Here is a 224,931-nt window from a genome sequence, read left to right as displayed (position 1 = left end):
TGGATTTCCTAAACTCCATCTTCTGAGAATGGTACAGAGAGTCATTTCACAGTGAGAGGTTGTGTCTGAGCAGAAAAAATGGTTTAGGATAAAATAATTAAATAGTTTTTTTTTATTGTGTTTTACTTTGTTTGTGGTGCTTAACTGCTTAAATGCTAACAGGACTGATGCCACACATTTGTTTTGTAAAGTTTTTGATTGGTAAAGGATCACTTAACTCTTTACCAGTTAAGTAACTGGTAAGCAACCCTGTTCTGGCCCAGAAGAAGGTTCTAGTGTTGTAGAAGACCTCCAGTCTTGTTCTGGTAGCATAGAAAACTCACCCATCATTCCTCAATGACTATAGACCTGTTGCCCTAAAATCGCACATTGTGAATGTCCTAGAGAGACTCACATTGGCCCAAAAAAGGCGTCTTCATAAAATGAAGAATATCATTGAAAGCTCTGAGCATCCTCTTCATGAGACTGTCGTACAGTGTCTTCAGTAAGAGGCTTCTTCAGATCTGTTGTAAGACAGACTGCTACAGGAGATCCTTCCTGCCCGGAGCCATCAGCATCTGCAACGGCTCTTTGAAGAAATCTGAATTATATGAGTTACAACATTTAATTTTCCCTTTGATTAATCCCAAAGTATTTCTGAACTCCTGCAAATCGAGCTCATTCCATTTTATCTGAGTTTTCCCTTCATCTCCTCTCACTAATCTACATAGAATATGTCTTCATAGTCCTACGTGCCAATTTGGGTCTCCATAATCTTAGCTGCTAATACTAAAGCTAAAACTCCACTAATGCTGAGACGGTAGCCACTATAAATTCTGCTGTGTTTGCAACACAGCTCATACTGTTCACGTTGTAGCATGCCACCAACACACATATTTACATTAATATTTATGTTAATGGTACTTAAAGGTGCTTGTGGGACTAGAGGGGTTGCTAAATCACAGAAGCTGCTATTTTCTTTTGTTGTTAAGATGAGGCGCTAATTCTGGATGTGACATCATCACGCCTGAAAGTTGTTCACCATCTGGGGGTTCATAAATGTTTTTCTCACCATCTTACTAATACATCACACCAGTCAGTCACTGTAATGGCTAAGTATCACAACATGAAGAATCAATTGTCCAAAATGTTATTGATTTCTAATTCAGCAATTTAGTTTTGAAATATTGTGTTAATAAAATTATGTTTTATTTACCCTTCTGCTTTGCATTGTGAAATGGTTGTTTGAACACCTAGCAACTGTTGTTCTTTGTTAGCTTTCAAAGCTAATTGGTGTCATTCCAGATTCCTTCAAACCAACCTTGTGTTATAATTTGTATGTGTTGAGTTTTGAGCTTGTCCATGTCCTCAACTGTTTTGCTCATGCCATATCCATCCCATGTTCTTGCCAGCATCTGCAACCTGCTGCCTACTGTGAGCTTTCATTTATTTATTTTTTGTTGTTTACTAAAATTTTTTTTTATTCCCTGAGCTGCTCCTGCTTACCTGTCTGCTTTTTGGGTCCTACTCCAAGAGCCATTCTCTGACACCTTGTTTCTTAAACATACGTATTCACACTAAACTGTGATATCACTGCATTGTTTTATTGGTTATTGGCTTCAGTTTATGGCATCTATACCGGATGCCTCCTTGACGCCTTCCTCGGGAGGTGTTCCAGGCACGTCCCACCGGGAGGAGGTCCAGGGGACGGCCCAGGACACGCTGGAGGGACTATGTCTCTCGGCTGGCCTGGGAACGCCTTGGGCTCCCCCCGGAGGAGCTGGAAGAGGTGTCTGGGGAGAGGGACATCTGGGTGTCTCTGCTGAGTCTGCTGCCCCCGCGACCCGGTCCCGGATAAAGCGGAAGACGAAGACGATGGCTTCAGTTTAACCTTTTGTTCCTTTTAACAATTTTTTTCTTGTAACTTATTGGTTTTCCTCATTCTGTTAATTTTTACTTAGTAGTTTAGTTAAATCTTACCGGTCTCATTAAATGTTACTATACCATTTAAAGATTTTGGTGACTGAAGTATTTAACTTGAAATTGACATATTTGGTTAAAAAACTAATAAATTTTGGAGGCATATACTGTATGTATAGTGCTTGCTGTTTGAGAACACCAGTGCGTGAATTAACCTATTGTTGCACAACAGGTTTTAGGATTGAAGATGTAATGGATTGTTAAACCTTTACTAGATTAAGTCACAATGTAGATAATTGGGGGTACACCTATTGATGTATTTAAGGCAATACCTTCAAAACTTCTTTGTGTGACATCGGGGAAAAAATCAAAATATATCATCCAAGCTATCAGGTAGAGATTATGGACATCTACTAGTCTGGTTTATCCTTGGGTACAATTTCCAGATGCCTGAAGGTGCAATGTTCATTTTTTTAAGTAATTGTTTGAAAGTATGAACAGCATGTGCATGTCCAACCATCATACTGTTTGGGGAAGAGACAGGTTCTGCCTCCCATAGACAAATCTGTTTTGATCTGAAATGTGTACATCAACCCTAAAACAAAAGCAAAAAAAGCTGTTAAGAGAGTGTCATTATCCACAGCAACACCTGAAGACATCAGCGAGGAAGTTAAAACTTCCAAATGGACAAAGACCCTAAACATACTGCCAAATCACAAAGTGACTTCAGGACAGTAAAGTCAGTGTGTTACCTCTGAACTCAGAACTGGGAAGTCGCAGTGATGTTTTCTCAGAGGTGATAGCGTTCCAGTTTCCTGTTTGTCTGAAAAAACATGAAAACTCATATTCTTCATTGCTTGTAAATGGCCACTATGGCCACTGTTACAACAATAACAATGACAATAACACTGTTCTACATGGTACTTTGTGCACATAAACAGGATTCAAACATCTTGTCTTATAAACACTGAAAAGTAGTATGTGTATGATGGACTAAATGATACATAAATAATGTAACATTTATGTACCAGAAGCTCCCTCAGCTCAAAGTTCCGACCTCCTCCTGTCAGTGGATCACCAGTTTCCAGAGGGATCGGCAGCAGCAGGTGAGGCTGTGGAGCTTCTTCTCCCACAGAAAAATCATCAGCACCGGTGCCCCCCAGGGGTGTGTTCTCTCCCACCTCCTCTTCTCCCTCTAAACAAATGACTGCACCTCAGCGGACCTGTCTTTGAAACTCCTGAAGTTTGCAGATGACACCACTGTAATTGGATTGATCCAGGACAGTGATGAGTCTGCATATAGACAGGAGGTGGGTTGGCTGGTACACTGGTGTGGTCAGAACCACCTTCAACTTAACCCACTCAAGACTGTGGAGATGATGGTGGACTTTCAGAGAACACCACCCCCACATACCCCCCTCACCATCCTCAACAACACTGTGCTGTAGACCATTTCCAGTTCCTAGGAACCACCATTTCTTGAGACCTGAGATGATCCTTACACATAGACAATGTTCGGAATAATGCCCAGCAGAGACTGTACTTCCCGAGACAGCTCAAGAAGTACAATCTTCCATAGGAGCTGCTGATCATCTTCTACACTGCCATTATTCAGTCTGTTCTGTCTTCGTCTATCTCAGTGTGGTTAGGCTCATCCACAATACAGGACAGGGGCAGACTGCAACAAACAGGTCTGCAGAGAGGATCCTCAGGACTGACCTTCCCTCCATCCAGGACTTATACAGGTCCTTCTCAAAATATTAGCATATTGTGATAAAGTTCATTATTTTCCATAATGTCATGATGAAAATTTAACATTCATATATTTTAGATTCATTGCACACTAATTGAAATATTTCAGGTCTTTTATTGTCTTAATACGGATGATTTTGGCATACAGCTCATGAAAACCCAAAATTCCTATCTCACAAAATTAGCATATCATTAAAAGGGTCTCTAAACGAGCTATGAACCTAATCATCTGAATCAATGAGTTAACTCTAAACACCTGCAAAAGATTCCTGAGGCCTTTAAAACTCCCAGCCTGGTTCATCACTCAAAACCCCAATCATGGGTAAGACTGCCGACCTGACTGCTGTCCAGAAGGCCACTATTGACACCCTCAAGCAAGAGGGTAAGACACAGAAAGAAATTTCTGAACGAATAGACTTCCTGTGGGAAGGAAAAAGTGTGGCAGAAAACGCTGCACAACGAGAAGAGGTGACCGGACCCTGAGGAAGATTGTGGAGAAGGGCCGATTCCAGACCTTGGGGGACCTGCGGAAGCAGTGGACTGAGTCTGGAGTAGAAACATCCAGAGCCACCGTGCACAGGCGTGTGCAGGAAATGGGCTACAGGTGCTGCATTCCCCAGGTCAAGCCACTTTTGAACCAGAAACAGCGGCAGAAGGGCCTGTCCTGGGCTACAGAGAAGCAGCACTGGACTGTTGCTCAGTGGTCCAAAGTACTTTTTTCGGATGAAAGCAAATTCTGCATGTCATTCGGAAATCAAGCTGCCAGAGTCTGGAGGAAGACTGGGGAGAAGGAAATGCCAAAATGCCAGAAGTCCAGTGTCAAGTACCCACAGTCAGTGATGGTCTGGGTTGCCGTGTCAGCTGCTGGTGTTGGTCCACTGTGTTTTATCAAGGGCAGGGTCAATGCAGCTAGCTATCAGGAGATTTTGGAGCACTTCATGCTTCCATTTGCTGAAAAGCTTTATGGAGATGAAGATTTCATTTTTCAGCACGACCTGGCACCTGCTCACAGTGCCAAAACCACTGGTAAATGGTTTACTGACCATGGTATCACTGTGCTCAATTGGCATGCCAACTCTCCTGACCTGAACCCCATAGAGAATCTGTGGGATATTGTGAAGAGAACGTTGAGAGACTCAAGACCCAACACTCTGGATGAGCTAAAGGCCGCTATCGAAGCATCCTGGGACTCCATAAGACCTCAGCAGTGCCACAGACTGATTGCCTCCATGCCACGCCGCATTGAAGCAGCCATTTCTGCGAAAGGATTCCCGACCAAGTATTGAGTGCATAACTGTACATGATTATTTGAAGGTTGACGTTTTTGTATTAAAAACACTTTTCTTTTATTGGTCGGATGAAATATGCTAATTTTGTGAGATAGGAATTTTGGATTTTCATGAGCTGTATGCCAAAATCATCCGTATTAAGACAATAAAGGACCTGAAATATTTCAGTTAGTGTGCAATGAATCTAAAATATATGAATGTTACATTTTCATCATGACATTATGGAAAATAATGAACTTTATCACAATATGCTAATATTTTGAGAAGGACCTGTACAGATCTAGGGTCAATAAAATGGCAGCTAAAATCTCTGCAGACTCCACACACGCTGCACATAAACTGCTTAGGTTTTTACCTTCAGGTCGGCACTACAGAGCGCTGTCTGCTAAAGCCAGCCTCCAGAGGGACAGATTCTTCCCCAAGGCTGTTTCTCTGATGAACACTGGACAGTAAGAGTTTCAGAGCAACATCATGCAAACTTATCAGGCTCCTCTCCTGTGGAACCAGCTCCCGGTTTTGGTCCGTGAGGCAGACACCCTGTCTACTTTTAAGGCTAGGCTTAAAACTTTTCTTTTTGATAAAGCTTATAGTTAGAGTGGCTTAGGTTATCAGGGAGGGTGCCTTCCTCCCTCCCTGTTGGATGGAGTAAGGGGGAGTCAGATTTAGCCTAAATCGGCTCAGTTATGGTTGAGGTGCAAACACACCCTCCATTTCTGCTACCTGTATGACCCCTTCTCTTTTCCAATGGTTATAATCAGTCTGACAGAGGGAGGTATCCCAATCCTTGTGGTTTTTAATATAACAATGACCATCAGTGGGACCCTTTGTGGGGTGCCTTGAGATGACATTGTTGTAAATAAGCGCCATTTAAGTAAATAATCTGAACTGAAACTATATGTGTAGTTATGAAGCTACAGGCTTAGGCTGCTGGAGGACATAATGACCACTTTCACCCTCTTCGCTACATTCTCACACTACTCTCCAATTTTGAATTATTTGCTGTTATTTCAGCTTTTAACTTTGTTCACTCTTTTCTCTTCCTAGAAGCTACACCTGGCCTGGCTCTGTGTCTACCTGTGACACCTTTCTGGAGAGGGGAATTGTCCGAGCTTCTGCTGGCAACAACTTAATGCTCACCCTCTACCGATGATCCACATGGCCCTGTCTTTTAGTGTTTAACCCTTTCTCTCTCCTAGAGATGGCGATTGACTGAGCTTAGCTGTAACTAACTGTATGTGCTCTCTTTCAGACTCTAACCTTGAAAACTGGCTCAGAGTTTATCTGTTCTTTCTTTCTAGGTGAAACGACTAAAGGAGCTACATCCATTAACATTTGCCTTTCCTTCCCATAGAAAGTACTCCTGAATCAGTGCTTCTGTGTTCTTTTTGTGTCTCTGCTCTGTTCTCTCTAACCCCCAGTCGGTCGTGGCAGATGGCCGCTCACACTGAGCCTGGTTCTGCTGGAGGTTTCTTCCTGTTAAAAGGGAGTTTTTCCTCTCCACTGTCGCTACATGCATGCTCAGTATGAGGGATTGCTGCAAAGTCAACGCCAGGGCCTGTCCACTGTCTCTACATGCTCATCCAGGAGGAGGGAATGCTACAACTCACTAACTGGATGCAATCTGCTGGGTTTCCTTAGACAGAAAAACTTTTTATCCAATTTGAATAAATAACTAACTCTGACTGCACTGTTCAATGGTTAGGATTAATTGGAATGTATGTACCTGACTATTGTGAAGTGCCTTGAGACAACATGTGTTGTGAATTGGCACTATATAAATAAAACTGAATTAAATTGAATTGAATTGAAACTTGGACTGACCTCACATTATATTCCATTGTAAAGTCGGTTGTGTATATATGTACATTTAAAAAATATATTCTTTATTATTGAGAGCAAAGTGTACTCGAGTCAAATTCCTTGTTTGTCTGTAAAACCTTGGCAATAAAACTGATTCTGATAATAATAAAGAACTGCTAAAAACAGTCAAAGTGAGAAAGTTTTACCACTGGTGATGCGAGTAGCAGCCTTCTTAAATGTGAAGGTCGGGTATGGTCACGTTGCCCCAAATTTCCGACTCGTAATTCAGACAGTCAGGGGCGTTTCAGTTGAAACTTCCTATTCGGAGGTTGGAAATACCGACTTTCGAGTACAAAAGGAGTGCAGCATTAGTTGCCATGACAAAGCCCTAATTATAAAATCCAGGAAAAGCTGGGTATGAGCAAGCAGCCTGCAAACCTGACCAGTTCTGTCAGAAGGGATGAGCCAAATTGACCTTAAACAATACAAGTTTAATTTCATTTCATTTAATAGTGAAAGTTTTTATACAGTTTATTTAAATACCTGGATTCAAATGAATTAATTCTAAAGTGGTCATTTGCAAATATGTCTGTGGATTTGCAATAGTTGCATGCTTGCCTGTCCAGTCAAAACAAACAACCATGCACCTACATAAATTCAATGCCTTACACCACACATAATATTTACTGATAAAGATATGTGAAAATCCCTAAAACAAATTAATTTTTTATTGCACACTATACAGTGAATTAAACCTTTAATTTGAGTATGTCTATTCAGTGGGGGGAAAAATCCATGCAGCTGTATTATTTGTTTTTTTATAAAATCCTTAGTGCCACATTTACTCGACCCATTACAATTCCTAAATACATAAATGCAAATAAAGCATTTTATAAAACCTTTTAATCAATGACTTCCTGTTTCCCTGGGGTATATTATATAATGTTTCAGAGCCCAGTTCCTCCAAGGCTCTTGCCAAAATGGGAAAGACAAGGGAGCATACTGTTCAAGTAAAGTAGATATGTGATGACCTTCATACATCAGCAAATAGATACAAGAAAATACCTACCGTAAATTCCGGACTACAGAGCGCACCTGATTAAAAGCCGCATGCTCTAATTTTAGAAAGAAAACAAATTTTGCACTTGTACAGGCCGCACCGGATGTTAAGCCGCGGGTGTCCCACGATGCAATATGATTTACACAGAAAGATATTACACGTGAGAAATTAACTTTTAACTTAATCCCTATAGTAATAAAAACAAATGCATATTGCAAATGCTTTTTTTCGAACAGTGGCTAACACGGCTACCTTTAAATATACGTACGTTATCAGTAACACACAAATTTTGTTGCTAATGCTTTTTTATTGAACAGTGCATGAACTACATTCCAATATCTCCTAACTGATATACACTGCAGCCTACCAGGTCAAAAGTAAATGATCGCCTTATTCATCTTCTTCCTGCGCACTGAAACCATCAAAGTCTTGTTCTTCAGTGTCCGAATTGAACAGCCTTAGGATCTCTTCACTCACTTCAGCCTCTTCGTTGACGCTCTAACTTGAGCGTCCCCTTAGTCACGCAGCAGTCCAGCCTTTCGAAACCCGTCGGTGATTTTCCATGTTGATGAGGGTGAATATAAATGTCTGATTTACAATACCGGTAATTGAATTGGGAAAGTGCTTTTGATTTATCGCACAAGTTCATTGGACCTCTTTGAACTACTCATCAATTTGATTGAACCACTGTTAACAGGCAAAATGTTTTTGGCGGCATGAAAAAAAAAAACATGCATTAGCCGCACCATTGTATAGGCTGCAGTGTTCAAAGTGTGTGAAAAAAGTAGTGGCTTATAGTCCGAAACTTACGGTACTTACCCAAATTCCTTCATTTCTACAGTGAAAGCAAGGATGGCAAACAACCCCAGTTTTGTTTTGACACAGTGAAACAAATCTCAAGGCACACTGTTAGAGAACTGCAGCAAATGTTTCAAATTTGTTTGCATTTTTTGAAGGGTTTTCTTGTACATCTCTACTGGTAGTGTCAGTAATTGTGCAGTGGGAAATTTTGTGATGTTGGCATATTAAATTTAGAATCCAAACTCCTCATCTGGTTGCAATGATGTTTATTCCTCAAAAGACAGAGAGGTTAAGAAGAGAAGGTGGACGCTTTCTTTAAGCTTCGTTGGTTAATACAGGTTGACAGACAGTCTACTGTGAGAGGGGAATGTTGCATGCTTGGCAGGTTGACAGATTCTGGGCTGACAGTCTATGAAATATTTAACTCAAGAAGCTAATGTTGGTAATGTCAGGAACCAAGGTTGTATGGATACAAATGCAAAGCAAAGAACATGAGATAAGGACATTTAGAATAAAATCTAAAAAGGTCATTTTAAGGCATACGTCATCTTTGTCAACACTGATGTATTTTTTCATCATTTGAGAAAAAACTTTAGTTTCTATAATTTTCTCCTTTTTGCCAACAAGAGTTCAATCTTTGGCTGTTTTTCTTCTGAAAGAAGGTTGAAAACAGAATTATTTGACAATTTTCAACTTGATGTCCCTTCTCTTTGTCATATGAGTAAATGTGGTTTTCTTAACTGATTGTTGACTACATATTTTCTAATGTCTGCTTACATCTAAAATGCACCTACAATTTTCTTCCTCAACCTCAAATGGGTGTTTAGAGAAATGATCTCATTATTATCAAGAAAGAATAATGAAGAATTTTGAATATTCAAATTCTGTAGCCAGTTATAATCCCCTCCTGTAAATCTCTAAAATGCATCTACATTTAATCCTTCAGGAACAAGCATCACAAGGACCTGAAAACGAAAGTGTGATTACTTGGTCTCCTTAGAAACCAACTGTTGTACCGTCTGATGGGTGGTGGTAGTCTCCACTAATTCCTTTACTGCTTCAATTATTTACCCAGAAATGCATCACAGCATCAGAAAACAGGTTTGACTTCATACCCACGGCTTTGTAATGGGTGTCCACAAAGGTCGAAATGGATTAAAATGTAAAGTGAATTCAAACCAGCTGTTTGACCTACTGAAGACCTTTAAAGAGATTTTGAAAATTCCGGGGTTCATCATACAACAGTGTTTCCTAAATCCTTATTCCACTTCTAAGCCTGCTACATGCTGAAACTAAAGTATAACTGTTATGCACGGGTGCAGTTTGGCCTGTGGTGCAGCTTTCTTGGTGAGAATGGACTCAAGTATGTTGCTTAAAAAGCTGGATATGTAAGACAATCTCTACAAATAGACAACACTGACTGTGAAAACACTTTGCAATCACCAATTGACTAAATGACGCTGAAAGTTGCCATTGCTCTTACAGCCCCGCAACTTATACAAATGTAAAACTTTGCTATGTAGACCCCAAAAGAGCAAACAACTCTTACAGAATGAAGAGCCTTTTTACTTTTGTTCTATCTAAAGGAATTTCTTCTTAAACAGCAAAACTTGTTTGAGCCTTGGCAAAAAAGATACTCGTTTGGCTGTATAATGTATGGAACCTGCCTTAAGGTTTACAAGAAAACAAAATTAGGTGTAATTCCTTATTTAGGTTTTAGAAAAAAGTGCACCTTTTTTTGTACAATGTAGCCCAGAGTCTCCAGTATTAAGGAGTGGCTAGCTAATAACTGCCTTCAGTTAAATTCTACAAAGACGGAAACCCTGATCATTGCCATTGAACAGAATGGTCCTCGGATCGAACAACACCTCAGTTCTCTGGGCTCCTCCTCCCAGCCCAGCCTCAGATATCTTGGTGTCCTATTTGACTGGTCAATGCCTTTGGACAGACATTCAAGACTTCTTTTAAAAAGTTGCTTTTATCATCTACACAATATTTCTAAATTGAGTGCACTGTTATTCAAGTCTAAGCTGGAGTCTGGAGATGAATATCCATCCTTTTATTACTTCTCATTTAGATTATTGTAATTCTATTTTAACTCCAGTTGGTCCACAATGCTGCAGTAAGGCTTTTAACAGGAACTAACAGAAGGGCACACATCACAACAGTTTTATCCTCTCTACATTGGCTACCTGTCAATTTTAGAATTGATTTTAAAATTTTAGTCTTGAGTTTTAGAGCTTTTAATAAACAGGTCCCCCAAAACATCAATGAAATGCTTATCCCTTATTCTTCAAGTTGCACCTTTCAGTCCTCTGCCCAGAACTTACTGAAGGTCACTAAGACCGGTTCAAAACTCCAGGTGCAGGCAGAAGCCCTCAGGCTGTGGAATGCCTTGCCCCTGTTTCTCCAAGTGGCCGACTCTGCCGACCCCTTTAAAAAGCAGCTTAAGACACTTTTATTTAGACAAGCTTTAGTTAAATGTTCTACTTATTGTTTTATTAGCTGTTCCTACTGTCTCTGTTTTATATTAAGCCTATATTTGTATTAATTTAATTTGCATCCTGGAAGCACTTTGTGATTTTATCTGTGAAAGGTGTGGTATAAAAAGAAATTTTATAATTTACTTACTTATATGAGTTTGCTGAATTTTTAGGTAAGATGGCCTGTGGAATGTGTATGTAGATAATCAGAAAGAAGAACTATTAAAACTAGACCTTTCTTTTGCCTTTATATAAATACAAATTGCATCATATCTTTATCTGTATTTCAGTAATCGAGAGCCACTGTCAAGGGTTAAAAGAGCCATACAATGACTTGCAAAAGTTTTTATACCTCTTGAACTTATGTTACATTTTGTCATGTTACAAACATAAACTGGAATGTGTTTTGTGGGATTTTATGTAATAGACCAACACAAAAGAGTGCATAATGTTATTGTTGAAGGAAAATGATGCATTGTTTAAAATTTGTTTTGAAAATAAAATTTAAAAAGTGTGACGTGTAACTGTTTTCAGTCCCCTGAGTCAATACTTCGTAGAACCACCTTATGCCACAATAACATTAGTAAGTCTTTTGGGGTATGTCTCTACCAGCTTTGTACCTCTGGAGACTAAAACCTTTACTCATTCTCCTTTGCAGTAAAGCTCAAGCTGAGATTGGATAGAAATCATCTGTGAACATCAATTTCCAAATCTTACCACAAATTGTCAGTTGAATTTACGTGCAGTTGTGCCTTTTTCTTTCTATATTTGGATCAGTGCTCTATGATTGATAATGTTTCATAATCCTAACCCTGCCTGAAATCCTTCAGAGCTTTCTCCCTGATCTGTCTGCTGTGTTTCTTGGTCTTCATGATGTTTGTTCACTATTGTTCTCTAGCAAACCTCTGAGGCCTTTATAGAACAGCTGGATTTATAAAAATCAAATTACCCACAGATGCACCTCAGAATGCACAATTAATTTTATTTAGGTGTAGCAGAGTGAAGGAAGCTGCATACATGTGGATGGTAAACTTCTCAAGATTTTTTTTTTGTGAAACCATGTTTTTTTTTCTCACTTCAACACTATATGCAACATTGTGTTGGCCTATCACACAGATTTCTAATAGTACATAAATGTTTTAGTTATTACATGTGGAAAAGTTAAGGGGGCCTGGAGCCGCAGGTCAAAAACCTAACATCTTTCTTAATAAAACATCATGTTAAAAATACTAGATGTTAAAAGCAAGTATTTGTCAAATGTGGTTAAAAAAACTGACAGTAGGCTGTTGTCATTTTTATTATTTCAAAGCAGGAAGAAATGTTTGGCTGTTGACAACCAGACAGCCTGGAGTTAAAGCCTTTACTTTGCTGCCATCTTCTGGAAATAGTAAAAACGTCATGAGCATCACACAGCTTTGTCTTTTAGCAACAGTTGCTCCAGCCAGTATCTGGCTCTTTGGACAAAGGTGCTCATAAAATGATAAAGTGCAATTTGATTCAAATTACCAGACTACTATTCCCCAATGAGCCACAGCTGAACTATTTAACAAACGTTCCCAACAGCACATGCTTAAAACAGTAAGTATAATCCCGGTGACATTTCTACACATCTAAATTTCTTTCTAATAATACAACAGACATAGTCTCACCATTTAAAAAAACGAGAATTTTATTACAACACAGACATTTTATATATGTCATCACTTTGAAAGTATGCAACTTATACTGTAAACATGAGCAAGTACTGCCATTGTCAAAACACACCCATTAACATCTCTGTTAACATTCATTAACCCCCCCCCCATACACACAGATCACAAAATACAGCATAATGCTGACCATGCCATCCAGAAAAATCCCCACATGTTGCATAATACAGTACTGTACAAACTCATGTAGCATATTTACTGACTGTACAAAATATAAGCTCTGAACATCTGAACCATAGTGAGCACACTGAACAGGGTGGGTGTGCTGCAGTAAAAGGATGCCCATGAAAAATGGCTGAGACACTGAACACACTCCATTACCTGATTTTGGATCTGAAATACGAACACACACAAAATGTACCTCACTCATTTGTGCTAAGGCAACAATGACATTTTTTGCTAAATAAAGGCAAAAATGCATTTAGCTTAGTAGCCGAGCTGCCGTAGTAACACAAGTTAGAACTTTCACATGAGCAATACACAGAACAACAAAAACAAAGGAAACCGAACAACAGCAGTGTAGTGTGTGTGAACAGGATCTAATATTAGCTTACACAATACAGTGTTGCCTGATAAGGCCAACATCTATTCCTGTCACTACAGCTTAAACGGATGATGTTTGGTGAGGTCCAAAGTTTGGCAAAAACCTCAAATTCATTTCTAAACCCAGATGACAACTAACGAAATGAAGGCGCTTGGTATGCTACAAAAATAACATGGTCACTTAAATGACAATTATAAAGTGAGATGCACTGAAAAATATGTAATGCTGTTTTCTGACCACTCTTTAAAATACAAATGAAAACATAGTTGAATAAAAACTGTGGCCATAACTAGTCATAATTACACATAAAATACAAAAGATCTGCAAAAAAAAAAAAACACATCCGACCTCTTCTTATGCTGTGAAGAATATACCAAAGAGGTTGTCTCATTCAGTTATTCAGCAAAATGATAATATTCCATGAAACCAAACAGCTGATCCGAGGTGCTAACCACCGCCAACGAAACATTTAGCCTCTTTGTTGAATAAAATTAATCTAAAATAGTTAATTTCTATTTATAAAAACTAAAAAATGGAAGCATGCGTGTGTCCCAATTTTGTTCAAACTCAAGTCACTTTAAATGAATGCATTTTCTTTAAAATATACAGCTTTATTGTACATACTTAGAAGTATGAAAATAAGAATTGAGAGATTTTACATTTAAGGAATGGGCAGGTGAGAAAAGCAAAAAGGTGAAAATCAGAACAGCAACACATTTACAAGACCTCCATCTTACATATTTACATACAAATAAAGACTTTGTATAAAAGTATACATCTAGCAACTGGTGTGCAGATTTTCTGAGACGAGATTCAGCACACGCACAGGGCAGAGGTGTTGTGCTGCGGCAGAATGCCCCCGTCCTCAGAAGAGCCCGATTCTGCGTCGTTAGACTCAAGCGATTGTTCCCTGTCTGTTTTGCCATGAAGTTTCTTCTGGGAGCAACCTTTGATAGGAAGCCCGCCAAGCCAGGTATTAGGACCTTTAAGTTCAGGCAGTCTGGGAGATGATCGGCAGGGCTTCTTTGAAGGAGGAGCAGAACCATCGCAGTCCAGCTGGGTGCAGGACGGGTCTTGCTTTTCGAAAACATCCACCGAATCGTTTGCGGGTCGCAGCGTGGAGTTCGTGTCAGGTAAAAGCTGTGTGGTGGCGCAGAAAGCTGCCTCATATAGCCCAAGGGCCTGTTCCAGTGTTTGGGAACTTTGTGTAAATGGCGAGGAGGCTTCCGGTGGACCAGTTGGCTGGAAATAAGCAGAGCAGACCTTTCAGTATTCATTCCCCTTAAACCTTTTCTTGTTTTGTCACCACCAAACCTCAATGTCTTTTATTGGGATTTTATGTGATAGTCCACCACAAATTAGTATGAAGTAAAGAAAAAAAAAAAAAATAATAATAATAATATATATATATATATATATATATATATATATATATATATATATATATATATATATATATATATATATATACAGGTCCTTCTCAAAATATTAGCATATTGTGATAAAGTTCATTATTTTCCATAATGTCATGATGAAAATTTAACATTCATATATTTTAGATTCATTGCACACTAACTGAAATATTTCAGGTCTTTTATTGTCTTAATACAGATGATTTTGGCATACAGCTCATGAAAACCCAAAATTCCTATCTCACAAAATTAGCATATCATTAAAAGGGTCTCTAAACGAGCTATGAACCTAATCATCTGAATCAACGAGTTAACTCTAAACACCTGCAAAAGATTCCTGAGGCCTTTAAAACTCCCAGCCTGGTTCATCACTCAAAACCCCAATCATGGGTAAGACTGCCGACCTGACTGCTGTCCAGAAGGCCACTATTGACACCCTCAAGCAAGAGGGTAAGACACAGAAAGAAATTTCTGAACAAATAGGCTGTTCCCAGAGTGCTGTATCAAGGCACCTCAGTGGGAAGTCTGTGGGAAGGAAAAAGTGCGGCAGAAAACGCTGCTCAACGAGAAGAGGTGACCGGAACCTGAGGAAGATTGTGGAGAAGGGCCGATTCCAGACCTTGGGGGACCTGCGGAAGCAGTGGACTGAGTCTGGAGTAGAAACATCCAGAGCCACCGTGCACAGGCGCGTGCAGGAAATGGGCTACAGGTGCCGCATTCCCCAGTCCTGGGCTACAGAGAAGCAGCACTGGACTGTTGCTCAGTGGTCCAAAGTACTTTTTTCGGATGAAAGCAAATTCTGCATGTCATTCGGAAATCAAGGTGCCTGAGTCTGGAGGAAGACTGGGGAGAAGGAAATGCCAAAATGCCAGAAGTCCAGTGTCAAGTACCCACAGTCAGTGATGGTCTGGGGTGCCGTGTCAGCTGCTGGTGTTGGTCCACTGTGTTTTATCAAGGGCAGGGTCAATGCAGCTAGCTATCAGGAGATTTTGGAGCACTTCATGCTTCCATCTGCTGAAAAGCTTTATGGAGATGAAGATTTCATTTTTCAGCACGACCTGGCACCTGCTCACAGTGCCAAAACCACTGGTAAATGGTTTACTGACCATGGTATCACTGTGCTCAATTGGCCTGCCAACTCTCCTGACCTGAACCCCATAGAGAATCTGTGGGATATTGTGAAGAGAACGTTGAGAGACTCAAGACCCAACACTCTGGATGAGCTAAAGGCCGCTATCGAAGCATCCTGGGCCTCCATAAGACCTCAGCAGTGCCACAGGTTGATTGCCTCCATGCCACGCCGCATTGAAGCCGTCATTTCTGCAAAAGGATTCCCGACCAAGTATTGAGTGCATAACTGTACATGATTATTTGAAGGTTGACGTTTTTTGTATTAAAAACACTTTTCTTTTATTGGTCGGATGAAATATGCTAATTTTGTGAGATAGGAATTTTGGGTTTTCATGAGCTGTATGCCAAAATCATCCGTATTAAGACAATAAAAGACCTGAAATATTTCAGTTAGTGTGCAATGAATCTAAAATATATGAATGTTAAATTTTCATCATTACATTATGGAAAATAATGAACTTTATCACAATATGCAAATATTTTTTATATATATATATATATATATATATATATATATATATATATATATATATATATATATATATATATACACACACACACACAAGCCAGGTAAGGAGAGCATTCATTAGATATGTAGATTATCAATAGAAGGTCAAGTGTAACTCTGGATGAGTTGCAGAAATCCACAACTAGGGTGGGAGAATCTGTCAACAGGGCAACTATTAGTTGTGCAATCCACAAACCTGGCCTTGGTGGAAAACTGGCCGTTACAGTTTGCCACAAGTCATGTAGGGCACAAAGCAAACATGTGGTTAGATGGGATAGAAATTTAGTTTTGGGCCAACACCATCCCAGTGGTGAAACATGCTATGACATGATAATGATTTGGGGATGCTCTTTTTCAGCAGGGACAGGAAAACTGATCATAGTTGATAGGAAGATGGATGGAGTTAAATACAGGATGGTCCTCAAAGAAAATTGTTTAATGGCTTAAGACTTGAGAATGGGGTAGATTCCCCTTCCAGCAGGATAAATACTATAAACAAACAGCTAGAGCTACAATGGAATGGCTTAAAATAAAGCATACCAACGTGTTAAAAAATGTCCAGTGAATGTCCAGACTTAAATCCAGTTGAGAATTTGTGACAAGACTTCACGTTCACCATTAGTTCAAGTCACTGAGCTACTTAGCAAAGAATAATGAGAAAAAATGTTTATCTCTAGATCGGCAAAGCTGGTAGAGACATACCCAAAAAGACTTAACTTTGACTGGCTCTGGAAAATTGAATACCAAGCCAAGGCACACTGTTCAGAATATACGCTGCTTTGTGTTGGAGCATCACGTAAAATCCCAATACAATACACAAAATGATCTAAAATACTTCCACAAAGTGCTGTACATCTAACCTAAAAGGATTCTCACATTTAATTTGATTTCAGCCTAATACTAAAATGAGACACATTGATGAGAGTGGTTATAACAGTACAACCAAAATGGAACGATTTGAGCTACTGGAATGAAAAATATTTAAATATGGCTATGAATCTACTACTGAATGTACTTCATGGCCCAGTGATAATAGGGACTTCAAAACAGTGAAAAATCAATTCAGCCATATAGTATGAGAAATACCTGAATGACTGATAACCAAGTATTGAGCAATCAGTGCAAATAGGCAAATAACAGTCCAAAGATCTGAAAAAGTTAATAATAAAGCAACTTTTACTTTGAGTCTGTATGAACTGGACAATATTTTATGGATTACTGGTACAATCTAGGCACAAATGTAGATGTCAGCTCTACAGTTCTGTAAATCTGTAAATGTGTTTTATATCAATGTTCAAAGCCAGATCTACAAATCAAGACATTTTGGTAATTTATTTCCCTTGCTTTGAAATTTGTTGCCAGACAAAAAAAAACATCTTAGATCTGATAATAGTACTGACTATTTAACACATTTGCATTACTGAGCAGTCACCTCACTACCAATCCAGGCATGTCCATCCCTCATGTTCTTCTCCAAATATCTCATCCTCTTCATAAAACATGCCATCCTCATGCTCCGCCTGTTGGCCTCGAAAACAAAGAATGATTTGGTCAACCAAAGACCCTTTGAATGGCTGCTGTTATCTTTTATCAGCAGCTTGTGGCATCTATAACTCAGCATAGTTTAACTGGAGGATGTCATAAACTGGCAGTATAATGGGCGGAAATGTATAAAGGAAAACAGAAAATAGTCAAGAACAAACACATGAAGATGTACAGAAATCTTTTCCCACAATCACAGCAGCAGCTCAGAATCAGGAAAATATTTTTTTCTTTATGGCAAATCTTGTTTGTGCTAACTAGACATTATAAAACCAGAATGCAACATATCAGTGGCTCTGACCTTTTGGATTTTGCATGTGTTATACGGAGTTCCAGGGTATGGAATTTGGTCGATTCCCGTCGCCATGTCAACAACAATCTCATCCCGATGCATGGGGATGGACAAGCCCCCACGCTCCTGCAGGGCCAGGACGATGACCGTAGTGTTGTCTGCACGGAGCATGCGCTCTTTCCAAAACAGCAGAGCTGTGCATCCCAGCCTCCTGGCGCAAGACATTCCCTTTGGTCCCTTCAAAAAAGACAACCAAAGTTACTGGAAAGTTTTAGTTGTTGTTGATATGGCAACAATTCAGCTAAAACTAATCTGGAAAATACTGGGCACCTTAGATCATAATCTATTTTATTCAAAAATATAATGCATCACATACTGCCATTTTGTCATGGCTGTAACACATATTCACAGCATTCTTGGGTGGCATCATATTCCACAGCCCATCGCTGCCAAGAATGATATAGCGATGCCGTTTGGGATCGAGGGTCATCACAGTGGTATCAGGTTCTGGAGAAACCACAAACTCTCCACTGTAGAAGTTGTAGCTCCACAGATCGCCTGTCCAAAGACAATACAATATGATCAGTATTGTTGAATTGAGTTTTACTTGAATTTTGTTGATGGGAAAGAACAAACAATGCGTTCTTTACCGAGGGATCGAGCTACAGCGAGGAATGGGATCTGGTCTATGACAGTACTCCTCCTCACGGGGCCATTATGCGTCAGCCTCGGCCTCTTCCACACAACACGGTTAACCCCAGACTTCTTCATTACACTACGATTAAAACATCAACAATAGGCTTTTGTGGAATAACAAAATAATTTCTATTAGTAGAACCTTGAAAATATGCCAGGTAATCAGACAGTGATTTAAAGCTTCGACCTTAAATGAACACTTCCTCATGCCACTCACCTGCCACCTAGCCGCTCAATCCTTTCTTTTTCTTTTGGAAGTTCGGGTTTGTGGTCTTGCGTTATTTCAAGCGCCTGGAGCATGATATCAGAGTTGTCTTCTTTCACCCCAACCACTACTGCCGAGTCTCCGACATGAGCAATGTACATGTGTACACCCCGGATCACAATGACACTGGCCGTGGTGCCCGACGTACTGGGCAGACCGGTTATAGTTTTTGGCCACTCTGCTGTGAGGAAAACGATAAAAAAGAAAACAGGGACTGATTATTGCTGTCAAAGATTAGCCACTGTAAAGGTTTTTAAGAAGAACATCTTAGATATAAAAAAAAAAAAAAGATCTGGGTTCCCATATTCACAGAGATTCTCAGAGTCCTCTCAGAGAGCTCCTAACATAGGCTAAAAATTCAAAGCAAGGAGACAACAGAAATTCCTAGGACATTCGTGTTTTTGCTTTGCTTGTTTACTAGTCATGCTGGTCGTTTTCACACTGCATCTATTTCATATTAATATTCAAATTCAGCAACCGGAGAAAAAAAGGTGGAGAAAATCAAATTGAATAGGTGGAGGAGAAGAAAATGGTGTTGAAAGGTAGATTTGGTCCTGGGATCACAGTGTGAACAAACAGGCATTTCCGATCAGATCAGTGCATCGTTTCGTCTGCTTTCCAGCACCGGCCTGGAATGTGAGCAGCTCTGGTACCTGATGCGATCAGAAGCTAGAGAGGAGATCGCAGCACACCAGAGAACTTCTCCACAGACGGGGAGCGTTGTAGATAACCATTTAGGGCTATGGCTGCTGGAATCATCATGTACAAAACAGCAAATACTTATTCACCTTATTTACATCCTCCTATGTATATACAGGTCCTTCTCAAAATATTAGCATATTGTGATAAAGTTAATTATTTTCCATAATGTCATGATGAAAATTTAACATTCATATATTTTAGATTCATTGCACACTAACTGAAATATTTCAGGTCTTTTATTGTCTTAATATGGATGATTTTGGCATACAGCTCATGAAAACCCAAATTTCTATCTCACAAAATTAGCATATCATTAAAAGGGTCTCTAAACGAGCTATGAACCTAATCTTCTGAATCAACGAGTTAACTCTAAACACCTGCAAAAGATTCCTGAGGCCTTTAAAACTCCCAGCCTGGTTCATCACTCAAAACCCCAATCATGGGTAAGACTGCCGACCTGACTGCTGTCCAGAAGGCCACTATTGACACCCTCAAGCAAGAAGGTAAGACACAGAAAGACGTTTCTGAACAAATAGGCTGTTCCCAGAGTGTATCAAGGCACCTCAGTGGGAAGTCTGTGGGAAGGAAAAAGTGCGGCAGAAAACGCTGCACAACGAGAAGAGGTGACCGGACCCTGAGGAAGATTGTGGAGAAGGGCCGATTCCAGACCTTGGGGGACCTGCGGAAGCAGTGGACTGAGTCTGGAGTAGAAACATCCAGAGCCACCATGCACAGGCGTGTGCAGGAAATGGGCTACAGGTGCCGCATTCCCCAGGTCAAGCCACTTTTGAACCAGAAACAGCGGCAGAAGCGCCTGACCTGGGCTACAGAGAAGCAGCACTGGACTGTTGCTCAGTGGTCCAAAGTACTTTTTTCGGATGAAAGCAAATTCTGCATGTCATTCGGAAATCAAGGTGCCAGAGTCTGGAGGAAGACTGGGGAGAAGGAAATGCCAAAATGCCAGAAGTCCAGTGTCAAGTACCCACAGTCAGTGATGGTCTGGGGTGCCGTGTCAGCTGCTGGTGTTGGTCCACTGTGTTTTATCAAGGGCAGGGTCAATGCAGCTAGCTATCAGGAGATTTTGGAGCACTTCATGCTTCCATCTGCTGAAAAGCTTTATGGAGATGAAGATTTCATTTTTCAGCACGACCTGGCACCTGCTCACAGTGCCAAAACCACTGGTAAATGGTTTACTGACCATGGTATCACTATGCTCAATTGGCCTGCCAACTCTCCTGACCTGAACCCCATAGAGAATCTGTGGGATATTGTGAAGAGAACGTTGAGAGACTCAAGACCCAACACTCTGGATGAGCTAAAGGCCGCTATCGAAGCATCCTGGGCCTCCATAAGACCTCAGCAGTGCCACAGGCTGATTGCCTCCATGCCACGCCGCACTGAAGCAGTCATTTCTGCGAAAGGATTTCCGACCAAGTATTGATTGCATAACTGTACATGATTATTTGAAGGTTGACGTTTTTTGTATTAAAAACACTTTTCTTTTATTGGTCGGATGAAATATGCTAATTTTGTGAGATAGGAATTTTGGGTTTTCATGAGCTGTATGCCAAAATCATCCGTATTAAGACAATAAAAGACCTGAAATATTTCAGTTAGTGTGCAATGAATCTAAAATATATGAATGTTAAATTTTCATCATGACATTATGGAAAATAATGAACTTTATCACAATATGCTAATATTTTGAGAAGGACCTGTAGTGTTTAGTTTATTGTACTTTATCTTGTCTAGAGTTTGTATTTATGTGTATATATTTTTTGAGTTTTTCCCAATTTTTTCAAAATATATATTTTTAAAGCATTTTTCAGTCTGTTCGTATTTGAATAAATCTGTACTATATTGTTTGTAATTTTGATCACTTTTTATTCATGATTATTTATTATTGTTTATATCATTTATTTATCCTTCCTAATATTACCTTACAAGAGGGGAAGCTTTAATCTGTTCTGTCGCTGAAACTATTTAATTTCGCCCGAGGGAGATAAGGTTAATCATATCTCTATAATATAATAAGTGTATGATTGTTATAGAACGTTATGTTCTCATTTACTCGATTATTAAGGAGGTGGATCCTGACGCGATCAAGCCAGTAATGTCTTATTAGTACACTGTTGTTCATTGTACGGAGAATATCTCTCCTTTCTATCCGTCTTCCCACCATCTTCTCTGCTTAAGACATTCTTAGGCTCACTAAAAGCCCTCCTCACTACTCTTAACATTTGTTCACGTTAGAAGCTCTCTTAAGGCCTAAGATGCTTCGTGAATAACTTTTATCTTACCGAGGGAAAATTCAAAGACTTTTCTTAAAATGACAGCACTAGGAGCTACTTTTAGTCTTAGGATTCTTTGTAAATATGGGCCCTGGTAGCTACTAAAAAGAGGGAATAATGAAGGTAAGTAGAAGTAAGATTAAAGTTCTGCTGGACACTGATCATAGCTATGATGTATGCTACTTTATAAACTCATACAATGCCTTGAAAAACTATTCATGCAACTTGAACTTATTTTAAATTTTGGATGTATAGTTAGGGATGTTGACCTGCTGGAAGCTGAACCTCGGCCACAGTCTCAAGTTTTTTGCAGCCTCTAACAGATTTTTCTTCCTAAAACAAAGCATCCCCACAACATGATTCCGCCACCACCATGCTTCACCGTGGGAATGGTGTGTTCATGGTGATGTGCAGTGTTAGTTTTCTGTCACAGATAGCGTTTAGCATGTATGCTAAATTAGCCGGTTTCTGTCTCATCTGATCAGAGCACCTTCCTCCACACGTTTTCTGTCTCTTCTACAGGATCTGTGGGAAACCGCAAGATGGAGTTCGTATGGCACTACGTCAACAATGCCTGTCTTCTTGCCATTCTTCCTTTAATGGCAGATTTGTGGAGTGCACCACTGAAACGAGTGGTATTAACAGTACAGTAGTGGTTATAACTCCCACCTGAGCTATAGATCTCTGCAGCTCCTCCAAGTTACCATGGGACTTTTGTTTAAGGCTCCCCTAGCCAATCAGTTTAGGTATAGTGACATGCTTTTTCTTAGGGGTTTCTCAGGGGTGTTTATTCAGGGGTGTCAGAGTAAAAGGCGCTGAATACAAAAGTAAGCACCACTTTTCTGAGTTTTTGGTATCATTGATTTTCCATTTAAGGTCTACTTCAAACAAATACACTGCTTTGTGTTGGTCCAACACATTAAAACCCCACTGAAAAGTGTGACCAATAATGTTTCGTCTATAATTTCATTCTGAACTGAGTCGGATGACAGTCCATGCTGCTAATCCATCTTCAGAAGGAGCCGAGTGTGACGCTGCAGCATGTGACATCATTATGACGCTCACCTGTGAGGTGTGGTAAATATTGACAGAAATATAGTGGAAATGTTTATTTTTCGAACACTTACGCAGCTCCTTCCACATTGCGTGGTGGCAGGCGACGAAGCCTTTCCGTAGAGCGGCGCACACTTCGCTGTGATCCTTTGACCAGAAGCCCCGCTGCCGCTTCAGCAGATCCCACAGATGCTCGCTGGCGAAATGCGCCGCTTCGCGGCCCCCGTGGCCATCAAACACGGCGAAAAACGCCACAGACCTCCGTGTGTCAACAACATGCTCTGCTGCGTCTTTCTCGCTCGATGCCGGGGTACCGATGCTGCAAATGTCCTCGTCTGATAAGCTCTCTACCCACGCTGTGGCGGCTGGACCTAATCTGCCAACGCCATGTGGCTCGGTTACAGTCTGTGGGGCAGCTCCGTTCTCCGTTTTCCCCTGCCCGCCATGTCTCTGCGACTTGGGATAACATTCGTCTCTTGACGCCGTCGGCTCGTACTCGATTCTGATTTCGATAACATCCTCCATGTATTTTCTCCCTCCTTGATCTGAAAATGCACTCATACGAAACAGTAACGAGTCGTCCATGATTGTGAACGCCTAACGGTAACAGTTTAAGCAACAAAAAGGTGCATGTAGTGACTAAGTAAAGCTTCCGATGTAAAATTTGAACAAATTTTGCCGCGATTGTCTAGCCGAAGGCTTCCTTCCTTTTTGTTTATCCTTTCCGAAGCGTCACACGGTACGTAATGACGTCACGTCTTCTGTATTTCTACCAATTAACCGCACACTGTAAAGAAGTCATGCCAGCTTCAATGCTTTTCCTGAATACCCTTTAGCACTACTTATAAAATGGCCGTTTTCCTTTTTACATACCAGTAATCCCAGCTGCGTTTATTTTAAATTTATAGTACAATTTTTTTTCTAATGGAAAAGATAAACTTGATGGTTTAACTGCACAAATTTGGCGCACCTTTCGTTAATTTTCTTGTATCAAGATTGATTAAACAGTTAGAACCCATGCTATCTTATTTTATCTTTATTTGCCTTGGAAGTTGGAATTTAGATTTGAGAGTGACACTGTTGAGTGGTTCCCACTTTTTTGGGCTTACACTGCAGGTTTCCCCCACTTGAAAAGGCAGCTTGCTTCAATAGGATTCAAACTGGATTTCACTCAATGACCCAGAAACAATTTTTCTTTTCCTCCTTTCCTTTATTTTTAAAGTTCACAGGTGGTCACAATAGGTGAAAAACCTTAAACACAAAGAAAACACAAAAAGGGATAAGCAAAAACCCAATAAACCACATTTAACTATGATCAAAATAATTAGCCCTTTAAATGATGATGAATTATTCTTGAAACTAAGTATAACATCCCAAATTACACCCAAAAATCAAACAAATATTTAAAGCATTAAATATCAGTTTCTACATATATTCAAGTACAGTCTGCAGCTCACCGGCTTCTTCCTTTCCTTGAAACAAGCTTTCTCAGTCCCGCAGTGTCCATTTTCCAGCAGCTCATGTGTTAGAGAGTACCTCCAAACAATTTATTTAATCATCTCCACCTGGAGAAAACAGGCTGCTGCCACCAGGGTGGGAGACACACCCAGACGTGCACTCAGCCAGAAAGGGGCGGGGCCCGAAGCTCAGCTCAACAGACACTACACGAGTCCAGCCTCTGTTAGCTAAAACACCAACAATAATTTGTGGTGGTGCAAACTACTGCACAGTGTTTTCAAGATGTGTGCAGCCAAAGCGGAGGTACTTGCAGTGATTAGTAAAATGGGCCAACTACAGATAAAATAAGCTCTTAATCCTCCAAAATGCAGTCTGTGCAGATGAACTCCAGGTAGGCGTCTCCTCTCCTCTCCGGAGTTTTGGTTACTTATAAACATGGAAATATTTTCCCCAATCAGAGTAATGTGAACTGTGGCAGTAGTAAAACATTTTTAACTGTTGTTTGTTTTGCGTAGAATGGCAGAGGAGACAAGAGTTGCTTTTTTAGGCCCGAGCAGGAAAACTGCAAGGGCCTATTGTAATCGCTCGAATTCTTATTCTTTTTTCCGCTGCCTCTTTGCGGGGCAATATGGGGACTTTGCCATGCCCCAAAACTCACCAAACGTCACCCAAAATTGTCCCCCGCGTGAAATTCTTGATCCTTAATGTCGTCGTCAGTGGGCGTGGCCAAACCACTTAGCCACGCCCCCAAACGTGAGATAAGTCGTACAGATCTGAAATTCGGCACAATGCTAGAACTCCTAAAACCAAGAAAAAAAGTATTTTGGGGGTATGTCCTAAAATGCACAGGAAGTCGACCATTTTGGATTAAAGGCCGATTTTTGCCCGTTTTTCACTTTTACTCACCTCGAACTTTAACGAACTCCTCCTAGGGATTTTGAGCTATTGGGTTCATATTTGGTCTACATGCAGTTAACGGATGGGGGATTAAAAGTTATCAAAATCGTAAGTTTTTGGCCATGTTTAGGGGGCGTGGCCGGGGCACGAACTTCGCGTTCGCGCCGAAAATGAAAAATTGCAATAACATTTCCAAAAAAATTCCAAATCACACCAAAGTTGGCAGCAAGGAGGACATTCGGGTTCCCGACAATCCTATGGGGTCATATGCTGACATCATCAAAGCCACGCCCCCTCAGAACAGGAAGTCACTTTTTTCACTTGGAAAGTTGCCTCTCTGACCCTCTTGACCCAATCAACTTGAAAGTGTGTCAGAAGACAGATAACTAGTGGTTCTAACTTCGTTTGAGGCACAGTGTCTTTTCATAAAAGGGCGTGGCCGTGGCGGCGCCGCAAATTCAGACGTCACGCCATGGCCATACGTTTGCCTCTAATTTCCACATAGATCATCTGATCTGCATCACATTCAATGTCATTGATCCTTGTCCAGTCCCCCACAAAGATCTGATGACATATTCGGTGGGCGTGGCCTAATTCGTCCACAGCGCCCCCTAGAATATTTTAAAAAATCAGCCCCAAGACATGCTTTGACCGAGGATTGTGAAATTCGGTACACATATGTCACTTCTTAGGACCTACAAAAAAGTCTCTTGGAGCATTGGTCCAAACCCCACAGGAAGTCGGCCATTTTGGATTGAAGTTGCCATTTTGACCCTGTTTTGGCCGTTTTTAACCCGCATATCTGAGCAAACTCCTCCTACAGCTTTTCACTTAGAGACTTGAAAATCACTCAGTATACTCTTAAGGGATTGGGGATCAAAAGTTATCAAAAGCTTTTTGATACATGAAAGCGTGTGGGCGTGGCCACGCCTCAAAATATGACTTATCGCCATAAAACACTAAATTTATATAGCTCCTACAAGGAAAGTCACAGACAAATGAAACCTTCTGGGATTGATCTGCCTCTAGGCCTCAACAATATTCACTGATCAGATGCTGACATCATCGAAACCCCGCCCCCTGAGAACAGGAAGTAGCAAGTTTTACTTTACAGAGTCAATGTTTGATGTTCTTCACCTAATCAATGTGAAAATGTCCCAAGTAACAGATAAGATGATGCTCTTAGACAGTCGACAGTACTTACTGCTTTAGCTGGAGGGTGTGAATATGATGGCGTGGCGAATTCTGATGTCACGCCACGGCCATACGTTTGGCTCTAAATTACACATGCATGGTCCGATTCACTCCAAACTGAATATGCTTGATCTTTGTCATCCCCCAAACAGCTCTATTGGATTACATTTAAATTTGGATCAATAGCGCCCCCTAGGACACTTCAAGGGCTATATCTCCCTCACACATCATCGGATCCACTTGAAATGTAGTATACATGATCATGAGTTAATGATTTACATTTTGACACAGTCAATTGATGATGTCGTTTTAGCCCCACCCACAAACAAACAAGTGAGTGCAGCTTCCATCTGGAAGGTCAGATTTACTCGAAATTTTGAATGCTTTTTGCCAGACTGAAACTCTGCATGACCGAAGATTATATGACATGTTGCTCAAAGTGCCACCTACTGGCGACGTGTTGAAGTGACGCGGTGTCATTGTATGTAGGAGGCGATGCCAGGCTCCTGCGGTCGCTCAACAGCCCGAGTTGCGCTGAGGGGTGCGAGGGCCTTCAAAGCTGCTTGCAGGTTTCTACTTTTGTTTTGTTTTCCATACCGTTTGGAAGTATGGAAAGAACAAACGCCCTGTACACCAATGCAGTGCTCTACACTGCATGTGTTATTGGTTTAATGAGAGCATCAGGTGTGCAAATTAATAGTTTGTTTCTGCAACTTTACCAACATCTGAGCTTCAGCCATCTTAATACTGAATTCATGTTGACTGAGGTGACCTCTGACTTTCCAAGTCTTAATTTGAACTGGGAATTCCAGGTTCTGGGCACACATCGAATGCATTACTATTAACTCCTATTCCAACTCTAGAGCCTTTAGCAGTTTTATCTATCTAGTTTCTTATATCTGTGGGAAAATGCCTCTTATCAAAGCAAAGTATAGGATCCACATTTCTACTCCAAGACTTATTTATTAGTTATATTTTTTTTCAGGATTTTTTGTTTTATTTTGCAATATTAATAGAAATCAGCGTTTGTTGTGACCTAGAGTTCTACTTCGAGTGTTGAAATTTCATTATACACACGTCTTAGCTGTTTGTTTTTCTGATGGTTTTGTGCCTTTTTTTTTTAGATATCTATAGTTTTTTAGTAAAATTCAGAACAGTTAAATTTGCTGACTCAACATGGCTCCTTGGTAAAGTACTGCTGGCAAACAAAAAACAAAAATTTCTTTTGATTTCTTTCTTTCATCTAAATATCACATAATTTATATTGCGACAACAAAAACTTAGATTTTTTCAGTTATTAAGGGATTCACCCCCCCATAAAAATCAAAATGATAAAACACGACTGACTTATTTTCATCTGCTTTGTGAGAAATAGTAACTGATTGATTGAATTGAGTGTATTTGTCACCATCCTATAACCTTTCCATAGCATCAGTGTCAGGATTAGCATGGTCACCGTTAAAATGTTAAAAACCAGCAGACGTTTTATTGTTTAAGTTCAAATAACTAATGGAAACTAATTAAAAACAAGAAATGAGCAGAGAAACTTACCTGTGATGGATATTGCATGTGTAATATCTTATATTTGCCTGACAATAACTAATCTGTTGACACTGCATGCAAGATCTGCATTAGCAATGTGAAAAGACACAGCCATTAAAACAGGTCAATATGAATGTGTGGGTGCAGGTTATTTGTGATATATGTTACTGTCTTCATAAATACATATTTTGGTAAATATACAAGCATTTTGACTAAACTTTCAACATTTATTCTCTCGAATATATTTTGACACTGTGAGATCAATCCTTTACTGGTATCTTTGCAGATAATAATTGTGTGTTAATCTGATAAAGTTTAGAAATTCTGATTTCATTTTTATAACAAACAATGATTCTTTTGATATATTTCCTGTTGTCAAACTTCTTCATATTTTTGTTTCGTTAACTTAATACTTAATAATGTTTTTTTTTTTTTTTTTAAATAGAACAGCACATATAACCAGAGTGTTGAATGTAATCTAACGGGCTCCTCATTTGGCAGTGCAACAGGGATACCAGTTGGAGGCAGTGTTAATCCAGTCAGAAAAACCCTGATTTATGGGCTTTCGTCTCTGTTTCACATAAACATGAACATTAATACAACTACACAGAAACTTTTGAAAGAACATATTTCATGAACATCAGTGGTTTTCTAAAGAAACTGCTTTATTGTCATAATTTTACATATTTCTAAGACTTCTAGGATCTTCTAATCGTAAAAGGCCACAGTATTTTTCGTCAAAGTGCTATAGTTATTATGACAAGATGACTTGGCCTGCTGATGTAATTGTAAACTATTATGTATCACAGATTTGCAAGTGTATGCGTAAACTTTTATCTATTTTTCAGACTGTAACTGAATTCAGTAATATTTTGTGAGGCTGCCTGACAACACTCTTTTTGTGGGGCAACATTTTGGGTATATTCAGTAGAACGGCAATGTGGTGACAGAGGGATGGACAAGATATTTATACAGGGGTTGGACAATGAAACTGAAACACCTGGTTTTAGAGCACAATAATTTATTAGTATGGTGTAGGGCCTCCTTTTGTGGCCAATACAGCGTCAATTCGTCTTGGGAATGACATATACAAGTCCTGCACAGTGGTCAGAGGGATTTTAAGCCATTCTTCTTGCAGGATAGTGGCCAGGTCACTACGTGATACTGGTGGAGGAAAACGTTTCCTGAATCGCTCCTCCAGAACAACCCAAAGTGGCTCAATAATATTTAGATCTGGTGACTGTGCAGGCCATGGGAAATGTTCAACTTCACTTTCATGTTCATCAAACCAATCTTTCACCAGTCTTGCTGTGTGTATTGGTGCATTGTCATCCTGATATACGGCAGCGCCATCAGGATACAATGTTTGAACCATTGGATGCACATGGTCCTCAAGAATGGTTCGGTAGTCCTTGGCAGTGACGCGCCCATCTAGCACAAGTATTGGGCCAAAGGAATGCCATGAAATGGCAGCCCAAACCATTACTGATCCACTCCCATGCTTCACTCCGGGCATGCAACAGTCTGGGTGGTACGCTTCTTTGGGGCTTCTCCACACAGTAACTCTCCCGGATGTGGGGAAAACAGTAAAGATGGACTCATCAGAGAACAATACATGTTGCACCATTGAAACCGATGTTTGGCATTGGCATGAGTGACCAAAGGTTTGGCTATAGCAGCCCGGCCGTGTATATTGACCCTGTGGAGCTCCCGAACGGACAGTTCTGGTGGAAACAGGAGAGTTGAGGTGCACATTTAATTCTGCCGTGTTTTGGGCAGCCGTGGTTTTATGTTTTTTCCGTGGTTTTATGTTTTTTGGAGACAATCCGGGTTAGCACCCGAACATCCCTTTCAGACAGCTTCCTCTTGCATCCACAGTTAATCCTGTTGGATGTGGTTCGTCCTTCTTGGTGGTATGCTGACAGTACCCTGGATACCGTGGCTCTTGATACATCACAAAGACTTGCTGTCTTGGTCACAGATGCGCCAGCAAGACGTGCACCAACAATCTGTCCTCTTTTGAACTCTGGTATGTCACCCATAATGTTGTGTGCATTTCAGTATTTTGAGCAAAACTATGCTCTTACCCTACTAATTGAACCTTCACACTCTGCTCTTACTGGTGCAATGTGCAATCAATGAAGACTGGCTACCAGGCTGGTCCAATTTAGCCATGAAACCTCCCACACTAAAATGACAGGTATGTATATATATATATGTATATATATATATATATATATATATATATATATATATATATATATATATATATATATATATATATATATATATATATATATATATATATATACACACACACAGTACAGACCAAACGTTTGGACACACCTTCTCATTCAAAGAGTTGTCTTTATTTTCATGACTATGAATATTGTAGCTTCACACTGAAGGCATCAAAACTATGAATTAACACATGTGGAATTATATACTGAACAAAAAAGTGTGAAACAAGTGAAAATATGTTTTATATTCTAGGTTCTTCAAAGTATCCACCTTTTGCTTTGATTACTGCTCCGCACACTCTTGGCATTCTGTTGTTGAGCTTCAAGAGGTAGTCACCTGAAATGGTTTTTCACTTCACAGGTGTGCCCTGTCAGGTTTAATAAGTGGGATTTCAAGCCTTATAAATGGGGTTGGGACCATCAGTTGTGTTGTGCATGAGGTGGATACAGTACACAACTGATAGTCCTACTGAATAGACTGTTAGAATTTGTATTATGGCAAGAGAAATGCAGCTAAGTAAAGAAAAACGAGGCGCCATCATTACTTTAAGAAATGAAGGTCTGTCAGTCCGAACAATTGGGAAAACTTTAAAAGTGTCCCCAAGTGCAGTCGCAAAAAACATCAAGCGCTACAAAGAAACTGGCTCACATGAGGACCGCCCCAGGAAAGGAAGACCAAGAGTCACCTCTGCTGCGGACGATAAGTTTATCCGAGTCACCAGTGTCAGAAATTGCAGGTTAACAGCAGCTCAGATTAGAGAACAGGTCAATGCCACACAAAGTTCTAGGAGCAGATACATCTCTACAACAACTGTTAAGAGGAGACTGTGTGAATCAGGCCACTGCTGAGGACAGGCAACAAGCAGAAGAGACTTGTTAGGGCTAAAGAATATAAGGAATTGACATTAGACCAGTGGAAATCTGTGCTTTAGTCTGATGAGTCCAAGTTTGAGATCTTTGGATCGTTTTTCTTTACTTAGCTGCATTTCTCTTGCCATAATACAAATTCTAACAGTCTATTCAGTAGGACTATCAGTTGTGTACTGTATCCACCTCATGCACAACACAACTGATGGTCCCAACCCCATTTATAAGGCTTGAAATCCCACTTATTAAACTTGACAAGGCACACCTGTGAAGTGAAAACCATTTCAGGTGACTACCTCTTGAAGCTCATCAACAGAATGCCAAGAGTGTGTGGAGCAGTAATCAAAGCAAAAGGTGGCTACTTTGAAGAACCTAGAATATAAGACATATTTTCACTTGTTTCACACTTTTTTGTTCAGTATATAATTCCACATGTATTAATTCATAGTTTTGATGCCTTCAGTGTGAAGCTACAATATTCATAGTCATGAAAATAAAGACAACTCTTTGAATTAGAAGGTGTATCCAAACGTTTGGTCTGTATTGTATATATAAATGATTAGGCAGGGTGGAGAAAAGAGAAGCAAACCAGATGAGCTAATCAGAAGAAATGAGTAGCAGTTGAGGCAGAGAAAAAGGCAGAGCAGTTGAAGGTGGTAGACTAATTAACTTGGAAGGAGGTGAACAGAAATGAAAAGAAACTACATATCAAGGGGGAAAAGATAAACAGTGATCTTAAAGAAATAATTGTAAAAGAACACAGACCATGACAATAAACTAAAACTATTAACTAAATAAGGCAAAACATGGGAACATAACAAAAAAATTATCACAAAAGAAAAGCAATACCCAAACACCCTAGGATCGTAACATTTTCGGACCGCAGAACCAAATTCTGCGAACCAAATTAGAACTAAATTCAATTAGGACAAGCATGAAAACCAAAGTAAATAGAGTGATCAAACCCTTGGCTGAATTACTGTAAAGTGTGTCTAACTGACACAATTGTGAAACCTTTAGGCAACTGTCACATTATTTTCAGTCTTGCCATGTAGGGACATTAGGTAGCATTTGTGGAACATGTCTTGCCTGTGAAGGCAAGGCAAGGCACGTTTATTCATATAGCACATTTCAGTACCAAGAAAATTCAAAGTGCAATTCAAAGAGAATAATAGGAAAAGTACATTACAGTGGCATAAAGGTAATTAAATAATTAACAAACACAAATAATTAAGATAATAAAAATTTATAATTAAAATGATAACATGATAATTAAAAAGATAAACAATTAAAAAACGAATGATAAAATGATTGATAAGAAAATGAAAGAAAAGTTGGACTGACAACTAATAATGTTTAGAGGGCACAGTCAAAGGCCACTCTAAACAAATAAGTTTTTAATCTTGATTTAAAGCAACTTAGGGTTTCAGCGCTTTTACAGTGTTCTGGGAGTGTTTTCTAGATTAGTGGAGCATAAGAACTAAAAGCTGCTTCTCCATGTTTGGTTCTGGGTATGCAGAGTAGATTTGAGCCAGAAGACCTGAGAAAATTATAATTCTTTATGAGTTCCCCTGAATATTTAATTCTTTATGAGCAAAATAACTCAGAAGGTGCAATCAGTTTTACTGTCAGTTTCAAACATGCTGCATTACACCACAGTGTTGCAAAAGATCAAGTAATGCAAGTGGTCATTTCTACATTTGATTATCTGCTGGATAAGTGCTATAGCATGCATGATGCTTATGCTGTGTTCCATTTGTACTCAGAAGTTGGAATTTCCGACCTCCGAGTAGGAAATTACAATTGAATGCCCCCAAAGTCACAATTACAAGTTGGAAAGTCGGGGCAATGTGACTATACCAGATTTTCGCATTCAAGATGGCTGCTACTCACATCGATAATAGTAAAACTTTCTTACATTAACTGTTTTAGCAGTTCTTTATTATTTCTGTAACATTTAGTCAGTTGTAGTGGCAGACACCGGCAGTAAGGCACGCTGTCAAGCTGAAGAAGGAGTCCTATCAGCTGTGGTTGGCTTGTGGGACTCCTGAGGCGGCTGACGGGTACTGTGAGGCCAAGCGTGCCGGAGCCTGGGCTGTGGCAGAGGCAAAAACTCGGGCCTGAGAGGAGTTCGATGAGACCATGGAGAATGACTACCGGTTGGCCTCGAAGCGATTCTGGCAAACCATCCGGCACCTCAGGAGGGGGAAGCAGTGCTTCGCCAACACTGTTTACAGTGGGGGTGGGAGGCTGCTGACCTCGACTGGGGACATTATTGGACGGTGGAAGGAGTACTTCGAGGATCACTTCAGTCTTGCCATCACGCATTCCCTGGTGGAAGCAGAGGCTGGGGACTCGGGGTTAGACTCTTTCATCACCCAGGCTGAAGTCACCGAGGTGGTAAAAAAGCTCCGTGGAGGCAGGGCTTCAGGGGTGGATGAGATCTGCCCTGAGTACCTCAAGTCTCTGGATGTTGTGGGGCTGTCATGGTTGACATGCCTCTTCAACATTGCGTGGCGGTCGGGGAGAGTGCCTCTGGACTGGCAGACGGGGGTGGTCCACCTTCATAAGAAGGGGGACCGGAGGGTGTGTTCCAACTACAGGGGGATCACACTCCTCCCTGGTAAGGCCTACGCCAAGGTATTGGAGAGAAGAGTCCGGCCAATAGTCGAACCCCGGCTTCAGGAGGAGCAGTGTAGTTTTCGTCCCAGCCGTGGAACACTGGACCAGCTCTATACCCTCTACAGGGTACTCGAGGGTTCATACGAGTTTGCCCAACCGGTCCACATGTGTTTTGTGGACCTGGAGAAGGCATTCGACTGTGTCCCTCGTGATGCCCTGTGGGGGGTGCTCCAGGAGTATGGAATCAGGGGCCCTTTATTAGGGGCCATCCGGTCTCTGTACAAGCGGAGTGGGAGTTTGGTCCGCATTGCCGGCACTGTTGGACCCGTTCCCGGTGCATGTTGGACTCCGGCAGGGCTGCCCTCTGTCACCGTTCCTGTTCATAACTTTTATGGACAGGAATTCCAGGCGTAGCCAAGGGCCGGAGGGGGTCTGGTTTGGGGACCAGTGGATTTCGTCTCTTCTTTTTGCAGATGACATGGTCCTGCTGGCCCCCTCTAGTCAAGACCTACAGCATGCGCCGGGGCGGTTCGCAGCCGAGTGTGAAGCGGCTGGGATAAAGAAAAGCTCCTCCAAGTCCGAGGCCATGGTTCTGGACCAGAAAAGGGTGGCTTGTCCTCTTCAGGTTGGAGGGGAGTTCCTACCTCAAGTGGAGGAGTTCAAGTATTTCGGGGTCTTGTTCACGAGTGAGGGAAGAATGGAGTTGGAGATCGCAGTAATGGGGGCGCTGTGCCAGTGTGTTGTGGTGAAGAGAGAGCTGAGCCGAAAAGCGGAGCTCTTGATTTACCGGTCGGCCTACGTTCCTACCCTCACCTATGGCCATGAACTTTGGGTCATAACCGAAAGAACGAGATCCCGGAAACAAGCGGCTGAAATGAGCTTCCTCCATAGGGTGAATGGGCACTCCCTTAGAGATAGGGTGAGGAGCTTGCTTATCCAGAAGGGGCTCGGAGCAGAGCCACTGCTCCTCCACATCGAGAGGAGCCAGTTGAGGTGGCTCGGGCATCTATACCGGATGCCTCCTGGACGCCTTCCTCGGGAGGTGTTCCAGATACGTCCCACCGGGGGGAGGCCCAGGGGACGGCCAGGACACGCTGGAGGGACTTGGTCTCTTGGCTGGCCTGGGAACACCTTGGGCTCCCCTCGGAGGAGCTGGAGGAGGTGTCTGGGGAGAGGGACATCTGGGTGTCTCTGCTGAGTATACTGCCCCCGCGACCCGGTTCTGGATAAAGCGGAAGACGACAAGTACGAGTGGTCAGTTGTACATGTACTACTTTACAGAATTTATAAGACAAAATGTTTTAACACTGTTTATATGCACAAAATACTGTGTAAAACAGTGTTTATTGTCATTGTTATTGTTGTAAGACTGCTGTTACAGTTGCTAGCGTAACGAACAAAAACAAACAGGAAACTGAAACGCTACAACTCGGAGATGATGTTAACTCCGACTTTCCAATTCCGACTTTCGAGGTTAATGGAACGCAGCATTACTTTTTTTTGACGTGCAAATATTCTATGCAAGTCAGGCTTTGCTGTGACCAAATTGTGTATGCTGGTGTGTGAAATGCCTATGGTAGCACATCTTCCTATGCCATTAAAATGTAAGGGGGATAGGGAGATTCTTAGTTTGAGCATAAATATAGCTTTAATCTCTCCTCTTCTTGTTATTATAAAGTCAGTATCATGCGTTGTCTTGTCTTGTTAATAGAACGTATGGTTGGACCCTGTTAATAACTGAGATGGTAATTCCAGAGATTGTGGTGCAGACACAGTCCATTTTATATTGTTAAGACAAGCTTGTTTAAGGTAAATTGCTTATTGGGGATGTTGTAATGCAGTTCTTGTGATTTCACTGCAACAAAGCTTTTTGTTTTCCACTCTGATACACTACAGGTTCTTATTAAAGTTCCAAATAAGGGGTATGGTTTGTCATGACCTCCACTAACCTAAGAAAAATCCTTTTTAGTATTCATTCATTTATCATTGCAACCTACGAAAATCCTAAACCCATACATTATGCATTATAAGCATTCCTCTTTTAACTCCTACTCGGCTCTGAGCTTAGCTGGAGGATTTCTCTTCTTCTTTGAGGGAAAATCTTTACATCTCTTTTTTGTCAGTGTGTGAGTGTGTGCGATGGTGTGAGTACACACGTGTGTGTGTGTATAGGTGCGTTAGTTGCAAGAGCACATATACATTTAAGAAGAGAAAGGACTTACCCACATTATGCTTTCTCTTAATGTCTCCATTGCTGCTTTATCCCTTAATACCCTAAGCTCTACCCTTGACTTTAACCCTTTTCACTGTTTTTTTTCTTTCTTTCTTTCTTTCTTTCTTTCTTTCTTTCTTTCTTTCTTTCTTTCTTTCTTTCTTTCTTTCTTTCTTTCTTTCTTTCTTTCTTTCTTTCTTTCTTTCTTTCTTTCTTTCTTTCTTTCTTTCTCTTGTCTTCTTGATTTTGTTGATGTCCATTAATAATTCCACTGTCAGAGAGGTCCTGTCTGCAGGCAGACAGACCACTATTGCAGATGAGGAGGCAAAATGATTTCCATGTAAATGGTGTCAGAATGTCATTTTGAAGTGGAGCTGTTGAGGGAAATAAATTCCTAAAGACGAGAGAGATTATCAAGGGGCAAAGACACCTGGATTGCATTCTCACGGATTCCCCCGTGCAGCTCTTCTCCATAATGGTGCATCCATGAAATAGCTTTGTTTGGGTTCAGGACTGTGTCAATGCTTAAAGTGTCAGTCGGACCAAAGCAAGAGAAAGGGTAAAGTATTAACATGTAAATGAATGCTATTATAAGCACAGATGAACACATTTATTTGAATCACTTTAGTTGAGCAATCATCCTTAAGCACCTGGTTTTCTCGTCAATGTACTGTATATTAGTCAAGATTCTGTAATTACCTGTTTGAAGCAGGATATCAGAGAGCTTAAATAATATTTGGGTTGGATTTTAGAGCTGGGATTAGTCAATACAACAAGTTACTGACATATATGAATAAAAGACAGAAAAACATGTTTACATTCTATTTTGATGGTAAGGGCAATTTATTAATGGGTTCTAATCAACTTATAATTTCCTCAATGTTTTTTCTAAAGAATGTTCTTTCTTTAAATAAGCTGCCATTCAAAATTGTTTATATAAGCATAATTGTGAAATGAGATGAAAATTATCCATGGCTTTCTCTTTTTTTTTACTAAACAAAATCTGTGGTGTATTCAACCCCCTTTAATTAATATTTTGTAGAATCACATTTTGCTGTAATAATAGTTGTCTTTCAGTCTTTTAGGGCATGTCTAATTGGATTTAGGTCTGGACTTTTGACTGAGCCATTCAATATAAATAATCGCAGAACACCAAGTTCTTTAAGAGTAAAGAAAACTTAACCATTACGAAAGTTAATAAATGGATTTTCTTGATTTCTATATTTTTGGAAAATAAACCAAAAAAAAATGTTCATGCACCACTAGTTTAATTCTGTCTGTGCAGAGATTAAAAAACAAAAAACAAAACCCTGAACTGCTAAACCCAGCTTTTAAAGTTAGATTTAAACAAAATTGCTTAGTTCTTAATTAAATTTTGACCAAAGATATTAAAAGCCACTATGGAGAACCTTAAGAGACACATGTGGCTCCGGAGCTGCAGGTTGCAAACCTCCAAACCAAACTTTTCATTTAAAGCCCTCAGCATGTGTTTAAGGTGAGTCCTGTTCGAGGGTAAGCCTCTAACCCAGTCTCAAGTATTCTTCATCCTTTCTTCCATTTTCAATTCCTTTCGGACCAGCTTCTCTGTCCATTCTGAAGAAAAGCACTCCCAAAGCTTGATGCTGCTACCACCATGTTATTCAGTTCGAATGATGCATTCAGGATGATACACAGCCACTCAAGTGTTTTGGATGTAGGAGAAGTCATGTTTGATTTCCTGTAACTTCACAGTGCTGCTATCACACAAAAATCCTCAAATATCTATGAAACATAAAAATATATCATTAAATCTTATAATTACATTTAATAATAACAAAGAGGCTGATACATGCTCATCACTCAAGACAAAGAGCATAATAACAACCATCTACCAGCTTTCACGATTTAAACATCCTCCTCCACTGCTTTTCTGATGATTGGCTGTGACACACACCGTCTGTCTTTTGTATTTCTCACCTCAAGGTTCAGCCTACAAGTGATTTGGTCATTCTAATCAGTGAAGCAACATTCATGCCAGAAGAGAGCACGTTTTCTCTCCAGATGATTATCTCTGCGATGTCCCACTCTCACGTCTGCTCCTGTCAGCATGATCAATGACCGTGACATTGACTTGAGGTTAATTCAAAACCCAAGTGCTGACTTAGATGAAGAATCTCAATATAAACACCGAAGATAAGAATGCAGCTAAAAAGAAACATTTTTTGTATCGTGCAGTGTGATGCTCCTTTTCAATTTCTTGGCCAGTTAGTTTGTTTGAATACCCAAATGGCAAACCGATAAACCTCTTTCAAATCAACTCTGTCTTGCCTTAAGTTGTTTGATTTATTGTCACTTAAGAATGAATGTTTTAGGCCAAGCATGACTAAACAATGATTTTTCTTTCGCTTTTTGCCCGAATTGAACGTTCCATGAGAAAGGTTTTGGCTAATTAACTTTGTCCTACCCTGATTTGTGAAATCTATTGCACCTGTCATGCTACACTTGGCTGAATTGAAGGAATACCTGCTGAGCAACATTGCGGATCAATTCGCTGTTTGTTACACGCACCATTACACAGAAGATGATGCACACATGAATCACCGTTTCAATCAAGAATACCCAAATCAATTACTTGGGAAGCTAATAATTTATTGTGAGAGCAAATAATTAAAAATATACAGAGGAGTACCACTGTACATATAGTACCTGAATACAAAACTTAAATGGACCTAAAACCATTTCAAGTTATTAATCAAGTTAAATCACTAGGGAGACATTACTGCAGCTAAACACAGTCCGTGCAGGATACATTTCTGATTGGGAACCACAGCAGAAATATGTTTCAGTATATTGCAAGAATATACTGTGTTTTTTTGTTTTTGTTTTTTTTTGCAGGTAGCTTGGCTTTCTTTCCAAAAAGTATTAATAATCCATCTAAGCTGTACAGTGAATTTCAAAATGTGTCCAGTCAGTGGTGATAACAAGAAGCAGAGATTTTATCTTCGTTTACAGTAGCACCAACTTTAAATACTTGAAATGCATCTTTTAATTTAAGTACATTTGTTTAGCAAAGAATAAAAATCCATCTTAAGATGAAGTTGTTTTTTACTAAATCACCATTGGCACAATTATTGTAAACCTGATGTCAGTACTCCAATCCCCCTTTGTCAATAGGACAGCACAAGGTTGACGTATACAGAGTAAAGGATCTTTGACCGTTCCTCTGAAATAGTTATGCAAGAAGGTTGTTTTTGTTGCTTTTGTATCTGGTGAGCCATTGCTTTATTGAATTTTGTCATTTGTTTTGCTTGATTATCTTTATGAAAGACCGAATGAGGACACATTTTTAGTTTTCTAGGTGTGGCCATCATTTCCAAAATTTCTTGATGCCATGTACTCTAATAAGGTTTTCAGGCCCTTTTGAAGAGAAACATGCCCACAATATCACAGATCCTCCACCATACTTAATAGTGGGTATAGGTCAAATAAAGCCACCAATATTATGACTAAAATTATAGTTTAGAAAATACATCAATCAGCAAAACGTGATGCAGATAATAATATGATGAGAATGGCTCAAAACGACCAACATTCTATTGAAAGCTCTAAAATGCACCTGGACAGCCTGCACGAACCTTGCAACAGTGAGCACAGATATATGAGGAAACTCCTCATAAATATCTTACTGTTTAGGTGAATGCTACAAGTTGTAAGCCACACCCCTTTGCTTCCACCATTCCAGCTCGATGCACTGAAAGCACACACTCTTACCATGTCTTCAACAGATTGACGTGAATATTTGAAAAGGTAAAGTGATCTGAACTGGTTCGTGGTTGTGTGTTTATTACAGAACTCTAATCTGGATGGGGGTATAGCCTCATCTGATCAAAGTACATGGTTCCATTTCAAGTCCAAGTAGAGTTTAGCTAATTCCACATGTTCATATTTACATGCTAGGACAGAACATGTTTTTAGGTGTTCCAAGTAATTCAGAGCAACTTTCAAAATTTTAAGTTTTACTTCAAAACAGTTGCTTCAGTTGCATTTATCTTAAAGGGATTTGTACCAAAAATCAAGCCCCTAGAGATTTCGTAAAAACAAATATTTAATCAACATTTGTTTTCCCCGCCTGCTGAATAAATGCATTTTTATTTTATTTTAAAGATTTTTACATATCTTCAACTGTAGATAAATGCAAATTGGCTGATATACCATTGTAGACAAATTGAAACCTGACAGTATTCATAATATGTTTGTTTAACTTTTATGTTGACAAACTGATTTAATATCAAATGTCATTGAATGTACTGTATTATTTGACTATTCTGTGTAAAAAAAAAAAAAAAAGTCTAATTTGTGGAAGTAAATCTGTCAGAGTGCAGCCTTAGGACCCTGAGGATATTGGACCTCTCTTGCTGCAGAGTAAGGTTGGTGATTTGTATGCTTCCCATCTGATAGCGCCTCCTGGATCACAGATGGATTATTCAGGCTCATCCTCTACCATATAGCCTCTTTCTTTCTTTTGGCCCCTCACCACCCCACCTCCCCCTACTGTCCTTTTTATTATAGGTCTACAACCTACACATTTTTTCCTTTTCCCTTTCTGCTGCCAGTGTTGGGTACTTGGATGCTTCGGAAATACACAAAAAGGCAGATGTTTGGCTTTTCACTGAGAAAATGGAACAGTAATGCAGGAGATATAACCTGGGAGGGTAAGTTGCAAAGTTTTAATAATTCACGTGGTCTTCCAAAAATGTGAGTTATAGTTTCATTGATAGTGTGTAGTTATGGTAAAAAAAAAGGTGGCACAGGGATTTAAAGCATCTTACTGCCTACTGAGTATAATAGAGCAATAGTGAAATATTGTGCACGTGCTTTGGAGCTGAAAGTTGTTTTATGCACAGCACAAATTGTTGAGCATGTAATTTATTTAATTTTATTTTATAATTTTTTATTTTCTTAATTATGAATTTATTTAATTTTCATTTGCTTTAATTAAATAAAATTTGTATCTCCTTCATAAAAACACAGAACAATAAAAGATGCACCTTAGCTTTAACTCTCTGCTATTATAAATTATTCTATGAAAATTTTGAACAGATTGAAATATATACAAATTTAAAACTTTCATCTCAGTTATGAATTTCAAAAACAGTTTTAAAAAAATATCTGGGACATATTTCCCAAAAACTATGATAATTAATTTGTAACCCAGGATTGAATTCATTTCATTATTAACAACCAAAAAGCAAAACGTTTAGCAAGATATGTGACATAATAAAAGTAAGCTGTTAGAATATGAAAAGAACAGACTTGTCCATGTGGAATTACGTTATAATAATTTATTTGTTGAATTCCTTGATGTGTTTATCCACAGATTCTTTTTAGCATCTGTATTTTAGCTTCTTTTTACAACACGTACAATTTAATGTTGTATTGCTTTAAATTATTTTCAAATAAGCCACTTGTGTGATCCACTTGGTACTGATACGTTGGGGTCATCTCTGGTCCGGGGGCCACAGATCACTACCCTTTGAAGACAATCCCTGTGATCATCTGCCTGGTCAGCTCCTCACTCCTCATCACAATGAACTCCGACAGACCCGCTGACATTTCCTTTTACACTTTTAATATCCTTTGTCTTGGTCTGATAGCTCCCTCAATGCATTAAGAGCCTTTGTTTGTCTCCTCATCCATTTCCCCAAAAGACACAGCTATATGTCAGCGATAACTGTCAGGCGTTGATAAGAACTCCTCTGATCTCCTCAGCTTCTCTTGGTCTAATGTAAAAGTGTGTGAAGTATGACTTTGCCTGGCTGACAGTAATACATGGAGGTGTGTTGTATGTTTTGAAGACATCAAATATGCACGGCTGTCTGTCTTGATGGCATAGATTTGTTCCTTCCCATGCTTCCCACTGTGTTCTTGATTCAGATTCCAGAATTGTCAGTGAATCAAGCTTCCTGGTTGTGCCCCCTGCTTTCACATTGCACTTGGTGTTTGTTCTGGAAACCAGCTCATGAATAATTGTAGATATGTACAGCAATGTAGACTCAGGTAAGATATGAATAAAAAATGCTCTTACCATATGACATTTGCAGACCCATGTAGTAAAAAAAAATCATTCTTGAGGAATTTCTGAAAGACAAGTGAAATTGGGATTTGGATTAGTCATTAATAAAGTGTCTCACAGTGGAAAGAAATGTCTACAATTCCCCTTTTAACGGTTCCCAAACTATGGTACTGGTACCAATGGTGGTACTTGCCAGAGCTGGGACCTGGCCGTTGTTTTGTGAGTTTCAATTAAGTCACAATTATAATGTCCAGAGTAAAGACATGTAAATTCCAAGTCAAGTTCAAAGCCAGAGTGTGCAAGTCCTGAGTCGAGTCCCAAGTACTTACTATAACTTTAAATGTCAAGTCAAATTCCAAATGTCAAGTTAAATGTAAAGTAAGTTGTTTAGAGCTGGGCTTATTTACATGAACAAGCGGCAGGTGTAACTTAACTTCAAAAAATTGTACACCTTTGAAACAATGTCTTGCAAATAAAATAAATTTACTTTTAGTGTAATCTTTTTAGTAAATCTTTTCTGTTTTTTTGTTTTGTTTTAAGCTGCACAGTTGCAAAGATTTGGTACGTTTTTTAAATTTTGATAACACAGAGGTTTGGACTATTGGACAGAACAAGTTATGGTGTCCTTTTTGGATTGAGGAACTGCTATGGGATCTTTCACTATGTTTAGAGGGTTTTTTTTCTAAACAAAGAACTACAGCAGGAAAAACTGTTGGTTACATATAATTGAAACCAGATGTTTTATACACTGTATAAAAATTATGCATATCCTTTTTATTTTAGACCCAAATTATGCTAAAATCCTTCTGTTTTAGGTCATTTAGGATTAAAACAATACTTGGATTGTATTTTTCAGACGCTTGAAGGTGCCATATTCATCTGTTCAAAACCTTCCATGAAAATATAAACACTTTGGGAATGTCCAGCCTTCATACTTTTCAGGAAAGAGATTTTCTGTATCCCAGAGATAAACCTATTTAGGCAAAAATATGCATATCAACACCAGAACCAAAGTAAAATGCCTTATGAGGATACTGACAGAAGCTAGTAAGAGAGAATCATTATCCACAGTAAAACGAATCCTGTACCCACATATGCTGAAAGGCCACTCAGAGAGAATGAAGACATGACTCCAAAGACATTCTAAAAAGCCTGATTATAGTTTGCAAATGTGCACATGGACAAAGATCTCATTTGTAGAGGCATTCCCTGTGGTCTGATAAACCTAAAACTGACATTTCTGGCATCACTGGATTGGGAGGAAAAGGGGCAAACCTGACAACACTTTTCCTGTGAAGTGCCAGGGTAGAGTATCATGTTGTGAGGGCATGTTGCTATAGGAGGGAATGGTGCACTTCAGAAAATAGACAACATCATGGGGAAAGAAGATTATGTGGAAATATTGAAGAGATATTTCAAGACATCAACCAGGATGTTAACAATAGGGCAAAAATGGTTCTTCCCAATAGACAATGAAGCTAATCATCTCACTTACTTAGTTAAAAGGTGGCTTAAGGACAAAAAATTCAGTGGTTTGTAGGTCACAAGGTCTTGATCTCATACGGATGGAAAATTTGTGGGCAAAGTTGAAATAAATGTGTGTAAGCAATGCAGCCTACAAACCTGACTCAGTTAAAGTCAAGAGAAATGGCCCAAAATTCTATCAAACCATATCGAGGATCTTTTGGAAGGACCCAAAAAGTTTGACCCAGTTATACAGTTTAACAAGTCAACTTCTAAGTTTAAAGGAAGTTTTGAAACATCTTGAAAACATTCTCTCTCTCATTATTCTGGCATTTAACAATGAAAACAACAATTTTGGTCATCCTAACTAACCTAACACAGAAAACGTTTATTCTTATTTAATGTCATACATTAAAGAAAAAAGTTTGTCATTTTACACAGACGATGTAAAAATCTGGTTTCAACTGTATGTAAAATTACTATCCACCCTCCATGAATTAAGAAGCAAGCTAGAAAATGTACTCTGCTAAAAAGCACATATTACCTAAACATTAGTTGCTAACACTGATTTACTATTCTTTGTTCAATGCTTTTGCCAGCTGCAGTTAATTTAATTAGTGTAAACTCTCTGGAAAGGAAATACCATTAGCATTTGTTGATCCAAGAAATGTACAAAGAAATGCACCTGTTTTTAAATGCCATATTTTTTTGGGCTAAGATATCAAGATTTCAAGTAAAAAAAGCTTTAAGTCCCAAATCATTCGTATTAAAGTCTGAGTGGACTTCCAAGTGTTTAGCTATTTCATTAAATCTAGTCTAAAGACATTAAATTTGTGACTTGAATCAAACTTGAGTCCGAGTCGCGTGACTTGAGTCCACATCTCTGATATTTGGGTACTAATTAGCAGTGCTCAGAAAAAGTCTTGGTATCATACAAAGCTAAATAACAGCCAGAAAGATGAATTTTTCATTCACATTGATGTTTGCTTTAAAAAGAAACTACAACAGAAGAGAGGTGCAGAGGAGAATGTTCTCCTTTGGATGGCAGTAAACCAAGAACAAGCCCTGTAGGCTTTTTATTTTCCTCTGAAGTCAAAACATAGATCTGGGAATTACATTTAATGCAATGTTTAAGTTGCAAATAAGAAAACCAGTGTTTTATGCTTTTTGCTGTGCTAAATGACAAGCTACTGTTAGCTAATAGGTATATTTCTTTGCAGTTCATGTACTCAAACACAAAGGGAACAGGTTTGCTAACAAAAGCTTTGCAGTACTGTGTGTGAAAAAGATATATAATGAGACATAAACCTTCCAAAGTGCAACTAAGTAATTTATTACAGCAGCTATTCCTGTGTTATAAACATACAGCAGCCATGTTGAATTTTAACTTTAGATATAGTTAGATACCTCAAACTTTTAAACTTGGAAGTCCAACTTTAGGGGGATTTTTATTATATTATTTAACTTGGAACTATATTTTGACTTTTGAGAAAAAAACGAATGCATAATTAAACTACAAGTCTTCAACTGAACAAACACTGCCTATAGATAATAACAGTTTTCCCCCTTTTTTTGGTCTTCTTGAAGGGACACTATAAAATAAAAAATCCCAAGATGTGTTACTATTTTAAAACGGATTTCAGTATGGTGGTCATTGAAAGTACTGTCATGTTCAATAAAGTAGTAATTTCACTAAGTAAAACACATTATATAGATTATTAAACACAGACTGATGATTTTGAACCTTTGTTCATTTATTTGAACCTTCATGATTTTCCACTTACAGCTAATAAAAACACATTTAAAATTAGAATTTTACATCTGACCAATAAAATCAAACTTTTTATTAGAGAAATGTCGACTTAAACAAAAATATGTTTAATACCTGCTCAAAGGTTGTTATTATCAAACTGTACTTTTAATCTGACAAACAAGCCTCATGAGAACACATATTCTAATTTACTGAATATAACTACTTATAGAAGTTTTTGAACGGCCCTATTTGATGATTATTTGGGCAAGACTGTTTTTTATTGAAATTGTGGATTTTGGACATTTTACATTTTTTCCAGCCAAGTGCTGAGACAAGTTAATGTTAATTTTGAACTTTGTAGTGTTTTTATTTTTGACTACATTTGAAAATAGTTATTTTTTGATTATTTTCATTTGAAAAAAGTTGGAGGTGTTGATAGGGAATACTGGTGGACACCAACCTTCTTTGGACCAACTAAAGGCTTGAAATGGGACTATGCCATGTCTCCAGTGTTATTTACAATTACTTGCCTTGATATTGAGTTCACTTTTGATTCTGATGAAGAAACAACTGGTATTGAACCATTAACATGCTCAAGTTTGTGCAAAAAAAAGCTGACAGTGATCAGCGCGATCCGTCACTTTTTGCATCTTCTGTAACTGACTGTATGTTACAGGTCCTTCTCAAAATATTAGCATATTGTGATAAAGTTAATTATTTTCCATAATGTCATGATGAAAATTTAACATTCATATATTTTAGATTCATTGCACACTAACTGAAATATTTCAGGTCTTTTATTGTCTTAATACGGATGATTTTGGCATACAGCTCATGAAAACCCAAAATTCATGAGCACGACCTGGCACCTGCTCACAGTGCCAAAACCACTGGTAAATGGTTTACTGACCATGGTATCACTGTGCTCAATTGGCCTGCCAACTCTCCTGACCTGAACCCCATAGAGAATCTGTGGGATATTGTGAAGAGAACGTTGAGAGACTCAAGACCCAACACTCTGGATGAGCTAAAGGCCGCTATCGAAGCATCCTGGGCCTCCATAAGACCTCAGCAGTGCCACAGGCTGATTGCCTCCATGCCACGCCGCATTGAAGCAGTCATTTCTGCAAAAGGATTCCCGACCAAGTATTGAGTGCATAACTGTACATGATTATTTGAAGGTTGACGTTTTTTGTATTAAAAACACTTTTCTTTTATTGGTCGGATGACATATGCTAATTTTGTGAGAAAGGAATTTTGGGTTTTCACGAGCTGTGTGCCAAAATCATCCGTATTAAGACAATAAAAGACCTGAAATATTTCAGTTAGTGTGCAATGAATCTAAAATATATGAATGTTAAATTTTCATCATGACATTATGGAAAATAATGAACTTTATCACAATATGCTAATATTTTGAGAAGGACCTGTAAAATGCTACAGGTGCATTAAAAGTAGTCTTAACCCCAGTACACTATTGCATATTCGCCTTCCATTTTAATGATCTACCAAAATAAATCAGTGTAACCGTTTAATGCTCTAGCATGTGTCAGATTCTGTGGATCTGACCCTGCAGCATATTTAAACTGCAGCATATTTATAACTGTAGAAACCTTAGATATAATGCACAGATGCATCATTGCTACACAATTTATTTAAATACTCTGCAAATAATGTAGCTATGACCCAGTGTTAGCATAGCCTGTATTACAGTACGCTTGGCAAACTCTCTATCTGCACTGATGAAGATTTATGCAACTTGGTATTCTTAAATGTTTTAAGTGGATTCAACAGCAGGGTAGGTGGGTGTATTTTCTGACTTATTCAGCTAGCAATTATATGCCACTTGGAGGCAATCGTAGACTGTGTATAGAGTATTGAACTTTCAGCACAAATTGGCCAGACCAGGAGACCCACTTAAAATGCATTTTTAGATACACCAACAAATATGCCAAGATATTGAGAAGTGCTCTAGTGTCAGCACTACACAGCTTGACACATTTATTGTGATGTATTTCCTGGGCACTTTTGACATACTGCAATAGTTTGTCTCCAAGAGCATGAGGAATTAAATTTAGGAAGGTGTAAAGATGGTAGTCTGTTAAGTGGGGGAAGGTCGGCGAAAGCTGATCCTGTTTACGGTCCAGTGCTCTCTACAGTATGTGATCAGTCTGCTGTCTGCAGTGTCTTACTGACATTGTGTTAAATGATAAGCTGTGATCATTCCCCCACACACAGAAAAAGCATCTCCATTTCATTTTAACCACAGCCATTTTCTGTTTGCTCACATCCTGGGGAAATGGGCTCAAAGGATACTTTACTGTCACATTTCCACTAAGTGTCATTTCTACGGAGTAGGTGTGGTGTGTTAGTGTGCTGTCTTTCTCTTTTCCCCTCCTCTCTACAGAGTGTGGCGGGCAGGTGCTGCCACACAGCTGATCTCCATTAGAGCGCAATCAGCAGAGCTTTAAGAGGAGTTAGAACCTGGAGGGAGACGTCAGTCTGTTGTCGCTATCTGCGTGGTACTGACCTAACTGTTCTGCTCAGCTTAGTTTTTGAAAACGTTTTTGATCTCCTCTGTTTTTTGCCTTGTTCTGCAGACCTTGTTAAAGGAAGCTGTTCGTGATTCTGGAGTTCCAGCCTACTCGTGTTTGCTCAGTTGAGCTTCAAGACTCACCACACACAGCCCCGCTGCCCGTGTGGTGCTGAAGAGTCCGCACACCTCCCTGTCTACCCTCCAACCTCACTCCCTCGACTGCGGAGAGGATTCCTCCTTGGAAGGGAATTACCAAAGCTGCTGCACACGCACATCTACCCACTGCCGGTCCCGGCTCCGTGGTAAGACACGCCCCCTCCCGGAAGTTCCAGTCACTGCTCCAGTAAGTTCCAACAAAAGACTCTCATATAACTTACCCTGTCTGGACATCAGTAACCTTATCCTCTCTCCAGTGAAGATCCAGAGTCCCCGCTGATCCTGCCTGGCTCAAAACCTGCAGTTGTGATCCACAACAATAAACCCTTTGAAAAGTTTCACTGTTGTCCTCGTGTTTGTGTCCCCATTAAAAGTCTCAGAAAAGCCGTTATGACAGAACGGGTTGACCAAACTGACTCTGGGGCACAGCTACGGGGCGCTGTCACTCACCAGGGCATCCTGCTGGGTCAGCAAGACACCATGCTCCAGTCTATAGCCCAGCAACAGACTCAGACCCAGCAGGTGGTAACCGCCCTAACTCATCAGATCAGGGATTTAATTTCAAGATACTATTCATTATTACTTTTTCCAGGATTTCATAAATTTATTTAAATTAACCTTCTCACCCATTCAGACCAATGAGGTGGCCGCAAAGAGACTGTGGGCGCTCAAGCAGGGATCCAGACCCGTGGCCGTTATTGCTGTGGAATATAAAACTTTAGCGGCAGAATCCGGCTGGAATTCACTAGCTTTAAAGAGCGCTTTCTTAAATTCTTTAGATGAGGAACTTAAAGATGAGCTAGCCTACAGTGATGAGACTAATTCTCTAGAAGAACTCATTAATTTAGCCATACGTATAGATAATCGGATCCGTGAATGAGCCAGGGTGAGAAGTAATTGCACCGAGACATTTCTTAGGCAGGCTAGTGATCAAACTTTTCTGTTGTTTCTTCGGCCAGATATTTCTAGGTCTGGGAAGCCTCCTCCTGCAGAGCCCATGCAGGTCGGCAGAACCCAGTTGTCCCCTGAAGAAAAACCGAGAAGACTTAGGGCAGGTCAGTGCTTGTATTGTGGAACGTCCAGTCATTTTCACCTCAATTGTCCATTGTGCCCAAAAGAGCAGGCTGCCAGTGATGCAAGGGGCGAATATTATGATCTTCAGAGAGTATTCATCAAAGATCTAGCTCTGACCCTTCCGTCTCACCGCCCTTACGACTGCGCAATAGATCTCCTTCCCGGAGCACCATTACCATCAGGAAGGCTTTTTCGTTTATCTAGTTCAGAGCAGGAAGCCATGGAAAAGTACATCAATGACTCACTTAAGGCTGGGATAATCCGTCCTTCATCCTCCCCTGTGGGGGCAGGGTTTTTCTTCATCTCTAAGAAGAACGGAACCCTGAGCCCCTGTATTGATTATCGGGCTCTGAATGACATAACTATTAAAAACAAGTACTCTCTTCCTCTGCTCACTTCCGCTTTTGAATCAGTCCAGGGAGCAACCATTTTCTCAAAATTGGATCTGCACATTGCCCTGCAATGGACTGGCGATCTGTCCAGGGTGTACACTGCCTCTCGCCCATAGACTGCTGGAGATAGCCACCAGCTCCCCCGTGACCCACTATGGAATAAGCTGTAGAAAATGACTGACCGACTGACTGGATCTGCACATTGCCTATCATCTGGTCAGAATAAGGGAGGGTGACGAGTGGAAGACCGCCTTCAAGACCCCTATCAGACACTTCGAGTACCTGGTCATGCCTTTCGTTTAAACCAATGCTCCTGCTGTGTTTCAGGCCCTCATCAACGGCGTCCTCAGAGATTTTATTTACATGTTTGTCTTTGTCTACCTAGATGACATCCTATTGTTTTCTAAGGAACCACAGGAACATTCCAGACATGTTCGATTAGTCCTCCAAAGACTCCTGAAGAACCATCTGTTTGCCAAGACGGAGAAGTGTGAATTTCACGTTCCATCAGTGACATTCTTGGGCTTCATCTTCGAGGGTGGACAGGTGAAAGCAGACCCAGGGAAGATCTCAGCAGTGGTGGACTGGCCTACTCCTACGAATAGAAAACAACTACAACTTTTCCTGGGGTTTGGAAACTTTTATCGTTGTTTCATTCACCATTATAGTAACCTGGCTTCTCCACTCACTGCTCTCACCTCCCTCAAGCAACTATTTATTTTGTCCCCTGAAGCAGACGAGGCTTTCAAAGAACTCAAGTTACGATTCTCTACCGCTCCTGTTCTCAAACACCCCGACACATAGGAACAGTTCACCATGGAGGTGGACCCATCCGACACAGGGGTTGGAGCTGTGTTATCGCAGCATTCTCCAACAGACGGTAAGCTCCATCCCAGTGCATTTTTCTCAAAACGTTTTTCTGCTGCAGAGAGGAACTATGACGTTGGGGACCGAGAGTAACTCACCATCAAAATGGCCCTTGAAGAGTGGAAATATTGGTTGGAAGGGACGACCCAACCCATCGTGATCTGGACTGACCATAAGAACTTGGAATGCATCAAAGGAGCTAAACATCTAAATCCTCTCCAATCCCACTGGTCTTTATTTTTCTCATGTTTCCATTTCACCATTACTTACCGTCCTGGGTCTAAGAATATAAAACCGGAAGCTTTGTCTAGACAGTTCTCTAACACCAAAGAAGAGTCTGAGCCAGGTCCTATTGTTTCTCCATCTTGTGTTGTAGGGCCCTGTCATGGGATTTAGAAACTCAGATCCGCCAGGCACAGCAACATGAGCCAAACCCAGGGGGTGGCCCTTCTGGTCATCTGTTTGTTCCTTCTGTCACCTTGTCTCGAGTTATCCAGTGGGATCACTCGTCCCGATTTTCGGGCCATTCCAGTTCTAGTCATACCATTGCCCTCATTAGATGGTACTTCTGGTGGCCCACCCTGAACTGGAATGTCATGAGTTTTGTTTCAGCCCTCACAACCTGTGCCAGAAATAAGTCCTCTAGTAGGCCCCGGGTTACTCCAGCCTCTGACCATTCCTAGTCGTCCCTGGTCCCATATAGCCTTAGACTTCTTCACCAGTCTACCTCCCTCAAACCATAAGACCGTTATCTTAACCATTATTGACTGCTTTTCTAGAGCATGTCACCTCCTGGCTCTGACTAGACTCCCCCGGCTGCTGTGACTGCTAGATTGCTTATAAATCATGTTTTCCGCCTTCATGGGATTCCGTCGGAGATTGTTTCCAACAGAGGACCCCAATTTGTAGCCCAAGTGTGGGTGGCAGGCCTTCTGTTCAGCCCTAGGGGCTAAGCCATGTCTGTCCTCAGGCTTTCACCCCCAAACCAATGGGCAGTGTGAAAGACTGAACCAAGAACTAGAGAACGTTCTTAGGTGCCTGTATGAAAATAATCCCACCTCCTGGAGCAAACACCTAGCCTGGGTAGAATTCGGTCACAACATTCATGTCTCAGCCACCACTGGGCTATCTCCTTTTGAAGCCTCTCTGGGTTATCAGCCAACTCTCCTTCCTGTAACCTTCCCGACCACATCCTTCTGTCTGTAAGAACTCATGTCAGTTGTTGCAGAAGATTCTGGACTCAGACTAAATCCGCTCTTCAGCGGTCCTCATTGTGTAACAAACATTACGCTGACAAGAGACGGATCCCGGCTCCCACTTATACCACTGGTCAGGAGGTCTGGTTGTCATCACAGCATTTTCCCCTTAGGGCCTATTCCAGAAAGTTGGCACCCCGGTTCTTGGGACCTTTCAAAAGAGATGCTGTGATCAGTCCCTCCACCGTCCGTCTTAGGCTCCCCTCCCGCTATCGGGTCCACCCCACTTTTCATTTGTCACAGATTAAGCCTGGTACTTCCAGTGTTTTGTTCCAGTCACTGCCCCAGTAAGTTCCACCAAAAGACTCTCAGATAACTTACCCTGTCTGGACATCAGTAACCTTATCCTCTCACCCTCCAGTGAAGATCCAGAGTCCCTGCTGATCCTGCCTGGCTCAAAACCTGCAGTTGTGATCCACAAGTTTCTCTGTTGTCCTCGTGGTTGTGTCCCCATTAACAGTCTCAGAAAAGCCGTTATGACACTAAGGGCAACTCTTTCATTTTATTTTTTTTTACTTTTTTATTTTTAAATGGTCGATACTTGTGCAATTTTCTCACAAGTTAGGTGCAAGTTATTTCTATTATACAAATGAGATTGCAAAAAATTACAAACAATTACTTTATTTCTTGGAATCACTTTAAAACACATAATGTTTGCTGTGTCGATTTTTAACTATAACTGTGGCTTTCTTGTTTTATCATTCAAGAGTTGACTAGATTTCCTGGCCTAAAAATTATTTTCATAAAGATTTTTCCGCTGCCATTATTAGCATCCCATGCTTTCCCTAGTGAACATTTTCTTCCACTCGCATAATTAAAAAAACATATTCATCGTGATTATTTTCTCCTCTGTAATCGTTTTGTGCCACTAATGTTAGATAGATCTATAGATCTAAACAATGCAGTGGTAGCATAACCCCCAACACACACACACACACACACACACACACACACACACACACACACACACACACACACACACACACACACACTTGTTTTGCTATATGTAGTGAGGACCATCTGTTGACTCCCATTGACTTCCATTGATTTTCAGTCATTTTCAACCCTTTCTATGCCCTAACCCGGACAATAACCCTAAACCTAACCATTACCAGTTCATGCCTAACCCTAACCTTAACCTAAACTCAATTTACATCTTAGTCCTAAACCTAACCGTTAGCAAGATAGGTCGTGAGGACCAGCAAAATGTCCTCACTTTGGTACAAACGGTCCTCAATTTGATGGTGAAATCGGGAAAATGGTTCTCACTGTGATGCCAAGACAGGAACACACACACACACACACATCCGTGTTTTACTATCTTTATGAGGACTTTTCGGTTACTTCCATTGACTTCAATTCATTTTCCTTGATTTTTAGTGCCTAACCCTAACCCTAACACTAACCTTCACCCTAACCAGTTAATACCTAACCCTAACAATAACTCAATTCATACCCTAGTCCTAAACCTAACCCCTGTCCCAAGAACGGAATTTGAAAAAGTGAGGACCAGGAAAATGTCCTCACTTTGTCAAAATGTCCTCACTTTGCGATAAAAATACGAAAAATGGTTCTCACTCAGCAACAAATACAAGAACACACACACACACACACACACATATTTAATATTCAGTGTTTTGCAAAATGCAATCTTCCTACCTCAATGTGTGTGTAATGTTTTTATAAGAGCACATCTCAACAGAACGAAAGTTATTCATGTTGCATAATATATTTGTTCTGAATAATTTTCAGCTCATAGCTTTTGAAACATCAGCATGTTTACTAGATTTGCAGAACAATGTTCTCACAACAGGGTAGGTTAGACAATTTCATACAAATGTACCAAGCTTATGTGGACCTGAGGGATTCAACAAATGAAAAACACAAAGGAAAAGCACGTTAGGTAGAATAGAAGATTCCTTGAATATTCCTGTGAAATAGGTTCTTAAGTTGAAATGCTTACGTATGCTTGCAAAGGTCATTCTGCTGATGTTTGGAAGGTTTGCACTGTAACCTTAACGAGAGGAGGAATAGTATATTGATGGGGTGAACAAACAAAATGGTCTTAAATGGTGGTAAAATGGTGGAATTAAGCTTATGAGACGAGACATTGCATTATACTGGATTCGCAGGATAAAATCCCAGTTTTTGGGGTTTCACAAACAGTTTTACAAATCACAAACTCTGTTTTAAATTATTTTTAATCAGTGTTTAAAATTGCAATCCAGGTTTGTCTTTTGGATCAAAGTAAAGTGGTCCGAACACCCCAAAAGCATAAAAACCTTTATGCTTATACTGAGAGAATTAAGGTTTCGCAAATGTGAAATTGTTTTAATCTCCTTTCTGTGTAGATCAGTTTAGTTCAGAGTATTTTAGATTTAGAAATTCAGAGGATCAAATACAATCCAAACTCATTAAAAAACTGAAAAACAGTCCTTTAGTATATGAGGTGTGAAGTAAACATACAGTAAACATTAAAAGTCACCGGCTATCAGTTGACCAATCACGGCATTCTAACAGGGCTGTTTTTTTATGTACCAAAAATTTTGACACACAAACTATTTAAAAGTTATGGAGGGATCTTTAACACTTTTGTAACTAAGTGTTGTCAACCAGCCCAACAAGCAATGTTTTATAGTCCTTGCTAATTACATCATAGAGCATCTAAAGAACTACTTCTTTTCTTACTTCAAAATAAAGGTCTCAAATGTAGACACGTGGTATCACGCCTAAAATACTCATCTTCATATCTGGGGGTTCATAATAATAGCTTACGCTTGTTTCATCACCCAAGGTCTCATGGTGACAGCAACTAGATAACTCAATGCCAGACTTCTCTACCACAAGAACTATTGTGGTGCTCTAATATCACAACATCTCTATTTATGAACACAAGGAAAATTACAAGTTAAATTTTGTTTTTCAATGAAAAATATTCAGCTCTGAAAACTTACTGCACACACAAACTTACTTACTCACACATTGCAGTCTACTTTATATAGAAAATCTTTTAAAAACTGTCTTGTTTACTAGTGTTTGACTGCCCCTCTGCGGACCCGTCTGTAAAACTCCTGAAGTTTGCATATGACACCACTGTTATTGGACTGATCCAGGACAGGGATGGGTCTGAATACAGACCCATCACTGTCCACCATCATCTCTACAGACGAAGGTGGACTTTCGAAGAACACCCCCCACTTACCCCTTTCACTATCCTCAACAACACTGTGTCTGGAGTGGACCACTTCCAAGGAACCACCATTTCTCAAAATCTGAGATGGTCCTCTTACATAGACAATGTTCGGAAGAAGGCCCATCAGAGACTGTACTTCCAGAGGCAACTTTCACAGGGGCTGCTGGTCATCTTCTACACTGCCATAATACAGGCTGTCCTGTCTTCGTCTATCTCAGTGTGGTTTGGCTCATCCACAAAACAGGACAGGTCCAGACTGCAACAAATAATCAGGTCTGCAGAGAGGATCATCAGGGCTAACCTTCCCTTTATTCAGGACTCATACAGGTCTAGGGTCAGGAAAGGGGCAGCTAAAATCTCATCAGACCCCACACACGCTGCACACAAACTGCTTAGACTCTACCTTCAGGTCGGCGCTACAAAGCGCTGTCTGCTAAAAGCATCCGCCACACAGACAGGCTGTTTCTCTGATGAACACTTGTCAGAGTTTCAAAACAACACCATGTATACTTGAACTGATCTCATATTATATTCTTTTGTAAACTCACTTGTGTATATTTGCACATTTAAATGGTATTTTTTATTTCCATTGTTATTCAAAACAAAAGAAAACAAAAAAATTCACTGAGAGCAAATTGTACTGGAGTCAAATTCCTTGTTTGTGTCACAAACTTGGCAAAAAAGCTGATTCTAATTCTGATCTTGAAGAAAAAAGTTGATTACACTAAATTATTGAAAACGCTTTTTTATAGCTTTTAAATAGTAGCTGCTTTTCCATCTATGGAGCTTTTCTGTTTTTTTAATTAGTCTGTGATAAGTTTAGAGGATACAGAACAGAGCTGGACCTCGATAAAAATTCAGTTTTTACTGTGCAAACTTTACATAGACTAAGGTTTTGAAACAATCTGTGTCTTCAGCAGAGTCAAAAAAAAGAAAAAAAGGCTCTGTGTCCTCCAAGTTGTGTGTCCTTCAGCTGTAAAGCATTTGATTCAACTATTGTTTTCTGGAAGATGCACAGATCCTCATTTGTTTTATTTCTTTTACAACACACTCACCAGAGATGTTTGGTAAGTTGTTACTGCAAGATTGTTTTCAGGGAACCCACAACATAATAAAATGCATTGTAACATAAAATTCATTAGGTCACGACAAACTCATTTGTATACATTTCTATTTGGCCTACACATGAAAAACCTAGCAAACTAAGCTGGTGGTGGCAGCATCAAGCTGTAGTGATGCTTTTCTTCAGGAGAGAGGGAAACTGTACAGTGTTGATGGGAAAATGGATGGAGCTAATTACAGGGCAATAATGGAAAAAAAAAACTGTTAGAGGCTTTCCTGTAAGCAGGAAATAAGCTTTCTCTTCAATTCATTACTGCATATGTTTCTTGTCAAAAGTATTGCATCTTGTCATATGTTTTGCATATTTTTGGAGCTGTTTTTTCCCGAGGTAACAAAGCTGTCAAGTTACACAAATCTCATAAAAACCGATTCCTTTCTACGGGTCTCACTGTCCCCTAATAGATAAATATATCAACTCATAATATGAAATCTAGTAAGTTGCAGATCCTTCTCAGCTACCAGGCATTATAGTCAAGTCAAGTCAAGTTTATTTATATAGTGCTTTTCAGCAACAATGCACTCAAAGCGCTGTACATGACGAAAAACATTACAATGATACAGAAAATCAAACACAGAAAGACAAATCAAATGACATTAATAATCCTTGGGAATTTATTGGTAAGAGCTGGTTCTAATCCAATCTTTCTAATAGAGGTAATTAGCTCATTAAGTCCTCTGTGGTAAGGAATTCATCTTGTGCTAGAAGACAAATGATAATATTAATCCTTGAGGTCGATGGTATGAGGCAGTTGTGGTCCCATCATTCAAATAGTAACAGTACTGGGCACTCACTTAAGTCTAAGAAGAGAAGCTGGGTCACTTGTATAAAACAGTTTAGGTCCAAACCTTTTAAATACTAGTAATGTTTGGCTGTCACTGGTATGAAATAGTTGTAATACAATCCTTCTAAGAAATCTAAAAATCTATGGCCATTGGTGTAAAAACAACTTTAGTCCAAATTTTCAAATACTAATAATATTTGGCTTTTGCTGGTAATCCTTCTGAGAAATCTTAGCAGAATACAGTCTGAAATAGTACAAAAAACCTCAGCAAGGGTTAGCAACACACACATAAGTAAAGATTTAGCAAGGATACGGTGGAATCTTGAAGGTGCGAATATATATTATAGGCAAATCCGCTGAGGGGGCCTCACAAAATTGGGAACAAAATTTACTTTAAATATAATTACATTAAAACAAAATATTACTATTAACTTGTAAAATGGAAAAGCTAACATAGATTCAAATGTAAAACAATGCCCAATTAATACTGCTACAAAAAATCTTGGGGAGGTGACTCTGAGTATGTGGTGGCCAGCATAGTTTATCACTCTAGTGGATGCAGTCATAAAAAGAAATATTACAGGTCTGTAAAAAGCCTTTCTTGTACATACTTTAGCATACAAATGTATACAGGTATTTTATTTAGTTTTCGTATATATTTTTGCATGGTGTAAATGACGCTGTGTGCAAACTGTGTGGTTTATCACATTTCAAGTTTAATGTTGATTTTTGTATTTATACTTTATTACTATTGATATTATTTATGTTAAGCATGTAAATTGGGTGACATATTATCTTATAAATTAAAGACAGTGGTAAAAGCAATGCAAATTGGTTTCTTTTGTAAGCGTATGTAAATTGCCGATGGAGGGGGCTGCCGTGTAAAATCTCCCCTAGGGCGCCTCTTTGGGTTGGGTCGGCTCTGGTAAACTGTCATAAACAAACACTGTAATTGTAACGAACATTTGTTCCTTGCTTACCTTGTTCACAACCTTGTTTTAGTGGATTATTTTGGTGGTAACATCTTCCTCATAGTCAATGAACAGCCATTGCGTTTACATAGAAGAGCTAAAAAGCCAGAAAACACTGAACATTTACTTCTTCTAACTCATACAGAGAAAACACCATAGTTTCATCACTTTGCTTGCAGTATGTTTGCTTTTTGCTCATGCTTTGCTCAAGTTGGCTCCTCTGAACAATTAAAGTGTTGCATGGAGTCGGCAGCCACAGGGAGCCAAGATGTCCTGTGCTGCTGGATATCCTACAGACAGCTTGGACGAGTTGCAGAGCTGTTTGTGCCACAGATGGCTGATCACTAGAAACTGACTTCCCTTTTTTCCTCGCCTGCCACCGTCATTGTGTCTCATCACTATAACCACTTGAGAGTAAGGATGTGTTTCATGTTGTGTTGGTGTGTGCAAGATGTGTTGTCCCTTTGTTTTGGAAGGCGGGGGTGAATGGAGGATGCAGCAGGTAAGTGTGAGCATGCCCGGCCTAACTTAAGTTGTCTGTGAGCACATGGGATTTTGGTGGAATACTTGAAAATAAAGCATTGATAGTAAAAGCTTGCTAAGCTGTTATATGACAAGGAAAGCAGCACATTGTAACTGATTAATCATACTGAAACCAGCAAACCCGGTAAATGGCTTCTGAGTGTGTTTCAGAGGAAGGTCCATCTGTCATATTTCTCAAATCTACAGTGGAATTTCACACAAAAAACAAGCCTGTGCATATTTGCCAGTGGGATACATTGACATACTCTGCTCCTATTTCCCTCTCGTCTGTCTTTTCCTAGAACTCACCACAGGGAGATAAACTGCGCGGAAATCCCTGTGAAACTGTTGAACTATAATAAAAATTCTTGAAATGATTAGTAGTAATAATAGTTATGCTTTAATGGACTTCTTTGGAATGACACATGAGGTGTCGAGCACAACAGAAACACAAATTACTACTGTCTCTTTTCTGCAGATTTATGAGGGCTTTCCTGAAGGCAAACTGGCTCTTTTGAGACTATGCTGGCTGCTCAGCTATTCTTTCTCGTCAGCCTGCTCTTTGTCATCCAGCTGGAGCAGAGCCGAGGAAAGGACATCTCATTAGGTGAGAATCTCCTGAGAGTAAATGAATGGGAGAAAGAAGAGTGAAAATAATACTAATTTTATTGGATTTGTCATGCTTATCTGAACCAAAGAACTTCAACTGCTATTAGTTGTATTTAGGCTGTCCTTTTGTGGTTAAAGAAGGCATAAAAATGCCCACATTTAAACCTGTGGTAAAGGAAAAGCTGATGGGTGCTGCAAGCAGGAAAGCTGAAACTGATTACTCATTTGTGTTTTGTTTTCTCATTTATTTTACATGAAATTGTTATTCTTGAAAATTCTGAACATTATGCAAGTAACATCAACTTTTTTAAGTCTTTTCAGAAATAACTTCATATGAGTTTGTCTTCTTTAAGTATATTACATAACTGCATTTATATTGGTCTGATTTGTTTATAAATTATTTTGGAGGGCATTTAATATTTCATCAAATTAGTATAACATTACATTCTAATAAACACTGTGAAATTACATCAATTTGCTTGTTTCTGGGGTTAGAGAATACTTACAATTTCTGACCATAATTTAAAAATCCTGCTATTTCTACTGAATAAGTTAAATGTTGTAAAACAATAGCGCACTCTAGTGGTACAGTTTAAAACGAAATCCATCTTTAGGAAAACAATTTTGTGATTACTGCAGCTGACCATCTAATTGAATTATATATATTTTTTTTACTTCTAAGCAGTGAGTTTTCCTCACTTTCACCTTCTAAAAACAATTTGATGACAGTTTGATCTGACCTCACAGAGTACACAGAAGCATATGTACTTCTGTAGTAAAAAGTTGCATAGTTTTTACATTAGCATGTAACGTATACCCTGCACAATTCAACTAATACTGAAACAAATCTGTTTCTGAGGAAAAAATAAATGTTGACGCCACAGATTTTCTGCCCAATTTAGTTCTAGACTCCGGCCAGGCCAGTTCAACAATTGTCTTTTCCTTTGGTGAAACCGTTCTTTTGTTGATTTGGATGTATGCTTGGACAAATTGTGATGCTGAAAAATGCAATCCCTCTTCATCTTCTGGAGGGCAACTAAAAGTTTTGGTCAAATTTGCCTTTTGAAATTGTGACCCAAAGTTAAACTTTGGTTTTATCAGAGCATAACACATATTACAACAAGGTTTTGGAATATTTAAGCAAGGCCTGGATGTTTTCCTTGGAAGAAAAGGCTCCAGTTTCACAATTACACTGCTTAGTCTAGGCATATAGAGATCATAAGAGATTGCGGTCACATGTAGAACACAACCACTACTTGAAAGACATTCCTCTAGATCCTTTAGTGCCTTTCCAGACATGTTTCTGTTTTATTTTCTTTATTAAATTTGGAGAAAAAATTCCAATTTTATAGAGAAAGTATTGTCATATATTTAATTTAATTTCATGTGTTTATTAGTGACATACTGCATACCAGTGCAACCAGTTTCCTGCAGTTTTTGTAGTTTTGTGGACCCTCCCCCCTTCTAAAAGCTTCATTTGAATTTTTAATTGTACAGCACAAATGTCACATCAAATGTAAAAAAAAAGATTCTCACTGTCTCATTTTTTGCATCATAAAAACCAGGCACTTTAACACGGCTTTGTACACTTTTGAGAGCCATTGTGACTCTTTATGTTGAAATAAATTCTAAGAAAAATATGCAAGAAGGTGACGCAAAGCATTTAAACTACTTTACCTATGTTGGTTATGTTACAATGCATGCAGCTAATCTGCAAGAATATTAACACATATCGCTCTGTTTTCTTCTTCCCTTATTACTGCTGTTACCGAACAAACAGATGCAGAAAAACGTAGAGGAAGCAATGAGGTCATCACTTCTTCTCCTGTATTGGAAACAGAACTGGATCAAGACAGCAGCATTGGATACAAAGGTTTGGACCAACATGCTGCTGTTTATGTATAGTACAAAATCAAACCTAAAATGTTTTGCATATTGTCAGTAGATAGATTCTATTGAAAGTTATGTTTTTAGAATTCCATATTTAAAGGCCACCTTGGTGTTTTTCCTCACGGACATCACAGCATCACAAACTGCATACGTCTGTAATACGTGATACAAGTGCAAGATTTGATCAAATTACATTAATCTACAGATTCTGTTGGAGGGGAGGAGAGTTGACATTATAGTACAGTCATCGTTAAATTTAATATACCAGCTTTAGAGGATATGAGCTTTGTGAGCAGATGATGGAGATAAGATGGTCATAAAAGGATATGAATGCAATTACTGTAAGGGTGGTAGTGCAATTTTAATGATACTGAGAAAAAGGTTTTTTTTTTACCACTTTCATGCACCGTTTGCATGGCATTACATCTTCACACCCATGTATTTTTGACTCACGGACTAATAAGATATTTGCTTAAGCATATTAATTTAAATATTTTAATCATAATATTAAGAATTATACAGTTTCCAGTGGGGCTTATGTTGTGTAGTATTGGGTTTTTTCATATGTCGCTTTTTACTTTGTTCGAGCTTTTGACTATATGAGAGGAGTCTGAAATATGCCTTGAAAAATTAGGCAGCCTGTGCAAACTCTTTATTTGCCTTTTGAAGGATAGCGTAGAACCCAGTAAGAAGTCTTTGTTCTGAAACAGACTCTTTTTCTGAAACAGACTCTAATGTCACATAATGCCAATTCAGCTTCTCTAAAATAGAAGTGGTGTGTCTGAAGCTTCACAATTCAATTGGTTTTCCACTTTTTTGGACATTTAATGGTAAGGGCTTTGACATGGGATGTACTGAGGTGGAACAAATGTGTTCCTGCCAGTCTAGCCCTAGTAAATTTTCATCTCTGCTGACCTCTGTATGGAGGAAACACAAGATAAATATGTTTTATGTCTTTCCTGGACACTTCACTTGCTATTGTAGAGCCAAATGCTTCTAATAAAAAAAAATCCAGTTTCAACAAAAAGTTACGGTGTCTTGTAAAATGTTCATACCACCACACTTCTTTATATGTTGCACCCACAACCTTTAGTGTAATGTATTACGATTTTTAGTTGTAGACCAGCACAAAGTGGTGCAATTTGTAAAGTAAAAGCACAAATATATAAAGTTTTCAAAGTTTATTACAAAAACAAATCTGAAAGGTGTGGTGAGCCCCCGGTAAATCAATATTTTGTAGAGCCACCCTTCTTGCAATACAGCTGCAAGTAATTTGGGGTATGGATAAATCAGGTTTGTATGTTACTGACATGCAGATTTTGACCAATTCTTCTTTGCAAAATACATTAGTTCCATCTCAGTCAGTCTGGAATGAGAACAAGTTTTGCGACAGATTAACTGGATTCTGGTCTGGACATTAACTAGGCCATTCCATCACATGAATATCCTTTGATCTAAGCCATTCCACTGTACCTGTCTGTAAGTTTAGGGTTGCCATACCGTTGGAAAATGAACCTCTGCCTAAGTCTAAAGCCTTTTGCTGAACCTAACAGGCTTTCTTCCAAGATAGCCCTTAGCTTCGTTCCTCTTCTCTGTAACTCTCACCAGTTTCTTTGTCCCTAATGAAGAACAGAATTCCTACAGTATGATGCTGCCTCCACCATGTTTCTCACTGGTGATGGTTTGTTTAAGGTGGTGTTCATTGTTAGCTTTGTGCCATAAATAGGGTTTTACGTAAAGGTCACAAAGTTAATTTTTGATCTCATCTGACCAGAGCACCTTGTTTCACATGTTCGATGTCTCCTGTACGTGACTTGTGGCAAACTGCAAACAAGACTTCTTCGGGCTTTTTCCAGCAATGTCTTTCTTCCTGCCACTCTGCATTTGTGGATGACCATCTCTTCGTAGGTTTGCAGTTTTGTCATGCTCTGTCTCTTGTTGGATGATGGACTGCACTGCACTTCAAGCCTTTGCCGTAATTTTATCCCTGATCTGCCCACGGTCTTCATGATCCTTCTTGCTTATTGAGCTGCAATAGATTTCATTTAGGGATTTTAGGGTACAGGTGAATGAATATAAAATGTCACCCTTAACAAATTTTATTTGTAAAAAAAATGTTGAAAATGCTTGCTTTCATCTCACACCTATGCATTACATTAAACATATTGTGCTTGAGTATGGGAACAAGATGACAGAGAGATTATGCACTCTGAAAACATGCCAACTCTCTATGACTGATACGACCATCAAGGTTGGCACCATTCTGCTGGTTTATTAAGAAACTGAGAAGAAAAAGCAGAAGGTATGGAAATTATATCAGCATCTGAGAACTGTGAGGCATTCTTGCATTTTTATCCAAAATGCGCTGTTAACCCCTGATAATGTAGAAGGGGAGGAGCTGAGAAGCCAGCAATGACACACATAAAACAGGTCCAAACCAAAGAGCTGTCTGATGCAGAAGCTCATGTGGAAAATCAGCATGGAACACAGAATGGAATACACAAGCAAAAGGAGCCACTAATGGTGGAAATGTGTCCACAGATCAAACAATCTTCTCATCCAGCATCCTGATGTCAGGTACAGAGAGATGAATCTAGTAATGTCCTTTATAAAACCTGCCTGTATATTTCATGACCAGAACAGTAAACAGTGACTAATAGAGGACCAACTGAGGCCAAGTTTGTTGCTGTGAAGAGATTCCAAATAATATTTTTTTTTCCATAAACATTTTTTGGGGAGTTGGCTTTGTTCTTCTAGGACAAATTTCTCTCCTGGCTCAAAATCAACTGGATAGCTCGTCTGGAATGAAATAAATAAATAAATAAATGAATAAACGATAGCTCCCAGGGCTTGGCACACACTCCTTAACATCCCTGCCATTTTATTTACTCTGTTGCCATGAAGATGTGAATGCCTTGGTGCCCATACTTTTTCTAACCATCTGTTCCTGAAAATCCTGAATTGTTGGGTTTGGATTTAAGGATATGCATTTAAATTCACAAATTCATCTTACTAGTTCATGTTTCACCTGCTTTCATGTTGAGTGAATAAAATGCCTAAAGTACGAGCTCCACATATGGAATCGTGTCCTTTTGTTTGTTTATATCCTGTTGCGATGGAAAGCAGCTTATTCATTTAAATGGCCTCAAATGAGAATAATTATGTTGTTTGGGGGATGGAGAGGAGGAAGAAAGGAAACAGGAGTTTATTGTCTTCAGCAGCACAATAACTCAATGTCACTCATGCAACCCACTGGGCTGTCAGAGAATCATAGTGAGGATAACATTTGGTTGGAAAAAAAAAAGCACGAACAAACAGAGATCGCATTGGGAAAATAGGCGTGAAAAAGCCATAGTGATGTGAAGAAAAGAATCAAAATGGGGACAAACTGAGAAATATGACACAACATTTCACATATTTGTGTGCCATTATGTTTGGTGAAATGTGGAAACTGAATGGGAAAAAAAATGGAAAAAAGCAGAAAAGCAAAGGAGAGTGTAAGTCACTTTGGAATGGAAAAAAAACAACATGTTTTATAAAAGCAGACACAGGCTCATGGAGAGACTATAATGTCCCATTTTTCTCTGGCTGTTTCGGAGCTGTGATGTCTTTGCTTTGAACAGAGCTGCCAGTGGCGCACAGTGTACAATGAAAAGGTTTGAGACTGAACCTAAATGAAGGTTGAGTAAGTACACCTAAAAATCCAGATTCATCACAGCTTCCTCTGTGACATGTACAGTATCTTGAAAAACAACTGTAAACCTAAACTTATAATCTGCCACAGTACTAGCACAAATTATTTTATTGGGAATTTATGTGATAGACCAACACGAAGTAATACATAATTATGAGGTGGAACAAAAATTACACAAAATATTTTGCATTGTAAAATCTGAACAGTGTGGCACTGATTTGTCTCCAACCCCCTTTACTCTGATAAACCTAAATAACATCTATCACAACAAATGTCTTCCTCAGTCACCTTATTATTAAATAGATTCCAGCTGTCTCTGATGTAATCTCAGTTTAACTACAGCTGTATTGTTAAGACATCAGAAGTTTATTAGACAACATTAGTAGCCACAGTAGTTGTGGAGAAGTTTAAAACAGGTTTATGTTATAAAATAATGCTTCCAGGCTTTGAACATCTAACAGAGCTTTGTTCAATCCATCATCAGACAATGGAAAGAAAAAGGCACAACAACAAACATTCCAAGACATGGCTGTCCACTGAAACTGACCAAGCAGGGAGAGCATTAATCAGGGTAGCATCCAAGAGCTTTACATGGTAACTCTGGAGGAGCTGTAGAAATCCACAGCTTAGTTGGTAGAATATTAGTCATTTAGCAGTCAAACATCTGACCTTTATGGAAGACTGGCAGAAAAACCCCATAAGTTGTCTTGTTTTTCAGTTTATTTACGGAACATGTGGAAGAATGCACCCTAGTCAGAGCTGAATACAAATATAAAACCACAGTTACAGATTTTTATTTAAACAAATGAAAATGTTTTCCTTCCTTCTCACTTTGAAAATATGCAGTGCTTTGTGTTAACATAAGGTTCCAATAAAATACTCTGAAGTTTGGTTTTAAGGTGACAAAATGTGAAAAAAGTTCAAGTTGGGATGATCGAACTTGTCTTGGCTACCAGCTATCATCTTTTCTCTATTGTGTACTGATTTATTTTCCGGTGTTTTTTATTATATACCTGTAGTTACAAAGTTCAAAAGTGCAAAATAAGAAAAATAACTATAACATTACTTTATAATATTTTATATTGTATAGTAGTCACTTGCAGATTCTATTATTCTGGATATCTAAATATAACTCCCAAAACACATGTTTAAACACAAAATTTAAGTTAAATCGCGAATTTCAATTTGAAAATCGGAACAAAGAAACGGCTAACAGCAGCCGAGTTCCTTTTCAAATAAACCACAAAAAACTACAATGCAATCCTGACAAGTTGCCAGTAGAGGGAGCGCTGACCACCCCAGACAACAAAGAAATATCTGAGATTCAACTCGTGAGAGATGTCAAAGTTTAACTTTAGAACCTTTACCAGTTTATTTCAGTACAATTATTTTAATTCATGGGAATACTTCAGTGTGACATTTGGAGTTGGATGGTAAATTTCCATTGCAGTCTAATTTCATTATGATTTGTGGATGGGTCAAAAGGTGATGGCGCCATGTGCGGATTTTCCAGCCTCATTAAAAACATTTTTGGTGTCGTACCTGAGCTCGTCACTTTTGTTGCTGATAAAGACGCAATGCACGTAGCTTTTGATAGCGGTAGAACGATATAAATCATTCATCAAGGTCACATTTCAACCGCAAGCGCACTTTAAAATATTTAATTATCTTTAGATGGTAAATCTGCATTTCACACGAGGCTCTTTTTGATAGTGATGGACACTGAAAACAAATGATTTAATTGGCTTCTAATTCATATTCTACACAGCAGAAAAGGCTGCTGCTGCTCAGTAAAACAGAGGGAAATCAGACGCCATTTGCGCCCTTTAATCACCTCATATTCATAAACCTCAGTGTCAGATATTTATTTAAACTTACTACAGCAGCCTCGGTTTAATACGAGGCGAGCTTTAAGCAAAGCCCAGTGGAGTATTTCCCTGTCACTGTAGCCTCATGTGGTTGAATGGTGCCTGACCCACAGGAATCTCCTCCGCTCAACAGAAAAGCCTCTGAGTGGGAAGGAAAACCAGAACAGCTCCGAAAGGAGAGACGCGCGGCGCCTCATCCAACCAGCGCCAGACCCGAGAATCACTAACAGAGGGAATTTAAACCGTTAAAGTGTCTGAGACCGATCCATCCACCGGTCTGTTCTGAATTGGAGATATCACATCCGATCCCTGATGAACACGGGGAGAAGTTATTTGCGTGTGGAAGAGAAGAGTTCGCCTTCGCACGGGAGCAGAGCAAATTGAGGTGCTGTGAGGATCACCAGCGAGGATGTTCGCGAATCATCTGAACTTTGATTCAGTCTTCGAGGAGCAGTTTCGAACTGTTTTGCTTTTGTGATTCTGGCGGAGATTGAGAGCTCTCCCTCCGTGGACTTTGCTGAAGAAGTTGCTTCAGACTGATTTTGAATGACACAGACTTTCAGCACACTCTGGATAAAGGACCAGATACCAGCTGCTACTAGAGATGCCTGCTTGTTTTACAGGAATTTACTTTCTACTGACTCAACTACTCATTTGTTCAGGTATGAGTTGATTGTACTTGCTCTGTACTTTATTATTCATCTTTTGGGAATAGGAAGTTTCCAGGTGTTATAAGGCTGAGCAACCTTTCTTGTAGTTGGCAGCAGTGACCCTGACCCATGCTGATCGCTCCCTAGTTACTGAGATTGACCCGTCACTTTATGGCCATGCCTCTACTGTTAGTCCTCAAAAATACTTGGAAAAAGTGTCTATGTTGGAAAAATAAATTACAGTGGACATTATTAGAAAAAAAGAGATACAATTGAAAAGCCTATATATTACTGAGTTTGATGCCCAGATATTAAAGTATTATTTCAAAATAAAAGTAATGGTTTGTCCAACCTCTGTGTACCTTTTACAGTATGTTACAATTGCTATTTTCTTTTAAATATCAGCGTACCTCACATTACCAGTGCTGTTCTTTATCTCTCTCAGGCACAAGGACGGTAATGTCATTGATACTGGCAATAGATACAATCCGAAAGGAAGAGAAAACATAACATGTTTGGGTCTGACATAGGGGAATATATTTTTGTGTTTTTCTTTTTTTACTAGTGTAGAGCAGCATTATTAGTCTGATTCTTTCCTAACTAGAATTAATTTCAAAATAAATAACAGTGTTTAACTTAGTGTTTCAGTTCAAAATCTTTTGAGTTACTCTCATGTTAAATCATTTATTCATTTATTGTTACTATACAGAGGCCTCAAGAAACCTTTCTGATGTGATCTATCATTAACTATTTACTGTATATTAGGACAAGAGGTGGCTTCACCCCATGTGTTTAAGAGAGAGCAGTGGGTGCAGTTAAAAGGGGTTTCAATAATATTTCAAAACAAAGACCAGCTCTATACCCTCTACAGTTTGCTTGAAGGTTCATGGAGGTTTGCACAACCGGTCCACATGTCTTTTGTGGGCCAGGAGAAGGCATTTGACCGTGTTTCTTGTGATGTCCTGTGGTGGGGTGCTCCAGTAGTACAGAATCTGGGGTCCTTTACTAGGGGCCATCCGTTCTCTGTACACGGTCTGGAGTCTGCTTCACATTGCCAGCATTTTGTCAGACCTGTTCCAGGTGCATGTTGGACTGAGGCTGGGCTGCCCTTTTGCACTGGTTCTGTTCATAATTTTTATTGACAGGATTTCAGGCTAAGGGCCGGAGGGCTGTGGTTTGGGGACCAGTGGGTTTCGTCTTTGCTTTTTGCAGATGATATAGTTCTGCTGGTTTTTTATCGATAGGACCTCTCCAGGCTGCAGGGGAGTTCTTGCATCCAGTGGAGAAGTTTAAGCTGTTCCAGATGCCCCCTGGGTGCCTCCCTCAGGGGATGTTTTAGGCATGTCTGCTGGTAGGAGGTCCAGGGGACAGACCAGGACAAACTGGAGAGACTATGTCCCTCCCCTGGCCTGGGAACACCTCAGGCTATTCCCAGAGGAGTTGGGTGAGGTATATGAGGAGAGGGAGGTCTGGGCATCTCTGCTCAGACTGCTCCCCCACGACCCATTTACAGATAAGCAGAAGACAACGAGTATGATTACAATTATGAGTGCAAGTACGACATCTTACTGATACCAAAACTCGTCTTCTTCACTCACTAACAACTTCCACACCAAAGAATGTTGCATCAGTTCTTATATGTATGGTGCATTAACTGACTGAAAAACGATCAGATTTAAGATTTCCGAGCAGCTGATCACTGATCAGGGATAGTCAGGTGTAAAATCGTCCGGTCATCAGCTGATTTCTTTGCGTAACTCTTTTAGACACAATAAAGCATTTTACCAAATGCTCTACTCAGGGGTAGTAGTAAACCATAAATGTATTTATTCTCATTCGTCATTTTAAATGCAAAATCTCTAAATGACAAGTATAAATACCAGATCAGACTGAAAGCTGATGAGAAGTTTTTAAACCTGGTTTCTGATCTCATTAGAATTTGACTATCTTCATGCTCTCACAATGTTTCACCCTTTGCCACTAATTGTATTTTTTTCTGAATTTGGCTGGAGTGAAGTGGAAGCAGTGTTGAAGGTTTAACAGATTTGCTTAAGGTCATTACAATTTGCCACACAAACCATATATATTTTTTGCACTATTAAGAGTGTTTAAGGACTGTGGGTATTTTAATCTTTCTGTAGTGTTCATCCAGAGAAGAACAAATGCTGCAGAACCTTGGGTATGTTTTGCATGCCGACAAAAGTTCACTGTCCAAATATGAAGATTGCGTCTGACTTATTAATGCAGTCAGATGTAATCTTCATATTTGCAACAAACAAACAAAGTATGTATAGATGTACAGGGGTTGGACAATGAAACTGAAACACCTGTCATTTTAGTGTGGGAGGTTTCATGGCTAACTTGGACCAGCCTGGTAGCCAGTCTTCATTGATTGCACATTGCACCAGTAAGAGCAGAGTGTGAAGGTTCAATTAGCAGGGTAAGAGCACAGTTTTGCTCAAAATACGGAAATGCACACAACATTATAGGTGACATACCAGAGTTCAAAAGAGGACAAATTGTTGGTGCACGTCTTGCTGGCGCATCTGTGACCAAGACAGCAAGTCTTTGTGATGTATCAAGAGCCACGGTATCCAGGGTAATGTCAGCATACCACCAAGAAGGACGAACCACATCCAACAGGATTAACTGTGGACGCAAGAGGAAGCTGTCTGAAAGGGATGTTCGGGTGCTAACCCGGATTGTATCCAAAAAACATAAAACCCCAGCTGCCCAAATCACGGCAGAATTAAATGTGCACCTCAACTCTCCTGTTTCCACCAGAACTGTCCGTCGGGAGCTCCACAGGGTCAATATACACGTCCGGCTGCTATAGCCAAACCTTTGGTCACTCATGCCAATGCCAAACGTCGCTTTCAATGGTGCAACATGTATTGTTCTCTGATGAGTCCACCTTTACTGTTTTCCCCACATCTGGGAGAGTTATGGTGTGGAGAAGTCCCAAAGAAGCGTACCACCCAGACTGTTGCATGCCCAGAGTGAAGCATGGGGGTGGATCAGTGATGGTTTGGGCTGCCATATCATGGCATTCCCTTGGTCCAATACTTGTGCTAGATGGGTGCGTCACTGCCAAGGACTACCGAACCATTCTTGAGGACCATGTGCATCCAATGGTTCAAACATTGTATCCTGAAGGCGGTGCCGTGTATCAGGATGACAATGCACCAATACACACAGCAAGACTGGTGAAGGATTGGTTTGATGAACATGAAAGTGAAGTTGAACATCTCCCATGGCCTGCACAGTCACCAGATCTAAATATTATTGAGCCACTTTGGGGTGTTTTGGAGGAGCGAGTCAAGAAACGTTTTCCTCCACCAGTATCACATAGTGACCTGGCCACTATCCTGCAAGAAGAATGGCTTAAAATCCCTCTGACCACTGTGCAGGACTTGTATGTCATTCCCAAGACAAATTGACGCTGTATTGGCCACAAAAGGAGGCCCTACACCATACTAATAAATTATTGTGGTCTAAAGCCAGGTGTTTCAGTTTCATTGTCCAACCCCTGTAAGTCCCTGGGCTACAGCCAGTTTTGCTGTCTGACCCATGCAAGTTTCTTTTACACATGTAAATTAGGACAGACAGACAATAAGTTTAAGGTTTTTAGGGGTTGTCCACATGTAAACGGTCTCTGTATTTCTGTGGAAACCTCTAAAAATATAGTGTTTTGCAAAACATCTGTTCATAAAAAAAGGAATAAATATTTTGGGGGCCTTGGAAACCCTTGCTTAATGAACCAGAAACATTTGGATTTCAAGATGAAATTTTAACAACTTGTAAAAAGTTAAAGCTTGCAAAATAAGAGACTTCTACGCTTATTGAGAATAATTTTTCAGCCAGATGAATGATGCCTTGGTCCAGATTTTTGATAAATATACAGACCTAGTAGGAGAAGGTAAGGAAAAGTTCTCTGCACCTATATACTTTGATTGGCCATTAAAATACATTAAATATGACATAACTATGAGACTGATGTGTTGGTCAATGTTGAAAACTTAATAACAAAATGCAGAATCCAAATTTTTGTCCTTGTGCTACAAACACACAAATACATTGCACTGTACAGCAAACCCTCAGAGTTGAAACTGAATAATTCATCTAGATTATACTTAATTGTCAGACAGATCTAAAAGATAGACATGTACTCGTTTCAAGATCACTTTTCTCTTTTATCTTGCAAAATTCTATCTATGGCACCTGAGAATGATTTAGTTTTGTTCATGCTGAAAAACAATCTAAGCTATCATTCTTTGTGTAAAATATGTATGATTTAACTGTACTGTCTATGATAACTACGAACAAGAGCTAAAAAATGGCAGATGGCAGAAACAGATGAGTTTCGTGTAGGATAATAAGTCCATTTTTAAACAGCATCCTGTGCGTTCATCGCACCAAAAAATAGTAGATTGTTGTACTAATTGTACTAGCCAAGCTAATTCATAATCTAATTACATTAGTATTAATTACCCAAAGTCCTCTGAGGCTAATTTCGCCTTCTCATTCACATGTTATCGGTGGAGAAAGAGTTACCAAATGACCTCAGAGACCAGCAAAGCACAAACTAATTCCATCAGCATTGTGTACGTGGTAGCCCCATGAGGATACTGTTTAACTGACACGTGGTCATGTCTGCTGGCGTCAGACCGACACAGGTCGAGGTTCATGTTTTCTCATTCAAGTTGTTCCGGCAACGGACACTCACTCCTGCAAGACTGCTGTGACTGTTGTGACTGAAAAATGTGCAGTGGCATTGCTGCACAACGTGAAATCCCCAGTTACAATGGCTTTATTAGGAGAAGCTGAGCTGTTGTGTCAAACTCTATGTTTAACACCCTGTGGTCTGGGTGATAGTGACAGCAATGAGTTGGAGATCACTCCTAATGAGGAAGACTGCTGACAGGACATATTTGTGCACCACTTTCTTTTATGTTCGCATGAACTTGTCAAAATTCTTTTCATTCTCCCACAGAAAGCATGCAGTTAATAAGCTTCTGGACATCTGCTTGTTGGGAAAGCATCTTAACAAGTGTGGATTTGTTAACATTTTGGATATTTTGCACTATTGCACTCGTTAGGTTCCAGCCGTGGAATGCATTCAGGGGTTGATTTTTTTAGTTTGCAACTGCCTTAAGGTTTTAAGGATTTCAGTCTAGAGAGATGGTTGTTTTTGGTCAAAGGTTGTTTTTGTGTCTGGTGTACCATTCTTATGCGGATTTATCAATTAGTGTTTTATCATTATTTTAATAAAACACCCAGTGAGAACCCACTTTTTGTTTTCTACCAGAGTCCAACAGATTTTTAGTTAAAATCTCATGATATTCCAAGAGAGATGTCACTCTTTTTTTTTTTTTTTGTCTTGATAGTCTATCCACAGCTCCCTGTGTAACTGTATCAGATTTTCCTTCGGAGAGAATCACGTGTTTTGTCCACACCAGAGTTACATGAGTAATCCAACCTCCACAAATGAAGCACTATCACAGAAAACGAGCTTTGGTCTGTGGACCAAACAGCTTTGGAGTGATTGCACTATTGATCCCATCAAAATATCAGCCCAATTCCCAGCAGAGTTTAGGGAACTTTACATGCTTATATTTGTGATGGTAGTTCAGAAGATACTTTTTCCCAAACAATTTGCTGGCATGTAGATACCATCTAGTGCTTATTATGAAGATGTGGTTAGCAGAAGATGCCACTCTTTTCTGCAGTTGTCTAACAGTGAGCTATGGAGAATTTTTGTCTCACTTACCATCCTGCTAATTGTGCATGCAAGATAAATGGGTCCTCATCCAGCCTAGTGGCCAGTGGAAATGGGAGCCTCTATCAGATCATATTTGTACCACAGGAAAACAGGAATGGATTATTAAGTAGACAATCCTTGAAATTCTAATCCACTCTAATCCACTTGGAACTGATGCCCTTTTTTCCTATATGTACTTCCTTTTTTCCTTCCTTCTCTGCATCTTTCCTTTAGTTCAATCTCCCTTCACCCAATCATGTCCTTCCTTCTTTCGTACCTTTCTTATTTGTTCTCTTACTTCTTTAGCTCACTGTGGTAATTTTCCTTCCTTCTCTTGTCCAATTCCTCCTCGTGTAATTTATTTTTTCCTTTTTTCTGGCTTTTGCAGGTTCAATTTCTTTAGCCTGAATAGATTTCAAGCATAAATTCACAATTAACTTCTATATTTTATATTTTTAAAAAGGCATACATGACTTAGAAAATTAAGTTTGGAACAGTCAAGACATTGTAAAAGAAAAATGTACAGAAACCATGTCTATTTTTTTTGATTGGGACTTTTCAGGGCCCCTCAAAGTCCCCCAAACCACTGCTGCTGGATAAATGTACTCAGATTAGAGGTCAAATTTTTCTAAAGTTTAATGTAATACTATCCTACTGCAATAAAAGATACACTTAAATTAAGGCTTTTAAAATACTTTTACCAGGGATGCGAAAACATTAGTTTGCGTATGCATGCCTACAGTCTGATTCTGAAAAGTTGTGTCCCTTCAGGCAAAAATGATTATTCCACTGTCATTCAAAGGATTAGTAAAATCACTTTTGGTAAAAAATAAGGTAATACTAACTGAGCATAGCTTAATTCATTTGTTTGCTTAAAATAATGTTGGCCACCAGGAACAGTTGAAGCAGAATTACCAGGACTGTATCTCATCCTCTCAAGCCCCTACAGATGTTGCTGGAATTGCTTGGTTCTGCCTGAATGTGCATGAATGCATACATAATGGTGTTAGCGTAAGCTCGTTTTTTAATGAGTGTTTTCGGATTGTTCGCTGAAAGCTGGGATTCATGATTGCTTCCCTTGTTTACTCACTGGTTTCCTCTGGAGCTGTGAGTGTGGTTGCTAACCTAGGGAGAATTAAGTTACTGGGAGCTCTGACAAGTGCCTGTGGGCCCAGAGTTCACAGGTCATCACATCTTCCCAGAGACACACATATGCACAAACACGCACACACATACAGAGCCAAAGTGGCATTTACATGCCCCAGTCTTCATTTTGAGAGGGATCGATTGGCATCTGCTTGCTTGACAGAGGTAGCAGTTTATTTGCCTGAAGGAGACTCCCTAAATCTCCTCTAAAACTCTCCTTGCCATAAAATCTTTCCACTCACAATAGCATAGTTCAAATGTTTAAATATCAGTTAAATATTTTGAACTCTTTCACAGACTGTCATGTTACAATCACAAACGTTCGTGTATTTTACTGGGATTTTATTTGATGGACCAAGACATAATTGTGAACTAGGAAGAAAATAATAGCTACCAGGTTAATATGCCCCTTCAGCAATTCATCCTTGCATATCTATGTTCCATAAATAGTGGGCTAAACGATCTAAATGGGAAGATTTAGGCAGGTAGAGCAGAACCGCTTGATATAAAAACCACAAATCCTTTATGAGATGGGGATGGAATGAGGGTTTTAGGGTTGAAATGACCAACACATGTAAATTATTTATGATATATAAATTGTGTACAAACAAAAAAAAAAAAAATTTAGCTTGCATTTAAATTCAGTCCCCCTGGGTCAAACCTTGCAGAATAACCATTAGCTCCAATTACAGCTATAAGCTTTTTATTTTTAATTTGGGATATTCTAGCCCTGCCATCTTGAAATTCTACTTTACACAAGAGCTCAAGCTCCTTGAGACAGCCTATTAACATCAATTATTAACATCAGATTCTCAGATGGATTTAGGTTTGGACTTTGACTGGGCCATTCTGACACATTAGTATGCCTTGTTCTAAACGTTTGTGTTGTATGTTTAGAGTTGTTTTCGTTCTGGTAGGTAGGTCTCCCTCCCCAAGTCTTTAGCAGATAATCGCAGGTTATCTTTCAGGATTGTTCTGTGTTGCTTTCCTCACCCAGGAAGTCCAGATTTGTGGAGTTCATAGGTAACATTCGTCACAACACATTCTCCCTCCTGAGCTCTGCTGTTCCTCCAGAGTTATCACGGGCCTCTTAACTGATTTCTGATTATTGCTCTCTTTACCTGGCCAGTCAGTTTAGGTGGACATCCATATCTTGGTGGGCTTACAGTTGTGACATGCACTTTCCATTTCAGATGATAGACTCTAAATACCAGTTGGGTGACTTCTTAGTCACCTAATTCTGGGCAGTTGGATGCACTATTACCTATTGTATCTCAGTGAAGCACACTGAATACACATGCAAGCGACACGTTTTGCATTTTAATGTGTATAAACTTTTCAAAACTATATTCCTTCCATCAATAAAATACATAAGTTTTTGGTTTTATCATGATGAGCACTTGAGGGTTGAAAAATCTGCGTCTCTTCTTTCACATCAACACCCATACACATACGGAGAAAGTCCTGAATAGTGAAGCAATGGCTGCACTCATGCACAAAATAACATCTAAGCTTAGAAATCCTTGTGGGTTTGTGGTTTTCTCTCACTTGTTTGTACTTCTTTTGCCTTTGTTTCCTGTTCTGAGGTCAGTGTCCAGCTACGTTTGTTTGCTAAGGCACTTGGGGTAATTGCTTAGTTAAATAAATCTGCACTCCACAGCCTTGAGGTTTTATAAGCTATAGTGTCTTTCTGCACTTGAAATATGTGCTAAATACGTAGATGCATCTTGTGCAATCCATTTAGCAGCCCAAGCCTGCTTTTTTATTAGTTTTCTTTAATCTTGAAATAAAACATGGCAGTGTTTCAACTTGTCATTCTGTACTGGCAATGGCTTAAATACTGCATTAGTTAAAATGTGCTACTTCTCATAAATGTAGAATTCAAAGTAATCAGTTGGATGAATATTTGGAAAAGGCAGCTGTAAAGGTCACAGTAATGCAACCTCAGAAATGCTTCCTGTGAGTCATCTCCTCTCCAGCCAGGCGGCTAATAATCAATTGAAATCAATATCCCCCTAGATAGATCTTCAGCAATCTTTCAGTGTTCATCCACAGGCGCTTCGGGAAAATAGATGTGTTCTCATACATATCAATTAGGCTCGCTCTGACTGTTAAACCTAAGATTAGTTAGAATAACAACAAAGAATGCCTGAGTGCAGCGAGAGAACACATCAGCGGTGCACATTATCCCTTTGCCATTTCCTCGATCCTTCTCATCTTTCTCCTTCAGTTGTCTCCTTGTCATTACTGACAGGGTTCAAAGCGCTTTATGTGAAGACTGCTGCATAAAGAGCTGTTTCCCATCAGAGCATCTCTCACAGAAGAGCCAAAAACATGCATAATTTACTTTAATTAGCACATCTATTATTAGATAGTTTTTAAAACTCTATGCAATGGAATAGAATTAAAAAATGAATCTGTGGGAAAGCAAGACTTGCAGGGCAGTAATGAAATTGGCCTTGGAAATGCTTTCAGTATGTTTGGCATATTTTGACACTCTCTCAGCTAAAACTTGAAATGCTCTTAATACTTTGGCACTATTGTTATTATGAATATAACTGCCTGTTGAACAACTTAGCAATCAACTTGCCAAGCAATCTTTGAAGAACAAGGCGAGTCTACTTTTTTGCCAGGCCAGGCTATATATGTCCTGACATTGGCCTAATAATGGATGAGTATATAGAACCAGAGTCGTTCATTCATGCTTTTCCATATTATCCATTGGTTTTATGCCATTAATTTTGAAAAAGAAGATTTGAGGCTTTAAATTCCCATCTCTTGGTTTGTAACATTCCTGTAAGCCTAGAGTGCAAGCCTAAAGGTGCAAGCAGGTTGATCAAAGGCAAATGTGAGAACCATGTCCTCAGGACAGGCATGTGATTACGAAGATGACCATATAATATTACCTTCATTAGGCAAAGTTTGACATTGGAATGTAGACTCTCAAGGCACTTTGAGCCCTTTGACAGTAAGCCTCATTAGGTAGTAGAAAAGCACATATAAGATGATATGCTTTGTGCACAACTCAGCTCACCACAATGTCTGCTACAAGGTCTGTATAGATGTTAGAAAAAAAATTAAAATTAATTTTTTAGTTTCTGCTATAATTTGTAGTTATTTTTAAATAATTTTCACTGAAATTTTAAAGGTCAATTTCTGCTTAACCTTTATCATTTTATCGATGCTGTCAAATGTTTTACAGCACTGACACACAGTAGGTTTTCATGCTGGATTCTGTGACTGTAAACTGGACAGGTCCTGCTGCAGCAAAGCATCACCAAACCATGACACTTCCAGCTCTATGCTTCACTGTTGATATGAGAATCTTTTAATGTAATGCTGTATTTCAAATGCAAACCTTTGTAAGGTATGTTTCTTTAATTTAATAAATATATTAATAAACAGCATTGTTTTAATGTTTTCAACAAGTAGAAATGCATTTACAGGTAAAATAAAAAGTGTACACACTCCTGTTAAAATGCTCAGTTTTATGAAAACATATAAGCCTAATGTAACCAGTAACCTTTACATCTCAAGTAAAAAAAACAATCTGAAATTGTCTAAAGTAAAAATGAAAAAAAAAAATCTGGTAGCAAAAGTGAAGTGTTATTCTGTTAATTTTTTCGCTTTTGTTGAAAAAAAACAAAAAAGGGTTTCTATCAATACAAATGTCAATATGTTGAATTTAGTTGCTGTCCTTTCACCTTCACAAGCTTAACATGAATGCAGTACGAAGAACATGCATGTTACAAACACCAGAAACCTTTATGTCACAAGTCACAACATGGGGAAATTTCTACAGAGACTCTTAAAGACGTGGAGGACGTTGTGTCTCAGTTCATCCAGATGTTTACTTACAAGCCAAGTCATATCATTCATAATGAAAAACAGCAGCAACAGCAGGTGTAACTAAGTGGCTGCGCGGTCATCATTTAATCTGATAATTCAAATCGATCGCCATCCCAACATCTTAGAAAAATGTCCTTGAATAGGACACTACTCCCTCACCCCACTACCTTCAACACAATGCCTTGCAAAAGTTTTTATCCATTTACCATTTTCACATAATCTCATGTTACAAGTACAACGTTAATGTATTATATTGGTATTTTATGTGATAAACCAACACAAACTAGTAGTGCTGGGCAGTAATACAAATAAATTGTATCATGGATTCAAATCAAAGTATCAAATGGAGTTTAAACAAAAATTCAACGAAAATTCAACATGGAAGACTCACCACCCCACCATGTCCAATCACTCTTCACTGGCTGCTCCAATCAACGGCAGGTCGGCACTTCTCCTCGGCCAATCATCTCCAAGGGCATCACTTTTAAAGACGTTCTGCATGGAAGACACCGCTCTTCTGCTGAGCTTTGATCAGCATGTCCGATAACGAATCTGACGATCCTCCTGGTTCTTTGCAAGACCTCATATCGGGTCCTTGCCCTCCTGCCACTGCTTCTGCTAGAAGAAGTTCCCATCTAGCTTCGCAGCTCGTTACTCCGTCTCCTTTCTCCAAGCTCAGGGCGACCGGAATAAATCCCGGGTCCGACCAAGACGTTTCTCAGCTCGCTGATTTTCTATCCCACAACTCCCCTCCACTTCCACCTCCTCCGCCTCCTTCCTCGGGAAAACGCCGCAGCAAGACTCCCAACCCCCCTGCCAAGAAACGCCGAGGCTGTTCCTCATCCACTCTAGCTTTGGCTATGTCTCTTCCCGGCCCGTCTTCAGCTGCACTTGCCTCTCTCTCTGAACCTCCTGCTGCCTCATCCTCTTCAACTACAGCTGTCCTCACTTCATTTATCTCATCGTTGGACTTACTTCAACGTTCCATCACATCTCTTACTCAACACCTCATGGATTTCTCCGCAGAACATGCCACGTCAGCTGTCCATCCGCCCTCTGCCCCACCTGACGCTCAGTCTGCCTCTCAGCCTGCTGCTCGGCCCCTCCCCTCAGCTTTCACACTGGCTAATGCCTGGCCGGGCTCATTGTTTGGTGAGACGTATTTATTCCTTTTATTCCCCTTTTCTGTATTCTTCTGTATTCTTTCAAAATTTTTCTCCCAACCCTTCTTACATTCAGGCAGACCTGACGTCTTGTTTCACGCCAACATATCACCTAGAGTTCAAAAATCCTCCAAGGTCAACCGATTAATTTAGTCTCTTTCATTCTACCTTCTCCTGAACTAGACCATCGCATCGCGACCTCAGAAGACGTCACAGCTGTCTTTAAATCCTCTGACCCCCACCTCTCCAAAGATCTCTCCTTTGGAGAATTTGTGGCAGCATTCGGCATTTTTAGGGACGTTATTTGTTCTGTATTCCCAGATAGGAGAATCGAGCTGGACACATATCTGGCCCTCATCACAGATCTGCACCTCAAATACGGAAATTCTCTCTTCTATCAATATCATAAAACCTTTTCCGCTAAATCCGCTTCCATCCTGGGTCAGTCAGGAACTTGCCTAGACTGGTCCGTGCTCGACACGGACATCTTAATCATGCTCGCACAAGCTTCCTCATGCTTCTCCTGCGGCACAATCGGCCATCAAAGCTCTCTTTGCCCTACACTCCTGTTCTCCTCCGGCTCAGCTACTCATCCTCTTCCTTTCCCTTCCTCATCCATTCAAGGCAATGATTGCAAAGGGAGAAAAATCCAGGTTTTCAATAATTCTCCTATTTGCAATAACTTAAATGAAGGTGTTTGTTCGTTCCAATCATGCTCTTTTCTTCACATTTGCAGCTTCTGCAAAGACGCCTACCCGAAGTCCGTTTGCCCCCGCCGTTCATCCCTCAGCAGGACTCATCGCGGTTCCAGGCGGTTCTTGGCAAACGTTTTCAAAATTTTGCCTCGCTCATAATACTCCTCTTTACCCCGTCAGCATTCCTACCGTCTTAGCATTTATTACTTATTGCTTTGATGTCCGATATTTCAAACTCCCTTACATCAAGAGTTTATTAGCCGGCATAAATTTGTAAAAGGCCATTTCTTTGAACCCACTCCAAGCCTTTTCTCAAATCATTCCATCAAACTTTTACTCAAAGGTCTAAAAAATCATAGCATTTCTCAGCCAGATTCCAGGAGACCTGTCACTCTTTCCATTTTAAAAGATCTCTGTGTGCTCCATTCAGGCCCCTTTCTATCCTACCTAAAATTTCTTCTCTCCAGCGACTGACTTTTAGCTTTTTATGGCTTCCTCAGAATAGGGGAATTTACTACCCCATCAAGCTCATTCGATCCTGCTAGAGACCTAACAATTTCGGATGTTAAGTTCTATCCCGATCATTTTAAAATTGATCTTAAACATTCCAAAGGAAAAGGTCCTTGCTTCATCTTCATTGCTCGTTTAAACGGTCCATTCTGCCCTTTTCATGACATGTTTAAATTCGCCATCAACTGCCACAAACTCTTTCCAACCTGCTTGCCCCTCTTCCTTACTCCTGAAGGAGTTCCCATGACTGCTTCTTGGTTCCTCAACCATCTGAGACTAATTTTAGTTCAATGCAATCTTCCCCCAAGTCAGTTCTCAGGTCACTCATTTCGTATCAGAGCGGCCACTACAGCCGCCTCACGAGGAGTTTCGACAGCTTTGCTCCAACAACTTGGCCGCTGGTCCTCCTCAGCATTCTCTTCGTCCGTCCGTCCTGACCTCCAATCTGTCTTATCCGCGCTACAATATATCAGTTCTTAGGTAAGAACTCTCACATTTACTGGTGGTGGTCGGCCTTATCCAATCCTTTGCTGTATCTAGATCAATCAATAACCTTTCTTCATTATTCCTGGTTCTCACGTCTAACCACTTAAACCTGAATGTTTTATTCTCTCATTCCAATTCAATTACCACGTTTTCTAGACAGTTTCCATTTCTTAGCTTTCTTTCTTTCAGACGCACCTGGATCTTTGCCACTGGCAGGCATATCCAACCAAACCCATCTCCATCTAGGCTATTGGCAAGCGTATCGAACTATGCCTTGGCAGGCCTCTCAATCCAGCCTCGTCAGGCTCATCGCTATCTACGCCACTGGCAGGCGTTTCATTCAGCCTTGTCAGGCTTACTCACGCCATTGGCAAGCATTTTCAAACATGCTTAGGGAGGCATTTCATTCAGCCTTGTCAGGCTCACTCACGCCATTGGCAGTCGTTTCATTCAGCCATGTGAGGCTCACTCACGCCATTGGCAGGCATTTACAAACATGCCTAGACAAGCATTTCATTCAGCCTTGTCAAGCTCACTCACGCCATTGGCAGGCGTTTCTGAATATGCCTTGGCAGGCATCTTAATCCTACGCCTTGTCAGGCACTCATCTAGCCGCCTTGACGCCCGGTCAGGAGCAGTCCCATCTTCATCTGACGTGTCAACGGCCATCCACGCCTCTTCAGGCATAACTCAGGTAAGCCCATTTGGGCCTAATCCATAAAAAAATTTTTTGGTCTGAGTTCTTCAGTTCAGCCTCAGCCTGGCCTCGGCCCTTTTGGGGGAAGACATACCTAATCATAATCCTAAGATGTTTATTCAAACCCACTTCATCCTCAGCGTTTACGTCTTCCTCCGGGGTCCGAGCGCCAAAGAAATAATCTTTCATTAATAAACTCTAACTGTCATCTTGTTGTTTCTCCATTATGTGAGTCTTTCCAGGTTGAAATGGAGTTTAAACGAAATTTCAACATGGAAGACTCACCACCCCGCCACGTCCAATCACTCCTCACTGGCTGCTCCAATCAACAGCAGGCCCGCACTTCTCCTCGGCCAATCATCTCCCAGGGCATCACTTTTAAAGACCTTCTGCATGGAAGACGCTGCTCTTCTGCTGAGCTTTGACCCCCCTCCACCCCTTCTCCACCATGGGCTCCCAACCCCTTCCAATATACCAAGGCCTACGCCACCACCGGGATCGGATCCCAGGGGGGGAAGACGTACCTAATCATAGTCCTAAGATATTTATTCAAACCAACTTCATCCTCAGCGTTTACGTCTTCCTGCGGGGTCCGAGTGCCAAAGAAATAATCTTTCATTAATAAACACTTTAACCGTCATCTTGTTGTTTCTCCATTATGTAAGTCTTTCCAGGTTGAATTACTTTGTCCCAAAAAAGTTTACAATATTATCAATGAGTCAGTATGACATTGCAGAAGGAGAGTTGCAGAATGTAAACTATTTTTACTGTGCAAACTTCAACATATTTCAAATAGAAATAAAAAGAGATATGCAAACTTGACCATTGCATCCTTTTCAAAACAACATATTTTAAGATGGTTCAATTAACACTATACATTTACCTAAAATTCAAGTAAGTACACAAGTAAGACACGAACTCAGTATCATTTTACAGTATGTTATCATTGAAGCCAGGGTATTAAAGTTTTTAAACATCACAAATAAAACATATAAAAAATATACCTTCTAAATATCGATGTGCATTAACATTCGCCACCCTAAGACATAACTCGTATCCAGCGTTTAAATAATCGCTCTGAACCCGTCTCTCTCGACTTTCTGTAGTGGGACCATGACTTGCATAGGTGAATTGTTACTGCGCTCATAATGTCGCTCCATCGCTTGTTTTTCATGTGCTTTGCAGTGCTTCATTAAAACGCCTGTTCAAGTTATGTCTGACCCTTTGCCTCAACTGTTTCACTGGTGCTACTGGTTGACGGTGTTGAATTCGGCGACCACAATGGCATATTCTTGGTGTTCTAACACATGTTTTCTGCTGAGGTGATAAAGTAAGTTGCTAGTGTTAGAACACCAGCAGCAGCAGTGGCTTGACAAACTTTGCAATATACAACCTTTTAGTCTGCGTCAGATTTATTTTAAATCCAAAAAAACGTCCAAACAAGGGACACAGCTCCTCTCTTGGGCACAAGTTCTACTGTTACATCTACAGTGTCACTTTCTTTATCCGCTATCTTTTTTCTGTTCTTTAATCTAACTTACAATAGCGACAGAGACTCTCCCAGGTTCTAGTTAACAGATTGTTATGCTACCTGGCTAGCTAGCAAGCTCTACCTTGTATGCTGTTTGGTGGTGCCGTTCCATGCAACGCTCTGCAGACCTTCTAGCAGCGAGCAATATTATATAATTGCTGCCTGTTGGAAGCTTTACAGCCATTTTCTCAGCTACTCCACGGTATGGCGGAATTTGAATAATTCATATCGGAGGGGAAATTACAACCGGTATACCGGATGAAGCGCCCAGCACTACAAAGTAGTAAAAAATTGTGAAGTGAAATTGTACATGTTTTTCAAATTTAATTAGAAAATAAAATCTAAAAAGTTTATAATACATTTGTATTCAGCTTCTACGCTCCCCCTCCCCAAGTCTTTACAAGTCCTTAAACCTTACAAGTTACTGGCCAATTGTATTTACTTTACTGCTTGGATGGTGCAAATGGAAAATTGATGTATGTAGAGAGGTTCAGTTACTGGCAAGATTCTTTCAAGCTAAAATATGACATAAATTGCTTATCCATGTTCAAGTCCCGATTAAGGCAGTCCGATCCACCGGTTCCCTCTGTAATTTCCCAAATATGTCCTGCCAGAGTATTGTGAACTTGCTCAACCTGTAAATGTCTTGGAGGTTATAGTGGCTACATTCTGCTTGTATGTTCCATGTAGAGTCAGGAAACAAGTTTTGAAAGCATGTTTGCACAGATTTATCTGAGATTATATGTATTAATGTGAGAAATGGGCAATTCTGGCATCGTTTACTCAGTGGTCTGAAGAGACAAAAGTGGAACTTTATGGACATGCTTGTTTCCATACATCTGTCATAAACCTGACACTGCATTTCAAACAAAGAACATCGGATTGACAGTAAAACATGGAGGTGGTAGTGTGATGGTTGGGGGCTGCTTTGCAATTGCAGAACCTGCAATTTACTGTAATGTATGAAAACACGAATTCCGCTCTTTACCAGAAAATCCTAAATGAGAATGTCTGACTGCGATGGACAGGCGACCTGTCCAGGGTGTACCCCACCTCCTGCCCATAGACTGCTGGAGATAGGCACCAGTTTCCCCGTGACCGACCATGAAAGAAGCAGTATAGAAAATGACTGACTGACTGAGAACGTCTGACCTTCAGTTTGTCACTTTAAAATCATGTATACTTGGTTGATACAATGATTAGGAGACACTAACAAGATCACCTGCTAATGGCTCAGAAACAAAAAAAATTATAATTTTGCAGTGGCCTACATAAAGTCCAGATTTAAATCCTTTTCAGATGCTGTTCATGACCTTAAACAGTCAGTTTATGCTCCAAAACCCTCAAATGTGATTTAATTAAAACAATTCTGCAAAGAAGAGCGTGTCAGAATTCCTCCACAGTAAAAATCTCATTGCCAATTATTGCTAGCACTTGATTGCAGTTGTTGCTGCCCAGGGTGGGTGAACCATTTATGAGGCTTTAATTATTTAAAATGCATACTTTTACAATTATGTTTTCACATATCCAGGTAAGTATATCACATCCAGGTAAGTTTGAATACCCCCATCCCCCTTAATAAATAAAATAAAAAATAGAAAACTGGAATTTGTTTTTACTCAGGGTATCTTTGTCTAATATTAAAGTGTGTGTACTGATCAAAAACATTTAACTTTGACAGAAAAAGCAAAAAAAGAAAACATCTGGAAGGAGGCAAATACTTTAAAATGCACTATATAGCCAAAAAAACTACAATTTTTCTAAAATTCTATTATTATTAAGTGCGGTCTAAAAAAATGTATTAACAAAAATATGACAAAATATCAAAATAAAATTGTAAGCCACATCATTCTAAATTTATTTTTATGTAAGATAACCTTTAAATTAAAATAGCTAAACATTTTTTTTTTACATCTATCTGATTTTGCTGTTAAATTTCACATTTGCTCCACAGTCATTCATACTGTTCTTATTTCTACCCTCTGGGAGCCTAAGAAGGGGCAAGGATGCACTTTCTTATACTGTTTTTTTTTTATTTAAAAGCCTTCTGGAAAAAGGAATTTGTTAACATGAATCACAGGGTTTAAGGTCCCAGTAGAATGAGCTACAGGCTCTTTGGATGGCTTATTGTTGATATTTGGCTACAGTTGAGACTTTAACATCTGATCCTGAACCATGAAAAAAATTTGTATAGTTGAACATATTTAAATAAAAGCTTGTGCACAGCTTGGGTTATGTGTTTGGAAAACAAATTCTGAGTTGCTGGTTATGTGCAGGTCTGCTTGTTCGCAATGCTGGGTTAATTTACATGTGTCCCGGCAAACTGCTTCAGTTATTATTGAAATAAGCTAGTTGCTCTTGTGTTTTTAGATCTGAGCAGCTTCAGGTCATGACCTACAGCAGCGGACAATATCACAAGTGCTATTTATGATTTGCAAGCTGATGCTAATTCGTGAAGTATGATACATCTGCCTCTAATGCCTATCAACAGGCTTCCCTGTTTTTATAAAAAAAAATTTATCTCTCGGTTTGGTGCTCAGGGTAAAGTCTCTTTCTCCTCTATTCAGGCCTTTTTATCAAAACATAGCATACATTTTGGTGCAGAGATGATTGTAAGATCGTAAATTTTAAGTTTAAATGTAATTTTAAAACAGTGCATTGGCAATGTGGATGGACGGTTTAAAAAACAAATACTTCTCCCAGATTTATGTTGGCAGCATCACAATAGAGGCTAAATGACACATTAATAGTGGAGATGCAACAATCAACATCTTTGCAGCTTCAAATTGCCAGTAATGAGTTTAGCTAATTCAAGTTTCTCTTTAAAACCATAATATCAGAAGATATAGGAACAGAATTTGAAATATTTCTTTCTACCCTTTCTTGAGTGGTCATTAATATTAATATTACAAGCAGAGATGAAATCGCGCCACGTGTGAAAGGCAGTTGCTGTAAAGCAGTTTTTTATTTTAAAGCAAATATTATGGAGTAACCATTTGAAACTGCTTTTACCATTTTAAACTAGCAACTATCATGGTTAGCGGAGCTAGCTTTATAAAAGCAGCAATCTCCTTGTGTATTCCTTAGAGAATGTAGACCCTTTCTTTAACTCAGAGATTTTCAAAACGGTTCTAACATTTACAAATCCAACATGTACATGACAGTCACAGGCTAAAAGCTCAAAAGGATTAAAAAAAACAACTCAGTTAAGGCTTCCTGTTATCTTCTGAAACAAATCCCTTCTCTATTGCTCTCTGGCAACCTGAATGAACCACAGACATTTTGTAGGCTGTTTTGACATTTTGTAGAAAATGCATTTTTTTAATACATTCCTAAATTTCATTTTTTCCTCTGACTCTATGACTCAAAACAACTAATACTGTTAGTGGCAACTTCCTGTTTTGGCAATGTTAGCCATGCTAACCACATTCATCACATATTCAGTGTAAGGGTTTTTTCACACTTGAGATGTTTAGACCATTTAAAACAAACTCTGGTTCGTTTCCCCTCTTGGTGCTTTTCTTGGTGCAGTTGCACTGAGGAGCGGGCACACAACCACGTTTTGTTATGATCCTAAGGTGTTGAGTCTTTGGCTTTTTGATGCACCTGTGTTTTCTGTTCTTTATGTTCTCCTGGGTCTTGTCTTCTTCAGTTCATTTCCCTGTGGTCATTATTGTTAGTTTTCCTTATTAGTTCATTCTTTTGTGTTTAGCTTTCTAGTTTATTTGAGTGTTCTTTATAAATCTAGAGTTATTTACTGTGACAGTTCTTTTAGATACCCACCTGGGTTTTTTTGTGTTTCTGTTCAGCGCTGTTCTGGTGAATTAGTTTCCCTACCTCAGCTTCTCTGCCCTCACCCTGCCTCAGCTGCACCTCATTTCCTCACATTAGCTCTTCTGGTTCATTGGTCATATTCCTCCCATGACTTATATTAGGTCACTGGTTCTCATTGTTAACTGCTGGATTCTTCTGTTTGACCTTCATTGCCATGCCTGTTGCTTCCCCGTTGTTTACATGTGTTTCCGTCCATACTCCATGTCCTGTTCCTCTCGTGCGCTTCTTTAAGTTTTGCCTTATTTATTATTACTAAATCCTCCTTTTAAACATGCTGCTCCCAAGTTCGTGTCCGTACTTTGGTCCTGCAAACAAACCACAAGACCTAACATGTTCACACCACAAACTAACCACTCTATAGTTCATTTGGAACTGTAAGGAGACAAACCTTGTTCAAACGGTCTCTGTACAGTTCCAAATGAACTATAGAGTGCTTTGGTTGTGGTGTCAATGAGATCCGACACAGCAGGTGTATGCTGCAAGCTTAAGCCAAATGCCTTACCGTAGCCAGGTATGCTTTGCATTGTGGGATGCGTAGAGTAAACAAAGTAATAAACAAAGGCCGTGTGTCTTTTTCTTGAATCACAAAGCCCTTTGATGAAGATGCTTAACACACAATTCTCATATCTTTTTAAATTTTGTTGCTCCCGGAAAGAAAGATTGTAACTCTGAAAATATACGTTTTTTAAGGAAGTGAAAAATTTTTTTTTCTTCTAAAGGTAAACTCACAATGTTCCGTCAAAGTCTCATGTTCTTTTTGATACCTCTTCAGTAGATATTTATCAATAAAACCATAGAAAGATGCAAAGGATGATCGATACTGTTAATTGTCACCAGAAAACAATCAACCCCAACTAAAAAAGGAGATGCAAGGTTTCCTTCTGTCAATGACAGTTCTTTAAAGTAAAATTGGAATCATCTAAAGCTGGGAGTTCAAATCTTTACAAAAATTGAAGGTTAGAAATTGGCTAACAAATTTTGTTTGCATCTCCAGTTATGACCAAAACAAATAAAGACCATTAAGACTTGCACAAATAACATCTAATTCAATTCAATTCAGTTTTATTTATATAGTGCCAATTTACAACACATGTTGTCTCAAGGCACTTCACAATAGTCAGGTACATACATTCCAATTAATCCTAACCATTGAACAGTGCAGTCAGATTCAGTTATTTATTGAAATTGGATAAAACATTTTTCTGTCTAAGGAAACCCAGCAGATTGCATCGATTCAGAGATTTGTAGCATTCACTCCTCCTGGATGAGCATGTAGCGACAGTGGACAGTCACTGGCGTTGACTTTGCAGCAATCCCTCATACTGAGCATGCATGTAGCGACAGTGGAGAGGAAAAACTCCCTTTTAACAGGAAGAAACCTCCAGCAGAACCAGGCTCAGTGTGAGCGGCCATCTGCCACGACCGACTGGGGGTTTGAGAGAAAGAACAGAGCAGAGACACTAAGAGAACAAAGAAGCACTGATCCAGGAGTACTTTCTATGGGAAGGAAGAGTAAATGTTAGTGGATGTAGCTCCTTTAGTTGTTTCACCTAGAAAGAAAGAACAGATAAACTCTGAGCCAGTTTTCAAGGTTAGAGTCTGAAAAAGAGCACATATAATTAGTTACAGTAAAGCTCAGTCAATTGCCATGTCTAAGAGAGAGAAAGGGTTAAACACAGAAACGCAGAAATGGGGGGTGTGCTTGCACCTCAACCATAACTAATGTTAAGCTGTGATGTAATAATTAGGTATTTATTCAGTTACTTTGGCAGTAAATCAGATTTTTTAAATATATTTAAACTTAGAGTGAAATTAATTAAACATGATCATAGTAGTAATATTGACATTTATCATTGACAGTTTGCTAAGCATTGTTTCTACTTAGATCTTTGTAGTTTAATTAGAATATGTGACATGAAACTGTGACTGACTTTTGTATGACTATGTATATCCAGCAAAAATCAAAACATGCAAAAGTAACTTTTTAATGTATTTCTTTTAACAGCCTCTTGGCAAATTTAGTTTGTTCTTTTTGTGTAAAGTTACACCACCGAGCTCTGCCTGAGTGATAATCAATGTCCTGTACAACCACTTTACTTTTCATTGAACATTTAATGGAGTGAAAATAAACCCCTTGGATTGTCTGCAGGCCTTTCCTGGGCCCTTGTGCTCTCAGGTTCTTCTCCTCAGGTATCACAAATACAGGAGGTAAGTTCCAGACTATCATCCACCTCAGGTCATTCCATCACTGCGTCGAAGTAATATAATGCAGTGTACGGAAACTGGGGATTATTCTTCACAAAGACATTTACTCTTAAAATACAAGGGGTTAGCAATATAAGGCTAGGTCATAGTTGTAATATGTTATGAGCACTTTGCTAGCAATGCAGTTCAATACCATTTAGTAAATTATTGAACTAAAAACACACTTAAGAGCTTCAACAAAACATTATTCATAAATTCATACAAACTAGAGTGATATTACCTAAAGTGTCCAATATGTTTGGTCGTTTATTTACGTTGCAGACAGCCTGATGGATTTGCTCTCTAGTTAAAGTGTCCCGCTGACCTACTTGGCTCAGATCTTTATCATGCACCAGCAATGTTCCAGTTAGAGAGTGCCCCAGGGACTTAATTGCTTGTTACCTTTCCAGTGAGCATTTAACAGATGGCAGACAATAAAAATTTTGTAAAGGTATTTTACTGTGGCACTGTAAAAAAATCTCTTAAAACAAGTTTTCTATTTATTTAAACTAATAAGTTGATTATTCAGTCAGACGTTAAACTATGAATTCTGCTCAGACATAATAAGCAACTTCTAGCCAACAAATCTGTCATTCTATAATATTACTGGGATACTATTCTGGGATATTACTTATGAATATAATTGGCCAATAATCAATAGTCACTTCTGTGTCTAATGAAATCAGTCGCTGAGTCTGTGGCTAAGCTTGTAAGCGTATTTCTCCAGTTTACATTTCCCCCAAGCCTCATATCTTGCCCTGAACATCTGGGTGCTGCAGTTGGGAGGTGTTATCGTGCACATGACCTTGGCTCGCCTCCCCAAAGACTGCCTCATTTTGCTGCATTGTTGCTGGAAGGGCAGCAGCAGAAAGAAAAAAACGACTGCTTTACAGTATAGGCTAGTGTAACCAGAGCTATTCATAATCTGTGATTGAAAACACATGTTTAAACACATTTTAAGGACAAACGTATAAGAGAGTGTGCTTTTAGACACCTCGTTCTGGCCCAGAAACCCTCACCTTCCTTCCCTCACATTCTTGACGGAATAACAGTGTTCTAATTTTCCACCTAATTGCAGTTTATACAACCTGAGAAAGAATGTGTGGTATTTATTGGTTCATTGTATTTCACTTTACAAATTAGTACGTGTGTATATTTAGAGTATGTGTCGACAGGAAATGAGAAAGAGAAATGGAAGATATTTGGTTAAGTTGGCTTATTTGTTTTGTAATGCTTTGAGATATTTGGGAAGATGGATGTTACCTTCAAATGTAATATACAGAATCGGGTTTTGCACTAGAAATAATTTGGAACCTTTAAAAAGTCATGTGTAAAAGTTTAAAAGGGGTTGTGTCCTCAAATAGGCATTTCTTGGGGGGAGTATTCTGATTTGATCACCATTCGATAAAGAAACTGTCGTGCTGAAGTTGCGAACCTAATGTAATCTATTAAATGTATTTCTTTGGTGTGTATATGTGTGTGAGCTCTAAAAAGCAATATAGCAACACTCAATATAATACACACAATCAAATTTTGTGAAGAACTTTCTGCTTCACTTTTACTCAGCTTATGAAGATGTATTTGTTGGAGTTTGAAGGCAGTTTGGGAGAGGAGGCTAAATCTCTGAGGTTAAATTGAAATCTCTGAGATTTGATCTTGCTAATTACTATTTGCAAATAAATCCAGGATGTGTAGTAATAAATCAGCTTTAATAGTAATGTTGGGCTGTTCTAGTATTTATGGGGGAACAAAGTAAGGGTGTGGTTCAAGAACTTTCTTTCACAATATTTCTTGTTGAAGTGAAGACTGACTCATGAAGTGTGTCTCATGAAAGGCTCTTCAACTGCTCTGTCGGTTTAAGCTATTTTAAGAGCTCCTAAAATTGAAGTTACTGCTTTAGGTTTTACAGTCTTTTAATTTTGAAAGTCTTCTTTTGAAGTAAAAAAGAAAGTAGTCAACTAGGTAAAAGTGCTCAGTTACAAAAGCAATAAATAAACCCCCAGGACCTATTAAATGTGAGTATTGCATCATATTGTGAAGTCAGTAACAAAAGACAAATGGTAACAGAGTGACAGACAAGATACAGACAGTTGTCAACCCTTTGAGAATACGACTAACCATTAGCTATTAACTACACTGAAGTTGGCATCTGCTCTGAAGCTTTCTATTTGCTCTAAACTTAAGAGCAGTTTGCATTTTGTTGACAGAATTTGGTCATCTCAAGTTGATCTCAACAAAACTGAATAATTCTACGTTAAAAGAAATATGTAATACTACGGAGCCCAGCAGGTGTCAACGGATGAAAAAAGAACAAAGCTGGTGGAAATTCATGCTCACGCTTTACTAAAATGAGCGCTCAGTTCAGAAATCTGTGCGCATGGATTACTAAATTGTGCTCTCGGTTTCCGCAATCCGTCTGCATGGTTAGATAAACTGTGTTCTCCATTTTGCAGTCCCTGCGCACAGATTACTCAGCGACATCTGTCCAGATATCTCCGTGTAACAAAAATAAAGTCATATTACATGCTGTGAAGTGTGCTGATTAAAACATGGCATTGCTTCAAGTTTATGAATGACAACAGATTCACTGAACTTACCTCGCAGGTGTGGGCCATGTGTTCGAACTCTGGACAGATGTCACTGAGTAATCTGTGTGCAGGGACTGCAAAATGGAGAACACAGTTTATTAAACCATGCAGATGGATTGCAGAAACCGAGAGAACTGTTTAGTAAATTTAGATTTAATACATAATGACATTTTAAGGCTTTCTGATTTTTTTTTCAAAATTTTCTTAGAAGACACAACTTACAAATGCTGTTTTATAACTAGTATTATATCATGGCAAAAGCGATTTAAACAATAAATATGTGGAGAGGCACTCGAACGAAAACAGTTCTTAACGTAACAGTAAGGTTACAGAATTAAGATGCCACATCTGGGTTGTTTTTGTTAAAGATTTCCCTACCATTTTTTTTCCATTGGCTCTGAGAGGACACAATAGGCTGCAAACCTTAGCAGAATACTTGAACCAAAGGTCTCCTTGTAGCGCAATGAAACCGGTGTTATCTCTGCAAAAGATAATATTCATTCAAGTTGGTATTTTTATTGTCTCCCCTACCACCGCCCAAGTTTCTCCTTAATGTAAAAAGATGTTTCTTGTGTAACTTAGAGAGGTTCACTTGTAAGGACACCTTTAAGTCTTTTTGTCTGACTAAAGACAATCATAATGATCCCAGAACATACCTGCACACTGGTGAAGGGAGCAAAATAACTGTAGTTTTAAAACAGTATACTGCAAACCACTTTCCTAAACATTAGGTGTCCCAAGATGCCAGATGCGAGGAACCGTGGTAAACCCCAACAATCAAATAATTTAACCTCAAGTAATACTTTTTACTAATGTGGCATCTTTTTCACAAAATTTATAAACTGTGCGCTCTGTTTGGGGTTTATTGTTTGTGGTCATCATGATAGAGGGAAATATACAGGGGTTGGACAATGAAATTGAAACACCTGTCATTTTAGTTGTGGAGGTTTCAAATTGGACCAGCCTGGTAGCCAGTCTTCATTGATTGCACATGGCACCAGTAAGAGCAGAGTGTGAAAGTTCAATTAGCAGGGTAAGAGCACAGTTTTGCTCAAAATATTGAAATGCACACAACATTATGGGTGACATACCAGAGTTCAAAAGAGGACAAATTGTTGGTGCACGTCTTGCTGGCGCATCTGTGACCAAGACAGCAAGTCTTTGTGATGTATCAAGAGCCACGGTATCCAGGGTAATGTCAGCATACTACCAAGAAGGACGAACCACATCCAATGGAATTAATTGTGGACGCAAGAGGAAGCTGTCTGAAAGGGATGTTCGGGTGCTAACCCGGATTGCATCCAAAAAACATAAAACCACGGCTGCCCAAATCACGGCAGAATTAAATGTGCACCTCAACTCTCCTGTTTCCACCAGAACTGTCCGTCGGGAGCTCCACAGGGTCAATATACATGGCTGGGCTGCTATAGCCAAACCTTTGGTCACTCGTGCCAATGCCAAACGTTGGTTTCAATGGTGCAAGGAGCGCAAATCTTGGGCCGTGTACAATGTGAAACATGTATTGTTCTCTGATGAGTCCACCTTTACTGTTTTCCCCACCTCCGGGAAAGTTACGGTGTGGAGAAGCCCCAAAGAAGCATACCACCCGGACTGTTGCATGCCCAGAGTGAAGCATGGGGGTGGATCAGTGATGGTTTGGGCTGCCATATCATGGCATTCCCTTGGCCCAATACTTGTGCTAGATGGACGCGTCACTTCCAAGGACTACCGAACCATTCTTGAGGAGCATGTGCTCCTCAAACATTGTATCCTGAAGGCGGTGCCGTGTATCAGGATGACAATGCACCAATACACACAGCAAGACTGGTGAATGATTGGTTTGATGAACATGAAAGTGAAGTTGAACATCTCCCATGGCCTGCACAGTCACCAGATCTAAATATTATTGAGTCACTTTGGGGTGTTTTGGAGGAGCGAGTCAGGAAACGTTTTCCTCCACCAATATCACGTAGTGACCTGGCCACTATCCTGCAAGAAGAATGGCTTAAAATCCCTCTGACCACTGTGCAGGACTTGTATATGTCATTCCCAAGACGAATTGACGCTGTATTGGCCGCAAAAGGAGGCCCTACACCATACTAATAAATTATTGTGGTCTAAAACCAGGTGTTTCAGTTTCATTGTCCAACCCCTGTATACAAGTTATTATTTGGACACAATATTCTTCTAAATTCCTCCTTAAGCTTCTTTTGAAAACAGTATATTGCATTTTGTTCAAAAACAGATTACCAAAAAACATAAAAACAAACAAACAAAAAAAGTGGTGTGAACATTTCTTAGTCCCAGTGACTATTTTTCTTGCAGCACACGTTTGTTCAGCTCCAATGTTTCTACACGTCATTAGTGTTTCTGAAATGCTCTTTCAGTTCAAATCTATCGTGTCATTTTCTCCTCTTGTTATCCTCCATGGATAGTAATCTGTTCTGGTGTGGTGCAAAGACCAAAACCATGACCACTGAAGCTTCTGGAAATCTCTGCTTGCTATTAAAAGTTTGGACTTTGATCAATGATGTAGCCCTTGGGTCTCAAAGGAAGAAGGCTAAATTACCTTTGCAGCTTGAAAAGAGTGTTTGCCTACACAAGACATTCTATTTATTGCTCTTTCCTAAGCCTCCCAGAAAATCTGCATGACCGTATTAGCTGATTCAGGCGCCTGCTCCACAAAAATGGCACTTCCACTAAGGTATTGGAAATCCCGAAGCATAACAGGTTGAAGTTTTACCACCACTGTGGCTCTTGTAGTCTTAGTCTCAGTGTCACAGTGCAGTCAGATTGTGTCAGTCAGCTTTCAGCGGCATCAAAGGGAGACAATATGTCTGGAGCATTCTAGCTTTATAAATGTCACCAAATGCTTTTCAATGACTCTTGTTTTGGATAAACCACAAAGAGACAATTATGCACATTCTTTAAGAATTGCATCTTTGAATCTGAGTAGATTGATGAAGCTCAGGTCTTTGTTGGAGCTTTCAGATCTGTACGAGTGTGTGTGTCTTCCACAAAAGAAGTTAAATAGATTGTAAAATGTTATTTTGTTTTTGAATATGTCTTTGATTAAAATCCAAACTATATTATTAGCAGTCGTTAATGCATTCTAAATATTGTTATATTTTAAATGACACCTGGGTGGGCCCATACTTGACCACCAGGATTGAGGAAAATTGCATTTACAGTGTGTCAGTGGGGTCACGTTTTGTTACTTTAAAGCTGTCTTCTTCCATTTCCTATAATGTATGCCGTAACCTCATACCTTTTTTTCTGCCTTCTACTTTTACAATTTGAATACCTATACTCAAAGAAATGAGTATAATTTATTCTTACTCATCTTACCTTATTCTGGCTTACTGTATGTGTTGATAGCTGCAACTTAGATGTGACTTTGTATGGTAGAGATGAATGTAAAATTCTAAGGTCTACATGAATACTTGGCATTTGTTGATATAAAATTAGAATTGCACTGAGAAATCAGATGGTGACTAAATTTGGCAGTTGACTTGTTTGACCCTGACTAGTGACCAGCAGTTGGAAACTAAAAAGTTAAATTTATGATCAGTGGATGCACCATAAACACTACCAGGACAAGAGCAGTTCTCTGGGTGGATGGTGTTACCGAGTAAAGTAGGTTCGAAATTTACTAGTTTCAGTCAGTCAGTCATTTTCTACCGCTTATTCCATAGTGGGTCGGGGGGAAGCTGGTGCCTATCTCCAGCAGTGTATGGGCGACAGGCATGGTACACCCTGGACAGGTCGCCAGTCCATCGCAGGGCAACACACAAACAACCAAGCACACACTCATTCATACACCTAAGGGCAATTTAGAGTGACCAATTAACCTAACAGGCATGTTTTTGGACTGTGGGAGGAAGCCGGAGTACCTGGTGAAAACCCACGCATGCACGGGGAGAACATGCAAACTCCATGCAGAAAGACTCAGGACCTTCTTGCTGCAAGGCAACAGTGCTACCAACTGTGCCACATGCTCTTTTTAAATCACCCTACAATATTGTTCTTAAAAGTAATCCGAATTTAGTAAACAGAGTTTGGGAAAGTCAAAGTTTTCTACATGAAACATTCTGTTATTGCAGCTGTATATACTATCATTCAGAATACAACAACTATAAACTGGAGGCACTATTTGTGTTGGTGCTTTGAGTATTTATTCTTAGTTTATTATGAGAAATGTAAATCGGCAATGTCCGATTTGCCACATTGAAAAAAGGTTTTACGCTTACTTTATTTGGTCCTGTACGGAGACAAAAGATTTTTTTAAGCTCCTTTTTTCAATGTCTTTGTCAAACCTACCCAGACATTTCCACAAAACAACAGAACTGCATCAAACTTAAAAAAAAGACACATTGTGTAATTTCAAATGTGCAACAAATTGCCTTTGGTTTGGAAGCATGTACCTCATTGTGCACCTGTGTGCATATTTTTGCATACCGATTTCATGCTGGCTGCTGGCCCTTTGCAGATAAACCCTGGTCTTTTGGGGGTCCACTTGTGGCAGACTGATATTGCCTCTCAGTAATGCCAAGGAGCTTAGGGACTTGCGTAGACCCCCAGGCATCAGTCCAACACAATTAAGAACAAGAAAAGCAGCATGTGTGCTGTAAACAGGAACCAAAGGCCATGGTCTCCATCTTATTTGTATTGTTCTGAAACCCCTTTACTAGTCTAGACAGGGTGGAAAATTGCTCTGATATTAAATATTTACACTTCTTCCCCACAGCTCTTTGGGCAATATTGACTGTCATTTCTTTACATTGGTGTAGAGAAATTACTTTTAATCTCCTTTAGGTATTTTAAAGTTACCGACCACCTCTGTCATATGATTCCTCGTTTTCTCCTTCATCGCTGTGGTGGTAACAAACACAGTGAAGAGCACGGTAAGCCGCATTGTATCTTTATATTATATTATATATTACATAATATATATTATTAATATATTATTATATATTATATAATATTTATTTTAGGCTGTTGTGCATCTTTACTTTTGGTAACAAAATTGTGGAGGGAGATAACGCTCAAATTAGGGTGTTTCCCAAAATTATGTCTTGCGCCTTACATCTACTGGGCTTATTTTATAACTGAAAAACCAGTGATTTTCTTGGTCATTTGTTAAATTAACATTGTTGTTCTGGACGTATTTGCATCCCTGGTTCGCTCAGAATCTCTGCTAAACATTAATTTTGTTCTGGCATTTGTTTGATCAATTGTTGTTGGATGAAAACATTTTTAAGTCTGTAAAAAAAACCAAAAAAAACCAAACCTGTCCAGACAAATTAAAATTATCCCAGATATGAACATTTTCTACGAACTTTGAACGTTCACTTGAAAAATGTACAGATTTCCTTTGCCTTTCAGAACAATTCATACTTTGTCACTAGGATTACAGGTTTCATTACTACAGACTAGGTGTTGCTAAAGAATAAAGATCCCACTATATTCAAAGGTTTCAGAATAGATATATATATTTCGCATGTTTTTATTAAAGAAGCTTTTGATACACTGATTTTTAATGAGAATGTGCCTTTTGAGTTACCTCAACCACTTAGTACTGCATCATAAGACTAAAAGAGCCCAAAGAAAAACTAATTACAGGACATAGTTTGAGATTGATGCAGCTGGGGAGGTGGAATCTTATTTCAGTAGCCACACCACAACCTGTTCCAGATAAATATTTTGGTTGCAAAACATGCTAATATAAGCATTTATAATACTGAGTTTATGCATGTATGTATGTTCTTATGTTTTAATTTTCGGTGTGAAAGTAGACGACTGCACATATTATCGCATTTTCTTTTATAAGCTTCTGGAAACCACAGGAAATGCTCATGTGAAAACACACACAAGAACGAACACACTACAACCCCTTCTCTCAGTTTGTAAGGTATTATCAGTGTGGCTAAACACCTGCCTGTGTGTGGGTTGCAAAGGGAATGTAGGATCTCATCACTAGAGCATGGGAAGGATTATCTGCTTTCCAAGGCCATTGGCACATTACAGGAAGGCCTGCTGAAAGCTGGGAAAGCTGCTGTTTTTAGCCCCTTGAAAGAACCAACTGTGTCCCAACAGTGTTACATCAGATAAACAGCAAAAGCATGACATGGAAATACAATGCAGGGAAACAAAGTTGGGCGAGATATGCAAAATAAACTCAAACATATCTACAGTAATGTTTTCCCTAGTACCTTATAGTATTTTGTCTATAATAATACATTTCTGCATTTAAAATCTTTAACATTTACTGGAGATGCTTTTCCTGAGAGTTTCTAATTTCCAATTGGCTTAAACGGTCTGAACCGCTGATTCCAATTTTCCCCAATTTAGTTTTTCTTTTTTTTTCTACATTACAGAAAAAACCCTGTCTTTTCAGTTTTGAATCAGATTTTGTCTACACTCCAGAAAGTCTGAAAATGGACAGCCTTCTAAGTGTTGCTGCATTTAATGAAGTGGAGAAAGTCGGATTTTCTTTTAGTATTTCACCTACCGAATGCCAATCAGGGCTGATCATTGAAAATTTGGCCAATTCAACCCGTTACTTGATTGGTGCATGTCTAATACATACAATCAAATAATGATGAAGACAAGAACAATGACAAATGATGAAGGTTTCATAAGTTTACTAAGCTGAAATTCCTTGTCACAATACCTTTAATATGTCTGATGCTGGGAGTACCAAATTAGCCTGTCTTAGAGGGAATTTTATATAAGTATAAGCTCATTGATGGAGAATACCTGTACCCTTCTCTCCACCAGCTATGCATTTGTGGTGTGTGCAGGATGTGGTTATGAATTTCCTTGTTAATAAATGTGTGGAGACATTTGGAAAATATGTGCTGTGTCATCTGAGGGATTGGAGACTGTTGCTGAGTCATGTTAATATTGCAGTCTCTCTTAGTTGTTCTAAGTCTAGTCTAGAAAACAAGCAATCATTTATCCATCTTTACACCTCTAGAAACTCTGTGTTGGAATTATCTGTTGATGTGTCCTTATTTTTAATCCATTAACAACATCAAACTTTAGTCTTAGGAATCTCTAAAATGTGTTGCAGGCCTGAAATTCAAAACAAAAAAACTGCACACTGACTTATTGCATTGGTTTTTAATACAAACAAAAAATCGGCAAATCACATGGCAGCAACTCAATGCATTTAGACATCTTGACATGCTGAAGACGACTTTCTGAAGTTCAAACCGGGCATTAGAATGGGGGAGAAAGGGGATTTAAGTTTTTGATGCCAGACAGGCATCATTACTTTGTAATCATCTGCTGAGATTTTCACACACAACCACCTCTCATGTTTATCTGATAAAAAAAAGAATACCCAGTAAGCAGCACTTGTGTGGATGGAAATTCCCTGTTGATGTCAGAGGTCAAAGAAGGATGGGCAGACTGGTTAGAGATGAAAAACATAGCTCAAATAACCTTTATTTACAACCAAGGTGTTGCCATGTACCATCTCTGAGTCCACAACACTTCAATCCTTGAAGCAGAAGGAGTACTGCAACAGAGGACAACACCGAGCTCTAATTCTGTTGGCGAAGAACAAGAAATTGAGGCTACAGTTCACCAAAATCAGACAGTGACAGACGGGTGATAAGTTGCCTGGTCTGATCAGTCCTAATTTCAATCATGACATTCAGATAGGGTAAGAATTTAACATAAACAAAATGAAAGCATGGATCCATTATTACAAACATGGCTACTCGTATTAATATTCATTAGTACCAAAATAACATTGTTTAATAACCCCACCCTAGGTGAGTATTGCTGTTGATGTCCATCCGTTTATGACACCAGTGTACCATCTTCTTATAGCTTCTTCCAGCAGGATAATAAACCAGGTCACAAAGCTCAAAACATCTCAAACTGAGTTCTTGAACATAAAAGTGAGTTTATTATACTAAGGTGCCTTCCTCTCTCACCTGATCTTAATCCAACAGAGCGCGTTTGGGATGTTGTGAAATGGGAGATGGATCTGCAGATAACAAATCTGTAAGAACTGACTGATTCTGTCATGTCAATATGGACCAAAATCTCGGAAGAATGTTTTCAACACCTTGTTGAACCGGTGCTACTAAATATTAAGGCAGTTCTGAAGGCAAAAGGCAGTCCAACCTGGTATTAACAAGGTATACCTAGGTGTCCAGAGAGTGTGCTCACAAATAAATATAAGTTCAGATCCTGTCATTTGTTTTCAGCACAGTGAGGCACTTTTACCTTTGTTAGGATTACAGTTGAGACCATTGTTTTTAAATTCTCAACTTTCAGTAATATTATAGAAAAAAAAAGAAGGAGTGATGGCTTGTGTGCGTAACAGGATTGGAAGTGGCAACGTGTGAGAGGCTAACAGTGTTGGGGCAGGCTGAAAAGAGAAGAATGCAATGTTAGATGTGGAGAGGCATCAGAGTTGTGTACCATAAAGGGGGTTTGTTTGTCCACAGCCTCAGTAGATATTCGCCGTGCACAGCTTTGTGGAAGGAGCAGACTGATTGACATCTCAGCAGTGAATCGGGGATTAGAGGTGATTTTGTGGTTGTTAGTGTTTGTGTGCTTTGAAGTATTGATTCATATTTCCATGTCTTATTTAGAGGCTGTGGTAAGGTTGGCTTCAAGTGATGAAGCGGTATCATGATAGAATGATAAAGTGCACCAAACAACATTTAGAGGTTTCACATTTACACAGACATCCACAACTGACAAGTTGCTGTTAGCCTTTTACTGTATGTGCTGATTCAGTGTAGGAAAATTGTGAAACATCTAAAAACATAATTATGTAAAAACAGTAATGTATAATGCTTTTGTTTTATTTAAATTCAGCCTTGGAGCTTTTCAAAAGCTATACAATGTTCATTATCATTATCATTTTTTAAAGCCATCTGTGTCACATGTCATTGAAACATATTACTTCCTGAAAGATTTCACTCATCATTGCTTTTGTTTTTTAACTTTTTAATGTAATTTAAATTCAAAGATTTTACGTTTTATGATTACATGTCTTCATGAGGTAATTCTATTATCAAAGGGGTTAATTGCTAATTAACATTTCTTGAATTTATGCTCTATATCACCTAATACCCTTTTTGATTAGAATTTAACAGGGGGAATTATTTCATATATTTTATTATGTCTATTTGTTGTGACGTGTTCTGTGCTCTGCTTTAACATACAGAATCAGTAAACCGCCAGTTTTGGACTGTTATCCCCTTTTAGGGTCTCGTCTCCGCCAGGAAGACTTCCCTCCCCGGATTGTAGAACACCCCTCTGATTTAATCGTGTCTAAAGGGGAGCCAGCCACACTCAACTGTAAGGCGGAGGGCCGTCCATCCCCGACAGTGGAGTGGTACAAAGATGGTGAGCGCGTTGAGACGGACCGAGACAACCCACGCTCCCATCGTATGCTGCTGCCCAGTGGATCCCTTTTCTTTCTACGCATCGTCCATGGACGACGGAGCAAGCCAGACGATGGCAGCTACGTCTGCGTGGCCCGAAACTATCTGGGCCAGGCGATCAGTCATAATGCATCCCTGGAAGTAGCTAGTAAGTGCTGCTGTGTTTTTGTTTTGTGTGTTGCCAGTGACCATTTTGTTAGAACACAGGAAACCCAAAATACTCCAGTAGAATATACTTACATGAAAAAGCATCAAACATACAATCCAATTGCCCTCAGACATTTCCTGATTAGTAAATATGTAAATTAACTTTAGTGTAAACATAATATTCTGTAAAGGTTTCAGAGGTTTGTTGAAGCACATTAATAAATAAAAAAAAGAAAACAGCATTATGAAGACCAAGATGGCAGAAAGGTCAGACTTAAGATGATGAAGGTTTTATGGTATAAAATAACATCCCAAAGCCTTTGAACATCAATAATGGGAAGAAGCCTGTTACTGTTGAAAGAAAGTCTGATGTTGCCACAAAGCAAACATGAGGAAAAAAAGGTACTCTGGTCTGATAACACCTAGATTCACCCTTTGGCCTAGATGCAAAACATTAACTGTGACAGAAAACTAACACTACACATCACCCTGAACATGCACTCTTCATGGTAAAAGAAGTGGCAGCATCATGCTGTGAAAATGTTTTTCTTCTGCAGCGATAAGGAAGCTGGTCAAAATTGACAGGGAGATTGAAGAAACTGAAAGGCAGAAACAAATATGTCAGAGGCTGCAAAAGACTTTACCTGTGCAAAAGCTTACTATCCAGGCCCTAAGTATGCAGCCGGTGCTAAAATGGTTAAAATCAAGCCATGTTCATGTCAAAATGGTGAAAAAAACATTACTCCCTTACCTTTTTTGCAGGTTAGTTTTATTCATTGTCAGATGTTCAGCAGCTCTGCATCTGCTTCATCCCCAAATTTAAACTACATATGTAAATGTGTTCTAAAAGGTGAAAGTCTTGTTGTATTATAGCTGTGTCTCAAGCAGGAATCCAATAGGTTGCTTACAGCTGCAATAAGGGTATTTGTCAAATATAGTGATGGAAGGACGGCTTTAGAGAGAGTAAAGAGCAAAAGGTCAGTATATGCAATCTTTGGTAAACTTTCCTCGGGAAGGAGCACAGCTGGCAAATAATTCCCATTGGAGCAAAGGTTTTCCAAATCCAAAAACACTGGGATCAGTCTGGATAATAACATGCATAAGAAGGCACTGATTGAGGGAGGTGTTAGTGACAAAGGTTAACAACCAGAGCCATGCCCTCACACCCAGCATACTTCTCCATCATTTACTGTCAAGCCCCTGCTTTGCTTAGCTGTTTCAGCTTGCAATGCTTCCACTCAGCTTCAATCTCCAGGGTTTGCATCAAGGTTTTAGAATAATGATACCCCTCCAGTGTAATTTTACCTTTTGCATCATAATGAAGGAGATGGTCAAACTGTATCACAGTAATGCTAGATCAGCACTCCTACCTAAGAAGCCTAAGGCCCCTGGCGGGGGGAGTTTATTACTTGTAGTTCACAAAATTTACTGCCAGGTTTTAGAGTTGAGGAGGAACACAGAGGAGACTTGTGGAAGCTGCTTGGATGAATTATATTTCCTTACTTCATCCTTCAAAAGTCACACAGATTCATGGGTCACCCCAGGGCTAGGTGGTAAAACAGACCTGCCTTTGGCAAAAGCTGCTGAGACGAGGAGGTCTAATGGCTGGAAAAATGTAAAAGAAGGACTTACCTTACATGAGGGCTGATGTTTATTACCTTTGTTTTTTTTTTTCTTTTGGGGTAAGTTTTATGCAATGTTATAATCAGTTCAAGTCCTTTGGAAATGTCAGTAACTAGTGTGATGCAAACAGGATACCTTTTGTATGTAGAACCATCAAGTTACCGTCAGATTTCTGTTGTTCTATGCTATAATGTCATAAAAGACAAACAAGCTGGTGGAATGCCATCACTTTTAGTCAAGTTTTTGCAGTAAAGCCTAGCAGCAGTAATGCTGCATATATGCCACACCACATATATGATTTTGTATTGGTTTTAACATTTGGAATTGACTAGGATCAATTGGAATGTATGTACCTGTCTTGGAATTGGTCTGTATGATTTGATTGAATTGACTTTGTAAAGTGTCTTGAGATGACGGGTGTAGTGAGTTGGCTCTATGTAAATACACTGAACTGAATTGAATTATTTTGAAGTAAGAAAAAGGTTCCTGCCATGACCCATTGTATCCTCAGATCACAAACTGCTCGATGGACAACTTGTTTACAAATGCATTGGAGAAGCCCCCACCATGTTTAAATAGTTTATGAGGCACTTTACACTTAGGGACTCTGTGTTGGTCTGTTACACGAAATTCCAGTAAAATTACCTAGAATTTGTGGATGCAACCTATTAAAATATGCAAATATTTAAGGGGAATGAATACATTTGCAGGGCACTGTAATGCAAACCTTATTGTGATGTCAAATTGTCACATTAAGCTTATGTTATTAAGATTATTAAAACAATGTTAATTGATCTGATATTGTTTTATTATCAACAGAAGTTGGCATTCTAAAATAAATACATACATTGCCTGTTTACTCAATGTAGAGAAATTCAGACATGATAACCTCAGTTTAATGAATGAATTCACTATATTTAGACCCTGTTCCCAAAACTAAACATTGACAGGTCACAATAAATTTACATGACTGGCTGTCACAAATGACTTGTCACTTTAAATAACTTGATGGGTTCATTGAGTCAGCTACCCAGGCATGGGAGAAACAGCAGAACATTGACAAGAATCCCTCAGAGAATCAATCTTTTGATCACTTAGAAATGGAGTAAATCTGAAAAATTAGAATGGAAAAATGGGTGTTTAAAAAAAAAGTCTCAGCTCAAACATTAATTTTCTGTGTGACTTTTATGACTCTTCCCTCCGCTGCTCTGATTTAACAGAAGTAAGGGAGAGATGATGAAAGTGAGGGGGTGGCTGACAAAAGACAGCGTTGAAAGCTTTGACAGAGACAGACGGGGTTCGAATACAGAGAGGAAAGAAGTATCTGTCCTTCAAGGCACACTAGGAAGACTTGTTGGGAGAAAATTGAGGTGACGCTGTTGAGACACTGACAGATGTAGTACGTGCTGCTGCCTGAAGCGTGACCACAGGGTGGAAATACTGTGTAAGTATACACAACGTGCATGCACACAGGCACGTGCGCACACACTTCCTTGCATGCACATGCATACACTGTAGTGAAGCCCATTCTGAAAGTGAAAGAGATGAAATGAGAAAAAGGCAAAAAGAGAGATATAACTTGGTTCCTATCCAATAAATGTCAAAGAAGACACTCAGCATATTTGTTCTGCCTGCAGGGACCCTGCAGGACCAAGGGAAATGAACATATGTCCTATTGACCTCAGCCACTTGATTCAATCATGGAGCGCTTTATTGAGGTGAAGGCAAAGTCACAGCCTGTGTACTCTAAAGGTTATTGGATACTAGAACAGTTTTTAGGTTCAGTGAGAGGAAGGAGTAAATGTTTGTCTTAAACTAATTGGACATTGCCATTTGCTGTAGGAAAGTGAGGTTCATGGTAGGGCCTGGAGGTTAAGCCACAATACTGCACTGATGAAGTAACGAGCCACCGTCATATGGTCATACTGCTTCTGACATAATTAAGCAAAACGAGAGAGGAAAAAGTCCTCGTTTATCTGCTTAAACATTAAGGTAGTTTGTAGAAATGTGGTGTACAATGTTGGTGATTCGAATGTGAGCTGGAAAACAACTGTACACAAATACTTGAACTAAACAATAAAAAGTAAGCTGATCCTGTGTCAATTTTATTTAGTTGCATACATTTCTATTTTGACATTAAAATGTCACATTCCTTTTACCAAAAGGTGAAAGTTAGAATGTTGTAGAATGAAATACAAATGTGTGTTGTTGCATGCAGCTTCATTTTATAATCCAACTGTGCATTGAAAACGTGAAAACACTATGTCTGGATATGTTTAAGTAAAAAGACAACAAGATAGGTCTCAAAACACATCCTTGACAGACACCATATTTAACGATAGAAAAAGTGGTTTGATTGATGAAGACAATTTTGCATAGTTTGCAGTAATAGCTAGTTTCAGTGCTGCAATCATGGCAAACCAAACTGTAACTATTTGGGATGGTTTTGAAATAAGGAAGAAACCAGTCCAATTTTCCTCCAAACATGAGGTTACACAGACATTCTTCTGACATAATCTGAAGCACAATCAGTAGACAATAAGCAAACCTCAAATTCAAAGCCAAATAGATTCAGAGACCTTGATTATACTGTACTCTGGATAACTCAGGAAAGAGAGCATGGAAAATGATTAAAGGTGTTCCAGGAAGAGTAGTGAATCCAATAGGTTGATTGCAGTGCTGATTGTAGCACTCTATGATCTACATTATCATTAGAATAAAAAACGTCTTACATCCAATGTAATGGGATTGACAAAGTTAAGTTTAAGTTTGAAACTATGTTAAGTACCAGAAATGTAAAACAGCATTCATTACATGTATTCATTACCAAGTCATTGTAGTAAAGTTTTGGCTACTTTACGAAAAGGTGCTTTTCATTTCTATGCCCTGATGTACATCCACCAACATTGCAGTATTTCCAATGTATATTACATTTTGTTAGCTTCTCGATCATTGTTATTTACTATATGCACACATTTTAAACAAATAATAAATTAGTGTGGCTAAAATTATCAAACCTTTTATGTTTAAAAATAGGTAAGGAAGGAAAAAAAAGATTTTTAGTAAAGAATTATGACCCTACTGAAAAGTATGTGCATGCACTATACAATGTATACATTTGGTACATTTAACTAATTTTGCATGAATTACTGCATCAATGCAGTATAGCATGAAGGGAATCAGCCTTTGGTTTACAGAAGGTTGCTTTAATAGTGGCCTTCAGCTCATCTGCATTGTTGATTTTTAAAAGTGGGGTTGCAAAGATATATTTCTGCTCCCCAGTTAAAATGAAAAGATTCTCATTCATTTTTTTTCGGTGCATTTTTTTTGCTCACCATCAATCAGATAAAATACAATAGAAGTTTTTTTTTCAGCATTGCAGGTGTAGGATAAGCTCAGACCTGTGATCAATCTACACCTTAGCTGCCTGTCATCGAAATGCAAATTGATTCAGGTGTCCTCACTACTCTGAAACATCCTCTCAGGGACTGCACTAAACCCTTGAAACGGGCTCATTTGTTACCATCTAACTAACACAGCAAATAAATAAATAAATAAATAAAACTTAACAAGATTGTTGAACAAAATTAGCTTTTTTGCAGCTTTATCAGTCACCCAAGAAAATGTATGTCTGTACTTTTGTAAGTGTGGGCAGGTGCCAAGTCTTGTTGAAAAATCAAATCAGCATCTCCATTAAGCTGATCAGCAGAAGGAAGTATGAAGTTCTCTCAAAAACAATGGACCAACACCAGCAGAAGACATCCCCAAATCATCACTGACTGTGGAAATGTCACACTTAACCTCAAGCAACTTGGGTTTTGTCGCTTTCCGCTCTTCCACCAAACTCTGGGATATAGATTTTAAAATGCAAACTTTACTTTCATCTAAAAAGATGATTTGGACCACTGAGAGTCCATTTCTTTGACTCCTTAGCACAGGTACATATGATGTTATTTGTGGTTTAGTAGTGACTTAAAACAAGGATTAAATCAGCCTTTTCACCTTTTTCTACAAATAAATTCCACTAAATTTGGATACAGCACCCTGTGAGCAGCCAACTGTTTCTTAGTCCAGTCTCAAAACTCACAAAAATTCCTTTCAGAAATATTGAAGAAAATTGTTTTTGCCCGATTGAGAGATTTTGTTTGCACTAATGGCATTGCAGAGATTTTCTGGTTTTAAACATTTACACTGCACAGAAAAAGCACTGGTAAGTGTTTTTAATGCCATCCGTTTAGCAAACAACTCTGGAAACTCTGGGACTTTTGTGGTTTTAGATCTTACAGATGTGTTTGCTACTGTGGACCACAGTATTCTCATCCCTCGTTTGGAGCACTTGGTTGGTATTAAAGGTGCAGCACTAGATTGAATTTGTTCCTATTTGACTGAGATAAGGCTCTGCGTTAGTATTGAAAATTTTCTGTATGCCTCTGCCACTGTCCTGGCTTTTCTTCATTGTGTTATGGTTTGCGAGATATAGGACCCCAGAATGCAGACGAGCAGGCAGCGTGATGGTAAGTGCAAAGGTTTAATAACAGAAACTCACTCACAGCAGGAGGCAGGAACAAAACAAACGGGCAGGCAAGATAGGCATGGCATGATCAAAAAAAAAAAAACAAGACTTGGTTTGAGAACAAGACATGATCAGAGAAAAGTTTCCGCGACGACTAACTGAACAGGTGTGTATATATGGAGTGAAAACCAGGTGGAGCAAGGAGACAGATTAACTTTGAACAGGTGAACCGAATAAACTTAATTGACAGACAGAACAAAATGTGGCTGCGGCAAAAACAGAGACTCTAATATACAAACAAAACCAAACTTGACAAAACATGAACAAGACTAAAACATGACCAGAAAAATAATAAACAAAAGCATGATTCAAAATCTAAGAAGAATAATAATAATAATAAACAAAAGATCCTTAACTGTGAAAAACATAAGAAAAAACCCGAAACCAAAAACTAAACATCCCCAAATCAGAACGCATTGGCTCCCTGTGCATTACAGAATTAATAAAAAAAATTATTAGCTTGTAATTGCTTGAATGGTCTTGCTGTTCTGTACATGAAGGATCTACTCCAGCCTTATCTTCCTTCGTGGGCACTTGGATCAGCCGACCAGCTGCTTTTAGTAGTCCAAAAACATTGCAAAAATTTAAAGGACACAGAGACTTTTCTGTCATGGCTGCCAAACTTTGGAAGGCGCTGCCTTTAAACCCCAGACAGGCATCTTCGCTTCCTATTTTTAAGTCTTTTTTTAAAAACAGATCTTTTCTCAAAAGCATTTGAATAGTTATAAGTTGACTCTTCTGTTGTATCTTTTGTATTTTATGTGTTTTAAATGTCTTTTGGATGTCTTGTTTTATATTTATTTATTTATTTTAGTATGTACAGCACTTGCTGTTTTTAAATGTGCTTTATAAATAAATTGGATTTGGATTTGCATTAGCCTCCTCATGGAGGGTGTTAATGAGTCTCTGCTGGACAGGTGTCAAGATAGCAGAGTTCCCCATGATTGTGTAAACCAGGGGTCTGCAACCTGCAGTTCTAGAACCACATGTGGCTCATAAGGCCACCCACAGTGGCTTTTCATAACTTTGGCCAAAAAAAACATGAGAATATTTGGAAACTATTTTTTGTTTAGTTCTTTTGTTTTGTCATTAGGCTGCAAACTAAATGTTCTTCTACCATTTTCCATAAATATGGAACATTTCATTGGATCTCGTAAAAGATTGATATTTTTCTTTGTTTTAAAATGTAAATTTACATATAAATTAGTAGTTCTTAAATTTAAATATAAAACAAACTATTTATACAGAGGTGTTCTATACACGTTTTGAGCTTGCTTTTTACAAAGACTCATAGAAGTGTTTAGATTAATTTATTCATTAACAATATGGGAACAAATACCTGTTTGGATTGGAAAGGCTGCCGGCCCCTGGTGTAGACCCTAACATTATTATATTAGGATTTTACTAAATAACAAAAAAAGAATCTCAGTTTAAAGATATTTTTTCCCATTTCATACTGTTTCCTCAACCATTGCACAAATGGCATTATAGTTAAGTTTTTCAAAGCATACCGACATTTAAATGTGGGTTTTAATTAAAAATCCAGCATTAATGAAAACTGGGAATCAGGGGAATCCTCTGTAAATACATGACTGGATAAACATGAACAGGTTCATTGCAACACCATTCTATCTGAAGCAGATCGTGTGACATGCATGGCTCCATCAACCTGAGAGATTGACAGCTTGAGGTGAGACCCCTGTAAGAATCCTTGCCCAAGACTCCCCTTACTGTAATCATATGCTGAAAATGTGAGGGTATGGGGGAGGTACAAAGCAATGTAGACTGACGTAGATTCTCAGTGGTCAGGTACCTTTTCTGCCTGCCCCTATCCATTAACTAATGGCTCTTCTCTTGGAATGCCTGTCACCGCTGCTGACAACATCCTACCAGCAGTCGCTCAGGATAAACACACTAAAACAGACAAAGAGATAGTAGAGTCGCATTCCTTTAAAAAAAAAAAAAAAACAGTTGTCATTTCTCTTCATATAGACAAGGAGAGATATTGTTTGATAGACAAGGACTGAAACACTGGAAATGCTTATATCCACTGTCAGAAAAACATAAATGTCTAGTCGAAGTTATTTCCAGTTGTCTGTGACAGTGTGTGAAGCCTCCTGTTTCTTATCCTATTTTTTGCTTCCTTGTTTTCTCCGACTTGGCCTATGGTTAGATCAGTCTGTGAATAAGTATCATACGATGGGGACAGCTGGTTTGTGTTTACAGTCTGGATACTGGGGTGAGTGCACTGCAAGTATTGTCTAAACAATGTTTGTCACTATATTCCCCTTGGCTCAGCGTTTCCACTAGCTAGATTTGTGGCAGAGTGTCAGGACAGAGGGCAAGAGTTTTTTTGGCTTGTAGCGGCACTGTGAGAAAAGGAAGGGAGAAATACTCAAGAGCTTCTGATATAGACCATATGGCTCTGGGTTGTACGACAGTTAAACTAGAATATATAATTTTTCTCTTTGTGCACGTCTTTGTCTGAAGTATATTTGATCACAATTGTTCTGTATACATATGCAACCTGTATTTCAGACTGAAACAACAGCTGGTGGTTTATTTGGGAAGGCTTACCTTCCCGAATCATCTGCATGTTCATTTGCAGAACTGTACCATTCAGTACAGCCACTTAGATATCTCACATATCTAGCAAACAAAAAACAAAAAAAAAACTGCAATTTGAGCTTTGTTGGAGTAAGTTTGTTGTAAAATCAGCTAAATCTGCTTTTATGTGTAACAATAGGCAATCATATATTGAATTAAAGGTGCAGATATGGTTGTATTCGTATGAGAAGGATTACAAAATATTGTAGATAGGACAGCATTTGAGAGATCTTTTGGCTTAACCTCAAACATTTTTAAGCTGTCTTTATGGAAAAATTGGTTAAACTACTAAAAAGCATGTGGAAAGAGGCATAGCAGCATACCAGCAAATATTTAACCATTTTAATAAGCTACATAAATTCTAAAACAATACATTGTACTGTTCCTTAATTTTTTAATCCATTTTAAAACACTTTAAAATGCTCCAAACCTGCCTGTAGCTGTGTCCTATTAGTCAACTTTGTCATTTTCAAATTAGGACCTGATCCAGCTGTCATTGATCTGTTGTTCTATAATTTGTCAGCCATAACCCCTGCCAACCAGGCAGCTGGGCATGTGGTTGGAAAACCACATGTGCAATTAACTTAATGATTTGCACAATATTATTTTAGGCCAAGCCCATTATTTTATTGATCCAACGGATCACATTTTCTCTTAGCAATCTATTAATGTTTTACCCTTTATTATGTCTTTATTAGTGAAAGACTGTATTAGCTGCTGCAGCTCCACGTCAGTTGACTGTCAGGTTACCTGATGTGTGACTGTGCTCAGACTGTGCTCACAGACATCCATAACTGTTGGAAAGAGAGCTACACTTGCTTGTTGTAACATTTTACAATGTTAAAAGAAAATGCTACATTTTAAAGGAAAGAGACCACATTTTTCTGCAACTTTTAAACAGCCTGAGTCTCACTGAAGTATGTTACAAGCCGAATTTGCCCAAATTTTGGCAAACTGCTCAAACGAAAAAATATTTAGCAGTTTTTTGAAGACTGTAGTTGTACGTGTTGCATCATATGTATCTTTAAAAAGGCCAACTCTAGATAACACAAAGTTACAACATAGAAGTAGGTTTTGGTTGAGCCCACGTTTTAACCGCATAGTAGGATTGTCTTCCACAAACTCTGGTTGGGACAAAATGTCTATAACTGTCCAACTGGACAGGAGAAACTACAGTATCCCAAAATGTTGCTGATAAATAAGTGTAATATTGTTTAAATTTTGTGTGTTATTTTACTTCACTGTAAAGTTGCTTTACTGGCAATTAATGCCCTCCTTTTCCAGCCTGTCAGTTTAGGTGGTTGGCTATGTTTTTATAGGTCTGGATATCTGCCATACTGTTTCCATTTACTAATTCAACAGTTCCCCATCATATGTTCCAAGCTTCAGCATAGTTTTAAAGCATAAGCTTGCATCAAACTGCATTCCTGACATGTTTGGTTTGTTTCTTCATTGTTGTCTATGTTCGCTAATAAAGCTCTAAAACATTAAAAGAAACAGATAATAATATTAAATAACACAGTTTAGAAATTAGGTATGTTAGCGTAGTGGTAGAGCGCTCCACCCAAATAAAGACGCTTCAGTCCACGATGCAGCTATCTTGGGTTTGAGTCCTGACCCCTTTCTCTCCACCCTATTTCTGTCTGCCGACTTTTGAAAAAAACAAAACAAAAATAAAGGCCACTACTGTCGCAAAAAAAAAAAAAAGAAATTAGGTGCTACTATTACTACTACTGGTTGCAGAAGATTTTATTGAAGAGCATAAGAAGATAGAGGATTGACTATAAATAAATGCTTTTCATGGATTATTTTGTAGAACTATTAACAAAATACATTGAACTATGTACTTCAGAATTAGGCACTACTTTGTGTTAGTTGTATATATAAATTCAAAATGAAATACTTAGAGGTTTGTGATAGCATCCTGACAAAATATGAAACTGTTTCAGACAGCTAATTACTTATGCTAGTCACTGAACACTGCTTGACATAATCACAGCAATCCATCAGGATTTTTCTGGTTTAGCTGACTAATTATGTTGAATACAATCAGTTAAATCAGACTCCAGCCTTATGTGTAAGGCATAGTATGTTGGTTTTAAATAATGCCCCCCCAAAAACACGAAAGACCTTATAAACTAGGAGGGAATTTAACCTTATGACCAAAACTATGAATACATTCTTAGCATGTAATAGAGAGAGATTACATGCCATAAGATAAAAACAACAGCAGTGAAGACTTAAATCAACAAAACATTTCTTTAAGAACGAATTTTGTGTGATGGATGTCCCTGGAGATACAATTTCAATGACGTTACACATGTGGTATTTGGTATCTTTCTCAAATTTTCCTGGGTGTCTCTCCCTTACTTCCTGTCCTCCCATCCTTGTCATTCCAGGTATCATTTTGTTGTAATGTATTCAGCTTTGATTGTTTCCTCTTTTAAAAGAAACAACTGAAAATGATCCCCTCCTGTTTCCCGCTCAGTCTTGAACTTGGGTGCTGGTCGTCTTTCCCCATAGCCTCAGATTAGTAATGCAGCTAGATTTTTATCTATTTCCCAATGAAACTCCATGCCTGTTAGGTTGGTTTACCATGATGTCATGCTCCTTTCCTCCAACTCTTCTGGTGATTTGTATCACTGCAACAGAAACATCCCGCAGGGAGAGGTAATCAACACTGATGTGCTTATAGCTGCAAAACTGTTTCTAACAACTGAAATTAATTAACAGGGAAAACCCATCATCAAGTCACAACATGCAACGAGCCATTCACTGAGAAAAACAAGATGTGTCTAGTGCACTACCCGATTGTGAATTTAGAGCCGAGTCTTATAGGAGTTAAAGGCTTATAGCAGTTGACTAATCCCGCTGTCACTGAGAAAGGAGGGATGGTTTAGCCTTTTCTGAGATATTAGAGCTATCCATCCTCTGTCCGTCACTACATATTGTCACAGTCAAGAACAGCCTCCAGCTTCATCCACACTTTTAGCTGATGCTTACTTCCTTGGGTGTCAAAGGTTGCATCAATTTTTGCAACTTTGCTTCAAAATTCATTTATCATTATTTGTTTTTGTCTTGGCTGAACTGAGCTGTATCACATCATCCGAGAAGAAGTAAAAAAAAAAAAAACAAATCTCAGTCAAAGTCTGACAGTGCCTTCAAGGCATGAAAATGAAAAATGAACACTCTTCCAGATGGTGCACTATGTAATTGTGGTTTTGATGATTGTTTGTGATTAAAATGCCAACTGTTTTGACTATCATTAAACTAATCAGAATTCTTATGCAATCTACTGGATCCGGATGCTTCGTTTGGTTTCCCTCTTATGCATACATAATATATTAGATATACAGGACACTCCAGGGCTTTGAAATCCAGTTGACTGTTTTTTCAGATGTGTCTGAGGCAGTGCACATTAAACTATCAGTTTCTTTTATCCTGTTTCACTTTATCCTAAAATAGAACTGGGATATCAGATGTACTGTACAGTATACTATACAGTATTCTTTCATATTAGTCACAGCAGACACAGAGTGGTTGTAATTTCATGTACAATACAATATTATATATCAAAATCAGTATTATGTTGGTATTGTTGATATCTAATAAAAAAAAGTTACAGAAATTAGACAAACACAATAATAAAGGTGTTCTCAAGGACCGGAACAACTGCTGTTGCAGCAGCACAGACAAAGAATGGAAATCTGATATTATTTATACTGCTTACCCACCAAAACCAAATATACTGGTATATTTTCTAATGGTCTGCAGATGTAGTCATTAATAACATCCAGCAAAATAAGGGGCTAAGAGGGGGGTGGTGTCTCAGTGGAAAGCAGAATAATGAGATGAACAATTCCAACACACTACAAGTGTTCTCTGAGCCTGCCTGGTAGTCTGCTCTACAACATCCTCTGTTTTCTGCTATTTTTGCCTCCCTCGTCTCCCTTATGGAGCATCTCGCTCTCTCTTCCCATGGGAATACTTTTATATGTGCAGACAGGCTTTATGAAGGAACTGCTGTTGTTGAATTTCCTTGACAGCTTTAATGACCAATAATATGTTCCTCATTACTAAGTTGTTGTACACACTGTTGTTTATGCAAATTTCATGTACATATCCGAGGCAATGAATTCTGACCTACATTGCAAAATAATTTTTTGTCACTTGAATGTATTTCCTGCCAGAGAATATTCAGCTGTTACAGTTTTTTGCATTCACAACAGTAATAATGATAAATATTTAGTGTGATATAAAAACAGCACACTCCTTGTACAGTTAGGCTAATGGGAAAATGTAAAACATTGTACTGTTATGAAAAAAAGATTTACAGCAGTGTTACTTAGATTTAGATTTATTTATATTTCATAAAGGGGACAATGTATATTAATCAACATGAATTACATCATGTAACGTGTAGACCCCTAGCAGTTTGATGGAAGAGATTAAAAAATTATAACATGCATTACAACATACATGACCTATGATTTATGACAGATTTCAATGTGTAGCTAAAAATAGTGTATTTACAGTAAACATTTGTTATAAAAGTAAAAATAAGTTACATTCATAAAAAAGAAAAGGACAACTGAGCGAAATAACTTTTCAGTCAGGAAACAAAACTTTTCAGCTACGGTGATAAAAACATTGCAACCGAATCTGCAATTTGGTCAAGTCCAATAGAAATTGAGTGAGGCAGATCTTCCTTATGGTGCTGAGTGTTTCTTAATCTCTCAGTCCATTACTCTCTGACTCTCCCTCTTATAGCTCAAATGATAGACGCTTCCTGCAACTTAGTCAGACACTGATCACCAACCAAAAGAAAATCCTAAGTGCATAAGTAGAGGACAACTGGAAGTCTTCTGTTGTTTCTTGAAGATGTTTCACCTCTCATCTAAAAGACTTCTTCTTCTATGAACATGGGTTGCAGGTAAACGGCTTGTAAACTTTAGAAGAATCACAATAATAGAGCCAAAAAGGTCGCTATTTGGGCAATTAAGACCAGATGAGTAACTAGCCCTACCCTCAATTCAGTTTAATATATAGATTATTGTCACTTTAAGATCCAGACATGTCCCTAAGGAGGTTGTATGAGTTGTTTTGGTCACATGTCTCAAAGTTTGAGGGGTGTTAGAAAGATTAAATCTGAAGCCACTTCGTTTGTTTAGTGTTGGTTTTTCACGCTTAAGATCAATGGCTTTTCTCACTCCTCTCACAACCATCTGTCTTCTCTGTCCAAAGTGTATATATTTCTGTCTGCAAACAAGTGTCCCTGATCCTTGACATGTAAATAAACTGCTTGTGTCTTGGAATGGGGCTCTGTCACTTAATAAATTCACAAAATAATTTAATTGTAAAAACCTTTGAAAGGCACAGAATATCATTGAATTTAAAAAACAAAATTCATAAAAAAAGGTAAAAACAGAGACTAATTCAAATTTCACACTAATTCACACTACGGTTAATGTGTGGTTATTAGCAATAATTAATAATTCATTAGCAATTGAGTTTGATGCTGGTTTCATTTGTAATAGCTCCAAACACACCTACTTAGAATATACAGGGGTTGGACAATGAAACTGAAACACCTGTCATTTTAGTGTGGGAGGTTTCATGGCTAAATTGGACCAGCCTGGTAGCCAGTCTTCATTGATTGCACATTGCACCAGTAAGAGCAGAGTGTGAAGGTTCAATTAGCAGGGTAAGAGCACAGTTTTGCGCAAAATATTGAAATGCACACAACATTATGGGTGTCATACCAGAGTTCAAAAGAGGACAAATTGTTGGTGCACGTCTTGCTGGCGCATCTGTGACCAAGACAGCAAGTCTTTGTGATGTATCAAGAGCCACGGTATCCAGGGTAATGTCAGCATACTACCAAGAAGGACGAACCACATCCAACAGGATTAACTGTGGATGCAAGAGGAAGCTGTCTGAAAGGGATGTTCGGGTGCTAACCCGGATTGTATCCAAAAAACATAAAACCACGGCTGCCCAAATCACGGCAGAATTAAATGTGCACCTCAACTCTCCTGTTTCCACCAGAACTGTCCGTCGGGAGCTCCACAGGGTCAATATACACGGCCGGGCTGCTATAGCCAAACCTTTGGTCACTCATGCCAATGTCAAACGTCGGTTTCAATGGTGCAAGGAGCGCAAATCTTGGGCTGTGGACAATGTGAAACATGTATTGTTCTCTGATGTGTCCACCTTTACTGTTTTGCCCACATCCGGGAGAGTTACGGTGTGGAGAAGCCCCAAAGAAGCGTACCACCCAGACTGTTGCATGCCCAGAGTGAAGCATGGGGGTGGATCAGTGATGGGTTGGGCTGCCATATCATGGCATTCCTTTGGCCAAATACTTGTGCAAGATGGGTGCGTCACTGCCAAGGACTACCGAACCATTCTTGAGGACCATGTGCATCCAATGGTTCAAACATTGTATCCTGAAGGCGGTGCCGTGTATCAGGATGACAATGCACCAATACACACAACAAGACTGGTGAAAGATTGGTTTGATGAACATGAAAGTGAAGTTGAACATCACCCATGGCCTGCACAGTCACCAGATCTAAATATTATTGAGACACTTTGGGGTGTTTTGGAGGAGTGAGGCAGGAAACATTTTCCTCCACCAGTATCACGTAGTGACCTGGCCACTATCCTGCAAGAAGAATGGCTTAAAATCCCTCTGACCACTGTACAGGACTTGTATATGTCATTCCCAAGATGAATTGACGCTGTATTGGCCGCAAAAGGAGGCCCTACACCATACTAATAAATTATTGTGGTCTAAAATCAGGTGTTTTAGTTTCATTGTCCAACCCCTGTATACAGGTCCTTCTCAAAATATTAGCATATTGTGATAAAGTTCATTATTTTCCACAATGTCATGATGAAAATTTAACATTCATATATTTTAGATTCATTGCACACTAACTGAAATATTTCAGGTCTTTTATTGTCTTAATACGGATGATTGTGGCATACAGCTCATGAAAACCCAAAATTCCCATCTCACAAATTTAGCATATTTCATCCGACCAATAAAAGAAAAGTGTTTTTAATACAAAAAACGTCAACCTTCAAATAATCATGTACAGTTATGCACTCAATACTTGGTCGGGAATCCTTTTGCAGAAATGACTGCTTCAATGCGGCGTGGCATGGAGGCAATCAGCCTGTGGCACTGCTGAGGTCTTATGGAGGCCCAGGATGCTTCGATAGCGGCCTTTAGCTCATCCAGAGTGTTGGGTCTTGAGTCTCTCAACGTTCTCTTCACAATATCCCACAGATTCTCTATGGGGTTCAGGTCAGGAGAGTTGGCAGGCCAATTGAGCACAGTGATACCATGGTCAGTAAACCATTTACCAGTGGTTTGGCACTGTGAGCAGGTGCCAGGTCGTGCTGAAAAATGAAATCTTCATCTCCATAAAGCTTTTCAGCAGATGGAAGCATGAAGTGCTCCAAAATCTCCTGATAGCTAGCTGCATTGACCCTGCCCTTGATAAAACACAGTGGACCAACACCAGCAGCTGACACGGCACCCCAGACCATCACTGACTGTGGGTACTTGACACTGGACTTCTGGCATTTTGGCATTTCCTTCTCCCCAGTCTTCCTCCAGACTCTGGCACCTTGATTTCCGAATGACATGCAGAATTTGCTTTCATCCGAAAAAAGTACTTTGGACCACTGAGCAACAGTCCAGTGCTGCTTCTCTGTAGCCCAGGTCAGGCGCTTCTGCCGCTGTTTCTGGTTCAAAAGTGGCTTGACCTGGGGAATGCGGCACCTGTAACCCATTACCTGCACACGCCTGTGCACGGTGGCTCTGGATGTTTCTACTCCAGACTCAGTCCACTGCTTCCGCAGGTCCCCAAAGGTCTGGAATCGGCCCTTCTCCACAATCTTCCTCAGGGTCCAGTCACCTCTTCTCGTTGTGCAGCGTTTTCTGCCACACTTTTTCCTTCCCACAGACTTCCCACTGAGGTGCCTTGATACAGCACTCCGGGAACAGCCTATTCGTTCAGAAATTTCTTTCTGTGTCTTACCCTCTTGCTTGAGGGTGTCAATAGTGGCCTTCTGGACAGCAGTCAGGTCAGCAGTCTTACCCATGATTGGGGTTTTGAGTGATGAACCAGGCTGGGAATTTTAAAGGCCTCAGGAATCTTTTGCAGGTGTTTAGAGTTAACTCGTTGATTCAGATGATTAGGTTCATAGCTCGTTTAGAGACCCTTTTAATGATATGCTAATTTTGTGAGATAGGAATTTTGGGTTTTCATGAGCTGTATGCCAAAATCATCCGTATTAAGACAATAAAAGACCTGAAATATTTCAGTTAGTGTGCAATGAATCTAAAATATATGAATGTTAAATTTTCATCATGACATTATGGAAAATAATGAACTTTATCACAATATGCTAATATTTTGAGAAGGACCTGTATATATATACACTGTGTATATAATTTACTAATGTATTAATATCTAGCAATATAAATCAAATCTAAAAATAAAAAATTTCAGTTTGTTATATATTAGAGTGGACCACATATAGTAGAGTCATTGGTAGACAGCATTACGCTAATTTTTATTTGATATAAAATTACTTACAAACAATCTTTAAAGCTACCAAAAAAAAAAAAAAAAAAAAAAAAATCATTGAAACCATTTAACCATAGAAATTGTATTACTGTTAAAGCAAATAAAGTATATTGTAGAGTTTTAACATAACCACTGGGCAGCTGTGGCTACAATCAAATCTACCACTGTCAATGCGTGAATGTCTGTATGAATGGGTGGATGACTGATTGTAGTGCAAAGTGCTGTGGAGTCCTCAGACTTGATAAAGTGCTTTACGAATGCAGGCCATTTACCATTTACCATTACCATTGTTATGCTACAGACATTAGCAGTGACAGGTCTTGCATGGATTGTGCCCTGGGCCAACCCCATCTTCTGTCCCCACATACAACCCAACTAACAGCAACTCCTACAACAAGATCCATTCTGCAAAATAAGATTTTTACTCTTCAACTTATCAGAACCATTTAAGGCCTAAAAATATTGATCTGGTAGTATTATGTAAAGAGATAGACAAAAGATAAACCACCCACTATCAATGTAAAATAATTCTGTTTGTGTTTATACATTGTGCTAAGGTGGTTCTTAAGGCCCAGATATCATTGAAAAAGCTTTGTTTGGTTTTCATAAATAGGATAAATGCTTCATAAATCTGAAATTGTTGTTTTTCATAAACCATTGTTTAGTGTAGATTGATCAAATTTGGCTCTAACCAGTTATGCACTGATCTGAACTATTTGAGATTTTGAACTCAAATTGGTCAAATGCAGTCAGACTTCTTAAAAAAATCTAAAAAGCCCTTGAATCTAGCATCAATCATGATATACAAATTAGCCACACAAAAACATGTTAAATGCAACTTGTTTGTTTGTTTTTTCACCGTGGTATGCCACCCTTGACTGAAAGCCATATTGCCTCATCAACAACCATATACACTAAATTGCCAAAAGTGCCAAAAGTCTAGAGCAGTGGAGGTGTGTTCTCTAAAGTGACATATCACGTTTCTACATCTGGCAATCTGATGGAAGAGTCAGTGTTCAATGCTTTCTTGGAGGAGAATACTTGACTGACTGTACTGTGCCAAGTGCAAAGTTTGGTGAAGGGGAGATTATGCTGTGGGGTTGTTTTTCAGGAGCTGGGCTGGGCTCCTTAGTTCCAGGGAAAGGAACTCTGAATGCTTGAGCATAACGGAAAATTTGGACAATTCCATGCTCCCACCTTTGTGAGAACAGTTAAGAGATGCCCCTTTCCTCCTTCAACATGACTATACACCAGTCCTTCTCATCTAACATCAGTCTATGACCTCACAAATGTTATTCTGGAAGAATGGTCAAAGATTCCCAAGAACATGCTCTGGAATCTTTTGGACAGCCTTCCCAGAAGAGTAGAAGTTGTAGCTGCAAAGGGTGGACCAACGTGTCAAGGACATTTGCTTACCTCTCGACTATGGACCTTTTCTTCTGAAAGGAAGACCGATCATTAGTTAAAATTAGCACAGACGAAAAATATGTATAAGCAATCAAATTGTATTAGATCAGAAACAGTATATTAATCAATAAAAAGGTATGCATACAATGACCTTTTTCACTTCACTGAATGCAGTCAGCTTATCAGGAACCAAAAAGGATGAATAGTACATGTGCACACAGCCTTTATACACTAATGATAACATATCAAGGATGGAGACACAACTGGTTTAGAAACAGTTCTCTCTCTAGTTCCTGGAATCATCTGGGCGTAGTATTCTTCTGAGGCATGTGTTTTACACACAACTGTTGAACCCTGTGCCCACCCGAGAGGTTGCAAGCACTTCCTTTGAGGGCCTACACCTGGCTGCTCCTTGTGACTTTACAGACTTCCAGTTTTCTGGTTTACTCTTCAGTGGAAATAACTTTTACCAATACCACAACAGATTATTGACAAACTTTACATGAACTCAGTCTAGACGCTTCATTTACTGTTTTTGGTACTGCTAGACATTTTCCTGCACACAACCTCACAAGTGATAAATGATAACAGACTGCTTATAAGATAAATATTTCTAACAAACATCATTGAACCCAATGGAGTAAGAATGGAATGTCACATAAGTTCATATGCAAGTCAAGGCAGAAGAGCAAATACTTTTGGCAATTTAGTCTAAGTCCAACAAAGCTAGTATATACCAGCGTTTACACTCTATCCCAGTATTTTTTGAATAAAGGTGTTTTAGCTTGATAAACCACAAGAGTATTTAAATAATTTCATTATGGAAACTAAGCTTTCCTGTAATTCACTCCTTTCTGTTAAACCATCTGCTTTGTGTTTCACTATATGCAAACTTCTCTTTACTGGTGCATGTTTCAAATTATTTTTCAGTAATATTGCTCAAATATAGGCAGCATGAAATGAGGCATCAGGAACTGAATTAGATGATAAACCTGAGGCACAGAGGAAAACATAAAAAAAGGAAGAGATAATTAAAATGATCTTAAGAGTTATACAGCCTTTGCACTGGGATTTCTTGTGTACACACTTATAAACCTTTTCCTGTACACAAACAGATTTAAACTGCATAATATACCTGCTGGTATGCCAGTTTGGCAGCGTAAATCTCTGTCTCCGCCACATTCATATATTTAATAAAAGTCATGCAGCACACGTCAAGATTCGGCTCATTTACATAACAATCTACTGGCAATTTATAACAATCAGGCCTGAAAAATATCGTATTATGCTCCTGAAATTAACTATATGGGTTTTACGTTCTGCATTTTGCTTTTTAGGAACAATGCCCTGCTTTTATCCAGTTTTAGATTTGATGTCAAATGGAAATTTGTGTAAAACAAGTGAAATGTTTTCTTTCTATCTGTGAAATCTTACAAATTAAAAAGCTTCTACAGGTCTTCATATTCTTATAATAACCTGATTTCCAAGTACATCATAAAATTTATTTTATAAATATTTATTTAAAGAAAATATCTGCTTCTATCTGTATTTGCAAATAAACATGTAATGCACCTAAATAGAAATGACTAGTGAATGAAATAAGAAGAGGCAGCCATATTTGTCATTAAATATTAAGGAGCTCTATTTTCTTTCTGAGATGAAGCACAAAGTATGAAGCATCAATATTTATGCAAAAGTGAAGCCAATGAAAAACTGCTTTTTAAGCTTCACACTTCATGGCTCTTCCATTTCCTCCAGCAGTATTATGTTTGGCTGAAGATGATTGAGAGGTATGACTTACCTTAATGCACTGACAACCTCAACTGATTTGCTTTTAATCATAATTCCACAAATACAATATGACTAGTGGTCACTGAATTATCTTCCCAAGTCTTGGTAGTGAATAGAGGTTGGATGGCTAGTATTTCCATTTCATGTTTTAAATATTGGCATGGAATACAGCAATATGAAAGGATTTTAATCTTCGATTGGACTGTGTATTGATGCACTTTGTGTCTAAATGGGTCTCAAGGTGCAACTAAATCAGATTTTCTTGTTGGTTTATTGACTGTAACCGAACTCCTCATCTCTGTTTATTCTTTTAATTCATCAAGGAGTCCAATGAGAAACCCAGATTTTTCCAGGCTCTGTTCCTATATCTTTTCAGCCTGGCCTTCATACAAAATTGGCTAATTATAGGCTCCCTTCAAACACTGACTGACAGTTGGATAAAAAAGACACTGCCTTGAAAAAGAATTCAAAGTTTTTTCAACATTTATCACATTTTGACACATTATTGCTCATATTGGGACTTTATGTGACAGACTTTCACAAAACATTGCTTAATTGAAAAATGTAAGGAAAAGGATATATGGTTTTCAAATTTGTTTATATATAAAAATATTCTTCTTTGTTGTGTATTTAGTCCCATTCGTCTTCCTATCAACTCTGACCAACTTCCTTGTCCCTGCTGGAGAAAAGCATCCACAACATCATTTGTCATTGTGGGAATGTCATCTTCATCTATCATTTTCCATGTAGGTTTACTAAGAGAAAATTTGGCATGTGTTTGCTGTGTCCTGTGCCTGGCTTGTAGCAATTTGTGAACTGGAATTCTTGTTCTTTCAATTTGTTGACTACATGAGATGTCCTGGTGACAAATGTCCCACTTGAGTCGTGGGTCTCTGTAGCTCCTCCAGAGTTACCACGGGTTTCTTGGCTGCTTCTTCTGATTAACGCTGTCCTTGCCTGACATCAGTTGGACATGTTTAACCTTTCTTTAAACATCCTGATAACTTTGTCCCTGACCTGTCTGCTGTGCTTGTTGGTTTTCATGATGATGTTTGTTAACTAATGTTCTCTAACAAACTTCTTAGGCCTTTAAAGAACAACTGTGTTTACTGAACTGAGAATAAATTATACACAGGCAATAAGCAAGGGACTTCTGAAATTAAGTGGTTGCATTTTATTTAACAGTATCAGAGTAAAGCGTACTACACTCTAAAAAGAGTATTTGGGCTGTAGTTCATGTTCAGGACTTATTTATTTTAATTTCACTTAATTCTTTTAGTTTAGTGATGCCAACTTATTGTTATGGGTTCAGTTAACTAAAAAGTCAAAGATTTTCATCTGTAAGTAACTTTTTACTTTCAGTCCAAGTAAACTAGTTAAGTTTATTGCAGCTTTAGTAGCCTACATATGACGTCATGATGTAAATGTCACCCGAGGCCAAGACAGACCCCACAGGACCGACAAACCGTTGCATTTGGTGCCGGTATTTAGACATTATAATCAGGTGCAGGTGAAACTTAGATAATGATGCGACTAACTTATTTGGATGACTGCCTTCATGTTACGATAGGAAATGGCTCGACTGCATCGAAAGCCGGTAGCGGCCCATGTATTGCAGTGGCCACCAGACTTGACTTTATTTACTTTGACTTTTTTAAGAACATGCTACAATGTGGACACAGCAGTGGTTTTATAAGGGTCAGCATTCCTGGACATTATGGAGGTGACAGTGATGTGTGGGTGATCTTTATAGTGTGTAGTGTAAAGCTGATTTAATCTGATACAACTCCACTGCTGGTGCTGCTTATATATAAAATGACATAAAAAACGCATAATATGCAGTTAATGCTGGTGGCACAGAGGGTTAAGCGTGTAACCCATGTATGAAGGCCTTAGTCCTTGACAAAAGCTGTTGTGGGATCAGATCCTGGCCTGTCAATGTTTGCTGCTTTCCCTACCTTGCTCTCTCCCCCATATTTCCTGTCAACCTACTTTAAGAAACTCAGAGCAAAAAGGTAATTAAAAGTGACCAATTAACATGCATATTTTTGGACATCCTGTTCATACTAAGGACTTAACTTGCATACTCCATACAATAAGACCCATGCCGAATTTGAACCCTGGACCATCTTTCTACCAGCCAAAAGTGCTAACAACTTTTTCATCCGCTTTTGAGATTTTTATTTTGGAAAAGTTTGGAAACCATGTACCCTATCTTCCACTTTACATGTATGTTCTAATTTGTGTTGATCTCACAGAAAATTCCTGCAGAATGCATAAAACATTCTGATTGCAACATGGCAAAATGTTAAAAGGTTCAAGAGATAATAATGCTTTTGCAAGTTGACATTTAAAGTAGTGGCACAACCCCCCCATAATATAAAGATATATACAGTTTATATTACATACTCTGGTTTTATCAAACCTATAAATATTGACCTTAACTTTAAACCCATAGTGAGAATCCCATGAACAGCATGGGGGGTTCCTGCAAACACTATTTACCCTTTTATTCTTACTGCCAGCTGCCATTTTGGCACAGCTTTTTTTTTCGCATAGGCCTTTACCCAATACTGTATGAGTACATCATATGCCATGAAAAATGTCTCGCTAAAGGTCTCCTATCAAATTGTCAAGAGGAAATAATGTGAACAGATCCAGACACACACATGCTGCTTATTTTGGCCCTGTTTGTACTTTGAGCGTAAAATGTTTAATTGACAGCCCACTCACTAACTGCTCCTATTCACTGACAGATGAGGAAGTTTTTCCACTAATAGCCACTGGACATCTGTGTGTCTTGTCAGTTTTATTTTTCCTTGAGTTTTCTTTTTTTTTAACTGTGTGCCGAAACAAGGGGTGTGATGTAGGAATGCTGTCAGTGTGATGTCTTGTATTCTGGCTGTCACCCATTCTCCCTCACTCACACAGACTTCCTTGTAAAAATAGATATCGCCATGTGCTGTTTTTGTTGCTGTGGTTTTCTTTTAGCATTTGGTGTATCTAAAAACCAAAAGGAAAAAAAACAAAAAACACATGCAGTCTTTTCAAAAAAGTATTTTCGGATCACCTTTGATTTACAGTGAAATAATTTGAATAACCTGTTATTATATGGCTAAAACTGCATGTATAAAATACTTAGAAAACATCAGTGTAGATATTTTTAGTTCTCTATGATTTCATATTTGTTTTTTTAGAGTTAGTTCTTTCTGGGTTTGCTTAAGACAAATCAACCCTCCTCCAGCCTCTGTATCTGCTGTTCTGCTGCTGCTCTGTTGGCATTGATTAGCTCCAACCAGAGGTATCCAGTGTGTGTGTTGGGATGTGTGTGTTGTTAAAACACACACGCTGTTTGTCTGTAGCTCTCCTGCATGATGAGAAGGCAGATATCTCAGGAGGTTCTGTAATAGGGCAGATTCTGTTGCTGACCTCACAGTGCCATGGGGGACGGAGGTGGTGTTGGAAAAAAAAGGAGTGCAGGAGAAGAAATAGGGGAAAGGGCAAAGGATGATTAACTATTGGTAACTTGCAGATTTGTATGAAGTTGTGTCTTTTTGATTTGCCCTTTGACTCCACAGGTCAGAAACCGTCGAAGTCTGACCTATCTTTTTTTTTTTTTTTTTTTTTACCTTGTCCTGTCCGGCATAGTGCTCATAATTGTTGTCTGAGTGCCAATAAAAAGCCCAACAGATTTAGTTTCACAAGTGGAGCATTACAGCTAATGCTTTAAAGCTCTGCTTGATATTTGTAAAATAAACTTTATTAGAAACTGCTTTGGGATTATTTCAAATGTTACAGACATGGACATAGAAACGAAAAGGAAAAAAAAAAGAAGCACGAAAGAGAGAGAGGTGGGGCAAAATAGAAAAAGGGAGATAAGGAGGAAAGAATAAAGGAGAAGAAAAAGAACAATGAAGAGAATACAAGATAACACCATGCTTGCTTCTACACCTGCAGAAAAATTCATAATTAAAGCTGCAAGCAGCATTGAAGGCCCTCGCACCTCAGCACAACCCGGCCTCTGCAGCGACCGCGAGAGCCTGGCATCGCCGGCTGCATGCCACCGACGATGACACTGCTTCACTTCAACATGTCGCCACTAGGTGGCACTGTGAGCAACAAGTCATATGATCTTCAGTAATGCAAAGTTTTGGACCAATGCTCCAAGAGACTTTGTTGTAGGTCCTGAGAAGTTTCATATGTGTACCAAATTTCAGATCCCTCAGTCAAAGCATGGCTTGGGGCTGTTTATTTTTTATTTTCTAGAGGGCGCTGTGGACGAATTAGGTAACGCCCATCAAATATGTCATCAGATCTCTGTTGGGGACTGGACTAGGATCAATCACATTGAATTTGGTGCAGATCAGATGATGTATGTGGAAATGAAAGCCAAACGTATGGCCATGGCACTTCGCCATGGCACCACGGCCTTGCCCTTTAATGAAAAGTCACTGTGCTTGAAACGAAGTTAGACCCACTAGTTATCAGTCACCTGACACAGTTTGAAGCAGATTGAGTGTAGACAGGCAGATAGCAACCTTTCCAAGTAAAAAAAGTGACTTCCTGTTCCCAGGGGGCGTGGCTTTGATAATGTCAGCATATGACCCCATAGGATCATCGGGAATCCAAAGGTCCTCCTTCATGCCAACTTAGGTGTGATTTGGCGTTTCTTTGGGAAAGTTATTGCTTTTTTTCACTTTGGGCACGAATGCCGTTTTCTTGCCCCGGCCACGCCCTCTAAGCATGGCCGAAAATTCACTATTTTGATAACTTTTAATCCCCCATGCCTTAACTGCTTATTGACTATGAAGCTGATAGCTCAAAATCCCTAGGAGGAGTTTGTTAAAGTTCGAGGTGGGTAAAAGTGAAAAACGGCCAAAAACCGGCCTTTGATCCAAAATGGCCGACTTCCTGTGCGTTTTAGCCCAGCACATACCCCCAAGAGACTTTTTTTCTTGGTTTGAGGAGCTCTACCTGTGTGCCAAATTTCAGATCTCTACGACTTACGGATCGGCCTATCTCACGTTTGGGGGCGTGCCTAATTGGTTTGGCCACACCCCCTCGACAATGACATTAAGGAACAAGAATTTCACGTGGGGGACAATTTTGGGTGAAATCTTGCGAGTTTTGGTGCATGGCAAAGTCCAGTGGAAGGAAGAAAGAAAGAAAGAAAGAAAGAAAGAAAGAAAGAAAGAAAGAAAGAAAGAAAGAAAGAAAGAAAGAAAGAAAGAAAGAAAGAAAGAAAGAAAGAAAGAAAGAAAGAAAGAAAGAAAGAAAGAAAGAAAGAAAGAAAGAAAGAAAGAAATCCTACGATTATAATAGGCCCTTGCAGGCTTCCTGCTCGGGCCTAATAACAGCTTTTTTACCAAAAATGCACGGTACTTATGAAAGCAAAATGTATTTAGTGGTAAATGCGGCTCAATATAGAACATTTGTGTATCTGTTAACACCTGAATCTAAACACCTGTGGGTCTGAGTGTGAGCGCGCTTATGTATACAAGGTTTCTCCATAAAAATATGCAATAGCGAGTGTGAGGAGCCACAGACCTGCCCCCTGCACCTGGGACAGATACTTAGGAGGTACGAGCCATAGACATCCAAAGCCCCCCCAGAGCACAAGAACCCCAGGAGAACCAGGGGAACCACCCAGCAGTCACATTGCAGAAGCCCCAGGGAGCTGCAGTGACGAGCCCACAGGCCCTGCCGGCAAGCAGCTACCGGGAATTAGACGGCACACACCAAAGCACCCAGCCATGGACACCGAGAACCAGAAGTACACCAGAGTGCAGAGACACCAACCACCGACAGGTAGTGTGACGGGGAGGAAATAGCCCCGCATTTGATGGGGGGCCTAAATTGATCCAGGAGAGGGAGGGAGTCCAAGACCTAACCTGACACAAAAACAGGCACACATGGTCACAATCATACAATTCCCACCCTCATGTGTACACATAAAAAGACTCACACCCACGCACCTAACGTAAAACAAACAGCAATGGAGGTTGTACACTCACTCACACTCCCCATACATACGCTATACTCTCAGGTCCGGGGGGCCGATACCCAATAGGGGCCACCACCGCCCGGACCCAGGAGGTGGTCCCCTTCCCTCCGTGGGTGGAGACAGGCAGACCGCCCCACCACCCAAACCTGGGCTGGGACCTGAACCTGAGCGATTCCGGCCCGCACACCGACAACCCGTCCTGACCCTAGTCTCCAACGACATCCATCCTCATCCGGAGAGGGCGGCATGTACAAAATTGTTGTAGCTTGAACCACCAGGGGTAGAGAGATTCAGAGTCTTAACTTGTGTAGGCAGATCATTCAATTGTCTTCTTTGTTGTGATCTTGGTGCCAGCCAAATGGAGCTCAGGTGCCGGTATTTGAGATGGAGGAAGGAACAGGGTACGCTGATACCTGGGTCCTGGAGTTGGAGGAAACGGGATGCCGCCAGCTTGGTCCATGTCCCAAAGGTACAGACGGTAGTGAGAGAAATTGACAAGAAGTTAGATCGTTAAGTCAGTGGTTGAGAATCCAGATGCTCAGAGAAACTCTGGAATGAAGTCAGAACTCAGCAAGGTAAACAAAGCCTCAGGTAAAAACCTGCGTGGGAACAAAATACAAAGTTACTTGAAGTGCATGAACGAAGCAAAAAATCTCTAAAGGCTGAGCTTGTTACCACTTAGGCAAACTCTCTGGCATCGAAGTGCTGGCAGCCTCCCGCTTAAGTACTTCTCCAAGCAATCAGCAGATAGGAGGAGACACCTGTCATCCAGCGCACCTGAGAGCTCCAGCACCAACTGTGAAACACTGAATGGTTATGTAGACAAGTACACCAAACACACAAACACACACACACACACACACACACACACACACACACACACACACACACACACACACTCAGACTCCTCAGAAACCTGCAATGAGATGGTACCTACCCACCAGTTTAGGATGGCCCCTAAGCCCACCGATGCACCGAAGGCCCCTCGGCTGACCTATCTGAGTTGGGTGTCCTTATAGGATATTGAGCAGTGCTCTTCTTGGGTTGGATTGTATTATTGGGAACACTGAAAATTTAAAGCTTGGCTCAAAAAAATATATTCCATATTATTTACTTGTAGTGGTATTTATTTAATGGACCATTTTTTATTAAAAATGTGTTTTGTTTTTTCATACACTCTTCTCCGGAGATGTTACAAGGCCCATGTAAAATAAAATCTTAAATATACTGTTGCAGTAGTCATCTCACAAGTAGCCTGTGACATCAGCCTAGCAAAGCTGCCATTTATAAAGATGCTCATTTTGGTCCTGCCTCCCAAGTAACAGGTGTTGCCACTGAAAAATATATTGTTCTATATGGGGAAGGGCTCTTTTTGAATTGGAAGTGCATTATTAAAACAAAAACATAGTCTTTTTACAATCTATCTGCTTTGATTATAAATGATTTTTGAAAATTCTTTTTTTAAGATTCTTTAGGATTTTTTTTTTCATCCTCCAGAAACCAGAAGTGTTTCTACAGCATGTAAAGCCTAGAAATGCACCGTTCAGAATTCTGTGGCCAAAGCTTGGATCTTCCAATACCAGTTTTAGCTGATTATGATTATTTTCCTATTAGAACTACAATTAAAAAATATTTGGTATGAATTAAACACATATAGTATTTTTATAGCCATAATGACAACTCAAAGCACTTTTACACTAGGAGTCACATCTGCACTCACAACACATACACATTCATACAATCAGAAACAGATCATTAGGTCACTATCTGCCTTCCCCTATTTTTCTACTAATCCACAAAGATAAGAACAGAATCTCCCTGCTTTGAAGATTTTTATTGGTGGAGACGTCACACATTGTTTGAGACCAGTTGTTCTAAAAAGGGGTTTTGCTATTATTTTCAAACATAGACAAAAAGATTACAGAGTTCAGTGTTTTAAATGGGTTATAGCATCTTTTTTAGCAACTTATGTTAGCGATTAGCACTTTAGTGCAGATAGCATAGCTGACATTACAAAATAACTTCAGTATCTGAGTGATTTTCTAGGGAATGCATATCCTTAGTTACCAAAGGAGGCCAAAATGTCCAAATTCGGGAATGTTGCACAATAGACAGATGTTATAAGTTCAAATGATAAAACAGATAAACTTTGCTATGCTTCATTCAGCCTTCATGTTGTCTGCTAAAAGTCATGCTGTCCCACAGAGTGCATGAATTCCAGACATGTCAAAATATTGAAAAAACACAACTTTTTTAAACAGCTTTGACTTTGTTTTAAATACCTCACTGATACTGAAAATAGCTTACTTTGTGTCTTTTTCCCTCAGTAGAAGATTTAGGGTGATGAGCCATGTTCCTAGTGCGACAGTATAGCACTTACTGTATTGCATTCAATGGTCAGAAAAAGATTTGATTTTTAACTCTGGGTCGATCAAACTGGTGACCAGCCAGTTTCTCTGTGCCTTTCTAGCAAAAATCAATGTGCTTGCAATTGAACCTCTAGTTTTGTTGGTAGCTGATTATTATTAGTATTTAGAGGGTTACTGATAGACCCAATACATTGAAGTTAGCTATAATGTCCTAATTTTGGTTGCCATAGATAAACCCCATAAGCTTTTGAAACAGGAATTTGTCTATCACTTACATGCTGTGGTGAGAAACATTTTTCAGTGATTGTGACTTGAGAGAAAAAAATTCAGTTCACTGTAACAAGATTATGGCAGAAAACTTACAACTCTGAATTTATAGTGAGCAGACAACTCTGGTATCCAGGACATCTCTTTATAGCCGCAGACTGGTTCTCAAATAAGTTTTATAGTCTCCATGTAAGATGTCGTGGTTGATAAGGTGTGTTTTCAGAACCTATTTTAACTCTGTGCGCTTTCTCTCTGCTCTGATAGTACCCCTACCCCACTGCAGACAAATAGTAGCTGTTTGTGGACACAAACTGGGAATACACATACACACTGTAGCTTTAATGGGAGAGAAAAGTAGAAGAAGCTTCACACGCTCATGAACACACAGTGGGCATTGAGCTATACCATGTTCAAGGTATAAACAGTCTGCCATGTTCAATAGGCCTCCCTCTTTGCTCCTGTTTAGTTTCTGAACAAACACCAGGAGTTTAACAGCCTGTGCATGTTAGCCTGTAGGTTGTTAAACTTGGGTTACCTTCAGCACAGAAACCTATTGGGTCTAATCAAGGGCTTCAGTCCCAGTAAAACTCACGGTTATTTACCTTGTAAAGTACTAAAAGGTATGTTTCCCTCCCACTGTTCATTCAAACCCCCAAGCAGTTGCATATGTATATCCAGCAGAGTGGAAGACAACTGCAAGTCTTGTAACAAACCAGTTAATCTGGACACATGCTGCTGTGAAATCCACCAAATTGAGATTTGGAAAAACGATGTCAGCCAGCTACATCAAAAACTTAAGTATATGTGAAAATTGTTGGTTTGTTGTGTTTGTGTGTGGTACTGAAGTACAGGTCCTTCTCAAAATATTAGCATATTGTGATAAAGTTAATTATTTTCCATAATGTAATGATGAAAATTTAACATTCATATATTTTAGATTCATTGCACACTAACTGAAATATTTCAGGTCTTTTATTGTCTTAATACGGATGATTGTGGCATACAGCTCATGAAAACCCAAAATTCCTATCTCACAAAATTAGCATATCATTAAAAGGGTCTCTAAACGAGCTATGAACCTAATCATCTGAATCAACGAGTTAACTCTAAACACCTGCAAAAGATTCCTGAGGCCTTTAAAACTCCCAGCCTGGTTCATCACTCAAAACCCCAATCATGGGTAAGACTGCCGACCTGACTGCTGTCCAGAAGGCCACAATTGACACCCTCAAGCAAGAGGGTAAGACACAGAAAGAAATTTCTGAACAAATAGGCTGTTCCCAGAGTGCTGTATCAAGGCACCTCAGTGGGAAGTCTGTGGGAAGGAAAAGGTGTGGCAGAAAACGCTGCACAACGAGAAGAGGTGACCGGACCCTGAGGAAGATTGTGAAGAAAGGCCGATTCCAGACCTTGGGGGACCTGCGGAAGCAGTGGACTGAGTCTGGAGTAGAAACATCCAGAGCCACCGTGCACAGGCGTGTGCAGGAAATGGGCTACAGGTGCCGCATTTCCCAGGTCAAGCCACTTTTGAACCAGAAACAGCGGCAGAAGCGCCTGACCTGGGCTACAGAGAAGCAGCACTGGACTGTTGCTCAGTGGTCCAAAGTACTTTTTTCGGATGCAAGCAAATTCTGCATGTCATTCGGAGTCTGGAGGAAGACTGGGGAGAAGGAAATGCCAGAAGTCCAGTGTCAAGTACCCACAGTCAGTGATGGTCTGGGGTGCCGTGTCAGCTGCTGGTGTTGGTCCACTGTGTTTTACAAGGGCAGGGTCAATGCAGCTAGCTATCAGGAGATTTTGGAGCACTTCATGCTTCCATCTGCTGAAAAGCTTTATGGAGATGAAGATTTCATTTTTCAGCTCGACCTGGCACCTGCTCACAGTGCCAAAACCACTGGTAAATGGTTTACTGACCATGGTATCACTGTGCTCAATTGGCCTGCCAACTCTCCTGACCTGAACCCCATAGAGAATCTGTTGGATATTGTGAAGAGAACGTTGAGAGACTCAAGACCCAACACTCTGGATGAGCTAAAGGCCGCTATCGAAGCATCCTGGGCCTCCATAAGACCTCAGCAGTGCCACAGGCTGATTGCCTCCATGCCACGCCGCATTGAAGCAGTCATTTCTGCAAAAGGATTCCCGACCAAGTATTGAGTGCATAACTGTACATGATTATTTAAAGGTTGACGTTTTTTGTATTAAAAACACTTTTCTTTTATTGGTCGGATGAAATATGCTAATTTTGTGAGATAGGAATTTTGGGTTTTCATGAGCTGTATGCCACAATCATCCGTATTAAGACAATAAAAGACCTGAAATATTTCAGTTAGTGTGCAATGAATCTAAAATATATGAATGTTAAATTTTCATCATGACATTATGGAAAATAATGAACTTTATCACAATATGCTAATATTTTGAGAAGGACCTGTATAGAAGAAATGAACTCAACTCTACCTAGATTTTTTTCTTTATCATCTTTTCTTTTCAGCCTCGAAACTATCCCAAAATGCCTAAAATGTTTTCCTATAGGGAAGGCTATCCCTGGATCTCACTAACTCACTTTCTCCCTCTGTGAATTCAGACAGTACTGATCCTGCTAATACTCAAACTGCTGCAGGGATTACAGTGAGCTAATTAAAAGCTATCTATCCATATTTGCAGCAGATTACGCTATTATACATACAAAGCTTAGCGGTGCAAAACGCCTCAGCCACCCTCACTACTTAGCACACATCACTGTGTATTATTCCTTATTTATACAGCTGAAACTTAATAACACTTTACAGTTTAAAATAGTCATGCTAAAGGTACAGCAAAGACGCTATTGCAGCTTCTGTGTCTGCAATTGCAATGGACCATTAAAGACTACATTATCCATTGAGTTATAGAAATTGAGAAATGGCATTTCCATTCGGGAAGAAGATCAATCAGTGAAAGTAATGTTAACAAGGATGGATGATTGGATTTAAGATTTTAAGTCTAGAAACAACAAAATGAGATATTTGAAGATAGAAAAAGTTCTATTGTTGCACTACTGCTGTGCAGCAAGTTTTCCACTTAATCCCTTTAATTCCATTACCTGAGAAAAGTATTTGTTATTGTGAGGGGATTATTAAAATATGATAATGGGGGACAGACAAAACAAGATTTCACTTATATTTAGGGACAAATAGGAATACATTTTTTTTCACAAATCAGTATTTCACAAATCACAAGCTGTGTGTCAGAATGGCACTAATCAGTTGAGAATATTCCAGTTCCTTTTTGACTAGTCCAAAAATGTTGCTTTGTGTAAGACAGACTTCACCTTGGCCAGAAATATTGTGGCATTTTAATATCTCGAGGTCTTTTGGCATTAGATGCGCTTACACCCCAACTAAAAGTCTAATTGGTTCTAGTGTTGGTGTGAGATTATCATAACTGCATATAAAGTTATTAATAAAATAAAACAAAACAGACAATGCTATGTTAAAAGTGATTAAAAAAACGGTACCCTTTATCTGCTTGATATTTAAAGATGATTTAGAATTATGGTAGATTATTTTTTAGAGTTTTATATTTCTAGCTCATATTTTAATCCATTGTGGTTCTGATCCACATTTAGGCCTGTTGAGTCCTAAAGTACCCTGATCCAATCAAATTCATTCACCCATCCATTATCTACATCTGACATGATTTCCCTCACAAGTTTATAAGCTGATATTAGCTCGTTAATTAGTGGGGCTATGGACTCGGGTAGAGACAAAGGGTCAAAGTGACTAAGACGAGTAAGGAGGACCCAAAGCAGTCTATTAATTTATATCATATATTTAAATTTATTGTAAGTATTTAACAGTTTTTGATGTCATTCTTTCACAACAGAAAAAACCTTACATACGAGATGGCTCCTGTGAAGGTGAATTTAAGCCACTTTAACAAGTGTTTGCATATCCCTCCATTTATCTGCAGCTCAGTGCAGCCAGGTTGACAGTATGCTGTTTATCAACCTGGCTGTTTTTTTTTTTAAATTCTATTTAGCAGTGTGCTCTCTCCCCACCCCCCTGCCCATCAGAGCAGCTGTCTCCACACACATGTTGAAGCAAGCCAACCTTAACGTTTTCTTTGCAATGGTGCTAAAACCAATTAAACGTACGGCAAACGGAATGCCATGACTATAAAGCTTGCTCGGTTTCCAGCCATCTTTGTCCTCCCCCTCACTCCGGTGTGTATTCATGTGTGCATCTGTGTTTGGATGCCACCAAGGGCAATGTTGAGAGCTGATCAGGTGGGAATGTGACATACTTGCTGCTGTCGCTCGTGCCTGTCTGTCTGCTAATCCATATGGGTGCAGCACTAATTAAATCCAGCAGCTCAGCCATTCACACCACTGACTGCTTGGCACCGAGCAAAGAAATCTGTTGGTGTTCTGTTCATATGACAAAACCAGCAGGGAGATAGTTTTTTTCTTGAGGTTTATATTAGCTTCAGTGAGAAATAAAGTGGAGGTCACTGGTGCCTACAAAGCCTGACCTGTTGCAAATAAATATTAATTCTAGGTTATTGAAGCAGCCTTGTTGGCTGCTAATAATGTGGTTGAAACGCAGCCTTTATCAGTAGGGGTTACTAGTAGAGGGGTCATGTGAAGCCTCCTCTCTGTACCAACCCTGCAGGAGACATTGGGACAGGGTGGCAGCCTGCTTGTCCCTCTGTAGAAACTGGTGCCCCACTCAGCAATTTTCAAGCCCTATCACATCTAAACAGTATAAATGTGTGCCTTCCCTCCCCCACTGATCCCATCACTCCCCAAAGCTTTTTCTAGCCCCACTCCATCGGCACACTAGAAACCTATTACCATGTAACAAGGGAGGTGGTTTTTGTCCACAGATTTATCCCTCGAGTGCTCCCTTTCCTTTTTTTTCTCTTTTCCAAATTTGTCTAGCAGGAAATGCAGTTTTGGTCACTTGTCCACGAATGAAGGACTTTGCATGGACCATATCCTCCTGATATGTATTCTGCTTGTAATTTCACAGCAAACGTGTTTACACTCTTTCCCTGTCATGTGTTGGTATGCTTGATTAGTCTTTGCTTCCTGGGAGGGCTAATGTGTTGGGTTTATTGCTGTTGTGTTAACAGGATAAAGATTTATAGGGGAGCAGGTCAGCATGTGTTCTGTAGTCCATGCAACACATAGATAAATAAATGGAAATTGGTTTCATTTGTCACTGTCCAGACTTAGCTTCGACACTGTGTACCTGTAGAGTGGGAAATCCAGCAGAGATGTGGCAGTTTGTCCCTGTCGGTCCCTTATCAGGTCGTCTATCACACATGTCCCTGTGAGCCCCCAGCATGCACGGCTGCAAATACCACTAGCTAGTTTTCAACCCAAAGGAGAGAGTGAGGCAAAGAGTACTAGCAACGTTCCAGTCCCTGCTGTTTGTTTTCACACCTTTTGAGAAAACCAATCCCTGGCTAAGGTTGCTGTTTTAATGAAAAGCTACATGAGACTTTGATTTCACATTACAGGAGACAAGATACCAGAGAATAAAATAAATATTTCTCATAGGGTTAGAATTATTTTTTCTTTTTTATCAGGGCAAACAACTTTTTTTCATGTAACGGAAAGGTTAATAAAATTTAAAAAGAGCAGATTTTACCTTATCATAAAAAAGTTAAAGATCATAAAAAGTTAAAGATCATAAATAGTCTTGTAGGCTATTTATGATCTTTAACTTTAACTCCCTGTGGGTCACTCTGGGGTGGCCCATGGGGAGAGGCGGCAGGCTGATGTGGGTTTGCTTGTTGTCCCCCAGCTCAGCCGTCTCATGTTGGGGTTTACCCCAGTGGATGAGAGGGTCCCTGCACCTTCGGGTAGGGGATAGGTCTCTGACTGTCGTCTCGGCCTACGGGCCGAGGAGTAGTGCGGAGTACCCGGCTTTCTGGGTGTCCATGTCGGAGTGCTGGATAGTGCCCTTCCCGGGGACTCCATTATTCTGCTGGGGGACTTCAACGCCCACGTGGGAAACGACAGTGACACCTGGAGAGGCATGATCGGGAGAAATGGCCTCCCCAATCTGAATCCGAGTGGTGTTTTGTTATTGGACTTCTGTGCTAGTCACGGATTGTCCATAATGAACACCATGTTCAAACATAAGGGTGTCCATCAGTGCATTTGGCACGAGGACACCCTAGGCAGGAGGTCGATGATCGACAGGCCCAAGGGCATAGTGAGGGTCTGCTGGGAACGCCTGGCGCGGCCCTCGGCCAGGGATGTATTCAACTCCCACCTCTGGGAGAGCTTTGATCAGATTCCGGGGGATGTTGGAGACATAGAGTCCGAGTGGACCATGTTCTCCTGCATCTATTGTCGATCCTGCTGCCCATAGCTGCGGCCATAAGGTCTACGGTGCCTGTCGCAGCGGCAATCCCAGAACCCGGTGGTGGACACCGGCAGTAAGGGATGCTGTCAAGATGAAGAAGGAGTACTATCGGCTGTGGTTGGCTTGTGGGACTCCTGAGGCGGCTGACGGGTACTGTGGGACCAAGCGTGCTGCGGCCCGGGCTGTGGCAGAGGCAAAGACTCGGGCCTGGGAGGAATTCGGTGAGGCCATGGAGAAGGACTACTGGTTGGCCTCGAAGCAATTCTGGCAAACCGTCCGGTGCCTCAGGAGGGGGAAGCAGTGCTTCGCCCACACTGTTTATAGTGGGGGTGGGAGGCTGCTGACCTCGACTGAGGACATTATCGGGCGGTGGAAGGAGTACTTCGAGGATCTCCTCAATCCTGCCATCATGCATTCCCTGGTGGAAACAGAGGCTGGGGACTCGGGGTTGGACTCTTTCATCACCCAGGCTGAAGTCACCGAGGTGGTTAAAAAGCTCCACGGTGGCAAGGCTTTGGGGGTTATTACCTCAAATCTCTGGATGTTGTGGGGCTGTCATGGTTGACACCCCTCTTCAACATTGCGTGGTGGTCAGGGACTGCCTCTGGACTGGCAGACTGGGGTGGTGGTCCCCCTTCATAAGAAGAGTGTGTGTTCCAACTACAGGGGGATCACACTCCTCTGCCTCCCTGGTAAGGCCTACGCCAGGGTATTGGAGAGGAGAGTCCGGCCGATAGTCGAACCTCGGCTTCAGGAGGAGCAGTGTGGTTTTCGTCCTGGAACAGTGGACCAGCTCTATACCCTCTACAGGGTACTCAAGGGTTCATGGGAGTGTTCACATGTGTTTTGTGGACCTGGAGAAAGCATTTGACTGTGTTCCTCGTGATGCCCTTAGGGGGGTGCTCCAGGAGTATGGAATCGGGGGCCCTTTATTAGGGGCCATCCGGTCCTTGTACGAGCAGAGCAGGAGTTTGGTCCGCATTGCCGCCACTAAGTCGGACCTGTTCCCAGTGCATGTTGGACTCCGACAGGGCTGCCCTTTGTCACCGGTCCTGTTCATAACTTTTATGGACAGGATTTCTAGACCCAGCCAAGGGCCGGAGGGGGTCTGGTTTGGGGACCAATGGATTTCGTCTCTTCTTTTTGCAGATGACATGGTCCTGCTGGCCCCCTCTAGCCAAGACCTACAGCATGCGCTGTGGCAGTTCGCAGCCAAGTTTGAATCGCCTGGGATGAAGATCAGCTCCTCCAAGTCAGAGGCCATGGTACTCGACCGGAAAATGGTGGCTTGTCCTCTTCAGGTTGGAGGGGAGTTCCTGCCTCAAGTGGAGGAGTTTAAGTATCTCGGGGTCTTGTTCACGAGTGAGGGAAGAATGGAGCGGGAGATCGACAGACGGATCGGTGCGGCTGCCACAGTAATGGGGGCGCTGTGCCAGTCTGTTGTGGTGAAGAGAGAGCTGAGCCGAAAAGCAAAGCTCTCAATTTACCGGTCGGTCTACGTTCCTACCCTCACCTATGGCCACGAACTTCATGACCGAAAGAACGAGATCCCGGATACAAGCGGCTGAAATTAGCTTCCTCCGTAGGGTGGCCGGGCACTCCCTTAGAGATAGGGTGAGGAGCTCGGCCATCCGGGAGCAGCTCGGAGTAGAGCCGCTGCTCCTCCACATCGAGAGGAGCCAGTTGAGGTGGCTCGGGCATCTATACCGGATGCCTCCTGGACGCCTTCCTCGGGAGGTGTTCCAGGCATGTCCCACCGGGAGGAGGCCGAGGGGATGCCCCAGGACACGCTGGAGGGACTATGTCTCTCGGATGGCCTGGGAACGCCTTGGGCTCCCCCTGGAGGAGATGGAGGAGGTGTCTGGGGAGAGGGAGGTCTGGGTGTCTCTGCTGAGTCTGCTGCCCCTGCGACCCGGTTCCGGATAAGCGGAAGATGACGAGTACAAGACAAGTAAGAGTATGAGTACGAGTACGACGAAATAAGAAATATTTAGATGGTAAAAATACGCCACATAACAATGGTAATGTAAGTGGGCTAGGTTAATTAGTTTCTTCACAGTAAAGAATGAGAACATTGTCGTAAGTAGTAAGCACAAATTGGTGCTAGGTGTTAAACATTCACATTTTGACCTAGGAATTGGATAGAAAGCAAATTTTGATAATAAATATGGCGTTACAGTTTGCCATGCCACAAAATCTCAAGGTATTAAAATGCTAAGGTTGGCATCTTCTTTCTATCAGCACTAATCTAAAGGGCTAATTCACAGTTTTTCCAATGGACTGCATTTAATTTCCTTTAGACAGGTCAAACCTGAACTGGATTATTCCTCAATGAACAGAGATTCTTTAATAGATTTATTAAAAACATTGATTGAATAATACAACATTTTAATGCCTTTTTGGCATAACAACAAACTTAGTATACAACTGAAACTAGTACTGGATTATTTTAAACTTATTACAGGTTCTTTAAAACACGGCTTTGAAGAGTGAACATGTTTGGACCATGCAATAAAGGTAATGGTTGATTAACTTTAACCCAAATAATATTTATTTGGGTTAAAGTTAACCATATCCTGGATTACAAATAATTCGGAATATGGATTGTTTGTTTGATCTCTCTCTTTGGTAGATTTCCCATGAGCCAAAGTCTTTTTAGCACATTTTCTAAGATGAAAACCCAGTCCCGATATTCTCTGTCAAAATTATTACTCAAACCTGTTGTGTAAAATCAGATCAGTCTATATTGGACCCAGAACTAGGTCAGCAAAATAACTCAAAATGGGTTATGTGTTTACAGTGTATATTTGTTTGTATATTGCATTTATAATACATCAATAATACATTCATTTGTGAAAATGTGCTGCTTTAAATCACCTAAAACAATTTGATTTAATTAATTATTTACACTAGATGGCAATCTTTTTTTAGACCTTGAAGATGTCTTTTCATCATGTTTAATTACACCTGAATATTTAAAGCTACCCTCAATGACATCTTGCAAATGAATGACTTTGAATAACACTTCCTCACTATTTGATTTTTAAATATAAGTTAGATTGCTGCTTGTCTCTATAAAACCTTCGCTGCTTGTGATATTTAAGTATCTACAAGACAGAATTGTTCATTAAGCAGACTCTTCATGTGATTTCCTCAAGGATAAAAGTTATTACCCTAAAATTAGGATTAGAAAAACTTTATTCAGTTAGTAAATGCTGAGTCTAACAGAAGCAGCAGGAGTTAGGTTGGAACAGAGAGGACCTTGGTAATTACCATGTTTAATAATAGCTTTCATGGACAAGGGAAAGTAAAACTTCAGCAATTTCTTTAACAGTGAGATAGAAAAAAATCCTATAGCTATTAGTGAAAGAGTTGATCAAATAAAAGAATTAGCTAAACTATTGTCTCACAGGTGATAATGCTTTTACAGTGCTTAGCCAGTAGATTTTTCTTTTTATAGTTTTTTTGAGGTATTTTCTTTTCAAACATGGAAGAGGGAGATGTTGAGGCAGGGACAGACATGAAGCCGCAGTGCAGTTGTGTGGTTTACTCTGGTATTTTGCTGACATGGGATCCATTAGGTGGGTTTGAGGAAAGGGGGGCAAGGGTGGGAGGCAAAGGAGTTCGGGTGTTGGAGGTGGGGATAAAAAAAAGACGGCAGTGCTGGTTAAAAAAAAAAAAGACAGAGAAGCTCAGGCCTCAAAAAACCAGGGAGGGAACAGAAGTCTTGGTGAAAGACTTTAGAGCAGGTTTTGAAGCATATGAGCGAGGAAAGAAGATAGGGAGGAGCAAAGCCTGGAGAGATGGTGCACTGCTTGCAGGAAACAAAGAAGATGAGAGCCTGCAGAGATTGAAGTTGGAAGACAGGAAAACACAAGGGGCTATAAGAAGTGATGAGGGTGTATGGCATATGTATGGGGAAACAGAGATGAGAGGAGAGTTGGTGGGGGGTGATTCAGCTTACTTTGCAGGGATGAACTATCAGTGATGAATGGAATCTTCCACAAAACAGCAAGACTTTAGGGTTTTCAACTTGTTGTTCCTGCAAGTTCTGGAGCACCTATTGAAATTCCTAAATGAGACACTATTGACTTTTCAAATAGTGATGTACTGATTCGAGTATTATGGCGGATTTTTGTAAAGCCTAATTTAAGCTTACTTTTTTCTTTAATAACTATAATCTGAAATATTTCAACATATTTCAGAGTTCACATTTTAAACAGTTTTTAGTGCCTTATAAAAGTGATTAGTGTGGTTTGCATTACTAACTGTAAACATCAACCTCTGTGGGTATTCCCAAGACCCTTTTAAGTCTGAAATTTTCAAATCTAACGTGTTCCAGGACAGAATGTTCACTGACCAGAAAAAGAAAGAAAGTTTGATTGGCCAGTCATTATTCGTGGTCAATAGGTGTGGTTTGCATTACTAACCTTAAACTCTAGAGAATAGAGATCCTTACCTCAACTGATTTCCAAAAGGTTTCCTATGTATGGAAAGCCAGAATGTTCTGTGACAAACAGGCTTAAATCTCAAAAAGATAAAACTGAGCAACTTCGCTGTAATACACCGAGCCTTTTATGCTCTGTTGAGTCTCGCTGTCTTTAAGTTGCAGCCTGAGCGGGTCTCAACATATTGTTAAAGGATCTTTCCTTTATAATGCTTCTAACCTATTTGTGCCCACTTTGACTTCATTTGGAAACTCGTTGATCTTATCACAACTTTTTCGTCATCCTCCTTCAATAGCAAGTTCCACATAGAAGGTTGTTATTATCATGACCAGGTTCGCTTATGTACGGTGACTGAAAAAACAAAACAAATAATAAAAAAAAGAACAAGTTGCTTTCTCTTTAAATAGCAACTGAAATAAATAGATTTCTTAACAATTTTAAAAAAATTTATAAAATTTCCTTTTCAATAGCTTCTTACATCTTTGTGCTAATAGTAACGACTCACACAGAGGACTCAAACATTTGGCCACAATACAGGAGTGTACAGTATAATAAAATTGGTTTATTGAAGCAGAATCAATAAACCAGCTCAGGCAATGGAATATCACCAGAAACTGTGGAAAGAGGGAAGAGGTTGGTGATTGGGACGGCTTGGTGACACAGAACTTGAATTGTTCAATTCCACCAACCTGCAGTGCTTTAAAGCAGACTGAGCAGGGGTTTCGATGACATCAGAGGACGTGGGCATTTGGGAGCACAGAGGCACAATCGAGTCACATGAGGCGTGACAGATCAAACAAATTATTGTCTTCAGTCTGTGAACCCTGATGCTGGAAGCCACACAGACACAAATAATCCCTCCAAACAGATCTGTTATGGAGTATCCAAAAGGGAGGTCAATAATCAGGCAATGGTCATTCATTGAGAGACCTCACTCGTGCTGAAAATAGCTAGTGATGAATCCCTCTTTAACAACATCCACACCAAAGAGTGTATACTAGTAGTTTAGGTTTGGTGCGTTCATTGGCTGGGAAAACAAATCAGATTTTTGAGTCTCCAACCAGCCAGTCCCCAGTTAGGGCCCATCAATCTGAAAATCTCCAATTACGTTCATGAGCCAATTACTTGGTGCATCTGTACTAGCACACTAATTTGCTCCAATCAGATGACTCAAATATATTTAAAGCATGGTGTAGGTGGAATTATTTCAAGTGCGCTTATTTATGAAACAATTCAAGGTAATGACAAGGCAAGGTGTCTACACACACACTTAGTAAGCATTCCTGCAGTGCCAAAATTATACCTTTCCACCCCAGTCATCATCTCTGGTCTACTCAGCACACCAAAAAACAGGAGACAAACAGTGACACAGACTGGAAACAGCTGGAGGCAAGCATCATGCAGCCAGTCATATTTACATGGAATCAAAACACTAACATATGAATGTTTATAGCAAAGGCTGCAGGAGTATTTATGACAGGCATTCACAGCAAGACCAGCAGGAGGGAGAGGGAGGATGAAAGGCCCTGGAATTTGCTGGATTTTCCAAGGTGCTTAATGTAATTATAGATGCTTCTCATGGACGTACTCTTACTTTTATGCGGACATTAACACATGCAAATATTCACTTTTCTCCTGAATGTGCTTAGCCAAACCATCAAACGGAATGAGCTATCATAAGAGAAGCAATATCCGTTTTTTTTTTTTTCACATAAACATGTTTTACACTTTTCTTTAGCATAACATTTTAGGCCCCCGTGTTCGTCTCCCCGCCCCCATGGCAGTGCACAGACTACAATCGCCTGAAAAACAAATTACCCACCACATTGCTCTTTTAGCTTTGCTTTCTATACAATAATCAATTTAAAGACGAGAGAATGAGCTGGCAAGAAAAACGTGAAATTATTCATCGGGGTCTCTCTGTAGCAGAGCTGTGGAGGTGCAAGGGGGGATGGTATGGACTACCTTGTCCTTCGTGAGAGATAATTAGGGAGAAGACCAACAAGCAGGAATAAAGGGGGTAAATGCAGCCCAGCAGCGAGAAAGATAAAAAGATCATAGGATGGAGAGCAGTGGGTGAAAAGTTAGTAGGATCGTAGCTACTTTGAGCACGGTTGTTATGTTTGGAAACCATGAGGAGAGGGTGTTTAGTTTGTCGTCCCGGCAACAGACAGATACACAGGAGAAAATGGAGGGGAGACAGCTGGGGCTGGTGACAAGTAAAGAAGATGTAGGAGAGGGAAGAAGAACTCTAAGATAACTTCAGTTAGGCTCCTCAGGGGAAACGTATAGTGCAGTCAGAGTAGAAATGAGCCACACTTTGTCTTGTGACAAGTTTTTATTCAGAGACCTCTTGCTTCATACCAATTAAATAGGCTGGAATCTGTTTCACCTCACTCCTCAAGGTCTTCCCTCCTGCCCTGCTCAATCTATTCTCACCCTCTTCCTTCTTCTGCAGTCTTGCAATGTTTCTTTCTCATTTTTGTGTGTTTTACTGACTCACTGCGGCCAAGTCCATTTACTGTTTTTTCTGCCCTTCTGACATTTCCATTTAATTAAACAAATTGACTTATGCACTTCCCTTTAATGTGTTTATCTTGTGTTAATTACTTGTATCATCTAGAAACTTGCATTTACTCTGCTCTTATCAGCACTCTTCCCTGTGTTGCTGTAGTGGACCAATTTCCCTAGAGGGATCATTAAAGTTTCATCTTTCACCCCTCATTTGTTCCTCTACCCATTCACTCCTCTCTGGTACAGCTCGGTCCAAACTAAACAAGGTCGTCGTTACACCACATTTATGTTCCTGTTCCATCATTAAATCATGGGAGTTTAGCCGCACGATGACTTGAAGGGGGAGGGAGTGCCAAAGACTACTGTTTATAAGCTAGTTCTCAATGTAAAACGCAGCATAATTTTGCTGCCGTGTCTAAATTTAAAATTTTATATTAGGATTTTTTTTTTCTTCCTAAACCTCACTTGGGTTGATAAGAGTGGGATTTAAAGGCATGTAATGTGCCTTGCACACAGTTTCTATATTTATACTTCCACTGCATAAAATGGCAAGTCTTTTGTGGTATGCATCTGCCAGGTTTGCACTTCTAGAAATTGAAGTTGTGACAATTCTTCCTTGCAAAATAGCTTGAAATCTGTCAGACTGGATGGAGAACAAAGAACAATGAACAGCATTTGTTATATTTTGCCATAGATTTTCATTTGGATTTACATCTAGAATTTGACCAGGCCAGTCTTAAGTTTATAGGCTTATGCTTTGATCTAAATGACTCCATTGTAGTTCTGGTTGTATGATAGGGGCTGTCAACCCCAGTTTCAAATAATTTACAAGCTTTAACTGATTTTCTCCAAAGTTGGCTTTTCTGGCATTCTTCTGCCTTCTTCCAACCAGAGCACCTTCTTTCATCGGTTATTTGTATCCCCACTGGGCTTTTGTTCAGCAATGGCTTTCTTCTTGCCATCTTTCCAAAAAGGCGGGATTTATGTTGTCCAGGACCAAATAGTTGTCCTATTAACAGATTGTCCTACTGGAGCTGTAGATCTGTGAGCTTAGGTGAATGGCCATGTCTTGGTAGTTTTGCAGTTGTGCCATACACTTTAAATGTTTGGATGATGGATTGAACAGCTTGTTTTAGAACCTGCCTCCACTTTAAATTTCTCCACAACCATATATTTGACTTGTCGGATATGTTCCTCCATCTTCATGATGCTGTTTATTCACTAAGGTCCTCTAACAAACCTTCACAGACCAGCTGTATTTATATTGTGATTAATTTACCCACGGTTGGACTATTTGTTAATTAACTAAGAGGTTGCACTGGATTTTATTTGGTGTTCTCAGAGTAAACAAACCTAACCTGTCTTAACTGTCAGATTTGTTTTGTAAGAAAACGTTTAAAAGCAGGATTTTATTTCCTCTTATGTCACAATCATACACTTTGTGTTGGCCTATCACACAAACATCTCGATTAAATACACTCAAATTTGTGGTAAAATAAGGAAAACCTCAAGGGCTGTAAATACTTTTCCAAAGCGATGCATGTTTGGAAGAACTTAAATGGTTTATATAAAGTCTATCTGGGGGAAGTTGTACCACAAGCCATAACTGATGTTGTGAGTGATTTTAATGTGTTGAGGTAAACACTATTACATATAAAACACCTGACTAAAAGCTCTTAAACGCCCTAGAACCACCAATCATTATAGTCTTTCTACTTTGGTGTTACATGTCCTCAATTCTCTACAATTCTTTTGCAGCATTTGTTGTTAGGATCTGCCTAAATGTCACATCATTTCTGCTATCTGCACCTGCACTGTCAGCATTTTTCCTAGTTACAAAAAAGTAATTTCCCCTTGCTTGAATAAAAACATTGTTGTGTTGTATATCTAGCAGTAAAATCTGTATCTATAAACCAACATATTATGCCTTAGAATATCTTCAGTGGCAACTGCTCATGACATTTTGGTATCTTTGCCCAGTTTATGAATTTCTTTTCTTCCGCCCTATAGGCGGATGTTACATATTTGCACAGTTGCTCCCTCTCTCTTTCTTTCTCCTGGGCCTTGAGTTGTCTTTCAGATTGATGACGGGGAAAAGACTGTGGCACCTCAGGGTGCATTAACATGCAGAACACAGCCGTAACTATAAGTGTATGTGCATGTTGTGTGTTTTTGTTAAGCCATGGTTCTGTGTGTTTTGGCACCAGCCTCACCTTTAAGCAAACACTGCCTGCTAAGTCGTCTGATGGCAACGCTGCTTTCACTCCAGCTCTTAGTTTCTTTGTGTCTGAATCTCCTACTCCAACCCATGCTTCTACACCATGTATGTCTTTGTCTGGCTCACTTTTCTCTTTGTTACAGTATTGCCCTCCCCATCAGCTACTCCTCCTAATCCTCCTCCTCCTATACTCCTCTTTTGTGACCTGGGCGGATTCCTATCTCGGAGCATCTCTCCTGGGTTTTGACTTTATTTCTTTACCCACATTTCTCTTTGTTTCTTTTTTGTTTTTTTTTTACAAACAAGAGCCAGGTAGGAATTAGTGTGGATGCTCATTCGCACAAATAGTAGCCCACTAAGAGCTAGATTTATGCACTGTCTGCAGTGTGTAATTGCATGTACCCTGAAGTTTGCCCCTCTTTCCTTGCTGTGTACAGTTCATGAAAGGTGCTTATTTAAAACTCAGACTAGCCTGAGGAAATCTTCCAAAAAACCATTGCCGAGGTCAGTCTGCTCAAACAAAGGTTTCTCTGGGCCAATACTGGATTATATTTGTCTCAAGGTCTGACTGCTGTCTGTTTTCCACTGCTTTTGTTTTGTCAGACAAAGCCTTTTTTGCAATCTCTCTCCTTCAGGGGTTAGTCATTAGACCTATTTAGGGAGAAACATCTACAAATGTACTTTTTTTGTCTGCAAAAAATAGAATTAATTGACATATACAGGCATATGTTCACACCTCTCTCTGCTTACCATATTTATCTACTTGTTACATTTCCCAATTACTCTGTCAAACACTGCCAACGTTTTGTTGCGCTTATTGAAATGGTAATGAAAAACGTCTCAAACTGAAAGCCTTTCATGCGCCGTATTCTAAGTGGATTTATTCATGATGATTTACTCTTCTCATGCAGGATTACACTAATGAGAGGGTTAAAGGGTGGCGTGTGTGGGTTTTTTTCACTTTCATGAGGGGGACTTTTGGCCCACATGTGAAAGGACCACATTTTCACTACCCACAGTTGTCTTTATTATCCAGACAAAAAGGACTTGATTTGGTTTTCTACCAGTCCCATTCTCGCTGAAATCCTCTTCCTGCTATCTGAACAATTCAGGTGCTTGCTGGTATTGACAATCAGCAGTTAAAATTGTGGTATTTTGTTTGATTTACATCACAAACCAGTTTAGATCATCTTTGTCTCAGTGTGAATACACACTTTGTGTAATTGCTTTACAGCTGGTACAAGCTGCTGAAGTAATAAAGCAATGCTTATGTGCCATGGGAGCTGGATTGTAGGCAATCCAGAAGGTCAGGTCCCAAAGGGATGGTTTTGTTAGTATAGATCTTACTATATAGGTCATAGTGCTTTGAGTTCAACACTGCAGTGTTTTTGCCTATGCTCCCCTCTGCTGTGCTTCCTGTGCCTATAGCTCATTATTATTGTTTTATTGTCACTCCTGCATAAATACATAGATACATATTTTGGAACAAAAAATAACTGTCTGCATGATAAGACAACTGTGAAGTGGAAGAAAAATTATACATTATTTATTAATTTTCTGAGTGCGGCTTTCATATAGAAACAGCATTCGCTGCAATTATAGTTCTTGTTGTCCTCCTAGAAGGTGAACTCTTGCCCCACTCCCAAGTATTTGCAGCCTCGAACATATTTTTCTTTCAGGTTTGTCTTGCATTTAGCTTCATCTGTGGGGATGTATTGTTTTTCCGTGTTGGTTTTTGACTACACGTAGCATTTTGCATGTGCGCAAGAGTTCAGTTTGGGTCTCATCTGACCAGATCACCCTCTTTCACATGTTTCCTGTGTCTCCTACGTGGCTTGAGGTAAACATGACTTCTCATGGTTCTCTTTTAACAATGGCCTTCTTCTGATCGCAATTCAATAAAGCCTGATAACTGTTCTGTTGTCGGACCATTTGTTTGCTGAATATTGGATCACTTGCACGTTGCTGGACACCACTATGCCCTTTTCAATGTCATCGGCCATTTTGAACCGCAGGATAGCCTGTTCCTACAAGTCCCGTTGGGAACCACGTCTGATATGACGAGGCGTTGCAAGTCTGACGTCACAAGACACCATATAGGAAGGCGCCCATTTTGAGGGCTCGCCTTCAGCTGGAGACCGTGACGTGGTGACCACGCAACTGAAGCATCATCTGGAGAAGAGTCCCGAGTGGATTTCATTTATTCTCCTTCGTTGGCCAACGAAAAATTCATAAGTGAGGTTTCTGGAATGAGAAGGTCAGAAATTTCACTTTGCCGATCGAAGACGTGAGCTTAACACGTAACTAAAAAAAAACACGGAGTTTCAAGGAGACGAATCGCCACCTTGTTTTTGTTCTAGTCGACTGTAACGGTCAGATCATATTTTTCTTTTTCGCCAAGGAGGCCAGAGGACGAAGATTGACCGCTTTTCCTGAAGTTAACTGTGGACGCACATTAACTTCCAACTTCCACCCCACTCTCTCTCAACTCCGCCCAGAAGGAAGGCTTCAACAAAGTAAAACACATCCTTTTATTATTATTTTTTATTTCTTTATTAGGAATAGGGTAGAGGAGATTTTTAGTGCGATTAGAGTCGCCATTTAGAGTCTAATGTGTTCTGAGTGTATGTGCATGCCATTGTTGGTACTTTCGGAGACCGCTATGTCTCGCAAGTGTGTCTTTACCGTGCAAACACCTGTGCGCAGGTGCGCTGTGAAACTGAACTGTTATAATAACCTCATGGTGAAATTCACCATTTTCTTTGTCTTCAATTTTACTGCCTACTAGCTTGCTGCCAAAAGTTTTATAATGCTTTGTGTGTTCACCCCGCGCAGAGTTGGGGGATGTTTTATGACTGAGTTGCAGTTTGAGCTCTCCTCCCACCCTCTACTCACCACCACATCCCTTTTGTCGTATTATCATTTTTGCCATAACTGCTGGTTTGATCCCATACGCACCCACTGCTGTTTGCTTTATTTTGTTTCGTTAGATATTTTACCCCTTTTGTGTACAACTTTGCATGTTTGAGTAGGTGAAGATTAGGTTTAATTATCAAAGGCGTTGAGCCACAATTACAACACCAGAAGACATCTCTGGTCCCGATTCATAAATGGGAATTTTGGTTAAGAAATTAATTTGGTCAAATTATGATTTTTAATTATAATTATAGATAAAGATTAATTAATCAATAATCATAATTCTAACACTGTCAACAGATTATCTCCCCTGAGCTGTGGATCTTCATGTCTAAGTTTGCAGTTGTGCCATACTGCTTCCCCTTTTAGTTGATTAAATGAGGAGAGCTCTTTGAGATGGTCAAATCTTGGAGTATTGTTTTATAACCTCGACCTGCTTGAAACATTTACACAGCTTTATCCCTGACCTGTTTTTCTGTGTTCTTGGTCTGTAGAACTCTATTTACTTAATAATGTTGCCTAACAAACCTCTTAGACCTTCACAGAACAGCTTGGTTGTCTGAGCTACCACACCCTGTTGTCCGGTACTTGGTCCCCAGAAGCAATCACACACTTTATCTAACACTGACTCTTAAAGGAACGACTCTCAACCAGTTTCTAACTTTTAGCTCTTTTAATCTAAATTAAGGCAGAGGAATGATTACAGAGATCAGCGCTGAGGATCCCGTCTCGGACCGTCGCCGTCTGTTAGAGGATGACAAAGAGCCTCGATAGAAAGTCACATGTAGTTTTTATATCTGGCACTCCAATGCAATGGATGTGCCCTCCCTCAGTGATTATCAGTAGACTATGTGTCACCATTGTCGTGTCTATCTGTTAGGTTGTGTAGTAGCGGGTGTCCATACTTAATCTAAGTGTGCTGTGGCTTTCTAATCAAACCAGTTATACCGGCTGCTCCACTATCAAACCCAGTGCCCCAGCCTCAGGTCATTCATGACAAACCTTGGGCCATTTATCCTTGTAATGTGTGTCGATGAGCATTCTTATCCTATTCTAACAAAAGGGAAACATTAGAACTTATACTTTATATTGCTATAGTATAAATGGGAAAAACAGCTATGAGTAATAATAATAAAGGTTATTCCTAACAGGGTTTTTACTGAGCCTAAATTACCCTCAGTTGATCTCTATTTTCTAATTAGGTGACTTCAGAAGGCCATTAGTTGCACTCAGTTTTGTTTTGGGGAATCAGACATGTCCCCACACTTTTAATATTTTTTTTATTTGTAAAACAATAACAAAATATTAGGATATTGTGATAAAGTTCATTATTTTCCATAATGTCATGATGAAAATTTAACATTAATATATTTTAGATTCATTGCACACTAACTGAAATATTTCAGGTCTTTTGTTGTCTTAATACGGATGATTTTGGCATACAGCTCATGAAAACCCAAAATTCCTATCTCACAAAATTAGCATATTTAATCCGATCAATAAAAGAAAAGTGTTTTTGATACAAAAAACGTCAACCTTCAAATAATCATGTACAGTTATGCACTCAATACTTGGTCGGGAATCCTTTTGCAGAAATGACTGCTTCAATGCGGCGTGGCATGGAGGCAATCAGCCTGTGGCACTGCTGAGGTCTTATGGAGGCCCAGGATGCTTCAATAGCGGCCTTTAGCTCATCCAGAGTGTTGGGTCTTGAGTCTCTCAACGTTCTCTTCACAATATCCCACAGATTCTCTATGGGGTTCAGGTCAGGAGAGTTGGCAGGCCAATTGAGCACAGTGATACCATGGTCAGTAAACCATTTACCAGTGGTTTTGGCACTGTGAGCAGGTGCCAGGTCGTGCTGAAAAATGAAATCTTCATCTCCATAAAGCTTTTCAGCAGATGGAAGCATGAAGTGCTCCAAAATCTCCTGATAGCTAGCTGCATTGATCCTGCCCTTGATAAAACACAGTGGACCAACACCAGCAGCTGACACGGCACCCCAGACCATCACTGACTGTGGGTACTTGACACTGGACTTTTGGCATTTTGGCATTTCCTTCTCCCCAGTCTTCCTCCAGACTCTGGCACCTTGATTTCCGAATGACATGCCGAATTTGCTTTCATCCAAAAAAAGTACTTTGGACCACTGAGCAACAGTCCAGTGCAGCTTCTCTGTAGCCCAGGTCAGGCACTTCTGCCGCTGTTTCTGGTTCAAAAGTGGCTTGACCTGGGGAATGCGGCACCTGTAGCCCATTTTCTGCACACGCCTGTGTACGGTGGCTCTGGATGTTTCTACTCCAGACTCAGTCCACTGCTTCCGCAGGTCCCCCAAGGTCTGGAATCGGCCCTTCTCCACAATCTTCCTCAGGGTCCGGTCACCTCTTCTCGTTGTGCAGCGTTTTCTGCCACACTTTTTCCTTCCCACAGACTTCCCACTGAGGTGCCTTGATACAGCTCTCTGGGAACAGCCTATTCGTTCAGAAATTTCTTTCTGTGTCTTACCCTCTTGCTTGAGGGTGTCAATAGTGACCTTCTGGACAGCAGTCAGGTCGGCAGTCTTACCCATGATTGGGGTTTTGAGTGATGAACCAGGCTGGGAGTTTTAAAGGCCTCAGGAATCTTTTGCAAGTGTTTAGAGTTAACTCGTTGATTCAGATGATTAGGTTCATAGCTCGTTTAGAGACCCTTTTAATGATATGCTAATTTTGTGAGATAGGAATTTTGGGTTTTCATGAGCTGTATGCCTGAAATATTCCAGTTAGTGTGCAGTGAGTCTAAAATATATGAATGTTACATTTTCATCATGACATTATGGAAAATAATGAACTTTATCACAATATGCTAATATTTTGAGAAGGACCTGTATGTATTTTCTCTTCACTAATACACAATTATGTACTTATTTGTGTCTGTCTATCACATATATGAGAATATAAACAAAAGTTGTATATGTATATTGCTATAACTACTCTTGCAAGATACTGTAGGTTTATAATAAAGGAGGCATGTCACAAGCAGAGTCATAATGGGAATGTATCGCGTTCTGAATGAAAGCATCCTGTATAGGAATGAACAGGTGGAAACAACAGAAACTGCTTCTGTGGGTTCGTGATTAATGGGGATCTTTAGGAAGCACTCTGTCTTTGTAAATAAGAAACTATGTGGAAAATCAAAAAGAAGCTAACTTGATTGCATTTGGCTGCTTTTATTTCTAGAACTCGTTACAGAGAGCTCTCTCTTCACAATCATTTCATGCCCCGAGGAAGGAGACTTCCATGAATGCATTTGCACTTATTAAAGAGACCTGGCTGCCAGTTCTTGTCTGATTTGCTCTCTCTTTATTTATTTTGCCAAATAAAAGACTGATTTAATTAAAACATTAAACCTTTGCTAATTTTATATCTGTAATATACTTAAAGATGATTTGTTTGTTGGATATTTTATATTCAGCAACTGCTTAAAAAAATAATGCAACTCTGTGAAGATGCAAGGAAACTTGTTGGCACCTCTAGTAAAAGATGTGTACCTTCAGTTCTTTTTTTTTTTTGCATAATCTTACATACAAAAAAAAGTAAAAGATCAAATGTATCTGATCATCTTAAAAGAAATCATCATCTTTCTCAATAATGAATTTTCCCGTTGTATAAATTTATTTGAATAAAATACAGACTTTTCTTTATAGTGAGATTATGATACTCAAATAAAAAAATCTTTATTTTTTTACTTTTAGCTCTTCTTTACCTGGGAAGCCAACAAATTGCTCCTTGCCTGTACAGGTCATGTTACTGCAACCTTTTCTTGAATTAATTTACTTTAATTTAGTATGATTTATTATAGGGCACAACATTTAAAATAGACTATTTTTTTTTTTTCAAAGCTCTTGAGATTAATTTTGACCTCAACTATTAATTTTAATGGAGTTATGACTATTGCAGGAATGAACAACTCAATTTAATCATTGCAAAAAGCCAGGCAGAACATGCATTCACTTGTGTAAGAAAACCACGGATATGATAAAGGGCAATCTGACACAGAGAGGTTGCACCTGCAGCCTAGGAGTCCACAACATAAACTTATTATGTGGCAACTTGCAATAACACAATAAATTCAAGTTTCAGCATGTGGCCATATTTTGACAATTCAAAGCTTTGTGAAAGTATTCATTCCCTTACACATTTTGTCATGTTACAATCACAAAATTCAATGTATTTCATTGGGATTTTATTTGGATGAACAATACAGAGTAGTGCATATTGTGAAGTGTAATATAAAGGATATATTGTTTCCTATTTTTTTTCTTTACAAACAGAAATCTAACAATTGTGGCATACATTTCTGTTTCTTTTTAGTAAATTCTTTTAGCATATGTCAATTTTGCAAATCCAGAGAGTTAATCTTTTCATCCATTGTTCCTTGCTATTTAGCTCTGTAGCTATCGGTCTGTTTGAATGAAGAGTATCTGTAAACACATTTTCATGTCTTGCCATATATTATCAGTTAGATTTTGTCTGGAATTATACTGAGTCATTTTAACACACAAATAGACTTTGACCTAAACCAATCCATCACTCCTCTGGCTGTATGCTTAGTGTTGTTGAGGTGTTGAAAGGTGAACTCTGGTCCCAGATTCAAGATTTTTCCAGCCTTTGACAGGTTTTCTTCTATGATTGCCATCTTCCCATCTACTCTGACCAGGTTCCATGTACTTTGTAAGAATTATGATTATTGATTAATTAATATTTATAAAGAATTATAATTTAAAATCATAATTTGAAAAAGATTGATTTCTTAACCAAAAATCATTACTTACAAATCAAAATCAGAGATGTCTTCTGGTGTTGTAATTATGGCTCAAAGCCCTTGATAATTACAATTAGTAAAATCTCAGTAATAATTGATAACTATTACTAGATGTCACTGTTTAATCAACCGCTTCACTGAAAGTGGGGGAACTTTGACCTTATTTTGAAAGACAAATCACTCTTGCTCAAAATAAACACAATCGCTTTCTCTTTCTCTACGTGAATATTTATTAAATCAACAGCCCTGATACACCTCGCTATTCTGATTCAATAATCTTCACCTAATCAAGCGTGCAAAAATTCTACACAAAAGGGGTAAAATAACTAACTAAACAAGATTTAAAAAAAACATTGAGTGTGTATGAAAGTCAAACCAGCAGTTATGGCAAAACAAGAGAAAATATGGTACTGAGCAAAGCTTTGGGAGCGGCCTCCACCAGGCTGCAGTCATAAAACCCCCAAAGTTGGAGTTCAGTGAAACACAAAGGGTCATAAAACGTTTAGGCGGCAACCAGTGGAAAAACTTGAAGAGTGAAGACAATAGAGTGGTGAGTATTCCACCATGAGGTTCTAGCAGTCCAACTGTAAGTTCGCCTGAGTCTGCGCTCAGGTGTTCAAACACAGTGAGACACGCACAGCTTCAAAGCGCGGCAGCTTTCACAGTCCAACAGCAATCAAAGTTTCAATTAGACATTGCATGCACATACAACTTCGAACACATTGGACTATAAGTGCCGATTTTAAATTGCTCTAAAATCCTACTCTATCCTGCCCAAGCTGTTTTTCTAATAGAAATAAAAACAAAACGGGATTACTTGGTGTCATCTTTTCTGGAGCAGAGGGAGAGAGGGGGGAAGTTTGTTACGCGTCAGTAACAAGCTCAAAGATGGCCGGCCTTCCTCCTTTGGCAAAAGCGAAAAAATATGATGGACCGTCAGCAGTCGACTGGAACAAAAACAAAGAGGAAAATTTCATCTCCTTGGAAAACCTCAAAAACGGTTTTGCTTGGGTTACATGTTAAATCCACGTCTTCGATCGGTAAAGTAAAACTTTGCAAGTCTTCCTATCCTTGCAAGCTTAATTCGTTGAGTTTCTCATGAGTTTTGGCCAGTGGGGAGAATGAATGAAAACCCACATGTGAGTTTATTCTCCAGAAGGGTGCGTGCCTCCGTTGCATGGTAACAGGTCTCGATTTCCAGCGGAAAAAAGCAATGGTGGGACAACTCATATTCCTTATATAGCCCACTGTGACATCAGAGCTGTGACGCCCCTTCCTATCAGCTGCAATTCCTGCTGGGAGTTGTGGTAGCAGACCATACTGGGGTATTTAGTAGCAAACAAATGGTCCAACAACTTGCTGAAGATAAATGTCCTCAGCTGATGCTGCAACCACCTTTTTCCACATTTGCTATTTTCCTCTTACATGGCTTGTGGCAACTTGCTAAGGAGTCTTCATTTGGCTTTCTTTTAGCAATGTCTTTTTACACTCTACTCTTCCATAAAAGCCAGATTTTTTGAGTGCATGATGTGAACTTAATTTGGTCATTACTATTAGCTATATATCTTTTTAATCCAAGCACAATAAGATCTGGTCTGTTCAATATTTACCTTAGACTCGCCTCATTATCCACGTGTATTGACCCCTGAGTCTGCACAGTTTCCAGGCAACAAGAATGATCTTTAGTATTTGTCTAATAACAATTCCATATACAATGTGGGGGTGTTTGGGCTAATTATATCATTTGGTCAAAGTGGCATCTCCAAGTACTGAGTAATCTTTGTTATTGCATCTTGTTCCAGATTGCAACATCATATCTTGTGTGTGGGAATAAATTCCATAAAGAAATCTTATTTTACAAAAAAAGTTCTGTTTTACAATAATGAGGCTATTTTTCCCTATGTTATGCTGCAGCACTGAGGGCCAAGTAAATCCAGTAATTGAAGAAGAAAATAAAGAAAATCCATCCACTGTGTAATTGACAATTTTCCTTATGTCACAAGAGTTGTTTAGCCCGTTTCACCCGACTCTTCTTCTACCTCACTAATTCTCCTAATCTACCTCATGGCCACCTGTCTTTTCATATATATGCTCTCCTCCTATTTCCCAGCAATGCTTTCCTTCTGATAGAGGGATATAATGAGACCAGAGTATGGAGATTGAACTTCAGGTTACACAATCCTTTTAGCTGGACTTTGTATCTGCCTCTCACAAGTGAGACATTCTGCACGTACATCAACTGGATTAGGGTGTCACGACTCTCAGAAACTGCTGAAGCTGTGCATCCATCCATGGATTTACACCCATGGCATTATGGTTCACATTAATCCTCTTGTCAAATCGGAGTCCATTTAGATATGCGTACGTCCACTCCATGTGTCCATTAAGTTTTCTTAAGTGCTCAAAGATAACATTCTTTTCAGCTAAATATGTTGACAAGCAAAAAGGAACAAAGGTTAAATCTGAAGAAATTCTCCTTCCCCTGATTCATAAATTTCCAGTGGACCGGCCAGTTCATGTTTTGGTGATTGAATTTTCTTATCAGGAAGTGCTTATTAGATTTTTATTTTTAACTACAAAATGTTCCATTGAAATACAAACAAATTTTCATTTTTGTGGGTGAGCAGATATTTTAATTTGGTTTGACTTTTTATATTTAAAATAATAAAAACATGAGAAGACCTAAACCTAAAGAAAAACAATTAATTTGTACATTTCTTCATTTTATGGACCCTTAATACCCCATGTTCTGTTTGCAAATTATCAGTGGCAGAGAGAAAAAACATTTATGGAGAGAGGGGACTGATATAATCAAAGTCATTTACACAAATATCAACCAAGATTCACTTGGAAATTGTGTTATATCAGTCACACTTTTTACTTAATCCACTATGACTAAGGCTACATTACCACTTCAAGCAAATGAAGTCAAAATCGAGCTTTTTTGCCCATATGCGACCCATATCAGACTTTTTCATGGCAGTCTGAGTGGTCCAATTACGATCTTTTCACCTCAAAAGCGTCCACAGTCAGAATAATCTTGTCGCATTTCATCCGACTTTCACGTCAATGTCCTGGCTCCAACTATGCATCCACACAGACTTCTCCACAAAAGTAGAATTCACTACTCCACAAAAGATAATACTGATAACATGTACTGTGCATTGTACGTTTATGGATTTGGAATTTTTAGAATACGAAAATACATTTTAGCTTTCCAAATAAGCACTTTACAAAAACCTTTATTAAATAAATTCCATTACATTTGGGATACACAAGCCATGTGATTAAATCCTTTATTTGATTAAACAATGTATTTAATTGCACAAATACATACACTCGTACTCGTCGTCTTCCTCTTATCCGGGACCGGGTCGCGGGGGCAGCAGACTCAGCAGAGACGCCCAGACGTCCCTCTTCCCAGACACCTCCTCCTGCTCCTCCAGGTGGAGCCCAAGGCGTTCCCAGTCCAGCCGAGAGACATAGTCCCTCCAGCATGTCCTGGGCCGTCCCCTGGGCCTCCTCCCGGTGGGACGTGCCTCGAACACCTCCCGAGGAAGGTGTCCAGGAGGCATCCGGTATAGATGCCGGAGCCACCTCAACTGGCTCCTCTCGATGTGGAGGAGCAGCGGCTCTACTCCGAGCCCCTCCCGGATGGCCGAGCTCCTCACCATATCTCTAAGGGAGTGCCCAGCCACCCTACGGAGGAAGATAGTTTCAGCCGCTTGTATCCGGGATCTCGTTCTTTTGGTCATGACCCAAAGTTCATGGCCATAGGTGAGGGTAGGAACGTAGACCGACCGGTAAATTGAGAGCTTTGTTTTTTGGCTCAGCTCTCTCTTCACCAAAATGGACCGGCACAGTGCCCCCATTACTGCGGCAGCCGCACCGATCCATCTGTCGATCTCCCGCTCCATTTTTCCCCCACTCGTGGACAAGACCCCGAGATACTTAAACTCCTCCACTTGAGGCAGGAACTCCCCTCCAACCTGAAGAGGACAAGCCACCCTTTTCCGGTCAAGTACCATGGCCTCGGACTTGGAGGAGCTGATCTTCATCCCAGCCGCTTCAAACTCGGCTGAGAACCGCCACAGCGCATGCTGTAGGTCTTGGCTAGAGGGGGCCAGCAGGACCATGTCATCTGCAAAAAGAAGAGGCGAAATCCACTGGTCCCCAAACCAGACCCCCTCCGGCCCTTGGCTGCGTCTAGAAATCCTGTCCATAAAAGTTATGAACAGGACCGGTGACAAAGGGCAGCCCTGCCGGAGTCCAACATGCACCGGGAACAGGTCCGACTTAGTGCCGGCAATGCGGACCAAACTCCTGCTCCACTCGTACAGGGACCGGATGGCCCCTAATAAAGGGTCCCTGATTCCATACTCCTGGAGCACCCCCCTAAGGGCATCACGAGGGACACAGTCAAATGCTTTCTCCAGGTCCACAAAACACATGTGAACCGGTTGGGCAAACTTCCATGAACCCTCGAGCACACTGTAGAGGGTATAGAGCTGGACCAGTGTTCCACGGCCGGGACAAAAAACCCACTGCTCCTCCTGAAGCCGAGGTTCGACTATCGGCCGGACTCTCCTCTCCAATACCCTGGCGTAGGCCTTACCAGGGAGGCTGAGGAGTGTGATCCCCCTGTAGTTGGAACACACCCTCCGGTCACCCTTCTTATGTAGGGGGACCACCATCTCAGTCTGCCAGTCCAGAGGCACTGTTCCCGACCACCACGCAATGTTGAAGAGGGGTGTCAACCATGACAGCCCCACAACATCCAGAGATTGGAGGTACTCACCCCCGAAGCCTTGCCACCGCGGAGCTTTTTAACCACCTCGGTAACTTCAGCCTGGGTGATGAAAGAGTCCAACCCCAAGTCCCCAGCCTCTGTTTCCACCACGGAATGCGTGATGGCAGGATTGAGGAGATCCTCGAAGTACTCCTTCAACTGCCCGAAAATGTCCTCAGTTGAGGTCAGCAGCCTCCCACCCCCACTGTAATCAGTGTGGGCGAAGCACTGCTTCCCCCGGTTTGCCAGAATCGCTTCGAGGCCAACCGGTAGTCCTTCTCCATGGCCTCACCGAACTCCTCCCAGGCCCGAGTTTTTGCCTCTCCCACAGCCTGGGCCGCAGCACGCTTGGCCTCACGGTACCCGTCAGCCGCCTCAGCAGTCCCACAAGCCAACCACAGCCGATAGAACTCCTTCTTCAGCTTGACAGCATCCCTTACTGCTGGTGTCCACCACCGGGTTCTGGGATTGCCGCCGTGATAGGCACCGCAGACCTTACGGATGCAGCTACGGGCAGCAGCATCGACAATAGATGCGGAGAACATGGTTCCCATGGTTAATACATCCCTGGCCGAGGGCTCCGCCAGGCATTCCCTCACTATGCGCTTGAGCCTGCCAAGTCTGTCCGGCTTTCTCCTCCTCCAGCGGATCCAACTCACCACCAGGTGTGATCAGTGGACAGCTCAGCCCCTCTCTTCACCCGAGTGTCCAAAACATGCGGCCGAAGGTCTGATGATACGACGACAAACTCGATCATCAACCTCCTGCCTAGGGTGTCCTCGTGCCAAATGCACTGATGGACACCCTTATGTTTGAACATGGTGTTCATTATGGACAATCCGTGACTAGCACAGAAGTCCAATAACAGAACACCACTCGGATTCAGATTGGGGAGGCCATTCCTCCCGATCACGCCTCTCGAGGTGTCACTGTCATTTCCCACGTGGGCGTTGAAGTCCCCCAGCAGAATAATGGAGTCCCCGGGAGGGGCACTATCCAGCACCCCCGACAGGGACACCAAGAAGGCCGGGTACTCATTAGTACCGCTCGGCCCGTACGCCGAGACGACAGTCAGAGACCTATCCCCAACCCGAAGGTGCAGGGATACGACCCTCTCATCCACTGGGGTAAACCCCAACACGAGACGGCTGAGCTGGGGGGTAACAACCAAACCCACACTAGCCCGCCGCCTCTCCCCGTGGGCCACTCCAGAGTAGAAGAGAGTCCAACCCCTTTCAAGGAGATGGGTTCCAGAGCCCACGCTGTGCGTGGAGGCGAACCCAACTATTTCTAGTCGATACCTCCCGCACAAGCTCAGGCTACTTCCCCCCTAGCGAGGTGACCTTCCACGTCCCTAGAGCCAGCCTAAGCATCCGGGGATCGGGCCGCTGAGGTCTCCACCTTTGTCTGCCACCCAATCCTCTTTGCACCGGTCCCTCATGGTTCCCCGTGCAGGTGGTGGGCCCACTGGTGGATGGCCTCGCGTCTCTCGTTCGGGCTTGGCCCGGCCACGCGAGGAATAACCCGGCCACTAGGCGCTTACCGGCGAGTCCAGACCCCAGGCCTGGCTCCTGGGTGGGACCCCGGCTCTGCCATACCGGGCGACGTCACGTGCCTTGATATTTTCGTCCTCATGAGGGATTCTTGAACCGCTCTTTGTCTGACCCATCACCTAGAGCCTGTTTGCCATGGGAGACCCTACCAGGGGCATTTAGGCCCCAGACAACATAGCCTCTAGGATCATTTGAGCACTCAAACCCCTCCACCACGTTAAGGTGGCGGTTCAAGGAGGGGAAAATACATACAAAAAAAAGTGAAATTTGAAAGAAATTAAAACTGAATCTGGAATTAAATAAAACAACCATAGGGTCCCATAATAAGCCTGACAAACATCATACAAAAAACACTCCAACTCTCTCCCCCTACTATTCACAAATCATTGTCTCATGAAATTCTAGTAAATTAAGTAAAGTTGTAAGAATCAATAAATTTGTTTGTTTAATTAAGGTTAATCAGTTTTTATCCTGATTTAACATAGCGTGGAGGAAACACCTTAAATACCATATGACCCAGGTTGGCTGGAGGTAACCTTAAATGACTCAGACACTGTCAGTCCCTTTTCACAGTCTCAGATCTCCATGTTGTCTGGTCCATTGCACTCCTCCTCATGCACCTGACCTGAGTTATTCTCTGCCTTTATCTCCTTCCAATTCCTACTCAACCCAATGATCTCTGACCTTGCAAAATCAGACTTTCGATGCAATTAAAATTGCAACATTTTTTCTAAAAACGGACCCTGGTCTATACTCATACAAATGTACTTTATGCATTTATTTTATGTGTCATTGCCCATCCACAGTTTGTTTTGTAGAACAATTTCATGGGACAACAGCTTTTAGGTATACAGAAATGACAGCACCACCTACAGTAGATGGTTGCAGAATTAGGAATGCTATCTAGGAATATGAATGTTGTACAACAATAGGTTTGCTTTTGAATAACTATTAATAAGTGCCAAACGCAATTTTTAACAACTTCAGACAAAAAATTAATAGCCAAACAGCTCTCACACTCTGTCAGTTATTGTTTTTGATGAGGTGTGGTTTTATAGAACAAAAGATGACAGAGCATATTCACTCATTGGTATTATCAAACAGCAAGCCCTGCACACATATACAGAATCACAAACAATGTTTCTCCAAAAACACACACATTTGTTAACATACAGTTAAAACCTTCTAGTTTTAACATTCCAGTTAACATACTTCAGTCAACAAACTCTTTAACTACGTTACCAACATTTAAAAAAACGTAAACTAATGGACTACAAAAAAAAGGCAGCAAAAGAATAAAATAGAAACCAATAAAATGATGCAGTAATACTACAGTTTGGTGTAAATGTTTAAGAACAAAGGCTTGTTTGGAGGAATTTTGAATAAGGCCAAATTTGCTATAAAACTAATAACATGTATGTGTTAAATAACCAGTTCTCAATGTTAATCAGAAAGGAAAATAAAGCAATATTTTAATTATTAATTACTTATTATTTTAATGAAATAAATATGAATTGTCGAATTAGAAGTCAATAACCTTTTGGACAATTGATTCTTAATGAGTAACTAGCTATCACAGTGACTGATTGTGATTGAATGGACTGATGGACTCCTAAGATGGCAATGAGAAACTTTTATGGACTCACAAGATGGTGAACGGCAGAAAGCATGGTGATGTCACAACCTGATTAAAAGTTCAATTATTGATAAAAGAAAATAGCTGTCCTCTTTTAGCAACACATGGAGCTTTAAATATCATTAACACAACTACTAATGGGTGTATGAGAACTGGCGGCACGTTACAGCCGATCATTATACGAGCTGTGTAATACACAGCAAAACTAAAGGTGGCTACCACTCGTTAGCAGAGCTATAAGGTTTTAGTTTAGCATTAGGGGTAACAATATTTAGCACATCTTTAAGGACAATGCAGACATATTTTTTGTAGGTTTGTCAGCAGAGATTACTGGACCATTAGTGTTTAATAACTCATTAACTTTAAAGACATAGTTTGGACACCTCTTTTTGGATAATCTTTTGCTCAGATTCTTGTCTGCAGAAGCTTAGACAGAAAGGTTTAGGCGATTTTTCTTATTTTTGGCTGGGTTACAGTCACCGGGTACACATCCAGGGTTTCTTTGAAGAAGCCATTTAGTGGGCCAGTGAGGTCAGGATATTCATGGATGTGTCTCCCCAATGCTGCCAGTTGATGGCCCAGGTAAAAGATGAAGCTATGCTGACTTGCAGAGAGTTTTGTAGAGCTATGTCCAGCTGTGACCCCTTCTGAAGGAGAACGACTTAATACTGTACATTTTGGGATTCAGAGTTTTTACCAGTCTTTTGTTCTCTGTGTGTGTAGTTCAGTGGCTGTTCCATCCCATGGCTAGCCCAACATGAAAAGCAAAAACAAAATGCCCAATCTTTAATTTCTCTTTGCTGGTAATTTGCAGGTGATTTAATGAAAATTAAACCCATTTCAAATTTTTACTTTATTTTTGACCACTAGAAAGACAAACAGCAGGCATTTCAATTTTTTTTATTATTTTAAAGCATAGGTCAAATAACCCCTTGTTATTTTGTGTTTCATTATTGGTTTCTAATGAGTATATGGAATAACCAAAACGTTCATGGAATGTCAACAACTGCACACCTTACACAAGAGTATCAAGTTATGCAGCCGTAGCCTTAATTAAGTGTGTTTTTGAATCTGAGAGGAGAAAAGTAAGAGTTAAAACACCCAACAAATATTATAACTAGAAGCTTTATGCCAGGAAGAGAGCCTCTGTGTTGATTTAATTGGCCCACCAAGCATAAGATAGATTTATGGCTCTGCATGCAGAAAAGTCTGTTTGCCCAGGGACTTCTTTGAGTAATGATTTATTTGAGGAAAATGAAATTCAAATAGGGTAGCATGGGGAGGACGGGTGAGGGATTTTTGTTTCCTTTATAAGCAGAGTGCACTGTCTGTTGGATGCGGATTTTTCATAAATCTCATGTGGCATGGTTATGAGTTGGAGCTTATGTGTAAGATTTAATTTTTGAGGTGGAGGATCTGCATTTGCTTGGTTGTAGTTCATATCTTATTGTTGGCTTTGGTAGTTTTCTTGCGAAGGGGGCACAGTGCCCTCTGGACCTCCTGGGTGAGCGATTTTGTTTTTGTTTGTCTCTTTGTTCCACATATATGACCACCTATTATATATGAGCTGCTCAGATTGTGCGTTGTTCTTCTCTGAAGCAGCTGTTTCTCCTGCAGCTTTGTGTCTCTGCAGACTTGAGTTCTAGTGCTAGGAGCAGGAAGAGAAGAGGAGGAAGGGGAGGTGGAGACGAGAGAGGGGCTGTGGTGGATAGATGTGCCATGGGTTTGGGGATAGGGAGAGGTCAGGAGACGGATTGTGGGAAAAGTAAAGGATTTCCTATCTGCTGGTATTGACAGATAGTGTTTTCTTTCATATTTTAGTAAATTAAAACAACCTTACAGTTGGGAAACAAAAATCCTCATGACAGGGAAGTAAGTATTATGTTTAGTTTACAAAAAAAGTAACAGTTTTTAACTAAATCAACATTGCCAGAATTAGCACCCAGATGATTCCTATAATATAACAGTAATTGAAGCATGTGTTGTGATTATGATTATGAATATATTATTTAATATTTAATATGAATACTTTAATATTTTATTAAATAATATTTCGGTCTGTTAAGGGTTGTCCTGTGAAAACCAGCCAATAAGGCGGTGGTATTAGGACAAAATTTAAAGGGATGAGCCAAGCTCTGACATTATTAAACAGCAAAATACCAGAATTTATGAACAAAAATAAGTCAACTCAAAGTCAAACATATTTCAATCAACAAACTCTTTACTATGCTAAAAATAATCCAACTAAACTACCAAGCAAAATGAAAGAATAAGGAAGACTAATGGCCTATGTACAATATAAACAAGTTGATCAAAGATGGTTGAAAACCATGACCGAAAGAGTGATGCAACATTACCATGCAATGTTATTTATGTTTGAGAACCAAGGATTATCTTGAAGAATCTGGAAATGAGGTTAAGTTAGTCTTGGTACTAACTTAAGCAATAATTGGTATACCTTTAAACAACCATTCACAATGCAAGATCAGATAAAATATTATTTTAATAAAATAATATTTTAAAGCATGATTTTCTGAATAAAACCAACCTTCTGGATGACCAATTCTCAACGGTGTTTAATTAGCTGCCTTTATTTATTAAAATAATATTTAAAGGAATATTAAGAAAATAATATTTAAAGAAATATTATTAAGGAAATAGTAAAATAATATTTAAGGAAATATTATTTTGAATAAGAACTAAATCTTTCGGGAGAAATGGAGCTTGATGGTGTTTACTTAGTGATCCAGTTTAGTAAATAATTAGGGAAATATTATTTCCTAGCTTGAAAACTAACAACCTTTTTGGGTAAATGATCTTTAGTAGGTAAGCACGTGTTCTTATCTGTTAGCGGTTGGAGCTAACAAAAGAAGCTTATGGCTTATCAGAATCAAACACATATCTTTAAAATATCACTAATAAAAAGGTTAAAATGCATAAGCGCGGACATGGCCGATCTTCTGTGTTTAAAATCACCCTTTAAAAAAAGTTTGTCTTAACTAAAAAAACACAAACACAGAACGCAAACTGAGCACATATGCTGAGCAGATAATCTGCTAGGCCTAAAATGGCTGAGTTTCTAACACAAACAAAACCAAACGTCATAAAACGAAAAATGTTTGATTATTTAATTCTTTACTTCTCTCTGGCTAAAACACAGCCTCTTATGTGAAACGTAGTGAGAAAAAGTTGTCCGGGGCATTGAAGTTGAGGAAAGCATTTACAGTGAACAAAGGGTTAACTTGCAGCTAACCTCTGTAGCTGTGGGGTGGGGCGGCTTGTTCTGCCGGGCCGGACAAACTGTACGTTACTGCTGTAGCCACGGTGATGCGGTACCGTTGTACTTCCTTCAGACCAGGAAAACTGCTCCACTCGGCGTTGTAGAGACAGGGTCTCTGCTGGGAACTCTCTGGAACACAGTTTGTTGTGTAGACCTCAGAAAGAAAAGTCAAGCAACGCTTGTACCTTAATTACCCCCGTTCATGAATTAATACCGGATACACAAACAGCAATTCATTCCTCCTTAACTTAGTGCATATAAGCGCATGATCTCATGACACTCTTGGATCCAGTTTGAAGTTATGTCTATTTTCCAGCAAAGAGACATTAGCGCGCTGTGTCCCTCCGTCCAGTTCCGCTGGGGACCTGCGTGAAAGAGGTCAGTTTGTTGCAAAAGCGGGGTTTTTATTCGGACAGTGACGTCACGGGAAGTCCGCTGTTACCCCATTTCTGGCTGTGCAGGGAGTAGGTTAATGCGATTTATTTTTAAAGTTCCAGAAAAGTTCTTACAGGGCTTTAATTTTGTACCCATCGCTGTGGTCCCAACACATGTTTATTTAATTTAGCGTGAACAAAGTGTCCAGGAACTTTAAATCATTAAGCCATGTCTTCTTTAAACACAACATATTTCTACCAGGCACTCTTAAAAATGAGAAGAACAAGACAACATGCAATTCAAATACGACAGATGTGCTTTGATCTTCAGGAGATGGGTACAATTTAATAGCTACTCACTTAAACTTGTCTATTGGTAGAGTCCGAGGCAATAGTTATAAACTTTTAAAATACCGGAACTGCTATAGATGAGTCTGTCACCTCGTAAATTGAGGACAGGAAAGTCAATAAAACAAAACTTTAATGACTGCTCGAGAACTGCAGCAAGGAGTGCACACCTGGAGGTCTCTATGACAACCAATTATTTAAAGACCTTTGAACATATCTGTACTTGTCATATATAGTCACATATATGTTAATCTGTTTTCATTGTTAATTTAAATGGAAAAATTTGTGCATATTGTGTCAGTTAGCTCTGGAGTATTTGCAATTGTTCCAAATTCGCCCTAGAGTTTCTCCACCCACACTTTCTGCAAATATACAGAACTGTAAGATTAAGTGTGTTAAACACAGAGCTTCCCTTGACAACTGACTGTGTGTTTTTGGACTTGCGGGAACTATAAAAAAATGAAGAAGCACATCAACAGCTTAGTGAAACAGAACGGTGATGCGTTTTCCAGTAAAACTTGTGGACATGATCATTCATCCAAGTTTAGGTTCCTCTCTCAGACAGAACTACATAACTGTCAGAAACAGCCCATAGCGCTCTTGTAAAGCCATTAGCTATAAAAATGCTTTCACAAGCTTCAGCCTCACAACTCCTTGCTAAACTAAGTAACACTGCTCAAGATTGGATTTTGGGTATTATGAAAACTAAATTTTACTTTAAAGCATTTGTAATCAATTTAACACACTATCCTTTTGTTGTTTGTCGATATGTATTTTTCATGTTTAATTGGGAATTGTACCTACTGACTTAGACTTTGTATTTGCTTGTTCTCTAACTTGGAAAAGTATTCAAAAGTGTGGTGTGCAACTGAATTCAGCCCCCTGAGTCAATATCCTGTAGTCGATCAGTCATTGCAATTATGGCTGCAAGTCTTTTGGGGTATGTCTACACTCACTTTGCATATGAAGAGACTAAACTTTTTACCAGTTCTTCTTTGCAAAACAGCTCAAGGTCAGTCAAATTGGATGAAGAGCGTTTGCATTTATAAACAGTAGCTTTGAAGTCTTGCCACGGACTCTCAGTGGATTTTGGTCTGGATGTTCACTGCCGGCACTAAGTCGTACATGCCCCCAGTGCATGTTGGACTCTGGCAGGGCAGCCCTTTGTCACCAATCTTGTTCATAACTTTTATGGTCAGGATTTCTAGGCAAAGCCAAGGGCCGGAGGGGGTCTGGTTTGGGGACCAGTGTATTTCATCTCTTCTTTTTGCAGATGACGTGGTCCTGCTGCCCCCCCTCTAGCCAAGACCTACAGCATGCACTGGGGCGGTTCGCGGCAGAGTGTGAAGCGGCTGGAAAGAGGATCAGCTCCTCCAAGTTCTCGACTGGAAAAGGGTGGCTTGCCCTCTTCAGGTTGGAGGGGAGTTCCTGCCTCAAGTGGAGGAGTTCAAGTGCCTCAAGGTCTTGTTCACAAGTGAGGGGAGAATGGAGCGGGAGATCGACAGATGGACCGGTGCAGCTGCCGCAGTAATAAGGGTGCTGTGTCCGTTGTGGTGAAGAGAGAGCTGAGTCGAAAAGCAAAGCTCTCAATTTACCAGTAGGTCTACGTTCCAACCCTCACCTATGGGCATGAACTTTGGTTCATGACCGAACGAGATCCCGGATACAAGCGGCTGCAATGAGTTTCCACTGATCCTCCTCCACATTGTAGAGTCAGTTGAAGTGGCTCAGGCGTCTGTGTGGGATGCCACCTGGATGCCTCCCTCCGGAGGTTTTACAGGCACGTCCCACCTTGGGGAGGCCCAGAACACGGCCCAGGACACGTTGAAGGGACTATGTCTCTCGGCTGGCCTAGGAATGCCTTGGGCTCCCCTCGGAAGAGCTGGAGGAGGAGAGGGAAGTCTGGACGCCTCTACTGAGTCTGCTGCCCCCGCAACCCGGTTCCGGATGAAGGGGAAGATGACGCATATGAGTAGGAGTAGAACTTCTGGCCATCTTCTAATCAACTCTGACCAGCTTCCTTGTCTCTGGTGAAGAAAAAAATCCTGACTGCATGATGCTGCCACCACTGCGTTTCTCTGTGGGCATGGTGTGTTCAAGGTAGTGTGCAGTGTTTGTTAGTTTAGTTAGTCTTCTGCCACACATAGTAGCCTGTGTAACCATGCATGTATCCTAAAAAGTTAAATTTTTGTCTCATCTGACCAGGACATCTTCTTCCAAATGTTTGCTTCGTCTCCTACAGGGTTTGTGGTAAACTGAATGTAGAAGTTCTTATGGTTTTCATTTAATATTTGATTTCTTCTTAGTACAGCCGATTGCTGAAACAGACTTTCACTTGGGGCTACATGCATCAATTTTGGGACACAAGTGCTCCAGGATGTGCTCTCTCAGAAATTCATGTTTAAAAAACAAAATGGCTGGATGGCTGGTATTCAAAGTGGTTTTAAATAGTGTTTGATCTATATTTTGATTGAATAATCCTATTTTAATGATGTACACATCAAATTACATGTTTCTGAGTTCGAAAAATACAATTCTGCATTTAGAAAATCAAAATTATTGAATGTTATGATGACACAATACAATTGGAATTGAACGAAAAAAACACTCTCTCGTGATGTTTCCGATTTGATGTCTAGGTCCGTGACCACTCAATGTAGAGATGTGGCAGGACAGTAAACTGTGCATATTGCTTTTCAACTGTGTTAGAAGATGTAGTATGGTTCATCTAGGATTGACCAGTGCGTTAGAAATATGATTACCCTTTGCTGATATATACGGTAATGTTAAATTCAATTCTGTGCTTTACAAACAATGAGAAAAATCTGACTGACTGGTGTGTTGTTTCATTCAGGCAAAGGTTGGCTATTGATGTACAGCCTAGATTGGTCCTTCTTCTAGTCTTCATATCAGCAGGCACACAACCGTGCGCACTTCAGGATGAAGTGATAGCATTTGCATTGTCCTCAGCATTTAGTCTTGCAGTAGCATTTTGTCTGCTGCCAACAAGTTTGAGCAATGGGTGGAAGGGTTGTCAAGAGAACTTGATGGTAGGACATTTAGTTTGCATTTTGAATACTGTTGTCTGGCCCTATCTGCAGGCACCTTCGAAGGCAGACCGTTTCATATAATCCGATTGTCAGTGGAAGGGCATTATGAGACCTTTGCATCCAATCAAACAATTCTAGTCTTGCCTCAGCAACCTTTCCTGTAGTGCTGTGCTGTACGTGTCATACATGGTGATGACAAACTTCTCAAGGATGTTGAGGAGGTCTGAATCTTCTATTATTGACTGAGCTTTTTGAAGATAGGGGTCACTTCAAGACAAATTTTCCATGCTTGCCATGCAGTTTGCTTGCCTTTACCATGAAAAGGCAAAAACCACAACATCACAACTAGTGAAGGCATGATCTTTCATGCCTTCACTAGTTGTCATGTTGTGCTACTGGATATCTCTGGACCAGGATTCACCACTAGATCATGAATTGGCACAGTCTAATGGTCCGATTATAGCCAAATTCTACCCAAATAATTTCTAAGCCTGCATCCTGAAGAGTTGCAAAAACACTGTCTGCAACAACAAGAATATCTGTGTTGCATGCCTCAATGTTTCACCTCAGTGTATACCACCTCCATCATGCAATCTGGTTGGGTCTAACATGATGGGCAACAGGTTGATTGCTTGAAATTGTGGTATGTTTTTGGCAATAATGGAATAGCCATCAGAACTCCACTTATAACGGGTAGAGGGAGATTTCAACTCCTTTGCGTATCAGTCTGACTGAGGCAACACCTACTTCCAGTCAGTTTTAGTAGTGCAACTTAATGGATTATTGGCAGATATCTTGTGTTGTACAGTTAAAGGCCAATGGGCTATTCTTTTACCACCCAAATGTACAAAACATCAAAGCACATTGAAATATTGGATGCAACTGGGTTCAAGCATCTGGTGCCCTACACCTAGCCTGTTGGCGCATCCTGTCTATTCAGGTGTAGCTGGATAGACAGGATGCGCCAGTTCTTCTGAAAGAATACATTCACTCTGATGTTTGGATCATTAACAAATTACTAACACATTACTTTTAGTTAGTAATGTACCAAGTTCTCCTTCGAAATCCTTTTTTTTTTTTTGTATTTGACACGGCAGCCATCTTGAAAATTTTGCCATCTGGGATTTTCCGCTGGACAACATACTTTTCATGGTATGTAGTACTTTACAGAGCTCATGCACATAATTTCTGCCAAACTTGGTAAGAATATTTCACTTGGCGATCCAAGCCAAGTGAAATATTCTTATGGAATATCAACTTAAAGCTGCAGTAGGAAGTTCTGAGAAAACTGTGGACTTAGCCTAAAGTTTGAACAAGCGTTGACAATGAAAACTGACACTGACCTGGCTCTGATTGGCTGTTTCTGCTCGGGAGCGGTATTTCTGTAAATGGCAGTAGGACAATTGGCGGTCAGATGAGTTTGATTTTTTTCATTGATAATCTGTCTCATATTAATATGTCTGGACATGGTCACACATTTAACAACTATGTAAAAAATACATTTTTACAAAAGTTACCTACTGCAGCTTTAATCTGCCTCACTATCTTGGCAGTTTTGCAGGAAGGCCAAATTTGTGGAGTGTGCACCTAATAGTAGCCTGTCATGAAATTCCTTCACCTTAGCTGTGGAAGAATCCCCCCACCCCTGACTTCACACATCTACCTCAGTTGCAGACTAAAAGGCGAACTAACATCAACTTTGAACCTCTCTTGTGCTTTTGTTCTATTTACAATATTGAAGCATAATGAAGGTCTATTAAGCCTGGCTCGATAGATGATGTGTTTTTTGGAAAGTTTCTCTTTATTCCTGTCATCCATGACCCTGGTCTTTATAGGAGAAACATATTCTAATTCATGTTTGTTATTTGAAGAAATGGTTTGCTTTTCTAATGCCAGTAGAGTGAAAATGTGATTATACATGTGTTTGTACGTGCCAGCTTTTAGACCTGACAATAAAATTAGCTTTTACTATAAAGAACTGGGCTTTATGACCGAGGACCTCCACTTTAGGTTTATCTGTCCAAACAACACTGGTCTTCTTGTACAAGACAATACAACTTTTAAATCTAATTCATGCTACCATGCTCTTTTTATAAATAATAAAAAAAAATCTTCTTAAAGCCTTCAGAAACAAAAAGAAACAATGCTTCATTTGTCTTTACATAATTGTATAGAATACAACATAAATCTGCATTTGCATGGTGCTAAATTTGTTGCAAAAAATTATAATTAATTTTTCAGTTCATAAGCAGTAAAAGCCTATACCTTTCTGATTATGATAAAAACAAATATATTGTTGTCTTTTTTTACATTCAAATCTGTAAAAAAAAAAAAAACATAAAGGGGGTAAAATAAATCAAAGTGTTTATCTAGAAGGGCCAGGGTGTGCTACTGTTCCAAAGAGGAAAAAATATTTTATTAGGTATGCAGAGAGTTGTCCTTAATTGTATTTTGCTGCTATACTGTGGGATGGCGGTGGTGCAGTTGGTAGCACTGTTGCCTTGCAGCAAGAAGATCCTGGGTTCAATTCCCAACCGGGGGTCTTTCTGCATGGAGTTTGCATGTTCTCCCTGTACATGCGTGGGTTCTCACTGGGTACTCCGGCTTCCTCCCACAGTCCAAAGACATGCCTGTTAGGTTAATTGGTCTCTCTAAATTGCCCTTAGGTGTATGAATGAGTGTGTGCATGGTTGTTTGTGTGTTGCCCTGCGATATACTTGCGACCTGTCCAGGGTGTACCCTGCCTCTCGCCCATAGACTGCTGGCACCAGCTCCCCCGCGACCCACTATGGAATAAGCGGTAGAAAATGACTGACTGACTGACTGTGGGATGGACAACAAAACATTCACAACTGGGTTCTTACTTCTGGCGAATGTCACAAACCTTCAACATCCACATTACATTATAGTAATGCTACTGTTGACTTAGCTACAAAGAAGGATGATAACTGTACCACAAACAATTGTATTAAGACGGAACAGTTGAAAAGAGTTTTCTGTAGGGAGTAGACAGAGTGGACACATGTTCCCTCGATTACAGTGATAGTATGATAGGAAGCTGTTAATGCTCCACCAGACCCCTGTCTGTGGGGTATGATTATATTCCTTTTTGGACCCGTTGGACTCTACTGAAATAATTACTGGGAGCTTGGCTGCAGTGGACCTTTTTAAAGCTGAGTCTCAAGCTCCAGAGGACTAACAGCAAGTCAGACACTGTCAGAATGAGACCAGTGAAGCCAGGGGCGGAATCTTTGAAGTGGGCCGTAAGATTCTCATCTGTGGATGGTAGAAGAAATGAAAGGAGAAAAAAAGACTGCAAGAGGTGCAAAGCTTGAGCTAAACAGGCAAGCTGGGTTGGCTTCATGTATGTGCTACTTATCAAGTAAACAAGCAGGATTTGGTAATAGACCTGAAAATGAGAAAAGGCAAGATGTGCAAAGCTGCACAAGGTGCAGATAAATAAGATAAAAAAATCTGAAAACAGAATAAGGGTGGATGAGTTCTCCCTTTTTAAAAGTATCTAGCATGAAATTACAAGGAAAACGTTAAAAAATAATTCATACAACAGCACAATAACAACACATACACAGATTAAGTAAGAAAGTGGGTTTAATTTGTGGAGAATGACCTCCAAACTTAAGGACAGTACTGAAACTAAGTATATGAATAGCCTTAGCATAGTTTAGGTTTTGAAAATTTGAGAATTTCTTATTAAGCAGATTCTTTTTCCCTCCTGAGAATATAAACAGGTTTATTGATAGAGTACATCCAGTTTTTTAAGTGCTTAGAAAACATACTATGACGTGCAACCACTAGACCACACTCACAAGAACATTCTTCACTAATCACCCCAGCGTCTCAATGCCTTTAATCCTACATCTTCTTTCTTCTCTTCTTACATTAAGTGCCGTGCTATCATCAAAAATAGATCTTTAACAAACGGCATTTAGGAACTAATCCAAGCTTTCACATTCTACGGAAACATTTGGGCCTCACACAATAGTAAAAGCAGATGCTTGATTGCTTTTGGAATTGCATGATGGTATCAGTCAATCAATCAACACGGACACATGCACTGTACACAAAATTGTGATGGTCTCGGTTTCTTCCTGTCTGAGGTAACTTCAGCCTTGTTTCCGTGTCCCAAGAGAAAGGTCTTTTATCATGTGACATGGCAGTGTTGGCAGTGGTGAGGTGGGGCGGTTGAGGGTGGGGGATTGTCCGACAGCTGTTTCCCATCGGCTTTCTGTCAAAAGCAGACAGCTAGTCGTAGCAATGTTCAGTGTATTGGAGGGAAGACGCAGGAGAGAGAAGCTTTAATTCTCTAATTCCAATTAAAAGGTTATCCCAAGTTGTTCTCCCATTGCTTGTCATGCATTTCTGGCCTTATTGCCCTGTGGTATATTTAAATTTGTATCCAGAGGTGAGTGGGTTGCTACCATCTGGGAGTGATTATGTATTTTCCCCATTGTTTCCTGTCTTTTCACCCTAGCTCAACTCGACTTGGTTCTCCTGTTCTGCTTGCCCTGTCTTGGCTCCTCTTAGCTTGTCCAGGATACAAGCCCCCCTCCATGCCTTGTAATTTAAAACTGGGAATGTTTAACAGCAGTCACTCATGCACAGGCGTCTACATCCGAGCATGTTGTTCACCTCATCAGGGGAAGAAATCTTCTCTGTCAAAACTTAAAGAAAAGGTGTTTCCATCCTGGCAAACTCCAGGTCTCTGTGTACCTCCCTTCCTGCTGTAAATTCTAAAAATTATGGTCCCCACAATAACTTATGAAGCTCTGACCTGGTCTTCCTTGAGATGTGCGGAGCTTGAAGCTGCACAGTGAAGACCTTGATGTGCTTGCTGTTTATGGTGGAGATGAGAGCTGCCTGTAACCACTGAAAATAACACGCTTTTGGAATAGATGCTAGCTCACTTCATCTTCGGTTCAGTTCTGGCTGCTTTCTCAGCACACAGGCTACTCATTGAGGAAAGATGATAAATTGCTGTAGCTTTTCACCTCCTCCAGAGGGAAACGTCCACATCCTACTATTACTACTGAGCTATATTGCAGTGCATCCTCTTATCCTTTTTCAAGGCAGTAAATATCTCACAAGGGTTCAAACTCTCTGAATAAGGGCTTAGGATGCACCAATAGATTGTCCAGAGAATCAAATTGGCCATTTATTTGTGCTTTTTTTAACATGCTTTGAAGCAGAAATGGGAACAATTTTGCAATGCCTTCATTTTTTGTAGGATTCAAAAGTACTATAAAGGAACCTTTGAATAAAAACTAAAATCAGAAACAAAAAATTGCAATCAGCAGGAGAAGCATATGTGTAAAAATGTATTACGAATAGACCAGAACAGGTCTGATTGGTGATGTCCTAAAAGGATGAAATGCAAGGTATAGATGAATGGAAAGGTTTTAATATATTTTTTTTTAATAGGTAATTTGTGAACATGTGTTGCAGCAATGCGTTCGGTCAGTTATCAAACTGCATTTAAATGAAATTCTAAATGCTTTTTTTTTTTTTCAGAAAAGTACGGAGTATGAATCTATTCAAGTAGGTAAAATAGTCAGGACATTGTGGCTAGATGTTTTTTTTTTTTTTTTTTACCTTTTACATTTCTCATGCTACAACAAAGGAAAGGGCACTCAGCTGAAATAATGTTTCAGTAAAAAAATAAAAAAATAAATTTCCATGTGGCCTGACAAAAACGGCCCAAAACAATGAAATTATATCTTTAATACCTACACTATAATTATTTAATTATTTATACTATTATTATGAACCTCATCTCTGTTTTAAAATTTAATTTATCTGTGTATCTTTCAGTTTTGCGGGATGACTTCAGACAGAACCCTGTTGACGTCATGGTAGCTGTTGGCGAGCCTGCGGTGCTGGAGTGCCAACCCCCTCGTGGACACCCCGAACCCACGATTTCCTGGAGGAGAGATGGCACCAACTTGGATGACAGAGATGAACGAATCACAGTAATAAATATGACTTTGCACATAAACAAATGGCATCATTCTTTAAATATGGCTGCTTTTTGTGGTTTATGTTGCCTTTTGAAATGACTTTATGTAACAATTTTCCTATTATATAGTGTAGCCATGAACTTTAGAAACAGACGTAGCCCTTTTAAATGATTTCACATTTCATGTTGGATGATCACTTAGGGTGATCTTTAAAAGATTTGCGTGTAAACCACCAAACGCAAAACAGTTTTTGTCTGCAAAGCTGATCTAGAACCCTGGTGATAATCGGAGTGTGTGTGTAAAATCAACGGAAGAGCAGGCACAAACGTTTTAGCGTGTTTACCTTCATGAATATGTAAAACATATGATAATGACCCAAACATGCAAAATTATGGGAAGGGGATATGCAAGTGTAATCCTTTACGACACACAATGCAATTTATCAAACCAGAAATGGATTGCGGTGCTGTTCTTGCATCTAGATTTAGTACGTTTGAAATGCAGGCACTAACTGGCACGCATAAATGTCTGCTGTCACTGTGGCGAGAAGGAGACAAAGATAAAATGACAGATGACGAGGAGAGAGATTCATCTGTACATGTGTCAACAGATTTGCCTTGTCAAAAATCAAAATAATAAAAATAGATGAGAATATAGGATTCTATGTAGGATTATCTAAGGTCCGATTTGGAGCCTATTACAAACAGAAGCTATTACACATCTTCTAAGATAAAACTCCTTGCAACACTTTTTCCTTGCGTCTGGATCATTCCAACACACCATTGCTGTTAGTGGATCTGCTGCTGAAGCACAAACCTGATCATGGCGAAGCACGCACCTAACTGATCATCCGCCAGAGAAGCGTGCACACTCTGTAACTTGTAATTGCACATCATGTAAAGGGCCTACTATGGTTTAATGGTGATAACATAATTAATAGGAAAGAAATAAAGTCATTATAAGGGTTTATACAGTAAAAAATTATCTTGTGTCACCAAACAACAATTTAAACATTCATTCATTCATATTCCATACCGCTTATTCCATAGTGGGTCACGAGGGAGTTGGTGTCTATGTCCAGCAGTCTACGGGCGAGAGTCAGGGTACGCCCTGGACAGGTCGCCAGTTCATTGCAGGGCAACACAGAGACATACAGGAAAAACAACCATGCACACCTAAGGGCATTTTAGAGACTCCGATTTATTTAACAGTCATGTTTTTTGACTGTGGGAGGAAACCAGAGTGAGAATCCACACATGCACAGGGAAAACATGCAAACTCCATGCAGAAAGACCCACCAGCTGGGAGTCAAACCCAGGACCTTCTTACTGCAAGGCAACAGTGCTGCCAACTGCGCCACCATGCAGCCCTTTAGACAATCAAACACATTGTATATTGCTTAAATATTGGCAAAACAAACAAAACATATTCAGTACAAAAATTGGAAAATAATTTATTTTTATGTAAACAAATGTTCGATTTATATTCTTTGCAGGATAGTTATGTGATTTCATGTTTTAAAATTAGCAAAACTATAACATACAGATAGCCAGCTCCTACAATAAACTTTATTTATCTTGCTAATCTTACATTCTGGCTTAAATATCGTGGCTGTTTATGATAAACTTAAAATTTTTATAAGATATATAAAAAAAAAAGAAGAAAGATCACGGTGAGTCTCCAAAAATAATCAAAAGTTCAAGGGAGGAAAACCTCTAATAAATTAATTAACAGACATATTTGTCTTTTTTATTGTTAATATTGACTTAACAATTTCTAAGCCACAAGCCAGCAACACGGTTTACAAGTTGTGCGTCCTCCTGTGGTGTTGTCAGCACTGACCAGTTGCCCCACGTGTGCAGTAATTGGCGGAGGGCGAGCGCTACTTTGGACACAGCTCTGTCCTCCTGTACAATGGCCTGTGATCCATCATTCTAATTTAAGGCTAAGCAGCCTTTGCCTCACTGGGTCCACCTGGACCACAAACATAAAGCATCTGTTTGCAGAACAACTTGAAACTCATTCTTCGGCATGCACAATTATGCATTCAGAGGTGCCCTGCGCAAATGAACAGAGAGTAGAAATAATCTCGCCAGGGCAGAGGCTGGGATGACAAACCAGCTGCTGTAAATAGTGACAAGAAAGGTTAACAAACTGTAACAATCCAGAAAAGCAGGAGCTGAATGGAACAGAAGGAAAAAATCAGATCACTGGACTGGATCACTCATAATGATGCAACCCCTGCATGTTTTAAGCTCCACAGCATTTGTTCGCTTTTCCTCTTGTTTCACTGGGGGGCAGCCAGCCAGTAGTACATGCGGTCTGCACCTCTTTTGCACCTGTTATCCATTGCACGTGCAATATTTAAAAATCGCACGCACATGACATTTTTTTTTTTATGCAAGCAGTTTAGCACTCTCTTATTTGGGATCTTTGATGATCAGGGCCTTACAGTTCTAGCTTACAAACACTTTTCATTGGCATAAATCCTTTTTTCAAGAATTCAAATTACTCCTTTCTAGGAATGCTTATCCAACATACTAGTTTAGTGGTTTTCAGAAAGTTTGCGCAAGTTGGAAAATATTATTGATTACTGTAATCAACAAAGCATTGGTATACATACGGGCATATATACTACATAAATGTCTCTTAGCAGTTTGCTACCAAACCACACCGTTTTTGCAGCCTTCAAAAAGGCATAATTCTTTCCAGATATTTGACCACTCTTCTTTGAGAGGTTGTGACTTAAATTTGGTGCTTTCCTGGATAGGATATGGCTTTTAAGCACAAATGTCAGGGCTTTGGGGAGTAAACAATAAGCTTACACTAAGCGTTAGTCTGCATTATCCATTCCAAAACTAGTTTTGATGTTTTCTCTGGATCATCGTCCTGTCAGAGCACCAAATCAAAATCAGTCAATCAAAACATTTATGAAGCATTGTAAATGCATGATAATAAAAGCATTAAGCAATAACAATACAACAAAAACATTAAAATAAACAATAAATGACAAAAGACAGTGCAGGCACTGACTCTCTGGGGTTAAATGCCAGTGTGAAAAAGGTGAGTTTTTAAGAGATTTCAAATTCATTAAGAGTTCTGGCAGACCTCAAAGAAAGAGGAAGACCGTTCCAGAGTTTAGGAGCTGCAGCTGAAATGACTCTGTCTTCCCTAGTCACAAATTAAGGACTAGGAGCCACAAGAGCATTTGATCTTTGGATATCGGAGCTCTACAAGGATAATAACTATGTAGGAGCTCAGACAGATAAGGAGGACCATTATAACATTTAAAAACCAAGATAAAAATTTTAAAAACTATTTTAAATGAAACAGGCAGCCAGTAAAAGGAACACAATATTGGGGTAATGTGCTGAAATCATCTTGTCCCCGTTAATATGCGGCAACCTAAGTTTGGATCAGCTGGAGATGGTGGAGGAGAGACTGGTCTATCCCACTCTAAAGGGAGTTGCAGTAGTCCAGTCTAGAAAAGATAAAAGCAGGAATGACCCTTTCAAGGGCATCGTGAGGAAGATAAGGCTTGACTTTGCTAATCAGCCCCAGATGATAAATACTAGACTGGACTACTGCATTGACCTGTCTGTTAAATTTAAAGTTATTATCAAAAATAAACCCACGATTCTTAAAGGTGACCTATTATACTTCCTTTTAAACATTTGGGATAGGTCTATGGGCTATACAAATTGAATTTTTTCCCGAACCCAGTAACCTCTATTTTCTTTTTATTCAAACAGAGGAAGTTCAGCTTTGTACATGTTTTAACATCTAGTAAACATTTCTGCAAAGTCTGCATACAATGGGGTCCACCAGATTTTAAAGGTAAATAAATCTGATATCATCTGCATAACAATGAAATTACACATTATATTTTTTTAAAATGGTGGTAACATCATGCTGAGGGCCTTAATACTGAGACATTAACAATTCGGGGGATGTAAAGACTACCTCAAAATCTTTACCTCAAATTAACGGCTAAACAGTTGGAACTTTAAAACAGCTAGTTGTATCAACAGGACAACGATTCCAAATACACATGAAAACTGTTAACAGAAAACAAACAGATTTAAATGAGCTCTAGAATTTTTGCCAAGATATTTGATTAAATGTCCAACCAGAATGATTCCAGGACCTTGCTGATAGCTAAACAAAACCCACCCATTGAGAGTTTGCACACAGCTCTGTGGTGCTGGCAGACAAAGGAAACAATCTGTCCTCACGACTTTGTGTAGTGCATTGCAATTAAAACAACACTATGCAGCTCATCAACAATAAAATATTGTGCTGACATTTTTTTTATACTTGACATTGTAATGTCGGCTAATCATTGCCACCCTAATTAGTTGGGATATATGTATATATCTATGGTTATATTTGTAATTGTGACCCACCCTGTGTGAGTTAGACAACATCTTGCATCCAAATCATTTTAAAACCTATTGTTCTTGAGTAAAGGCTTCAAATAAAATGCATTAAATGTCTTTGCCTAATATGACAATCATGACAATAATGTAAACTTCCAACAAGAACTGTATTTGTTTAAATCAACATAAAACAAAATCATGAAATAAGCTTAATATATATATATTTTTGTCAATTATATATGTAGTCTCACAGTCACTGGAAATACTTTTTATTCAGCTTTTGTTCAAAACTTTGCCATGAGGTAGACATTTCTATTCTTTTTCATTGAAATTAAATTCCTTTTTATTACCCTACAGCCAAAAAGAAGAGGAATACGATCACATAAAATGCAACTATGATACAGTAGGCGTTTAAATAAAATAAAAACTGTATTCGGTGTAGCCCTAAATACCTGGAAAATAACCATACAAAATAATAGCAAAATACAAAAAAAAACATCAACATGCAACTTGGTCTATATTATGGCAAGCATCAATCTGTTGTTTATTCATTTTACTGAAGAACAGAACAAGGTATAAGCAAATAAGATTGATTTATGTATTTGTCTATCTCTGGCCATGCACACTCTTGCCTTAGATTTGTTTATAAGAATGTGCATGCTCCTGGGGACAAGCAGGAATGGACTCAAAGCTCCTGTTTGTTCAAAGTGACAGGTAGAGGCTCTCTGGGGGACTGTGATGGACAGAGCAGCTACCTCTGATTTAAGAAGAGGACCAGATCAGAGCTGGTGGGGGAAGGCTTCACAGAGGGAAATACAAAGGCTGCCTTTTGCTTTGTACTCTCCACGTGCCTGACTCTGTCCTCCCTAATAATCTTTTTCTGTTTGGAAATTGGTCTTTGCAAGTAGTGCTCACTCAAAGACATTTTGGACTGCATGGAAACCAAGGGAGTGCACCACAAAAATTCATGGTTGCTTTCAATGTTATCCGGGGCTTTCACTTAATAATGTGAGTCTGAAGATAAAATTAGGATACACAATAGAATTAAGAATTTTAAACACATATGGTGTTAGCTAATGTTTTTTGGGAATACTATGTTTTATTGATTTGTGCAAAAATAGATTCAAGCACAGTGGCTTTCCAAAGTCCATTCAAGATTATAACAAAGTAATCACATTAAAATATATTGTTTCAGTTTCAGAAACATAATTTACGTCTCTGTGACAAAAAGGGAATTCTTTGCAATGGAAAACTAGAAGCCATTAATAATGCAATAATGCAGCTGCAATTGCAGCAAACATTGCAGGGCAGAGGTGAAAATAGAAAGCAACATTAGTAAGATCAACATGATGAAATAGTAATAATTTGTAGTAATAATTTTCCGGAAAAATACTCAGTTGGCAATCCTAGAAAGCTCGGTCTTGGGTTTTCACTATCATGGACTTGGAAGGAAAATGCTACATGGTTTTTAACATTTGTTTTCTCAAAATAAAGTCTGACAAGTGTGACATGGCATGTGTATTCAGCCGCCAAGAATCAGTGCTTTGCAGAACTATTCTTTGTTGCAATTACAGCTGCAAAGCTTTTGGGATATGTCTGTAACTAATTGCCACAATTGTTCTAACTCAGTCTGATTAGATGAACAAGTAGACAGTTTTAAAATTTTGTGAATAGAGAGAAACACGCACCCTTGATTGTTACACCATTTTATTGAAAAAATGTTTTTAGTGGCCCATCTCTAAACCTGAAACTTGTTATCTCTGTGGAGTGTAGATTAAATGGGTGTCTCTTGGGTGTATCTTTTGTTATTTAAAACTTTGACCTACTGAAGATCCAGGAAGAATTGAAAACATGGTCAGCAAATTACTGTTAAGATCAGAAAGCATTTGCAGCCCTACACCTTCATCTGTCCCAGCTGAATAAATACAGGGGTTGGACAATGAAACGGAAACACCTGGTTTTAGACCACAATAATTTATTAGTATGGTGTAGGGCCTCCTTTTGCGGCCAATACAGCATCAATTCGTCTTGGGAATGACATATACAAGTCCTGCACAGTGGTCAGAGGGATTTTAAGCCATTCTCCTTGCAGGATAGTGGCCAGGTCACTATGTGATACTGCTGGAGGAAAACGTTTCCTGATTTGCTCCTCCAAAACACCCAAAAGTGGCTCAATGATATTTAGATCTGGTGACTGTGCAGGCCATGGGAGATGTTCAACTTCACTTTCATGTTCATCAAACCAATCTTTCACCAGTCTTGCTGTGTGTATTGGTGCACCGCCTTCAGGATACAATGTTTGAACCATTGGATGCACAAGGTCCTCAAGAATGGTTCGGTAGTCCTTGGCAGTGACGCACCCATCTAGTATTGGGCCTACGGAATGCCATGATATGGCAGCCCAAACCATCACTGATCCACCCCCATGCTTCACTCTGGGCATGCAATAGTCTAGGTGGTATGCTTCTTTGGGGCTTCTCCACACTGTAACTCTCTCGGATGTGGGGAAAACAGTAAAGGTGGACTCATCAGAGAACAATACATGTCTCACATTGTCCACATCCCAAGATTTGCGTTCCTTGACCCATTGAAACCGACGTTTGGCATTGGCATGAGTGACCAAAGGTTTGGCTATAGCAGCCCGATGGACAGTTCTGGTGGAAACAGGAGAGTTGAGGTGCACATTTAATTCTGCCGTGATTTGGGCAGCCATGGTTTTATGTTTTTTGGATACAATCCGGGTTGGCACCCGAACATCCCTTTCAGACAGCTTCCTCTTGCATCCACAGTTAATCTTGTTGGATGTGGTTCGTCCTTCTTGGTGGTATGCTGACATTACCCTGGATACCGTGGCTCTTGATACATCACAAAGACTTGCTGTCTTGGTCACAGATGCGCCAGCAAGACGTGCACCAACAATTTGTCCTCTTTTGAACTCTGGTATGTCACCCATAATGTTGTGTGCATTAGAGGGTGACACGGGAATGGATTTTCTCTCCTGTCCCATCCCGCTCCCACAGAAAAATGTCTTGTCCCATCCCAATCCCAGGCCAGCATAATGAAAAAAATCCTGTCCCGTCCCACTCCTGGTAAATTGACTCCCACTCCCATCCCGCTCCCATTCAGAATGACTCCCACTCCTGTGCCACTCCCGTTTTTGTTTTTTTCATTTAGTCTTTTGGCAATTTCTTTCTTTGAAGGACCAGTTAGGTCCCTGTTTTTAGCTGTAGTAAAGGCCAGTTAAAGTAAAAAGAATAATAATGAAGAAATAATAAAATACCAAACAAGGAAACAGACCATGCCTATCTTAGCTGAATAAACAAAATGTACATAGTTGTATTTTACTTATTTATTAAGTGATTGTTTCCTTTGAACAATGACATCACTTTTATGTTTCAAGTTGCTGGAACGAAAGAAAAATGCACCTAGTAAGAGAACTGTACTTGTTGAACAAAAGGGCAAAAAGGTATTACCTTCACAATTAAGAAACTGTACCTCAATGGTTCACAGCCCTGGTCCTCAGGGACCCCTTCCCTGCAAGTTTAAGATGTGTGTCTGCTCCAGAACACCTTATTTAAATTCTGACTTGACCTCCTATACAGGCATCAAGAATGGAGGGTCAAACTGGACAAAATTAGTACAATAAAATCATCATTAAATAAATAAATGTTGTGAACGTCCCATAAGCGAAGTAAATGTAACATGAAAGAAATGTAACATTAAATGTGCCATTAAATTAAAGGTACCATTTATTTATTTAATACATCATTAGAAACAATAAATGTACCATTATGTCATGAAATGGAATATTATGCAATTAAATGTGCCACTGAATAATTAAGTATAATTTTAAAGACGACATGACATAATTAGTGGTACACTTAATATTTAATGATGTATTAAATAAATTGTACATTTAATGGTACATTCAATTTTTTTCTATTTCACAACATATTTATTTAATATCTTCCCTTGATGAAGCCTTTCTATACGGAGTCTGCGAGGGGACATGGGGGAATTTTTCTCTTTTTACGTTCTCACACAATAGTCTTTGCGTTATTTCACAATACTTTGTGGGATAGTTTCCAAACCAGATAACTGCAAAAATGAAACAAACACTACACCCGTTTTGAGATTTATTGAGTTTTATTTTGAAATCAGCCTTAAATAAAATTATCTTCAAATCAGACTAAAAGACAGTTTCCACAAGCTGTCAAACAAACTACTGAACAATAAAACTGCACGAAACCACATCTGTGACACTTTGTTTGCTTAGTACTGCTGCATGATGTGTACTTTTTTTTGTATGCCATTAGTGTTTTTGTTTTTATCGTGATTTGAACGGTTCTTCTTATCCTAAGCATTTAATCGCATTGTTTACTGTGTGTTAACCTGCATATGACAAATAAACCATACCAATCACATATCAGTGTTTGTTTTATGAGCAGTTTGTCATCTGTGCTGCTGTTCCAAAATGCTGAACGCAAAAGTATTGCGTGGGGATGCAAAATAAATACATTTCCCCATGTCCCCTCACGGGCTTCCGTACCTTACTTCTTAAATCTTTAGCGCACATGCAGCAATTTTGTTGGTCAGATGAGACTTGACACATGTTGGTTTGATGAATGAAGAGATGCAGGACTGATTTAATCCAGAATCTGTTTTACAAGTGTCCCTTAATCACTGGTGAACTTGATTACGACTAAACCCGTTTTACAAGCAGCAGACTGCGTGTTAACGCCGCTACATTCAACTCTCTTGAAGTTTGGTGATAACTACACAATGGCGGCATCAATTCAAGTTTTTTTTTCTTAAAGTTTATAACAAAGTCTCTATTTTACATTTCCAAAGACAATTGATCCTAGTTTATTTTCCCTCCTATTGGTTAGCTCCCGCTCCCGTCTGCTCCCGTTAATTTTTTATCCTGTACCGTCCCAATCACGTGATCTTTACTGATGCTGTCTCCCGTCCCGCGGGATTCCCGTGGGAATCCCGTGACCCGTGGGACTCCCGAAGAAATGTCAGCCTCTAGTGTGCATTTCAATATTTTGAGCAAAATTGTGCTCTTACCCGGCTAATTGAACCTTCACACTCTGCTCTTACTGGTGCAATGTGCAATCAATGAAGACTGGCTACCAGGCTGGTCCAATTTAGCATTGAAACCTCCCACACTAAAATGACAGGTGTTTCAGTTTCATTGTCCAACCCCTGTATATTCCCTCAGCATGATGCTATAACCAGCATGGTTCAACCATCTGCATTTTTTAAAAAATAATTGAAAACTATTATCTTCTATTTTAGTTATATGCTTCTGTGTGTTGTTGTGCAACAATAGGTTTGGTTTGGCTATGAATAACTATTAATAAGTGATAAAAGCAATAACAATGTTAGTAATTTAGATCAAAATTCAGGGGAACCACCTGAATATCAGGAATTAATAGCCAAACCGCTCTCAGTCTCTGTCAGTTATTGTTTTATGAATACCTGCCTGGTGAGCTGTTGTTTTATAGAACAATAGCTGGAGTGAATTCATGCACTGGTCCTCTCAAACTGCAAGCCTTGCACACATATACAGAAAAAACACAAACAACTTCTCTCCAAAATAAGAATTTATTAACAAAATAATTCATCGTAAAGTTAAAATACTTTAGTTTAACTCTTTATCTTGGCATTCAACGAAACTACCCTGCCACATGATTTTTGTGCACTCTGAAGTAAAGTTACCTACTGACACAAAAAAGTCCCTGTCCCTCAAGCAGGATTTAAACCAGTTGAGTGCTGTACCAGAAACGCCGACCCAGTTTTCCAGGCGCTCCAATAAAATGGAGTGATCAACAGTGTCGAATGCTGCACTAAGGTCCAATAATACCAGCACTGTGGTTCTTCCACAGTCTGCATTTATACGGATGTCATTGAACACCTTGACAAGAGCAGTCTCTGTACTGTGGTAAGCACGGAAGCCTGATTAGAAGACGTCAAAGCGGTTGGTCGTTGTTAGGAAATTGTTTAACTGTTGAGGTTTGATATAGGCCTGTAGTTCTGTAGTAGCAGCTTGTCCAAATTGCTCTTTTTCAATAGAGGTTTGATAATTGCTGTTTTCAGGGCCTGGGGGAAAACACCTGACAAAAGGGATGTGTTTATTATTTGAGTTAAATCAGACATTATGACAGACAAAGTTTCTTAATTGAAGCAGATGGTAAAAGATCGAGACTGCAGGAAGAAGAGCCTAGTTGCTTTATGATTTCTTCTAAGATTTTGTAGTTTATTTGGTGAAATTGGGAAATTTTGTCAAAATCAGTTCTAGTTGGAGACAACATTGGCAGTGAAGTTGTTGTGGATGTGATGACTGCCTCTCTGATCTTTTGGGTTTTTTCAGTAAAAAATTTAGCAAACACTCAAATAACACACCCTATATCTGAATGAATGAAATATTCCCATTGGATACTTTGTTCTGTACAAAGTTGAATGTGCTGACAACAAAATCACACAAAAATTGTTCGTTCGTTCGTTCGTTCGTTCGTTCGTTCGTTCGTCGTCTTCCGCTTATCCAGGACCGGGTCGCGGGGGCAGCAGACTCAGCAGAGACGCCCAGACGTCCCTCTCTCCAGACACCTCCTCCTGCTCCTCCAGGTGGAGCCCAAGGCGTTCCCAGTCCAGCCGAGAGACATAGTCCCTCCAGCGTGTCCTGGGCCGTCCCCTGGGCCTCCTCCCGGTGGGACGTGCCTGGAACACCTCCCGAGGAAGGCGTCCAGGAGCCATCCGGTATAGATGCCCGAGCCACCTCAACTGGCTCCTCTCAATGTGGAGGAGCAGCGGCTCTACTCCGAGCTCCTCCCGGATGGCCGAGCTCCTCACCCTATCTCTAAGGGAGTGCCCGGCCACCCTACGGAGGAAGCTCATTTCAGCCGCTTTTATCCGTGATCTCGTTCTTTCGGTCATGACCCAAAGTTCATGGCCATAGGTGAGGGTAGGAACGTAGACCGACCAGTAAATTGAGGGCTTTGCTTTTCGGCTAAGCTCTCTCTTCACCACAATGGACCGGCACAGCGCCCCCATTACTGTGGCAGCTGCACCGATCCGTCTGTCAATCTCCCGCTCCATTCTTCCCTCACTCGTGAACAAGACCCCGAGATACTTAAACTCCTCAACTTGAGGCAGGAACTCCCCTCCAACCTGAAGAGGACAAGCCACCCTTTTCCGGTCGAGTACCATGGCCTCGGACTTGGAGGAGCTGATCCTCATCCCAGCCGCTTCACACTCGGCTGCGAACCGCCACAGCGCATGCTGTAGGTCTTGGCTAGAGGGGGCCAGCAGGACCACGTCATCCGCAAAAAGAAGAGACGAAATCCACTGGTCCCCAAACCAGACCCCCTCCGGCCCTTGGCTGCATCTAGAAATCCTGTCCATAAAAGTTATGAACAGGACCGGCGACAAAGGGCAGCCCTGCCGGAGTCCAACATGCACTGGGAACAGGTCCGACTTAGTGGCGGCAATGCGGACCAAACTCCTGCTCCGCTCGTACAGGGACCGGATGGCCCCTAATAAAGGGTCCCCGATTCCATACTCCTGGAGCACCCCCCACAGGGCATCACGAGGGACACAGTCGAATGCCTTCTCCAGGTCCACAAAACACATGTGAACCGGTTGGGCAAACTCCCATGAACCCTCGAGCACCCTGTAGAGGGTATAGAGCTGGTCCAGTGTTCCACGGCTGGGACGAAAACCACACTGTTCCTCCTGAAGCCGAGGTTCGACTATCGGTCGGACTCTCCTCTCCAATACCCTGGCGTAGGCCTTACCAGGGAGGCTGAGGAGTGTGATCCCCCTGTAGTTGGAACACACCCTCCGGTCCCCCTTCTTATAAAGGGGGACCACCACCCCAGTCTGCCAGGCCAGAGGCACTGTCCCCGACCGCCACGCAATGTTGAAGAGGCGTGTCAACCATGACAGCCCTACAACATCCAGACACTTGAGGTACTCAGGGCGGATCTCATCCACCCCCGAAGCCTTGCCACCGCGGAGCTTTTTAACCACCTCGGTGATTTCAGCCTGGGTGATGAAAGAGTCCAACCCCGAGTCCCCAGCCTCTGTTTCCACCACGGAATGCGTGATGGCAGGATTGAGGAGATCCTCGAAGTACTCCTTCCACTGCCCGATAATGTCCTCAGTCGAGGTCAGCAGTCTCCCGCCCCCACTATAAACAGTGTTGGCAAAGCACTGCTTCCCCCTCCTGAGGCGCCGGACGGTTTGCCAGAATCGCTTCGAGGCCAACCGGTAGTCCTTCTCCATGGCCTCACCGAACTCTTCCCAGGCCCGAGTTTTTGCCTCTGCCACAGCCCGGGCCGCAGCACGCTTGGCCTCACGGTACCCGTCAGCCGCCTCAGGAGTCCCACAAGCCAACCACAGCCGATAGGACTCCTTCTTCAGCTTAACAGCATCCCTTACTGCCGGTGTCCACCACCGGGTTCTGGGATTGCCGCCACGACAGGCACCGCAGACCTTACGGCCACAGCTATGGGCAGCAGCATCGACAATAGATGCAGAGAACATGGTCCACTCGGACTCTATGTCTCCAACATCCCCCGGGATCTGGTCGAAGCTCTCCCGGAGGTGGGAGTTGAATACATCCCTGGCCAGGCGTTCCCAGCAGACCCTCACTATGCGCTTGGGCCTGCCGAGTCTGTCCGGCTTTCTCCTCCTCCAACGGATCCAACTCACCACCAGGTGATGATCAGTGGACAGCTCAGCCCCTCTCTTCACCCGAGTGTCCAAAACATGCGGCCGAAGGTCTGATGATACGACAACAAAGTCGATCATCGACCTCCTGCCTAGGGTGTGTATGTTTGAACATGGTGTTCGTTATGGACAATCCGTGACTAGCACAGAAGTCCAATAACAAAACACCACTCGGATTCAGATAGCGGAGGCCATTCCTCCCGATCACGCCTCTCCAGGTGTCACTGTCGTTCCCTCGTTGAAGTCCCCCAGCAGAATAATGGAGTCCCCGGGAGGGGCACTATCCAGCACCCCCGACAGGGACGCCAAGAAGGCAGGGTACTCTGCACTACCACTCGGCCCGTAGGCTGAAATGATAGTCAGAGACCTCTCCCCAACCCGAAGGCGCAGGGATACAACCCTCTCATCCACTGGGGTAAACCCCAACACGAGACGGCTGAGCTGGGGGGCAACAAGCAAACCCACACCAGCCCTCCGCCTCTCCCCGTGGGCCACTCCAGAGTAGAAGAGAGTCCAACCCCTCTCAAGGAGATGGGTTCCAGAGCCCACGCTGTGCGTGGAGGCGAGCCCGACTATTTCTAGTCGATATCTCTCGACCTCCCGCACAAGCTCAGGCTCCTTCCCCCCCAGCGAGGTGACATTCCACGTCCCTAGAGCCAGCCTAAGCATCCGGGGATCGGGCCGTTGAGGTCTCCACCTTCGTCCGCCACCCAATCCTCTTTGCACCGGTCCCTCACGGTTCCCCCTGCAGGTGGTGGGCCCACTGGGGGATGGCCTCGCGTCTCTCGTTCGGGCTTGGCCCGGCCGGGTCCCGCGAGGAGCTACCCGGCCACCAGGCGCTCTCCGACGAGTCCCGACCCCAGGCCTGGCTCCAGGGTGGGACCCCGGCTCCGCCGTACCGGGCGACGTCACTTGCCTCGATATTGTGTTCTTCATGAGGGGTTCTTGAACCATTCTTTGTCTGACCCATCACCTAGAACCTGTTTGCCATGGGAGACCCTACCAGGGGCATTTAGGCCCCAGACAACATAGCCTCTAGGATCATTTGAGCACTCAAACCCCTCCACCACGTTAAGGTGACGGTTCAAGGAGGGGCACACAAAAATCATCAATGGAAATCAAATTTATTAACCAATGGAAGCCTGGATTTGGAGTCAGACACAAAATTAAAGTGGAAAAACACACTAGAGGCTGATCCAACTTTGATGTAATGTCCTTAAAACAAGTCAAAATGAGGCTCAGTATTGTGTGTGACCTCCATGTGCCTATATGACTTCCCTACAACGCCTTGGTATGCTTCTGATGAGACGGCGGATGGTCTCTTGAGGGATCTCCTCCCAGACCTGGACTAAAGCATCCGGCAACTCCTGGACAGTCTGTGGTGCAACGTGACATTGGTGGATGGCGCGAGACATGATGTCCCAGATGGGCTCAATTCAATGTCTTCATCTTGCAGGAACTGCTGACACACTCCAGCCACATGAGGTCTGGCATTGTCCTGCATTAGGAGGAACCCAGAGCCAACCGCATCAGCATATGGTCTCACAAGGGGTCTAAGGATCTCCAAAGAAATGTCACCCCACACCATTACTGACCCACTGCCAATCTGGTCATGCTGAAGGATGACCTTGCAGGCAGCAGATCACTCTCCATGGTGTCCCCAGACTCTGTAACATCTGTCACATGTGCTCAGTGTGAACCTGCTTTTATCTGTGAAGAGCACAGGGCGCCAGTGGCGAATTTGCCAATCCTGGTGTTCTCTGGCAAATGCCAAGCGTCCTGCACGGTGTTGATCTGTGAGCACAACTCCCATTTGTGGACATCGGGCCCTCATACCATCCTCATGGAGTCGGTTTCTAACCGTTTGTGCAGACACATGCACATTTGTGGCCTGCCGGAGGTCATTTTGCAGGGCTCTGGTAGTGCTCCTCCTGTTCCGTAACGGTCCTGCTGCTTGGTTGTTGCCCTCCTACAGCCTCCTTCACGTCTCCTGGTGTACTGGTCTGTCTCCTGGTAGCGCCTCCAGGCTCTGGACACTACACTGACAGACACAGCAAACTTTCTTGCCACAGCTTGCATTGATGTACCATCCTGGATGAGCTGCACTACCTGAGCCACTTGTGTGGGTTGTAGAGTCCATCTCATGCTACCACGAATGTGAAAGCACCACCAACATTCAAAAGTGACCAAAACATCAGCCAGAAAGCATAGGTACTGAGAAGTGGTTTGTGGTCCCCACCTGCAGAACCACTCCTTTATTGAGTGTGTCTTGCTAATTGCCAAAGTTTTCCCCCTGTTGTCTATTCAATTTGCACAACAGCATGTGAAATTGATCGTTAATCGGTGTTGCTTCCTAAGTGGACAGTTTGATTTCACAGAAGTTTGATTTACTTGGGGTTATAATGTGTTGTTTAAGTGTTCCCTTTATTTTTTTGAACAGTGTACTAAGTACAAATGCAAAGGTGAGAAAAACTAACAAACTATGAAAAAGGGAACAAAAGAATAAACCTAGCCAATAAAATGACATAGGTAAGTTTGAATATGTCTGTTTCAGAACCAATGTTTGGAGGTCACTTTAGTTTTAAAACTAATTAACAACAGTTGCTAGGTGTTCAAACCACCAGTGCACAAAGAAAATCAGAAGAGATAAAATATTATTTTAATGAAATAATATTTTAAAAGCATTATTTGCAGAATTAGCAATTAATAACTTTGGATAATTGATTGTTTATGTTAACTATCCATCATAGTGCATGATTTTTTTAATGGAGTAATAGACTACTAACATGGCAGGTTAAAGTGGAGTTAGACTCACAATTTGCCCTCTTTGGTGTAGAACTTTGCATGTTTGATTAGGTGAAGATTGTTGAATCAGAATACCGAGGTGGATCAGGCTGTTGATTTAATAAAGATACATGTGGATAAAGAGAAATCGTTTGTGTTTATTTTGTGCAAGAGTGATTTGTCAGACAAAATAAGGTTAAAGTTCCCCACGTTTCGGTAATAGTAATTTTAATAGTTATCAATTATTACTGAGTATTTAACGGTTGTAATTATCAAAGGCGTTGAACCACAATTACAACACCAGAAGACATATCTGGTTTCGATTCATAAATGAGGATTTTTGGTTAAGAAATACATTTTCTCAAATTATGATTTTTTTATTATAATTATTGATAAATATTAATTAATCAATAATCATAATCCCAACACTAGCGCATACAGAATGAACTGTGTTTTACATACAGCTGAACTAACATTTGCTACCGTCTTTGCAGAGGAGCTTTAGCTTTAAGCATTAAGCATTTAACAGAGACATTATTCAACTTGTTGTTAGGACTTTGTTGACCTATTTTATGCATTTTATTGAGAAAAGATTGGAAACCACATGTAACAAGGAGCAGGCTTATATTGCCTTACCATCAGTGTTGTGTTTAAACCACTCATTGAAATAAAGTTTGTCTTAACTTTAAAAAACACAACTCAAAACAAATGTATAGCATCAACACTAGATAACCTGCTAGCATTCAAACAGTTTAGCACAACACACAAACAAACAACAATGAATGAGCAAAAGTTTAAATTGTTTTATCCAAAACCATTTGTCTCTGCCCAGACACAACCTCTTACATAAAGTGTTTTGATGAACAAGAGGACAGGAGGTCTCAGAGCCAGTGAGTTGTGTGGAGACTGCTCTTAGTAGCAGCTGGGAGGGGGAGCGTCAGCCTGGAAATGCACACGCAGCTGTGACTCCTCCTTCCTGGGGACTGTGCAGGACGATGAGTTAAGACTGTGCATAGTGGGATTCAAAGTTTTAATCACTTTTTTGTGCTGTGTCTGCAGTCAGTGGTTTTTCACCATGTATTTGTTTTCTGCATTTACTTTATGTGTTAAAATAAGTGTTACATTTTGATCATTTTGCAAGGTTCTTAATTAGAGTCCAAATGTCCAACACCATGTCATTGAATAGGGAGAAGAATGGCTGCTGAATCTACAGATCATTAACCTTGAGCTCTTTGTGTTTTCTAGAGATAGGCATTGAAAAAAGACTAGTCACAGAATAGCTTGGTAATTTCCCATTTTAAAACTATATTGTTTCTGACATACTTTCAAAGTAAGCTTCATTTAAGCCACTCTTGGTTGGTATTTGCTTGCAGGACTGCATGTACTGTCTTCATTGTAAGGTTAGCCAAAAGGAAGAGGCTGACCAATAAATGAGAGGCTCTTAGTTTCATCCCTGCAGCAGCAATTTAATGGCGTATTCTCTCTACTAGGTGGTGGGTTTAAAGCATGCACCAGGCCAGGTTCCATGTAGCGCATAGCGCTTGAATTTTCGATGTGACCCTGCAAGCCTCCTTGGCCTCCCTGACATCGTGCTAACAAATGGCAAAGCTACTTTGTGCTGTGTGCCTTTCTACAAGGCAAACATGAATAGTTTGATTCCAAAAGTAAGTGTAGGTGGGGAAGAAGCAGTCTTAAAAGCATAATAACCAGACTCAAAGTTTAATTGAAGCTGATTCATTGGAAAAGGTTTCAGAAGACTGGATGGAAAAAGTAGATCTTGCCTTTGTTTCGAGGTCTTGAGATCAGTGTGTTTCCCATTTACAGTATCTACTCAATGCTCCTGTTTATCACCTCTAACACTGGCTAGCTGCTGACTATCAGTGCAGCAGCTCTTTTTTCAAAACACCATAAGACATTTGTCAGAGTACATTGAAAATGGCTCAAAACAGCATGGCAGAGAGCACAAATCTTCAGCCTCTTTTACGTGTAAGGAAAAGGATTGTGTGTATGTGCACAGATATGCAAAAAGAAAGGGTAAAAAGTTTGGGAAAGGCAAAGCAGGCTGACAGAACATCTAAGGAACATCTCTACAAAGAGGCCCTGTCTTTGTTCCCAGGGTTCTTGTGCAGTGCTGGGTATGAATTATGTAATTTTATAATAGGTGACCTTCCATGGAGCTTGAAAGGTAGTGCAGATTTTCTTTCTGCTGCCATCCTATCAAGAGCATAAAAAGAGTTCCAAAGAGAAGATGGCCAAAGATGAGTCTGTATGCTGGTGCCATCTTACATTAAAGTAAACATGGAATCACAATGAGAATTCGAGCTTCTGCAGAACGTTGCATAAAATTTTATTTGCAGACAAATTCTTACATGCATTATAAACATGGTGCAAAACCAACACTGTACACACTCAGATGATACGCAAATACAACTGTGCAAACATTGTTTTCTGCTTCTCTCTTCTAGATCCGGAGCGGCAAGCTTATGATCACCAACACCAGGAAGAGCGACGTGGGAAAGTACATTTGCGTTGCCACTAACATGGTGGGGGAGAGGGAGAGTGAGATTGCAGTCCTCACGGTGCTGGGTAATGTTTGCCCCTTTGTTATTCCATTATAGAATGTTTTAACAGCTTTACTTAGTCTGATTCCCCTCACAGCTCGTATGGTTTGATTTGCCAGACCACTTTATATAAAACTGTTGTCACTAGGGGATAGTAATAACCTGTTAATTATGTTGATTATGCTGCACCACCATCACAGTCTGGCACCTTTGGAGAGGTTTTCCCACAAAACAAGTGCTGAACGTCTGCTGCCACTGTATCTAATGTTACAACCTTTCAGCATTAGAGCTCCCCATGGAGCTGTGCTTCTGACACTCTCTACATGCTCTAATGCCTAAATACACCCTCCATTCTCAGTCTCTCAACCACATATTTTACTAACACTTTCCATCTCAGAAGAGCTCTTATCAGCACCAAATGGTTAGATGACCTTTGCTTGGGCTTGCACGTGTAACACTGTAGTGACTGTAGTGCTGCAGACTAGAGCCCCTTATGCTGTAAAAGTAATCCTGCAAAACAAATGTAGGGAAGCATATACATGCTGTACACTCAACAGTAATATATAGTGATATAATATATACAGTGATAAAATATAAATGTTACTTTTTTCAACTTAATTACATTCACCTTTTGTCATGGTGATCAGTTTATTCTTTTGTAATTCAAAGATCAGCTCAAACACACAAATAAAAGTTCTGACAAATGTGACATTAGTCATTTGTAGACCAACATTTGTGACAATCAGCAGTCCTTGTTCCTTGGTCTTCAAGTACTCCTTGCAAAGCCTTAGGTGCATTTTAAGCTCATTATCTTTCCTTTCTTTGGATCCTTCTCTGCATTGATCCAAACCAGGGGGTTGCATCATGTCAAAAATAATGAAAGGCCATCTCTGCTTGATCTAGGTAGAGTACATTCTGGGCAAGGTTTTCACCTCTAAAGAGCAGCCAGGCTTGAAAGTTCTCACCATGCTTCCCTGTGGGCATAATGCTCTGCAGAACAATTCCTCTTTCAGTTCATGTTCTCAAATACAACCTTTTTTCCTTGCAACAAATCTGCAGCTTCCATCTAGAGGTGTTGTGATCCAGGTTATTTGTTTCTGATCAGATGCAAGTGTATGAGTTTAAATATCAGCTGATTTAAATACATGGTACAAGCTTTTTTAAGCTAATATTAATGAGCAAGACATACACTGTCAACTTTGCTGCTTAATGTTTCTATGCCCAGTTATATTCATAACATTGACAGTTACTTGATAAATATCAGAATGATTCCTTCATGCTTGCAAAGAGTGAGGAGCCCAGGGCAGAACTAATGGTCTTCAAAACTGGGTGTAGTTTTTAAAAAAAGCTGCTGCTGCTTGCAGTTCCAAAGATTTTGGGAGGAAGTGAAAGTTATTACATTTAGTGACATAATTACTTGTTAGGTGTCATTTAACAAGCCATTAACAATCATTTATTTTTCATGAGCAGAGTATCTACTGTAAGTATGTAGAAGACAGATAGAAGTAACACCAAAAAGTTCCTTAAACGAGGAGACTCATATAATAAAACACGTTTAACAACTTATATTAGCCATTAATGTGGTTAGCATGGTTAGCACAGTTGGCACATCTAACCCTGTTAGCATTGTTAAGCTTATAATAGTAGTGCTTTGCATAAGGTGGTTGCAATTATACCACAAAATGTACCCCCAGACATCATTTTCAGGTAGTTTAGAGACGAAGACAGGAAGTTAGTTGATGATTACTGCAACCACTTATTTTTGAGACCATAATCATTCCTACTCTTCTGGCAGACTTCCAACAGGCTGCCAATATTTCTAAATCTTATACATTAGATGGCAAATAAAGTTTTAAACCTCAAAAGAATACAAAAAAGAATTTTTCTGCAGTCCACTTAGCATTCTTGTTGCTGCTGAAAGTCCATGTTGCTCCTCAACATACCATGTCACTGCATAGTCCCCCTTCATATTTTATTGCAGTTAAAACCCAACATAACAGTACTCTAAATGTTTGCAATAAATGCATAATAACCCATAATCACTGTCTGTTACATTTATTCTCTTAGCAGTCATAGATTTGCAAAGATGTCTACACTGAGCAAGCAAACTGCTTATTGTGGTGAAGGCTGTCTGTTGACAGCAGGTTTCAGCAATTCTGACAAATACATCTATTGATATTAATGAAATGTCTGTTTATTTGCAATTTATGGTGTTTATTCTTGTGTATTTTATTATCTAAGGTGCAACAAATTTTAGTTGTAAGCTTTAAACTCCACATTAAATCATTGGAGGCCATTGGAGCACAATGAACTCATAGCCACTTATATGAAACCAGTTCAAGATGGTTTGAGCTTTGTGACTTGGTGGTAATTTTTCCTGTTTGAAGTAGCCACCAGAAAATGTGATTAGTAAGGGATATATATGGTCAGCAGCTATACTCAGGTAAGCTGTAATGTAAAAAGTGTGTCAAGAAAATATCCTCCACACTCTTACACCAGCAGCATGCACCTGAACTGCTCATTCAAGCCAGAACAGAGCCGTGCTTTCATGTTGTTTATGGCAGAGTTGAAATTGAGACTCATCTGACCAGACATTTTACCAGTGTGTTGTTGTGAGTTCCCTATTCCTAGCCCCTTACAGCCCAAATCTCTTTAAAATTATATTAAAAATAAATTATTTCATGTTTTTGCTGTCAAGCAGATGTTAAAGCAAGGATTGGTAATTTAAATATAGCTGTCACATTTTGTTTTTGAGGACCCAATTGGAAACAGGATAATGTAAGGTGCATTGTAGATGTTGGTGAAAATTTAATTATGGAAAAAGCAGGAACTTACAATAGACCAGGGCAAGGATGACAGCAGAATCCAGCAGGGAGCTTAAGTACTGTGGAGGTGTGATTAGTGACATGGAAACCAGGTGTTTACAATCAACTGAACAATGGCAGCTGAGTGGGGAACAAGGCTAAGGAGCTTAGGAGACTTGACAAATGACAGAACAGAAACATGGAATAACTAAAGCTACAACTAAACACTGAGAATACAGAACTCAAAAGAAAGCCAACATTAAATCCATTATATCATAACGATAGCAGATATAATAAGCATGAATTAAGTTATCTACCATTCAAATGTGCATAAATGAATCATAATCTAAATGCTTCCAATGATGATGATGGTGTACATCTATCAGCATTACTGGATATTAAGACCCAAATTGATTTGGGACAAATTTGCAACAGTAGTCTGGAAAGGGGTTAACTGACACACTATTGTCTTTCACTGTAGCCCATCCACTTGAATTTCAATGTATTACATGTTCTGACATGGTATTATACTTACCTTGGTTGTAATGAGTGGCTATTTGGACTACGTCTTCCCTAATATTCTCTCGAGCCAATCTTCCCATTCTTGTCTGACTCCTGACAACAAGGTATTTTTCTTGACAGAATCGCATGTTTTCTCTTTTTCTGAACCATTATCAATTAACCCAAAAGATGGTTTTGAATGAAAATCTTATTAGATTAGTCATTTCTAACATATTCAGACCAGCTAATCTGGCACCAATAGCCATGCTATTTAGGAAGTCCCCATTCTACGACATTCAAATGCTCAGTTTGAACTTGCAATGCTAACTTACTTCCATGTGACTGAGAGATTTGCCATTTGTGGTAACAGGTACTGAACAGTATTTTTTGTGCCAAACTAATATTTTTCCCCTTAATTACAGTCTTACTTTTTAAATGTGCAAAATTGTTGCCGTTTTTTCTTAAATTTCTTTGTTGATCAAAATGTAATTTGTTGACCATCTGATGGTGCACACACATTTCCCTGTTCTGATCAGCCTTTTCACCACAGGGACATCAAAGACCATGGCAAGATTTATGATCACAGTGATATATCTGTATCTTCCTGTTATGTCCTTCAGAGCGGCCAACCTTTGTGAAGCGCCCCAGCAATGTGGTGCTATTGGCGGACGAGAGTGTGGAGTTCCACTGCATTGTTCAAGGAGACCCTGTCCCCACCGTCCGCTGGAGGAAAGATGATTCTGACCTACCTAGGGGCAGGTAACTTACAGAGGGACAACACTGTAAATAACATTGCACACGTGGGGCTTGCATACGTCTTATCTCCTAGGTCTTTGTGCCCACAGATTCAAAATCCTGGAGGACCACACTCTGATTGTTCGCCAGGTTGCCTCTTCAGATGAGGGCTCCTATACATGTATGGCAGAAAATATGGTTGGGAAGTCTGAAGCATCTGCCACCCTCACTGTACACGGTCAGTACAATTGTCAGATGCGATATGAGCACCTTCTCTTGAAGAGTTTTTCTTTTTATGTGGTAAATTGGAGTGACTTTCAAGTAGATTCCCCCTCAGAGTTTGTTTTCAGTGTTGTTCCTTAGGGTGATCCTTTTCATAAGACAATACAGACAACTGTAGGTTGTATAACATCTGTGACATTCTTAGCATTTTATTAACAAGCAATCCAAATTGGAGCAGTTTGTTTACAGGGAATTTCCGGCAATGCTAAACTGACCTGAAGAAAAGAGAATAATTTGGTCTGAGCTGGTCTGCCTTATTAACACCCTTAGATATGTAAAGTGAGAAGTAAGACAGCTCGTGGACCTGTTCAATTAAACATATTGCTGTGTTGCTATGGGTGAAATATACCAAGGCCGGTAGGACTTAATTAAAGATAAGGTTGCAGTGGTTGCTTGCTGCGAAGTGGCATGGTTCCACTTACATTTTCTTCCCTTTTTTCAGCAAACCTTTAAAAAGAACAGGCAAGAGAGCTGATTTTCTTTGTGGTGAAGGGAAGAGGTGCAGTCAAGTGACAGATCAGTAGACTCTTAATAATTAATGGGAACAGCAAAGTATCTAAATGTACGGATGTCTCATAATGAAATGGAAAATAAATGTTCTTTTGAAGCTAAGTTATAGCTACAGTCTAAGACCATTTTATAACTTTAAAACAGTTGCAGTAAAATTGATAAATAGTAAGTGACAATCCTTGGCTAAACTAAAGAGTTGAAGTTTCAAATTAGAAATGTTCCTGTCGAGAAGTTAAATATGTCTTTTTGTCTCTGTCCTGACAGAGTCATATGTTAAATTGTACACTCACAGGCCACTTTATTAGATGTGCCTTACTATTACCGATGTGGGCCCTCTTTTACCTGACTTAAATGTCAAAATATTTCTCAGAGATGTTTGTCCATATTGTCATGATGTCATGATTGTCATGATGTCATGATTGTCATGATTCATTATAGTCTAAAGGTTCTCAACGACACTAAAATGTGGTTCTGAGCTACGGTGAAGGAATCAAAAAAATTGGTTTAAACTACAAAAACTGTCAAGGAAAAATGAGGGATGCAAAGTCCAACAATAGTCAATAAAAAGCAGAATTGAAAAGAATGAGAAGATATTTAAAATACCTCAACAACTGGGAAGCCTAAAAATGTGTCAATCTCAAAACGAGCAAGGAAATAGCTTGAATAAGATCCCTCATCCTTTTTTGCAGGGGTGGTTTTTTTTTGTTATTCATTTAAATATGTTGCTGTAAATTCTGCATTCGTTTATTCAACTTGATCACTCATTCCACTGCTCTTTGTGTCTTCTGTCTTTTTTAGTCTACACGGGTAAGTTGTCTTCCATCCCTCATCCACCATCAGACAGCAACAGGAACTCATGAACCTGTCACTGTTATTCCATCCACCATTACAGTATGTAATGCATGTTATGTGTGGGTAAAATAGATTTTGAGCTTTTTTTAATCTTTTAAAATTTTTTTTCCTCTTTAATCATTATGCATACTGGGACATTTTAAAACCATGAAGGATCAAAATGTGTTTGGCTGCCAATTAATTAGAGCTTCCCTTCTTCTGCAGTGCCCCCTACCTTCGCCGTACGCCCCAGAAACCAGGTGGTGTCAGTGGGCAGGACAGTCACCTTCCAGTGTGAGGCCACCGGCAACCCGCAGCCGGCCATCTTCTGGCAGAGGGAGGGCAGCGAGGTGAGACTGACCCCCCTTGCTCTGTCATCCCACTAAATCAGTGCTTGGTGTAAATAAAGATAATGAGCAGGCTTCTAACTGTGATTCTCCTCTCTTCTCTAGAGTCTTCTGTTTTCCTACCAGCCACCACAGCCCTTCAGCCGTCTGTCTGTCTCCCAAATGGGCAGTTTAACCATTACAGACGTTCAGCGCCCTGACGTCGGCTTCTACATCTGCCAGGCTCTCAACATAGCTGGCAGTGTCATTACTAAAGCTCTGCTAGAAGTTACAGATGGTGAGTAATAGAGAAGGAGGCCAAATGAGACAGGTTTGCTTCAGTCTGCTGACTTTGGGTTGGAGGTCCTTTTTTTCTTTAAATTTCAACATTATTCTGGAACCCACTGTAAAATGCTCAGTAAGAAGTATTTCACTTACTTTTAAGTAGGTCAAAGTTCCTGACTTAATAACTTCAGCAAAAAATGATAGATAGTTTTGGAAAAAAGAAAGTTCACACTTTAGATTCTTGAGTTGTAGGTGTCAGAGCATAATCAATATTATCTTGTTCTTACTAGGTTTTAGAATTATTTAAATTGAACCTCAAAGCACCAAATGATATTGGGCTGACATAGATTTCTGAGTTGCTTGTCAGGTACAAAACACGCAGACTTAGATTTGGATGGGTTATACATTGAAAATTAAACTACAATCTAAAATTGGATTTATATTTACCTCTAACAACTGTATTTTAACATGTTTTTAATGCAATTCTTTTAAATTATTGTAGTATGAAACTTCTCGAAGGTCTGATTTTGTCTTTCTTTAATGCCAGGTAAATCAATTTGGATTACCTTGGGTATGATGCTATATACACTCACCGGCCACTTTATTAGGTACACCTTGCTAGTACCGGGTTGGACCCCATTTTGCCCTCAGAACTGCCTAAATCCTTCATGGCATAGATTTAACAAGGTACTGGAAACATTCCCCAGAGTTTGGTCCATATTGACATGATAGCATCACACAGATGCTGCAGATTTGTCGGCTGCACATCCATGATACAAATCTCCCGTTCCACCACATCCCAAAGGTGCTTTATTGGATTGAGATCTGGTCACTGTGGAGACCATTTGAGTACAGTGAACTCATTATGTTCAAGAAACCGGTTTGAGATGATTCGTGCTTTATGACATGGCGCGTTATCCTGCTGGAAGTAACCATCAGAAGATGGTTACACTGTGGTCATAAAGGGATGGACATGGTCAGCAACAATACTCAGGTAGGCTGTGGCGTTGACACGATGCTCAGTTGGTACTAAGGGGCCCAAAGTGCGCCAAGAAAATATCCCCCACACCATTACACCACCACCAGCCTGAACCGTTGATACAAGGCAGGGTGGATCCATGCTTTCATGTTATTGACTCCAAATTTTGACCCTACCATCCGAATATCACAACAGAAATCGAGACTCATCAGACCAGGCAACATTCTTCCAGTCTTCAACTGTCCAATTTTGGTGAGCCTGTGCGAATTGTAGCCTCAGTTTCCTGATCTTTGCTGACAGGAGTGGGACCCAGTTTGGTCTTCTGCTGCTGTAACCCATCCGCCTCAAGGTTTGACGTGTTGTGCGTTCAGAGATGCTCTTCTGCATGGTTTGGTATTAACAAGTGGTTATCTGAGTTACTGTTGTCTATCAGCTCGAACCAGTCTGGTCATTCTCCTCTGACCTCTAGCATCAACAAGGCATTTTCGCCCACAGAACTGCCGCTCACTGGATATTTTCTCTTTTTCAGACCATTCTCTGTAAACCCTAGAAATGGTTGTGCGTGAAAATCCCAGTAGATCTGCAGTTTCTGAAATACTCAGAAATACTCTGGCATCAACAACCATGCCACGTTCAAAGTCACTTAAATTACCTTTCTTCCCCATTCTGATGCTCGGTTTAAACTGCAACAGATTGTCTTGACCATACCTAAATGCATTGAGTTGCTGCCATGCAATTGGCTGATTAGAAATTTAGGTTAACGAGCAGTTGGGCAGGTGTACCTAATAAAGTGGCCGGTGAGTGTAAATAAACCTACCTTGCCCTGTTCAGACATACAAAACTGTTAAATCAAAAACAAAACAAAACAAAAAAATCCTGTGTGAAAAACTGTTGCTTCTTCTGTAGATTTAATAGGAGGGTAGCAGTGAAATACTGCTAATCAAATGCACTTTATTCACTGATAATCTATAAAACCATGCATGTTGTCCTGGAGTATATAGTTGTATGGCAACACAAAAGAAAAGATATCCCCAACACGCAAGGTCACCTGTGTGAGAGTCGGAGCTTGTGTCAAAACTAGATATTCAATAGGATCATGTTCCTAAAAGTTGCAGCAAATCTGCAAGAATGGGTGAAAAACAAGACTCAAGATAATGCAATGACCCAGTGAAAGACCAGACCACCACCTTGTTAAAATGGATCACTTGCTGGACAAAAGACAAGAAAATCTCTTGACTTTCTTGAAAATATTATAAAGAGTACTGTGTCAAAATCCTTCACACAACAATGTAAAGTTGAAAATACTACTGCTGCTTGCCATTTTCAGTATAGATTTGACCCACATACAGAGAACACTTTAGGGCATATTTATTTTCAAAAAGCTGTGTGTGTAAGGATAACTTTGGCTGTTTAATAAACAATGGCATGGTGGATTCTGTTGTGTGTTTTGTTACCTGTACATGTTAGGTAAAACTCCAGAAGTACAAGACAGTGTACTTTTTCCCGCTACAGCAAGATCCCTTTTAATATAGCAGACTGTATCTGAGCAACGTCTTTGTTCTATTTTAGCATAGACATTTGTGGATGATGACTGGTGATTTTGACACATGATGTCATTTATAGGTACTCTGCAAAGAGCTTGGAGGGGATTCTAATCCAAATCCAAGATGATAAAAAATCTGTGTTAATTGCTTTCAAAAAAACCAATCTATCTGTGCTTGGAGGCCCACACCACTAATTACACACCTGTGTGAGCATGAATACATGTAACTTGGTGAAATGTACATGCATTATATTAATGGAGATAATTGCTTCAGGTTTCAACAGACAGTAAATGGATCTATCCATAACCATTTACACATAGCAGGTATGCCGCATTTTTTAAAAGAGGGATGATGGAGTTTTTTGTCATCCTTCCCAACTGTGTGGATAGATCTGCACCCTGACTTCTGCTTGTCTCGCCTAAATTCTCTTCATCCTACCACACGCCTTTCATCTCCACCTGGAGAGGTGCATTTGTATGGTAATAACGGGTTCACATTACCTCAGGCACTTTTTAAAGCATGTTTCCATCACTTTTGTGGGAGGGGGGAGCAGGGGTGTTTTTTTTATTTATTTTTTATTTATTTAGCTGTCTTAAACCTTCACCCCCACCCACAGGGTTTTTTAAAATGAGAGAGAGCTAAAGAGAGAGAGAGAGAGAGAGAGCTCACTTATCTGAGTGGAACTGTTATTAGTTGGGCTTTGCTGTCATGATTGGATCCGGCTCCAGCACTACCTTCTACCCAATGAATGATTAGTTGCCCTCCGCTGGAGGGGAAAAGTTGATTTCTTTCTCCTCGAAACCCTACACATCCACCTAAGCCTATTGTTCTCTTGGTTTACCAATTTTCCTCTCAATATCTTTCACATCTTATCTCTTTCTGTCTCCTCTCCACTTCATTTTTATTTTCCCTAGTCTCATCTTTCTTACTTTTATAGCTTTCTCTGTTTATGACTTTGACCTTTTTCAAGTAGCAGCTCAATTTCTAATGACCTACACTTTAGTTTTACCACTTCTTTAATGGTAAACGGTGAAACACAGGAATGCAGGCAAAATGAGCAGGTGATAAAGTCTTGATCTGACTCACTTGAGTTTTAATATCTTAACCTCACATTTCTACATTCATATTTAAACAAATCAAACTAACTCTTGTTATAGCTGGAGATGTATTGAGCAACATTTGGAAGGGCTATTTTGAAGGAAGATATAAAAACACTATTCTAAGTATTGTTTTATACCCTTCAAACTGTCATTAAATATTTATGTTAGGGGCAGAGGATTTTACAATTTAAAACTGACACAAATTGGTCACGGAGTTGATATTTTAAGCTGTGTTAGCAATTACTATAGTTAAAAATAGCAGTCTCTGTTATCTCTAGAGAATACATAATAGTTTACATAAACTGGATATTGTAAACAAATATATAAAATAAACTTTACACAGTATGATTTCTGAATTGTACGTTTATTTTTGGCTTCCAAATTCTGAATTATTTTCTGTATTTCATTGCCTAACTCTGTAAGTAAATTCATATATTTGCAATTCAAAGATTGCTTGATTGAAAACAACCCCACTCAGGTCTTGGATCAAATATAGACAAATCCAGCCTGGGTTGATTTAGAGCAGCAAGGTTGAATTATCAATTTTTTAAGGCTGACACAGAGTAGGTTAAAAAGAGAAACCCATAACCTGGATTTATCAAAAAGTAGTATATGACCAATTCTTTCATCAAATCATGAATGTTGAATAAAGCTAGTGAGTGCTAACGACTTAGGGCCTGATCTTCAAAGATCCCAAATAGTGGGTTCTAATTCGTGTACCTTAAATAAATGTCACGTGCAATAAGTGGCCGTGTTGCATGCGATTTTCAAAGATTGCGTCTGCAATGGATAGCAGGTGCACAACAGGTGCAGACCACCCTATTTAAATGAGGAAATTGCGTGTGCTACTGGCTGAGGAAAAGCAAACAGACCCTCTGCTGTGTTGCCAGAAATATGCAGGGATTGTTGCACTGCATCATTATAAATTATCCAGTTGCTAACTTTTTCATGCTGTTCCGTTCTGTTGTTTTGTTTTGAGAGTATATGTCTGAAGAGTTCGGAGTTTATCATAAACAACCACAATATTTAAGGATGAACGTAATATTAGCAACATAAAAATAGATTGATGTAGGAGTTGGCAAATGTTATAGCTTTGCTAATTTTAAAACATAGCATCACATACCTGTCCTGAAGAAAAGTTAAATTAAACATTTATGTATGAAAAATGTTCCAATGATTTTACTGAATTCGTTTTGTTTGTTTTGCCAATATTTTAATAATATCCAACATGTTTGATTGTTTAAGTGATTAGTGATAAGTGATTTTAGTGATAAGTGATTTTAGCATCCAGTTTGCAAATGAAGGATTTAATCTGTCTTTTAATGTATTTAGTTCTTTCCTATTAATTATATTATCAACTTCAAAGCACAGTGGGTCTTTTGCATGATGTGCGATTATAGGCTGTGTGCAATTGATCAGTTATGTGCGCATTTTGCCATGATTAGGTTTGTGCACATTCAGCAGATTATCAATGGCAGCGATGTTACGCTGGAATGATGTTGAATGAAGAGTTGCAAGGAGTTTTTCCATAGGAAAAATAACATGGCTTTTGTTTGTGATTGGCTCTGAATCAGAGCTTAGATAATCCTACATAGAATCCTATATTCTCCTCTATTTTTATTTTTGACAACCCAAATCTGTTGGCACATGTACAGAAGATTCTATCTCCCTGTCATCTGTCATTCTATCTATGCCTCCTTCTGGCCAAAGTGACAGCAGACATTTTTGCTTCCCAGTTAGCACCTGCCTAACGTGCTAAATCCACATGCAAAAACTGCTCCCACAAACCATTTCAGGCTTTGAAAATCGCATTGCAGGTGGTAAGGGATGACATATACATATCCTCCTCCAATGAATTTGCGCATTTGGATCACTATCATAATGTTTTGCATATTCATGAAGGCTGACACGCTAAAAGGTTTGCGCCCGCAGTTCCGCTGATTTTGCACACGCAATCCGATTACCACCTTGTTTGTAGGTCAGCTTTGCCGACGTAAACAAGTTTGCGTGCAGTTTGTACATGCAAATCTTTTGAAGATCAGTCCCTTAGTTGGTAAACAAATGTGTTCTTTTAAGTTAACATTCTCTAAAGACCTCAACATAGCATTGTGATTATTATTCAGCATTATTCTTGTAGAAGACATTTTGTGAAGTCTAATCAGGTCATCATGTTGCTCAAAATGGCAATTTCTGAAGCATGACAGGGCTCCTTCTAGGCTCTCTAACCCAAGAAATTGGGTCACAATCACCCAGTATTTGGTTATAGGTAACTAACTGCTGTCCCAACAGCGTCCCTTGTTTTTTTGTTTGAAGGGAGGGATGGAGGTTGGGTACGGGGGGGTTTGGGTACGGGGGGGCTGAGTTTGTGCCTTGAGTGCCTTGTGCCTTGTTGCTGAAAAGCACTATATAAATAAACTTGGCTTGACTTGACTTTTGTTTGTATATGTATATATATATATTTATATATATATATATATATACATATATATATATATATATATATATATATATATTTGGGACTGGCAGTGCTCAATTAAGAGATTTAAACAAAAAATAAACATCCTGTTTCTTTGTGTGGTGAGTGCTCACTGAATAAAAAAACAGTTTGTAGTCTGTTTCCTAGAGAGTATAAAATACATAGCTTTAGTCAGATGTTTTATTGCTGTGTATAATGTGAGAAATATTCTCATTGGGTTTTTTTCACTTTTCCCTTTTGTTTTCTCTCAGCTGGATCAGACCACCCCCCTCCTGTCATCAGGCAGGGTCCTGTCAATCAGAGTGTTCCTGTAGACAGCACAGTAGTACTGGGTTGCCAAACTGTTGGCGCTCCGCCTCCCGCTGTCCACTGGAAGAAGGATGGCACAGTGGTCTCTCCAGTGGACTCTCGGGTGTCCCTAATGGAAACAGGGTCACTGAAAATTCACTATGCCAAGGTACAGTCTAAAGTACTACAGAAATGGTATGGAGCTGGCGTAGAGCGAAGTCAACCTATTAACCAGTCCACCTGAATTTTCTCTCATTAGCTGGGGGATACAGGATTCTACACATGTGTTGCTTCTAGTCCCAGTGGAGAGGCTTCCTGGACTGCATATCTGCAAGTAGAAGGTGTTTTTATTTATACATAAGGATTTTACGACCAAAAGTTTGGACACACCTTCTCATTCAAAGAGTTTTCTTTATGTTCATGACTATGAATATTGTAGCTTCACACTGATGGCATCAAAACTATGAATTAACACATGTGGAATTATATACTGAACAAAAAAGTGTGAAACAACTGAAAATATGTCTTATATTCTAGGTTCTTCAACGTAGCCACCTTTTGCTTTGATTACTGCTCCGCACACTCTTGGCATTCTGTTGATGAGCTTCAAGAGGTAGTCACCTGAAATGGTTTTCCAACAGTCTTGAAGGAGTTCCGAGAGATGTTGGCCCTTTTGCCTTCACTCTGCAGTCCATCTCACCCCAAACCATCTTGATTGGGTTCAGGTCCAGTGACTGTGGAGGCCAGGTCATCTGGCGCAGCACCCCATCACTCTCCTTCTTGGTCAAATAGCCCTTACACAGCCTGGAGGTGTGTTTGGGGTCATTGTCCTGTTGAAAAATAAATGATGGTCCAACTAAACGCAAACCGGATGGAATAGCATGCCGCTGCAAGATGCTGTGGTAGCCATGCTGTTTCAGTATACCTTCAATTTTGAATAAATCCCCAACAGTGTCAGCAGCAAAGCACCCCCACACCATCACACCTCCTCCTCCATGCTTCATGGTGGGAACCAGGCATGTAGAGTCCATCCGTTCATCTCTTCTGCGCCGCACAAAGACACGGTTGTTGGAACCAAAGATCTCAAACTTGGACTCATCAGACCAAAGCACAGATTTCCACTGGTCTAATGTTCATTCCTTGTGTTCTTCAGCCCAAACAAGTCTCTTCTGCTTGTTGTCTGTCCTAAGCAGTGGTTTCCTAGCAGCTATTTTACCATGAAGGCATGATTCACACAGTCTCCTCTTAACAGTTGTTGTAGAGATTAGTCTGCTGCTAGAACTCTGTGTGGCATTGACCTGTTCTCTAATCTGAGCTGCTGTTAACCTGCGATTTCTGAGGCTGGTGACTCGGATTAACTTATCATCCGCAGCAGAGGTGACTCTTGGTCTTCCTTTCCTGGGGCGGTCCTCATGTGAGCCAGTTTCTTTGTAGCGCTTGATGGTTTTTGCGACTTGCACTTTCAAAGTTTTCCCAATCTTTCGGACTGACTGACCTTCATTTCTTAAAGTAATGATGGCCACTCATTTTTTTTTTTTATTAGCTGCTTTTTTCTTGCCATAATACAAATTCTAACAGTCTATTCAGTAGGACTATCAGCTGTGTACTGTATCCACCTCCTGCACAACACAACTGATGGTCCCAACTCCATTTATAAGGCTTGAAACATTGCCCTGACAGGGCACACCTGTGAAGTGAAAACCATTTCAGGTGACTACCTCTTGAAGCTCATCAACAGAATGCCAAGAGTGTTCGGAGCAGTAATCAAAGCAAAAGGTGGCTACTTTGAAGAACCTAGAATATAAGACATATTTTCAGTTGTTTCACAATTTTTTGTTCAGTATATAATTCCACATGTGTTAATTCATAGTTTTGATTCCTTCAGTGTGAAGCTACAATATTCATAGTCATGAAAATAAAGACAACACTTTGAATGAGAAGGTGTGTCCAAACTTTTGGTCTGTACTGTGTATATATTATGATAAATTTATTGAACTCTCTGTGGCAGAATTTGGTGTTGTCGTCCAGTCTGGTCATCCCGAAGATTCTAACCTGATTCCTGGTGCTCCATCTAAACCTGACGTTTCTAACGTCAGCCGTACATCTGTCACACTGTCATGGAAGTCCAGCCCCAATCCTGGTGGATCGCTTTCATCCTACTTAATTGAAGCATTCAGGTTAGATATTTGATATGTGCCCTATATGAATCCAGCATAATATAATGTTGTAACATTATGTTGTGATTAAATGTTTTGATTTTTCCTTGTCTTTCTGTAGTTATACATTAGGGAACAGATGGGTGACCTTAGCAGAGCATGTGAAGACAGAGTTCTATGTTCTGACCAACCTGAAGCCTGGAGCTGTTTATCTCTTCATGGTCAGAGCCATGAATGTTTATGGCCTTAGTGATCCTAGTCCAATCTCTGACTCAGTAAGAACACAAGGTAAGTGTGGGGGTTCTATTTGCTTCACTTCACCTTTAGTTAACACGTTAAACTGCAGACACACTACATGTTTATTTGAGTTACTCACTTGTTGTTAAAGGAGCTTGCAACAGTATTCCGATCCCATAAACTTTTTCATGTTTTGTCCCATTACAACCCCAAACTTTAAAGTATTAGAATTTTTTGCGATAGACCAACAAAAAAGGAGCCCGAAATTGTGAAGTGGACCCAAAATGTTTGTATGGAGCTAAAAGTTTAATTTTGCAATTATCAACATAAGCTAGTGTAGCTCGCTAGCTTGCTTGTGTTGATAGTTAATTGAACAACATCTCATGTTAAGTTACCACTCCCTTGTAGTTGCCAGACGACATCTTGAAGTCTCAACTGTCTGAAGTCCAGTGTTGGACCGTGCCCAAATGGATATAATTCTCTGTGAACGGGTTCATGTGATTGGCTTATAACTTAGTCATCCCCCAGGTGGCGTGCATTCTATTGATATGCTGACACAAGGTAGATATCTCACTGGTTGCAGATAACCCAATATAAAAAAGAAATTTTTTTGTTAAGCCAATTGAGGAAAGTCTCAAAATCCACATACAAATGCAGTGAAGGTCACAGACCACAAGCAAGATATCTCAAGAATCTTGTCTTGTGCATTTCTGAATTCTGTGTGCATTTCTGAATTCTGTGTGCATTTCTGAATTCTACGTGTTTATGTATGAATCATGTGTGTGTCTTAATTAACTTAATTAATTAACTTGTACAATTTGGAGTGGTTTAGTTCAAAGCATATTTCAGAGTTACATTGTCGCAATCAAAGTCTGGACCTAAGTCAAATTAAGAATCTCTGGCAAGACTTGAAAAGTGCTGTGTACAGACACTCTTTCCAGTCTTTCCACTCTGACTGATCTTGAACTATTTTGCCAAGAAGAGACATAATCCAGAAGATGTGTGGCGATAATTGCAGTGAAAGGAGATCCTAGAAATTGAATCAGGGGGTGCTTAACAAATACACATGCTCCAATTTTCTGACTTTTATTTGTGAATATTTTTGAAAGACATATATAATTTTCCTTCCAATTCATTAATATGCTTTTTTGTGTTAGTCTTTGTCCCAATCCCATTCAAATACAAAACAGTTTTTTTCTGTAATGTAAAAAAATGTTAGACACTATATTTTACGTTTTTCTTTTTCATCGGTATACACAGACAGCTCCTCCACCATGCAGGGGGTGGACCACCGTCACATCCAGAGAGAACTGGGGGATGTTGTGATCCACCTACACATGCCAACAGTCCTGTCATCTTCAACTGTCAAGGTGCAGTGGATGGTAAGTTCATGTTGAGTGTGCTGCAGATACCCATTGCTGAATGCACTCACAGCTCCCAAAATTAAGATGAGTGAGATAAAAAAGTCAAACATGGCAGTACACAAAAACATGTCATTTACTTTAATGTAACAGATAGCTTTGAAAAATAACAGTAAATGATGAATTAGCAGCACATGTTAGTCTAAGTAGTAGTTAGTGTCTTGATCATTTTTCATTATGTTGAAAGAAATTATAAATATGCACCTCAGATCAAAAGTTTTAGAAACTCCTTTCTCATTTACTGGTTTTCTTTTCGATTCCTGTTCTGAGTGGAACCTGTCCTGTTAAACTGCTGTACTCTTTGGCCTTTGTGCTGCATCTCAGTTTCAGGGTATTGGCAATCTTCTAATAGCCAAGGCTATCTTTATGTAGAGCAACAATTATTTTTTTCAGATTCTCAAATCCATGACATGACATGATAGACAGTGTGAGAGCAATAGCACCAAATTTAGCACATCTGCTCCCAATTCACACCTGAGACCTTGTAACACTAACAAATCACATGAAACCAGAAAGGGAAATTACTAATTGGACACAATTTTGACATTTTCTCTTCAGGCTGTACTCCCTTTTGTGGCCAGCTGTTTATACATTAATGGGTGCGTGTTGAGTTATTTTGAGGGAACATGAAATCTACACTGTTTTACAAGCTGTATACTTTACATTGTAACAATGCCATACATTCACTGTTTTCCCATAAAAATATATAATAAGAATAATAATAATGGAAAGTGCTTAGTTTTCTTCTTGCTTATTTTTTCTCAAACCATGCTGAGTGGAAACTATTAATGACCTCAGATTGTGGTTCACACAGATAATTCACATTTCATATGTGGAACTTAATAGGAGAAATTAGGTTACTAGGTTTTAATATATCCTTCCTACAAGATGTAGTAACTCACCAGTTCTACTTAGTGTATGTTTTCGCTTAAACATTTTAACTCAAACCAAGATTTTGTACTGGTTTATACTCAATGGGTCATGTGATCACAGGCTTAGCACTTATAATGCATGTTTGGCTGCTGCATCTCCCTAGGTCGAACAGCAGTCCCCTTACATCCAGGGTTACAAGGTGCTTTACAGGGTGTCTGTTGAGCACGGGCAGCCAGAATCGCACTGGACTATTCTGGAGGTGCGTGCCCTGCCAGAAGACGGGGTGGTGATCAGTCAGCTAAAGAAGGGATGCATCTACGAGTTCAAAGTGCGACCTTTCTTTGATGAGTTCCAAGGAGCTGACAGTGAGGTGAAGGTGGTCAGGACATTGGAAGAAGGTAACTTTTAGTACAATATCTTTGAAAATAAACAAAACAATCCTGCGAGAACTATGGAGCCTTGCAAAGTATTCATAACCTTTGAACATTTTCTCCTCATTTTGCAGCCACAATTTTTAATGTTATATAGATTTTGTATTATAGACAAACAAAAAAGAATGCACAATTGTGAAGTAGGAGGAAAATAAAAATCTGAAAAGGGATTCAAGTGAAACTACTTTGATGATATACATTTTACTGCAATAAAAGCTGACAGTCTTTTGAAATATGTCTCTACCATCTTTTTACATCTAAAGACTGATATTTTTGCAAATTCTTGAAAAATTGTTCAGTCTCGGAGAAACTGAATGGAGAACATCTGTGCACAGAAAATTTCCAATCTTTTTTTAATCTAAATTAGTAGCTATAGTAGCTATGATTATTTGTCTCTAGTCTATGCTAGTCAGCCTTACCTAGCATTGCCCTGTATTTCTGTAAGTCATATCAACTTCAAGGGCTGAATATGCTGAAGAAAATCACCCCCACAGAATGATGCTGCGAACACCACACTTTCACTGTGTAAATGCTATGCACAGTGTCAGTTTGCGCCACAGAACGTGTTTTGCTTCTAGGCCAAAAGGTTTATTTTGATCTCTTTTGACCGGATAACCTACTTCGACATGTTTGCCACCTCTTAGAGGCAGTATGACAAACTGCAAAGTGGATTTGTATCGCATTTTTTCAACAATGGCTTTCTTCTTGCCACTTTTCCATTAAGGCTTGATATTTGGAGCAAGTAATAATGTTCCTGTTAACAGATTCTCCCTCCTGGGCTGTGGATGTCTGCAACTCCTCCAGAGCTACCATGGGCCTCTTGGTTGTTTCTCTGATAAATGCTAGTCTTGCCTGTAAGACCATGTCTTGGTTGGATTACAGGGGTTGCCACTCTCTTTCCATTTTCAGATGATGGAATTAACAGTGCTCCATGAGCTTGAGATATTGTTTTATGATCTAACCTGCTTTAAGCTTCTCCACAACTGCATCCCTGAGGTGTCGGATGTGTTAATTGGTCTTTATGTCATTAGTTTATGATTAATTGACACGTAGACAGATGGTTATGATTATGATTAGATTATATTTTATTTAGGGTTATTAGAGTAGAGCGGCTATAAATATATTTGCACGCCATGTGTTCTAGGTTTTTATTAGTAAGATTATTGAGTCATACCTTGTGTTGGTCTTTCACATAAGACCCCAATAAACATCATTAAAGTTTCTGGTTGTAATGTGACAAAATGTGATAAAGTTCAATGTGTATAAATACTTTTGAATGGCTCTGTATATATTTGTATTATTGAAAATGCATTGTCAATAGAGAAATAATGCATTGCTTTATTTAGTGTGCAAAGACATATCAGATAAGTCTTCCTTCATGTCTCTGTAGCCAACTGTCTCTATCAATGTTTTAGCCCCGAGAAGAGCCCCCCAGGGTGTTACAGTCACAAAGAGCGATGCCAATGGGACTGCCATCCTTGTTTCCTGGAAGCCACCTCAAGAGGCAGGAGAGGACGGAATTATTCAGGAATACAAGGTATAAAAATAACACATCTACAGGTCCTTCTCAAAATATTAGCATATTGTGATAAAGTTCATTATTTTCCATAATGTCATGATGAAAATTTAACATTCATATATTTTAGATTCATTGCACACTAACTGAAATATTTCAGGTCTTTTATTGTCTTAATACGGATGATTTTGGCATACAGCTCATGAAAACCCAAAATTCCTATCTCACAAAATTAGCATATCATTAAAAGGGTCTCTAAACGAGCTATGAACCTAATCATCTGAATCAACGAGTTAAATCTAAACACCTGCAAAAGATTCCTGAGGCCTTTAAAACTCCCAGCCTGGTTCATCACTCAAAACCCCAATCATGGGTAAGACTACCGACCTGACTGCTGTCCAGAAGGCCACTATTGACACCCTCAAGCAAGAGGGTAAGACACAGAAAGACATTTCTGAACGAATAGGCTATTCCCAGAGTGCTGTATCAAGGCACCTCAGTGGGAAGTCTGTGGGAAGGAAAAAGTGTGGCAGAAAACGCTGCACAACGAGAAGAGGTGACCGGACCCTGAGGAAGATTGTGGAGAAGGGCCGATTCCAGACCTTGGGGGACCTGCGGAAGCTGTGGATTGAGTCTGGAGTAGAAACATCCAGAGCCACAGTGCACAGGCGTGTGCAGGAAATGGGTTACAGGTGCCGCATTCCCCAGGTCAAGTCACTTTTGAACCAGAAACAGCGGCAGAAGCGCCTGACCTGGGCTACAGAGAAGCAGCACTGGACTGTTGCTCAGTGGTCCAAAGTACTTTTTTCGGATGAAAGCAAATTCTGCATGTCATTCGGAAATCAAGGTGCCAGAGTCTGGAGGAAGACTGGGGAGAAGGAAATGCCAAAATGCCAGAAGTCCAGTGTCAAGTACCCACAGTCAGTGATGGTCTGGGGTGCCGTGTCAGCTGCTGGTGTTGGTCCACTGTGTTTTATCAAGGGCAGGGTCAATGCAGCTAGCTATCAGGAGATTTTGGAGCACTTCATCCTTCCATCTGCTGAAAAGCTTTATGGAGATGAAGATTTCATTTTTCAGCACGACCTGGCACCTGCTCACAGTGCCAAAACCACTGGTAAATGGTTTACTGACCATGGTATCACTGTGCTCAATTGGCCTGCCAACTCTCCTGACCTGAACCCCATAGAGAATCTGTGGGATATTGTGAAGAGAACGTTGAGAGACTCAAGACCCAACACTCTGGATGAGCTAAAGGCCGCTATCGAAGCATCCTGGGCCTCCATAAGACCTCAGCAGTGCCACAGGCTGATTGCCTCCATGCCACGCCGCATTGAAGCAGTCATTTCTGCAAAAGGATTCCCGACCAAGTATTGAGTGCATAACTGTACATGATTATTTGAAGGTTGACGTTTTTTGTATTAAAAACACTTTTGTTTTATTGGTCGGATGAAATATGCTAATTTTGTGAGATAGGAATTTTGGGTTTTCATGAGCTGTTTGCCAAAATCATCCGTATTAAGACAATAAAAGACCTGAAATATTTCAGTTAGTGTGCAATGAATCTAAAATATATGAATGTTAAATTTACATCATGACATTATGGAAAATAATGAACTTTATCACAATATGCTAATATTTTGAGAAGGACCTGTATACTGTACTTTTCATCACACTGTGTTGTTGAATGTGTCCTTCTTGCAAACATTGTCATTCACTGTATTTTTCACAGATCTGGTGCCTGGGTAATGAAAGCCGCTACCATGTGAATCAGTCGGTGGATAGCTCAACCTTCTCTGTGCTCATTCCCAGTCTGGCTCCAGGAATACGCTATAGTGTAGAAGTAGCGGCAAGCAATGGTGCTGGGCCCGGAGTCAAGAGTGACGTAGCCTTCTTTCAATTAGGTAATTAAGTGTTGCTCCTAAACAGAGTAGCTGACCAGTAAGCTGCATTTAGTTGGAAGTTTTTCTAAAGTTTCAGTCTCTTTCATCCTTTTTTTCATATATGCAACCAACTTTCCTTGACTTGTAGCTAGCTTTCCATGTATTTATTTTTGCATTTTTTTCCTGCAACTTTTATGCACCCACCAAATACTTTTTTTTTTTTTTTTTGTACATGGTGCTTGAACCTGTCTTTCTGCTTTTAACAATTAGATTCTGCAGGCCAGATGATGGACGTTAGTGACAAAAGAGGCACTTTATCACAGATCTCAGAGGTGGTGAAGCAGCCAGCTTTTATCGCAGGCATTGGCGCCACTTGCTGGCTGATCCTCATGATTTTCAGTGTGTGGCTCTACCGTCACCGTAAGAAGAGGAGTGGTGTCAGCAGCACATACACGGGCATCCGGAAGGGTGTGTTCTTTAACTGTTTTAGACTAGCACATGAAAGAATGAATGTTCTTATGTTTGTAGGGTTAGTGTATTAAAGAAAGGTAATAACATTACCTTTTGTAGCGCATATGTAGATAATATTGTTAGAGTGGGCATTAAACAAAGACATTTTGCCACCACACAACAGAAGTAATCATTGCAGTGATATTAAAGACAATCTTCAGAGGCTGATAATCAGGTCAGACCAAAGGGGGGAAATATTCTGTGGTCTAATCATCCTTTGACATATTTGCATTGTAGACTGTATAGACATTCAGCGACCTTTAATCGCATATTTGTAGAGTGTCATTTTGTCAGTGCACCACAGTATTTAGAGGCACAGAGCTGTCAAGCTGTCAAGTCTATATCTGCCACAATATTTCTGCTGTCTGTCAGGCTGCCCCCCTCATTAACCTTTACCTGGAGACTCAAATTAGAAAGAGAAACAGCATTTGCAGAAAAGGCATTTAATTTATATTTTAATGCATGTACATGTCAAAAGGTGTTTGTTAAGAGCACCCAGTAGTGATTCTTTTTGACCATAAGAGTAGTTTTTCATGATTTTATTGTGTCTCAAACTCATTCATTTTCTCTCTCTCCACAGTCCCATCTTTTACCTTTACACCTACAGGTATGTGCTTGTAAATGTCTGATTTGTTGTTATAAGTTAGATTGGTATAATATTTTAAAATCATTTATTGTAATTATACAGAAGCCTCAAGTTGCATTTCTCTCATGAGTGTTTAGTGATTATTTTTATTAGGACCAGAGACGGTTTCACATCATATTCTCAATAGCAAAAGCAGTCTGAGTAACAGTTTTGCAGTCACACAGTAATTCACTTATATTTTAAACTTTTAGTCTCCTTTTTTTAATATCTTACTCCCCATTGTGGCAGCTTGAATAAACAAACATGCCTCAGAAGAAATAGTTTTTTGTAGATTCTTAGACATTTGTGTTTTCTTTAACATCATTTTCAAATACCTCAAAAATACCCAAAGCTCACCAACTGAGTTGTATTCTGTTTGTAAATACTCCACAGCAAAAAGTGTTTTTGTCATTTGATGGCGCTCATGTATGGCACTTTCAGTGATCAGAAAGAAATAGTTTTTTGTTTTCAGACCACATAATCAACAGTCTGGGCTGGGCAAGCAAAAGATCAGCTCATTCTGGTCCCCAGCCGTTATCTCAGAGGATCTTTTATTTAGATGCATTCATTCTCTTTAAATAATCTTTATGATGTTTATATTTTGCTCACTCCATGGTATTCTGGTGATAAACAGGAGTCATTTAGGGTTGTAATTTTCACGTGCACATTGATAAAGAAATATAGAAGTAAGATTTCTGAGCCATCTTTGTTCTCTGTGAATAAAAACAATAGACAAAATCAGAATCATGAGGAATGATTCACCTTTTGGATGCACCTGTAAATCAAGGTAGACATACTTTACCCTAAAGGAATGGAAGCGTGTGTTGAAGTGTGCACTGTGCAGACTTGACTTCATATTTTTGCACCAACTCTTTACCTGCCTTTCATGGCTGCATTCACTGTTGGCACTTTCTCACATTTTTCATCTCATCAAGGTTGTATCTTTTTTTTTTTTTGCTTTTGTCTTCTCAGTGGCATATCAAAGAGGGGATTCTGTGTGCGGCGCTGGCAGGTGACTGATATTTTTGTCGTATGTTGTTACATAAAGACTATAAGAAGAATTTCAGCTACACTTTGGAAACACTAGGGGGAGATGTCTCTCTGTGCTTAAACTTGTCTCGGCATCCATTGCATTTTTGCTCGGTTCTTATGTGTAAAAAATGTCAGCGGGTTTGGATTGACAGCATTGTGGTCCTCCTTGTTGCAGACCTGTCCCTCTCAGCATGGGTGAGCCTCTAAACCAGCTCTGGCTGCCAGACAACTGGCCAAATGCAAGTGCCAATCATAAAGACTGCAGCATCAACTGCTGTAATAATGGCAATGGCACGAGTGACAGTAACATGACAACATACAGCCAGCCAGGTTAGTGTAAAAAACACCTCATAGCTCATGTAGAAGCTTCTGAAATACAGCTTGTGTTACTAACAAAACATCAACACCTTGCAGCAATGCCTAAAGATTTATAGCTTCCTGTGTTATTGCTTTGTTCATGTGCTGCTTTGTTTCCCCTCCTCAGCTGACTGCATCGCCAACTATGGAAGCCATCCCGAAAACAAACAAGGCGGACAGCTTGGTTCTGAGACCCCCATATACAGTGATGTGAACCTTTCCAACAAGCTCACTGAGATTAAAACATTCAACAACTCCAACTTTTGCTATGCAAGCCCAGGAGGAGATTCGTCAGGCACATATGAGCCCATACCATATGCCACCACACAGCTCATTCAGGCCAACATTAAGAACAAGGTGGCTGCTGGTGGCTGTGCAGCTGAGTGTCTGGATATACCCTGCTGGAAACAGCCCCCCAACCTGCCTCCGATACCCAAGGAGATGGCAGCATTGATGCAGCATAGCACAACTAAGCAGAACTCTAACGGTATGTAGCAAAATCAAATGTGCTTTTTTATTGTGTAAAAGTAAAAAGAAAAATGAGGCATGTTAGAATGTCATTATATTTCCAGATCTGCAGGGAAGCGAGGGTATGATCCACCCGAAAACCATACCATACAACCGGACCCGCAACCACAGCACAGGAGGCTCCCACCAGAGTTCAGACAAAGGCAGCAACAGCACCTCAGGTGATGCCATCATCTGTTCTAGTACACTGCGTTAATATTATTGAGAGCTGGTCTGTGCTTACTTCAAGTGTGTGCTCTTCTCAGGGAGTCAAAATCAAAAGAAAGGAATGCGGCCCCAAAAGATTCCCAAACACAATGCTGTGAGCTGGGGGGATGCTTTGTCTGATCCTCATCCTAATGTCTGGGACTGTGATGCGTATAGTCTGCCCATGGAGAGGAGGTACAAAATAAGGCAAAAGATGCAGCACACACTCTTGCATAAAAATTGCAGGGTTTCATAGGAAATAAAGTCATATTCAAAAAATTTGAATATGCATTCTGCTGAGGCTTGTTTGTCAGATTAAACATACCTTTTGAAAATAACCTTAAGCAGATATTAAATATATATTTCATTAAGTGTGCTTTCCTGTATTAAAAATGTTTTTTTTTTTGTTAGTCTGATGTAATATTATAATCTTAGATGTTGCTTTTACATTAGTGTAATTAAAGTAGAAAATCGTCATAATTAACAGAAACATAAATTTCTTTTAAGCTTTGATCCAGAGGAGAGAATCAACAGCTGCCCCACTCCACCAGTCAGAGGAGCAGCTTCATCTGCTACTGAAGTGCCCTGCTTGCCTGCCACTCCATCACAGGAAGACCTTAGTAACGGCCAGCAGGATGGAGCTGAACACTTCACCCACACCTACTGCTCAATACTGGACACAGATGGACCGGAGGAGAATGAGGAGCAGGTTGACGAGGAGACAGAGACTGAACTGTCGGAAAATCTCTACAGCCGATCCCAGCACCACCTGAAGCACAAACATCAGCCGTACCACATCTCTCCGCACAAGCTGCTCCTGCAAGGTCTGGAGCAGACCCCAGCCTCCAGCACGGGGGACCTGGACAGATCGGTCACGGGGTCCATGGTTAACAGCTGGGGCTCTGCGTCGGAGGACAACATCTCATCGGGCAGGTCCAGTGTTGTCAGCACCTCAGAGGGATCCTTCTTCACGGATGGTGATTTTAACCAGGCAGTTGCCTCTTCAAGGGATATTGTAGGCCTGCGCATGGGCAGGCACTCAGAGGTGCCAGGTGAGACAGACGTTTTGTTTGTCCTGCATCCAGCTCCTATGTTTTACTCTTCACTTGTTAGTTTCTAATATGATGATATCTCTATCCAAGTCCTTATGCACAGTGTTTAATGTAAATGTTAAACTAGGTTTGCTGGTGCCTGGGAACATAAGCAAGCAAGACCAAATCCATGATGTTTTCTTATCTTCAATTAAGAGCAATAGAACCTCAACCCTCCGTTAAGAAGATGATGTCCTTTTACAAAATATCAAAATACCTATTTAAGACTTCATAAATCTTTAAAATAAGATCTAAAATTGGTGTCAACATTGTGAGCGGTTTAAACCTTTATGCTCAATGAAATCTTCTCATGAATTTAGGTCAGCGGCACCAGCGAGCAAGCAGCCCCATGTCAACGGACAGCAACATGAGTCCTGCAGTAACACATAAAAGGCCCAGACGCCATAAACCAAACCAGTCTGGACAACAGGACTATCAATCCAAAGATATCTTCAGTGATGGTAAAGTCAGAACAAAGGATGGAATCTGCTACTGCGTACATCTCGGTAGCGCTAACAGTGTAGTTTGTTTTGTTCTACTTTTTCCCAGACTCTTGCATGCCTCTAAATTTCACAAGCCAGACGTCCCATGGTGACCACAAAGTGAGGGGGGCAACTCTGCCACGGATGGGCTCTGGGCAGGGCCGGTGCAGACGAGGCAGCACCGGGACTCACAGGGTCAGAGATGGAGCACTTGAGCAGAGAGAGAGTCAGGAAATGGACAAGATTCAACAAGGGGCTAAAGGAAACAACAAAAACCGACAGCATTCAGGTATAGAATGGATTACTGTGCCCATATTGAAATGTTTTTAATACAGGGGCCTGTAAAAGTATTCAGACCCCAAGTTTTTCACATTACAACCAGAAAATTCATTGTATTTTACGAGCATTCTGCAGGATATGATAGAACAACACAGTGCAAAATTGTGAAGTGGAGGTAAAATGATGCATTTGTTTTTCCCACATAAACCTATTCATTAAATTAGAATAATATTAAAAAGTTAAATTATTTCAGTAACTCACTTCACAAAATAAAACACATGACAGTATATAGATTAATTAAAAAACAAAACTGTTGTATTCTAGCCTGTATTTTTGTTAATTATCATATGGTCTCCATGGCTTTATGTGGATGAAAGTTAATGGTGCACATTGCCCCAAACACATCCCTATAATGAGACATGGTGATGGCAGCATCATGCTGTGGGGGTGATTTTCTTCTGCAGTGACAGTAAACCTTCTCAGAGTTGATGGGAAGGTGGATGGAGCTATTTACAGGGCAATCCCGGTTAAAGACTTGGGACAAAAGTTCACTTTTCAGGAGGGCAACAGCCCTAAACGTACAATCAGACCTAGAGGGAAGGGGTTTAAATCAAAGCTTATAAATTTAATTGAACATCTGTGGCGAGAATTGAATTAAAACAACATACTTTTCAGAATAGTAATTGTAAAACCTTTAGAAACCATGTTTAATTTCCTCCCACTTCACAATCTAATTTTGTGGTTTGAAAATGACAAAATGTGGCAAGAGTTCAAGGAGCAGGCATACTGCCATTAGTCCACCCAGAAAACTTTAGGCAATTGTTTTAATTTCCTGCTTGCCTGTTTGTCTTTATACCCCTTCTTCAGAATTTGGGGACGTACTTTTGTACAGTCGTCCGTCTTTTCTATCAGGTCAGGCTCAGAGGGAGTCGGGCTGTAATTCATCAAACCTTCAGTCATGTGGAGGCTCAAGGACCAAACAGGAAGAGCAGGTCACCCTCACAGAACAGGCGGAAGAGGTAAACATAAACCAGCCATTAAATACTGCAAAATATTTCCTGTTTTCCATGATTTCAACATCTAGTCAAGCTAAAACTCACGTGTCTGTTTTTATCTTTGCAGTTTCTAAAAACTTAAGAAGCTTTGGAAGCACAGGATGAAAATACTGCAGTGATCTCCAAGGACTATGGCTTTTAAAACATGGACATAAACTCTTAAAATACTGCACAACATCCTTTTTTTACTTTTAATTTCTTATTCGGTGTTAAACGATTGCTCTCATATTAAATGGTGGACTTTTTTTGATTATGACCAGCATTCAGGTTCCTGAACAGCTGAAAATATATTGAGTGCACATTTGATGTCGGATATCAGCGCATACAAAAGTGTTGCTCGTGGCGACTGCTCGACGCGGTTTGTGTGATGTTTGTTTGTTTGTTTGTTGTCTTGTTCTTTCTTTGTTACTAAACTACAGTCATTACCAGCCATCTTGTAAATTGTTTACTGCCACAGAAGTGCTTCAGAATTTTATATAATAGTGTTGTTTTTTTCAAGTGATGTACATTTTGTCTCTGTATTATATGTCCTACTTTGGTTATAAAAGCACAATCACTTAATTTTATTTGAATTCAGTGTTGAATGAATTTTAGACAGGAGGAAATCAGCTGTCGGAGTCTTGTTAATCATTTTTATCACTTTATGTCAGGCTGAGAAAAAGATTTAATAATTGTGATGTGCAGTGAGTTGTGTACTTTTGAGCTGCTTTCATTCAAAATTGAGCTATCTCTGTTGTGTGTACTGGGAGAATTGCATGCAGATTTCGAAACAAAGGACTTTTTTTCTAAACATCTTACATGCTTTGCCCTTTATTTGGGATTATAAAAAAGAATGGTCATGGACTGGTTCCATTTCTTGTTTCTCAATGCTGAGTTAAGTATAACTCTGTATTTGCTTAGCTTTGGCAACAAATTAGAGAAGTCCTTGACAATAAATCACCAAGTTACAAAGGAAAAATGCCTTACAAACATAAATAACTCACATCTGCAGATAATTAAACTGTGAATGTTGGTTTAACATTTGTTCAATAATGTTAATATTAAATACATTATTCTTACTTAGTCTTAAATGTATCTTCTCTGCCTTGCAGACGTTTTCATTGCCCTTGAATTCACCACATTTGTCAACCTTGTCACAAAAAAACTTCTGTGGGAAAACAATCTATGTGAAAGGTCAACAGAAGGTAGTGAATAATTATGGGGTGAAAAGCATAGTTTTTTTTTTCCAAAAAAAATGCTGTTAAAGGTGACATGCATTTGTATTCAGCCATCCTGTGTCAACTGAAAAGCTTTGCTGTCCCTGCTGAAGGAAAGCATCCCCACTACCATGTTGCAAAGAAGGGGTGGGGTGATATGCAGTGCAAGCTAGCTGCCAATAGGTCCTTTGATTGGCCTCTGAATAATGGCTGTCATTTTTAATTTAGTGGTGTCAGAAGAAAGGGTCAGTGTACTTTTTTATTTGAAAAAAAGATTTTCACTTCACAATTATGTACTTTTGTATTTCTCTTTTACATAAAGGTTTATAATTGTAACGTGACATAATTGTGTAATTACAGTTTTTGAGTTTGATTACTTTAAGCTTTCATAGAAACCATATAGCCAAACAAATGCTGTTTAGGGAGATGTGTGGAAAAACTCACATTCAACAGGAGTTCTGAATTGGACTTGCATGATAAATCAATCAAGGGTTTGCTTTTGAAGTCTATGGGTGGTCACCAAGCATTGTTTCAAATTAGGATCATGGGCTTTTTGGCATCTGCATAGTATCTGGCCTGAAAAAGCATTGGTACAGAAACATTTTCCTTAGGAATACATCTTGCACCCTGCTTGGAACATGCTGCCCCCGACTTCAAGTACTTTAACTTAATGAACAAGGAACGACCCATTAATTTACCAAGTCTCATAATTCACTATCAGCTCTTCTCTTTTCTGGCCTGTAACACCTTTGTAATTTTGGAATCATTAATAGTCAAATCTTAAGCTTTCAGTATAAATTTGTGTAGGAATTACTTCCTCTTAACAATGAACACATCTCTAAACACTGACTCCTTGTTTTTTTACAAACTGGCAGCTCTGAAGTATGTCAGCACCAGTGGATAATGAGGTCCCTATAGTTTCATTTTAAAATTTCCTCTTTAAGTGTATTTTAGATAAGTAGCACCTTTGAACAGCTCGTCAGTTATTAGTCCCAAAACATTTAATTGTTCAGTGGTCACATCTCAGATGTTGGCACAGACCCATCCCTTTGAAATTCTTAGGGACGCTCAACTAAGGTAAGGCTGCCAAATGAATGTATGCGGAAGACACTTTTACTCATTATCTTCCGTTTTTTCAAATTGATATCTTGGGAAAATGATTCAAACTGTGATTCATTTGGTTTAAAATGTTTAGAGTTGAAAAATGTACATTAAAAGAGTAAAGAAAAAAAACATTTTCACTTACATCCTAATTGTAAACTCTTTAAGAATTAAATGTTTTAAGCCAGGCATAATAAAATACAGTAAACTGTAAATACATTTTAAAATAATTTTCTTCTTTAAACAAATCCTGAGACTATAGAACATCATTTGTCCCTATAAATGAAAATGATGGTATTACAAATTGTCTAGCACTACTCTGTAGTTTCTGAAACATATACAATATGTAACTTTGAACACACTTGAAATAAATTAGGATGTTTTTGTATGAGCTAGTAAGTTTAACCTAGGATACAGTTACAGTTGTGGTCAGACATTTACATCCACTCATCAGAGCTATAAATGTGACATTCATTTTCAGGTTTAAATCACTAATTTGGGCTGATTTTTGTCCACAATGGCCTGATAATACAGCATACAACTTCAGTATTTTGTAAAAAAAATAATAGTTTGAATTTGTTACCTCTAAACCACACATGGTCCAATTTATACATTTAGGCTAAAATATATGCATAAACTCTCACTAATATTTGGTTACAATTTCCTTAGCAAGTTGCACCTCGAACAGAGGTTTTGTGTGGTCATCAACACAGACCTGGTTGTTAAGCATAGTCCATCTTAAGTCCATATTCCAGAAGTTTAATGTTAATCTATTATAAAACCAGATTAGATGTGTGTTTGGGATTGTTGTCTTGTTTGAGCAGCCAGTTGTATCCAAGTTCCAATCATCCAGTTGTTAATTTGAGAGGAAGTTAAAAACATTGGAAGTTTTTATACACTTTGTGGAGTGCATAAATACCCCCTTAGTACCACCATCCGTACGATGCTTCCACCCCTATGTTTGATGCTTGACTCTTCCGAACAATCATCTTGTCATTTTGGACAAACGGCTCGATCACTAATTCTCTCCTCAGTCCATGTTGAACTGACTTCTTCGTGGACAGTGACACTCTGGTGTTCCAGCAGTTTCTAGGCTTGGGCTTTGGCAACTCCTGGGTAGTTGCAAAATTACTAAACCTATTTCCTTTAATGTGAGAAGGTGACAGTTTGGGTCGGATGGTTGGGTAGATGTTTTAAGAAGAAAATAATATCATGCACATCAACACTACAAATGCATAAAGCAGACTAACATTAAGCTTCTGGAATGGCCCCAAATTTAAACCCATTGCACATTTGATGACTATGCATGAAGGTCAGATTCCTTTCAGGAAACCAACCAATTCAAATGACCCTTACTATTTCTGCCAAGAAATACTTCAGAAGGAAATCTGGTTTCTCTGCAGCTTGCTGAGGGACGTTTAACTCTATATAACGAGCCTATATAATTAAGACCTTTTATTGCTTCAAACAGTTTTTTACAACTAATGTTTCAGAAAGGGCAATCATCTAAAACTGTAAGAAATTGTATTTATTGAATTAACATATCTTGAATAATAAACAAAGATGGCAATCTGGAAGATGCACTTCAGTTAAAAAAATAAATAAACTTCATGGTAATGAACCCATTTTGCCTTGTTCTTTCTGATGTGTGCCATGTAGTTCTTGATGGATCACCTTGTTCAGAGGAAACATCTAATTATGTTACTGTGACAAAAGCAGGTGAGCTTACAACCAAGAGGATCGTCACTTTCCAGCTGGTGGTTTTCAAGGTGCTTCACATGCAAAAGTTCACAAGGAAAGCATATGCTAAGTTAAACAGTAGTATAATACTTTGTTTTGTCAATTCACTTCTTCTATTGAGACAGTCAGGAAGGCATTATCCACACGTAATTACAGTATTTTTTTTTTTATTGAGTGTGTTTTGATTTATTGATGAGATTCACCCCTAACCAGCCCCACTTTGGCTCTGAGTACTGTTGCTGCTGTGACATTTCAGGCTGTCTTCCCAGAGGACTCCAACTCCAAAGTCATCACAAGCCAAGCTTGCTCTGTTGTGGCCTCGTCAAACAGCAGATCGAAACAGTGCACAGCACCTGGTGTTTCCAAAGCAATAGATTAAGTTAACATTTGTTTCACCTCTTAAAATCCAATATGCTGTCACG

The 224,931-nt window shown here is 39.9% G+C and overlaps 2 protein-coding genes and 1 long non-coding RNA gene across 5 annotated transcripts; 1 reads left to right on the top strand and 2 right to left on the bottom strand.

Annotated features, from left to right (window-relative positions):
* Positions 1 to 2,210: 2,210 nt before the first annotated feature.
* Positions 2,211 to 7,925, bottom strand: LOC124875884. The gene is made up of 3 exons (XR_007040161.1): positions 7,810 to 7,925; positions 2,652 to 2,722; positions 2,211 to 2,494 (listed from the first exon to the last, which is right to left on the bottom strand). It is a non-coding gene; the product is annotated as an uncharacterized LOC124875884 (long non-coding RNA).
* Positions 7,926 to 12,729: 4,804 nt separating this feature from the next.
* LOC124875838 (protein phosphatase 1D-like) lies at positions 12,730 to 24,210 on the bottom strand. Of its 3 annotated transcripts, XM_047378233.1 has the most exons (7): positions 23,304 to 24,210; positions 19,136 to 19,364; positions 18,873 to 18,997; positions 18,599 to 18,780; positions 18,232 to 18,459; positions 17,821 to 17,908; positions 14,394 to 14,579 (listed from the first exon to the last, which is right to left on the bottom strand). In XM_047378233.1, exons 1-6 carry the CDS (start codon positions 23,812 to 23,814, stop codon positions 17,825 to 17,827), a joined length of 1,359 nt encoding a protein of 452 aa, XP_047234189.1. In that variant the 5' UTR covers positions 23,815 to 24,210; the 3' UTR covers positions 14,394 to 14,579; positions 17,821 to 17,824. The 3 variants fall into 3 exon arrangements, with proteins under 3 accessions (XP_047234188.1, XP_047234187.1, XP_047234189.1); XM_047378232.1 differs by lacking the exon at positions 17,821 to 17,908 and having other exon boundaries at positions 12,730 to 14,579; positions 19,136 to 19,361; positions 23,304 to 24,205; XM_047378231.1 differs by lacking the exon at positions 17,821 to 17,908 and having other exon boundaries at positions 12,730 to 14,579; positions 23,304 to 24,197.
* Positions 24,211 to 66,131: 41,921 nt separating this feature from the next.
* Positions 66,132 to 221,530, top strand: LOC124876269 (roundabout homolog 1-like). Its single transcript, XM_047378911.1, has 29 exons — positions 66,132 to 67,124; positions 100,854 to 101,180; positions 174,547 to 174,704; positions 193,057 to 193,177; positions 197,078 to 197,216; positions 197,303 to 197,430; positions 198,783 to 198,791; positions 199,041 to 199,165; positions 199,268 to 199,439; positions 205,777 to 205,982; positions 206,073 to 206,154; positions 207,822 to 207,990; positions 208,091 to 208,257; positions 209,467 to 209,588; positions 210,664 to 210,898; positions 212,347 to 212,468; positions 214,177 to 214,348; positions 214,598 to 214,795; positions 215,418 to 215,444; positions 216,435 to 216,474; positions 216,670 to 216,824; positions 216,979 to 217,338; positions 217,424 to 217,540; positions 217,625 to 217,760; positions 218,073 to 218,617; positions 218,977 to 219,117; positions 219,206 to 219,427; positions 220,285 to 220,436; positions 220,540 to 221,530. The coding sequence occupies exons 1-29, from the start codon at positions 67,067 to 67,069 to the stop codon at positions 220,552 to 220,554; spliced, it is 4,620 nt and encodes a 1,539-aa protein (XP_047234867.1). The 5' UTR covers positions 66,132 to 67,066; the 3' UTR covers positions 220,555 to 221,530.
* Positions 221,531 to 224,931: the final 3,401 nt, after the last annotated feature.

The sequence above is a fragment of the Girardinichthys multiradiatus genome, chromosome 11 (genome assembly GCF_021462225.1).
Source record: "Girardinichthys multiradiatus isolate DD_20200921_A chromosome 11, DD_fGirMul_XY1, whole genome shotgun sequence".
NCBI lineage: Eukaryota > Metazoa > Chordata > Actinopteri > Cyprinodontiformes > Goodeidae > Girardinichthys > Girardinichthys multiradiatus.
The sequence above is the reverse complement of the archived record's forward strand: the minus strand, read 5'-3'. Positions and strand labels throughout refer to the sequence as shown.

Bases quoted from the DNA above. Each gene is read 5' to 3' on its own strand.
- LOC124876269 (XM_047378911.1), top strand. From the start codon at position 67,067: ATGCCTGCTTGTTTTACAGGAATTTACTTTCTACTGACTCAACTACTC. The intron at 174,705-193,056 runs GTAATAAATATG...TCTCTCTTCTAG, and splicing joins ACAGAGATGAACGAATCACA to ATCCGGAGCGGCAAGCTTAT. The intron at 216,825-216,978 runs GTTAGTGTAAAA...TCCCCTCCTCAG, and splicing joins GACAACATACAGCCAGCCAG to CTGACTGCATCGCCAACTAT.
- LOC124875838 (XM_047378231.1), bottom strand. From the start codon at position 23,814: ATGGACGACTCGTTACTGTTTCGTATGAGTGCATTTTCAGATCAAGGA. The intron at 18,998-19,135 runs GTGAGTGGCATG...TTTTAATCGTAG, and splicing joins ATTGAGCGGCTAGGTGGCAG to TGTAATGAAGAAGTCTGGGG. The intron at 18,781-18,872 runs GTAAAGAACGCA...GTCTTTGGACAG, and splicing joins CGCTGTAGCTCGATCCCTCG to GCGATCTGTGGAGCTACAAC.